Source organism: Xenopus laevis, chromosome 5S (genome assembly GCF_017654675.1).
Source record: "Xenopus laevis strain J_2021 chromosome 5S, Xenopus_laevis_v10.1, whole genome shotgun sequence".
Lineage (NCBI taxonomy): Eukaryota > Metazoa > Chordata > Amphibia > Anura > Pipidae > Xenopus > Xenopus laevis.
In genome coordinates, this window is record NC_054380.1 from 47,110,461 (window position 1) to 47,376,856 (window position 266,396).

Genomic DNA, 266,396 nt, shown 5'->3' on the forward strand with positions numbered 1-266,396 from the left:
CCTTTGCGAAAGATTTGGCCAAATACCGAACCGAATCATAATTTCCATGTAAATTAGGGGTGGGAAGGGGAAAACATTTTTTACTTCCTTGTTTTGTCACGCGATTTCACTCCCCGTCTCTAATTTTCATATGCAAATTAGGATTCGGTTCGGCCGGCTGAAAAAGGCTGAATCCTGACGAATCCCAAACCAAATCCTGGATTCGGTGTATCCCTATTTTTAAGGTTTAGATAAATGTTCCATTGAAGTCAAGGTGCAGTTAGTCAGAACTGACTCGTACAGTTAATCTCGTACTGGAACTGTTCAGGCACCTCCAGGCACCTAGACAGTAATGAGTAAACCTACTTATATTGTAAAATACAGTACAAGCCTTGGAGCACTTGTATGTAATAAAGTTACTCACAGATGTTATATGGGATATAAACATTTAGGCAGTTGCAAATAAATAATTATACAAAACCAAATGGATTTCTAAGAGGAAATATGTGTTCATAATGCCAAGTGGAATATTGGACTTAAATTTAGCCCTGTCTTGGCAATGGCTACCTTTTTTTCTCCAACTATTGTCATAACATCTCATTGTGTGTGTATGTGTGTGTGTGGTATGGATATTAGATTGGAAGTTTCACTGTACTACTGAATGATAAGCAATCTTCTGCATGTATGTACTTAGCATGCAGGTGACTGTGGATACTATGGGCCAGATTAATCAGTGATTGAACCCTCTAGTTGTTGTTTGTCTATTTTTTGTTTTTCAAATTAGCTTAACGATTCAAACTAATTGATATGCCGTTTCAATCAAAACTGTTTATTATGATCAGCAGTCTTCCAATCTTGTTTGTTATAGATCAATTGCTTTGGTAATATGTAGTAAAGATGGCTATCGTTAGATTGATACATCAATTAGTCCCTGAATTCTTAACGAAAATATATTGGCGAAGCTGCCGATGTGGCTTTCTCCTTTATTTATTGGGTTCTCTATAACTAATAATATGCTCAGCTTGCAGGAACATGCTGCTTCCATCCAATGCTACTGACTACTATGTCTAATAAAGAGCAATTAGCACATGTAGTTGACACTGCCTGTGATATATATTTTTTTTATGACATTTCCTTGAAGTTAACTTATAAAGTGCATAATGTGTTGTATTTACTGGTACTGTTGATGTTTAGGGACTTATTTGATCTTTTATTTCCCTATGTCTATATTTTCTTATTTTCTTCCTGCTTCTCAAACAGTTTCACTGAGCTGTCTAACCGTATTTAGACAGCAAGATCATAAAGAAAGGGGTGGAGCTGGTTTTTCATTGTTACTATAAGTAAGAGGCACTTTACACAGATAAAACAAGCAGAGGAAAAATTATTTCTTATATGGACTGCAGATTCTGCACATGCAACAATGAGTGGAGTTTCTGAAACACCCCAGAATACAAGAGATAGGTATGGTATCATTTTAAAAGATTTAACGTAAATGCCATTTTAATATTCCAGTCAATATAGAGAGAAATGTATTGGAGTACATTCTTATTATGTTTGTGCAACCCTTTTGTTTTTTTCTATACATGTGTTTTTGTGCAATAGAAAGGGGGATTAATAAACTGACATTGGACACACTCCAAGGTTTTTTGTGAAAATAGTGTTATTCTTTATTCACAAATGCATTTATGAATAAAGAATAACACTATTTTCACGAAAAACCTTGGAGTGCGTGTCCATTTTATCATGATATATCATTAAGCTTTTGACCAACGCACCCACCTCTGCTAAATTCCAGTAAGAGTGCGTTCACCTATATGGACATTATATATATATATATATATATATATATATATATATATATATATATATATATATATATATATATATCAGATTCTTCTTGTCACTCTTGGAAGATGGGATACATCAAGCATTTCTATTGACACACTTGTGTGTAATTACTGTCCTTAGATTCATTTATATTAAATGTATTTATGTTTTGGTTTATAAAAACAATAGTGGCGTTATATTAATACAATACAATACAATATAATAAATTTCAATAGAAAAGGTGTAAAATGCAAACAATAGGTGGCATGTTTTCCCTTTTATGGGTCAGTAACATCGGCAGATGGAATATTTAAGGAATTGCTCACCAGAAGATGAAAAATGTCATGTATTGCACATTTGAAAGGACCAAAGTAGAAAAAGATGTTAAACTGCACAAGACTTCAAATATGTAAAAAAGTTTTTAATCACATTCTGAACAGGTTCTCTATGTGTTCATCAAATTTTGGGGGGTTATATATTAAAGTCTGATTTTTCTTTTCTGGTAAGAGTTTTAAAGGGGAGAACACAATTTTTTGTAGAAAAAAACCTTGATTCTGCTGAAAGTCCAAATAAAAAAGTACTCCGTCTCAAACCTGCCGAGCTCATATAGAAATCAATGGCAAAAGTCTTGTTTACAATTTGAAGATATTATGATCTGATATGCACTGGGTTTCGTACAATAATCAGATTAATTTGCGGTTTTCGGTCAATAATCCAAAAAATACACCAGATTTTTCAGGTGCGAAATCCGAAAATATCATACGATTCTGATTTTTCAGGATTTTATCGAGTCTTTTCCCGCATCAAATTTTTTCAAGTTAATTTATTGATAAATATGGTAAAAATCTGGCCAGTAGTTTGGTTGAAGTGGTTTTACGAAAATAGTGAGAAATTTTAGGATTTTAGTCGATTTTAGCGGTACTTTTCAAAGAAATGTTGTCAGTTGGCTAAAATTGATATTAGCACAAAATATAAAGCAGTATTTATAAAGCAACCAGGGGTTTACACTACACTAATGACAAGACTACAGTGACCAAATCAAGATTTGACCAATAATGACCGGTAGTGGTGGACACTGATGTGATTATGGTATGATCAGACCTTTCTTGGAGTTTAATGAAAACTCTAGAAGCACACTTTGTCAAGGGACTATGGGATCATAAAAACTCAAGGCAGCAAATATTTTCCCACCCAGTCCAGCCCTTCAAAAGTCAGGCTCAACTGGCCCTTACAAGATTTATAATTATAAATTGGACTAGTAGTAATTATTGTCAAAGTATTTATACATTTTTATTCAATAAATTAGGCTCCAAATCACAATTGTTATTGCTCCATGCACTGAAATGCTAGGGCCTACTTGCGCAGAAGTTGGAACAGAAGAATCCTATGCTATTGTGCCAATTGGCTGTATATTGGTGAATCCGGTGCAAGGGATCCTTTTACTAAAAGCGCAAGTCAACCACAAAATTACAAATTGATGAAAACATAATTCTAAGCAGATTTTAAATAAACATTTATTAAATAATTTTTAGTGCTTGAAAACAGCATTTACTTTACTCCTGGTTGTTACTTTTTAAACAATGCTGCAAAAGTCTTAGTTCCCCAGCAAAAACAGGTCTGTTAATTAGCTAGTTTGTCTTACATAATATCAACAGTCTGAGCCATCAGGGCAGAGAATAGAAAAATAATAAATTAATATTGCAAAGCTGCAAAGAATTATGTTTTCCTTTATCAGTCAAAACATTATTTTTTGGGTTGCCATTCCCTTATGCAGATATAACCCTAATTTGGTTACTGTCATTTTAAATAGCAATTTACCCTTCTCAATCCAGGGCCCTGAGTCCCTTTTTGCGTACGAAAAGTACTGGGAACTGGGATTTACAGTGCAGTGCCTCCACCTACGGAACACTGAGCAGCACACCTCAAGGGATTTCCACTAGGAAAAATAAAACACACACAGTTTGCACTAAAACAAATATACATTTCTTTGAACAGTAATTTATAACTATAAATGCAAATCACACAATATAGCTTTTACTCTGGGAAACCTGTATGGACTATCAACCCCTGGCACAGTCTCTCAATGCCACAGTCCGACACCGGGTGGATAAATGCCAGTTCAATGTCCTTTTCCCAAGAGCTCTTATGTCCCTGCCCCAAGGTACCTTTCCTATTGAAAGTAGTAGCCGCTCCCACGTGGCAGGTACAGGAGAAATACCTGTCCTCACCCTGGGGAAACACACAGTGGCCAAAGTATTCACAGGCTTGAGATAGAAACAGGCTCTTCCTGATGCTCACACACTTTATCTAACAGAGCAAAATACTTTTACTTCTTCCTGAAACTCCTTTTTAAGCAGCACTGTCACACACTACACCCATCTGGATCTCTCTGGCTGCTGCAGCATAGAATCCCTGTTAAACTTTGTTGGAGACCCTGTACATTTGGCTCCAAAGTCAGGCACACCCTCTCTCCCAAGGATGCACTTGGGTGCCCAGCCAATCATATGGTTTTCCAGCCAGTAACTGGGCTGAATGATGTCACAAACAGAAAAACAGGGGAAGGATTTGTCTGATCCCCTACACAGACATTAATTGAAGAGCACCCAAATGGGAGGTTATTTAAGAAAAAACTCGAACGTCTTATACTCAAATATTCCCGACCCAAAAACTCGTATAGAATTCGACTAAACTCTAATCGAGTTTTTTCCCAGAAAAAAACACTGTCAGGAAGGATATTAACATCTTCAAATGGGTCACTGGATCTCTGCCATTGACTTCTACATGAGCTCACCAGGTTTTAGGTTGCAAATAGTCAAATTTGAGTTATTCCCATGGTCCAGGTTTGATGAATCTTGAATTAGAATTTGAGTTTGTAGTTTTGACCAAAAATCCAACTCAAAAATTCAAATTCATATTTACAATTCGACCCTTAATAAATCTGCCCCTTAGTGTACGCCTGGTGAACAGTATGCATGGGAGGGACATGCAGGTGGATGCCCATGCTCTACCCTTATGCCTTTCCTTACATGTTTGGGTGCATCTTGATGCCTATTCTTCACTATAGAAATAGAGTTTTATAAAAAATGTCCTAGAGCTTAAGGTTTTTGTGAGCTTCAAATGTTAACTTGATATTTTAACAGTAACAACTTTATAAATATGAAAAAACGCTAGCATTTTGTCTTTTTTATTTACTTTTTTGGAATACCAGATATGATGTCACTGACATAATAATGAATAGTAATTATGAAATGGACAAGCCCCAATTCTCCAACAGTCGGTTGAACTAATAAATGGTACATTACCCCTAATCATACTAAAGTACAATGCTCAGGACACACACAGGGAATCTGAGAAAATATGGGAACCATGGTGAGATGCCAACCCTCATTTACCCCTACCAGATGACTGAACTCTATGTATAACACTGTGCACACGCCATTTAACTTAAAGGGATACTGTCATGGGAAAAAATTTTTTTTTCAAAATGCATCAGTTAATAGTGCTACTCCAGCAGAATTCTGCACTGAAATCCATTTCTCAAAAGAGCAAATAGATTTTTTTATATTCAATTTTGAAATCTGACATGGGGCTAGACATAGTCAATTTCCCAGCTGCCCCATGTCATGTGACTTGTGCTCTGATAAACTTCAATCACTCTTTACTGCTGTACTGCAAGTTAGAGTGATATCACCCCCTCCCTTTACCCCCCCCCAGCAGCCAAACAACAGAACAATGGGAAGGTAACCAGATAACAGCTCCCTAACACAAGATAACAGCTGCCTGGTAGATCTAAGAACAACACTCAATAGTAAAAACCCATGTCCCACTGAGACACATTCAGTTACATTGAGAAGGAAAAACAGCAGCCTGCCAGAAAGCATTTCTCTCCTGAAGTGCAGGCACAAGTCACATGACATGGGGCAGCTGGGAAATTGACAAAATGTCTAGCCCCGTGTCAGATTTCAAAATTGAATATAAAAAAATCTGTTTGCTCTTTTGAGAAATGGATTTCAGTGCAGAATTCTGCTGGAGTAGCACTATTAACTGATGCATTTTGAAAATTTTTTTTTTTCCCATGACAGTATCCCTTTAATGCTACATGTTTTCCTTTTAATTGGAAATGTCACTGTAGACATGATGTAAACAATTGTACCCAACCTTGATGTAATTGGCACATATAACTGTTCCATTTGTTACCTTTTCTTTTGTATTCACAAAATGAAAAATAAAAACTTTTGAAGAAATAAAAATCATCAAAAATTTACCTCATTTTGCATATTTTCATTGTTAACTTTTAAAACATTCCCAAGCAGGTGCAATGCATATATATATGCAGATTTTGGCACAAAAATGGACACTGACACAGCAGTTTACGGTTAAATTGCAGCTTTGCTGGCGTTTATTTGCAATAGAACACAATTCTTCAGCCCAATGGCTTTACATGGGGAATCACATAACAGACAGTCCAGCTTTACACCCATTACTGGTGTTCTCTTTACTCACGTTTGAGTTTGGCCCTCACTGGCTTTCAGCGGACCAAAAGTCCCAGAATCCTCTCTGGGCACACTTGAGGCACTTGTCTCCTGGGAGTGGTTTCTCTGGTCCTCGCCCAGACCTTTGGAGCTCTCTCCAACTCAGGGGAATCACCCTCTGGTTCCCTGGTGCTCACCAGCACTCCTTATGTGCCCCCTTACCCTCCTCCACTCCAGGAGGTCTCTATGGAAAGAATCAGCAGCAGCCCCTGAGGTGTTGCTCCACACCTCCTTTTAACTATCCATAATTAACTAATTACTTAACTAGCTACCTATTTTAGCCAGCTGCAAAACCTTACATAGAGCAAGGGATGTAAGCCCACCCTGCTCTCTTCTATCCACTCCAGGGACCCATAATCCAGGTTTTACTGAGCCGGTTCACACTTTAGACTGCTTTACTAGCTGCAGCAATACATTTCCCTGGAGTTCTGATTTCACCAGCTTAATGCTGGTGAAATACGCATAATATAGTGCCCTTTAGACAGCCATATTTTATCATATATAGTGAATAAAGTACCCCCTCTTGTAAAATATAAGGATATTATAAGTTACCAAGGAGTTTCATGACCATATAAAAACACGAGGCCGAAGGCCGAGTGTTTTTATACAGGTCATGGAACTCCAAGGTAACTTCTAATATCCTCATATTTTATTTATTATAATACACATATTTCAGTGAGTCATGTGACAGAAATGACATCAGAACTCACCGTTTATAACTGATGACATCAGAACTCATTTATAAGGATATTCATGGCTTTGTGTATTATATATACATACGCAGTGGATAGTGTGCACCATGTTGAGATACATGGCTGCATGTCATACATCATATAAATAATCACACCCATTTCAAACAGGTTAAAGAAGAGTTGGGATCCTTTCCTGGTGACACCGGTGTGCGATGAAGAAGAGAAAACGGGACGATGTGTTCTTCTCTTCAGCATCGTAATCTGTGCCTTGGTTGGACTTCTTGTTGTTGCATCGGGATTTTTTAGCAAAGTAAGTTGTCTTGTAAACCATATTTATTTGAAGATATTTTTAGTGATTTAATTAGCCCATATGGCTCTTGGTGATCTTTTCATAAAAACATTATCCAGAAAGGTCCAAAATACGAGAATGCAAATATCCTAATAAAGCAAATGTGCTTTTTAATATTTTTGATGGTTTATTTTTCCTCTGTAACAATAAGACTATACATGATTGTAATGAAGCTGAATAATTCAGTGTAGGCAGCGAAACAATCCTATTGGGTTTATTTCATGTTTAAATGTTTTAATAGCCTTGAATAACCTGGTGTAGATCATATGCATGTCATAATATCATCCTTCCTTCTTTTTATTTAAAAAAATAAACATTACACTGAACTTCCAAGCAAATTACAGCTAAAATTATTTATATAAAGGGCATATATCGTGAAGTTAAAGTATAAGCTTCATCTCATGAAAATGAAACTATTTCTATATACATGCAATCAAAAATTTTACACTGCACTGAAAAAAACAAGTTGTTCTACCTCTCTCTATATGTGCAATTTTGTATCGGGTAATGTGAAAGACCGGTAGTTCTAATATATTGGATAGAAGCACACACCAGTGTATTTGAACTGTTAACTCTTTCCAACTTAAACTTTTAACAAACAAAGTTCAGTAGCATTCTAACTGCAAGCATTCAAGACTTTTCCCCACACCGCGGTTCTCACCATACAGGGTGGCTTCAACACTCCGGAATATTCTGGGCTTTTCAATAAGCCCTGCTGTCTCTCCTCTCCAGGGACACAAATTAACCAGCCTCTGGCCTGGCTCTCCTTCTGGCTTTCCTCAATCACTTTTGACTCTCAGTTACCTGGTCACATCTCCCTCTGCTCATTGCAGTGGCAGGCAGCACCCAGCCCTCTGGGAGTTCCTAATATACACATAGGGCAGCCATCAGAGGGAGACAGGGGGAGAGTTGTAGAGGGCCCCGAGGGTAAAGGGCGCCCGGCCACTCTGCACTTTCTTGATTAGCCGGGCCCCCTGCTTTCTGTGAGCTCCTGACTTCGGGAAGGCAGGGCGGGAGCACAAGGGGAGGTATCACCTGTCCATTACTTCCCCTTATTGGTCACTGAGTTTAAGTCCAGGTTGAGCTGCTCAGAGATTGGATATCTGAGGATTGAACTTCTCCTCCAGCTCATCCAATCACCATGCAGCTTTACCAGGACTTGAAATTCTGTGAATAAGGGAAGAAAATGCTGTCACTAGAAGAAGATGCAGCCACCTGTGCTGCCCTCCTCCCTTCTGTAGTTGGCAGCTCACTGACAGCAAGTGGGCTATACTAATGAAGTAAGTGTAACATGGCAGGGCCCCCCTAAAGGTAACCCTTTGTGGTCCCTGTTGTGTGGTGGGGCCCTGGGCACCAATTTTTTTCTAAACTTCTGGGGGGGGCAGGTTTTGTTACATGGACGTTTAAGGGGGGCCGTGGCCACCAATTTTCTTATAACGTGGGGGAGGGCCCCTGGCCACCAATTTTTTTTCCCATGTGGGGTCATAGCCACCAATATTTTTTAATGGGGGGCCCTGACCACAAATGTTTTTTTTAATGGGGGGGGCCCTGACCACAAATGTTCTTTTCAATGGGGGGGCCCTGACCACCAATATTTTTTTATTAACATGTGGGAACCATAGCCACCAATGTTTTTTTTAGTGTGTGTGGTGGGGGGGTGGACCTGTAGGGTGTGGGGGGCGGACCTGTAGGTGGGGCTCGTGGTGGGCTCAGCCCAGGGGGCCCAGGAAATTTTCCGTATGGGGCCCTGCGATTTCTGATGGCAGCCCTGTTTACACCTTCCTGCTCTGTGCCCTGCTCAGAGAGACCTTCCTAACACTCTCACTCACTAGAATTAAATACCTTTCCACAGTACAGCCTTCCTGTGGAAAGTGTATTGCCTGTTCCTTCCAGAACACTATAGCTTCCAGGGCCAGACAGCAAACATGTCCCACTATGGAGAAAAGCACGTTTTTTTTTTTTTACACTTTTCTGTGGTCTCTCTACCACAATATATATACACAGTATTCCCTAGAGAAACTTTGGGTCTGTAAATTGATAAAATAAAAGCTGCTATTTTTAACTGGTTTGCCATTTTAGATTGCTAATACCAGGCCTCTAGAGATAGCTAGCAACCCTAACGTTAACTGAATACAGTTTAAAAGACTGTTCAGGTCACTGAAACTCTTCAAAGGGACTTGTTAAAGGAATTGTTCAGTATAAAAATAAAAACTAGGTAAATAGATAGGCTGTGCAAAATAAAAAAAATGTTTGTAATATAGTTAGTTAGCCCAAAATGTAATGTACTGCATAAAGGTTGGAGTGACTGGATCTCTAACATAATAGTCAGAATACAACTTCCTGCTTTGCAGCTCTCTGGGTTTCCACTGATTGGTTAACAGGCAGTGACTAACTCAGAGTTAGAGATTAGTATTGTTCTGTCCTGGTAGGTTAGACATCCAGTCACTCCAGCCTTTATAGATTACTTTTTTGGCTAAAAATATATTACAAACATTTTTTATTTTGAACAGCCTATCTATTTACCTGTTTTTTATGTTTACACTGAACTGTTCCTTTGAGCTAAGAGCCAGAATTTTAAAACTGCGAATAGCTCAGAAACCACTAAATATAGAAAATGAGTGAAAATGGCAAAAGTGCTCAGACCATTCTGTATAAGACTACATCAGTGTGGGTTTGATCCACTCTAAGCTCCAATATATTTTAGGTAAAGTTCATTAGTACAGAATGAGGTGTCTATTTTAACATTTTGATTCCATTGAGAAGAAGGCAGTACCTTTGCATATGTCATGATTAACACAGTTGTTACTCTCACATAAAAGTTTTAAATTTGGAACCAGTTTATGGGTTTATGGCAGGTATAGAGCAGAAATTACTATAATACTATATACTATAATATACTATAGTATATACAGTCAGTCTGAGAGCTGATTTCTTTGCTTTTAGAGGATAAGATATTGAATATACTGTACACATTACTGTAAGAGAGGCTTGGAATGTTTTTGTCTACTTCTGTATTGTATTGTATTGTGAAAATTATAAAAAAAAACAGCAACTGAGTGAAACAATTAACTAGCAGCTTGGTAGGTTGCACTTAGGCAAAAGGATTGAACTTGATCGACATGCCTTTTTTCAAAATAAATTATTGTTAGTCATGTACTGTTTATATTAATTTCTTCCTTTTTAATATTTATAGCAATGCCGTGCATGAGCTCACATTAAAAACAACAATGACACAAAACTGACCTATGATTTATAAAAATGTCATTGCTTACACCCAGTTCATATCATAACTGTGGTTATAGACTTTAGAACAGTAGACTGCATGGAGGGCAAAGATGACTGTCTATCTGGTATATAATAACCAAAACAGTTTTTTTATAGTTACAGTAAAATTGTTAAACTTAGCACCACTTTCAAGTTAGAGTCCATGGAGCAGCAGGACGTAACTCTGAATTTACTTGGCAATAACCAAAATAGTGTTTTTGAGGTCACATAAAATTTTAAAGATGGATTGGTTTATGGCAGGTATAAAACGGAATTTCCTTTTGTATAAAATGCAATAAACTGCACATCACGTACCAGCTTTCTTCTCATTTCTTCTATGTCGTTCTCTATTCTCCTTTCCTCTTTAACCTTTTATCTTACTTTCACCCTTTATACAGTACATGTGTTTTTCAAACAAAAAAAGATCAAAATTATACCCAAAACTGCACCACTACTGTATATTTTGAGTTAATCAGGTAATCCATTAATATATTCAAATTCAATCAGAAGGATGTTGGAAATGTAGAGTCAGAACAAACTAATTGGTGTATCTCCCACCTAACTAACAAGTATGACACAGTACAGCACCATGTACTGATCTAAGGGGATGTTCATAGACCCCTGAAATAAAATGCTGTGTCTAAATATTAGCTCCCAAAGAAATTCAGATATGGACCGAGAATTAAAAAAATCAGCCCAGTCGACCTGCTTTCTGCCAGCAATATTTTTAGTTCATCTGTTTTTTATTATTACATTTATTTTAAGCAAGTCCACTAGGCTAACTGCTGTTAATTAGGGTGGAGAGTGTGAATAATTATTTGATAAAATTATAGAACGGGGATTTTCTAACTGACCTGGTAAATACCTGTCCAAATTTCAATCTGATATTGGTGCAGCACTACATCAGAAAGGCTCCAATCATGGGCCTGTGTCAAATCGGTCTGAATGGGCTAAGTCAGCAATTTATATCAACCTGTGTATTGACAGCTTTAAAGGGAAACTAAAGTCTAAAATAGACGCTAGCTAATGCTAGAAATGCTGTATTTTGTATACTAAGCAAAAACATGAACTTACTGCACCAGAAGCCTAATTAAACAAATGATTTATGCTTTCAAAGTTGGCCACAGGGGGCTGTCATCTTGTAACTTTGTTATACATCTCTGCAAGACCCAGACTATGCACATGCTCAGTGTGGTCTGGGCTGCTGTTGGGAGATTTAGGGATCATCATAAATTATTAAAACAGCACAAGTCAAATAATACTGTATCTGCCAGAAGTGGATACAGCAAGACTGTTTAATAATCAGAATATGCAGACTGCACTGGGTCCTGTGTTGTCATGTAATCTAATGTGGAGTTTATAGTTTTTGTTTTGTTTAATACAAACTTTCTTCAACTCTGCAGAACCAGTGACTGCAGCAAAATAATCCTCCAAATAGAATCCCTGTTTATCTGTTTAAATCTGGCTCCATGATCTTTGTCCCTGTAGCTGGAGTTGGGAACAGAGAATGTAAAGGCAAAAATAAAATCCCATTTTTACTTTATTTACTGAAAAAGAAACCTATCCCTAATAATAAATCTGTACCTTTTTCATAAAACAACATGACTGTATGCAGTGAAATTCCCCCTTCATTTACTAGCTCTACTAGTCACTGAATAACTCAGAGTTAGAGAGCTGAAAAGAAGGAAGTTGGGTTCTGGCTATTATGTTACACACCAGTCACTCCAGCCTTTATACTGTAAATTACATTTTTGGCTAACTAACTATATAAGAAACATTTTTTATTTTGTACAGCCTATCTACCCACTTTTAATTTTTACACTGAACAATTTCTTTAAAAAATACACAGGCCCATAAGTACCGGAACACATGCCAGTCACTACCACAGTAATTCAAACTGCAAATTTAATTGAAGCAGTAAAGGCTAGCCCTTATACCAGTTGAGAAAGGGGTAGGCTCCACACAATGTGTTATTCATACCTCTGTAATGCTTTCCAGCTGTACTACAGAATTCTTTTTATCTTTTTAAATTCATTTTCATCTAGGTAACCCTCTTGTTACTGGTGGCCATGACAAATGAAGCCTCGAATCTTTCAAGCAAGCCTTTTGGCACCCTTATTATTGGCATTGTGTTGGTAATACCAAGCATTCTAACGTTTATAAAGAGCATGTGGAAGCTGATTTTTACACATTCCCCCAGTCCCCGTAAAGGTGATGTGCTTATGGTAAGCATATAAAAACTCTGTGTATAATTTAGACTTTCAACAATTTGTAAGAAACATTTTACTACTTATTTTAACTGATATTTGCTCAAATTTTCACATTGCAACATAAGAAGCAAACAGCCAAATGCCAGCAATGGTTGTCACAATCAAAAGTTTACATTTGATTGAAAAATGTTTTACTCCATTTCTGGAAGAAAATGGACAGTAACACCAAGAAATAAAAGTGTTTTAAAGTAATGAAAATATCATGTAGATTTGCCCTGCACTGGTAAAATTGATCTGTTTGCTTCAGAAACACTACTATAGTTCATATAAACAAGCTGCTGAGTTGTAATGGTGGAAATTGAAAAAGGCTATATGGCACAGGTTAAATAGTGGATAACAGATACACCATTATGTTCTACAGAGCTTATCTGTTATCTGCTGTGTAACTTGAGCCTTTTTTCCTTTGAATGGCTGCCCCCTTGGCCACACAGCAGCTTATTTATATAAAAAATAGTAGTGTTTCTGTAGCAAACACACCAGTTTTACTAGTGCAGGGCAACACTGCATTATATTTTTATTACTTTAAAACAATTAATTGTTTTGATGTTACTGGTCCTTTAAAGACTTATTCTTATTGCTAAAGACTTATCCCAGAATCGAGGTCCCTGCTTACCTTCTCATAAAAATAAATTAAGTTAGTCTGGCAAGATCTATTACGCATAAAACCATGCTGGCACAAACTCATAGTATTATGATTTGCTATAAAGTCCAGTATCTTATCCTTGATTAACCCTTCGAAAAGCTTTCCTACACTAGTCACACTAACTGGCCTATAGTTTTGAGGCGCAGAACGGGATCCCTTTTTGAATAACGGCACCACATTAGCAATTTGCCAGTCTCTTGGCACTATGCCAGACTTCAAAGAATAAAATTAAGTAAAGAGGTTTGGCACAGAGCTAAGCTTGCTAAGTACCCTGAGATGAATCTCAATGCATCCACCTCAATCACATTCCTAGGACAGGCAATCAATGACATCAGTTAGGCAGAACACTGACCATGCATATTGATTATAAAAATAGATCTATTAAGTGCTGCACAACACTATTTATTAAACAATTTGCTTGGACAGTGCTCCCCCCTAACTGATGTGATTGAATAAGCCAATGTGGTTCTTGACCAACAGGATTTACAAACCGGGACTATAGATATTAACTATTTTAAGATGGCGCTGCCTTGTGCTTTGTTTGTAAACTGGTGCAGGGAGCAGAGCACAGTTGTAGTACTGTGTAGTAGTTAGGCTGCACTTATGCATAGCTCTTTGTAAGTAACTCTTTGAGTTAAATTAGTTACTGTACATTTTAAGTAAGTTAAACAAATATTTTAACTCAACATCTAGGGGTTTATTTATTAAAAATCTATTTTTTCTAGTCGAATGTTTTAGTGAAAAAACAAATTTTTAGAGGAAAAAACCTTGAATTTTTCAAAAGTCATGAATTCTGGGAGTATCTGGGAGTATTAAGGTGTTTGATATTGTTTGATATTGGTTTTCGCTCAAAAACTTGATAAATTCGAGTGTTTCAAGTGGAACTTCAATAAATTATTATGATTCAAATTAAAACTTACATTTTTTGAGTTTTTTTAAAACTAGAAAAATTTAAATTTTATTTCAATCCAACTTTTTTAACTGAAATATTAGTAAATAAGACAAATATTATTTCTGGTAAAATATGAGTTTTAGTAAATAACCCCCTGTTATGTAAAAATGAAATGCTATTGAAATAAACAAGTGATATGTAACTGAGAACCCACTGCACAATGAAGACATGAAGAGGATTATTTACTAAAACTCAACTTTTTCTCACTTTAAAAAATTTTCGAACACACTCATTTTCCAATAATTATTCTGAAAAAATTGGTGCGACAATTCAATTCATGCTACTTTTTTGATTTGATGCACGAATCTCGCAACTTTTTCGAGTCACCTCGACAACTTGAATTTATCAGATTATTGAATGAAAACCAGCACAAACATCCCAAAACTATTGAGAATTCTGAAGGTAAAAAACATGTTACAATTGTTCAAGGGACCATTTGCTATTGACTTCTACACGATTGTGACAGGTTTTAGCTGGAGAATTTTTGGATTCGGATTTTAAGCAGCTTCAGAGAATAATAAATCTCAACATTTTTTATTTATTTTCTCTAAAAATTTGCAGTTTTCCCCTTTAAAAACTTGACCAAAAAATCTGAGGTTTAATAGGCCCAGTAGAAATTATTTTTTCTTTAGCAAAAGCTTTCTTTTGTCACGCTTAGATAATAGGTAATTTCTGTTTTAACAGGGTGGAAAGCCAATTTATGTCACTGATTAATTTCCTTTTTTCACCATGTTTTTTGTTTGTGAAAATGTGGAAAAATCTTGTCCTGAAAATTTTCAGCATGATAAAGCATGCAAAGAAAACGCTACACAAAAAACACCAAGAAAAAACAACCATTGGCTTTGTTGCATTTTTTGAAAAAAAAAAAGACAGGAAAAGGCACCCACTGACCTCAATGCATTTTGCGAATTTTCCAAATTTTCCACTGTTTCACAATTTTTTTTTGCAATTTATACAGATTCAGATCAGGTTATAAAACAGTAATTTACCCATACAGAACAAAGTAATAATGCAAATAGTGATATAGTTTAATTTTAGCTTTATAATCGTAGCAACATTTCTAAATAACTAGAGATTTTTTCTCTTTAAACAGGTTTGCATTATCGAAGCCCTCGGTGCACTTGGATCCGCAATGCTCGTTGTGGTGGCCATGCCTCATTTCAACATTATCAGCAATCTCATGATACTGAGCAGCATTCACACATTGCCCTCAGCGGTGCAAATATTTCATCAGTCTAGATCTCCAAACTGGAAAATAACAATTCCAACAATTTCTCTTGTTTTACTCATAATCGGTCACATTTTGTTCGCTATTGGGTACCTTTTAGAGACAAAGTACGATTTAAAAATATACGTCAGCATTGCCATATTGGCAACCATTTTAGTGTCATTGACTTGGTATGAAAATTTACTCCTCCTCCTTCAAAAAACAACATTTCATCACGTGGAACCAGAACATGACACAAGAAATGTCCTTTATATCTGCAGTAGTGTCGTTAGAATTGCAGTTACAGCAGTTGTGGTAGGAAGCTACATTCCTCTGTCAGGTCATGACTGGATTCAGTTAGAGTCTATTGATCAAAAAGATCTGAATTCGCTGCTGGTCCTGCTGGTTATACAGGCTGTCACCTCTGCAACATGCCACTGGTTTGGAGTTATTGCATGCAAAATGCATTATGTTAAACGAGGTTTTGCTTTACCTCTGATTTGTACCACACCTGTAGTTTGCATTGCCTTGTTTATTGTTTTTGCAGTTCAGTCTAAAAACTTTCCCGACGTGACAACTTTTTGTCAAAATCTTAATTACAATGCCACAAACAGTATGGTTAACAATCTGCTTTTAGTGGTTGAACAGAGTATATGCGAAACAATAACGAAAATGAGCAACAGAAATATTGTTATGCTATTCATATCTGGGATATGCTGGTACCTGGGGTTTGTCTTGTGCACACTCTATGTTTGGACATTAAAGGTGCAAAGGATAGAGAGAACAACCCAGCTGTTTGTCCGTCGCCTTTACGAAGCTGCTTATATTGATCAATCAATGCTGCTAAACACAAGATATAAGTTACAGAAGCCTTCTAAGAGTGAACCAAATCAAAGGTAGGAACTCATAATAATGATAAAAATACAATGCATACTATTATATTAAGGATTTTACATACTATTACTAGAAAATAACTGCATAATAAAAAACTGTATGGAAAAAAAAGTATTGCTATAACACTTTTATAATCAATTTTTTCTGGGTTTCGAGAATACCTGCCTTTCCACTCTCCTCCATACCTGCCAGGAATGTGGTCCTTTTATGAATAAGTAACAAATAGGAAATACTAGGGCAGAATCAATTTAGTGAAAAAAACTTGGTTTGTCTCATGAAAACTCTATTGAAGTGTATGCAAAGATCTGCAGTCTTAATCTCAGTATATTTTTCTCATCAATTAAAACTGACCCATTAATTTTAGTTTTAAATATATGGGACCTGTGATCCAGAATGTTTAGGACCTGGGGTTTTACAAATAACAGATCTTTCCATAATTTGGATCTTCATACCTTAAGTCTACCAGAAAATCAAGTAAACATTATATTAAAGGATAAGTAAACCTTTAAAACAAGTGAATGTAAAATTGATGAGTGGGCTAATCTAAGAATTTTTGTAATGTTCATTCATTATTTACTTTGTTTTTATTCCAAGATACATGTACTGTTAATATGAATGCATTTGGTGACAACAGCACCACCTGCTGGCCAGTTTCTGACCATTCTGAACACCTAGGGCAGGGGTCAGCAACCTTTACTATCAAAAGAGCCATTTTGCCCCCTCTTCCACTAAAGAAAAATAGTCTGGAGCCGCAAAACATAACACAGATTATAAACTTTTAAAAGTTTTAAAACAAACAGAAGTGCAGTGTGCATGTGTAGGACTACTTTGAAATAAATAAAACACTGAATAGCCCTATTAAATGCCAGTGTTCTCATCTGTTTAATGTAAATTCTGTTTCTGAAGTTCAATGCTGATCTTCCCTGTATTGTCTTGAGTTTGTGACCGCGTTAAGGACCATGATGAATCATCTTGCTGCTGCTCAGTCTTGCCTGTCACTCCTGGGACGTCTATATAGCCCTCACAACTGCTGGCAGCTTCCTGAGTGTGCGACTGCAGTAATCTAACCATTAACTTACCCCGGTCACACACTCAAGCAGCCGCCAGCAGGTGCGACGGCAGTATAGAGGTATAGCCAAGACCGAGCCGCAGCAAGCAGGATAAAGAGCCACATGAGGCTCCGGAGCCTCAGGTTGCCTACCCCTGACCTAGGGGGTTATTTATCAAAGTCCAATTTTATCTCAACATTTTCTGCTACAAACTCCGAACAAATCCGCTCGGGTTTTTTACGCTTATTTATTATTGCAAAAAATCCAATTTTAAACTCAGATTGCTTTTTACCTGAAAACTCTGAAAACTTTGTGATATTGCACGAAACCCAGTGCACATCAAAAAATCAATGGGACCTCTCCCATTGACTTCTATGCAACCTCGACAGGTCTGAGATGCTGGATTTTCTGACTCAGACTTTTCCATCCTCGGGGTTTAATAAATTCCGAAAAATGTGTGATTTTTTTAAAAGTCAGATTTTATAAAAAAAAAAAAAAAAAATTAGAAACCTTTCTCAAATCTTTCCTAAGCATATAAGAAGAAGAACATTAGAGCAGCCTCTTTCTTTCTCCTGACAACTTCTTTGACTACTTGGTGCTGTTATCACGAAACTCATTCATACATGTGAATACATGTATTCGTTAATATCTTGGAATAAAAACAAAATAAATAATGAATGTACATTGTAAAAGTGCTTAGAATAGCCCTGTCATCAATTATACATTAACTTATTTTAAAGGTTTACTTATCCTTTAAACCAATAGGCTGGTTTTGCTTCCAGTAAGGGTTAAAGGGGTTGTTGACCTCCCAAAACTTTTTTCAGTTTAGTTGTTTATTTGTTTAGAAAAATACTTTTTTCAATTGCTTTGCATTTTTTTCTTAGTTTTTCCAAAATTGAAGCTTGAAGTTGTATATTTGTCTCTGGTGTTTCAGTCTGGCATGTCAGAAATCTAGGAGCAGATTCTGAACTGTTACAATTGCTGCATCAATAATTTTTATTAATTTTCATATATTTTCACTGCATACATTTTCATTCAAAAGCATGTACATTTCCTTCCTGGTATCACATAGTAGTAAGTCTATGTTATAGCTTCATATAACAGATTTGTGAAAGGTTATTGTACATTACTCAATTGTGTTATCATTGTCATAATCAAACCTTAATAATTGAAATAATAAATGGAATGAAATGTATAACTAGTTCGCATACGTATACAAGGTGTTGTGAAGAGGGGCACCCTGATAGCGATAATCCAACCATGGGAACTGTTACAATTGCATACCTTTAGTGGCTACATGAGCTGAAAAATTTCTCAGCAGTGTCTTTGGAATATTAGCAACTATTGTATCAATTCTAACAGCTGCCTTTAATGAAACTCTGCTCAGCAGGTATGTATAAATTTAGAACAGTTACAAAGTTGGCAACTCCCCCCCTCCTCCCAGAGCTGCTTCAGAAAGTCAAAAATGAAATTTTACACTCCAGTATTAGCTAAACGATCACAAATAGAAAATAGAAAGTAATTGCAAAAAGTAATTTTTTCTGGTGAACTATCTGAAACCAACTAAACTGGAGACATGTTTGAAGGTGAACAACCCCTTGAATTATATCTTCCTTTGTATCAAGTACAAGGTACTGTTTTATTATTACAGAGAAAAAAGGAAACATTTTTTAAAAATGTGGATTGTTTGGATAGAATGGAGTCTATGGAAGACAGTCTTTTTGTAAATCGCCTGGAGTTTTCTGCATTACAGGTTTCTGGATAACGGATCCCATATCTGTATAGGAAAACTAGGGAGGTGCAGGAATACATAGGGTTGCTGGAAATGTGTCTATGCCTATGTGTCTATATGTTAATATATCCAACTTTTTAAACAGAATTTGGAATTTCCAGCTATTTGTTGTGTACTTTGACTAGGGAATAGTCCAAATTCGATTCGAATTTGAAAGAAATTCGAAAATTCAAATATTGAAATTTATCATGTACTGTCTCTTTAAAAATTCGACTTCCACCAGTCGCCATCTACAACTTGCTGAATTGCTGTTTTAGCCTATGGGGGACCTCCTAGAACCTATTTGGAGTCAATTGGTGGACTCTGAAAAATCTATGTTTTTTTGGGGAAAACTTCGAATTGAATTCGATTGAATGTGCTTTTCCTTCAATTCGTACAATTCGTATTCGCCCGAAATACCGACCTATTCGATCGAAACTGGACCTATTCGACCAAAATAAACTTCGACTTAGTTTCGGTTGGACTTTTTGAATTTGAATTTCGAAATTTTTTCAATTCAAAATTCGACCCTTGATAAATATGCCCCTTAATGTGGGAACAAAATCCAATATTGCTCCTGAAAATGAAATGTTTCTATTCCCTTATATATGGCATGGGACCTGTTATCCAGAATGCTTTAGACCAGGGGGTTTTCCAGATAAGGGATCTTTACGTAATTTGGATCTCATACCGTAAGTCTACTAAAAAAAATATTTAAACATTAATTAACCTCAACGGGATTGTTTTACCTACAATAAGATTAATTATACCGTAGTTGTAATCACGTTCAAGGTATTGTTTTCTTATTACAGAGAAAAATATTTTTTTAGAATTTGAAGTATTTGATTAAAAGGGAGTCTATGGGTAATGGCCTTCCCATAATTTGGAGCTTCTGGATGATAGATCTTAAACCTGTACCACACTGTGAGCTAGGAAATAGTCTACACCTTATACCAGCACAATGGAGGCAATTAATAAAGCCAGATAAAGAAAATACATTCACAATTCAATATTAAAATATAATATCATCAGTGTAACCTGAAACAACACATCAGTATATTCAATATTTAATTAGATAAATGCAGGGGCCGCCATCCTTTTTTACCTGTGTGCCACACTCATGCCACATGAGCATAAAATATGCCAAATATATGTTTTAAGTCTAATTGGTAGCCCCATGTGGACTGATAGCTTACAGGAAGCTCTTTTTGTAGTAATCATGTGTCTTTATGCATTGAAAACTTGCTTTCAAACCAGAAATTTAAAAATTTTCCCTTACTTTGAGGCCACCATGAGCAACATCGATGGGGGTAGTGAGCAAAATGTTGCTCATGAGCCACTGGTTGACGACCACTGGATTAATGCATAACAGGAACTCAGTATCTCCAGGAGTGAATGCTCAACATATTAGTGCTCTGTAATTCAGAGAAGGACCAATGATAATTTCATTTTCCTTTATTTAGACATGTGAGAGAAAATGTAGCTAGGTATATGACAAGTAGAAAATAAATTCCCCTAGACATCCAGAAAAAGTGTCTTCATTAGATGTTCTTTACTAATTCAAAATAACTAAATAGTACATATTATTTTAGCGCACAAGTAAAGATATAACTAAAAAACACCAAAATAAAAATAGAATCCTTGTTATTACAGTTTTTCCTGTTTGGTCTTTTTGTAGGGCTATAGAACACATCACCAAAATCTTTAGAGGCAATGTAAACATTATCTGCTGCAGGTCAATCCCCCTTATTATTAATAAGAAGGGTGTCTGGCATGAAAAGGTTCAACATCACTAACCAATGCCATTACAAGGGAAGAATACAATAAATGCCTCACTGTCCTTTATTTTCTTACAGCTCAGCTGGAAAGGTCATGGTGTATTTATGTGCTACAATGTGGCATGAGAACTTCGATGAAATGCTAAAAATTCTTACTTCACTATTCAGGTAATGTAAGAATTAAACAAAGAATACATGTTGAAGTGTATCAACTAAATTTTACCACACTCAACAAATACAAATTATAGGTCGTAATCTAAATTAGGTTATGTTGCTTTTGTTATGTTTTGTATGTGTGGATTTTTTTAATAATTTGATATTGAAACTAGTTCAATATCAATGAAATTGTTAACTGCATTATTTGTATTATTTGTATTTCTTTATTCACGAATTCCAGGCCCATGTAAATTGGAACATACTGTATTTGCCAATTTGAAATACTTTTCACTAATTTATACTATTTTTAAATTTATATATTTAGATTTACTTGTTCTTTTTTAAAATAATAAATGATAATAATAAATGCTCCATATTAGATTGCCATTGTAGAAAAATTTCACAGCCAAATACTATCTAGCATTTTGCACCATGAAAGTCTTAACATGGGGTTTTTGGAGGCACATTTATCAAGGGTGGAATTTCAACTTCATGTGAGTTTTTTTAAACCCTTAAAGAGATTTTGACACCAGAAAGGAATCCTTTTTTTACATCTATCATAACATTGTCTTTGCATGCTTTTTATAATTTTGCCATAAAAGTATTTGCAGATGCTTTTACATTGCCCATCTGATCCCCCGTTCCTCTATGAGGGTGCTGCCATATTTGTGCAGCAGTAGTCCGTTAGAATTAGAAACTCTAAGGGGCTGATTCACTATGGGTCGAATATCGAGGGTTAATTAACCCTCGATATTCGACTAGGAATTGAAATCCTTCAACTTCGAATATCGAAGTCGAAGGATTTAGCGCAAATGCTACGATTATTCCTTCGATCAAATGATTAAATCCTTCGAATCGAACGATTCGAAGGATTTAAATCCGACGATCGAAGGAATATCCTTTGATCAAAAAAAGTTAGGCAAGCCTATGGGGACCTTCCCCATAGGCTAACATTGACTTCGGTAGCTTTTAGCTGCCAAAGTAGGGGGTCAAAGTTTTTTTTAAAGAGACAGTACTTCGACTATCGAATGGTCGAAAAGTCGAACGATTTTTAGTTCGAATCCTTCGATTCGTAGTCGTAGTCGAAGGTCGAAGTAGCCCATTCGATGGTCGAAGTAGCCCAAAAAATACTTCGAAATTCGAAGTTTTTTTACTTCGAATCCTTCACTCGAATTTAGTGAATCAGCCCCTAACTGAAAGGGTGAGACATCACAGTCAGGTTGCCAAAACAGTCAGGTTAAAGAACTTCAAGTAACAATTACTTACAAGTTTGAAAAAAAACTCTAAAACTACACAAATCTGAATTTTGATAAATAGTCTCCTGTTTGTCCAAAAATTGCCAAGCAGCTGGGACAGACAAACTGATTACAATTTTCATTCAAACCTCCTGAAAGTGTTTTTGGTTAAACCTAAAATAAAATAACTTTTCAAAGACTCAGGGGCACATTTACTAAGAGTCGAATATCGAGGGTTAATTAACCCTCGATATTCGATCATCTAAGTAAAATCCTTTGACTTCGAATATCGAAGTTGAAGGATTTACCACAAATAGTTTGATCGACCGATCGAAAGGAAAAATCGAAACGAACGATTCAAAGGATTTTAATCCATCGATCGAACGATTTTCCTTAGATCAAAAAAAGCATAGAAAGCTTATGGGGAAGGTCCCCATAGTCTAACATTGATGCTCGGTAGGTTTAAAGTGCCGAAGTAGGTAGTCGAAGATTTTTTTAAAGAGACAGTACTTCCACTATCGAATGGTCAAATAGTCGAACAATTTTTAGTTTCAATTGTTCGATTCGAAGTCGAAAGTCGAAGTAGCCTAATCGATGGTCGAAGTAACCAAAAAAAAATGTTTTTTTACTTCGAATCCTTCACTCGAGCTTAGTAAATGTGTCCCTCAGTCTTTCTAAAAAACAACTCCCTCTAGCTTATGTTATGTTTATGAAATGGAGGGCAAAGAATATACATAGATTTCTGTTTATACTTTTAAAACCCTTTGTTTTCTAAAGGATTGTTATCCTTCTCATGTGGTTTTCATCTTATTCTATTCCTAATTTTACCACACTTTTACCTTAGATTAGACAAATATAAATCAAATATGAAGAAGGATACTTTGGACTTTGAAGCCCACATTTATTTTGATGATGCGTTTGTGGAAGATACAAAAACCCAAACTGGCAAAAAGAAAAGATATGTCAATATGTATGTGGAATATTTAATTTCTGCATTTGAGGAAGTGCACAAGTAAGAGAAAAGTTTACATTTTGTTGAGTACTGTGCAAGATTTTTAGTATCAGTGATTTTAATTATTAAATCATTTCTAATTTCTGATCCAGTAATCTGAGATATTAAATTTGAAGTATATTCAGTGGCAATTTTAAACCGTCTTTCATTATAGTTAATAACAGGAGCTTGTACTCTTAATGCAAATGATCTTACAATAAAATTATTGAAGGTATGGGATCTGTTATCCGGAATGCTCGGGACCCGGGGTTTTTCAGATAATGGATCTATCCGTAATTTGGATCTTCATACCTTAAGTCTACTAGAAAATCATGTAAATATTACATGGTTTTGCTTCTTATAAGGATTAATTATATCTTAGTTTGGATCAAGTACCAGATACTGTTTTATTATAACAGAGAAAAAGGAAATCATTTTTTAAAATTTGGATTATTTGATTCTAATAGAATCTATGGAAGACAGCCTTTCCATAATTCGGAGCTTTCTGGATAACTGGTTACCTGTACTAAATGTTTCTTGTTTCTTTGGCTTCACAACTGATAGCTTAAATTCATTTTACTTCATTAAGCAATAAGAGAATTACATGTCTACGATTTCTGCTGTTACTGTTTCTGTCTAGGGTTTTTGCTAGCAACAAGACAGACATGTTTTCAAGAAATAACATATCAGGTTGCAGATACCAAAAGATTATGGGAACTCCTTATGGTGGAAGAATTTGCTACACCCTGCCACATGGGAATCTCCTTTATGTACATCTGAAAGATAAACAAAGAATTCGTCATAAGAAGAGATGGTCTCAGGTAGAGTAAGAGTAACCTTTGATAAAGGCCTTCATGATAATGAACCATTCTGCAATGACAACAACATCACAATGAATTATTTGCAAAGCAAAAGCAGATGGTGAATACATTATCAGCCACTGTGCCATTTTTAATAGTTAATAATATTTTTAATATAACCACAAAGTGGCATAATGGTTGATGAAGAAAAATATTTTCTTGATTTTTCTTTTGTTTTCTATTATCATGTTTATGTAGAATCAGAAGCTGCATCACTGTCCAAAATTAATTTCTTCTTTGGCTATACAGATTTTTTGAACAATTTTGTCAAAGTTCCAAGAAAAATATGTATATGTTTGTCTATGTACTTTCAGATTATGTACATGTTCTATCTGCTGGGATGGAAACTATTTCGTAAATATGATATTTTAGCTGAGAAAGCCACAAACCCCACTGAAAAAGAACATGTTGGAAACAATCTTGAGGTACCATTTTAAGAAAATTTTAACATTGCATTAAATCTACTTTACTGACAATTCCATACTTCCGTAGGCTCTTTATTATTGCAGCACGATAATGCCCTTGTGCACAAAGTGCATTTATTACATACACACTACAAGACTTTTTTGTAAATGCCTTTTTATTTCTAGAATGAGAAACATAATACTTATGTATTAGCCCTGGATGGAGACACTGATTTCCAACCATCATCATTAATGTTACTTGTGGATCGTCTTAGGAGGTATCCTGGTGTTGGAGCAGCTTGTGGAAGAATACATCCAACTGGAATGGGTACAGCCAGAATCTCTCTCTCTCTCTCTCTCTCTCTCTCTCTCTCTCTCTCTCTCTCTCTCTCTCTCTCTTTCTCTCTCTCTCTCTCTAACACCTTTTTTTTTTAATTCTTATATTCATGACCACCTATATTTGGCATGTCTCTTGCATGAGCAATTACTTTTGAGGCATAGTTATGAGGCATAGGTCTTCATAGTTATTCTGCAGTTTTATATATACACACAGCCCTCACACTGTACTTTGCATTGTAAGTTTTAATATTAAAGAGCCTTTTACATCTTGTATCACTAAGTATTTGTATGTAATCTGTGTGTTTGATGCACCCATCCTTCTATTGTAGAACACAGCATAAAAAGAAATAATAGCAATAAAAAGCACAGCAAATAATTCTAATTTGGGCAAATAATATGAATATATGTAAAGCAACATCAATACATTTAAATAGAAACTTATTAGCAGGTAACTAATCCATTATATGAGATATTCATATCGTTTTTGATAACTTATTTTTAGATATCAGTTTTATGATCCTTGTCTTTCTTTCTTAATAGGACCCATGGTCTGGTACCAGAAATTTGAGTATGCTGTTGGACACTGGCTGCAGAAGTCCTCAGAACATGTCTTTGGTTGTGTCCTTTGCAGCCCCGGATGCTTTAGTTTGTTCAGAGCATCTGCATTAATGGATGACAATGTACTAAAAATGTACAGTACAAAAGCCACAGAAGCTGCACATTATGTTCAATATGACCAAGGTATTTCTTCAAGTCTACACATTTAAGTTTTGTTGGCTGTTACCATAATCCCCTTGAAGGCCAGGTGTGTGTATAATGCCTTGGTCATCTCTGGTTCCTAAGCAGTAGGGTGTGAAAGTGACGATAAAGATCTGCAGACCCAACTAACCCCTGAGCTCATAGCTTTATGGTTTGACAGATAACATTTATTCTAGGAAATTAAATGTAATTTTATACAGTTACTGGTCCTATTGTCCATAAATGGATCAATAGCCATAGTCATCAAAAATATCTCCCAAATCACAGTGGTTTCTTAATGAAAATATACTGTACTCGTTTAGGTTTTGATATTTTATATATATAATTATAGTTTGGATAAAATGGTGGAGGGCGCTGTACCTCTCCTGTCATCTACCCCTATTGTCAGGCTTACCGTCTGATCCAACGAAGAAGGAGCAGGATTTAGCAGAATGCGAACCCACAAGCGCCTCGCACAACACTAACCCACCTGGAGTGGAACAGGGAGAAGTGAAGTGACGAGTAGCCAATGAGACTGACCAAGCGAAGTACAGAGGGTTCAGGCAGAAGCGAAGTCAAACAGGCCGAAGTCGAGGGCAGGCAGCGAAGTATCGTAATCGTAGTCAGGCAAGAAGATCAGGTCAGGCGGCAATAAGACAATCCGGAAACAGGCTGAGGTCAAACACAGAAGATCAGTAGTATAAAATGCTAGGGGTTCAGTCAAATAACCTAATAACCAGGCAAAGAGTCAGAGTACAGATTGAGATTAAATAGAGCTATTTGGCGCCAAACTAGCATCATCACGCTGGCGTCGCACAGCTGACGTCAGTGCGTCCGTCATTGGCGTCCGTCGCCGGCGCCCATGCGTCCGCGACCGTCGCCGGCGCCATCGCGCCGGCGACCGTCGCCGGCGTCCAACACCGCGCGCCGACGCGCATCGGTTCCCCGATGAGCGCGCCTGCGCCTGTGCTGGAAGGAACGCGAAGGCGAATCCTTACACCTATTCTGGGACCTTGCTCTCCCTTCTTCTGTAGAGCTCATGGGAAGTTTTTTTCATAGGCGATTGGAAATGCCTAGGGACTGGCTGGCTTGGCCTCTCCCTGGCTAAAAGGTATGAGTAATCTTAAATTGGTCTCTAAGACTCAGTGGGCTCTCTCCAGTGAATTGATTACCTGTTCCATACTTAGAGATGGGGGGTACCTGAGTGTGGGGAGGGATGCTTCTTTGAGTGTTTTTTCTTCTCCTAGAACCTCCTTTGACTGGTAAAAACCATTGTTTAGAAACCAATTTGAATTAAAGGAATCACATATCTAATTGTGGTTATTCAAGGCAAAAATATGTGTCTGCTCGGACTCAATGGCCATTTAATGATGACCAATGTGATTTATGCTCAGTAAAATAATTGGAAAAAAGATACTACTGAAAAATATTAAAAAGTACAATACTTTCGGGTACAGTAAACAGACTAATAAATGATACATTATCCATGCTGCAAACAATATATACATTTTGTTCTATTTTAACTTTGGTCCCTATATGGAATAAAATTAATTGAACTGACGTTTAAATCTCAAAAGAACCTTTTTGACCTTGGGTACTTTGGATGATTTAAATATCCACTAGGGAGATTATTTTAATGATAATAATTATTATTTTGAGTGATAACCTAATTTGGTAACAATTTGAATAAATGAATAGAAATTTAAATAAAAGAATAAAGCACAATTATGACTATGTCCGCACAGCATATTGAGTGAAATACTGCTTCCTTGCTACAAATAAAGTTCATAAAACTCTTCATGTATTTTAATTAAAGGAGAGGATCGATGGCTTTGTACATTGCTCTTACAGCAAGGCTGGCGCGTAGAATATAATGCTGCATCAGATGCTTACACAAATGCCCCGCAAGAGTTTGTGGAATTTTACAATCAACGAAGACGATGGGGACCTTCTACCATGGCAAATACGATGGACCTACTACATACTGGAGTACGAACAGCCAAGAAAAATCCATCTCTTTCACTTTTATATATTCTGTACCAGACATTAGCTACAGGGGCTTCAATTTTAAGTCCTGCAACAGTTTGTCTGATGATTGCAGGTAATTTTGATTTGTTTCTATGACATAGCAACCTGATAATGCATTTATGTTATGCAGTGCAACAACTGCATACAAATGCCTAGATATTTTAATGGCACCTATGTATCATTATAATTCTATGACAATCTATTTTATTGCTAATTAATTAACAAGTAAGGCCAAATATTACATTTGTTACTTACTTGATCCATTCTTAACGAGGCAGTATACTGTACATACCTTTTTAGCATCAGTGCAATGAATAGGACTTGTGTCAAACATGTATAATTTGCTATTGTTTTAATTAGAAAATATGCATGGTCTAAAATTGAAAGTAAAGTCACATTTATACAGGTCATTCATGACTCTGGCGCAAGAGCACTGGCCACAAGAGCATGCCTATTAATGCTCATTCCGCACTTGCACCCTGCCGACATGGTGTGCTCTCCGCTGAGCGGAATGAAAACAAATTAACTATTCATCGATAAGCCTCTGTATAATGAGCTGCTCCTTATCTCAGAGCCTAACAGGCTGCAGCTGGGGAAAGACAGGGGGTTGTTTATACACAGTGCTTCTTAGTGGACTGTGGATTTGTTTTGTTTTTGCTTGTACAAACTCAAAGTAGCATATAACTTTACTTTACTTTAAAGCGTGTTTAGCGCAAGAATTAACAAAAACCATAATATACTCTAATTAAAACAATGTTCAAAACTATGTTCAGCACAATACCTATTGAACTATTGTTGATTTCCCCATAAACAAACCATCAAGAAATAATGACAGTGGTCTGCTTTCTATCTAGCCATTCTACTCCACTCTTTTAACACAAATTGTTACTCATATGCATCCTAAGCACTTGAGACTTTTCCAGAAAAAAAATCACTGGGCATCAGGTTTATGCCACTTCAAGAAATAGTTCATGTGCATATGGTAGATGAGATGTTTATGTCTAGCACTAGAATTGTGAATTTGTAATACATAACTTTGCTTATTTGGCTAACAATAAACTGACCATGTACTGCCTAATAAATTATACTAATAATATATTGTTTATTTTTTATAGGGGCATTTTCTTTTGTTTTTGAACTTGATACAAAGTTAAGTCTATTTTTAGCAGTTTTGCCACCGGCAATATATATTATCATTTGTTTTGTGGCAAAGCCAAATACACAAATAGCAATTGCTGCACTTCTCAGCATTGGGTATGCATTCTTAATGACGGCTACTTTCCTGAGCATTATAGGTAACTATAATTGATACTGTTTGGATTTTGTTCTTTTTAAAATAATGAACTTTTTTCATTCAGCTATATATTTTGTCGTGTACATGTAGGATGATATAAACAAAAGCATATGCAGTGCAATTTTACAATTTCACACTAGCAATAGCTTAATGACTACTAATAAAAAATGTAAATAAATGCTTAGATTACTATAGATTACTGGATATAACATCTTTAAATATGCAGATTTCCAAAATAACATGGGATGATATTTAGCAGTTGTGATATTTGTGTCTATCTCTGTTTGTGTGAACTTTTACACTACAAGGCTCAAAACAAAAATACGTGTATATATATATATATATATATATATATATATATATATATATATATATATACACACACACTCCTAAGTGTAACTACTAACTACTATTTTCTAGCTTTTTTAATTAAGGTATTAATGTTATAAGTATGAAGGTACAAAGGTACAAAGTGTGAAAGACAGATACTCAGCAAGAAATGAATATTCACTGTTGCACACCACTTTGTATATAGGGTGCATTCAATTCCCAGACTGCCTCCAAGTCCAATAGTATCCAAGCTATGTAAGGGGAAGCAGCACACCAATTCACACGGGCTTAAGCCTTCATCTTGTTTATTTTAGACATTGTGGCAAAACCTTTCGGGGACCCTTCCTCAGGTTCCTTTGCACCTGAAGAAGGGGTTGGTCCCCAAAAGCTTGCAATAAGCAAGATAAAGGCTTAAGCCCCTGTGAATTGGTGTGCTTCTTCCCCTTACATATCTTGAAAGACAGAAACTCACCATGTGAAACTTAACTCAGTTTCCTGGTGTTCTTTATGACACATTTATCTTACACTGTATATTATTATTCATAAAATCTACCTTTTAAACACAGCATATAATAATAATATGTGTATAAATATATATATATATATATATATATATATATATATATATATATATATATATATATATATATTGCCCAAAACTCTTTATTCTGATATCCTATAGCAGCAGAATTCTGCATATAACTTTAACATATAAAATTCTACATAATGCTACATATAACTACAGAATCTTGTCAGTGTGTTATGTTACATGTATGGTATATCTTTGCTACTTTTATGTTCCTCTTGCATCAATAAATCCCACGTGTGGTTAATTTGCAGGTGGCATAGTGAAGGACAACACAATCTTGACACCCACAGGCATGTTTCTTATAGCTATGAGTCTGATATATATCATCACAGCTTTGCTGCATCCACGAGAATTCCCCTTGCTGATCTATGGGCTTCTCTATATTATATGTGTTCCTAGTGGCTACCTTCTGTTAACGATATATTCTCTCGTTAACATGCACGTAGTCTCATGGGGTACACGAGAGTCAGCAGCCCCAAAAGCTAAAAAGAAAGAAAACAACAAAAAGGTTAAATATCAAAAGACATGTAAATGCTTTTGTTGGGAAGTTGAAGTACAAGTCCATGAGAAGAAGAATGCAAATTCTGAAAAGGAAGAAAGTAAAGAAAATGATGACTCATCACTGATGGCTACACAAAGGTAACTAATGTTCAAATAGTACAAATTTGTACTCCAGCCCAAAGCTGTAGTAGAAAAAGCTCAGTTAAAAGTGCTGCTGCTCCGTATGCAGACCTGACAGCCCTACTAGGTCTTTCAGGAGTCTCCCATATTTTTGAACCCTGGGTGGGGCATAACATGGTTGGATATTCAGTGGATGTGGCCATAATCACCCATATCAGTTTTTGGGAGGTTGGTGCCTCTAAATTTGTCTAGTTGATTGAAATAAGTAACACCAAGTCTCAGAGACCTTATACAGGTCATGAAACTCCAAGGTGACTTCTAATATCCGGATATTATACAACAGGAGTGGTTCCTTTTTTATAACACACAGCTTTCAGTGATATCATATATTACAAAGTACACCATTAAGTATCGATTATAACTGATGACATCATTAATCACTGTTTGTATAGGGAATAATGTACCCCTGCTGTAAAATATAAAGATATTAGAGTCTAAGGTGATCAATGACCATATAGGCACAAGGCTAAAGGTTAGGTGCTTCTATATGGGTATCCTAGATATTTTACAGCTAGTATTACATTTGTTTATAAGCATATAATTTATAGGATATTCGTGGCTCTATTGTTATAACAGGTGCTTATTGATGTTATTTGTGCGAAATAAGTAACTGAAATTTTTGGATTATTATAATTAATGAACTGCCAATTGTAAAATATGAGGATATTAGAAGTCACCTTGGAATTCCATGGCCCAAAATATTTTACACAATGTTATAAATTTGCCCTAAATACCAGTGATTTAATTAAATACGATCTTTAGCTATGTCAGGTATATAAAAATTACTGAAATTAATCAGTCACCCAGGCCTATTGCTTTATGTATTGTTTATTTAAGCATAATCCCATATTTAACAATAATTGTGTCCTGTGTGTGGCTTGGGAATTCCTGTGTACTTCAACTGTTCCTTTCGTACCTAGAAAAAAAGGTGTTTAATTTTTGTCCTTGTTGAATAAGTGCATACTGTAACTATTTACTATTCATTTTTAAATTTGCAGTCAAGAAAATAAAAGTTTGGTGGCAAATCAAGAAGATTGTGGTTATGAAGAAAGTAAGTATTACAAGCTTTATATTTGTAGAAGGAGTCCCTTAGGCCAACATGTTTCTTGCCTATGTGTCTGTTGAAAATTATTCCAAATCATCTGTTTATGTTATTCTAAAGTATCTAAAACAGGATTTCTTTCCAATCAGATTGGATTACACAACTTCAGCAGAAGTCAAATTACAATGTGCTGCAAGAAGAAGACCTACCACAGGTAAGCACACTGTCACAGTTGCTGTGTAGTTAACACACAGAGCGCAATTAACTAGACAACTTCACAATTCATACGTATTATATAGTTTTCCTTCATTGCAAAAATCCATTTGGATAAAATGATGGAAATAGCCAAGTTTTTTCAGCCCAAAAGCCAGCATGAGTTACAAAACTCACATGGTTTGTTTAAAGATTGCTAGAGCCGAAAAGCTTGAGCAATCCTAATTCGGGCAATTCTTGACAAATATGCAGTATTATAATTGTTTTGGTATCAATTTAAATTTATGCTAGCTAGAGGTACAAGAAAAAGTAAAAAAAGAAAAAAGTTTTTTGGACCCTATTTAAAAGAGCAAATCAAGTGTAGTATCTTAGTTTAGCACTTGGGGTAGTGTGCCAGCCCCTTCTGGTTGAGCAGAGAAACACTATATCACTTGGCCAATAAGCAGGCAGTGCTTGGAACCTGATATGATCATGTCCCAGATCTTGCACACCTGGGGTTGCATTTCGTCGCTTTTACCGTCACTCATCGTCCAAATCTGCAGTTGGAAGGAAGAGGACTGAGGGCGGAAGGCAGAGGACTGAGGGTGGAGTATGGAGGACTGAGGGCGGAAGGCTGAGGGCGGAGTTCGTATGACTTACGGCTGAGAATGGAGGGTAGTGGACGGAGGTGTGATTGCAGATTTGGACAATGAATGACGGTACAAGCAAACGATGCGCCATTCCGAAGGCATAGGACATCGCATGAAGGACATGTATTTCACTGCAGGATGTCCTAAAATGCGTTCCGTATGGGGTGCCTGAACTTCACAGTTGGCCTTCTGGCTGTGGCTATAAAAAAATCTGGTGGCTGGGGACACTTTTTTAATATCTTTTTACAAATGTTTTTTTAAATGTACCTTTTGTTTTTTCTCCTCAAATGTATTTTTGCTTTTTTCACTTGGTTTGAAAAGTGCTACAGACTCACATGGTTCATGGCCCTGACGAGGGGGATAATTTGTGGTAATTAGTCTCCTTCCCCTTACCCTGTGCATTTTTTGTGTTTTTCCTGCACTTTTTGACTAATTCAAAGCATACACTTCGCTTCAATAAAAACCTGTTTTTACCATACTTTAAGTTCTTACACAGTTGCAAGCTTTATGAACTGTTACATAGTTGCAAACTACTGTATATAAAGCAATGGCTTCACCAGCATAAGATACATTTTAATACTGTAATTAAGTTCTGAAATGTTGTAATGTTAACTTTTAGGAGGAAATGCCATTTTGGGAGGAAGTTATTAAAAGTTACTTGGAGCCACTCAAGGAAGACAAACAAAAACAGGATGAAATTGAGAGAGACCTAAAATCCCTGAGATGCAAAGTAAGATAAATACAATAATTACAATAATGTATTTTTTTAACATCATAACCTTTATTGTGCACATAACATGACATGCAATTGCATTCACAATCATTTTGAGTTTAATATCAGTTTCATATAAGTCATATACATCCCTTAAGTGGTTATAAATATGAACTCATATCGTTTGCAAGTCAAGTTACTACATATTATGAGCATTGTATTAAGCCAGTAAGAACAGAAAATAAAAAAACTAAAAATTATTCTAGCCAAATAAGTGTGGGCTTAGCAGCATTTGAGGAGTCCAATACTTTATGGGTTTGTTTCTCCTATGCTCACTTAGGGAGAGGGCAATCGCCTTTTCTGGAGATGCTCTCTTCGTATACAAGTATTGCATTCTATTGACGTGTATTTTCATTTGATACAGCCAGCATTGATGCGTTGGAGGGACTGTTTTTTTCCATTGCATAGTTACACATCGACGGGGTTGGAATAGACATTGTCTTAATAGTTTTTGGAACTAATAAGAACTTATTATATTTGGAGCTTTCGCCTATACTTAATAAGGCCAGTTCTAGAGAGGGTTGTAGGGTTACTCCAGCAGCTTCTGAGATCGTTCTGAACACTTTCCGCCAATAATGATAAAAGCTAGTACAATCCCACATCATGTGTATAAAGGATCCAATGACTACTTTGCATCTGGTACACATTGGTGAGTGTTGTGGGTTCATTCTATTCAGACGGATTGGTGTGAAATAAACTATATGTATAATATACCTTTGTATTATTTTGTGGTCAGCATTTGGGGAGACAAAATGTGGGGCATCCAGGGCATCCTGCCAATCATCTGCTGTGCCATATTGTATAAATATAGGCTTGAACTGAGTTTATCATGTTTGCAGAACCTCAATATCTCATACAGATTAGAGATTAGATGATGGTTGTCTTGTAGCTCTAGTACTCTAAAAAAAAAGGGGGTTTACTCATCTTGGTGGGTTCAGGCTGAAATGCATGCTTGACCTGTGCATACAGTAACCAGGAAGTATCTGGGATCCCAAACTCCTGTTTAAGTGTTTCAAATGGTTTAATTGTATTTTCTAAGAGTATGTCCCTTATTAATTTTATGCCCTTGTCAGTCCATAATTTTGTTGATCCAATGTTTTGGAATTCACAAAGTGACTGGTTGCCTCATATGGGATTGTCTGGATGTTTTGCCAGGGATAAGCATATATGTTGAGCAGGCTTCCACATTTCTGACCTAATGTCATTAAGGGGTGTTCCGATTTGGGGGTTCTGCCAGGTAAACAATAATGTATTTAACTTTGCATGTGCATGCAAACACGAGGCATCTGGTATACAGTATGTTAAGAGATCTTTGGTCCAAAAGTTGAAAAAAACTTATTATGCTCCCCACCACTAACACTGTCCTGGTGGGACCTTTGCAAATGTCCCATTTAGCAAGTATTAAAGGGCTGTTTTTTCTGTGTGTATGGTGTATCCAAGTGATACTGACACTAAAAAATATTTTCAAAATATTAATCTACATTAAAAGTTACCTATAATAATTTTTCGTTGATAGTTCTGCTTTTGTAAGGAATTGTTATTTTAAGTTCCTAAACCTGACTGTTTTGCCAACCTGACTATCCCATCTCAACCTGACAGAGTTTCTAATGCTTACTTCTGCACAAATGTAAGCAGCCCCATCATAGGGAAACATGGGGTAATGTAAAAGCATCAGGCAAATACTTTTGTGGCAAAATTATAAATACAGTAGCATTCAAAGATAATGTTATGATAGATATAAAATAAAGGGTTATTTTCTGGTGTCAGTGTCTCTTTAAGAAAGGTCTCTTGATATTCCGCACTTTGCCTTACTATGTTTTCCTGCAATGCTTCCTCTCTTTTATTATTGTTTATTTTTTTTTAACAGGTTACATTTGTTTTCTTCATGATTAATTTGCTGTGGATTGTTGCAACATTTTTCCTTCAGCTGATAGGATCTACTGTTTGCATAACGATCCCCAAAGTTTATTACAATGGGACTGTTTCATCCACTGAATTCTTCTTGGTGGAACCAGTTGGATTAATGTTTTTGCTTTCATTTGCTGTCTTGATTATACTACAGTTCCTGGGACTTATATACCACAGGTAAAGTATACATGTTTTTGCAGGGATTTTGTAATACAACTTACCAGCATTTTGCACAGCCCGCTGAAGTCCATGTATGTATAAAATAGCATCTGAGACCCATACAAGAATAGTAAACGTACATGGAACTGCCATATTTAATAACATTACAAAGGACAGACATTACTTTTACTAAATACACTGCCTTTTATGCAATTTGTGATTTCACACTGAAGTGTAAAATTTTTGCATAAATTGTGATGAAACGCTGGAATGTGCACTTATAAATTGCCCACCTAGAGTTTGTCCAAATAGAATTGATACCGAAGGGGAAGTTTAACTTTACTTTGTAAAATTCATGTATAATGAAAGTGGCTTAAAATTACATTTTCTATTGTTATGCAAATAAAAACTGTTTCGCCTGTACATTTCCTAAAAGGAGACGTATTGTTTACAAAACAAAAACCAAGATTGTGCCAGTGCATTATACTATTTTAAATATTGAAGAAAGAAAGAACTTACACTCGCACACCCTGGCCGTCCAGACAGACACGAATCCCAGGTGCTCGGCAATAGAGGAACTTGGCAGCCTCAAAAGTAACATAGAAACAGAACACACCGGCACAACAGGGGTACTGCTAGCAGGTATAACCTTGCTCGTTTATTGCGGATGCATCCGCAATAAACGAGCAAGGTTATACCTGCTAGCAGTACCCACGTTGTGCCGGTGTGTTCTGTTTCTACTATTTTAAATATATTATAAAAGGAATATGCTTAACAAAGATGAGTTATGGGCTAATTTATTGAAAAATTCTACAAAAATCCTACTAGTTATATCCATTCTGCCTCCTTTCCCAGGCTGTGCAGGTGAGCCAGTCACACTCAGAACACTGCACTGTAGGATATGAATGAATCAGCAGCTAGGCTGACCTGATAGAGAACTGAAGTCGGTCTTTGCTTGTAAAACTACTCTCCTGCTCCCTTGCTCACTGCAGGGGGTTACCTGAAAAATCAATATTCATAGAAAAACAGGGCACTTAATTATCCAAAGAGGTATTTACTGTATCATCACATAGGACACAAACATTTAACTCAATGCATTTTGGCCAACCTCAAAACTTTGTAGCCTTTGTTGGGGTTCAAATAAAGACCTGCATTGATTGAACAGGCAATTAACACAATATTTGTGTAGTCTTGCTTCTAAAAGCATACACTGCTAAATGCATGTAAACGTGAGCAATTGTGTATTTCATACTTGCCTTTGTGAACACAATTGAGCTCTATACATTTAAAGATTATGGCATGGCAACTATAAACACAATATATACCTGTTCTTGCAAACCGTTGAATTGCTTATTTTAATACGATTTTTAATACTGCAGGATCTATACCCTGATTCACTTCATTGCCTACACAGGAACAGAAGAGCAGGTAAAACACAAGGTGAGTCTATCTATCTCTGTCACCTATCTATCTTTAATATACACTATAAGATCTGCTCGTTTGGCAAGGTCGCCAAACGAGCGGATCTTAACCCGATATGCCCATTAACGGCTGGGTGATACCGGATGAATCCGAATGTTCGGCCCTGGGGCCGAATGATCAGATTACAACACTACGAATGGGCTCCGACAGGTCGCAGGAAAGGGCTGCAGTGCACCTCCTGATGCAGGTCTTTGCATTTTGATCTGGTGCTCCATACAAAGAAAAGCTAGCCTGAAAAAGCAAAGTGCTCAGAAATAGTGCTGAACACATCTGTAAAAAAAAAGTGGGCAGTTAATGGACGTCCAAATAATTTTGACACGTGACAATTTTAGTGACTATTTTGTCCAAATGAATCCAAATAAAAGTTGAGTGTAGAACTGGCCACACCAGGGATGACTTTGATGTAGTTGGCCACTTTATATATGTTGCAATATACATTTTTAGTAGCTTAATGTCCTATATCTATTGATGATGGGTGCAGAGGACTTCTTGTCTTTGTCTGTAAAAATACATCAATCTCCATTATTCCAAAATCTTCTATGGGGATTGCCGTGCACCTTCTAAAATCACACCATCTTCTTTTCTTACAAAACCTATATAATTATTAGTCCAGTTGAATAACTTTCTGTTTATGTGATGAATCTGGAAATAACGTTCACCATAACCAACTCATTTTCCTTTTCCATGTACAGGTACATGCTAGTCAAAGCAAAACTGAAAGCACAATAACAAACAACGTTTATGAAAACCCTGCTGCAATAAGTGAAGTTGAACCTGAAAATATTTATCACGTATGACAGTTGTAGATCTGAATAACCTGATTAAAGGAAAACATGAATGCTATATATTTGCATATCTCACATAACGTTATATGTTTGAAATCCATGTGCATTTTTTAAATGGGCAGAAAGGTGAAAAAGTAAAAATGCTTTATGATATTTTAGGATAATATTCTTCTGTTCTGTTTTAAGGTGGCCTTACAGCAGTGAGTTAAGATTCAGCTTTTGTAGGGAACCTTAAACGATCCCATAAATCGAAAAAAAATTAAATATTTCCAAACATCATGTCGTGAATCTATAAAATCATTTACATCCTATATAGCTAATGTTTTCCTTTAACATATTTAATATATTTAATATATGTATTTTGCATCAAAAATATGTATTTAAAATAAAAGAGGGGTTTACTGAAATGAAATGCCTTGCTCAGGTATACAATTAACAAGGGGGTTTACAATTAAACAGTGCAATAATACATTAAAGTATTTTGGTGGCTTTCCATTTTATTGATCTGTTCTTTTAATTAAGAAAAAAGGCAATAATGAAAAAAATTTAAAGTTGTTCAAAGTATACAATTATCTATATTTAAGCTTTTGAGAGAAATCATTACTTTATGAGAAATCAGTCAATTTAATGGTGTTCCACTGTTTTTGTTATCTGTTTTTTCATACACAGGCTTATTTATTTAGCATATATTTTAATAAAATTGTGACATTCAACTGTTAATATGTCTTTGCTCCATTATTATTACGGATTACTGGAAGAGAGCCTTCGACCTGTTGAGAGCTATAACAATATCATCTACAGCCTACTAAAAAAAAAGCAATACAAGTGTGAGTGACATTTTAGGTGGTGATCAAGGAACCCAGGCCTGGTCTGGTCTAAAGCCTATAATATCTGCCTTTTGCTTTGGGCTTGTCCCTTGGCTACTTGGCTAAAGGCAGAATATATGCCACAAATTTCCCAGAGTGCCCACACGGCAAGGCGAGGGTGTCATACAAAAATAGCTAGAAGAATATGAAATTTCAGACCAGAAAATACAATAATAGTGAGGTATAAAGAAGAGAATAGTTATAAACAAGCAAAGGTCAGGTGCAGGCATACAACACCACTAATCACCAGGCCAAGAACAGCGAAGAAAATGGACAAAAAGATAATGTAGTAGGTAAACTAGACAAGAAACTGGAGCCACAGAAGGTATCCAGGTACAAACAGCCCAGGAACTTAAAAAGCATTCAACTTATGAGGTACAAGGGAGGACTCGTGCTCAGTAGAGTATTACCATAAGGGGCCCAACAGTGGTGAGTGGACTAGAGTCAGCACTGGGGTAAATCAGGGTTACTGCTCATGCCCTTTAAAGAACTGAATCCACCCCTGCTGGTTAATGCACTGTTTCTGGAATACATACAGTATACATTTGGGAAAGTATTTGTGAAGTTAACTCAGGAGCCTGCAGGCTTCCCCTGTAGCCTAAAAGAAAGTTAATGGAGTTAATGGTGGTTTTCTGCATGCAACTTTTTTACCACAAAATATATTAGTGTCAATGGGCTTTTTTTTTCATGCAAAAGACATTGGTGTCAATAGGCGTCTTGATTTTTCAAGACAAAAAAAAAAAAAAAACGGTAATGGCGTAACACAGAATTTCACCACAAATCAATGCCTAATTGTGACATTTTTCTGCACTGGCATAAAATTATTCTATTTTGCAACTAAACCATTATATTTAAGAACGTGTGGACTCATCGGATTTAAATCCTGCAGTTTCATCTTTATTGAAGGTGTCACCATTCACAGTCTGTCTGGTCACGGCCTTCCTCCACCCCCCATAGTCTTCTGATGGGGTTCTAACCGTCATGCAGGTACAGAAATGGAAAATTCTAGTATAAGCAGCAACAACTGTTGCAGATATAAGAATAGCTCTAAACAGTAAAAACATCTGAATTTTCTGAAAACATCTGAAATTATTGGCCAATACACAACCATTATTTTATAAAGAAAAAAAATCAGAACTTCATGTGCCATGTTTTAAAAAAATTTTTCCAGCAATCTTGTGCGATTTAGAAGAAAAAAAAAAAAGAATAATGCAATATCATCTTCGCTGCTAGTATATTTAGTCACAAAGGACGAAGGCATCTCTGCCCAAAACATATTGTAACATGATGCCCAAATACAATTGTCTTTTCAGTTTCCAAAATGCTGTCAGAAAGATGCTTGTAGTATTTTATATTAGAATGCCATCACCTATAGCACCGTTTTTTTAAATTGGACTGCGGTTCTGCAAACACAGCACTACCAGCTTCAAGGACAGAGAGGAGCTGGGCATCAGTGTAAATCAGCCAGACAATGAGCTCAGCCAAAACAGCTTTGGGAAACAACCATCTATTTAAAAGCTGTGGTTAACCATTGGGTGCATGTTTTTTTTCTTTTCCACAATGGACTGCTATGGTTAAACTTGCATGATGACTTGCAGAAGTTGGCAAAGGGAGCCTAGTGCTTAGTCAAGAGCCCATAACTAATCACCCTGAAGGGTGTGAAACGTGTAGGGTGGATGGAGATGAAGCTATAATTTTAATTTTTCTACCAATAAATTTATCTTTTAACTGAATATCTCTGGTCTTGTGGATCCGTATGAGTGCCGGTCAGCCCTGCTTCTTTATCTTCTGCTGTACAGCTCCCCGAAGCTGGGGGTCTGGGGCTGGTGCACCCGGACCACTTTCACTGTTTGGTGAGTAACTTTACAACTAATTCTGGAGCACCTTGTCATCCTCTAACCATTTAAAGGGAGCCTAGTTAACATTAACTCTGGTACGCATGCACAGTATAGTGTGCTTTCACTCTACTGTGATTGAGCACCTGTCGTAAGGCCGCAACGAAGATCCAAGTGGATTTCGATATGGATAGTAATGGGCAAACTGGCTTGGGTGGGGGTAGGTCTTTTTTTGTGAAATGACAATTAGTAAAGGACCACAAAGCCACTAGTTGTTAGAAATGTTTTTACCTTTATTACACGGTTAAAAACCCATATCAGATATGAATGCCCCTGAATTAGTAATAACACTCTTACATTGTTATTTCTAGGTATACCTAAATTAAACGCCAAACTCTTATTTCTATCACAACATATCTAGTTGAATAAATCTTCACAGGCAGCAGGTTGCTAATCTCCATTTCCTAAACCACATTTAAATAAAAATGTAATAATTTCCATATGTCAAAGAGAAGGATTATTGATCTGAACTAGAAAAATAAAAGTGCAAACAATTGCTTGGCAAGATCCTATTGTTGTGAGGCATATATTCCAAAATGGGATGGCTAAAAGCTTATTTTGTTCATTTATCTTCAGCTTCTTTTTGAGATAATCTGTTGAAAGAAAATGAAAAAAAATTACATTTAATAAAGTATTTCCAAGCCAGGTGCAAATTCAGTGCACAAAAGAATGCACTTTTTTCAAGAAACCGATTATCCTGAATGCCGGAAAATACCATGACAAGAGCATACTACTTTTATTAAATAATTTACGGATTTTCCTTTTCTCTGCAATAACAATACAGTACTTTGCAGTTCAGATGGTTCACTTAGGGGCACATTTACTTAACTCGAGTGAAGGAATAGAATAAAAAAAAAACTTCAAATTTCGAATGTTTTTTTTGGCTACTTCGACCATTGAATTGGCTACTTCGACCTTCGACTTCGAATCGAACGATTCGAACTAAAAATCAACCAATCTTTAAAAAAAAAACTTTGAACCCCTACTTCGCCAAGTAAAACCTACAGAACCTCAATGTTAGCCTATGGGGAAGGTCCCCATAGGCTTTCTAAAAAATTTTTGGTCAAAGGAAAATCGTTCGATCGATGGATTAAAATCCTTCGAATCGTTAGATTCAAAGGATTTAATTGTTTGATCGAACGATTTTTCCTTCGATCGTTGGATTGAACGAATTGCGGTAAATCCTTCGATATTCAAAGGATTTAACTTCGACAATCGAATATCGAGGGTTAATTAACCCTCGATATTCGACCCTAAGAAAATGTGCCCCTTAATGAGTATTTTCAAACTGTGTAGAAGTCATGGAGTCGGAAGTAATTTTTGGCATACTGAGTCAGAGTGAACCAAACATGTACCAACTATGACTCCTAATAACTTTAAATATAAAATACTCAAATCAGATTTAAAAGCTTCTATGAAGGAGGATATGGCAGAGTCAATTGTAACATTACTTTAGTTAATTTTGGATTGTAATTAACAGCTATTCTACAGCTACTGTATATACCAGGTTCAATTAATATATAATTTGTTTTAGGTTTATGTAGTTTAACTTTAAAGGATGTGGTTTATATTTCTGAGCTTTGGCAGTGATAAAATGTCTTGTACATTCGTATATAAAAACGAATAATAACACCAAAAATGTAAAGCATTTTAAAATGATTAAAATATAATATACGGACGGTTAGCATACACTAGTATAACTGGCGTGTTTACTTCAGAAAGACTACTATAGTTTATATAAATAAGCTGCTGTGTGGCACATAACAAATAAATCCTGTTCAATACAATGGTGTTTAAGCTCGTCTGATGTGTAACCTGCGCCTGTCCTCCTTTTTTCCAGCTTGAATGGCTGCCCCCATGGCTATGGAGTTTGAGAATCCATAAACTGAGGAGTCAGAGTCGAAAGATTTATGTATCGACTCCACATCCCTGAGTATTTTATTTGTAAAGTGCTAGCATATTCCACAGCAATGTACATAAGGGTGCATAGCTAACAAACAAATCGATACATTAGGTAATGAGGGCCCTGCCGATAGGGGTGGGCTAAGTAAGACACAAGATTTTAGACTATGTTGCTGTGTGGGGAGTGTATGTTGAAGAAATATTGTCTGTTACAAATGCTAGCGCATTGGATGACTGCTGTATCTAATGTAACTTACTAAAAGCTCTGATTTCATTTATACTTCACATTGGCTCATAATGATTATACATCACAAAACTTATCTGGATAGGCAGTTATGGTTTACTCTCATCTCCAAAAATTGCAACTAAAGAGAGAGTTAAAACAGTGCTCAATAGTTTCATTTAGAAATTGAAGAACAGTTTTTGCTTGAAAATGGTTAAGATAATTGATAATTGATTCCATAGATGCTGGCTTCACTGCAATGACAGGATTCCAGCCTTGGGTGGAAGGTTAGCAGCATATGTTGCACTGCCATCACAAATTCTTTTGGAGAAATAAAAAACAAGTTGCAGAATGCAGAATCACAATAATCCAAGGAAACCCATGTAAGAAAGGGTCATAAAATAATAATAAAAAAAAAATTGGCTATAGCATTTTTAAAAATTTTATTTACAAGGCATACTTTGCCTCTATGATTTTTTTTCTCAGAAAAGCTGTGGCAACAGAAAAAGTGTGTGCCAATATCCTAGTGGCCAGGCAGTTATACTGTAAATAAAAACATTTAAAGGGCAAGTCAACCCCAAAATAAAAATCTGCATAATAAAAGAAAACATAATTCTAAGCAACTTTGCAAAATACATTCATTTTCAATTTCCGACGGGGTTTAAGTTAATTGTATATGTATTGCTATTTAAAGCAGTTGTCTGTCCCTTTCTATTCGCTGCACTGATGGCTCAGACTTTTGATACAATGTAAGACAAGGCAGCTGATTAAAAGACATTGCTGGGGAAATTTTGCAACATTGTTTAAAAAGTAGCAAGGAGTTAGGCAAATACTGCTTTCAATAGCAATTGTTTTTACTAATAACTTTAAAAGCAAAATTCTTTTATGTATATTGCAAAGTTGTTTAAAATTATGGTTTTTTATTAAGCAATTTTCTATTTTTGAGTTTATTTGCACTTTAAATCTTTTTTTTTTTTTTTTAAAGATTTGTAGGGCAACTCTAGCCCAACACAACAAAAACATCAGCCACAGAAACTTACTGTTAACCAACTTTTAGAACATTTTTTCCAGAGAAGACTGCAGCAACAGAAAGATTTTGTGCAATATTACGTAGTAAGTAATTAGCACTTACTTATGTTTTATCAGTCGTCCTCCCTGAATAAGCTGAGCACATTCATTAGTTAAATGGCAAGCAAAGAGTAGCCAGTTTCTAGGTTGCACCTTATATGCAAACCTCATAAACATCAAGGAGTAACAGGTAAGGGCTGAAAGAGTGAAAAAAAGATCAAATATATAACATAAGTATGGTTTTCTTATGACAAACTGATGAGATACAAAATAAGGCAGTTAATAAAAGAGACAAATGCAAGTTACTAAAGTACAATTACTTTTGTATTAGCAACAAATGCAATAAAAAAATAAAAAAAATAATTAATGGACAACCTTTAATGTTATATAAAACAGCACATCAGACAAATCAGAGCAACCAGAATGAATTACTGGAAAAAGATTTAATAACCACATACAATCGTGTGAAAGTACTTCAATACTAAGGGGCAGATTTATCAAGTGCTAAAACTTCGAAATTCGACCATCGAATTGAAAAATTTGATAGTCAAAGTTTTTTTTGTTTAAATTTAGCTGTTTGAGATCGAAATACAATCGTTCGATCGATCATAGAAATCGTTCAAATCGAGCGATTCAAGCGATCGATTTTCCAAATAAATAACATTTTAAATTAATATTTTAGTTGTAAAAACTTAGCCAAATGTTGGCTATAGGTTCTAGGAGGTCCCCATAGGCGAACATAGCAATTCGCCAGGTTTAAGGTGGCAAAGTGTCGAAGTCAAAGTTTTTTAAAGAGACAGTACTTCGATTTTCGAATGGTCGAATATTCGAAGTATTTTCAATTCGAATCGAAGTCTAATTTGGCCTATTCGATGGTCGAAGTACCCAAAAATTACTTCGAAATTCGAAGTTTTTTAATTCGAAAATTCACTTCGACCTTTGATAAATCTGCCCCTAACAGTAGTTAGTCTTTGAGAGGATGGGTGGAGAAGGCACCCCTACAAACACTTCCTCCATTGCATTTAAGCTTTCTAAACTATTTCCCAATAAAATCACCTTACCAAATGTCATGCGTCCACTTATGATCTCTGGTGACTTTTTCATGTCATTGATAGCAGCAATAGGAAGTCCCCAATTGGCCACTGGACCCCAAAAATGCTGATCACATAGAAAAATAGAATCAATACCAAGAATTACAACAGTGCAGCTAATAAATAATTTAAAAAAAAAACACACACACATTTTACAAAACATAGCTTCACCCTTTCTCTGCCAGCAGTGGCGGATTAAGGACATGTGAGGCCCCTAGGCTACACTTTCCACAGGGCCCCCTTCTAGGGCAGGGCTTTATATCATTGCGGTATGCGCCACTTTTGTTTAAAGAAAACTGCCACCCGCCATGTAAATTAACTCTCTGCACAAATTATTTCATTGTCTGCAGGCTACAAAAATTATTTTACTGTCTGCAGAAATTATTTCACTGTCTGCAGAAATTATTTCACTGTCTGCAGAAACTATTTCACTGTCTGCAGAAACTATTTCACTGTCTGCAGAAATTATTTCACTGTCTGCAGGCTACAAAAATAATTTTACTGTCTGCAGGCTACAAAAATTATTTTACTGTCTGCAGGCTACAAAATTTATTTTACTGTCTGCAGAAATTATTTCATTGTCTCCAGGCTACAAAAATTATTTTACTGTCTGCAGGCTACAAAAATTATTTTACTGTCTGCAGAAATTATTTCACGGTCTGCAGGCTACAAAAATTATTGTCTGCAGGCTGCAAATTTTCTCTGTCTGCAGTGCAGCTCTACAGCTGTTGCTGGGTCCGGCTGGGTCCCCCCTCCTGCTGGCCGACCACCGCCTCACGGTAGATTTTAATTTAAAAAAATTCTCTGCCCTGTGCTCACTGGCAGTGACTGCTGCAGCCTGCAGGACCAGGGTACTGCAACCACCACACTGGCTGGCCCCGTGGCCTGTTGGGAACCCCCCACCCATGCCTAGCTAGGCTAGCTGCATGCCTGGGCTGGGACGGAGACAAGTTGCAGCACAGTGCAGCCAGTAATAGGCAACTTGAACTTGGGCAGTAGCTTGGTAATGAAATTGGCAGAGGAGTGGTGATGGTGGTGGACGTGGAGTCACGAAGAAGACAAACAGACTGCTTGTCTGCTGCCTCTGCCTGTGTCTGACCGTGTGTGCGAGAGCACGCCGCGCTCAATGCCCTTGCCTGCGTTTGAGAACGTACAGCATACGTGCTTGGCAGGCAAAGGGTTAAAGAACTTGAGAATAGGGGTTTGATTTTATGATATCTTGCATTTGTTACTACATCATTCAAACACTATAATTGTTATGCTGGACAGCTGGCTTTCCTCATTCTATATTAATTCTTTATATTAATAGTTTATAGTACAGTTTGGGCTGGAGAAAATTCAGAAACAACAATCCTATACAAACAAATAGAAAGTACTTATACCCATTGCACAGTCCATCTGAAAAAAATGATTTGGTTTTAGCACAAGTGAATGTGAGTTGGCAGTGGGAAATTCAGGAGCTACTCTTTTGCCTGAAAAAAAGCTAGCCTAAAGGTAGATAGTTGAACATTAGAAGAGCACAGAGAGATTTGTCTGCTTGTATATATTTCAAGCAAATGAGTGCAATTCAATTTTCTTGTATTTTCTTACCGTGCTGTAGTGTTGTTGCAGATTTTCAATATACAATTTGAAACCAGGAGGCAAGGAGAGAAAAAAAAAATGTTATTACAGTTAAAACTACTGGAAAAGCAGGAAAAAATAACCCCCACCAATACAGAACTGACAATATTACTCAAAACATATTTCTGAGAGAACAATTTGAAGCACAAATTAAGCATGGAACTATTTTCACGTGTGTAAATATATGTGATGCAAAATAGGGATTTAAATGGGCAGCTAATAAATCCCTAATAACTGGCAGGAGAGTTGACTTCACTTCGTTATGACACTGCTGAAAATACACCCTTAAGGAACTCTGACATAGCAATACCCACTGCAGTTTTCAGGCAGCTCTGGACATCGAATTCAAAGAATGAATTAAGGTACCAAATTTGTGGGAGCATCCAATCACATTAAGCTTTCAAGCAACAGATGCAGGGCCTGCAAAAAAAAATTGCACAGCACCATGCCCCCCCATCTGCTGCAGAAAATGCTACTCTTATCTTGTATTGTCTTATCTTATATCTAGTATTGCCCCCCCCATGTTTTATATGTAATTTTATGGTACTGAGAGTGGTCACTTGTGTTAGTCTTGGTTTTGCAGGTTGGTCCTGCAAAACCACTCGTTTGGCCTTGAGGTGTGTAGGCAGCAACCTCAGGTCAACGGGTGCCTGGTCCTGTGCTTTCAGAAAGAGACAACACTTCACAATGAACTGCTTTCAGATAAGCTATTGTTTGTAGTACTTCATGTTACTGAAGGAGAAGCACTGGGACTTGGATATTTACTACTAAGAGCTATTCTCACATTGACAGCTAGCCGGGGCATGTGAGCATTTTAGCAATGAAGCTGTTACCTACCCATTGCTCTTCTGGGGAGGCTGCTGTGGGAAAGGGGATGGGGCAATATCACTCCAACTTGCAGTGCAGCAGTAAAGAGTGGCTGATGTTTAGCAGAGCACAAGTCGCATGGCTGAGGGCACTTATGTCCAGGTCTAGTCCCATGTCAGATTTTAAAATTCAATATACAAATTCTGTTTGCTCTTTTGCCTAATGGATTTTAGAGTCCAATTCTACTGGAGCAGCACTATTAACATTTTACAAAAACTGTTTTGCTGCGACAGAATCCTTTAAATTGTGCATGAGTGTCTATGGTACTGAAGGTGAGTGTGTGTGTTTGTCTTAGTTTTGCAAGTCTGGCCCTTAAACGAGGACACCTGACCAGTAGAGGGACTTCAGTTTCCCTTAAGACACCTGCCCCACTTCAAATATTTATTAAGTTGTCCATGTTAACATTTAACATTCTCTATATAACTTGGTATTCAATACAAAGCATACAGTATAAATCCTGTGACTCTTAGTTTGATTCCACTTTAACCTTTCATACAAAAAAAAAAAAAAAAATCACATTCATACCTTAGATTATGAGGGCTGTTTTCTAATATTAATGTTATCCTTGGAGGGAAGTGAAGGGCAAAACAGGCACAACAGGAACCCACGTGACATTCTTTCAATCTCACATTACAAGTGCATTCAGAAATCACTCCATTATTTAAAAGAAAACAGGCTCTACTATTTAGCCATCATTCGATCTAACTAGATGTGAATATACTTGTAAACTGTTCTATTGGTAAACAATATATAGACACCTTACCACATTAGTCTAGTCCACTCCAAAGAGACAAGAAGCTTCAACAAACTTGACATACAGGTTGTATATGTGTGCTGCCATCCACTTAGAACAGGTCAATCAACTAAATTACTAGCCTCCCAGTTTAGACACCAAGATGAAAGATTTTTTTGTCCTTAAGATAAGATATCAAAGCTTATAGATAAAGAGAAACCTGGTAAAGAGCTTTAATTGATGAATGCCAGTATTATGTGTATCTCTTATGTATGCACCCTAATATCTATATATACTTCTGTTGTTCTATCGTTCTGGGCTGTAATAACCGTAGAATAATGAAGAATAGTCTTTATTAATTAATAAGAATTATTTATGAAGAATAATGATTATCTAGGAAAGTTTAGTTTAGTCAACTGCTCCCTCCAACCTCCTCCTCCCACTGGTATTTAAATTATAAAAGAGTGAATATTGATAACAGTTATGTAATTCAGGTATGGGACCTCTTATTCGGAATGCTTGGGAGCTGGGGTTTTCCGGATAACATATCTTTTTGTAATTTGGATCTTCATACATTACCGGTAAGTCTACTAGAAAACCAATTAAACATAAAATAAACCCAATAGGCTGGTTTTGCCTCCAATAAGGATTAATTATTTATTAGTTGGGATCAAGTACAGGGTACTGTTTTATTATTACAGAGAAAAAGGAAATCATTTTTAAAAATCTGGATTATTTGGCTAAAATGGAGTCTATGGGAGATGGCCTTTCCGTAATTCGGAATTTTCTGGATAACGGGTTTAAGGATAATGGATCCCATACCTGTACAGGTTTCTGGCTGGGCTCAGTCAATTGTTGATGTTATAGAAGTATCAAGAATGTACCAAAGTTAAGGGAATAATTGATAAATAAGGATAAATCATGGATTCTAGTTTGGTTAAACTTTTTTTATTTTAAAAAAATAGGATTTTGATAAATAACCCCCTTAATTTAAGAACATCCCTTTGCAACATTTAAAATATATTTTTTTGTTTTGTGTATAGGTGTTTACCAGTTCCAAAATTTGCCCAAGGCTAAGACCAAATTGATGATCACTGACTTTCAAAAGCTTCACTGAAAATGTTTGGGAGGGTTTAGTAATACAATCAGCCTGCAGTCATATAAACAAATCTAACCAGAGAAACTTGCTAGTGAACCCTGTCCATTACTGGACATAGAACAGAGCTGGAAGTTGGTCAGAATGAGCAGCAGCCTTTATAATGTATATGTGTGTGTGGTGTCTTTGATTTCATTTGCAGTGCACTTTAAAAAATACTTCTGATATTGGGTTATTAATTTTTATTGCCAAATGTCATCAAAAGACAATCTAGAGATATTGCACACATTTGCAGCATTGCCAAGGACCACTGCATTAGATAATGTCTGTTTATGTTGAGTGACACCTGCTGATCCTCATTAAATAACTGCAATTTGTGTCTCTATATTTAATTTCCTTCAAATGTGTGATGTCTAGCTTCTGAAGCAATACTTGCATTGTTATCTGGGTACCTACTCCAATAATACTCCACCAATGGCATCACACCTTATTTATATTTTGAAAAGGGTGACCTGGACAAGCCTGATGGGACCTTAATATTACAGTCTAGCCCTTATCTACTTTCAACCACCCAAGCTTGCCAGACTATGAGCTACTCAATATGTCTAGAGGCAATCTAAAAAGTCAGAGTAAAGCAAAAAAAGGGAGTGTATATATAGGTCCCTTTCAAAAACTACCTGAGATTCATTCTAAGGTGGGACCTCAAGTATACATGCTACACAAAGCTATTTAGTTCCAAGTAAAACTGTAGGTAATGTACTGTACCAATCCTTCCTAATATATAGTGGATAATGTACCCCCTACTGTAATTTATAAAGATATTATGTCACAGAGGAGTTATGTGACCATATATAAAGGTCACATAACTCCGCGGTGACTTCTAATATCTTTATAAATTTCAGTACAGGGTACATTATGCATTATAATCTACATTTTGTGTGAAATGTTGGGAGGGGGGTCAGCGTCCAATTCTGGTTGCTGGTGTCCAAATCGGGTGTGCCGGCATCCAATTCAGGCGCCAGCGTTCAGTAAACTGAAAAGGTAAAATTAAAAATGGATACAGTTTTTCATACAATTTCTACAGTAAGGGGCAGATTTATCAAGGGTCGAATTTCGAAGTGATAAATACTTCGAAATTCGACCCTCGAATTGAAATACTTCAACTTTGAATATGGAAGTCGAAGTATTTTTCACCGAATTTGGCCAACGAACGATAAAAGTAAAATAGTTCGATCAAACGATCAAATCGAAGTAAATTCGAAGTCGTAGTATCCTATACGATGGTCGAAGTATCCAAAAAATTACTTCGAATTTCGAATTCTTTTACTTCGAAAATTCCCTCGAAATTCACTTCGACCTTTGATAAATCTGGCCCTTAGTGTAAGTAGAAATCAAAAATTGGTTTAGAATTGCATCCCTGCTTTTAATAACCATCTCCTGTAAGTAAACGTCATTTTATTAATGGGGATCAGAGGGAGTCTGGTGAAATCCAATACTGGATCCCAACCCATTAGGACACTGATGTATGTTAGTTGCATGTAACTGTGGCTCCATATTATCTTACAGTAATATTAGAGGTCATGGAGTCCCAAGACTCAGGTGGGTCAGTGCTATTCTGCAACCACAATCGTTCAGCTAAAGTCCAGCACCTTGTAACCTCCACAATTAACATTCACACACAGAAATTCAGCCCAGTTCAACATAAACAACCCCATTCTGAATAATTTCTAATTAACACTAATATAACTCTCAGCAACTCCTTTCTCTCTTACACTAGAGGAAGCTATTCTGTTCAGTTAGCGCTGCCATGGTATTACTTTTGTCCTGTCACTCCCTACCAACCTCCTCATACTCGGATCTCACAACCTGCCGCCCTTCTCACAACCTGCCGCCCTTCTATTGTCACCCTCAGGATTGGCTCTCAGAAAGAAACAGGTGAATGCTGGGAAATGTAGTTCTAGCAGTTGCAGAGCCACAAACAGGGAATCGCGATAACCTTGCCTTTCTTCACAAACATATACGCCATACAATAAATAATATGGTTAAATCACCTCATAAGATAGTCTCTAAAGTCTTTGCTCTTGACATAGTCGACAGCTTTTCGGGCCAGTACTCCTGCCATTTTACTGTTCCTCCCAGCTGGGTCACGCACCAGGGACTGACTGTTTTAGAGGACGGCCGACAGAGCTGTGCGCGCTCCCGAGAAACAACAAATCAGCCCATAAGTCTATAACTGGGACAGCCGCAAGGAACGGCTAAGGTCACAATGACGTCAGCCAAATTCACCCAATAAGATGAGGGAATGGAAAAAGAAACCCATGTATCGTGTCAGGTTTCCCCATTTTGCCTCCTGGCAAATATACACTGTAGTCATAGTGTGTAATTATGTATGCTACAGTTCTACTAAAAAATGTGGCGTGAATTACAGTTTTATTACGCTTTGTGCACAAGATTTATTGAAGACCTTGTACATTCGCAGGGTATCACACTGACAATGAGTCCACGAGGTGAAGTTCATTCTGCCAGAATCAAATATGGGCGACGAGGCCAAGGTGACCGCAGTGACTTCTCACATGCACGCGCTTTCTTTTTGCCGATTTTCAATAGGGGGGCAGTGGCCTTCATTGTAGTTTCTGATTGGTTCTTGCGATGTCTTCTCGTTGTGGGCGTGATGGGTCTGTGGGCATTGTAGCAGATTTGTATTTGTAATAATATGGACAGCAGCTTTGAAGTCTATACATTTTTCCCTTAATCATGTTTAATTTTTATTTATATCTCAATTCCTAAGCGTGCAGTAAATATTGGCCATGGGTCAATATAATGAATAAATACATTAAAGATAAAATGCTAAGTTTTAAAGAGAGATGGGTGGACACAGTTCCCTGCTCCATCAAGCCAACAGTCTAAAGCTATACTTGTATAACAGGTGGACACATGGATACAATACAGCAGTGATCCCCAACCAGTGACTCGCAAGTAACGTTTCTCACCAGCCCCTTGGATGTTGCTCCCAGTGGCCTCATAGCAGGTGCCTATTATTGAATTCCAGGCTTGGAGGCAAGTTTTGGTTGTATAAAACCAGGTGTACTGCCAAACAGAGCCTTCTGTAGACTGTCAGTCCACATAGGGGCTACCAAATAGCAAATTGCAGCCCTAATTTGGCATTCCGAGTACTTTTTGTTGCTCCCAAACTTTCTTTTACATTTGCCTGTGGTGCACAGGTAAAAATGTTGGGGACCCGTGCTCTACAGCAACCCAATGGACTACAAAAGACTTTTTAATTAGCATTGTATAAATAGAAATATACATACAAAAATATACATAAATTGCTTAATGGTGTTTGTCTTCTAACCTGCACTCATTTATGGTTGCCATCTGTACAGTAAAAATGATGCCTAATATCAGTGATATTAATTGGGAAGAAAGAGAAAGGAAGGCCTGTCATTTTTTTTTTTTTGTTGTTTTTTTCAGAAAATGTGGCAACGCTGCCCTCATTATAGAACTACAACTCAGAAGTTGAAGATTTTGGCTCCAGAAACAAGACTTCTCTTTTGAAGTGATTATATAACTGAAGATTAGGGGACACACAATCCAGAGTTCAAGAGAGTGGATTTTATATTACTGTGCTCTGAGAATGATGCACATATTACTTTGATATTTTAACTCAACCCAATATTTATATTTTATTTTAGCCCAATTAAAAGTTATGTTTTAAACCTATTATCTCCTCAGTACTAATCCAGGAATTCTTCAATATTCAAAGCAGTTAATTACACTGCTATTTTTCAACTAAGCATGAAATCTGAAGTAGTGTTTCAAGAAAAGTAGATTCATTTTGTGTGGGCAGCACGCCGTAGTTTCTGGCATAAGCAATCTCACCAATCAATACATGGTGCAGGGTTGTTTTCACTAATATTTTATTCTTTGACTTCTCTTTCTAGCTGTCATCTAACTGTTAGGTTCCTCCTTTTAGTGGTTTACCAGTTAGGCAGTAAATTTAGTGTCACTCATGGTTAGGGCTCACGGCTGCCTATGTTGTTCATATTTTCTTGTTTTGGCAAAGTATAATATTACTACTGGCTTAATTAGTCTAATGTTTGATTATAGCGCAGAAACATAGTAAAAGCTGTGAAGGGGGACTGGACCATGGAGTCTGTTGTAGTTCCCTCATCCCAGTCACTTCTGAAGTTTAAACTCTCCTTTCTACTGTAGGTGGGTGGTGGAGTGGCAGGGGCGTTTAAGGTTGCTGATTTTTTTTTGGTGTGGGGTTTGTCCAGTCTATTTACTAAGGTTCAAATATTTTTACCACTTTTGATTTTGTCACATCTGACAAAGTTTTTTTGTCATTCCAATTTTGTCATTGGCTTATTTATCATTCTCCACAAATTTCCACATTCGCGCTCAAGCAGATATGAGTAAAGGTGATATGAGTAGGTGGTGGAATCATATAGATGATGTTCTTAGAATTAAAAAATGTTTGTAATGTGTCCTACATTTAGATTGACAAATCTAAGCCCTTCTAGAATGTCAAACACATGCCAGTCAAAACTCGTTGTGTATTGCATGTTTTTATTATTGGTTTGACCCTGAATACAATCAAGATCACAAGGTGTTTGTTTTTTCCCTGGGCAGATCAATGATTTCTTATAAAATACAAACACCTGTAAACAAGAAATACCTGAAAGTTTGTCTTACTCTATTCTTTAAAATCAAGTAGTTTCACATGAACCTACAATGCAGCAGTTAAACTAAACACACCTAATTAAAGGAGAATTCAACCCTTAACTAAAAAGTACCCTACCCCCCTACCCTACGTAGATACCCTCCCTCCTCCCCCCCCCCCAGCCTAGCTGCTAACTCTGGAAAATGCCCCTAACTTTTTATTTATCCCTCGGTGCAAATTCACTGATTGCAGCAGCCATCTTCCGATCTTTGTGTCTTCTTCTGGTGCTTCAGCAATTTCCATCTATTATGGCAAACCCAGAAATTGCTCCAACTGCGCATGTGCCGATTCGCCTGTCTCAGTCTCAGATTAACGAAGACCCTGAAGATGGCTACCATGACCTGCGATCTTTCTCTCTTAAGGGTTGCTGGGGAGTCCAAGCAGATGACATCGGAAAAAGGAAATACAGGTATAGGATCCTTTATCCGGAAACCCATTATACAGAAATCGCCAAATTACAGAAAGAAATTTTTGCATAGACTCCATTTTATCCAAATAATCCAAAATGTTAAAACCCCAGTTGTAACAACCCCAGTTATAATAGTTATATCCATTATAACAGCAGAACACCTGATTTTAGGGCCATAGTGTATAATGTTTGTATCTAAATATAAGTGAAATTCCTGTTCATGTAACAATGTTTTTCACAGTAATCACATCACCAACTACGTTTTATTGTTCAAGCTCTCTGCAAGGACGCACAGGACAAAGTATTACTAAACCAAAGGTAATGACTGCCAAGATGTCAACAAATAAAATGAAATGTTTCAAAAATGCAGTTAAAGCAGTTATTGTCTCTAAAAGTGTTGCAAAGTTCAAGCTACCTACCAAATGATCTTTACTTATTTTTTCCCTGCATGAAAATTTCATTTGAAATTCTGTATCACTTCAAGAGAACATATCCCTGCATTATTTTTGCTTTAATTTTTTAGTCAAAGATGGCAAAAAATGTTATGCAACTTATAATAGTAGCGTGTAGTATGTATGCCGCTAATGTTGGCTTTGACAGTTTTAGTCAGGCGGCAGTGAGAAATATTTTTTTATGCATATATACAACCATTTCTGAGCACTCACTAAAGATAGATAACACACAGATAACACACAGATTACATGAACAGATCAGAAAAATATTTTATATGTACATGAAATAACTGATATATAATTTCCAAAGAATAATGTTCTTGTGCTAGATCATCAAACTACAGTAAAATATAGTAATTCCAACCAAATACATATGTAGAACCAGTCCCACTTTCACATAATTTTTTTTTTAAAAAATCAGATATCTACAAAATGGGAAGATGTTGGATTTCTGTAAATTTAAAGGGATTCTGTCATGATTTTATGGTGTAGCTTTGATTTCTTAATTTCACTTAATTTTCACAAATAATTCACACCTCAGGTCATTGTGCCTGATCCTGGACTTTTTTATCCAACACTTCACAATGGAACTGTTTTCTAATAAGCTATTATTTCTCCTACTCATTGTAACTCATTGTAACTGGAGGAGTCGCAGTGGGAACTGTTATCTTGTGTCAGGGAGCTGTTATCTGGTACCTTCCCATTGTTCTGTTGATAGACTGCTGGGGGGAAAGGAAGGGGGTGATGTCACTCCAATTTCCAGTGCAGCAGTAAAGAGTGACTGAATTCTACTGGAGCAGCACTATTAACTGATGCATTTTGAAAAAGCATGTTTTCCTGTGACAGTATCTATTTATGTAGTCAAGTATCAAATCTTGATATTTGAAAAGATTAAACTGTTTTTAATCGTTTTTACGTGCCAGCTCAATTTTTCATGTAGAGGATTCCATTGCTGTCTACTTTATATAAATGCAATAGTAATCTTAAAGAAAAACTATACCCCAAAATGAATACTTGAGCAACAGATGTTTTTTAAAGTTATTTGTATATGTATTGCAATTGAAAGCAGTGTTTGTTTCTTTTTATTTTTCAGCCTTGGTGGGTCAGACTGTTGAAACAATGTAAGACAAGCCAAATGATTAACAGACCTGTCTTTGCTGGGGAACAAAGTCCTTTGCAACATTGTTTAAAAGGTAACAAGCAGGAGTTAGACAAATGCAGCTTTCAATGAAAATTGTTTTTACAAATAACTTTAAAAGCACTGAAAATGTTTAATATATATTGGAAATATGGTTAGAATTATGTTTTCTTTTATTGGGCACATTTTTATTTTGGCTTGACTTACCCTTTAAAGTCAGTAGACACATTTGTGCATTATTCACAACAAGAGGCAGGATGAATGTAGTGGCAACTATACAGAGGTTCAAAGAGTGGCTTTGGTTACAACTACCTTTATTAAGTGGTGCCAGTATGTACAATAACTGTGTTTATTTTTACACCTGCCCTGCTGTATTTTTATTACAGAGTAAAAGAAAGACAGATAAAAATGAAGATTTTTTTGTTTAAATAAGCCATTACAAACTGCATTACTCCAGTTTGCCATTTTCTGGATAACAGGGCCCATGCCTCTCTCATATTAACAACATTTCCTGTCCAAATATAGCATCTTATCTCTACAACAGCTTATCTCTTTCAACAGCTCTTGATACCCTTGCTCCTTCTATCACCTGTCACAGTCGACCAACTAAACCCCAACCCTGGCACATTAGTTTAACTCAGTACCTCCGAACATGTAGCAGATCAGCTGAACAACAGTAGAGAAAGTCACAAACTCATCCTGATTTCATTCACTTCAGGTTAATGCTATCTTGCTACAATCGAGCTCTATCAATAGCTAAAGTACAGTACTTCTCTTCTTTAATCTCCTCTCTATCCTCTAAACCGCAATGACTGTTCACCACACTCACCACCCAATAATGTAACTGCCTAAGATCTTGCTAATTTATTTAAAGAAAAAATCAATCTTATTAGACTGAGCATAACATCTGATAACAATCTCAGATTATTTTGCAGTCCTCTCATCCACTTTGTACTCTTTCACCCCTGCAACACTAGGGGGCAGATTTATCAAGGGTCGAATTTCGAAGTTCAAAAAACTTCAAAATTCGACAATCGAATCGAAAAACTTTGAATTCGAATATCGAATTCAAAGTTTTTTCACCCAATTTGGCAATCCTATGATTAAAATTAAATCGTTCGATTTGAATGACTCGAACGATTTTAGCGTACGATCGAACTATTTTTATTCGATGTGTAAAGACTTAGAAAAAGTTTGTAGAAGGTCCCCATAGGCTAACATAGCAATTCCGCAGGTTTAATTTGGCGAAGTATTGAAGTCGAAGTTTTTTTAAAGAGACAGTACTTCGATTATCGAATAGTCGAATATTCGAACGATTTTTACTTCGAATCGAAGTCAAAGTAAATTCTAAGTCGTAGTATCCCATTCGATGGTTGAAGTATCCAAAAAATTTCTTCGAAATTCAAACTTTTTGTACTTCGAAAATTCACTCGAACCTTAGTATATCTGCCCCTAGGTGAAGTTAGAAAACTTCTAGGCTGATCAAACCCCACAACCTGCTCCCTTAATCCCATGCCCTCTCGCCTTCTTTATCCAATTTCTGATACACTCTCTCCTGTACTTACCCACCTATTTAACCTTTCACTTTCTACTGGTATTTGTCCATCTTTATGCAGGCACTAATTACTTATAGGGATGTAGCGAACTGCCGATTTGGTGTTCGCGAACGCCGTTCGCGAACACCGGCAAAAAATGCGAACGTTCGCGAACAGTTTGCGAACTTCGAACACCCGCTAAAATCGTTCGATTCGAACGTTCGAAGGATTTTTCATTCGAATCGAACGTTCGAAGGATTTTAATCGTTCGATCGAAGGATTTTCATTCGAATCGAACGTTCGAATGATTTTAATCGTTCGAACGAATGGAAATCGTTCGAACGAATGGAAATCGTTCGAACGAATGGAAATCGTTCGAACGAATGGAAATCGTTCGAACGAATGGAAATCATTCGATTTTAGCGGTCGAATGGTCGAACGATTTGTATTCGAATCGAACGCGAACTCAAAATGCGAACGTTCCCAAACGTTCGCGAACATTAGGCGGACGCGAACGGTCGAAGTTCGCGCGAACAAGTTCGCCGGCGAACAGTTCGCTACATCCCTAATTACTTATATCCTCAAAAAACATTCCCTTGATCCCAGCTCTCCCCCAACTATCTTCCAGTTTCCCTTCTTCCATTCACATCCAAATTGCTAGAAATACTTATTTACAAACTATATTCTATACTTAGCTATATCACTGCTTTTTCTTGGTTTACATCTTATCTTTCTGATCGTTCCTTTAAAGTTGCCTTCTCTAACTCAACTTCTACTACGTTTCCTCTCTCTGTTGGCGTTCCTCAAGGCTGTACTCCTGACCTCTCTCTCTCTCTCTTTTATCTCCCAACTTGATTGCTACAACCTACTACTAGTAGGTATTCCAAAAGGTATGTCACAACTCCAATCTTTTCTAAATGCTGCTGCTGCTGCTGCTAGACTCATTCATCTCTCACCACTCAACATCATGCATATGCATACCTCCTCTAGAACCAAATTCAAACTACTCGTACTTAGATTCAATGCCCTTAAAGGAAAGAAAAAAGGAAAGGAAGAAGTGTGGAAGCAATAGACACAACTCTGTCTGTTAATTGGCTCATGTGACCTAACATGTATGGTTTGTTGGTATGTTGTGAGTACAGTGAATCCTACGATCCCAGGGGGCGGCCCTTATTTTTTAAAATGGCAATTTTCTATTTATGATTACCCAATGGCACATACTAATAGAAAAGTATATTATTATGAAAATGGTTTATTTACATGAAGCAGGATTTTACATATGAGCTGTTTTATGCAAAATCTTTTTATAGAGACCTACATTGTTTGGGGGGTATAGTTTTCCTTTAACAATGAAGCCCCCCCCATATCACTCTGATCTCAAAATACACTCCTTTACGCAACCCTTGCTCTGCTTCAGACCTCTCTTCTTCTCTCATCACTTCAGCCCATTCTCGTCTACAAGATTTCTTTTGGGCTTCTGCTTTTTTCTGGAACTCTACCTTGAGCTGTCACACTTTCTCCTTCATTCCTAACTTTTAAATTCCCTGTTAAGGGAGCTTATACAATGTACCTTAAATAATCAATCATAGCTGTATCATAAATCACAAATTTGTTTCTGAAATCCTTATGTCTCAATTGTACCCTAACCTTTAAAGTTTGTAAACTCTTGCGAGTAGGCCCCTATATTCCTATTGTACTCTGTAAACCCATGTTTATTCACCATTTGTTAACTGTTCATTCTAAAATAATGTAAAGGACTGTGTAACTTGTTGGTGCTATATAAATAAATGATGAATGATGACAAGTGAAATTAAGGATAACAATATAGGAAAGGAAAGGTACCCTGCTTGAATAAAATTATCACAATAGGTCATTAAAATTGGCTGTTATTTTACCTTTACCAGCACCTATTCGGATTAAGAATTAATAAATAGCTGTGTAGCAGCACAATGGACACCACCAGTATCAGTGATTAACCAATCACATAATTATATATTTCAAAGTGCAGTGCAATAATTTAAGATTCAATTCATATAAATAAATTAATTCGAAAGAAATCTCACAGATACTAGCGGTGATTAAAAATTACCTGATACGGTTCTATACATATCATAATTATAATACATTTAGATTCCTCATAAAAATTCATAGAGGTTAATTAATTTAATGGCAATGCTGACAATTACTAGAAGTTAATACGAATAAGTGATTTAACAATGAAAATAAATTAGAATAAAGTGCAGTTAATAAATTTCTCATCCCAAATTGATTTCGATGGTATAATTAATTCATAGCGACCATTAAATATTAGGATAAATGTTAAATCAATCTGCTCCAATTCATGAAATAAATAGAGGGAAAGTGAAATAGAAGGAGGTGGAGTTGTCCCAAATTCTGCTGCCTGAACAATTCTATCCCTGGGACACCACAAAGGTGGAGAAGGCAGAGTAACCGGGACTGTAGTCTTGAATTTTAAATAAGGCGTAAGCTGTCAGGAAGCTATTGTAAGCTAAAAAAAAACACATATCCACTGTCTCTTGGAATTATAACAGAGAATAGTAATAGAGAGAGAGTAGTATGAGCCGAGCAGTAGGCTTATAAATCACCACCCCAGTACACCCATTTTCAGATTTGTTTAAAAATTTAGTTTGATAATCAGTAGCGTAACTACCGGGGGGAGCAGGGCCCCCCGGCAGCTCACACACCACTGACTTCGGGTGATTCCGGGCATACGAAGGGGTCGGGGGCCCGGCTGAACGTCCCACGCCAGGGCCCGCCCCACTCTAGTTACCTTGCTGTTGATAATGCAGTCTAAAATAGTATAAAGGCTAAAAGACAGTGAAATTATGGACTTATATCATTTGAGGGTACAGAAATGGGGAAAAGTATTGATACAAACATTCCATAGCACTACTCCTCTATCATCATGCACAATCCACCTCTAGAAGGCTTATTTACAAACCCCTGCAGTCATTCATTAAAGGACAATGCATCCAAAGCTGCTGCTTGAACTGCAAAGTTGTGCACAGTGATACTGTGTTTGCCCCACCTCCTGCTGGGAATTGTGCGCAAGTACACCTACTGCAGCTTCAAATGCAACTGTATCGGGTGCACCTTCCCCCATGGCACAATTATGATGGAGTTAGGGAAACAAATCATAGAAAGTTCTCTGCAGCTATGTTACAGTGTTTCTTTAGTTATTTTGCCAATAGTTGAATATTGATATTAAATAATATTTGTTAAATTACAAGACAATGTTTTGGAGAATACTATTTTTAGATGTAATTAACATGTCTTTTTCAGTTCTTTGATGAATATATTTACTTGCTGTTTTGTTTTTGATGCTGGCTCTGATTACTAAGAAAGGTGTTAAATTGCACCAGTGCCACTATAATATATTGTTTATTGACTAATCTATGTATATCTCACTTACATAGATACATACTTTTTTGCAATATCTCTTGTGAGAAAGTATCGTCATAACATCACCACTCACTGCCCACAAGATGGAGCTCTAGTAATGATAAATTTAAATATGAATTACTTCAATAACGTACCAATATGAGCAGAAAATGTTTTTGTTTTTTCTGTGTGCAGGCCAATAAAATAGTTTGCACTAGGTACCTCTATGAAGAACCCAAATTCTTCTAAACAAATAGTACAAAATTCAGCAGGCTAGGTAAAATATTCTACTTGGATCTACTTGGATTTTGGTACAGCGACATATATCCTCTGTTACCATAAACAGTGACAGTGAGTGATATATAACCAAACAAGATTCAATGTTGATAAAGTAATCTATGCACTTGGCTATTAAAATATGCAATCTACTTTTACCCTTAATGGCACTAAGCTAGGTACATCTTTCATGAAGAAGGACCTGGATCACTTGTGGATAGTAAACAGCTGTATTAAGCAATTACAGTCAGCAGCAGGAATGGTGAGCAAGGTGTTGTCCTGTATTAAAATAGGAGGAGAGGGTCATTATTTTTCTTTAAAAAGCACTAGTAAGCCCCATCTAGAATATGCAGTGCAATCTCTGCTATGGTATTTTACCAGTAGATCCATCCTGCAGATGCAAAAGAAGGAGGGAAGGAGAGGTTTCATCTTAAATAATAAGTAAACCTTTATTTGTTTTCTATCTCTCTAAAATCCCTCTAAACAGCCTCTAGAATAACATACATTTCTCCTTCCATCTAACTAAACTGTAGCTATTTTAGCTACTTTCTTGTCTAGTGTGAAGCTCTGCCCCTGAGCTATCCTTCTCTCTCCAACTGAAGACCTCAAAGAGTTGCCTACTGCATATGCCTGACTTGATTTCCATTGGAGCAAAGGCAGCCAGGACCTGGGGTTTTCCAGATAAGGGATCTTTCTGTAATTTAGATCACCATAGCTCAAACCTGCTAAATACCATGTAAATAATTATGTAAAACAGTGATTCCCCAACCAGTGGCTTCTGAGCAACATGTTGCTCACCAACCCCTTGGATGTTGCTCCCAGCGGCCTCAAAGCAGGTGCTTATTTTTCAATTCCTGGCTTGGAGGCAATTTTGGTTGCATAAAAACCAGGTTTACAACCAAACAGGGCCTACTGTAGGCTGTCAGTCCACGTAGGGGCTACAAAATAGCCAATCATAGTCCTTATTTGGTACCCCCCAGGAACCTTTTTTTATCATGTTTAGCTCTCCAACTCTTTTTACATTTGAATGTGGCTCATGGGTAAAAAGTGTTGAGGACTCCTGATGTAAATTATGATTATGGATTCATGCAGTTTTATTACCATCAAGTATAACATGCTATTTTATTACTGCAGATTTTTAAAAAAAATTAATTATTTGCTTAAAATAGACACTATTTTTAAAGGTTTCCTGGGCTTGTGTAGTGTAATGTAGTTGCTGCAGCATATACGTCCATTATATTTTAACTTCGTGCCTTATGCAAACTAGGCATCGCTAGTGTAACTTCGCTTTGCCTGACGAAGTAACGGTAGCGCTACCGTTCGTCCCCCTGAGTGCAACTTCGCATTTTAGTGAATTTGTGTAGCACTGGCGAAACTACCCCTGGCAAAGTGCAGCGAAACTGTAGCTGGCGCAACTTCAGATCTTAGTGAATTTGCCGCTATGATAGATGGCCTTCTTGTAAATTGGAGCTTTCTGGGTAACAAATTTCCTGATAAGGGATGACATGTTCTGCAATTAGACAATACAATGGGATGTGATAAAAAAAAAAAATAACAATGAATTATTAAATTCATAGCTATACATTCCCATAATTTAGAGAAAGAGAAAAATTGCCAGTGCACAGTTTGCCTTTAAAAATAATTATTACAAAAAAATAGGTGTTTGTGCCATACTTTGTCCAAAATATGAAAGCTCACGTACCACGTCAAGGCCCCTCATACGTGAGTCCTACACTATTTGTGAGCATTCTAAGTATGTAGTACATTTAGGGGCACATTTACTATGGGTCGAATATCGAGTGTCAATTAACCCTCGATATTCGACCATCGAAGTTAAATCCTTCGATTTCAAATATCGAAGTCGAAGGATTTTCCGCAATTCGTTCGATCAAATGATCGAAGCAAAAATCGAACGATTCGAAGGATTTTAATCCATTGATCGAATGATTTTCCTTCGATCAAAAATTGCTAGGAAAGCCTATGCAGACCTTCCCCATAGGCTAACATTGGTGCTCGGTAGGTTTTAGGTGGCGAAGTAGGTGGTCGAAGTTTTTTTTAAAGAGACAGTACTTCGACTATCGAATGGTCGAATAGTCAAACGATTTTTAGTTAGAATCGTTCGATTTGAAGTCGAAGTCGCCAATTCGATGGTCGAAGTAGCCAAAAAAATACTTTTTTTATTTTAATCCTTCACTCGAGCTTAGTAAATGTGCCACTTAAAGTCAAGTTCCCAGCAAACAGTGTGACTGGGTAGTAAGACCAACAGTGCACTTACCCTTAACTCAGGAGCTCTAGTGAGAAAGCAGGGAACTTTTAAGCCCCAGCCCATTAAAAAACACCTGTAAATTATTCCCTGTTTTAAAGGCAGAATGGCAGCTATAGGCAAAATTTGTCTACAACCTGTACATGAAACACAGAAATCGCCAGCGCTCTGTCTAATCCACACTGTGGCGTTGACAGCTTCTAGAAGCACACTTGTGCCAACGCTTGATCTAACCCACAATCTGGAGTTGACCAGCTGCTATAAATGATAAAAAGACAACACATTCTACTTTATTAATGAAGTAATGGTATACACCCATTTGGGGGTTTATGTAAATGAGGTGCATAAACGCGCATAGCCACCCCTTAGGCTAACAGGTGTCCTCTCCTCACTCGTATTTTCATCATGAAATGATGGATTCTGGAAATTCTTAAAGTGCTACTAGTGATGGGCGAATTTATTCGCCAGGCGCGAATTCGTGGCGAATTTGCGCGATTCGGCGTCCAATTTTTTTTTCCGAAAAAACGGACGCCGGCGTCAAAAACGGCACCGGTGGCGAAAAAACGGGTGCCGCCGTTTCACAAATTTTTCGCAGTTTCGCGAATTTCGCGCGAAATTCGCAAATTTTTCGGTGAAGCGAAACGGCGCAAATTCGCCCATCACTAAGTGCTACCTTTCAATCTGTGGAATCTGGTATATCTGTTTAAAAATGAATTACATTTCTATTCATTTTTTCAAAGTTCAGGTGTTTATGCACCTTTCTAAACCCAAATGAGTTTATGTCTAATGGGTGTTATATTTTCCCTATAAGCTCTGTTTTGCTGCTAGTGGAAAATGAATTGTATTAAAGAATAAGGAAAGCTACCTTATCTATCTAGCTAGCTAAACAAGTTTATTGCCAATAGATTAGCCACAACAGTGCAAGCTAGAACGCAATTTTTATTCTTTAGAATGCTTTTCCATACCTGAGTAATCAGCTCTAAATAACGACTCTCTTTGTTTAGGATAGCAGCTGCCATGTTAGCTTGCTGTGACGTTGCTTCCTGCCTGAGTCTGTCCCTGCTTGCTCATAGCTCTGAGCTCAAATTACAGCAGGGAGGGGAAGGGGAGAGGAGAAAACTGAGTATGCTCAAGCCCAAGCCCTGGTGGTTTAAGATGAAAACAGGAAATCTGATACAGAAACCCATGTGTACACAACAGAAGGACAGAAATGCAGTGTTTCTTTTGACAGAGTACTCTGAGCAGCATTACTTTGAGGGTTTACTAGTGTATTTATACAGTATATACCTTTCTGATAAGCTTACTTAGTTTTAACCTCTGTTTCTCCTTTAAGAGAGAAAAAACACTTTTCCATTTGCAATATCATTTCCTTCAAAATCATGGATGTAATCTGAATTATTTATTTTTACAGGTGTTCGAAAAATGAGTAGAAAACTCATTGTTGAAACAGGACGGTACTATACAGATTTTACAGAGAGAGCAATTTTGTATTCATAGGTTTCAGTCTAAATTTCCTAAAGGTTTTAATAAGACACTTGGGGGCACATTTACAAAGCTCGAGTGAAGGATTCGAATTAAAAAAACTTCGAATTTCGAAGTGTTTTTTGGGCTACTTCGACCATCGAATGGGCTACTTCGACCTTCGCCTACTACTTCGACTTCGAATCGAACGATTCGAACTAAAAATCGTTCGACTATTCGACCATTCGATAGTCGAAGTACTGTCTCTTTAAGAAAAACTTCGACCCCCTACTTCGGCAGCTAAAAGCTTGCCTGAGATTTTTTGATCGAAGGATATTCCTTCGATCGTTGTATTAAAATCCTTCGAATCGTTAGATTCGAAGGATTTAATCGTTCGATCGAACGAATAATCCTTCGATCGTTCGATCGCAGGATTTGTGCTAAATCGTTCGACTTCGATATTCGAAGTCGAACGATTTTAGTTCCTAGTCGAATATCGAGGGTTAATTAACCCTCGATATTCGACCCTTCATACATCTGCCCCTTGGAGCGCCTTCATTTGTTTTAATTTTTATATTATTTAAAAAATGAAAGGGAACCTGTCATCCTAAGAAATATTTCCAAATTCCTTGTTATTGTGTTTATTTCCTTCATTCTTTTGGAATCCACTATTAGAGCACATAGGAGAGGGCCATTTTGTGTACACTTTTATCATGGCAAGCTTTGCATCATCCCAAAACCATGTTTATGTGCCAGAATGGGGGACCTAATGCCCCAAGCCCACTGGCTACACAATTATAAATTGTGAGAAGGGAGAGGGATTATTAGGACTGGAGTTCAATGACATAAAGAAGTGCAGAATGGACAGTGAATCTAATTGCCTGCACCGCCTCTAGGTTTCAGGCAATATATGATTGGCAATTGAGATTTTTTGAATATCTTTATAACAGCTATGGATGCATTCATTAAATTATAATATACAGCATTATGTCTAGGTGACAGGTCCTCTTTAAGTTAGCCTTTAACAACAGGGTATAAGTTTCATGTTGTTTTTTATTAAATGAACCACTAATGTCCTTTGTATTCCTAGTATAAGTCAACAAAACACAGCAGGACCCATATCACATGACTGACAGATAAGGAAGCAGCCGAGACAGCACTGAGTAGAACAGCTCTTTCCAAGAGAACACACTGGCAACTCAGAGGAAACCTTTAGGTATGTACCTTAGAGCTGTAAAATATGTTAGAAGGAGAAGAGAGTCTGCCAAGAGTAGCCTATATTTTTTTTAGGCTATTAACATTTGTTTCCACTCTTGTTGGTAAAGATCCATAGGACAAAATTAAGTTAATTAAAACTGCTATACTGAACAGTGGAACTCATAAAAATGCATCACGGGGAAGAGGAATGTTGAGACTAGTGGGTACTGAGCCTTAATATAGGTAACTGCTATTCATAGTCATATTTGGCATTTATCAGGTTTCTTAATATCTATCTGTTTTATTCCTTCTAGACATAAATATCACTAAATCTAATCACTGCTAGACTTTATTGCTCACTGTATTCATGTAATTGTACAGTGGCCCTATAATGGGCTATGCTACGAATAATGTCTTGAACTTCTGATTCTGCTTACCCTATCCATTTTTGAATACATGTTCATCAGAGTTTTTGCTTAAATTTAGATTTTTATTTGTGAACAAGCTATACGATGTGCTCAAACATTCAAACTTGTGATTTTCATTGTCTCTATTGCTGTATCATTTAGGAAAATACATGAAAAACAAAGATACATGTATGGGACATGTTATCCAGAATGCTTGAGAACTGTGGGTTTTCGGATAACGGATCTTTCTGTAATTTGGATCTTTATACCTTAAGTCTACTAGAAATTTATGTAAATATTAAATAAATCCAATAAACTGGTTTGCTTCCAATAAGGATTGATTATAGATTAATTTGCACCAAGTACAAGGTACTGTTTTATTATTACAGAGAACAAGGAAATATTTTTTAAAAATCTGGATTATTTGTATAAAATGGAGTCTATGGAAGATGGATTTTCTGTAATTCAGAGCTTTCTGGATAACGTGTTTTCAGATAATGGGTAACTGCTACTCATAGTCATATTTGGCATTTATCAGGTTTCTTAATATCTATCTGTTTTATTCCTTCTAGACATAAATATCACTAAATCTAATCACTGCTAGACTTTATTGCTCACTGTATTCATGTAATTGTACAGTGGCCCTATAATGGGCTACGCTACGAATAATGTCTTGAACTTCTGATTCTGCTTACCCTATCCATCTTTGAATACATGTTCATAAGAGTTTTTGCTTAAATTTAGATTTTTATTTGTGAACAAGCTATACGATGTGCTCAAACATTCAAACTTGTGATTTTCATTGTCTCTATTGCTGTATCATTTAGGAAAATACATGAAAAACAAAGATACATGTATGGGACATGTTATCCAGAATGCTTGAGAACTGTGGGTTTTCGGATAACGGATCTTTCTGTAATTTGGATCTTTATACCTTAAGTCTACTAGAAATTTATGTAAATATTAAATAAACCCAATAAACTTGTTGGCTTCCAATAAGGATTGATTATAGATTAATTTGCACCAAGTACAAGGTACTGTTTTATTATTACAGAGAACAAGGAAATATTTTTTAAAAATCTGGATTATTTGTATAAAATGGAGTCTATGGAAGATGGATTTTCTGTAATTCAGAGCTTTCTGGATAACGTGTTTCCAGATAATGGATTCCATACCTCTACAAATATGTGCTAGAGATACAAATTCATACGTTTTGTTGAAGCCCAGATGCTTGAGGGTTGACGCACCTTTGGTGCAGTCAGGGCTTTACGAGCTATTATTTAGCTGCTATAATAGTAGCAGTACTGGTGTGCTTTGCAATGCATGCAGATGTTTTATCAGAGGTTTTTATTATCATAAATATTAACATTATTTCTGTCTGGTCAGAACCCATTTTGGGACAATTTGCTAATCTTGGTGACAATGTTTTTCCAGCATCAAAAAATCAGTTTTCATACGAAAAAGAACAAAAAACAAATGTTGTTGACTTTTGATATTATTAAGTGATATTTGAATATAATTATATTTATATTTACAACTTTCTATAGTGTTGCCATAAGCTAGAATGCATTATGCAACTACAGTGCAGATGACAAAGAAGTAAACAATGGAAAAATGCTTTAAAAATATGCAAAGAATTGTTTTCCACTCCAGCCAAATATATGATGTGTTTATCAGAAAATGTGTTAATCTGCATATAATGAAAACAAGTTTTTTGGAAAAGAATTCAGCCAAAAGCTCAAGTTTTGATAAGTTACTAAATAATTTTTTATTAAATCAACAAACAAAATGAATAAAAGTAGGTCAACACTGCATACTTGTTTGTTCAGATTTTAGCAACAAAAAAATCCAAGTTACCTAATATTGCATGTGACTAAAGCCCATGCAAATTAGTTCCATTGTTTATGGGAAAATATAAAAATTATTGTGGAAGGAGGTACAGGGGTTTTTAATAAAGAGTATTACAAATGGCAAATAAATGTAGGCCTCAGTTCTCTCTGTTGAATGTGCATTCAATAAAAGGAAATCCAGATAGAGCCCTAACAGCCTAAATTCCTTAATTTAATTACTACTAGAAATATTATTGTCTTAAACTGAATGTAAAAGATTCTCAATTATCTGAACAGATACTAAAACATTTGTAGATCAACGTATACATAACTGTATAAAATTTAAATTGGAAAGCAAGAAAAACAGAGAATTAACTGTCTAATAAACTACATGTATGGGCCAAGTGTGCTAAATTTTTGAAAAATGTCTTAGGGGTTAACTCCACAAGCAATTTTGTAGGATGTGCCGGATCAACAAAATCCATCTGACAAGTCAGATGGTGTCGCGTGGTTCAAAATATTATGGGACTGATAGAAAAATCGAATGCATAAACTACTTTTCCTAAATTATCCAGAAATTTTCCATCTGACACAACACGACTGTCAGATGTAAATGCTGCATGCTGTGCCTTCATCTGACAAGATAAAAACTAATGGTGTCGGAAAGACTTTTTTTCTCATTGAAATATATGAAAATATAGATGTAAACACATGAAGAAAAAACTCCATCTGGCTTTGTTCCAACTTTACATTCTAGCCTAAGGGGATCAGATTTTGTAGCATCCTACAAAATCTTGTGTTGTTGCGGGCGTTGCGCGGTTTTGCATGAAGGATCAGATAAAATCGGTCCCAGAAATCTGATGAAAAGTGCTCATGGAGTTTCGCTGCGTCTGCATCCAACAGTCGTGTGGCGTCTGATCAACACTGTGACACCATCCGACAATGCATTCACTTACCTTATTTCCGTTGCATGTGATTTGATGCATGCGTTTTTGCGCAGCGTGTCGGATCACACAGAAAACGCTTGTGTAGTCCTACCCTAAAAGGGGCAGTTAATTTTTAGTATTTGAAAATGGTTTTCGCGATATTAAAATATAATATCTAATATATATATATATTTATATATATATATATATATATATATATATATATATATATATATATATATATATATATAAAAATATAATATATAATAATATTTAAAAATATTTTAGTTTTTGTTCACCAAATCTCCAGTTTGGAATTTTCAATAGCTATCTGGTTGTTAGGGTCCAAATTACCCTAGCAACCAGGGACACATGTGAATGAAGAGACTGAAAAATGACTATGAGAGCCCCAAACAGAAAGATAGCTAACTGAAAAGTTGATAATATGGGACACTCTACACATACTAAAAGTTAACTGAAAGTTTAACAACCCCTTTAAATGTATCAGCTATTAGAAACAGGGCCAGATTTCAAGCTGTCCTCTCCCCTAGGCATACCAACACTTGTACCCGACCCCCCCCACTCCCATGTTTGCACCCTCCCTAATCTCCCCTCGCTGCTCCAACCTCCCCCTGCCATTCCAACCTTTCCCCTGCTGCCGTTTCAACCTCCCCCCCACTGCTCCACCCCTCTCTGCTACTCCGGCACTGCTACTATGAGCACTATTGATGCGGGCGGCATGCTGCCCCCCAACTTTTGCCACCCTAGGCCCGGGTCTCTGTGGTATGCCCACAAATACAGGCCTAGTTTCATATGTAATAATTAAAATAAAATGCCAAGCACGTCTGATGGGAATAAAAGGTCAGTGCAACAAAAAATATGGAGAAAAATTCAAATTTTTATAATCAGAAATTTACACAAAATTTACAAATATCGATATAAATATCAATAATAAGGGGTGTTTTTAGAGTACCTTTAGAATACCTTTTGTAACTTGATAAAGGGGTTTGCCCTGAAACATGCTGTGTAACTTCAACCTGGAATAAATAATTTGCAGTTATTCTGCTGGAGTTCCTCTTCCATTTTTTTGGATTTTGATTCACTGGTAGAGCCGAGTTGCAAGCACAAAGCACCTACATGGAAGCCGAACATAACACTTAAATCGTAATGTACAGACCACCACAAAGCTTTCTGTAAGGATTGCACAAGACAAATTTACAATTAAATTTCACCATAGTAAACCTGATGTTTTGTGTTGTACTACAGGTCTGGGGAGAGGTGATGGCTAGTAATATTAGGCTGCCCATTTTGGAGAACCAGTTGACATGCCCCATTTGCCTAGAAGTGTTCAAGGAACCTTTGATGTTACAGTGTGGACATTCCTACTGCAAGGAGTGTTTGTGGGGTCTGATGACCGAATCCAGCATTCAGCTGTTATGCCCTGTGTGCCGACAGGTGGTGGACTGTAGTTCCTCTCCACCCAATGTGACTGTTAAACATCTCATTGAGACTCTGCAGAAGCTAAATGAGGAACAAACTACAGCAGAATCCTGCCCAAGTCACCATAATCCATTGAGTTTGTATTGTGAGCAAGACCAGAAGATCATATGTGGCCTCTGTGGTACTATTGGTGAACATCGCCAGCACCAAATCACACCGCTCACCAGTGTATACAGCAGAATGAAGGTATATGTATATATACAACTCACTATATAAGAACAATAGCATTCTATTACCATTGCAATCTATGAAAATATGACCTTCTATCCCAAACAGGACCCCACTATTTATGGATTTGTAAAAATAAAGTATCATTTTATTGAGGAATGTTCCCAAAGACAAACCTTATGCACCTCGAAACATGTAAAGCGTAAGACATCAGCCTTTAATACATGTTTTAATTATTTTTATGAATTTATTAATCAATAGTGGGATCCTGTTTGCGTTAGCCAAGAAGTTCCTTTTTCGCTCCTTATGCTGAAGGCTTAGGGGCAAATTCACTAAGCGCCGAAGCGCCTAACGCTAGCGTCAATTCGCTATCGTTGGTCATTTTCGTTACTTCGCAAATTCACTAGCGAACGCTGGCGTAAATTGGCTAGTGTTAGTTCGCACCCTTACGCCTGGCGAATTTGCGCAACGGACGTAACTACGCAAATTCACTAACGCGCGCATTGTACTGAACGCTACCTTTTACGCTAGGCTTCCTTCGCCACCTCAGACCAGGCGAAGCGCAATAGAGTAGATAGGGATTGCTTCAAAAAAAGTTCAAATTTTTTCTAAGTCCCAAAAAACGCTGGCGTTTTTTCTATATTATGGGTGATAGGCTGAAAAAGATCGAAAAATTTTTTGGGGCTCCCCTCCTTCCCCCCTACATTTCCTAACTCATGGCAACTTAACTATACAGTGGGCACATGTGTAGGGCTAAAAAAAAGTTTTATTTGATGTTTTGATGGTTTCCCAGGCATTTGTAGTGATTGTATGTATTCCTCCATGGAAAATTTAATTTGGCGCCGTATGCAAATTAACCATCGCTAGCGTAACTTCGCTTCGCTTAGCGAATCAACGCTAGCGCAACTTCGCAACCTTACGCTACCCCTGACCGCAACTTCGGATTTTAGTGAATTTGCGGAGCGCTGGCAAAAATACACCTGGCGAAGTGTAGCGAAGTGCGGCAAAGTTACGCCTGGCGCAACTACGATTCTTAGTGAATTTGCCCCTTAGAGCATATGCATCTGGCCCAACTTATGATTAGTGTACCTTAAAGGGAATATAAACCCAAAAATATAAATATAAAGTAGGAAATGTAAACCTAACTGACTTTCCCATATACAATTATTAACAATTTTCAACAGTTTTAAAGTTATTTGTAAACTAAATTGTAATTAAAAGCAATATTTTCTGTGAGCTGGCTTTTACTAAAAATAATACATATAGATATGTAGGCATCCCTGTAGTAACTTTACTACTTAAAGGAACAGTAACACCAAAAAATGAACGTAATGTACTGTTGCCCAGCACTGGTAAACCTGGTTTGTTTGCTTCAGAAAATCTACCATAGTTTATATAAACAAACAGCTGTGTAGACATGGGGGCAGCCATTCAGGCACAGGATACACAGTAGATAACAGATAAGTTCTGAAGAATTCCATTGTATAACACAGAGTTTATCTGTTATAGTAAACTATAGATGTGTTCCTAAAGCAAAGACACCAGTTTTACCAGTGCAGCACAACAGTATATTATATTTCTGTACTTTTTAATTTTTGTGTGTTTCTGTTCAAGTGTTTGTATTCTTTTAGTTAAATCGGCATAACATATTCTAGTTTTAGTCCATTGATTACATCAAGAGACCAGTTGAAAATGGACATCTGCCCAGGGTCCACCAGGACAGGGGGGAACAACATCAGACATTTTCTTTGCTATAACTTTTTGTATTAAGCATCCCCCAAAAAAGGCTAATGAAATTGCTGAACAACAAGATAATTTTTCTTCTTTTTAAATTTTCTTATGGAACAACTGAACCTTTCTAGTAAAACACTGGTATCTTTAGTGGAGTTTTTTTTTTCTTGTGCAGTTGTCTCTGATTTCTTAAGGTGGCTGAAGGAGTCCTCCAATGGATCTTTGCCTTTTTCCTAACACTACCACGCAGCCCTGGAAGATGCCCCAAAAAACAAGAATATTGGAACATTCCAAAGCTGTACAACAGGACCTTGTGCTAGGTCTTAAAAAGCTGCACTGGGAATATTTTTATTGTTTTCACTAATTATGGTAATGGAACATGGGACAGTTAAACCACCGCAGAATGCAGAGTGGGCAGTCATAAGTCATAAGAATACAGTATTTAACTTAAGTATTTCTTCATACCTTACACTCTGATATACCATATTACAGGAGGAGGTGTCTGCCTTGATTACTGAGGTACAAAGAGTGAGGAAAAGCTTGGAGGAAAATATCTGCAAACTCATTAACAACAAGACTCGCATTACAGTGAGTTACTGTTTATTTTTACAATTTTCTTTAATCTTTTTTTTCGAATCTTTACTTTCTTTAGGCAAAGTTACATTGCATTTTGTCACTCATGCAAAACAGCAGAGAGGCAGTTCTGAAAAGAACATTGCCTTGGTGCTAGCAAGATTATTTTATTACCGTGTCCAGAACAGTAGACTGTGTGGTGGTTTTCAGCCAGTCATATTTTATGATATGGTGAGTGTTATACCTCCAAGAAGCACCTCGAATTCACAATACTTCCAATACAGAACAAGAGTAACTGGAGGCAAATTCTGGTGCTTTTAAGCTCACTGAAATGCCCACAGGGCCCCACCCCAGCCACATCACCCATTCCACCCTGTGTACCTTATTCTTTTTTGCAGCTGCAATCAGGGCCAGAGGTTGCTCAGTGAGTAGCTCCCAGGAATTAAAGCCAGGGAGGTGGTCTGTTTTGGTGAGGCCCACTGTATTTTTTTCTCATGTCTCACTGGCCCAGTCCAACCCTGAAAGCACCCTGTCTGACATTTGTCTTGACTGTTGCTGTCATTAAGTAGAACATGCACCTCTCTGCTGGTCCATCTGTCATTTTGGCTACTGATGCTTTCTGGCTGACCATGGTGGTCAAAAATGTCTTTGACATAATCCTAAATATGTGAGTTTAGGGAATCTATAGTGTATACACAAGAAGGTTGTAAATGATCCGTAAGGGGTCTCATTTCTATACTCTAAGTATAGTGAAAGGGTTAATTAGTCTGTCCTAGAATGTGCAGAGTTTAGCAAATCATTAGCCTATAATATACACAAGTAAATACCTACTAATGAATAGAGTAAATATGCTTAAATAAATTCCACTCTTTTGTTCTGCTGTATATGACTTGTGTAGAATCATTGTGTAGTGAGATCATACCGTATTTTATATTTATTGACTCAAAGGCACACCCACCTACACATACCTTTGTACACAATGATTACAAAGCTAGTCACACAGACAGACATAACGTCCTTGGAGTGTGTCCTTCACGGGGCTGAGATAAGATTTCATTTAACATTTCTGACCATGGGATTTGGATCCCTGAATCTTTGGATTCAGTTTAGTGTCAGACTGGGGTTGAAGTTGGCCTGCTGAAATGCCAAGGCCAAATATCAGCCCCTACATGCACTTTAGACTCTTCTTCTATCTGCACCCAGAACCGTTGTGTCGACTTGGGTGCAGGCACGCTCGGCTGATTTTGGCAAAGAAATATGAGAGTTTGTATTCTTGCCCCAAAATCAGCGGAGTGTGCCTCCACCTGAGTCAGGTGGTCTGTGTTGGTGAGGCTGATTTCAGCCCCTGTCTGACATTAGCGTTAACCTTTACCTTAGATGATCATTCCAAGAGAAGATAGTATAAATAAAACAATATGACCCACTGATTCATGCTATTGCCTTTGTTGCTACACTGATTATTTTTGATAAAAAATTTCAGCAGGCTCAAGCATTCAGCTAATAAAACCATTCAAAAGTTCCTAAACTCTTAAGTGGTTTCTTCATTAGAATATCCTGGCTTCCTGGCGGTTGATTTTCTCTTAACATAAAAAATAGCATGTTTAAGGGGCTGAGTTTTTTGTTTTTTTAAAAACTCTCTCAGGGAAAACAAAAAGTGATTGTGAGAGCCGTGAGAGATTTGAGGAACTTTTGTGTGGTTTTAGTAACCAAAGGCTTGAGCAATCTTAAATTGGTCCATTGAGTAGCTTTTATTCATTTATATTTTTTAACCTAACCAATAACGTACAAATATTAAAATGTGAACAGTGGCATACCTAGAGTTTGTGGGGCCCCCCTGCAGAGGAACTTTCAGCCCCCCCCCCACAGAGGAACATTCTGTACCCCCTCCACTTATATTAGTTAATAGCAATGACAATATTAAATATTTAATTTTTTTTTAAATATATTAACCTTTCCACTAAGAAAAATTGCCCTGTAGTCACATGACCAGGTTTGTTTGCACAACACCTATTCCTAGAGCTGAGAAAGCTCATCAGCAGCCTCTCAATGCTGCTGCCTCTGCTTTCAAGACCAGAGGAGCACAAATCCCTCTCTCCTCCCTATCCGGACCTCCCTTCCCTTTCCTTCCTACTCCCTTCCGTTCCAATCTCCCCTCAATTTTCTTACCTTTCCCTTCCAATCCCCTTTGTGCGACTCCACCCTGTATTTTCCTTTGTCTATCCTCCCTCCCTCCTTGGCAACAGAGTTACTTCTGAGAGCCGCTGCTGCGTTGTATACACTTCCTGACTCAGACCATGTGATGTCACTTCCAGGGACATGTCACGTGAGGCAATAAGTATGTGGAAGCAGCAGTGGCAACAAGTGTGGTGGGTTCAGTGGGCAGTGATTTAATGTCCTCTCAGACCCCATCAGTAGTGGGGCCCTTTCCTGATTGCAGAATCAGGAAATCGGTAAAGCGAAAATGGTTTCACTGGCAAGAAATAACAAAATAAATAGACATTTTATTGTTAAAAAAAGTTTAGCTCATATTAAAGAAGGTTGTATGCTGTCCCCTGTGTTGCTTCCCCTCCCTCCTCCCCCCGGCCTACCTGTCCCGCTGGGCAAATGCCCCTAACTTGTTACTTACCCTTCTGCGCAGGTCCAGTCCACGGAGTTCACAGGCACCATCTTCTTCCACGCGATCTTCTTCCTGCCGGTACAGATCTACTGTGCATACGCCATAAGTCACGAAGTGACTTTTGGCGCATGTGCATTAGATCCGTACAGGCGAAATGCTCCTACTGCGCATGCGCCGGTCAAAGCAGGAAGAAGATCGCTTGGAAGAAGATGGCGTTACAAGTTCTCATATTAATTTAAAAGCAGACAAATTATATACATGGCTTCAAGATGAGTCCATTTTAGTTGGCAGCATTCTGTAATGCTAAATACAGGAAGATTTAGGCTTAACCCATTTACTTGTAAAGTAAACCTTCAACTTTAAGTATACTGGGTTTAAGTTAAGTTTATTTTTATTAAAAACTTAATATCACCAACACTGGGGTGGAGGGCATAGGTGTGCTGCCATAGTGACTAAAATGAAAATCTTTAAGAATGTGTGGTTAGGTTGCATCTGTTTTTGCTCCTGACAGAACGAGTCAGATGTGTTCCAACGTCTGATCCGTAAAGAGTTCCGGGAGCTACAGAGATACATTGCAGAAGAAGAGGCTCATTTCCTACAGTCAGTAGCCAAGAAGGCTGCAGATATCATCAGCTCCATTGAAGCACAGCTTCAAAACAAAAATGAGATCCTAAACAAGGTGCAAGCGAGGGAGAGGGAGCTGAAAAATCTTGGAAATGAGAATCACCTGCTGTTCATTCGGGTGAGAATGAGAAATAATTTCCAGGGATGTATGTAAACAAGTGAAAATACATACAACACACAAATACCTGTACTGTACAAATTGAAGGCCACCCTAATTAAGTTCTGTTTACACTTCACATTTATAGAATGTGCAAATCTTGATATAAAGCCTTTGCATTTTTCTAAATGTCTTTGGCTATGCCATTTAGGCTAAAGGTAGGTAGTTTCTCACCTGGCATGTGCTACATGTTTCAAAAAGCCTCATCTCAAATACATTTTCCCCTGGGTGTACAAAGAGGCGGGGTCTCTGGCCAAATTATTGATTGGGGAGGTTTGATTTTTCTGATGATCGGGGACTGCATCGGCCCTCGTCCCATCTGAGCCCATTCTCTTAGTTGTAATCCAATTGTTTGGCCCTAGGGATGAATGTTTGCATTAACCCGATATCGCCCTGCTGTTGGTGGGCATATCAGGGAAAGATCTGCACATTTGGCGACTTCGCCAAACGAGCAGATCTTATCGTGTATGACCACCTTTACATGTCAAGCTTCCAATCACACACACACACAGTAATTTTGACTTTGTAGTCCGGATGACTAAGCAATCCAGTACACTAGGTCATACTCTCATAAACATACCATACAGCAAAATATAAAAACTTATTTTCAATGAGATGAAAAGTATCAATAATCTTTATTTGATAAGAATTGTTTCTGTGTTCTAAAACTATTTCATATCATTCCACTTACCAGTTATCTTATTTACTTTTGATTACAGAACTATTCCGTGGTGACTTCCAGGTAAGGGTTCTAGAGTCTAAACTTTCTTAATGAGAATGGAAATAATAGTGTTTTTGCTAGCATAACAAATCTTTATGACCTTAAGTTCCCAGGTCCCTTCTCCTGGCAGTGGTGATGCATCATACAATGCAGTCTCTTTTAAGCCTGGGTTCCGACAAGATGACATCAAGCTCACGGTATGGAAGAGGCTACACAGAAGGGTTTTACCTGGTGAGTCCTTTTTACAAAATACTACAAAGCTATTTATTCTCAAATAAGTTAAAAACAATGTTTATCTTGTTTCATGAAACAAAATGAGGTGTTCTCATTTCTATCATATTGTGTTTTCAAAAGTTATTCCTTTTTAATTGTTTTTCCTGCACAAAAATCATAACCACAGTAGGAAATTGTATTATAGTCGCCAAAACTACAAATTAGTTGATGTTTGCAAAGTATAACATATTGACTGCAGGGTCTCATCTCCCTACATAATAATCATAATCTTGTAACAAAAAAAAGTTGTTTTTGATCATTTCCATATTTTATGGCTTATGAGTTTATTAGTAGGTTTGGAAAATGTAGTATGAGTTAGCACCTACAATTTAAAAAAATTGTTCCAAAAGCTTTATAATGTACAGATAATGTCCAAACACTTTTGAAAGAATGCCTTTATAAATTCAGACAATTAAACAAATGTAACAGTTTGATGTGCAGACTCATAGCTCTAACATGAGCTGGGGAAACCTTCCAGTGATAGTTTTTGAGTTATTAAAATGGAGTGCCAGTTGATCAGCAGCTATGGGACCAGACTTCACTAGTCACTGACCGATTTGATCCACAGGCCTCATGCTGGCTTAATATGAGTTCGTTTTGAGGATATCTGACCTTTTAGACTGATTGGTTGAATCTGGTTGCTCTGCACATGGACTGCTTTTTTTTCTTGCTATTCTAAAAGATAACAAATGGATGATTGGGGAGAGGGTCATATATTGCCAGATGAATGGTCAAATTACTTCTACTTCATGCCCTATGTTATCAAACTAATCTCATCAGTTGTCTATTCCATTTCCATAGCTCCGGAAATCTTGAAGCTGGACCCCCTTACTGCACATCCTTTTTTGGAGTTGTCTAAGGGAGACACCATAGTGAAGTGTCGTTCTCTTGGTAGTCGTCGAAGCAGCAGTCCTGAAAGCTTTGACTGTAGTAGCTGTGTTCTTGCAATACGTGGATTCTCCACAGGCAAACATTACTGGGAAGTAATTGTTGGGACCAAACCAAAGTGGAGAATTGGTGTTGTCAAGGGCACAGTTAGTCGTAAAGGTAAAATGATCCGCACACCAGAGGCAGGAGCATGGTTACTTGGGCTGAAAGAGGGCCGAATATATGAAGCATTCACCACTCCAAGTGTTTGTTTGCCCATTAACAACCGGCCCCAGCGAATTGGTATCTTTCTGGATTATGAAAAAGGGGAACTGATATTCTACAATGCTGACAGTCGAGATGAGCTTATACCATTATATACATTTCAAACAGAGTTCCAAGGGAAGCTATATCCTGTCCTTGATGTATGTTGGCAAGAAAGGGGTTCCCATCCCCAACCACTTATATTGCCCCAAGTTTAACACCTTTTTAATTTAACTTACCTGATCACAATAACACACAACATACCCTCATAGCTACCTGACCCATAGATACCAATATTGTTAGTAGAGGTAATGTAAGTCAACTGGACTGGCTGAGTAATATTGAAAATGATCCACTGCTCATCCAAACATCTTATTCAGTTTCCTTGAATTTAAAAAAAACTCTGTGATATACATAATTAGTAGAAGCCAATTAGCTGATCAGTTGGTTAAACTGCAATAACTGGAATAAAGTCAATTGAAAAAAAGGGGGGAGCAAATCAAGCAACTAAATCACCCAATATCAATTGTTCTGATGAAGGTTACTCTAGTTACTCTACATTGCAGCTTTGGTTGGCTAGTAGATGCTGATAGAAATGAAACCCTCTCAAGGCTCAATTTTGCAGACTGCATGTGACCTTTTAAGTGATAATATATCAGACTGAGGTATTAGTGTTCTGTGGCAACAACCACTAAAGGCTCTGCAAAAGATTAATGTGAATAGTGTGAGGCAAACTTTGTGAAAAGAACAAAAAACATATAGAGAAAAATGGGCCAAAAGTCATCAATATTGTGTTCCATATAAGCACAGTCATTTCCACAAAAAGGTAAAAGTGTGTAACATAGTAACATAGTAACATGGTAAGTAAAGTTGAAAAAAGACACATGTCCATCGAGTTCAACCTTTTTTTGTTTTATTAACTACCTATCTGCCAGTTGATCCAGAGGAAGGCAAAAAACCCATCTGAAGCCTCTCCAATTTGCCTTAGAGGGGGAAAAATTCCTTCCTGACTCCAAAATGGCAATCGGACTAGTCCCTGGATCAATTTGGACTATGAGCTATTTCCCATAACCCTGTATTCCCTTACTTGCTAAAAAGCCATCCAACCCCTTCTTAAAGCTATCTAATGTATCAGCCTGTACAACTGACTCAGGGAGAGAATTCCACATCTTCACAGCTCTCACTGTAAAAAACCCCTTCCGAATATTTAGGCGGAACCTCTCTTCTTCTAATCGGAATGGGTGACCTCGTGTCATCATCATATCACCCCTTAAGTGCCTCTTCTCCAGTGTGAACATCCCCAATTTGGCCAGTCTTTCCTCATAGCTAAGATTTTCAATACCTTTTACCAGCTTAGTTGCCCTTCTCTGTACCCTCTCTTATACAATAATGTCCTGTTTGAATGATGGAGACCAAAACTGTACGGCATATTCTAGATGGGGCCTTACAAGTGCTCTATACAGTGGAAGAATGACCCCCTCCTCCCTTGACTCTATGCCCCTTTTAATGCAGCTCAAGACCTTATTTGCCCTTGATGCTGCTGACTGGCATTGCTTGCTACAGCCAAGTTTATCATCTACAAGGACTCCAAGGTCCTTTTCCATAATGGATTTGCCTAGTGCAGTCCCATTAAGGGTATAAGTGGCTTGGATATTTTTACATCCCAGGTGCATGACTTTACATTTATCAACATTGAATCTCATTTGCCACTTAGCTGCCCAGATTGCCAGTTTGTCAAGATCATGTTGCAAGGATGTCACATCCTGGATGGAATTAATTGGGCTGGATAATTTTGTGTCATCTGCAAACACTGATACATTACTTACAACACCCTCCCCTAAGTCATTAATGAACAAGTTAAATAAAAGTGGACCCAATACTGAGCCCTGGGGGACCCCACTAAGAACCTTACTCCAAGTAGAGAATGTCCCATTAACAACCACCCTCTGTACCCGATCCTGTAGCCAGTTTCCTATGCACTTGCAAACGACTTCATTAAGCCCAACAGACCTTAGTTTAGAAAGCAGTCGTTTGTGGGGCACAGTATCAAACGCTTTGGCAAAATCCAAATAGATCACATCTACTGCCCCCCCACTATCCAGAATCTTACTTACCACATCATAAAATGCAATCAAATTCGTCTGACATGACCTATCCTTCATAAAGCCATGCTGATTGTTGCTCATAATGCCATTCATTAGGACAAAATTTTGAATGTGATCCCTTAACAAGCCTTCAAATAATTTGCCCACCACAGATGTCAAGCTTACTGGCCTATAATTGCCAGTAATCCATTTTTAAATATTGGAATAACATCAGCTTTTCTCCAATCCATAGGCACCATACCAGATGACAGTGAATCTGAGAAAATCAGAAATAAGGGCTGGTCTAAAACTGAACTAAGCTCTCTTAGAACCCGGGGGTGTATGCCATCAGGACCTGGAGCCTTGTTTACATTAATTTGTATTAAAGCTTTTTGAATCATATCCTGAGTCAGCCACTGACTAGATTGAGCTGAACCATTCGTGCAGTTATTAAGTGAGCCTGTGAACCCAGACTCTTCTATTGTATACACTGAAGAAAAGAACTGATTTAACACATTTGCCTTTTCTGTATCTGTTGCAACCATACTGGTACCATTATTTAATGGAGCAACACTCTCAACCTGCATCTTTTTACTATTAATATATTTAAAAAAACTTTTTAGGGTTAGTTTTCACCTCCACCGCAATTAACTCTTCATTTCTTTTCTTAGCCTTCCGGATTGCTGATTTACAACATTTATTACAGTGTTTATATTCATTAAATGCAGCTTCTGTCCCTACAGATTTGTAGTTTTTAAATGCCTTTCTCTTCTTTCCCATTAACTTCTTTACTTCTGTATTAAGCCACACTGGATGATTCTTAGAGCTTCTACGTTTAGTCCTTAAGGGAATAAATTGAGAACAGTAATGGTTTAATATCATTTTAAAGGACAACCATTTCTGTTCTGTGTTTTTAGCTGAAAACCTAATGCCCCAATCAATGCTCAGTAGGGCAGCCCTCAAGGCACTAAAATTAGCTTTTGCAAAATTCATGGTTTTTGTTGCCGCAGTATATTTTTGTTTTTTGCACCAGACATTAAAAGATATAACATTGTGGTCACTATTACCCAGGGGTTCAATGACTTGCACATTTGCTATAAGTTCTGGGTCATTTGAGATCACTAAATCAAGAATAGCATTTTTTCTGGTAGGCTCCTCAACAACCTGTGCTAAAAAATTGTCGTGCAATAAGTTTATAAACTTGTTCCCATTAACTGATCTAGCAGTACCGTTGCTCCAGTCAATATCTGGGTAATTAAAATCCCCCATTATCATTACTTTACCCAAACTAGCAGCCTTTTCTATTTGCATTAGGAGCTTTGTCTCTTCCTCCTCACTTACATTAGGGGGTCTATAGCATACGCCTACAATTAATTTGCTGGATTCTTTACAATTGGTGAAGAACTCCACCCATACGACTTCTGGCCCCTCATTTTCTAACATAACCTCCTCCTTTATATGAGCTTTTAAATCCTGCCTAACATACAGACATACCCCTCCTCCTTTTCTATTGCCTCTGTCCCTCCGAAACAAAGTATAGCCACTGATATTTACTGCCCAGTCATGCGACTCATTCAGCCATGTTTCGGCCACACCAATCACATCATATTTTCCTTCCATCACCAGCAGCTCCAGCTCTCCCATTTTACCAGTCAGACTTCTTGCATTTGTAAACATACATTTAATACTGTGTGTGTGATTTAAACTTTGTACAGTATCTGTTGTACAGTATCTGAATAAGATCTTGCAAGATGCAGAATACTGTATACTGTACTTGTATATACTGTAGCTAGACAATTAGAGAAAAGTAGGAGCAGAATATAAGATCATTCTAAGGGATCAGGTGCCATTATACAGTCAACTACAGGGAGAAACCACAAGATGTAATACTTTTAATTTTTGTTTTAGAGTTTTTATAATGTTTGGCATTTTTCCAAGCCAGTAACCAATACATACTCAGTTTTGTTTTTTTTCTAGAGACCTTGTGGGTTAGTAATAGTTAAACTAGCTCTTTTGCATTTTTTACAATATTTCTATAAGTCACAAGTATTTCTATAAGTCACATATAAAGATCCATATACATACAGGACATACAAACCTTTCTGATACAGTTGAAGACTCCCTATTTTTGATTAAATAATGCACCAATGCATTATTTAAATAATGGTGCAAATGAGTATAAACTTTTAAACTTTAGTGGCACATAGAGGTGCTGTTGAACACAATTAACTTGGCTTAAAGGACCAGTAACGTCAAAATTTTTTTTTACAAAATTCTTTAGTATACATCGAAATATAAACACCAACACACTTTAAAATTTTAAATTGCAAAGCCTTTATTAAAAAATAACTTACTGAAACTCCACTTCCTGTCCTCTTCAGAAACGGCGATACGGCGACCATCCTTCCTGCAGCAGTTGATTTCTTCTCCCTGGCTATCTCTCCTGGCCACTCTATGTCTGCCGCGCTCTGCCAGCAAGATTGACAGCCAGCTTCTTCTTCTCCAGTCACTTCTTGATGCAGCCGTACTGGTCCTGGTGGTGATCATCTATGGGGCTTGCACAAAACCGGCGTGCGCTGGACTTCTCCCTGCACACTCGGTGTGCTGCTGCTGCGGACTCTGAGCCCTGCTTCCCCTTTGTTTCCCGTGCACCCTGTGTAATGGAGGTCCCTGCTGACTGGGGGTCTGCGGCGGAGAGCGCTTGTTGTTGCTCCCACCGCCGGGCCTGTCACTCCTGATCGCTGCTCTCATGGAAAGTAGCGCCATGGAGAGCCTGTCCCGCAGTGCTGCTGCTTTTGGGTGGTGTCCGTAGCGCTGTCCCAGGCGCTGCCGTCTGAACTGAAGGGAACTCCACAAGCGTGCATTTCTGCACGGAAACTCTGACGGTTTTCCTTGTACTGTGTACTTCTCCACCGATAGCTTCAGTTCAAGCGGCAGCGCCTGGGACAGCGCCACGCTGAGAGGCTCTCCTGTCAGATCCTGACAGGCTCTCCATGGCGCTACTTTCCGTGAGAGCAGCGATCAGGAGTGACAGGCCCGGCGGTGGGAGCAACAACAAGCGCTCTCCGCCGCAGACCCCCAGTCAGCAGGGACCTCCATTACACAGGGTGCACGGGAAACAAAGGGGCAGCAGGGCTCAGAGTCCGCAGCAGCAGCACACCGAGTGTGCAGGGAGAAGTCCAGCGCACGCCGGTTTTGTGCAAGCCCCATAGATGATCACCACCAGGACCAGTACGGCTGCATCAAGAAGTGACTGGAGAAGAAGAAGCTGGCTGTCAATCTTGCTGGCAGAGCGCGGCAGACATAGAGTGGCCAGGAGAGATAGCCAGGGAGAAGAAATCAACTGCTGCAGGAAGGATGGTCGCCGTATCGCCGTTTCTGAAGAGGACAGGAAGTGGAGTTTCAGTAAGTTATTTTTTAATAAAGGCTTTGCAATTTAAAATTTTAAAGTGTGTTGGTGTTTATATTTCGATGTATACTAACTAATTTTGTAAAAAAATTTTTTGACGTTACTGGTCCTTTAAACTGGTGAAGTAGAGAAAATGGTATAGCTTTTAATCACTTTCTCCAATATTTACTAAAAGATGCAAACCATATAGCCAGAAATTGCCCTTAGTGCTCATGCATTTTCAGCTTGTGGCAGATCAGTGCATGTAGGGCCTTGGTGAATTCTGTGTCTTCCAGCGATCCCTTATTTAAGTGTCTAAATGACCTCTCCTTCATGAATACAGTGCTGTGGAACTCAGGCAGGCTGTATTCATCAGGGGGATGCAGGTCTCTGCACACTATTTTGGAGCTCAGAGAACTGAGGAAGGTAGGGTACATATTTTGCCTCAGAATAAATGGAAATGCCATTTCCCATAGACTCTATTTTAAGCAAATTAGTTTTTTTTTAAAAAAATATATTCCTTTTCTCTGTAATAATAAAACAGTATCTTATACTTGATGGTGACAAGCTGTAAAGATCCATGTTGGTGGCAGAACAATTCCTTATGTGGAAAAGCCCAAGTCTTAAGCATTCTGGGTAGCAGATTCCATACATGTACACAGTACTACTAATTATCTCATACACAACAATTACCTTTCAGCAGAGCCACCTTTCCACGTCCCGTCCAAACGTATGTGCAATTTCAATATTGTATAATAGGAAAGGATATATGTAAATGTGCATTTATTGACACAACATGGTTTGGGGAATAACAACCCTTTATCAAGTGTGACACTCAACACTTGATAAAGAGTTGTTATACACGAAACATGTTGTGTCAATAAATGCACATTGCAGTTATTCTGCCTTTTGCCGTATCCTTTACTATTATACATTATTGTAACTGTACAACTAATTATTTTTGCACATACATTCATAACAAGCTCGGTTTGATGCTAGAATCTTGAAAAGTCGCAGTAAAAAAGCGCAACATTTTTGGGGATTTATGTGACAAAACTGCATCAATTGAGAATCCAAAAACACTCCAGCTAAAACCTGTCGAATTCATGTAGAAGTCAAGGGCACATGTCCCTTTTACAACTGGAAAATCTTTCTTGAATTTGTGGTTTTAGAGGTTTTCGGGTGTTTTTGACACTGAATTTGTGCGAAAATATGAAAAAGTCATAGTTATTTTGAGACAAATCAAAAAAAAAGTTGTGGTTTTAGTGACTTTTCCCATTCCTGCTTTTTTTCAGTTTGGATCTTTTAATAAATGTTATGACATTGGTGGTTTTAGAGAAAGAGAGTTTAGTCATGCTTTCAAAAACCATGTGACCATGTTGATAAATAGGCCCCACGGCACCATGAGTAGTGTGTACAATTTTAAATATCATTTCAGAGCTGCAAGGCCTCCATAACTGCTCTACCCCATACCCCCCATACCAAGTCTGTACTTCTGCCACTTAGTTGCGTTCAGGTGCTTAAGAAATACAAGCATTATATTTGGAGGTCGGATGGTAGAGGCTTATATTAGATAAGTGCCTTGTTGGAGACAAAAAAGGGTCACCGTTAATCCCATTACCCTATTGCCTGAGGGTATTGGAGCACTCTACAACCTCCTACTTGCCAGTAAGTGTTTTAACTAATCCATAGCTAGAGATCTTCCTGTAAAAAGAGGAGCTGCACCAGCTTAATGCTGGATATTCCAGTGCTTTGCCATAGAGAACAATTTGTCAAGTCATATAGTAAGTATACACAATTTCACCATGACTGGCTATTGCAACATTTGAAATGTAAACTTTGGTAAGTTAAATGTGAACTTGTGTTGTGAGATCAAGTTACTGCCAAAGGAGAAACCTGGAAAAAAGTCACCTTGTGATTTTCTTGATAAACAAGTACAATGTATTGCTCAGAGTACATGATAACATGCATATTAATGGTGATATATAGATCAAGAATGTATATATACAAGAAACTAAACTGAATACTATTTTACAGCATACACAAACATTTATTTGAAACCTATATATAAAAGATCATTTACTGAAGCAGTACAAAGTGAAAAATCAGCATAATTTGCCAATATACAAATTTAAACATTCTTTTAACTGGAATTCCAGGGAAATTGTGTGCACCACAATAAGAGGCAATTTTTTGTGCTAGATACCAGATGCTTAATGATTTGTGCTGGTTAGAAAATTGCATGGAAATCGGCACAATTTGCATTTGCAAGGGAAGGGGCAGCATGAAGCAGGAACAGCCATGAAATTAATAATTGTAATCACCAATTGCAAGTGGTTCACACAGGTCAACATAGGACATCTTTAGGTGCAACATGCAATGAAAACCCTGACTTTAATTCCTGGTCAATGTAGGTGTTAGTTACAGGCCTGCTCTATATATCCCATCCAACAATGATTGGGGGGGGGGGCTACTCACATATCTTTATGTATAGATTAAAGGAAAATATTTTACAAGAAGTGATGCAGTTGTAAAAAAAAAAAACAAAGGAAATCATATTAATCAATGTACATGTAACTGACATACTGACAAATAATATCCTTTTATCAGGATGACTACACATTTACGGGTTATTTATTGAAGTCTGAATGCCAAAAACTAAAAATTCTGAATTTTTAGTGAAAAAAAACCTCAAACTTTTCAGGATTTATTATACCCAAGGATGGAAAAAGTCAGAATCTGAAAATCCAACACCTCAGACCCACCGAGGTTGTATATAAGTCAATGGGAGAAGTCCTGAAGATATCCTGATCTGCGCTGGGTTTTGTGCAATAATCCAAAGATTTTGTGTTTTTTGGGCAAAAATCTGAAAAAATTAGATTTTTGGGGTGAAAAATCCAAATAATTCATACGATTCAAATTCTCGAACAAATTTCACGATTTTCTCAAGTTTTTTCCTGAAAAATTAGAATTGTTTGGGAAAATATATTGATACATAAGGGGTTATATACCGTGCCGATTTGGTCGGGGTATATTTCAGAAAATAATGAAATAAATTCAGATTTTGATAAATAACCCCCTTACTGTGTAAATTGTATTTAGTTTCAATTCATTTTTCCAGTGCTGGGAAACTTTGGTGCCTGGCCAGCTAAGTAAATGATTGTTTAACAGTCTTTTAAGTTACATTTGGCAGAATAGTTGTAGTGTTAATATAAATACAGATTAACAATAGCATTCTGTATTTAGCTAATAAGCAAAGAAATCCTGTATGAATGAAAAAATAAATGAACATGTATTTACAAATTTCAATCTGAAAATAAAATTAATAAAATCTTTTTGCACCCTTTCAATTTTATGAGAAACATTGTGAATTGTGTTTTTTTCCACAAATTTCTAAATTTCCTATATATTATAAGCTCTAAAAACTAGAGATTTATTTATTATGGGGCAGATTTATCAAAGGTCGAATTTCGAAGTACAAAAAACGTCGAAATTCGACCATCGAATTGAAAAACTTGAATTTGAATATCGAATTCGAATTTTTTTCACCGAATTTGGCAATCGTACGATCGAATAAAAAAGTATTGAAGTCAAAGTTTTTTTAAGGAGACAGTACTTCGATTATCGAATGGTTGAATATTCAAACGATTTTTACTTCAAAACGAAGTCGAAGTAAATTCGAAGCCGTAGTATCCTATTCAATGGTCGAAGTACTGTCTCCTTAAAAAAACTTTGACTTCAATACTAAGGGGCAGATTCACTAAGCTCGAGTGAAGGATTCGAATGAAAAATACTTCGAATTTCGAAGTATTTTTTTGGTACTTCGACCATCGAATTGGTTAAATTCGTTCGAATTCGAACGAAATCGAACGAATCGAACGAAAAATCGTTCGACTATTCGACCATTCGATAGTCGAAGTACTTGCCCTTTAAAAAAAACTTCGACCCCCTACTTCGGCAGGTAAAACCTACCGAAGTCAATGTTAGCCTATGGGGAAGGTCCCCATAGGTTTGCTAATCTTTTTTTGATCGAAGGATTTTCCTTCGATCGTTGAATTAAAATCGTTCGAATCGTTCGATTCGAACGATTTAATCGTTCGATCGAACGAAAAATCCTTCGATCGATCGATCGCAGGATTAGCGCTAAATCCTTCGACTTCGATATTCGAAGTCGAAGGATTTCAATTCGAGGGTCGAATTTCAAAGTATTTTTAACTTCGAAATTCGACCCTTAGTGAATCTGCCCCTAAGTATCCAAAAAATTACTTTGAATTTAGAATTATTTTACTTTGAAAATTCCCTCTAATTCACTTAGACTCTTGATAAATCTGCCCCTAAGTGTACAAACCACAAAAACCTCTTCTGCCAAGCCTCGCCAAGTAAAAGTGGTCAAGGTCCTATAGAAGTCAGTTAGAGCTGTGTTGATCTTTTTGGACTGCTTTAAATCAATTCAGATGTTTAGAGGTTTTTAGAATTGTCAGAAAAACTAGAATTTTTAGAGGTATTCATATTTGTTAGCGCATCTTTTTTTTGTTTGTACTTTTTGTATTCAGATTTTTTAATTACTTCACTGACATTTGTGGTTTTAGAGTTTGTGAGTTTAGGCTTGGTTTCAAAAAACATCCAACCTGTAATAAATAAGCCTTTAAGAGGCTGATTTATTAATGTTCAAATAAATTTTTTTTAAAATGATTAGAATTTTTTGGCACAAAAAAAAATCACAAATTCAAATTATAGTTTGAAAAACTTGAATGTTTTGTATTCATTAATCACAAAAAACTCAAAAAACTTTAATGTAAAACTTCAGCATCTAAAAGCTTGAAAGTTCATGTAAAGTCAATGGGAGTTGTCCTAGGCAAAATTCAGGGCATTTTTTCATTTGAGATTTTCAGGGTTTTTTTGAGCCATAAATTTGAAGTATTCGAGTATTAAAGGTATTCCGTGATTGTATTCAAACAAGTTTCTATATTTGTATCTTTTTAATAAATAATCAAGCGTTCAAGTTTTTTATTTAATTGTAAGTTTAAGTAGAAAAATCCTCATGAAACCTCCCAAATTAGATTTTTGATAAATAAGTCCATAAGGTGCCTATTTAAGATTGCTTGCAACGAGAAATGGATTTAGAAAACCCCATGGAGATGTCCCTATACTATTTGGAAGTTTCTGTTGTTTGCACAGATGCATTTAGATGTGTGCTTATACTTTATGTTACACACTGATTACAATGAGCACTGACAATCTGAGCATTATATGACTAAAATATAGGGGGAATATAATGTGGTCGAAAGTTTGCTATTTGTCAGCAGACAGCATTGACTGGCCCACTTTTTTTACATTAACCCATATCATTCTGGATTCATAAACAATTACATAGCTATAATGGCTTTCATGGGCAATTTACACTGATGTAAAAAATGTAAAAACATGTTCGTTTTATGAAGATTTATACAAATAAAATTAACTATTCAAATAATTTATACAAATAAAAAGACAAAGAAACATTTTAGCTAAGTGTCCTAATAGCACATTAAAAATATATTTTTCACCGTGTATACATGTTAATCACAGGAATTTAACTGAATTAGGATATAAAGTACAATGTTTGAATTGTATAAAGCTTGCTGTAAAATGCTGTATAAATATGTCAGCATTTATATAAAGTTTAATTATCATAACATGAATAAAAATACTAAGCTACCTTACCAACACAATGCTAAAAAAATAGCTTAAACTGAAATTTTAGGAGTTATACTTTGTTTCCTTCCCAGAATTTATTTTCTTTAACAAATATATTTGTCTTTCATTTATTTATTTATTTGGATTTCTTATTTTGACCTTTGGCCTGACTACTAACCTTTGAATTTGGTACTGGAAATGGAAATTTCTGGATACCAGCCTTAAGAAAAATGTTGTCTTTCTTACCAATTAATAATATTGGCATAAGTATTATTTTTCCCGGCCAAAATGCAATTCTATGTATGGAAAAATTTGAGGAATCACCTTCTTATAAAGTAATATTAATTTTTGTACAAAGGAGGGCAATAAGGAAACAGAAAGATTAGCTGTAGTGAGATATTGTTAGTGTCATATTCCTTTACCTCTTCCTCTGTGATGTCTTTCCCTATGCTGCCCACCTGCTGGAAGGAACCGTAACATGCCTGAAGAATATGTTAATGCTGTGTTTTGCTTTTGTATTTGGCTTAGCATTATGTTTCTGAAATAAATCAACAAATTGTCGTATTTTTTTAGGTTGCTTATTGGGGTCCAGATATAATGAAAAACTGTTTTTTAAGAAAAAAAATCTCACTTACCTATTTATTTCATATATGTCTAGCTATTTGTATATTATGTTCCCTGACTGAATCCAGACTCCTGGACTATTTACAACCCACCCTAATTCATTGTATTATCTCTACATTTGATCTCTATCTATCTGTAACGTCCTAATTTATTGCCCATGAATACCTTTCACTGATCTAACAGTATATATGCTGTGCCTTTCTAGCTTTCATTTGTATTTTGCCTGACGAAGGGGCCTAGTAACTCTGAAAGCTTGCAATGTATTTTTATTGTAAGCCAATATAGGTATCACTTCTACAATACTTTTTGTATTTGTTTTTTTATTTGTTATAGATTATTATACAAATTAAACAAACTCCAAATACAGTCTTCCATCGTATGCCAGGATACTAACAAGAATTCTGATGGGTTTAAAGGGGTAGTTCACCTTTAAGGTAACTCTTATTCTCTAGAATGGCCATTTCTAAGCAACTTATCAGTTGGTCTTTATTATTTATAGTTTTTGCATTATTTGCCTTTTTCTTCTGACTCTTTCAAGCTTTCAGATTGGAGTCACCGACCCCATCTAAAAACAAATGCTCTGTAAGGCTACACATTTAGGGGCAGATTCACTAAGGGTCGAATTTCGAAGTAAAAAATACTTCGAAATTCGACCCTCGAATTGAAATCCTTCGACTTCGAATATCGAAGTCGAAGGATTTAGCGCTAAACGTTCGTTCGATCGTTCGAAGGATTTTTCGTTCGATCGAACGATTAAATCCTTCGAATCGAACGATTCGAAGGATTTTAATCCAACGATCGAAGGAAAATCCTTCGATCGATCGAACGAACGTTTAGCGCTAAATCCTTCGACTTCGGTAGGTTTTATCTGCCGAAGTAGGGGGTCGAAGTTTTTTTTAAAGGGAAAGTACTTCGACTATCGAATGGTCGAATAGTCGAACGATTTTTCGTTCGAAACGTTCGAATCGAAGTCGAAGGTCGTAGTCGAAGGTCGAAGTAGCCCATTCGATGGTCGAAGTACCCAAAAAAATACTTCGAAATTCGAAGTATTTTTCATTCGAATCCTTCACTCGAGCGTAGTGAATGGGCCCCTTATTGTTACTTTTTATTACTCATCTTTCTATTCAGGTCTTCTCCTATTCATATTCCAGTCTCTTATCCATATCAATGCATGGTTGCTAGGGTCATTTGTACCCTAGCAAACAGATTGCTGAAACTGCAAACTGGAGAGCCACTGGAAAAAATCTCAATGACTCAAAAACCACAAATAATAATAAATGATCACCAATTGCAAATTGTCTCAAAATATCACTCTCTATGTCATACTAAAAGTTGATTTAAAGGTGAACACACATTTAAAGGAAAGTTATATATTATATTATATATAAAAACTAATTTGCTTAAAATAGAGTCTATGGGAAATGGCATTTCCATTTATTCTGAGGCAAAATATGTACCCTACCTTCCTCAGTTCTCTGAGCTCCAAAATAGTGTGCAGAGACCTGCATCCCCCTGATGAATACAGCCTGCCTGAGTTCCACAGCACTGAAATTTAGTCTGGTCTACACAGTGTCTAAGAATTCCTTTAATTTTTTTTCATGTCACATTTATATAACAGTATATACAATTACAGTTGTAAATAGGCATATTCACAGTTATCTTTTACTATGTTTATATTACAAATATTGTATGATCAGTTATCTGGCAGAAATACAATGCATGTGTATAACCCAGCCCTGGAGCTGCAATGGAGTAGCAATCGTCTGATACAACTATAGCCGAGTGGAAGTAACTCTGTTCATGCCTCTTCGCTTGGCTAGGGTTGATGAGTTCACTGATTCCAGCTTTGGTGCTAAAGGTCTATGGTTCAAAGCAAAATATGTAGCTTCCATGGCAGCCTAAAAACCAGAAAATTCCAAATTAAAACAATTGCATTCCTCTGTACTTTTAAGTTTTTGGAGGCATGTTTACTAACATTGAAGATAAATATCTGGAGAGATGTCTAGAGATTTAAACAGTGAACTATAAGTTAGAAAACAAAAGATCTGATTGGTTGCTCTCCAGCATCTCCAGAAATTTCCACTGTTAGTATACATGCCCTTTAGTTTGATATATAATGTAGCTTCCATGGCAGCTTGAAAAACAGAAAATTTCAAATGAAAACTAAATTATATACCTCTGTAGTTTCAAGTTTAAATATTCTATGGATATTGCATGAATGTATTACACATTGTTTAAATCTAACAGTAATCCTAGATATTGGGTTATTCTTGAAATGTTGTTTCTGTAGGTAGACAAGTAGTGAAAAGAATAGCAAGGCACAGACTAATACTGCTTTCAGTAACAATTACATCTACAAATCACTCGATTAGTTGTATAGTATAGGAATGTAATTTCAATATATAGGTACTGCATTCTTCTTTAGCCAGCTCCAAATATGGGTGGTATATGTCTTAAAATTTCAATGGGGCAAGCACTCAGAATAAAGGCAATCTGGCTGTGGACACAATAAACCTTTTCTACTTTGTTTGAACAACTTGGTGGAAGATTGTCTTTAATCTGAGTGCCTGCCCCATTGAAATTTTCTGCCTGTCCACTCCTCGTGTTGAGGACTCAGGGTGGTGCACCTGGGCCACTTCCTAAGAGGTGAGTGATAACTAAACTTTGTTTGGGGACCCCTACTCCAGATCATACCATGGTATATGTCTTACTCATTCTTGCTGTTGTGGAAAGAGAAAACACACAAGCAATAAACAATAAAATCTTTATAATTTTCAGTTTATGCATCACAGAGCCACATTGCCACCTTTTAAACTGTAGAAAAAGAACAAATAGACTACAGTGTCCTGAAAACAACAGAAATGGCACTTGATTTGTACCTTGATCTTCAGCACTTCTCCAGTGGATACATACTGTACCTTAAATTACTGTAAATTAAGGCAAACTCAATTAGAGCTTGTAACTGGTAGGCATACATGTTAGTACTTACTTTGACTAATCTGTAATCATGTCGATTGAGTTGATTCTGTGAGAGATATTCTCTGTTCACTATCCAAGGATGGTGTAGCACCTGAGTGGCTGTCAGACGTTGATGTGGATCAACATGAAGCATTTTAGCAACTACGTCCTAAAGCAAAAATAAAATCTTTTTTAAGCATAGTAAATAAGTAATACATAACCAATTACCCAACCATGTAGTGAATTAAGCAGTCACTTAGAACTGTCATCATAGTAATCAAAATCCTATGTACAGGTATCTTGCAAAATGTTTATAATGGTTCCATCTTAATTCCAGCACAAAGTTTACATGAATGTCTGCATGTATATACATCTATGTGTGTACTGATATAGATAAATATAATAGATGTAGAGTGTATCTTTTCACTTATAGCTATGTCAAGAAAACACAATAATAATAATTAGTGAACATACTTAAAGTGATATTGACACTAAAATGTTTCTTTTCAAATGAATCTACATTAAAAGTTATATATAGGTCATGTTGATTGTTTTTCACTGATAGTTCTGCTTTTAAGTAATTGTCACTTAAAGTTCCTAAACCTGACTGCTTTGCCAACCTGACTGTCCCTTCTTAACAGTTAGAGTTTCTAATACTAACAGACTACTGCTGCACAAATATGGCAGCCTCCTCATAGAATACCATGGGGGTAAGAAAGGTAATGTAAAAGCATCAGGCAAATACTTTTATGGAAAAATTATAAATAGCATTCAAAGACATGTCGGTATCTCTTTAAGGAGATTTCATTGTCACCGGTAGAATTAATTATATTCTGCTTCAAACTAATGTAATTCTATGCCTGAAAAGGTTATGGAAACACAGAAATATAGATAAAGATGTTGCATATCTTTTCAGGAAAACTTCTTTCTTCTTTTCCACAATGCTTCAAAAACTGTCAGTACCATTTGCCGCAGAGTATTTACAAAAGTAAATGTTTACCTTACAATGAACTCTTAGCAAGCAGCACACAGTGGTATCCAGTTTACAGCTGGTATTCATTTTAGATTTTGTGGCTTTGTAATAGTTTAACATTTCTTCTGTATTGTTCTCAGGTTTCCCATTTAGAAATGAAACTGTATTCTCATTGACACCAACAATCGGGCAACAGAGATAGTTACAAAAACTAGCTTCTAATGAATCCACAAGCCCACATTTTCTCAGAAATCAAGGTCTACATCATACATCAAGATATAAAAATCTACTTTGAATATTATTTTAGTATAAAATAATGTCATATACAACGTGTAGAGCTGCATGCAAAGTGCACCCTTCCCCATACTAAACACCCAAAGAAGTTTATTTGTAGTCAGTATATATGCATTATTTATTTTTGTTTGAATAATGATTACAATAAGCATACCTTTGCTGCATCAGATATTGAATCCCAGTTTCCTCCTGTAAGATCATATTTTCCACTGCCTATCCTTGCAAGAATTTCCTCTGGTGTGTCCTCTGGTCCATTAGCAAAGGGAGTGAATCTACAGAAAGAAAAGCAAAAAAAAAAAAAACCCAGTAAATTAAGAGAATGGCAATTACCCTCGTTCTATATCCCAGTCGTATCACTAGAAAAGAATGAAAGTACAGTCTAAAAATAACTAACAACTATTGCTCTTGTTTCTCAATCATTTACATTTTCCCCAGACCATCTCCTCTTTGTATCTTGGTATACACAGCCAGGTGTATTTTCTTATGGTTCACATGCTGTGAGTAGTCATTCTTGGATCTGAATAAATAACATGCTGAAAATTAAAGTTCCTTGTCATGATTTCCCAGTATCAGCACAGCATCCCAAAAGGTAAGTGTGTTTCTGAGACTCTAGCTAACACTTTGCTAATTAACTATGCGTTCCAAAATCATCCTACTGAAGGTGCCATTTTTTTCAGTGCTCATTGGAATAACTAATAATAATCTCTAAAGATATATAGCTTCCTAGAGACTTTAGTACACTATGTAGGCCAATGCATGTACGAGAAAGCTTTCATGAATGGAAGGATATTTCTGTTTATGAAGTAGCAGATATGATAGTCTTACATACTGAATATTTAATACATTGGCAAAATTCCCCTGCTTTTGCTTTCATTATTTTCTTTTTGTAAACCAGGTATAGAATGCATTATCTGGAATCCCATTAACATTAACCAGAAAGCTTGAAAACAGAGAAAGGCCATGTCCCACATTTTAAACAAGTAATTGATTGATGATCATTTTATAATAATTATTATGAAAAATTATTAAAGTTGGAAGCAAAATAATCCTAGTGGATTTATTTAATGCTTAAAGCCAATATTAGTAAGCCAGCATTCATTTTGGAGAGGCAGTGAAACTATTTTCACTATTTTTATTGCCACAATTACATCATTTATCGTCTGCCCTAACCCGTCAACTACTCAGGAACCATCTCCCACATTTTAAGCAAGCAATTAAATGATGATCATTAAAAAATGTTGATTGATATTGAAAACAAAATAATCCTACTGGGTTTATTTAATGTTTAAATGTAAATTAGTAAAATGGGATAAATTATGGAGAGGCAGAGGAACTAAAAAAAGTTAAAAAATTGCTTTACATTTTATTTTAACAATTACATAATTAATTGCCCACTATTGTCTATTACCCTTTTACTATCCAGCACATACTCCCCTGCACACTGCCCACATTGCTACATTATTGTTCTTATTTCTAATATACAGTACATACCCTGCTAGCATGGTATAGAGAAGAATACCTAAGCTCCATATATCACAAGCAGCATCATAGCCTTGGCGCTTTAGGACCTGTCATAAAGGAAAATAACCAAACCTTTTATTTTTTTTATGTAAACAATAAAATAAATAATCTCAACATGAACAATGCATTAGTATACAGATACAGTGGAAGGTATAGCAAGCAAATAAACAATGTCAAGGATCCAACTTAACATGGTTATAAGGAGGTGAAATATATTTTATTTGAATTGTAAATAGTATAGGCAATATTCCATTCCCTTATGGTTAGTCTGTAGGGGAATTCCCCAACAAAAGCCTGTACAGGTATGGGACCTATTATCCAGAATTCTCGGGATCTGTGGTTTTCCGATTAAAGAATTTTTCCATAATTTTGATCTCATACCTTAAGTCAACTAAAAAATCATTTAAATATTGCATTTAAACATTTAATAAGCCAAGTAGGATTGTTTAGTTAGTTAGTAACAAGTATAAGGTGTTTTTTCGTTATTACATAGAAAAAGGAAATAATTTTTAAACAAACAAAATTATTTGGTTAAAATGGAGTCTATGTAAGATGGCCTTCCCAAAATGCAGAGCTTTCTGGATAGCAGGTTTCCAGATGATGGATCCTATACTTAAGTAAGTGCCTCTTTGGCCTGAAGACACCTGATGGCAAGACAGACTGTACAGCCAGACGAGTTAGGTTCAGTACCAGGTTAAAGTGAGGGGTAGCTGTGCTAGTCCGTACAGAGCCTATGTCCTAACAAGGAGTGAGAGATTAGGGTCAAGCCCTTGGGCGATTGTGTGCCAGTTAGGGAACTGGAGTGTGTGGGACTAGGTTAGTGGCAGGCTGGCAGCCCAGAGGAGCTGTATAAGACAGCTAGAAAGAAGCTTGTGCACTTGACAGAGAAGAAGGGGAAGTTTTATAAAGCGATGTGGACCCCTCAATGGCTAATTGCAATCTGCTAGGGCAATTCCACATGACAGTGGCACTGGAGGCTTCTAGAGAGGGTACACAGGGTGTGTGAGGATAAGAAAGGATGCACTGGAGAAATGTTTGTTTTATTTTGTGTAAAAGATCAGGCTTTCAGTGTTCCATTGCTGTACCTTGCCATTTCTGTGAGAAACTGTTCAAAAATGTCTGCAAGTCTGCATTAGTTTATCACAACACTTTGGGCCGATTTATCAAATGTCAAGGTGAATTTTCGAATGAAAAAAATTCGAATTTTGAGCTATTTTTTGATCCATTTTTTTCAATTTTGAAATTCGACCCTTGATAAATATGACCCTTGGTATGATATCTCCATCTTACAGTGAAGACCTACCCAATCATGTGATGGGAGACTTACAGTTACTGGTAGCAACATTACTTGCTCAATAACAAAGTATCTGCAGTTACAATTTGATGTATTTGCCTTAAAATCAAAAGCAGATAGTAGGGGTCATCTACAACTGCATGAAGCATTGCATTTGCACAATTTAATTGCAGTCAATTGTGCATAAAACCACATTGATGAAAGGCACTTGTGTCAAAATTCTCTCTTTGCATTTATAGTTGCACATATAATTACACTTCGAGCCACCTCCTCCAAATGCAGCTCAGTTGCACCTATTAATTCAGGGGAACCCTGGAGCTACTGTCAACTTTTGGACCAGGTGGTAGCTCAAGAGATCCCGCAGCACCATGTGTCAATAGGCGCAGTGAAATAGGAGTGCAATTGGGGTCATTTTGATGCATCGCCTACAGATGTGTAAGGTGCAGCACACCCTTGTAACTTTAACAACACTTTAACTTTGGGGGAAAACTTTAATTATAGGAAAAAACATGCCTGTGTGGTAATCTATTGGTACAGGTATGGGATGCCTTTTATGGAAACCTATGATCCAGAAAGATTCTATTAATGTGTAAGCTACCACTCACAGAGACCATTTAATGCAAATATTTTTCATTTTTAAATGTTTTTATTTTTCCCTGTAATAATAAAACAGTACCCTGTATTTGATCCAAACTAAGCTGCATGAATCCATCAATCCTCTTTTGCTTATTTAATGTTTAAATGACCAGGTATGGGGGTTTAAATTACAGAAAGATCCCTTATCCGGAAATCTGTAGGCCCCAAGTGTTCTGGATAATAGATCCCATACATGTTCTATCAACTTTTATGGAACGATTTGTTGGAATTAAAAAAAAATTCTTCTTGATTTTCCTCACTGGAGTTGCATACAAAAAAGTAGTGAAGCATGTTTTTATTAGTCATATGACTTAAAAACCTTGGAATTCTTGTTTTCTTAAAGGACCAGTAACATCAAAAAAATGTTAGTATACATCAAAAAAAACAACACCAAGACAAAGTAAACGTTAAAATCACGAAGTCTTTATTAAGAAATTGAGTGCCGCACAATGGATCGTATTCATGTTGCCTTTTCTGAAGGCAAGTTATTTCTTAATAAAGGCTCTGCGATTTTAACGTTTAATTTGTCTTGGTGGGTTTTTTTCGAAATTTTTTTAAAATTTTTTTGATGTTATTGGTCCTTTAAGAATTTTCGTGCAATTACAAGTGTAAAACCTGAAAACTTTTAAAACCATGAAGCAAATAAAGACTGTACAAATGAAAAAGGACAGCTCCCATTGACTTCTACATGACCTATTTGTACTAGTGTGTTTACTATTAATAAATTACTAATTGTTCATGGTTTAAAATAAGCACTATAATCCACTGTTTTGTTCTGTTTAAAAGACCAGTGAATTCTGGTCAAGAAATTAAAAAAATCAATTTTCACCAAAGTTCTTGTCTATACTATATATAACAGTAATGCTTTGATTGTACGGTGATTTGTTGGCATTTCTGCAGTCTTTGCTGTATAAAAAAACAACTTACAAATTCATAGATGCCCTGTTTTAACTGAACTGAAGACACTTTATAAATAAAGACCAGGCAAGGAAAGTAAGTTCACTTTTCAAACTTACGTATTGATTACTAGAAATATACAGAAAATACAGATTGAAAAGAAAATACTACCTACGTGCGCACATTTAAATGCATATGGCAGGTTTTGTTGATTTGTGTTCATTGTACATTGAAGATACAAATGATAATGGGAAAGTCCAACTTATAAATAGGCAATGTTTGGTTTTAAATGCTGGCAGTTTCAAATGTTTTTAAAGGGTTTAAAAACAGTTGCAATAATTGGTTGTTTTTACCTAAGCCCCTAAGCACCTACTGTAAATGATTGCTTTTTGGATTGTAGCCTGCTAACAAATGTTTGGTATAGATAGTCTCTGCCTGGTCTCATGTGACAACTAGAATCTCCAGAACTCTCTAAGCTCTCCCACTAGGAGATAAGTAGGAGATCAGAATGTCATATGATTTAGCAAGGAGAAAGTCACACAGAATATTGTGCCCCCTTGACAGCTTTGTATTCTGGATACCTACTGAAACTAAGTAGCTTAGAATTAGCTTTTCTTGAGTTTCAGTGCACACTGTATTTAACAAAATAAAAAATACATACGGCTACTAAAAACAACTTACCTCTGGAGCCACAAAATTAGCTGTGTAGCATGGAGTCATTAATAACCCATTTTCCGCTCTTAGCTGCTTTGCAAATCCAAAGTCACAAATTCTAATAGATTCAGGATTTCCAGACTCATCCATATATAGAATATTACTAGGCTTTAAATCACGGTGGACAACCTTTGGACGAGGAATAATAATTGTACCAAAAACAGTAAAAGATAAAAGGTGTTAAAATGTCAAAGTGCAATAGCAATAAATATAATCCTACATCCTATTCCATACATTTGCAAACAAAACAAGGGAGAGGTATACATAACAGTAAAATTAATTCAAATCCAAATATATTTATATATTAGTGTTCAATAGCTGTTCTATGAGAAAACCAAATTATCACAAAAATTTATATTTTACATGATTTTTAATAATTTATAATTAAATAATAAGTAAACCTTTAAAATAAGTAAAGGTAAAATTGATGACAGGGCTATCCTACGCACTTTTGCAATGTACATTCATTACTTATTTTATTTTTATTCCAAGATATTAAGGTATACATGTACTGTTAATATGAATGAGTTTTTTTACAACAGCATCACCTGCGTGTCATTTTCCCATAATTCTGACCACTGAGTAGTCAAGGAAGTTGTCAGGAGAACAAAAGAGGCTGCTCTGATGTTGTTCTGATTAGGAAATATTTGAGAAAGTTTTCTAATGTTTTCCTTTTTTTATGTGATGAGTTTAGGCAAAGGCACAAGAGTTAGGTTAATAGTTACACTTTCACTTACAGTGCTGATAAAGTACAGTGCTTTCCTTTCTTTTGCTACTGCCGTGTTAAGAGAATTTTTTTCAAAACAAAATATTTAAAGCAGAACATACCCCTTGGGTGTGTAGATATTCCACAGTTGTTGTTATGACACAAAGCACCGCACTAGCCTCTTTTTCTGAAAAACATTTCTGTCGAAGTATTTTATCCAAGAGTTCTCCACCTTTCATTAGCTCCATCACCAAGTAGACATATTTTCCATCATCATAGACCTATAGATAGATCGTATCTATTAGAATAAAGGGCTGGTCTTCATTTGCTTATAGGGGCTAAGTGCAAAGCTTTTTCCTGTAATCTTTTTTTTTTCCAGAATTTCAATACACAATTTTCACAGGTATGGGTATAAAATAAGAATTTTACTTTTTCTGTTGCTAGTGGCCATTTTAATGTGAATAATTGTGTAATTATCTTTTTTTTTTCCAGAATTTCAATACACAATTTTCACAGGTATGGGTATAAAATAAGAATTTTACTTTTTCTGTTGCTAGTGGCCATTTTAATGTTAATAATTGTATAAATCATAATAAACACTAATTTATTGTTGCATTCATTTTAATTTGAAAATTTACAGGACAATGCACACAATGTGTTTTTTAAGGCCTTCAGACTATAAAATGTCTTCATAGATTACTTTTTAAGAAGTCCTCGTTTAAATATAATGCACCCCTAAATATCTGAGGTATTGAATTGTTGGTTCACTGAATAAAGCAGGTAGAGCAGTATCAATTCATTTCACATAATTTATTTATGCATGACGGCGGGTGACAAATCTCCCGTAAATGCCTCTACAATGTGGAATTAACTGGAAATGCTGGCAGTAAAACCTATCACATATCACAAAGTCGCCTGAAGTTTCCTCTTGAAGCAACTTTGGGCAACTTCGGAAGAACAAATCAATGCTTGGTTTTACCTCCAGCGACTTCAGTTATTTCCAATGGAGGGTCATTTTTGGGAGATTTGTCTCCCACAGTCATACATTTTGATAACGGGCGACAAATCTCCCCGTCAATCACTGTATGAAGAGAAAACCCCAAGCATTCTAGATAACAGGTGTCATACCTGTACTTCACTTTCTTTAGGAGAGGAGACACCAATGACATTTAGATGTCACTGCCTACAAAACATACTCTTTATTACATACAGACTGCCACTACACTGCAACAATAAACAATAACAAAACTCTATTCAGCCTTGCAGTTGAAGTACTTCCTGCATGGTTTTTCTCTGGGTACTCCATCACACCATAAAAATATAAGCCTGTTAATTGTCTTCTATCACTGACTCTAGTGTTCCTGAAAGTGAAAAGCAGAGACTCCAGCAGAGATTGATGTGAATGCTGAACAATCTCTGTGAAAGCACAATATAAAATGGATAAATATAATAATCTTAATATGAGAAGGTTCTTTAGGTTACAATAAGACCATAAACTATAACTGCACTTTAACAAAATATCAACAAAATCACTTACATCCTTCAACGTAATAATGTTTGGATGCTGTCCATATCTCAGCAGAATCTCAATTTCCTCAGATGGATCTCTCTTGCTTTTGTCAATTATCTACAGTACATGAATAAAAGTAGTGCATTGTGTATGTGTTTAGTAACTTTGGGGCATAACATAAAAAGACAGAAATATTCCAGCAAAGTGAAAATGCTGCAAACTAAGAGCAAGACATTTTTAACTGATCATAGAAGTGCTAACACCTGCTGTTAAAATATCTGCATCACGTATACTTGTTATTGCCTACATGTCAAAATTACATTATCATCTTATAGCTAATTTGCAGGTCATATTTATTTGCAGGATTTCTTTCCAGCAGTTCCTGTGAATTATTTGATTGCATTATATCTAAATAAATACCAAAGATCAGAACTAATACCTACAGAAGTATGTACCAATCCAATGTTGAACACAAATTAATTATGTTAACATGTTAATAAATTACAATTCATATCATATTTAAAGATGTAGTGGTAATAATGACGGAAGTTACACGGTTCCTCAGCATCAATTTGAAAAATGCCCAAGAACAAGAAACAGATTTGGATGCAATTGGATGAATTTATTCATACAACTGTGGCCATTTTTGCTTTGCAAGTGCATGCCTATACCTGGTCGATGCAATTATTAAGACCAAAGTAGCTACATGCATACATCCAAAACAATAGTGCAAAGCTGACAGATTTTAAAAATAAATTCTGAGCACATAGTGAGTGCAGAATTTCATCGACACCCCATTTCTCACTCCTGCTGAAGGTCCGAATGACAGATTTTCTGGTTAACAGTTCTTCTCTTTCTGCATCATTTGAAATCCTGGCAGGGAAGAAGGGACTAAACACTGATTGTAACAACTTTTCCACAGCTTACAGACAGCATGCAGGAACTACATAACCCACAATGCATTGCACTGTGATGTTCCGTTTCTTATCGAAATCATGTGTGCAGGGAATTGTGGGGTTTAGAGGATGCAGGCTAAGAACAGCTTCCTGCTGATGCAGCTGGCTGCTGATACAAAGTAACAGTAGTTAGCCAGCTCAGCATAGTAGTTATAAGCAGGACTCAAGGACTAAGGGGGCTAGGCTTAGGGAACTGTCATAAACCATTAAAAATCATGAAAAGTCTGAATTTTTTTAAATGATGTATATTGCTTGATATTGTGTTTACTTTTCAAAAAGCGCTTAAGTTATGTTTTTGTGGAGTTCCCCTTTAACCTGAAGGTGAACCATCCCCTGAGGCATTTCCGGGGTTTTCACCCCATGAGGCGGCCTTTCGGATGCTGCCCCCCTCATGCCTGGCGCTGACTTTTCCAAGTGCTGTAGTGGGGGCGCATTGCTAGTGCAGAGAGCACAATTGAAGAAACTCAACTAGAAACTAGTGCAGAGAGCACAACTAGAAGAAAATTCAGATTTTCAGCTCTGATTTTTGGAATTTTGGCTTTTTTAGTTACCAGGAGCGGCATTTTAGCTGCCCCTGGCAACTAGTGGGCCGCTATTGCCTGAGGCTGAGGGGATTGCATATTTGGCCTGGTTTGACATCTGTGTATATAAAGCTTTTAAAGGGTGATATTAAGGCTTATGTCTGGCCATTTTGACTTTTTTTTATTATAAGATGACACATCACACAAAAATTGGCATAAAAATCCACAAAGTGTTGGAAGAAGAGGCAAAAAATGTTTTGTGCAGTGGTGAACCTTGCTCGCTGGTCCCCTGCCCAAAATAATCTTCCTCACCCCCTGATGGTCAGTAATACAGTAAGTCGGACAGGCTTGTAAATATTGTGGGTTTCTTACCTTTTTTTTATTAAAATGATACAGACAATGAAAAACTACTCTTCAAAATAATAATGTACATTAAGGGGCCTATTTTACTAACAATCACATTTTTTCCCACACAAATCTCGAGTAAAAGTCGTCTAGATCCTAAAGAAGTCAATGGGAGCTGCACTGATCTTATTGAAACACTTTTAATCAATTTGGAGGTTTTTGGATTTTTTTTCTCTAGGAAATTTCCGAAAAAATGTTTGTACTTTTTATATTCAGATCTTTTAATAAATTCCATGACATTCAGGGTTTTAAAGATGGTGAATTTAGTCATGGTTTCAAAAACCTCTAAAGCCAATAAAATGAGAATGCTGATAAATAAACCTCCACATGTTACATCTCAAAAAAATTGATTTGGTGCATCCCTGGGTCATGCTGATGTTTTTTTGCAGATAGCAAAACCTTATTGTAGTTCTCTGGGCTGCTGCCTAGTGACCAACTGTGACCAACTCACAATATGCAATGCATACAAAACAAATTCAGGCTTAACGGGTAATTGGTCAGCCTGTGCATGGCCAGGCTAATTATTAGCAAAATAATGGATAGGGGGATATGAAAATGAAAAAAAAAAATTATTACTTTGCAGCAAATTAGGGACGGATGCAAATGACATATAAGCACTTGCAGAATATAGTGGAGCTTCATTTTATCGTACATAATCACCAGTTGAATCACATTATTAGTCCTTAGGCAATAGAATTGTATATTTATAGTAGTTGCCCCCTTTAATATGAGCAGGGTGAATTATACATAAGACATGTCAGCACATTGACATTGTTCTAAGATATAAAAGATTTAAGAGGAATATAAAAGAAATTAGACATAGGAAGCGAGTCTCTCAGGCAATTTTCGGCATAGGTAACGTTCCATTCCCCTTATGTTGATGTTTGATAGATGTCAGTGCTTTTGTACAATGGGGAATGTTGTGCGCATGCGCCGAATCAGGATGGAACGCACCGGGTAATTGAGACGCATACTTCTTGTCATCAGCCTACACCAGGCGGAAATAACGTCACACGCCAAAATAAACGTGTTTGTGGAAAAGAAGCTAGTTCTCTAAGGTATTTAAACTGTCAACTGTTTACAATCATTCTGCCTTTCTATACCTTTTGTATTTGTATAATATTTGGCCCCTGATGAAGACCACCTAGGTGGTCGAAACGCGTAGGGTGACCTGCTATTATGTAAGTGTTTAATAAAAAAAATTTTGTATCTTTATTCAAGACTGAGTGTGCAATCCTTATATTTTTTTGGGGTTGTAAATGTTAGGAGGCTTCTTTTGGGCGGCCCCCTCACGTATTAGCACCTCAGCATTTCTCTTTAGGTGTGCGCTTTCCAAATTGTATTTTGTTTGAATCACGTTATTCCTCTTAACAGAGATGATGCACATTTTGGCACATGCAGAATATCTGACATTGTCACTTTATTGAGACTTCTATGTGTTCTGTCTCTGCCACTTTAGAATTTGCTCAATGTACAGTGCATGCACAGATGCCCTAAAACAGTTAAAGAGGTTCACAGCAGCTGAGCACCTCTGTAACTTTGAACGACATATATGACACTTTCCATCCAGAAGACAAAAAGTGAATCAACTTATATAAAAGACAAACAATTATATGGGTTTAATATATAAGGGCTACTTGCAAACTTTATTCATAATAATCATTTATCTATAGGGATGGGCAGATTTATTCTCCAGGGCTGGATTTGCAGCGAATTTCCACACTTTGCCGACTCTAAGGGGCCGATTCACTAACTTCGAGTGAAGGATTCGAAGTAAAAAAAACTTTGAATTTCGACGTTTTTTTTGGGCTACTTCGACCTTCGACTACGACTTCGAATCGTAGTAAAAATGGTTCGACTATTCGACCATTCGATAATCGAAGTACTGTCTCTTAAAAAAAAACTTCGACCCCCTAGTTCGCCATCTAAAAGCTACCGAAGTCAATGTTAGCCTATGGGGAAGGTCCCCATAGGCTTGCCTAACTTTTTTTGATCGAAGGATATTCCTTCGATCGTTGGATTTAAATCCTTCGAATCGTTTGATTCGAAGGATTTTATCGTTCGATTCGAAGGATTTTATCGTTCGATCAAAGGTATAATCCTTCGATCGTTCGATCGTACTATCTGCGCTAAATCCTTCGACTTCGATATTGAAGGATTTCAATTCCCAGTTGAATATCGAGGGTTAATTAACCCTCGATATTCGACCCTTAGTGAATCAGCCCCTAAATGTTTTCGTGAAACTGCCACGAAAATTTGCCATGGAAAAATTTGCGGTGTCAAAAAAATTGTCTAATAAACCAATATAAATCCAATACTAAAGATTTCAATAATTTGATCCTTCATTTCGTTGCTGCCACGAAGAAATCTCTTCTTCTATATTGGCTCTCAGAAGCTTCCCCCTCCATGACAGATGTTCTATCACAGATGCATCAATTATGTTGGCAGGAAGCGCTATGGATAAAAATAAATAACCCTCATTTAAAGTGCAGATTTTTAGATAACTGGTCCCTTTTCTTCCAACAAATTGATCCTAGTCATGAAATTGAAATCTTAGAGATATTGCAAATCTGATAGTGCTACTTATAAAGTTTATATCTGTAAAACCACTGAGTGAGGTTTTGGTTTATTTATTTATTTAATTATTTTTATTTTTTTTCCCTTTTATTTTATGCTTTGTTATCTATTTCCCTTTGGATTCTTTGACTTTAAGTATATGTACTCATTTGTTTAATTCCTTGGTATGTCATGCAGCATTGTATATTCTTTTTCTATGCTTATCTTGACATACTTCATATGTTGTAAACCATAATCTGTTGTGTTTATGAAAACTCAATAAAACATTGTTCAAAAAAAAAAAAATTGTCTTGCGTCAAAATTGTCACGCATCAAAATTATTCAGATGCACATTGACTTTAATAAATTTGGACAAAATAGTTGCGCACATAAAAATTGTCTCTGGCGTCAAAGTAATTTTGATGCCCATTCATTTCGATGTGTTTCTCAAATTTTTCACTTTTTCCCCCTTTTCATTTTCACTAATTTTTTTGGTGAAATGAAACCGGACAGATTTGCTTATCACTATTTATTTATGCTTACACACTACTTATTACACTTAGTACATCAGCAATTAAAAACTGTGTATCTCTTTTCATTGTATCTCACATTTTGGACAAAACGATAATGCATTCAGTTACTATAATCACTGTGTAAGCCATGAGATACAGAAATTAGTGTGCTTTGAATCTGGAGCTACCAATTTCCTTCTGCTAGACATTTTCCTGCCAGTTCCCTTCCATTCACACAAAGAAAATAATGAAGGAAGGAAGTATGGTTAACAGTGATTCTGAAACAGCTGATTGTCTCAGAGACACATGCCAATAACGTTTGTTTAAATAGTACACAAAAATTTAACTTAAATGTGACTGTACCAGCAGAGATATTGGTTAAATTACCATATTGCTGAGAGATAATGAAAAGCATCTCTGTTAAGAGACACAAGAATATGCAAATGTGTGATATTTATAGGACGTTTTTAAATAGCTGAAACTTGACACAGACAGGCAGATCTAATGATGTGAGACATTCATTGACTGTAACAAAGTGACAAATGTCATTCTAATTCATTTGGACAAATAAATGTCGATCAGCGCAAATATATATTAATAGCTTCTAGAAGACCCTGTCCAACTATTCCATGTAATTCGTTGATTATCTAGTGATGTACAGTGTTTATTGAAATTTGCAACAAGAATAACATACTGCAGGTATGGGACCTGTTATCCAGAATGCTCGAGACCTGGGGCTTTACATATAATAGACCTTTCCGTGATTTGGATCTTCATACCTTAAGTCTATTAGAAAATTATGTAAACATTAAATAAACCCAATAGGCTGGTTCTGCTTCCAGTACAGATTAATTACAGTATATCTTAGCTTGGCTCTTGTAGAAGGTACTGTATTATTATTACAGAGAAAGGGTAATCATTTTAAAAAACTTTGATTATTTGGATAAAATGGTGTCTATCGGACATGGCCTTTCCATAATGCCATAGCTTTCTGTATAACGGGTTTCCAGATAATGGAAAGGCTTAGGTCTACAAAATCTGGATATGTGTATGGTTCCCAGACCTTTCAGTATTTGTCTACTTTGCTGCACTAGACTATCTATCCCACTTGGTAGTTTTACATTTAGAATTAAGTTCCCCATAGACGCAAAGATCTTTTCGTTGGTGAATGATTGATTTCAGTGCAATCCGACCAATCTGTCAAATTATCGTCAAGTTAGTGGCAATCAAACGATCGTGCACCTTGCGATTTTTCGTCCAACATCTGTTAGAAAATTGATCGGCCAGGTTTAAAAAATGTATCGGCCCCAGTGCAATCTATCTATGTTTGCAGGGCCAAGCAGGCAGCTACCCTCAGTTTTCCTGGCAATATCGCTTGAAATGGTCTTTTTAGTTGATGGATAAAACCGTCCATTTAAACAATCATTTCGAGATAATTGTGGTCTCACTATAACGAAAAGATTATTTAAAAATCTTTACATCTATGGCCAGCTTTAGATTGTCAACAAGCAGGGACTTCCATTCTCTTGTATTTATTATTGTATTGACTCCCTGTTTGACTTATTGTTCTTCTGTACAGTACATACATAAGTAGCACTATTTAAATAAAAATATACATAAATACATTTAAACAAATCCAATTCAATTTTATTTTGAGTTGTTAAATGGATAGCAATGGGGATTTCAATTTCACTATTATTAGTCTGGTAGCTGGAAAGATGAAGCTAATCAAAGATCTGGAATAAGGATTAACATTCATTATTTTCTTGTTCAGCAGGGCTTCTGCTGTGGTTTTTGTAAGATTAGCTTGTGTAATAAAATAATTTAAATGATAAACCACCAGACAATGCCACTATGCATGTCGAACCAAGCATACTCCACAGCATCCTCTGAAACAGTCTGATGCCTCTGAGGAAGCTGATTGGACCAGCGAAACGCGTCAGGCAGTGGGGACAAGACGCTGACCAGCAGGAAAGCAACCACAAGGGATAGGAGAAGCCGGCTCTTTTACTCCTACCTCGGAAAGAACTGGGCAACCTGCAAAGAACAGCTAATTTTATAGAAACGCTTGTGAAACCTGATTAAAATGTGAGTGCAAATTTTTTTTTATATTTTTTAAATATTTATTAAAACATACTACACAATATAAGTCTCTATTCTATGTGGGAGTGACTGCATGGAGTGAGAGAAGAGGAGAGGGACGCAAGCACTATTACATGCGATCCAAAGATTAAGGTCTTGTAAGTAGGTACTTTAGCTATTCCTTGGTGGAAGCCACACATATATGTCGTAAAGTGAAAGTAAAGCACTACTACATGCGATCTAAAAATTAAACGTCCTGTAAGTAGGCACTTTAGCCATTCCTTGGTGGAAGACACACATGCATGCTATAAAGTGAAAATAAGCACAGCCCCCTAAGTGGAAGACTAAAATAAAGGGGAATCTGGAAAAGGGGAAATAATAAAACACAATATAAACTCTATACACAAGCACGTGGTGTGAAACTACCATCTCAAAATACTATATATCCATTTATTCTCCCTTTTTTTATTTCTGATGTGCTTGACTCCGTTGCCAAAGGTGCTGATCCATTTTTATCCTATAGTCTGGAGTGTATTATGTTTTTTATGATTTTGTGTAGCCTTAAAGGGTTCCTATACAATCATGATAATAATAACTACCTGTAATTCTTGCCTCTTTATAAGTCTCTGGTAAGGCCTCACCTGTAGTATGCAGTGCAGGTTTGGGCTCCATCCCTTATTAATAGGCTGGAGAGAGTGCAGAGACATGCAACTAAACTGGTTAAAGGGATAGAAGATTTAAATTATGAGGGTAGACTGTCAAGGTTGGGGTTGTCATCTGTGGAAATAAGAAACTTGTGAGGGGACATGATTACACTTTACAAGTACATTAGGGAAAATTATAGACAAATAGCAGGGGATCTTTTTTCCCATAAAAAGTATCAACACATTAGATGCCACCACTTTAGACAAGAGGAACAGAACTTTCATATGAAGCAACGGTGGTTCTTCTCAGTGAGGTTGTGGAATGCACTGCCGGTTGATGTTGTGATGGCTGATTCTTTTAATGCCTTTAAAAGGGGCTTGGATGATTTCTTAGACAAGCATAATATCCAAGGTTATAGTGATACTAAAACCTTCAATTAGCATAGATATTGGTATGTGCAGTTTGTGAGTGTATGGAGGGGTCAGTGGGAGTGTGTGCATATATGTACACTGGGTTTCATTTTGAGGGGTTTAAAGACTTTGGACTTTTTTCAACCCAATTTAACTATGTATGTAAGCTGATAAATCATAGATATGTAGATATAAACAAAGATATCATGATCTGCACTGGGTTTAGTACAATAATCAGAAAAATTTGTGGTTTTTGGGCGATAATCTGAAAAGAATCTGGCGTCAAATCCAAAAAAAAAAAGTACAACTGATTTTTGTAATGATTTTAAGTCTATTCCCATACAAGATTTCTTTGAGATAATTGTATTGTAAATATGGTAAAAATGTCCACGGGAGTTTGGTTGTGGTGGTTTTAAGAAAATAAGTTAGACATTTTTGGATTTTAGTAAATAACCCCCATAATGTTACGTATAAATCTTAACATTATATCCCATACATGGATGGGATATGTTTTTCAGAAAGCTCCAAATTACTGGAAGCCCCTCTCCCAGAGACTCAATTTTGATCAATTATTTCGAACTTTTTTCCAGTAAGAAAAAATACAAACTTGTACTTGATCCCAGCTAAAATACAATTAATCCTCATTGGAGGCAAGACAATTCTATTGACTTTATTTAATGCTTAAAAGATTTTTAGCAGATTTAAGGGATACTGTCATGGGAAAACATGTTTTTTTCAAAATGCATCAGTTAATCCTGCTACTCCAGCAGACTGCACTGAAATCTAATTCTCAAAAGAGCAAACAGATTTTTTCATATTCAGTTTTGAAATCTGACATGGGGGCTAGACATATTGTCAGTTTCCCAGCTGCCCCCAGTCATGTGACTTGTGCCTGCACTTTAGGGTGGATCTACTTTCTGGTAGGCTGTTATTTCTCCTACTTAATGTAACCGAATCAGTCTCAGTGGGACTTGGCTTTTACTATTGAGTGTTGCTCTTAGATCTACCAGGGGGCTGTTAGCTTGTGTTACGGAGCTGCTATCTGGTTACCTTCCCATTGTTCTGTTGTTAGGCTGCTGGGGGGAAAGGGAGGGGGTGATATCACTCAAACTTACAGTACAGCAGTGCAGAGTGACTAAAGTTTATCAGAGCACAATTTACATGACTGGGGGCAGCTGGGAAAGATTTCAAAATTTAAAATACAAAAATCAGTTTGCTCTTTTGAAAAATGGATTTCAGTGCAGAAAATCAGCACTATCAACTGATGCATTTTGAAAAAAACATGTTTCCCATGACAGTATCCCTTTAAGATATACATATCTAAAGTAAAGAAAGACCCCCTTATCTGAAAAATCCCAGGTGCCAAATTAAAAAGATAAAAGGTCCCGTACCTGTATTTGCTTTGTAATTTACTAATTGCTGAATGAAATGGGTAAGTTCTGGCACTGCAAATCATGGCAGTCATATCAGTCATATCAAAGTAAGATTTTACAGTTTTGCAGACAACAAATAGTAACCTTAAACAATAAGCTAGCATTCATAGGAAAACATAGTTAGCATAATGAGTACAGTTATTTTTAGGGATGCATCAAATCCAGGATTCGGTTCGGGATTCGGCCAGGATTCTGCCTTTTTCAGCAGGATTCGGATTCTGCCTAATCCTTCTGCCTGGCCGAACCGAATCCTAATTTGCATATGCAAATTAGGGGCAGGGAGGGACATTGTGTGAGTTTTTGTCACAAAACAAGGAAGTAAAAAATGTTTTCCCCTTCCCACCTCTAGTTTGCATATGCAAATTAGGATTTGGTTCGGTATTCGCCCGAATCTTTCGCGAATGATTCGGGATTCGGCCGTATCCAAAAAAGTGGATTCTGTGCATCCCTAGTTATTTTTTTTGGGAGGAGATTACAGGTTGGACATAAGCATAACCTCCAAAATGATAATAGATAGACGGGAGCCTTTGACAACCACGGGTAGTGCTTGAATAAAAAAAGTCTTTATTGTCAAGTATCTTTAAAAACATAAACAGGTATCATCCTGGAGCTCTTTAACTAAACCATGACGATGACGTGCCTAGTGAGGTGACTAGACACGTCATGGTTTAGTTAAAGAGCTCCAGGATGATACCTGTTTATGTTTTTAAAGATACTTGACAATAAAGACTTTTTTTATTCAAGCACTAGCCGTGGTTGTCAAAGGCTCCCATCTATCTATTATCATTTTGGATGTTGTAACTTTGTCTGGAGCGGAGTCCAGTCGGCGGAAAGCCACCACGAGGGTAGCTGCAAGCCAACCCACATGTAAGTAATCCAAATACTTTGGACATAAGCAGAGACTAGTAATATGCTTTCATAAGTGCACCGGCCCTACCTTTAGACACCTGCATTACTAACAGTTATTTTCAAGCAAAAAAAAAAAAAAAAATACTAATTACAGAACTGAACCTGCAATACTTTTATGTATTATGGAAACTTAGTCATAATTAGTCACTTTTTACAAAATAGCAAGCCAATTATTCAGTCCGTGTACTTATCAGCAGAGGTTGATTGAGATTGCTATTTTTTACTAAATGCAAAGGGGATTAAAAGAAAATGAATGTGCACTGATTATAATGAGAGTTTTCTTAAAATAATTCCTATTTATGTATATATATATATATATATATATATATATATATATATATTTATTTTTAAAAAATTTTTTACACTTTTTCAACAATATAGCAATTTATTTTTTCCCCTCAATCACATTTCAGAAAAAATGTAAATAGGTTAAACACGATTACAGTACATTTAAACAGGGTGAATTATAATTGAAAATCGCATTGTTCCATTCATTGCAACGAGGCTGTAAAAACCTGACTGTTTTAAATATCTTCAAAAAAATCTTAGAACATCATCTTGAATGCTTCAGCTACATCCACATTGTCTTCTATATAATCTTAACAGATTTTAGGTGGCAAAGACATAATTTGAGTTTTTTTTGGTTTAATAAATCTAGAGAACATATTTCTGCCACAACTTTGTTGACTTGCAGAAAAGCCTATCTTGGATTTGACTAAAATTGCCCCTTAATTAATCCTAATTAATGCCTTATTAATCATTAGTTCACATTCAAATATATAAGACCATATAGTTCAACCTTTCCAGAAAACCAACTGATTCAGAGGAAGGCAAACAAAACCTCTCATATTATGTTTTCAGATATTTTTGCCTTGATAAAGCAACGGCGAAACACGCGTTGACAGAATCTTCGCTTGTTAGTTGATTTTAGAATTGATTTCTAAGCCTTTTTAATTTGATTGTAGAAATTTGGATAACAGAAAATTGTCCACACCGCATTTAAACCTCTTGACGTCTCCTTTTACTCTATGGCACTGGAAGATTTGTGGTTTTATGGGGTTAAATAGCTTCTTCTACCAGATAGAAAGGTAACCATTGTGACCACAGTCCCCAGCAGCCTACTTTTTCCGCATGTGGGGTCCCAGTGCCTAGAAAAATCCCTGTCAGAAGCTTCTTTGGGACATCTCCACCTCTTAACTTTTTTCAATTTCCTACTATATTTCTTAAATGCTGGTTTGGTTTAGGGTTTTTTAATTTGATGAACTTGTTTCTTAATACCTTCAGCACTTGCTAAGTTTTATACCAATTCTATTTAACTTATTTATATCACAGGTAACCTGAGCTTACAGTATGAATTAGCACTAGCACTTTAATACAAATCAATCATAGGTGCACCACTATTGGGCTTTGTTTAAAATATACTCCTATTTATTAATGAGTTATATTAATTATTGATAGTATATTGACACAATAAGAATCAACTCGGCACAGGTACTCTATTTTATACATTTTTATTGAACAAACATCATTAAAATATCACAATTTTAATGAATTCACACCATTGTTTATATAGTAATAATTTCGAACCTTAATTTTCATTTGCACTGAGCACTTTATCAGTGGCTAGAGTTCAAGAATTGGTTGGTAGTTGGAGAGCGCTGCAGGGGTTTACTATTTTTCTCTCTTCAAAGTTAGTATTCAGATATCTGACACATATTTGTTTGCCAAAATATATTCAGAATTCATATAAACTGGTTCCATTTGAATAATCTTGAATCTGTATAACGATTGCCTGTAAGAATTAGCTGTTTCTTATTAGTAAAGGTATGGGACCTGTTGTACAGAATGCTCAGGTGTTTTCCGGATAATGGATCTTTCCGTAATTTGGATCTTCATACCTTAAGTCTACTAGAAAATCATGTCATCATGACATGAACCCAATAGGCTGGTTTTGCTTCCAATAAGGACTAATTATATCTTAGTTTGGATCAAGTACAAGGTACTATTTTATTATTACAGAGAAAAAGGAAATCATTATTTTTAAAATCTTGGATTATTTGGATAAAATAGAGATGGACATTCCGTAACTTGAAGCTTTCTGGATAACGGATCTCATACCTGTATATAAAAATGTATGCTTCATACAGTAATTTGTATAGGAAAGGAAAACTATACCTTTATAATAAATATTTAGCCAACAGATAATTTATATAATAATAAGTGATCATATTAAAGAATCTTAAAAAAAAAAAAAATATATATATATATATATATATATATATACTGTGCTAAGCAACCGCACTCTGTACACCGGACTTCTTGTTATTGTTTGCGGGTGCAGGGTCAATTGTTTTCATATGCAGAAGTAGTATATAGACCCGCACACCAATGTTTCTTTCCAAATGTTTATTTAGTGCATTAATCCATTAATGCACTAAATAAACATTTGGAAAGAAACATTGGTGTGCGGGTCTATATACTACTTCTGTATATATATATATATATATATATATATATATATATATATATATATATATATATATATAAAATATTTCAGGTAGGCGAATGTTAATCTTATTTTCTATTAACTGTCATGATGGTCATGAATGTAAGCAGCCAAAAATGAATATGCAATTGGTTCTGCAGGGGTATTTGCAACCTTGTTTGTCAATGTGATATTTTTTCCCCTGATCATTTTCTGTATTCTTATAGTAATTTTACCTTAATATTTTCATGTTTACACATAGTAGCTGGGCACTATTATAACTGTTTACATCATATTATTAAATATGCAGCCAATAAGTGGACTGAGAGGGCTATATTAGTAGCTGCTACAACTCTTGCAACTCTGAATAACCTCCCAAGTTCCATTTACCAGACAGACAGAGCAATATTTTATCGGGAACAAGCCAGATATCTACAAGGCTTTGTAGAAAATTCCCCTGGAACATTACCACATGGGTTCTTATGATGATCCCTGAGGCTAAATATTAGATAAGACTAATTTGGCCCACCACACAGGTGACCAAACCAGCCAAAGATATGTTCATCTGGCAAGGTCACCAAACAAACAAATGTTATCATTATAAATAGGATAACCATATTGCTTTGTTTACTAAATAGAGAAAAGGGGGTCAGAAAAGTATTTCAGCTTGGATTACTTACCTTAACAGCAAACTCTGTATTAGTGGCTTTATGAACACAGCGCTTACATACAGAGTATGTGCCAATTCCAAGATCTTCTTCAATCATATAACCATCAGAGAACTGAATATTACTCCCATGCAACTGCTGCAAAACAAAGTTATATTAGAAATATACAGTACATTATTATATTAAGGAATATATTGCAACAAAAACAAATTCCGCAGTGTCAAAGAACAATGTTGTTATCAATTATGTATGCTAAGTAAATCTAGGGATATTAATGCCACTAATGTTTAGAAACAATGAAATTCTAATTAAAGCCATCACACTGCCTTCACAATGTTTTACAGATGATGTGGTATGCTTTGGATCATGAGCTGTTCCACGACTTCTCCATACTTATTTCTTGCCATCATTCTGGTAGAGGTTGATCTTGGTTTCATCTGTCCAAAGAATGTTTTTCCAGAACTGTGCTGGCTTTTTTGATGTTTTTTTTTAGCAAAGACTAATATAGCCTTTCTATTATTCATGCTTAGGAGTGGCTTGCACCTTGCAGTGCACCCTCTGTATTTACTTTCATGCAGTCTTCTCTGTATGGTAGACTTGGATATCAATACGCCTACCTCCTGTAGAGTGTTGTTCACTTGTTTTGCTGTTGTGAAGGGGTTTCTCTTTACCATGGAAATGATTTGTGATCATCCATCATCTTCTGTGGATGCCCATCATCCTATTCTGTGAGCACCCAGGTCTTTTTGCATTGCTAAGTTCACCAGTGCTTTCTTTCTTTCTCAGAATGTACCTGTAAGGGCCCGAAGGCTCAAACTGGAGTAGCGGACCAAAGAGGAAGCTGAAGTTCAGCACAGTTTGCGGTACAATAGGATTAGGCAAAAGAATGGTCAAAGTCCAGGCAAATAGGTCAGTTCAGGCGGCAAGAGTTCAATAACGATAAACAGGCAATGGGTCAAGATCAGGAACAAGAATCAATATACACTAGCACACCCAGGAACACACGAAGTAGAACCTATAATTGGGCAATGTTTGCAGACCTTTAGGCTCCTTAAATAGGCCTCCATTGGCGCCAAAAGATAAACGTGATGACGTCACTGCGCTGGAGTAATTGCGCAGGCGTTCCTACGCTGGCGTTCATCCAGGCGCCGGCGTCCATTCTGATGCTGGCGAAAACACGCTGGCGTCACAGTGCTGCGCCTGGGAAGAACCTCGTGGAAGGACTGGGCTCCGCCATCTTGGACAGGTAATTCTCCCTTACAGTACTCCCCTCCTTATGGGGGGCCTCAGGACCACCACGACTGGATTTCAAAGGAAACTGTTTGTGGAATTTCTTGATGAGTGCAGGAGCATGCACATCAGAATCTTTCACCAAGGAACATTCTTCTGGACCGAAACCCTTCCATTCCACAAGGTACTGTAGGGAACCTCTTGAAACCCGGGGATTCTTCTTACTTCAAACTCTTGAAGACCATCTACAATGACAGGAGTGGGAGAAGAGGAAGATGACTCTGAAGAGGAGGCAGACTTGAGAAGGGATGCATGAAATACATTGGGGATCCGCATCTCTGGAGGAAGTTGAAGCCGGACTGCCACTGGGTTGATAACCTCAATGATAGGATAAGGACCAATGAACCTGGGACCAAGTTTGGGGGTAGGAATCTTAAGATGGATATTCCTGGTGGAAAGCCAAACTTTATCTCCCAGGGAGTACTGAGGAGTAGGACCTCTTCTCTTGTCAGCAAAAAACTTCTGCGAAATAGAGCTCTTCTCCAGATTGGACCTTGTAGCATGCCAGATAGCTGACATGTGGGAAACTTGGTCATTGGCTGCAGGGACGTTGGTGAGAAGAAGGTCCTGAAGAAAGGCCATAGGATGCTGTCCGAAGACACAAAAAAAAGGAGATCTCCCAGAGGAGGCATGCAAAGCATTGTTGTGGGCAAACTCGGCCCAGGGAAGGAGATCTACCCAGTCGTCTTCGTATAAGGAAACATGGCAACGTAGGAATTGTTCGAGAGCTTGGTTGACACGCTCTGCAGCACCATTGGACTGTGGATGGTAGGCAGAAGAAAATTGAAGAGAAATATGAAGCGCCTTGCACAAAGATCTCCAAAATTTGGAAACAAACTGGGACCCCCTGTCGGACACGATCTCAGCCGGAAATCCATGAAGGTGAAAAATGTGTTGAATGAAGAGTTTAGAGAGCTCCGGAGCAGCAGGCAACTTGCGAAGAGGAGTAAAGTGAGCCATCTTGCTGAATCTGTCTACTACCACCCAGATGAGCGTGTGTCCCAGGGAAACAGGAAGGTCAACAATAAAATCCATGGCCAGATGAGTCCAAGGACGAGACGGTATAGATAGAGGCAGAAGAAGTCCCTTGGGAGGGGAATGACCAGATTTAGATGTTGCACAAATTGCACAGGACGAGACGAAGTCTTTAACATCCTTCCGAAGAGAAGGCCACCAGACAAGACGGGAAATCAAGTCCATTGTCTTACGAATCCCCGGATGGCCAGCCTGCTTGGAACAATGAGACTGTTTGAGAATGGACTGGCGTAGTTCTGGAGGAACAAATGCTACCCCTAAGGGTGTATTCACTGGTGCCGAAGACTGTGCAAATAATAATTTAGAAGCTAAGGAAGGAGTAAGGGCTGCCAAAATTATGTAGAAGGCACAATGGGTTCAGCCTCCTCAATACTAGGCTCTTCGGGAAGAAAACTTCTGGACAGGGCATCGGCCTTCTTATTTCTGGAACCAGGACGAAAAGTCAAAACAAAGTTGAACCTGGAAAAGAATAGTGCCCACCGAGCCTGTCTGGGATTCAGACGTTTAAGGGTTTGAATATACTCCAGATTCTTGTGATCCGTAAAAATTGTTACAGGAACCGTAGAACCCTCTAATAAATGCCTCCATTCTTCCAGAGCTAGTTTTACCGCCAAAAGTTCACGATTCCCCACGTCGTAGTTCTGTTCAGGAGGGGAGAATTTTTTGGAAAAGAAGGCGCAGGGGTGTAATTTTCCATCGGATGGAAGCCTCTGAGAAAGAACTGCCCCTGCCCCTACATCTGAGGCATCAACTTCAATAAAAAATGGCAGAAGAAGATCGGGGTGTCTTAGAATTGGAGCAGAATAAAAAGAGTCCTTTAAAGTCTTGAAGGCTTCCAGTGCCTGAGAAGGCCAACAATTAGGTCTTCCACCTTTACGGATGAGGGATAGAATTGGTGCAATCTTGGAAGAAAAGCCCTTGATGAATTACCGGTAGTAGTTGGCGAAACCAATGAAGCGTTGAATGGATCTTGTGCTGGTTTGAAGAGGCCAATCTTGTATGGCGGTAGTCTTGGCTGGATCCATTTTGAACCCTTTTTTGGAGATGACGCATCCCAAAAAAGGTATTTTGAGAGTTTCAAATGCACATTTCTCCAGTTTAGCAAAAAGAGCATTTTTCCTTAAGCGGGAGAGAACTTCTCGTACATGGAGCCGGTGTTCTTTCAAGGATTTGGAAAAAATCAAGATATCATCCAGGTAGACAACAACACAAAGTCCCAGTAAATCTCGAAAGATGTCATTTACGAACTCCTGGAAGACTGCAGGTGCGTTGCAAAGCCCAAAAGGCATGACGAGGTATTCATAATGTCCATCACGCGTATTAAAAGCAGTCTTCCATTCATCGCCCTCACAAATGCGGATCAGGTTATAAGCTCCGCGTAGATCTAACTTTGTGAAGAGACTGGCTCCCCTAAGTTGATCAAATAATTCTGAGATGAGGGGAAGGGGATAGCGGTTCTTACAAGTAATCTTGTTCAGACCCCGGTAGTCGATACATGGCCGTCAGGCCTGGACTGGGAGTCAAAATAGTTCCTGCCATTCCAAGTACACAGCCCCCTACCAGCCCAAACAGCCCCTGACCAGCCCACTATATAGTAACTTTCTATGGAAACATACAGCAGCCCCTCTGGCATTTGCCAGAACCCACAGATTGCCAGTCCGGGCCTGATGGCCGTAAACCGCCGTCTTTCTTTTGGACGAAGAAGAATCCTGCACCAGCTGGAGACGAAGAAGGACGAATGAAGCCTCTTAAGAGATTTTCCTGAATGTAGTCTTTCATAGCCTTGGTCTCAGAAGGGGAGAGTGGATAAGTACGTCCACGAGGAGGCATGGTACCAGGAAGTAGTTCAATAGGACAGTCATACGGTCGGTGGGGTGGAAGGGTTTCAGCAGACTTCTTGCAAAAGTCGTCTGAGAAATCTTGATAAACAGAGGGCAGAGAGGAGAAGTCCATGGTAACTGAGGATAATTTCAGGAGAGGATTGCTAGGAATACAGTTCTGCTGGCAGAAAGAACTTCAATTGGAGATTTGAGAGGTTGCCCAGTCAATAACCGGGTTATGAAGATGAAGCCAAGGCAATCCTAGAACTACTGGTGTGGAGGGACAGTCGATGATAAAAAAGGAAAGTCTCTCAGAATGTAGGGAGCCGACCATGATGGAAAGCTCAACAGTGGACTTTGAAATGAAAGCAGAAGACAAAGGTTTGTCATCGATGGCCAAGACTTGAAGCGGAACAGATAAGAGTTGTAGTGGTATGGCATGTTGTCCATAAAGTTCCCTGCTGCACCAGAATCAAGGAACACCTGGGAGTGGATGGTCTTGGTGGAAAATCGAATCTGTATTGGAAGAAGAAATCTATGAGAAGAATTGTGGGGAAAAGGATCAATCCCGCCCAGGTAGGTCTCCCCAAACCTACCTAGGCGTTGGCGTTTCCCGGCCTCACAGGACATTCATGGGCAAAATGCGATTTGCCCCCACAATAAAGACAAAGTCCAGCTACCCGTCTCCGTCTCCTGTTCGGAAAGTCTGGCTCGTCCTATCTGCATGGGTTCTTCAACAGTAGAAGAAGGAGAAGCCGACAAGGAAGAAGATGATGGAGGAGAAGTCGTATTGGGCAGCACGGGTCTTTGAAAGTGAGGAGCCAGAGTAGGTTGGAAGCTTTTGAGACGGTCTTTATCCACTTGATGCTCTCTTTGCCGAGTGTCCACCTTGATGGCCAGAGCAATTAGGTCCTCCAGAAGCATAGGCAGCTCGCGAGAAACCAGATCATTTTCAGGCGGATAGAGAGCCCGTTGTAAAAAGCGGCATGATAAGCGTCATTGTTCCAACATGTCTCTGCAGCTAATGTACGAAACTCAATGGCATACTCAGAGGCACTGCGGCTCCCTTGTCAAATCTGAAACAGCCGCGATGAAGCAGACACAACTCGGTCAGGAGCGTCAAAGACGGTCTGGAACGCCTGGAGGAAAGCCTTGGCGTCGTCAATTAAAGGAGATTCCTTCTCCCACAGCGGAGACGCCCATTCGAGTGCCTTTCCTGCCAGACGCGTGATGACAAATCCCACCTTGGCACGCTCAGATCCAAATTGAGCGGGTTGCAGAACGAATTGGATCTGGCACTGATTAACGAATCCTCGGCAAGCTTGGGGATCTCCACTGTAGAGAGGCGGTGCCGGGATATGTGGTTAAACCGCGGACGCAGCAGGAACCGGAGCTGCAACAGGAACTGGAGCAGGAGCTGTGGGCGTAAGGATAGACAGTTTCTCCAAGATGGCCTCCAGCGCCTGTCCGAAATGAGACTGCTGAGCCTCGTAAGACTCCATGCGGGCAGCCAAACCTGCGAAAAGCTCTGCCGAAATCGGGCTGGGCTTCCTCCGAAGGGTCCATGGCCCAATTATAATGTAAGGGCCCGAAGGCTCAAACTGGAGTAGCGGACCAAAGAGGAAGCTGAAGTTCAGCACAGTTCGCCGTAGAATAGGATTAGGCAAAAGAATGGTCAAAGTCCAGGCAAATAGGTCAGTTCAGGTGGCAAGAGTTCAATAACGATAAACAGGCAATGGGCCAAGATCAGGAACAAGAATCAATATACACTAGCACACCCAGGAACACACGAAGTAGAACCTATAATTGGGCAATGTTTGCAGACCTTTAGGCTCCTTAAATAGGCCTCCATTGGCGCCAAAAGATAAACGTGATGACGTCACTGTGCTGGCGTAATTGCGCAGGCGTTCCGACACTGGCGTCCATCCAGGCGCCAGCGTCCATTCTGACGCTGGCAAAAACGCGCTGGCGTCACAGTGCCGCGCCTGGGAAGAACCTCGTGGAAGGACTGGGTGCCGCCATCTTGGACAGCAGGGCAGCGTCGGCGTGGAGGCAGGAGGTAATTCTCCCTTACAGTACCAAACTGTATATTTTGCCACTCCTAATATTGTAGAAATTCTGTTTTTGCAGCTTAAGGATGGCTTGTTTCACCTGCATGGAGAGCTCCTTTGACCGCATGTTGTCTGCTCACAGCAAAATCTTCCACATACAAGCACCCCCCTCTAATCAACTCCAGAGCTTTTATCTGCTTAATTGATAATGACATAACGAAGGAATTGCCCACAAATGCCCATGAAATAGCCTTTGAGTCAATGGTCCAATTGCTTTTGAGCCTCTGAAATGAAGTGATTGTGTTTAAAAAAGGTTTTAATTCCTCACATTTTTATGCAATCTTTTTGTTCAACACACTGAATTAAAGCTGAAAGTCTGCAGTTCAACTGCATCTGAGTTGTTTCATTTAAAATGTGGTAATGTTTAAGATTTATGGGCCTAACTGTAAGTCACATAAGCCAAAACCTTCAGCCCTCACAGTGATTAATCATCTGTCAACAGGATTCTGAGAAGTGCAGTATTTAGAATATAACTGTTAATTGGTCATATGCTCTATAATCATGTTTTAAAGCTGTCTATTTTGAGCAAATGCTAATTAAAAATATTTTTATAAGTTAAGTCCTTTTTAACTGGTAAAGGGACCATTCTCGTGACCAGAAAATATTCAGGGCATGAATTGAAGGTTCAGTGTCAGGAAGCAAGCCGTGGAAAAACTTGATTAACACTGGAAGAAACATACACAGGAACTAGGAACTTCACTGTGTAAATTGTTAAAGTCTATCTGTAGAAATGTAAAGCCCATCAATGCCAAATAACAACCACATTTTCTTGACAATTCCCACATATGTAATTTCCTGTGTTATTTCAGGTGACTCCCATGTCCACAGGGGTGCCCAGGACGTCAGTAGACGCGGTCTACCAGTAGATCCACGACCTGCCTCTCACTCTAAACACATTTCTGTGGACACGAGCGAGCAGAGGCAAAACAGATTGTGATTGGACCAACCGCCGCATTGCAACCGCCTCTTCTCGTTGTTCCTATAAGGCAGGAAAAGATGCGTCACTGGGCTTACGTGTAGGAGTGAAACAGTCTCGTGTGATTTGATTTGGCTGAAAAGAGGAGGAAGGTGTAAGTAGCGACCTGGGGCTGCGGGCTGTGTTACAAAAAGAGGGACAGTGGGGGAAATGTTCTCCTGCTTTATTTTTTCTTTCAAAAGAAAAGTACCCCCCCCCCCCAGTTAAACTAATTCATTGCATTGAGATTCTGTATGCTCCTGCTTGTACACTGGTCCAATTAAGTCCCTTCTTGGGTTAGAATTCTGCCCCTGATTTCTCTGTTAGCGGCTGCACATGGCAGAAAGTTTGGTGTCAATTTGAGCCTGGTGGTGCCAGTTTGGAAAATTCCTGCGTACACATGCACATACTTACACATCTCAGTACCTGCTGTGCCTGGCAGTACCCAGAGATTTTGTATCTGCATGTAGTAAATACTACCAAATCCCTTTACCAACTGCCCCTGCAAACATGATGTTCAAACCAATCTCAGCACCAGCTGTCCTTGGCAGTGCCAGTCTGGGAAACCCTGCATGTAGCATAAACCTGCAAAGCCTCTAGCTCTAGATTTAATTTGTCTAACTATACTAGATTTATCAAAGCTGATGGCTGATTGGCTGCTGTAGTTGCTGCACTGACAGTAAATGTCTCTGAATGCAGCATTGCTCTACTAAGAGAGTAGAGTTGCACAATATGGACCAGCGATGTTTGGATTGTAAAGATTAGTAGGGTGATGATTAGGACTGAGTAGGGCTTTTGAAGATGATGTCCAAAAAGAATAAAACAAGGCTGGAGATTAGAACAAAGTGTTGGATGTTGGTTAATGTTGACCAGAAATTAGCAGAATGTACTGTTAGTGATGTGCACTCTCTGAAAACAGGGGACCTTGTGATTTTCAGTAAGTGCTGCACAGAGGGCTCTCCTTAAGACCAAAAACCGACGGTTCCCCTTGATGCATAACCTTTGCACAGAAGTTACTTTTCTAATACAAATGTGCTTTTAAACCTCAAAGTATTAGTATAATTATTAAACTATTCAAGGTAAATCTATTCTATATAGTATTATAACCATTTTATGGGCTTGTGATACTTTTTCTTGTGCCATATGGTAGATGGGACACTATTTTTATCAAGGTAGATCTCCAGATGGGGGGCCATGTGTCGAGAGTAGATCCCAGGGTAACAAAGTCTGGGCACCCCTGTCCTAACATAATTAACAAAACTGCATACATATAGTAGAAAGTGGCACACATACCCATGTGCATGAACTTTGACAAGGTATATTGCAAAAAACAATTTCTCGTGTGTTTTGTGAGGGAGAAACATTTTTTCAAAATTGATTTCAGGATAATTATATATATTTCCCATTGTCAAACATATGATTCAGTCTTGGATATAAACAGCCAATCACAGTGCATGTGTATAAACGCCACCCTCACTGTGAAATTCCACTTAATGATTCTGTTAATTGAAAATATAAAATAAAATTAGGTGTTTTGACAATTTCAAAGACAGTCACAATAATAAGTAATATTGATTAACAAAAGTGCAACCATTGTATCAGCAGATCAGTGTAGCTTGGGTCGATTTTTGTTACTGAATTTGGGTGTGAATTGAGTCACTTTTGGTGAATGGCATTAATTATTGTATATTAAGTTTGTGGTTTTCAGCCTTCTTCAGTTCAACCTTTCCTTTGAGGTTCGAAATTTGGTCAGAGACCCCCTTAGCTCATAACAAGGGTAGACAGGGATGAGTGAATTCTCTCACCTGATACCAATGTAAAATTAGTGTTTTAACTAGAATTTACTGTGCATTTTGTTTCACTGGAGAAAAAAAATTTGCATCAGAGTCAATGGGTAAAAAAAATGCCCATCAACTCCAATGCATTTGAAGCAAGAATCAACGTCCAACTCCAAATATTGAATCCAAATAAGCGCTGACCATACCTGTACTATTGGATGAACTGAGGAGTTGTGGGAGTCATGCTGGTTATATTCCAAATTGGGTGCTACAAAGCTAAACCCTCTAAAAAGGTTATGTGTGTTGGCACTTGGAGGAATACCAGGAGAATCTGAAACACAACAATGACTCGATTAGAAAAAGACCAAACATGCAGTGCAAACGTCTATTGTTCATCTATCTGTAAAGTGTAAATGTCTCCTTTCATCTGCCTACTCAAAATACCATAAGGCTCATTTATGAAATGAAAAGCAGTTGAGGTTGCAAATTAAAGCCATTCATTAAACGAGCCCAGTTAAAGGGGTTGTTCACCTTTAAATGAACTTTTAGTATAATGTAGAGAGTGATATTCTGAGATAATTAGCAATTGGTTTTCATTTGTTATTATTTGTGTTTTTTGAGTTATTTACCTCTTTATTCAGCAGCTCCAGTTTGCAGTTTTTGCAATCCGTAATTTTCCTAGCAGCCATGCACTGATTTTAATAAGAACCCAAAATATGAATAGGAGAGGCCCAGAAGAGAGATAATAATAAAAAGCAACAATAACAATATATTTGTAGCCTTACAGAGCATTTGCTTTTTAGACCCCCCCCCCATTTGAAAGCTAGGAAGAGTCAGAAGAAAAAGGCAAATATTTAAAAACTATTTAAAAAAATAATGAAGACAAACTGAAAAGTTGCTTAGAATTAGCTGTTCTATAACAAACTTAATACCCTTCTGGGTTAGACTCTAAAGCCAAGAACACTACTTGCAAACTGCTGTGGTCATTGTTTGTTTACACCTCAGGGGTTAAATCAGGAGAATGATTGTAATCCCAATGTTATATACTTTGTGAAGTTAAGACTTTAATTTTTCATTAATAGAGATTCTGATCTACTGAATGAAATATGTATGGACTTCGCAATATTATCGCAATAATATATGTTACAAATCCCCCCCCCCCACCTCCTTCACTCATCTTTTCAGGGGCTTGAAAGGGTTCCACAACACTAGTGCAGAAAGGGCAGTTGGAAATTTTGACTTTTTGCCGCCCTGGTAACTGGTGGGGCGCTGCCGCCTGAAGCAAGTTTCTCAACTCACCTCATTGTAGGAGTGCCCATGCAGATAAGTACTTTTACAGCTGGGGAGGGGAGCAGCAATTATTGTGGGGGAATAAATTAATATGCAGCACTGATACTGTCAGTTATACATAGAGCAAAACACAGAAGTCGTACATAGAAAAACAAAATGCATAAAAAATTACAAATTATTGACATCTTCAAGCAGAACATATTCTGAACTTAATAATAACAAATGTATAATATAATCGAATACATTCAAATTACAGAGAAAAAAATCCACAGATGTGCACATTACTCTAATAATATTAAAGTTTGACAGACAACCAGATATCTAAAAAAAAAATGTATACATAAGCAAACTGAATACTAATGATCACAAGTGTAGAATTAGCTCTTTAAAGTATTAATGTTTTGTTTAATTTCATTTCATACATATTAATTAGTCTTTCTTGGGTTATTTTGGAAAATTGGTTAATTGTGTTGACTGCCGGAGGAGAACTGCAGGCCAAGATATGCTACATTTGGCACTAGCTTAACTGTATCTGCCATTGTGATAATTGTCCTACCCAAATCTCTATTCTTTAGTCTGGAACCCCACAGCCAAGGCTCTGTCTTCCCTTGGAGGTCCAGCCTTGCAATTTGTGTATTGTGCTCATTTATTTGTTCAATATATTAGGATAGTTTTGTACTACTTTATTCAAATCAACCACTTAGTTGAAAGGTAACTGATTACAACATGTCCAACATGTACATGGATAATTCAGATGTTTATGAAGCCTATAAATTATGCAGCATAGTGAAAATAAGGCCGTTACACCTATAAAATAGGAAAAAGGCTAGGAATTGTTTAGTTCTTTTTCCTTTTGCCACATTCTGAAAGTGGGGAAGAGTCAGAAGAAGAAGGCCCACCCCACCACTTAGCCAAACTGCTATTGAAGGTAAAGGGCCAATAGCATTTCCTACAGAGATAAATTCCCTCTACTATGGATTATTAGGATGCCATTACACATTCTATGCCACAAGCCTGACTGGTGCCATGTGTTTGCATCCAGTGCTATAAGTTTGAAGCTGTCATCATAATAAAAAAACGTTTTAAATCATTGGCTAAAAAATCCAAGGTGGCAACATTTGCACTGGTTGCATTTTGCAATGATTAAATATACCTATGAATTACTCTCTCTTTTGCATTAAGTACAGACTTTGAGCATTACAACTAACAAGTCCATCACAACTGCCCAAATAATAGCAGATACTGCTGCAACACAAAAGTTCACCTTTCAAATACTTGGCAAGTATATACGGCATATTGCTACTTACCAGTTGGCGTACGAGATGTGAACTCTGGATCAAAGTGGAAAGTATCTTCTGGGCGACCCACTGCAGGTTTAAAGGGTGGTTTGATTTCTTTCCTGTACAAATTCTGGAAGCATAGATAATGCCATTTTTAAAAATAAATGTCTGTAGTGTTATTGGAAAACGGTCAGACATCATTGTAATAATATTTTAAAAATCTAAAAAAAAAAAGGCTACTTTGCAGAAAAGTAAATCAACTGTGTACCATTCATAAGGCATTGATTTATCAAATCTATTTCCCTCACACATCATTATTATTCTTTATTTATTATATATAAAGTGATTTAACTCCTAATAAGTCCATATTTATTTATGTATTTTATTGTTAATTAACTAATTGGTGTTAGAGATGTGTCCCAGTCATCACAAATAAGAATTACAGTAATTTAATTAATAGTTAGAAGAAACTGCTTTGGACCCTACCCTAGATTGTAGATACTGCAATACATAAATTGTGTCCTAGCCATTGCCAACACCATTTCACTGCTCTTACGTACCATGGTACAGTTAAATAAAACTAGATTTTCACTTATATTTTCACTTAATAGACATCAGTCAAAAATGTTGTCCCAACAACTTGATTTTTGACCATGGCATTTATAATCCAGTTTAAATTAACTCTATTAGTGATTTTTGAGAAATCTGCCCCTAAGGTTACTGCTTTATGTAGTTTTTTTTAATATTTGATTTATTATCGTGCTCCCTCCACCCTCAAACCAGCAGTTATGCTGTTTGGCAGTAGTATATTCCAGATTGTAGGCTCATGTTGTAATATACTTGATAGATCAGGGAAATCAGTCTGACACACAATATGAGTGTGCTGTTGGTGCCAATAAAATGTTTTGGAACTTACTAATAAACCATTAAATATATAGAAAGGTTGAAAAACAAACAATGCAGAGTTTTTGTGAAATTGATTAATTAAAGCATTCACTAAAGTTTACAGGTTTTATTGTAATGCCAGATTCATATTTTATTCCATTTTGTCATAAGGGGTTCAAAACAAGAGAAAGAAAAAGAACAAACCAAACTATACAGTACTAATAACTGTACTTACATTCCAATCTATTGTGCTAAAAAAAGAATGTCGTTTTATTTCCTCAACTCCATCAAGTCCAGCACCTGTGTAATGTAATAAAGCTCATTAGTTTAATACATCTATAATAACATTACAGGAAAAGTCCAGAGATTCAACACTGTTTCACAGACAAAATTCAAAGTTATGCGATTAGATGTCATCATATCAGATGCAAAACAAGTAGGAGTACATCAGCTCATTCTCCTATTATATGGATGATTGGAAATACAAGGGAGTGAAAGCATTTGAGATGGAACACACTACAGCTAATGAAAAATTCAGAAACATATGGAAATTTTATAAGATACACATAAAGGGGGTTATTTTTTAAAGTTCGATTTTCTCTGGTCGATCTTTTAAAGGGGAACAACACAATTTTTCTTAAAAAAAATTAATTTTTTTCATCATTTATTAAACCCAGATGGTGTTAAAAGCCAGAATAAAAAAGTAACAATAATAAAGAGAAATCAGATGGCACTCGCCAAGCAAAGTGTGCTGAATTTTTATGATTTATTCAGATCTCTGCACAACGTTTCAGGGGATCAACCCCCTTTCTCAAGTGCTCCCCTGAAACGTTGTGCAGAGATCTGAATAAATCATAAAAATTCAGCACATTTTGCTTGGTGAGTGCCATCTGATTTCTCTTTGTTATTGCTACATGTATGGAACTGAAGAGTAGCAAAGTTCCCAGATAGAGCACCACAGTATTTAACCCATGGAGGTAGGATTCTATTGAAGAATAAAAAAGTACTCCATCTTAGACCTGCCGAGTTCATGTAGAAGTCAAGTCAATGGCAGATGTCCTGTTTATATCCTGAAGTGCACTGGGTTTCATTCAATAATCAGACGCTTTAGTGGTTTTCAGGTGTCAAATCCGAAAAAATTCATATGATTCACACGAAGTCAGTGCAGATTTGGTCGTTTTCAGAAAATAGCGAACAGTTTGTTTTATTATTTTTAAGACATTGTATCTGCATTTGTTTCTGTGGATTTCCTTTTTAACTTTGTATCAACTTCAAGTTATACACATACTTGTTACAATTTGTATTTCTTCTCCCTGGTATAAGGTTCCCTGCTAGTCACATGATCGGGTGGGTGTGCTTTCTGTCATGAGTGTCATGTTTTTTTTTATCTATTTAAGCAATGCTTTTTTACTGTGAACAGGGTATTGAGAAAGGTCTTAGAAAAAGACTGAAAGTTGGCCAGTTCTTTTAAATGTAATCAATAATATATGGATTTTTAATATTTCTACAAATCCCAGTGTGTACCTAATCTTTGGAATTGTTGGATAATACAGCTATGTAAAGTAGCACCTGGGTCTATTTTTCCTGTAAACTGAGTGCGTTGGAGCTGTGTATAGATATATATATATATATACTGTATATATATATATATATATATATATATATATATATATATATATATATATATATATATATATAGTTTTTTCCTTGTACTATCTTTTGATTTATAAATCATCTGTGTGCATATAAAGGGAAAAAGAACGAAAGAGAGAAGCCAAAGAATATTAATGAGCATTGTCTAGTCAGATGCTCTAGAAAATGAAGCAAACTGATTACAGGATGGAAGATAGTTTAATTTGAAAAAAGTGCATAACTGAAGAATAAAAACTAGCAATATTAGTAATGATGCAAAACTGTTAAAGAGATACTGACACCAGAAACTAAACCATTTTTACATCTATCATAGTATTGGCTTTGTTTTCTACTTATAATTTTGCCATAAAGTATTTGATCAAAGCTTTTACATTACCTATCTGACTCCCCGTGCTCGTCTATGAGGGGGCTGCCATATTTGTGCAGCAGGAGCCTATTATCATTATGACTATGAAGATTTTCATTCATCTAGGTCATGGTATATCTAGTATAGATATACCATGATACCACTAGATACCACTGCCACTAGATACCCATTATCATTAGAAAATTCAACTGACAGGCTGAGATGGGACAGTCAGGTTGGCAAAAAAGTTCAGGTTTAAGAACATCAACTAAAATTTATTTACAAAAACAGACCCCTTTTAGGGGGTTATTTATCAAAGTCCGAATTTATCTCAATATTTTCTGCTACAAAGTCCAATGAAATCCGCCCGGATTTTTCACGCTTATTTATTATTACATTTTCCCTAAAATTTGGTCTGCAATAAAAAATCTGATTTTCACAATTTTTTTGGATTTTTTCATCCAATTTTCCTGAATTTCACGATTTTTTCAGAGTTTTTACCCGAAAACTCCGGGGTATTGCATGAAACCCAGTGCACATCAAAATATCATTGAGACTCCTCACATTGTAACCTCGACATGTCTGAGATGCTGGATTTTCAGATTCAGACTTTTCCATCCTCAGGGTTTGATAAATTCCGAAAAATCACGTCACATTGTATCTTTTATGGAACATTGTATACACAGAGGTCAATTTGTATCTTTTATGGAACACACCATAAGTATAAAACACATAATTGTTTCACTGTGGAGTGCTTAATGCACTAAAATGTTTCACTGTGCATTATGGGTAATATGGAGGTGAACCTTTTGGCCCCTCCTTTTCTTGTGGGTATTTAAACAGGTGATGATATTGTTAATTAAAGGCTTGATAAAGCGGCAGGCTAACCGGAGTGCTGCTGCTTTTACTGATCTATATAATTTTGCCCTGGCAGAGGGTACAGCTTGCACCTGAGGCTGCAAAGAGCCTGTTTTCTGCTTTTGAAGCACACATGAACTGAATCCAGAGAAGCTGAACTCCCTCACTTTAAAACGTAACTTATAAACCCAGCCAGGGTGAAGATTTTTATATAGGTAAATGTTTTATCTACAAGCAGGTTCCTTAGGGCTATTTTAAACTGCAAAGTGAATGATTTATAAGATGAACAATGAGTAAGTAACAATATATGGATATAAAAGAAAGTGTTTTCGGCCACAACGTTCTATGTGCAGGAAATCCACATTATAAAAGCTGTAATTGCGCAACTTTTATTCTTTTATAATATTTTTAGGAGAAATACTGTTTCATAATCTTTTTTGTTTTTGGATTTTGTAATAAATTATTAATAGTATTTTTAACTGTTCACCCTGAAAATATCGTGACTATTTAAATATTGCACGTTGTCACACTGTTGAACTATTTTTGCCAGAGTACACAGTTGCAGATAACTCTAATCTGAAAAGAGATTTTGCGGACCACAAAAAGAGCATGATGTTTTTTATAAGCTCACCTGGGATGGCTAACACCAATTTTTATATAAAATGAAAGAAAACTAAAAAATGCTATGCATCCTTCTACCTTCTCTTCCACATCTACCTCTTATATACCAGTAACACCATTTACATTTCAGGTTAGTATTTGTTCATTCAGCACCTACAAGTAAGTTATTCAGTACTCTTATATAAGAGATATTTTTATTCAATAGTTCTGTGGAGAGATATGTCTGTTTATCTTCCTGTGCACATTTTATCAGTGTCTGCTGTGTAAACAGGTGCCCAGTAACACAGTTTTAAGTGAAGGGCACATGTTGTGCACAGAACTAAAATAAACAGCTTTTTGCAATGTAAATTGCTTCTTCTGTGCTGCCCCTGAATATCCTCTCTTATCTGGTATCGATAAGGAGTGCGGCTCTGTACGTTGGGGGTCGATAGCGTCTGGAAGGCAGAGCGCAGAGAATCTGATCATTTAACTTAAATGGCTTCCCCCATGTTTACAGAGCATTTAAATAGTAGTAGTGCTTCTGAAACAAGCACACACTTACTAGACTAGAGCAGGGCAACAGTATATTATATTTAAAGGGGTTGTTCACCTTTAAATTAACTTTTAGGGGCAAATTCATCAAGGGTCGAATTTTGAGGGGTTAAATCCCTCGAAATTCGACTGGGGAATAGAATAGAATCGAATAGGCAATTCGGGCGAATTTACGCGCTGGCGAATAGTCTAATTGGCGACTATTCGCCAGGCGAATAGGCGCTCGATCGAATATTCCCTCGAAGGATTTTCATTCGATCGAATGCCTTTTTATTCTATCAAAAACTTGGAAAACAAGCCTATGGGACTTTCCCATAGGCTTTTAAAGCAATTCGGTAGGTTTTAGGTGGCGAAGTAAGCAGTCGAAGTATTTTTAAAAGAGACAGTACTTCGACTATCGAATGGGCGAATAGTCGCAGCGTTTTTGCGCTCGATCCAGTACTTCGACTATCGAATGGCGAATAGTCGCAGCGTTTTTGCGCTCAATCTATTCGAATCATTCTACTCGATAATTCGATAGTCGAGGAGCACAAAAATTCAACGTTTTTTTACTTCGAATCCTTCACTCGAAGTTAGTGATTCGGCCCCTTAGTATTATGTAGAAAGGGATATTCTGAGACAATTTGCAATTGGTTTTAATTTTTTTATTATTTGAGCTTTTTATTTAGCAGCTTCCAGTTTGTAATTTCAGCTATCTGGTTGCTGGGATCCAAATAATCCTAGCAACCATGCAGTGATTTACATGACAGACTGGACTATGAGGTCCTGAATAGAAAGATGAGTAATAAAGGAGCACTAACAATATATTGGTAGTGACCCCAATTTGAAAGGCAATTAATTCAAAAACTATAAGAAATAAATAATGAAGACCAATTGAAAAGTTGATTAGAAGTGGCCATTCTATTACATACTAAGGGGCCCATTCATTAAGTTCGAGTGAAGGAATAGAAGAAAAAAAACTTCGAATTTCGAAGTGTTTTTTTGGCTACTTCGACCATCAAATGGGCTCCTTCCACCTTCGACTACGACTTCGAATCGAATGATTGAAACTAAAAATCGTTTGACTATTCGACCATTCGATAGTGGAAGTTCTGTCTCTTTAAGAAAAAACTTCGACCCCCTAGTTCGCCACCTAAAAGTTACCTAGCTCAATGTTAGCCTATGTGGAAGGTCCCCATAGACTTGCCTAACTTTTTTTGGTCGAATGATAATCCTTCGATCGTTGGATTAAAATCCTTCAAATCGTTCGATTCAAAGGATTTAATCGTTCGATCGAACGATTATTTCTTCGATCGTTCGATCAAAGTATTTGCACAAAATCCTTCGACTTCGATATTCAAAGTCGAAGGATTTTCATTCCCCAGTCGAATATCGAATTAACCCTCGATATTCGACCCTTGATGAAATTGCCCCTAAAAGTTCAGTTGAAGGTGAACCACCCCTTTAAAAAACCCTTTCATTATATGATGTTACTGGTCCTTTAAAAATCCACTTGATGCTTATAATTACCTAATCTGTTACAGGGATTCCTCTTGAAAAGAGCCCGGAGAAGACACTGTGCTTCAGAACTTAAAAACTGAGGCATTCCCAGTTTGGCTCTGCAAAATATTCATGAAAACAGGTTCAGAAAATGAATTCGTATAATTAGTATATACAGTAATTAGGACATGTCCATATTTATTTTGTAGAAAGCCAAGAGCATAAGCACATACATTCTTCCTAATGGAAAAAAACTAGAATTGGTAGAAAACGGTAGAGGGCAGATATGTTGTATTAGAGAATGTCTTATAGCCGCAGTAACGGAACTAGGTCCGCCCCCACCCTCGTCCGTGTGTTTTTTCTCTGCAGCTGCAGCCGAATCCAGCCGGCTGCAGCGCGCGCGATCTGCCGGGGGCCCTGCGAGGGTGCGGGCCCTGGCCCAGTTGCACCACCTGCTCCCCCGGTAGTTACGCCCCTGTATAGCCGTATGTAGTATATTTGTGTAGTCATGGAATTGTAATAACAGGCACAGAATTTGCCCATGTCTAGTAACGTATAGCAACCACATGAATATTTGTTTTAAACAGTAGTAAATTCTACCTGCTGGTTGCTCTGATGACTAGTCCAGTAGCAAACTTTAATATTTTTATTGCATAACCTAGTGACAGCGCTTTACAAGCTGAGCTACAATTATCAAGCATGACATGCTATTAAGGACATCACTAATTTAGATCCATGCCCCACTGGTATAAAATGTTATTTTCCTACCAGATACTTAATTTAAGAGTCTTCTGTGTGATTGATAGGATAGCAAATCCACTTGCTCCAGAATCAGAATTTGTAATTCAGATACACAACACATAATTATTCCAAACAATCGTTATGGCAGAAATTGGAATTGGAGGGCAAATATTGCCAAGTACACAGATTTCAAGATCTTATTAATTATAAATTGCTGGGTTGCTAAAGCTGCCAAAGTGACTGTTTTCCATGATCATTAAACAGTTTTTACGCTTTTTATGGGTTTTTTTTATTGAAGAAATCGTGTAAAATGCAAGTACATTTGATATAATCTTTGCTATAAATTATTATAATAGGGAAAAAATATAATTATTAAAATACTTTGCAGTACTTGTTATTATCACAAGTGAGTGCACTCTTTTATTTTAACAAAATTTGTGATAAATAAGCTTGACCCAGGAACTGCCATCCTCAGTAATCACAAATTGTGATGATATAGTTATTTCATAATTTCCAGAGTTATTTTCTCATCTTTTATCTATGGCGCTGAAAGTAAGACATGACCCCAGTCAGCTGCATTAAAAGTATCATTACTTGTGCTTTTTACTTTGTTTAGTTGAATGAACTTTAGCTAATTTGTTTACACAATACATCAATTTATTTAGAGCTCTGGTTTCTTCACAAGGAATATGTTGGCATAACATTGTGGGGATGTTAGCCCTAAACATATTTTTAAATGATAAAAATAACAGTTATGTTTCAATTTTTTCCTGATTAAACTGATATGATTGTGAGGATGACTGGTGATGCTCATCTACGGTATTTTTCTTCCATGCATTTGTTTTTTAATAGAATTACAGATTTTTTTTTGCTGTCTAAAGTACTATGATATTATTATCTATAAAATTAGTCTCAAAGTGTACATTATATATGTCATAAAATAATCATATTCACAGTCATAATCACTGGGTTAAGCAAAAGTGTTAAAGGGATTCTGTCACGGGAAAGCATGTTTCTTTCAAAACACATCAGTTAATAGTGCTCCTCCAGCAGAATTCTGCACTGAAATCTGTTTTTCAAAAGCGCAAACTGTTTTTTTTTTTTTATTATCAGTTTCCCTTGTGCCACTAGGCATGTGATTTATGCACTGCAAGTTGGAGTGATAATCCTTCCCCCCCCTTCAGCCTAAGTATAAAACATTGGGAAGGTAACCAGATAAAAGTTCAGTGGTAGATATAAGAACAGCACTCAATAGTAAAAATCCATGTCCCACTGTGACTCCTCCAGTTACATTGAGTAGGAGAAACAATAGTCTAACTGAAAGTGCTGTGCTTTGTAAAAGCACAGGATCAGGCCAAGTGACCTGAGATGGCTGCCTAAACACCAATATTACAAGTAAAAAATATACTTATTGGTTCAGGAATATTTTTTACGGCAGACATTTTATATGGCAGAGTGAATTAGTTGCAATGTAATTTAGAAATAAAAAACACACCATAAAAATAATGACAGTATTCCTTTAACAAGCCCACCCACAATAATCTTTTAAGAATTTAGAAAATAACATTATATAATTCTATATATACTAGGCTCATCAATTTATTAGGCTAGTCTTGATGGCTCAGTGATGATGGACTTATTCATAATAAAATGTTATTCTTTATTACATGCTTGTTGAACAACGGCTGTGACTACATTTCTGAGATGTTTTATACCCTGATTTTATCTTGTTTCATACACTCCCAAAAAAATGACTTACTTCAGAATCAGTGCCATGGTTTCCTTTCTGTCTTTTCCTTGAAAAGGTAGTGATCCAGTGAGCATCTCAAACTAAAGAAAAGTAAACATGAATTTCTTTTTATTGTTTCTTAATTCATTTTATTATATTAGTATCTAAATTATTGAGGAGAGATTTAACAAATCGAAATTTGCATGGGATACAACAGCAAAATCAAATCGGCTCAGTTCATAAACAGGGAAACTTCAAAGCTCTTCTTTATTACTTTTTTGTTAAATTAATTCATGTCTATTTAAAAACCAAGACTTGCTAAAATTATGTAATGATGTAAATAATGTATGTAACATATGGTTGAGGTTATATTATGTATTACACTACTGTCAACTGCTATATACTATAATAAAGCACTGTTTAAGTAGCTCAGAAAAAAAATGTATCCTTCATATTTTATCTACTCTGTGAATAGCTATATTTATCTTGCTTGCTGTGTGAGGATCATTACACTATGCTGAACTTAGATACCATATGGCATCCTCAATGCTTTCTTAATTTGATTCACTGAGTTAAGTTAGTTTTGTCTTTTGGCACACAATTTGCTGATAGAATGATCAATATGCAGCATCCCACTTGAGAAAGGCTTGTATCTGCTATTTAGTCATACTGTACGTGTTAAAACATCTGTGACAATGTGAACATTAAAAGGGCTTGCATAATGAGGCAAAACGATCCTTTATATACAAGTCACTCACAATTATAGTACTCCTGTTCAGTATAGCTGGAATATTTTCAGAATACTAGGATAAGACAATATTCACAAGAATGTTGTTCCTTGGTAACACAGAAATAGAATGCTGAAATGTAACTTGCTTAGCAACAGCTACAGAACTAATAGATGGAATGCCAGTGATACTGCTTCAAAGTTCTAACAAACCATTTGTTGACAGCAAAGCATTTAACATAAATATCAATTATTAAATACCTTGCTAAGTATTTCTATTATTCACAAATAATTAAGGACATTTATCTTTTCAAAGTACACATATATGTTGACCTGTACCTGCTGATATAATTCTCTCATGACTTACATTAATGTAATAACTTACAGTTTATAATTTATCAATGTGTTCCATACATATGTGTGAGAGTTGAACCTGACTTTTGGTTTTAATAAACAATAATTAATGTATGCCACATTTATCCAAATGTTTAAATGAAAAAAAAACTGGTACAGATATGGAACCTATTATTTAGAATGTTTGGGACTTGGGGTTTTCCAGATAAGGGGTCTACACATTAAGCCTGCTGAAAAACTATTAACAAATTAAATACAGAATATGGAGAATTTTTTTTTTAATTTTTTTAACATATGTTTTTATTTAGTTTTCATAACAATATAAAATAAACAAACTTAATGGAGTTTGGAGGTACATAAAATAAATTCCATGTTCGGTACAGTCTTAGCAAATTATAAGAATAATCAAAATTATAAATTCAACTTAACTGTCCCTAATAAAACAGTGGTCTGCACATCAATATATCCCACAACCCAAGCGTATCAATACTAGTTATGCTTGTAGATAGCATCCTATTGATTTGGTGACTCCTGGGGGGTGATCGTGGATTCTGCTCCTGTGGTCGGTGAAGATTTTGGATATATTGGTCTGTTCCTATACTACGTCATTGTTGGATAGTAATTCTGTGTCATACCAGCTCCAAAATTACAGAAAGGTCACCTCCCATAGACTCCATTATAATTTTAAATTATTTGATTATAATGGAGTCTATAGGAGGTGACCTTCCTGTAATTTTGAAGCTTTCTGGATAATGGATTTCAAGGGAATAGATATTCAAATAACGGATACTACACCTGTATTGAAAAAGTTGAAAATAGTTTCAAAAATTACCTCCATATTCACATAAAATCTTTATGGCCCAATTAAAAATAAATTAGAACTGATACATGCACCTTAATTTTTTAAAGTAATTATGTATATAAAGCCTTTGAAATATATAATAATATATATTGCAGAAGGAAATGTCAAGGCATAATAATGATCCATGGTAAACAGCATGAAAAATGATTTTAGGTTCTAATCAATAGTTTAAAAATTCATTCGTCTTTTCTTGCTAAAGATTTAATCTCCTTGGTCCCTTTCTGTTTTGCAAAAACATCTATTTTCTTCATTAACTACAATTTTGGCCTTGCAACATTATCCATATCTCAATGACATGCAAATTATTATTTTTTTCTGCTGTCTCCTCTCTTCTCTCCCACATCCAATTATCTTTAACCATAGTCACTGTAATTTACTGTTAACTACCCACTCTTTGATCATTTCTATAACAATCCATCAAATTGTAGCTAACAGTATTTTACGTATCTGCTTTCCCAGAACTAACATAGGGAGTACTGTCTCCATTGCCCTTGTAAATCCAATGATAAACAAACAATATTGTTATCAATGGGTTAAAACGCAATAAATGACAATAACACAAGTTTCTGTCTACATACAGTATTTATAATTGATGCAGTGGTAGGTCAAGGAACTAATCTTATTGAAATAGCAGATATTTGACTAAGAGACCAAAGGCAGAGTGGGATGACCTAGGCCTGATGAGATATATTGAAACATGATATAAGACATGATGCTTAATGTGCGACTGGAGAACTGTAAGAATTCTGCCCTATTAAGGCATATACAGTATATGGAGTATGCACAAAGTGGTATAGAAAAAAATCTCTTTTATATATTTTAGCAGTAAAATATACATCAAACAAATTGGTATCAAAACAATTTATACACAACAGTATTATTAATCATACTGTATATACGTACATACCACCCAGTAATATGTTTGAGGCAAAAAGAAAGAACAACAAAAGGCAATTACACTTGCCAGCAATGAGAATACCCCAACGTTTCAGCTAGGGATACACCGAATCCACTATTTGGGATTCGGCCGAATCCCCAAATCCTTGGTGAAAGATTCGGCCGAATCCCAACCGAATACGAATCCTAATTTACATATGCAAACTAGGGGCAGAAAAGGAAAAAGTGGAAAAATTCTTCTTTTGTGACAAAGATTTCCCTACCCACCCCTAATTTATATATGCAAATTAGGATTCTGTTCGGCCAGGCACAAGGATTCGGCCGAATCCGAATCCCGAACTGAATCCTGGATTCGCTGCATCCCTAGTTTCAGCACTATAGACTTTGTCAAGGGGGATTTCCCCTTGAAAAAAAATTCTAAAAATGTTGAATTCGATTTTCAAGATTTATCATACTCTGGCCTTTTAAGAATTCAAATTCAACTATTCGCCACAGATTACCTGCTGAATAGTGGTTTAAGTCAATGGGAGAGGTCCAGGGATCAATTTGATGATGTTTGCAGCCTTCCTGACATTGGTAGAGAAAAAAACCTGAGTCTACTTTTTTTAATTAAAATCGAGTTTCTCTAATTCAAATCGAATTCAAATTGAGTTTCCGGGTCGTTTAAATTAGTTTGAGTTCATAAAATTTGATTTCAATTGAATTTTGAGTTTATGGGAGTTTTAAAAAACTTACATGAATTCAAATTTGGCCTTTGATTAAGTGCCTCCATGTGTTCTTTTTTTTTACCAACAATTAAATTACGTTTTTTCCCTTAAATCTGGAAAAATTTGTGGTTTTCCTATATTTCTTAAAAGCTCTAAAAATTCAAGATTTATTAAGTGTAAAAACCACAAAAAATTCTGAACTTCACCAAGTAAAAGTTGTTAAGGAGCTGTAGAAGTCAGTAGAAGCTGATCAGATCCTATTGATCGCTTTAAATCAATTCCAATTTTTCCATAATTTTTAGCCATCGCTAAGCACTTTTTTTGTTTGTACTTTTTATATTAGGATCTTTTAATAAATTCAATGACAATCGTGGTTTTCTAGGGTTTGTGAGTTTCAAAAACCTCTACAACCACTCAAATCCAATGCAATTTTCTGAAGTCCTCTTTGTGGCATAGTCTTTCTGTTCATCAGTCTATATATTCAGTATTAATCATGAGCATGAGGTGCATGACCTGCTTTTCTATCTACTGGGATAGGCAATAAATTGGGAACACAATTTATCTCTTCACAAGACAAAAAGTTTTATGTAATAATATAAAACAAATTTGCCCCATTTCATTAAGCCCCTAGCAACCAGCCAATTGCTTTCATAAACCTACAAAAAATGACATTAACATACTATGTTTGCAGCCTTCCTGACATTGGTAGAGAAAAAAACCTGAGTCTACTTTTTTTAATTAAAATCGAGTTTCTCTAATTCAAATCGAATTCAAATTGAGTTTCCGGGTCGTTTAAATTAGTTTGAGTTCATAAAATTTGATTTCAATTGAATTTTGAGTTTATGGGAGTTTTAAAAAACTTACATGAATTCAAATTTGGCCTTTGATTAAGTGCCTCCATGTGTTCTTTTTTTTTACCAACAATTAAATTACGTTTTTTCCCTTAAATCTGGAAAAATTTGTGGTTTTCCTATATTTCTTAAAAGCTCTAAAAATTCAAGATTTATTAAGTGTAAAAACCACAAAAAATTCTGAACTTCACCAAGTAAAAGTTGTTAAGGAGCTGTAGAAGTCAGTAGAAGCTGATCAGATCCTATTGATCGCTTTAAATCAATTCCAATTTTTTCATAATTTTTAGCCATCGCTAAGCACTTTTTTTGTTTGTATTTTTATATTAGGATCTTTTAATAAATTCAATGACAATCGTGGTTTTCTAGGGTTTGTGAGTTTCAAAAACCTCTACAACCACTCAAATCCAATGCAATTTTCTGAAGTCCTCTTTGTGGCATAGTCTTTCTGTTCATCAGTCTATATATTCAGTATTAATCATGAGCATGAGGTGCATGACCTGCTTTTCTATCTACTGGGATAGGCAATAAATTGGGAACACAATTTATCTCTTCACAAGACAAAAAGTTTTATGTAATAATATAAAACAAATTTGCCCCATTTCATTAAGCCCCTAGCAACCAGCCAATTGCTTTCATAAACCTACAAAAAATGACATTAACATACTTATCACAGCTACTTAGGGGCAGATGTGAATTTTTGAATGAAAAAAATTTGAATTTCGAGCTATTTCTTGTGTACTTCGACAAAGGAATAGTCCAAATTTGATTTGAATTTGAAAAAAATTCAAAAATTTGAATATCAAAATGTATCATGTACTGTCTCTTTAAAAAATCGACACTGACCATTCGAATTGCTATTTTAGCCTATGGGGGACCTTCTAGAACCTATTTTGAGTCAATTGGTGGACTTTGAAAAATCTAAGTTTTTTTGGGAAAAACTTTGAATCGACTTTGATCGAATGTGCTATTCCTTCGATTTGTACGATTTGAATTTGGCCGAATAAGGACCTATTCGATCGAAAACTGACCTATTCAATCAAAAAAAAACTTTTGAAATTCGAAGTTTTTTCAATTCGAAATTCGACCCTTGATAAATACTGTATGCCCCCTAGTAGAAGTTATGGGTTGCTTCACAGGAAAAAGCATATGTCACAACTGGGGTAATTTACACCTCCCCTGGGCAGTACATGCCCCTTAGGCCTCATCCACAGAGCACTTCTACCAAGGCTAATGACTGCACTGTGAAACTTGCACTGAATTTAAAAATCCGGCACAAGGTTCACAACGCAGGTGGAAAGGACAGGGCGCCAATGCAGTCTGCATTCTCTACAATTCCCTATTGTTTGCTCTAAATGTCATGCAAAATAAGGGGCAGGAGGGCAGACTCCTTTGTGCCTCCCTTGCCCACCACTCAATGATGCCAATTAAAAACAGTATTGTATTTATGGGGGCATAAAGGGCATAGATGCTTCAATTTACCCAAAAGCAACTGAAGGGTTTTTACTTAAATTTTTCCTGAAAAACTGATTACAGGTTTTATTAATGGCTCTACAGTTAGAGTTGCCAACTTCATTTTATTTTCTATAAAAATAAATTACTATATATACACCTTCATTAATGTTAAATGGGACCTGTCAACCACACTTTAAAAGCTGTATAATAAAAGTATTTTCAAATTAAACATGAAATCCAAATTCTTTTTTTTATAAAAGCATACATACCTGTTGTAAAATCATTTTAAAATCTCAGCTGTCAATCATATATTGCCTGCCCCTCCTCAATGCCTTAGGCATAGAAGCGGGACAGGCACATACTTGCACTTTCCATTCAGCACTTACCATATGAGGTGAATTTTTGAATTGAAAAAATTTGAATTTCAAACTATTTTTGTGTACTTCGACTAGGGAATAGTCCAAATTCGATTTGAATTTGCAAAAAATTCAAAAATTCGAATATCGAAATGTATCATGTACTGTCTCTTTAAAAATTCTACTTCGACCATTCACCATCTAAAACTTGCCAAGTTGCTGTTTTAGCCTATGGGGGACCTCCTATAACCTATTTGAAGTTTTTTGGGAAAAACTTTGAATCACATTCGATCGAATGAGATATTCCTTCAATTCAAATTCTGCCGAATACAGACCAATTCGCTTGAAAACTGACCTATTCGATTTGATATTTTAATCGAATTTGGACTATTCCCTAAACTGAAATTAGCTTGAAATTCTAATTTAAAAATTAGATTTTTCAATTCGACCCTTGATAACTCTTCCCCTTAATGTTATAAATAAAATTCTAAATAACAATATAAAATAGAAATTATATTTATTAAAATATTGTTTTCAGGTGTGATAATATCCCCTTAAATTGCTTTCATTTTGACATTTCATAAGCTTTACGACATTATTATATAAGTAAGCTGTATGCAAATCTAAATTCAGTCTTGGTTTTAGAAGAAAACAGTATACCTGATAAATTATGTCATTATTGGAATTCTCCCATGTGAAAGATATAAAACTAAAGTACACAGACAAAAAAGATTAATTATTAAAAAGGAGCATGCAGGTATAGAATATGAGACCATTCATTTATACATATAGCAAAATAAAAATTTACCATGAGCACACCAAAAGACCACCAGTCAGCACTCTGTGTGTGACCTCTCCGATTCACAACCTCAGGAGCCATGTATTCTATTGTTCCACAAAAGGAATATGTCCTTTTATCATGATCAATGGATTCCTTGCTTAGTCCAAAATCTGTATTTAAAAATATGAAATGAAATAAATCAGACGGTTCTTTCCACAACAGAAATAGTACAATATGCATGGAGTCACAATGTAATTAATTGTATTACTACCTGTGACTTTGATGTGCCCTTCTTCATCTAAAAGAATGCTGAAAAAAACAACAAAGAAAGACACAAATTAAGAAATCAGTCATGCTCCAGTGCAGTGAATTATGGGGGCAACAAAGCCATGTTTTTTCCCATGATGCCCAGTTTTTTTCCAAAATTCCACATTCATTGCAGATGCAAAAGGGTGATTCTCTTGAAGCATGTATTCTGCACCTACCACCATTCAGATTCGCCAAAATAGATTGTAAATAATCCCTTTCCTTACTCTTTTCTAGGACTTGGAAATCCTGCAGAAATGCTAGTTATAAGGACTGTCACCATGTGTACAGTGTTTTAGATATCCAGTTAGAGTTTCATCAACACAAAATAACCATATAATTTGAGCCGTAAATTGGGATAGGGAGGTTTGCCTTTGGTTTTGTTCACATTTTCTGTACATGTCAGTGCTACTGTACAAGGCTCGTGCTACAAATGGGGCAAAATGCAACAAACACACAGCTGTCTGCTGTACTTGGCTTTATGAAGGAGAACATTTGACAAGGAACCACTCCTCATGCGGATACTCAGAAAGAAGAAAAGTACCTCTGGTATCATAGATCAACATGCTGCAAACATGGTTACACTAGCTCCTTGTCATTCCCCAGGAGAAGAGATATTGGTATACTTGGACTATTGAGAGGGACATGGATTCCCACCCTTGACTTAGTTGAAAAATCAACTTGGCCCAGCTCCGACAGTTAAATTGCCACCTTTACCGAAAATCTCTATCAATAATAGGGACCTAGGTATGGCATTATACAGTATTCAAATAAACATACTTCTCTGGTTTTAGATCTCTGTAAATAATTCCAAAGCTGTGCAGATGATCTAAAGCTAAGGCCAGTTCAGCTAAGTAAAATTTGACATCTTCTTCTGTAAACATCACCTAATAAGAGTAAAATGACAGAGTTAGAATTGCTGGTTACCTTGTCCATTCCTTGTTTGGTGATAATGCATAAATGGTAGTGACTCACTTCTACCCTTTAAATTTATCCAATTTTCTCTCTTCTTTCCATAATTCCACTGTATATTGGGTGCTTGTTGTGCTAGTATCTAGTGGGGGCTGTTTTACGAAGACATTTGTATCTACTTCACTTGGCTCAAGCCTGGTGCACCTAGTGATGTGCCTTATTGATGCACCCAACTGTGGAAAACCTAGGAATCACAGTTGCAGGGTGGATGTAGCTTAGAGAGCTGCAGGTTCACTAATACAGTGTAAATATTCTGCAGTGCTATAATCTTGATTGACTTTTGCATGTCAAATTTTATTGGATGGCTAACATTGTTTTGGAGTGAGACTTTTTTTCTTCCTTTAAAGTCTTTGGGGCATCATTTTCGAAGCGAAACTTGGCAATAATTTGGCTCATCACTAATTTTAACATCTTCAAATAGTTCAAGGGACCTCTGCCATTGACTTCTACATGAGAACAGTGAAATTAGAACTGTTTCCAGGGTCGAGGTGTGATAAATCTCACATTTAAATTCAAATTAGAGCTGTGAGTTTTGACCAAAAAAAAATATTGAAAATTCAAATTTACCATGTGAGTCTTATTAAATCTGCCCCTTAGTGTGTCCCAGCATATTTTGTTCTTCTTAGATTTCCTTTATGCACTTACTTCTTTGGAAAGTCTGGTAAAGAGGTCTCCTCCTCGTAGAAAATCTAGTATTAAGTATAACTTCCCTTCAGTCTGAAATGCTGCGGGGGAAGAAAGCATTTTATTGATACATTTATAAAGCATTTGTTTTTATAAATCCAGAGATATTTAATAATTGTATACACAACAATATATTATATTTTCTAAGACTGCAAAACTGAACACATGCAATGGCATTTATACTGAAATAAAATAAAAGGTATATACTGTAAATTACAGTTTAACTAGAGCAGTTATTTCATTACCTAAAGAATAAAGCTTGTATAAAAACAGCTGACAGAGTCACAAAGGCATACCAAACAACATATGTAAGAGAAGTGCTGGGCAGACAGTAGATGGTGTGATTAAAAATGACATGCACTAGCTGCAGGGGAAATGTGTGTTATTATAGCAAGTAAATTCTACAATAACACTAATTTCCCCAGGAGCTAGTGCATGTAATTTTTCATCATTGGTGAAATATACACACCATCTACTATCTGTCCAGCACTTTTCTTACACATAAAACACACACACACACACACACATATATATATATATATATATATATATATACAGTATAGAAGGCTTTGGCACACACTTCAGGAGTTAGAGACCTGGGTGCAATCCAGAAATAGCATATCCACGACATCCAGAAATAGCATATCCACGACATCCATGATGGAATAAATACTTTTATATTTCTTGAAGAAAATCCTGGTGTGCTTCAGCTTTTTTGTCGTATATATATATAATATATATATATATATATATATATATATATATATATATATATATATATATATATATATATATATATATATATATATATATATATATATATATATATATATATATATATATATATATATATATATATATATTGTATATACACAAGACAGTTTTGATTTTTGGGTTTACCGTAATGGAGCTTGACTATGAATGGATGGTTGACCTCTGCCAAGATGTCTCTCTCCATCCTTGACCTAACACGATCTCGTACTACAAGGTAAAAACAGAATTAGCTGAATTAGCTGAAGTGTAAAATGCTTAAAACTACTACACATTGAAGAATGTTAGCAGAATTTATCAATAGAAGTGTAATTGTATCCATTATTGTGCTTAGAAAACTAAATAGAAAACTGGCCTACAAAACAGTTAAAATCAGCAAAGGAAAATAAAAGATTGTAAATAACAAGTGTCATTGATGTTAATAGTATTTCCAGCTACCTGTGCTGGTAAAGGGAAGTAATATCATACTGAATGTTAGGTGCAAGTTAGTACTTGATCTTATATCTGGCAAACCACTGGCATTGTAACAGAAAAGGGCAACTGACACTAAAAGGTTTTTTTGTTGCTGGTTACATTTTTGTTAACACAGAGTTATAAGAACATTTAAGGAATATAATTGAGGTTGAAAGTCATTTGACACTTGGGGTTAAGAAAAACGGTTTACCATTTTCAAGACAAAATTGGCTTTCTATAAGCCTATTTTCACTGTATTCCTGATAAACTCAAAGAAGAATAAGAAACATTTGAGTTTGATTAACTCCAACACACCTAATTAACATTTTGGAGGGAGTAAGCAACATCTGCATTGGTTAGAAAATGAATTAATTTGAGTACACTACCATTTAGCCAAAGTATTCCTTTGAGTAAAGATCAATGAAAAGTCATCAACATTTGGATTTGTATAAAATAATAAGTTCTTCCCAGACCAATATTTACCGAACATCTTATAGAACAAAAACTATTTATTGCTTTCTTATCAGTGAATATTTTTAGTGGCTCAAACTTGCCTGTGTAACCAATAACTTAATAGAAATCTGATTAATGGTTTCACCTAAATCAGTTTGAAATGCTAATTCATGCAGATTGTGTAGGTAATAAAATGTATCATAGAACCTATACCATTAACAATCCACATTTTTCCTTAATTTGAAAAATGCTCTGGAATCTTCATCATTTATTTATATACCACCAGCACTTTACATTAATTTTTTTTTTTTTTTATTTAGAAATTTTTATTTTCTGTAAAACGTTGAAAAACATATCATTAGTACACGTATGATCATATAAGTTGTGATTCTAGGTACATTATCACAGATTGGCATGTTAAGTACTTAGGCATTTCTGAAAATATAACTCTGAGCAGCAAATAAACCTTCATAAGAATTAAGCAAGCAGATTGTTGTCTTTATTATCATTGCCTTCTCTCATGTAATCTGTGTCATGTGATCAGTGTTGCCTAATCCAACAATGGTGCTTTTCTATAATTCTCAGAGGGGAGAAGAGAAGAAAGGGGAAAGAGGTTAATGGGGGGAGGGACAGAGGGTGAATGCAGAGGAGCCAGGTCCATGAGTCAGTTCATTTCTGCCTGGGCTGTCTCAAATTCCGCCCAGGGGAGCCATAGTAACCCATTTTGGTAGTCTTTGCCCTGTAAATATGCTCTGATAGTTTCCATATTTCTTATCCATTTAACTTTGGTGAGGAGAGCTTGTTGGGTTGGCAGAGAGGTGCTCTTCCACTTGGCCGCCCTTAATGTTTTTGCTGCTGTAATTATATGTGTCGCTAGTTTATTTGATTCAGAAGTTCTCAATGTTTTAAGAGGCAGGCCCAGAAGAAATGACAGAGGCTCTGGCTCAATTTGTTGTTTGAAAATAGCTGACAAGGTGTGGGCTACCATTCTCCAGAAAGCTTTAACTATCTTGCAGGTCCACCACATGTGGTAGAATGTACCCCACTCTCCACATCCACCAAAACATTGCGGGGAGAGGGTGCTTTTGGATAGGTGGGCCAGTCTCGATATCTGAATATCAGTTTATAGGCCTTCTCCAGTATTATGGTACAGATTGATGTCTTACTAGCCTTCTCCCAGATCGTCTGCCACTTTTCGCTGTCAATCGTCTCCTGTACATCCACTTCCCATTTGGCCATATACTTTTGTGCTAGAGTGGTATTGTCTTCAGAGAGCCTATTGTATAGTCTTGAGATCAGGTGAGTAGATTGATTCGAAGAGTTGCACAAGAGTTCGAATTGCGAAGGGGCTGGAGGCGATGCATTACCTTGCAAGAAGGTATGAGATATAAAATGGCGTATTTGTAAGTAACAGAAGAGTTGGCTATTTGGCATCTGGAGGCTGTCTTTGAGGTCCTGAAAGGTACGTATCTCTCGCCCTTTGACTAAGGTAGTACATAGGTAAGCGTTATTTTCGGTCCAGGGAAGAAAGTCTCGTATTTCTACCCCTGGTGGAAACTTTTTGTTTCCCAGAAATGTGCAGTATATTGTGTTGCATTTGGATAAATGTAGTTTTCCCCTGTACTTGTCCCAGATTTGTAGTGAGTGTATCGTTGTAGGGGGAAGTTGGTCAGGAATATTCCTGTCTTTGTCAGGGATCCAAATGATGTGATTCAGTGCCAATGGAGCCAGACCCGCATTTTCGACATCTAGCCATGGCATAGTCGGAGTTCTATGCATAGCCACTATTTCAGATAATCTCGCTGCCATGTAATATCTAAATATATGTGGTACTCCTAATCCCCCAATGCTTTTTGGCTTCGTCATTATATCCAATTTGATTCTGGGACGTTTATTATCCCAAATGAATTGAGTGATAGCCTTTTGTAGGGAGTTAGCTGTTTTTTCTGAGAAATGTACTGGGAGGACTCTGAAAAGGTACAATATCCTAGGAAGTATTGTCATCTTCACTGCTGAAATGCAGCCGAACCAAGATACAGGGCCGGCCTTAGGCCTATTGGACCAATTGGGCCCAATAGGGCCCCGCACCTCTGGGGGCCCCGCACCAGAGGGCAGCACAGATAATATTTCCCCCAGCACATGATGCTGCCTGGCCTGCCCCCAACTTTGAGAGTCCAGCCCATCCCCAAATCCATAGGTCCAGCCCACCCCCAACTCTGATAAGCCAGCCTATCCCCCAACTCCATAGGTCTAGCCCGTCCCCAACTCTCATAGGCCCAGCTTTCCTCCAACCTTGATAGGCCCTGCCTGCCTCCAATCCAACCAAGCCTGCTCCCAAGCTCACTCTTACCTTGTCTGCCCCTTTCCTTTCTATTTTGTGCCTGTATGCCCTTATTTACCTAAATACTTGGTGTGTCAGTAGCCAGCAACACTTTGTCTAGGGGCCCCGCCAACATCGTCCCAATTGGGCCCCATATTTGATAGGACCAGTCCTGCCAAGATAGCCCATATTTGCTCCAAGTCTGTAAACTTGATTTCAAGGAAGCGAGTAATGGAACGTAGTTGTACTTTACATTAATTTATAATGAACAGGGATGTTGCAAAAATGTAACAAAATATTGCTAACATTTTAAAATAAAAACCTGGGACTTGTTAGACCACACCTTTCTCAAACACTTCCCAATCAAACTCCATTCCCCCACATTCCATATACAATAGAGCCAGGGCTGGATTTCGCGAAGCGGCACCCCAAGGTCACCTGGTCCTAGTGCCGGGCGCTTCTTGCGTGCACGCCCCCCCCCAGGCCACCACCTAGCACTGTCCCATTAGCATACCCTCCCTGCTCATACAAGCACGCTCTCAAGCACCGGAGCACTGGTGTACATTTTGTTGTAAAACTTCTAGCTCACATCATCTTGTCAAATTTTACCTTTCTAAGCATGGGTCTTTTGCCTAGCCACAAATCCGGGCCTGGATAGAGCACGTATAAAGAGCAGCTTTGAGGGTTATGTATTAGATGGTGCAAAGTATACTACAAGTCGTTTCACCTACAGTTACCAGTCAGCAGGTGGTATGTACTGGTCAAATGTCTAAAAGCAAATACTAGGAAGAAGAGTAGCAAATCGCTTTATACTTATCTCAAATAGATATATATTATATTACATATATATTATGCCATGTATAAGCAGTAAAGGCAAGTATATATTGTGCATTAGTCCAAGAACAGCATAAAACAAGAATTTATTTAGGAAATTAATAGTATAAAGTGGTCTTTAAGAACAGGAAATCCATTGTGTGTATAGTATGCCTCAGGAAATAATGATTAGAATAATACTGAATAAAGATTATTGCAAGATGATACTTTTCATATGTTCATGTAATCTAGGCCTTACTGTGTCCATGCAAGGTGTAACCAATGAGGGAGGCGTTACTCATCCCTACCCTTACTTCACATCCAACAAGGTAGAAAAATATTTAAAATATCAGCCGGATATTAAAGGACTTCTTACCTTCAAATTTTCCCCTGCCTCTAGTATTTGTGTGTGTGGGGGGGGGAATTATTATAAAATTAATGTTGTGTCATTTTAGACCCTTGTCAGCATATTTTTTTTCTTTATAATTAATTATATAGATGCAAATAATTGATTTTCTCTGATGCTTTCTTTTCCCCTGAGGTTAGGGTTGGAACCTTTATTTCTCCCTTATACCGGCCTTTGCGGGGCAAGTTGTAAAGTCATGCAGGGTGGGACTATGATGTACAGGGGCGGGAAAAGGGTGGGTAAGTTGGGGAAAGTTGAATGGGTCAGGAAAATGTGAGAGTAAGTATGGCAACTGGGTAGGAAAGTTGGTGTGCCTGTGGTAGAACTGGAGATCGGCAGCAAATAGGGGAAAGGGAGGAATTTATAGGGCATTTTAAATTTACCAGCAAGTATATTGCAGGTCAGTTTATAATACCAGCCCCAGTTTTAGCTGGTGATTTACCTGCTAGACTGGTCAAATACTGTACCTTTCAGGTGGGAACCGTACCTGAGGTGTTTTTGGCTCAGCTTATAATTTTAGTCCTGTCTAGGTTGTTACTGCCTCTCAGATTTATTGGTCACAAAATATCAATTATTGGGATGGAGGTTCTGCATTAACAAGTAACAAACTTTCACATAACACACATCCTAGGTCTTCTGTCTCCAATTGCTTTCATAGTGGCTGAGTTTTCCCTGAGACTTCTCTGCTTAGCATGAATGGATCTGGAGTAGCTGGAGGTCAAGAGGAATATTTCTACTCCTAACTTCTGAGGCAGCTCCTCCTCAAACATGGAAAGTAGGATAGGGATGATGTGAGGAACTTACACATGTGGTGTAAGTGGTGGGAGTGGAAATAGGAGGGTTTACATACAAGGAAGTAAACACCTTGTAATATGAACTTGGTCACTAGGTGGCAACATATGTATGCATGTAAACAATTTACATTTTACACAAAATACAATAGCTAACTATTGGGGTAGCACACTAGGACCACCATTTCTTATTGAGAAGTGAGATAGGGGTGTGTAAGGTGGGACATTCACCCAAAAATAGAATGGTTTGTATTTTTTTTTTATTTTTTTTGTAATGCAGAGATTTTTCCACTTTAGACAGCCAAACTCACTGAAGAGACCTGTCTTTTTTAAAACTAAAACGCCAATTATTCTCTGTGCACTAGAGCATTACACAAGACTATAAGCTCAAAAATGCCTGAAGTGAAGAAACAAATGACTGCAAAGCAATGATACTGATACTGAGATCATGGCTCTTTTCATGACTGCTGAAAGCAATTTTATTTTTTTTCTTTATTTATCCACCACCGATCTCAAGTTGATCATTACCTAAATCAGTCCTATTGGCAGCCTTCACAATCAAGTTTTTTTTTCTTTTTCTTTATATGTTTATCAGTAACAACTTTAAGACTTTAAGCTTTGGGGTTTTTTGAGTGATATTTTAGTGATTTCTGGAGGGATCATAAAAAGCAATTTGTGTAGTGAAATGCCCTAAATGGGGTTGCCACCTCACCCCTTCAAATTTCAGCCACATGTGCATTCAGTATGTGGCCAGTACTAAAGCCCTAGATTAACTCCTAGCTTAACCTTTTAAAAAAATAATACATAGATTTATATCAGTGCAATAGGTCTGTACATTGTATGTTGTAAAACTCACCTTTGAGAGTAGCTTTTCTTAAAACCTTCATAGCATAAAGCTGCCCTGAATCAGACCCTTTAACCTTCCTGACAAGAAAAACCTGTTGGAATATAGAGAATGCTTAATCAGATACACAAATAAAATGGGTATGCAATAAAATGACTATTCTGTTATGTGTCTGAAATTGTAAAGTTATACTATAATATAATATATTAGCAATAGCAACTATATTTCACCGTGGCAAAATTCTTATGCCAATGTAGAGACCCATAGAGTTAATAGCTCCTATTAATTTTAAATAGTGTTTTAGTGTTTGGAAAGGGGCGACATTTCCGCTTTGGCCTTCATTATGCATAATCTAGGTGGGTGGGCCTGGGATCAACACTGCCCAGTAAAGCTGTTCTGCATAACTCCTTTAGTGAAAGTCAGAGAACAAGGAGTCTATGAATGAGGTGTAGTCAGTACAGGGTTAGTTACTGATATAGCACAGTCTAGGAATGTGAGACAGGTATACCTAAAAAGAGCAGCCTGTGCTCCAACAAGGATTGATAGCTGGAGGTAGCTCTCCCCCTAGACTTGGCTAGCCTAACTGAAGGGACCACAGTACTGAAGAGAGATGCAGTGTTCTGCCCCACATCAAGGGTTGAAGAATCATTACTACTTCAACAAGCTAGAATCTGTATAGCTAGTTACGTAACAGCGCCATCTAGCGGCAGTAGAAATCCACTGCAACCTATGTTTCTTACATTTGTATAAATAAAGTTCTTAATTATGCAACTACAGTGCATTGTGGGTAGCTAGTGCATTCTGGGAAGGAGAAGGGAGCCACCATACTGTCTACAGCACATTTGTATAGCTCTCCTAGCATTCCTGCTTCTTAAATCTCCACTACCCCACAGCCAGCATATCTGGTAAGAATTATACAAGTCTCAGGATAGTCTGTTCTTTAGTGATGTTTTATAGTTCTAATCTGCACTTAGTAGTTGTTACTCTAGTAGATAGCCAGTCATGCGGCCTTATAGGTCGTCAGCCATCTTCAACATGTGCTTAGTGCTATGTAATATGTTCAGACATGCTGATTTAGAATGAATGCTGCTGTATATGTTATTCATATGTTTTTGCTATATACTTATACAAACCATTTGTATCTTTATAGTTTTACCACGCGAACATGCATCGACACACATACATCGATGCTCCTGTTTACTAATTGCAACTGACCACTTACAGTCAAACAACCTGTTATCAATAAACAAGTTAGATTACAAGACGGTCTGCTTATTTGGAAGACAGGGATGGTTAAGCTGAATGTTGGATTGCACACTGTGAGAACGTGTATGAAGGCAGAATATGCAGGATTCATATTCTTCTCCTTTATCCATTTTTGTAGTAGAGAATATGGGCCACATGGGCTATAATACCTAGATGGTGAACCTTAAACCTACCAAGCTCATCTTCCACAGCTGTGACACACAAATGATGCTCTGCCTTGAATGTCCCTGAACTTGATCTGTAATACCTTATTTGGATCTGTGAGTAGGCCTGTGGCACTTTGACAATAAAGCCTTTGTCCTGTTTTGTTCGTAAGAACCTCTGGCATCTTCTATCTTTATGGTTATACAACAGCAAGAAAGGTGTAGTTGCACAACACCTTCATTCTTCCACCTTGCAAAGGCTTATTCTGAGTTAAATGTAATCCATGTTCTATTTTAACTAGTTGGACATGGCCTGTTTTTGTTTAGCCAAAATAGGGTTACATCAATATACTTAATTTTCTTACAACAATGCAATAATGATTATGGCATCCAGGCAATTATGTGACACAACAATTGTCTACAGTCACAGTTCCATCTTAATTAGTTAATAAGCAGAAGAAAAAGCAGTATTTGTTAGTCTATTTCTATTTTCTGGTTCTGAATCTTAAACCAATGTAACAGAGGTTTGTTCTCTTCCAGGTCTGAAAATAAGCTGGCTTCTGCTACATCCTTTTAAGAGGGGGATGGGGGGAAACATATTTTAGTGCAATTGCAAAAATTTTTTTTTTTGCATTCATCTGCAAAAAATGTCATTCAAATACCTGACATTTTAAAACAATTTTGAACTTTTTTGCTGCATGTCTCCCCAAAAAAATCTGAAAGTTAAATAAATGTGCCCCTAAGAATTTGCAGTTCAGAGAAAAAGGGATAGACAGTAACATCAATTACAAATAACCTGAACATCAGTGACAATGTTTAACTTACATTGAAGTTGCTTGGCATTACAAATGCAAAAAAATTTATTATGGTGGTAAAAATCTATTTTAAAGGGCAAGGATTGAATGGAACAAACAGGTTTTGTACCCAACATGCACATTTTTTCTCCGGAATTCTAGTGTAATACTGCCCCCCGCCAATCATATGCAAGGTTTTATTGCCAAAGTAGCAAAAATATGTTCTGATTAGAAAACTGATTTATTATTATGTATACACCTTTTGATTGCCTGTAATTAAACTGCTGTAACATTGAGTGCCTATAGACAACATGCAAATGATGCTCTTAAGGCTCATTGCAAGGAACACAAGTAGGAGCAAGTGATTTGGTTTTTTAATGGGTGCACTTCTGTACCCATTTTTATACATAGTATTGTAACTAGAATAAGCAAATGAGTGATTTGGTGACTTTGCTGATTGTCCCAACAGTGTTAATTTTTATAGTGGAGGCACATTTATAAATACGTAAAACTCTAAGTAGCACAAAAATAAATTATATACAAGTGAATTTGTGTAATTTAACTAATATTGGTGATATTAGTAATTTTGGCTTTTGAGAGAAATTTGAAAATTCTAAACTGCCCTTTTGTTGAAATATGTTTTAAAGCATTAAAATGTTATTCCTTTTCAAAATGGCAAAAAGTGGCATTGCTGTAAAAATAGCCCTCATTATTCTTATTGCTAGCATACGAAATGTTCACCATGGATGAATACTTCAATGAAACATTTCATACAATCAGACAATCATACAATTAAATGCTTCAATCACATGGCTGGCTAGTGTCCAGTGACATTCTTGTCAATATGTTAGCAAGTTGCAGTAAAGGTTTCTGCATGATTTGGCCATACACTTGCAAAAATCAGCTTTGGCAAAGTGCATGCACGATGCAATCATGTTCTCATTTTGTGTGATGGTGATGATGTTGCTTCTGCCAGGACATCTATAAGAGCATTAACATCAGATGCACTAGAAGCAAAACTGCTAAGGGGGCCTTAGAATAAAGGGCATATCTAGGCTGGTTGACTGATGATAATTCCAGGATTCCCTTGCACGCAACTGCATGCTATTCATTAGATTTTAGTGTTTTGTAGATGTGATTGCATTTGTAATTGAGCCCTAATATTGTATTAGGCACAAAATCAGTATAACTTGTCTTTTCAGGTAAGCCTGGCTAAAGCTGGCCATAAATGCAAGGATCGATCATACGGATCGAGGATTCATACGATTTTCGGACCGTGTGTGGAGAGTCCCGACATTTTTTGTCCGGCAGAGATTGGTCGTTTGGTCGATCGGACAGGTTAGAAAATTTCTGTCGGCTGTCGATAATATCTCTGCATGTATTGCCGATCGTACGATTTCCAGAGGGAGACTGTAACTTAGCTTTGTTGGATATAACTATCGTACGATTGCTGTCAGCGTCAGGGGCAGAACATCGGCTGATCTGTTCTTTAACTACTTTATTTGATCTGAATGGTAAGACTTTGATCTGAATGGTTAGTGGCAGGGAGATGGGAAAAGTCTGATGGTATGTTGATTCGTACGATCAGATCTTTGCGTCTGTGGCCATCTTAAATCTCAACAAAGTCTTCTTAGAGATTGTGGGTTTTGTTATTCACTCAACCAAAATCTTTGTTAACATTTATTTTTGAAAGAGAAATATTGGCTTCTGCACAACTTTTTCTGACATATATGTTAATGTCACACATCCTCCAGTGAAAAAACACCAATGAACAAAACACAAGGGTAAAGGAAATCAATTGTCTTGGATAGTCTGTTTGCTTTTAGATTAGTGGCATTAAAATTTGTTAATTTTTCTCAATCCTCATCTTTATAAACTTTTGAAAAAGCAATATTTTTAGGGTTAGTTTTCCTTTGTTTTGCAATTGCCTGGCCCCTTTTTTTAGTTATAGCTAATCTGATTAGCATTGTACTTTTTAATATTCTTTTTTTGTCACTATATTAACAGAGAGTAAATAAACGTTATTCATCAGGTAATGTCATTAACGAATATTTTTTACTAAGATCAGTGATCAGTGTCAGACTGGCCCATCTGTGGGCCCAGGTGTCAGTGGGCCCCTCATGCTGCTAAACATTTAGCCTGTTTCATGGCCATTTCCTATTTCTTAGAGAACAAAGAGGCTAAATAGATGCAATAATAGATTATAGTACTGTAGTATAGTAACGCTATAGTAAACTTAGTGGCAACGTTCTCTAACTATGAGCTTTACCCCAATACTTTGCTCCAGATGAGACCTTAATTCCCAGGTGTTGAGCCCTCGCAACAGTGTGGAGGCAGGGTATTATACCGCTGTAATAAAGTGCTTAACACAATAATTAGTTGCCAGTGGTTCTTGAAACCAGAGAACATATTTATTAAACAGAATAAGGATGAGCAGGAATATAGAGCAACAGTGGATAGGCACATACTCCCACCACCAACGGTCAGTAGAAGCAGCAATGAAGGTACACCCAGCTTTCAGCCTTCACACTAAGTGGAACCTAAGGGAATCACTACATCCCTAAGTCTGTACATCTATTCCCTACTCTGGCCAATTAGTACCCGGGACCTTAATCCCACTAAAACTCCTTGGCAGAGCCTCAGGCTCCTCAGCTAAATAGCCTGACTCTCTGTCACTTCTAGAGTGACCTATTACAGTAGGTAGCCTATCCTTGCTAGGCCTGATTTGTCTAGGTTCCACTTTCTCCTTCCTGCCTGCTGATGGTATTCTTTGTAATACCCATTTTGACCTTGTGTAAGACAAAACTCAGTAAAGGAAAACCTTTAGTAATTGTCAGGCAATTTATTCAGTACAATATAACATAACAGTTTTGTCTGGGTAAGCTGTTGGAGTAACACACGGAATGTCACCCAAGGACTTACCAAAGACACACCTCTTGGTCCAAGTGTTATATAGCTTTCAGAAGGCATTTACAGTAATTGTGACCAGGGGTACACGGAAATACCATAAATGGTCTGGCGAGGAAACTTACTGACATATACATTCTTGCAAGATGTGCAGTTTTGCAACATAAGAATTTTTCTGGTCCCAAATGCCTCAGCTGGTGTCTAGTAATTTCAGACAGGATGGCAATATCAGCTATTGAGCAACACTTCTGCAAAAGGGCCTCAAGAGAAATGCTGACAATCTGGTTTCTAATAGCAGAAAGAAGATTATTTATTACTATGGCCTAGTATCAGTTATTTGAGTGACCACTGTCCACAGTAGACCATTTGCCCTATAGTCTACCCTGTCTTGGGCCATTGGCATTGTCGCGCCAGAGCGTATGGGGGACTCAGATAATAGATATATCACTATATTACACTCTTGACACTAGCCATTTGTCCATAAAAATATAAACACTGCTCAGGTAAGGAGATGAACAAAAATGGCCCTGAACACATGGCTGCTTAGGCTTATATAGTATAGCACAGGACCATCTACCAGACACGTGTTGAACTATAGGGGACATAGCTAACTGTAGGATCAGGAAACAGCTCCCCCTCATTACTGTGTTTTAGGACCCCCTTTGGGAGTCTATGCCACCAGGACATTGCCTGTTAAATAATACTCATGACTATTTGCCAGTCCCCTAAAGTATGTAAAGAAAAGCGACTAGGAGAATAGAGTTTGAGTGAGGAGAGGAAAAATAATAGTACTGAGAGTGGGCCCCTGATCTAAGGTTTTTTGGTGGGCCCCTGGTCTAAGGTTTTTTGGTAGGCCCCTGGTCTTACTGCATGAGAATCCAGTGCCTTCCACATGGGCAGGCAATGGAGCCAAAGATATACTTAATGGAAGGAGCATTAAGGACATAACTGGATTTAGTCAGACAGGCTGGGTTAGAAGCAGAAAAGAACTGTCGGATAGTAAGACAAACAAGCAGGAGTCAAACCAGGGAGTCAACACAAGGGACAAGACCAGGGAAGCAGGAATAGTAGTAGCAGATATCAGATAACCTAGGAGCAAGCAAGCTTCATCTCAGGCAGTGAATATGTACAGAGCAGTGAATTGTAGAAGCAGATTGATGGGTAAATCTGAGCACCTGTGGCCAGACTGACAATAGCTGAACCTGAAAACTCAAGATACCAAAGGATACCAAAGGGAATAAACCAGTAGAATTCTGTAGCGACATGTGAAAAGTTAATCTGACATCTGTTGAACTAGTTTTTTTAACTGCAGTGACTTAAATAAGCATTTCCATTAAAACATTACTGCGTTGGTTTACAAGCACAAGGAAGCAGACATGCAGGGTCTGAAAATCTTTGTTGTTCAGCATTTCCAGTGCTTGTCGTCAAAGTGACACCGAATTCCTGATTGTTTAGGTTCACGTAAACTGCGTCAATTGATGCAGGCCATTTTAGAAAGCCTTTAGCTACTGCTACACATGCATCAAAAGTCGCACAGCAAGGGATTCGCAAGAGGAGGCAAGAAAAGCTACTGTATTTGTGCCACTAATAAGTACAAGGCTTTATTCTCAAGTACCTTTAAAGTAACTTTTTTTTTTACAATGACTGCGCTTTAAGTTACGTGACTGCAACTTGCAGGTCATATATGATTCTTATGAATTTTTAATAAACTACCAGTTTTACTTAATAATCATTGTGTTTCTAATCTCTGATGTACTTTTCACTTTATGTAAAGAAGACAATTGCGCTTGAGACAAGTAGAAACTCATGCAAACAGTCACAGAGAGATATGAGGCAAATTGAGACAATGTGAGATAGAGAGATGAACTGTCAGTAAGATGAGATACAGTATATACAGATATAGTATTTACCACTCACTGGGTAACATACAGAAAGCCAAGCGTTATTGGAAAGCCTTGATTCCCTCTGGTGTTCCATCAAGCCACCATTAATTAATTGAATCATGGGATATGGAAATCAAAGGCTGAAATCCAATTCTCAAAACAGCAAACTTGAAAAAAAGGGCCTTTGCTGCCCGAAACATGTCGTGTGGACGCACAATAAAGCACTGATTAGCAGGTATTCTGCTGTTTGCCTTTGATTTCCATATCCCATGATTCAATTAATTCCAGTGGTGGCTTGACGGAACACCAGAGGGAATCAAGGCTTTCCAATAATGCTTGGCTTTCTGTGTGTTACCCTGTGAGTGGTAAATACTATATCTGTATATACTGTATCTCATCTTACTGACAGTTCATCTCTCTATCTCACATTGTCTCAATTTGCCTCATATCTCTCTGTGACTGTTTGCATGAGTTTCTACTTGTCTCACGCGCAATTGTCTTCTTCTTTACATAAAGTGAAAAGTACATCAGAGATTACAGAGATGTCACTAAATGGAGGAGTCCAGAAGAGTTCCTCTAAATGTGAGTGTGTCAGTAACAGGTGTTTCACAATAGGAAACAGAGACTTACTAAAAAAACCTGAATGGTGTTTTATTTACAAATTGCCTTCTCACCTTGCCATAGGAGCCTTGGCCAAGTACTTTCAACAATTCAAACTGTGATGGCTCAGCTTTTTCAAACCCTTCTTTCACGTGGTGACTAATATCTATCTCCTTCACTATTCCTTCATCCTGCAAAGCAAAATGCACAGTTTAAGGTTCAACCACTGATACCCATGAATTACAAGTTCTGTTAATTCATGCATTCATGCATAATGTATATATTCATGCATATATTTCTTGATAGATATATACGATGGATAAATGTGGGGCTCATTTATAAAACACTGGGCAAATTTGCACATGGGCAGTAATCCATAGCATCAATGGGTTTTTTTTTCCAGTCACTGCAGGTTGAACAGTTAAATCAAACATTTGATGGGTTGCCATGGGTGCATTAAAAGAAATACTGTAAATATAAATGTACCTGAAAAACATGAATGGTGTTTTAATCAAAATCTAGTGTTCAAAGATTAGTCATATTTACACATTAATGTGGCACCACAAGCTACTCAAAACTGTTTCTTCAACTAGGTAAAAGAACTTTTTGACTTTGTTTCTTTCTGCACATTGCAAAAGAACATCTACTGCAAGTTCATTCACCTTCCTTTAATCCAACCCTCCTTTCAGAGCTTAAAGTGATTCTGTCATGAGAAAACATGTTTTTACAAAATACATCTGTTGGACCCTCCAACGGAATCTTGCATTGAAATACATTTTTTAAAAGTAATATATTTAATTTTGAAATTTGACATAGGGCTAAACATGTCAGTTTCCCAGGTACCCCCAGTCATGTGACTTGTGATTTGATAAACTTCTACTCTTTACTGCAGTGATCCCCAACCAGTAGGTTGTGAGCAACAGGTTGCTCTCCAACCCCTTGGATGTTGCTTTCAGTGGCCTCAGAGCAGGTGCTTCTTTTTGAATTCTAGGCTTGGGGGGAAGTTTTGATTGCATAACACCATTTGTCCTACCAAAGAGGCTCCTGTAGGCTGCCAGTCCACATAGGGGCTACCAATAGTCAATCACAACCCTTATTTAGCACCACCTAGTAACATTTTTCATGCTTGTGTTGCTCCCGAACGTTTTTTACTTCTGAAAGTTGCTCATGGGTGAAAAAGGTTGGGGACCCCTGGGTTACTGCAAGTTGTAGTGATATCACCACCGTCCCTTACCCCCCAGCAGCCTTCAGCAGAACAATGGGAAGGTTTCAGCAACCTGACACCTGCATTGCAACTCCTTCAGTTATATGTGCTGGTAATTTCTGAAAGCACATGACCAGGCAAAATTAATTGAGATGGCTGCCTACACACCAACATAACATCTAAAAAAATACATAAATACATAATACATAAAATGTTAAATGGTAGAATAAATGACATGCAGTGTACACAATACACTACTAAAAACTACCATAAAATGATGTCAGAATCCTTTTAATGTTATCTCAGGTATTGTCTTTCAAATAGTAAAAAGTCCCCCTTCATAACCAAGCCAAGCCTACAGCTTTTTTTCCATTTCAGAGTTTCTTGAAATGTATATTTAAATGCATATTCAAAGGTGTATTCAAATGTGTTGCCATGATATGTCATTGCCATGAACACCATTATAATGGTAGAATGTTCAATGAAGAGTATAGGCATTGAAATGGTTACCATGAAAAAGGCTGTCATAGAGACAGTTCCCATAGCAACTGTTGCCATAGAGTGATCATGGGCATAGAATACCTTACAAAATTATATCATTAAAAGTAAGGGAAATTTAGGCCATGGCCCTAAACCTTCCTGTCCATGTCCAGCTATTCTTAGACTGAAAGCCATTGCATTGTCTATTAAACACAATCTTTTTGGGACTGTTTCACTGTGAAAAGGGACAACAGGACTACAGTGAAACTGATTCAGTACCCTGAATTGTGGTCCCACTAATTTATAATGCATTTCAATAGAAATAGCATTTCCCTGATTTTAAGGAATGTTTTACTGGATTTTATATTAAAATTATGTCCTGATGTACCCAAAACTGCTTTTTTTCCTATATGAATGTTATTTGTGAAATAAAGAGGTTTAAAATACTAACCGTATGAATAATTTTTTTTGCCATGGTTCTGCCTGTAAATTGTCAATGCCAATTAGTCTGCCCCTTATACAGTCCTGCACCAATCACTTATTGCTTTAGGTTGTGTATGTGACTGACAGAGAGTCTTGCACATGCCCACCATAGTGTAACATTAACACTGCATTGCTTAACCCTTATTAACACAGTAAATATTGTATCTCAAAGTAAATCAGACTCATGTTGTTTGCTGTGGTTCTGTTCAATAATGCAGACTGTGCAGGTCCACTCAGAGCTGCTGTTTAATCATGCTGCAGTGCAGATCTCAGAATACATAACATGGCTGTCACAGCTTTATCACTTCCTGTGCTAGGAATACAAAACACATCCTGTGCTAATATATGGTCTGCCACTAGGTGACAGCATAACCCCTTAACATCTCCCTTTTCTAACTGTATAATCCAACATATTTAAACAATATTTCAAGCCTTCAAGTAGTAACGTTATTTGCCCTACTGTACTTAAATAATATGCACATATGTAACTTTTTTCAAAGATAACCAAACATGACTGTTTGAAAACTATTTAACCCTTTAAGTGCCAGCAGAATTTCACATTTTGGTTACGCGAAATGCCAGCCATTTTTTAAACATTTGTGCTCTCTCACTTTAGGGGCATTTTCTGAGGGGAAACCTATAGTTTACCTAGGAAAACTATACATTGTTTTTTTCAGGAGAAACTGAGCTTTTTAAATGTGCCTGAGTTTTCATCTATTTCCACCTCTGCAAAAAGATTTTTAGCGCTAAATACAAAAAATATTCAATATATGAATTTATACCAGAAAAATATTTCATTTTACGAATGAAAATCCAACTGATTTGGAAAGCCTCATATCTCTCGAACGTGCCAATACCAGATATGTATAGTTATAGGCAGATTTAGGACTTCTGTACAGCAAAAACTGTCGGCAGTATATTACCGAAGGCAGAAAATGGCATACTTCAGATTCCAAGGCCACAAAATCCTGAAACATTAGGTTTACCCCAGAAACCCATATATTTTTGAAAAGTACACATTCTGCTGATTCCAAAATGGGTAACTATGTCTCTCTACTCCTAACTACCAAACATCAAAGCTTGTCTGAGCGTAGTGGTTTTTATAAAAATGTATCAAAATTCTGAAAAATCACTTCAAAGGTTTTATTTTGCTGCTCCGCATATCCCACTCTGTAATAGGTACCAAGAAAAAGCACCCTGAATATGATTGTCAGGGGTCCACTGAACAGTTCGATGCCCATTGTGCATAGCTTTACCAATTTATCTGGCATTTACAGACCCCAATATGAAGTTAGCACATACAAATTGTCCAGGACTTTACTTCAGCTACTGAAAAATCAACACATTGACTGCATTTTTTGTGGGGTAAAAACACAAAAATATATGTTTACCCCCAAAAACCCTATATTTTTGGAAAGTACACATTCTACCGAATCTAAAATGGGTACCCATGCCTTTCTGCTCCAAACGACCGAATCGCAAGGCTTTCCCAAAATTGACGGTTTTGGTGAAATATCTGAAAATCGCCTCAAAGCTTCAACTTTCCAGCACCCTATCGCCCATGAATCATTACTTACCAAGAAAACGCACCCTAAATATTATTGCCAGGGGTCCACTGAACAATTTGGTGCCCATGGTGCATAGGTTTACCAAAGTATCAGGCATTTAGAGGCCCCAAAATGAAGTTAGCGCATACAAATAGTCCTGTGGGTAACTTCAGCTAATGAAAAATCAACACATTGACTGCATTTTTTGTGGGGTAAAAACACAGAAATATAGGTTTACCCCCCAAAACCATATATTTTTGGAAAGTACACATTCTACCGAATCTAAAATGGGTACCCATGCCTTTCTGCTCCAAACGACCGAGTCGCAAGGCTTTCCCAAAATTGACGGTTTTGGTGAAATATCTGAAAATCGCCTCAAAGCTTCAACTTTCCAGCACCCTATCGCCCATGAATCATTACTTACCAAGAAAACGCACCCTAAATATTATTGCCAGGGGTCCACTGAACAATTTGGTGCCCATGGTGCATAGGTTTACCAAAGTATCAGGCATTTAGAGGCCCCAAAATGAAGTTAGCGCATACAAATAGTCCTGTGGGTAACTTCAGCTAATGAAAAATCAACACATTGACTGCATTTTTTGTGGGGTAAAAACACAGAAATATAGGTTTACCCCCAAAACCATATATTTTTGGAAAGTACACATTCTACCGAATCTAAAATGGGTACCCATGCCTTTCTGCTCCAAACGACCGAGTCGCAAGGCTTTCCCAAAATTGACGGTTTTGGTGAAATATCTGAAAATCGCCTCAAAGCTTCAACTTTCCAGCACCCTATCGCCCATGAATCATTACTTACCAAGAAAACGCACCCTAAATATTAATCCAGGGGTCCACTGAACAATTTGGTGCCCATGGTGCATAGGTTTACCAAAGTATCAGGCATTTAGAGGCCCCAAAATGAAGTTAGCGCATACAAATAGTCCTGTGGGTAACTTCAGCTAATGAAAAATCAACACATTGACTGCATTTTTTGTGGGGTAAAAACACAGAAATATAGGTTTACCCCCCAAAACCATATATTTTTGGAAAGTACACATTCTACCGAATCTAAAATGGGTACCCATGCCTTTCTGCTCCAAACTACTGAGTCGCAAGGCTTTTCCAAATTTGTCGGTTTTGGTGAAATATCTGAAAATTGCCTCAAAGCTTCAACTTTCCAGCACCATATCACCCATGAATCATTACTTACCAAGAAAACGCACCCTAAATATTATTGCCAGGGGTCCACTGAACAATTTGGTGCCCATGGTGCATAGGTTTACCAAAGTATCAGGCATTTAGAGGCCCCAAAATGAAGTTAGCGCATACCAATAGTCCTGTGGGTAACTTCAGCTAATGAAAAATCAACACATTGACTGCATTTTTTGTGGGGTAAAAACACAGAAATATAGGTTTACCCCCCAAAACCATATATTTTTTGAAAGTACACATTCTACCGAATCTAAAATGGGTACCCATGCCTTTCTGCTCCAAACAACCGAGTTGCAAGGCTTTCCCAAAATTGGCGGTTTTGGTGAAATATCTGAAAATTGCCTCAAAGCTTCAACTTTCCAGCATTATATCGCCCATGAATCATTATGTACCAAGAAAAAGCACCCTAAATATGATTGCCAGGGGTCCACTGAACAGTTAGGTGCCCATGGTGCATAGGTGCAGCAAAGTATCTGGCATTTAGAGTCCCCAAAATGAAGTTAGCGCATACAAATAGTCCTGTGGGTAACTTCTGCTAATGAAAAATAAACACATGGACTGCATTTTTTGTGGGGTAAAAACACAGAAATATATGTTTACCCCCCAAAACCATATATTTTGGAAAGTACACATTCTACCGAATCTAAAATGGGTACCCATGCCTTTCTGCTCCAAACTACTGAGTCGCAAGGCTTTTCCAAATTTGTCGGTTTTGGTGAAATATCTGAAAATTGCCTCAAAGCTTCAACTTTCCAGCACCATATCACCCATGAATCATTACTTACCAAGAAAACACACCCTAAATATTATTGCCAGGGGTCCACTGAACAGTTTGGTGCCCATGGTGCATAGGTTTACCAAAGTATCAGGCATTTAGAGGCCCCAAAATGAAGTTAGCGCATACAAATAGTCCTGTGGGTAACTTCAGCTAATGAAAAATCCACACATTGACTGCAATTTTTGTGGGGTAAAAACACAGAAATATAGGTTTACCCCCCAAAACCATATATTTTTGGAAAGTACACATTCTACTGAATCTAAAATGGGTACCCATGTCTTTCTGCTCCAAACGACCGAGTCGCAAGGCTTTCCCAAAATTGTCGGTTTTGGTGAAATATCTGAAAATTGCCTCAAAGCTTCAAATTTCCAGCATCATATCGCCCATGAATCATTATGTACCAAGCAAAAGCACCCTAAATATGATTGCCAGGGGTCCACTGAACAGTTTGGTGCCCATGGTGCATAGGTTTACCAAAGTATCTGGCATTTAGAGGCCCCAAAATGAAGTCAGCGCATATTCAGCTACTGAAAAATCAACAAATTGACTGCATTTTTTGTGGAGTCAAAACACAGAAATATATGTTTACCCCCAAAGCCATATATTTTTGGAAAGTACACATTCTACCGAATCTAAACTGGGTACCCATGCCTTTCTGCTCCAAACGACTGAGTCGCAAGGCTTTCCCAAAATTGGTGGTTTTGGTGAAATACCTGAAAATTGCCTCAAAGCTTCAACTTTCCAGCATCGTACCGTGCATGTATCATTACCAGCATAAAGCATCCTAAATATGAATTTGGCGGGGTCTACTAAACAGTTTGATGCCCAATATGCATAGATTTACCAAACTATGTTGCATACAGAGACCCCCAGATCCAAATAGGGCATATGAATTTTCATGTATGACACTCAATATAAGCACCCGGTATGTGTATTATGTGCCATGAGACCCCCTACCAGTATGTAGACCCTAGAAAACCATATATTTTCCGAAAGTATACATTCTGATGAATCTAAAGCAGGTAATGACATATTTCTACTGCAAACTACCAAATCGCAAAGCTATGCTAAACATAACGCTTTTTTTGAAATTTCTCAAAATAGTTACAAAGCTTGCATTTTACCCCATTATATATCCCACATTTTGTAACGTACCAGCAAAAAGCATCCTAAATATGAACGCCAGGAGTGTACTGAACAGTTTGATGCCTGATATGAAAAGATTTACCAAACTAGGTGGCATACAGAGACCCCCAAATCAAAATAGTACATATGAATTTTCACGTATGACACTCTGACTTCTACAATACAAGCACCCGGTATTTGTATTATGCACCATAAGACCCCCTAACAGTATGGAGACCCTATAAAACTATACATTTTCCAAAAGTACACATTCTGACGAATCTAAAGCAGGTAATTACATCTTTCTACTGCAAACTACCAAACCGCAAAGCTATGCTAAACATAACGCTTTTTTTGAAATTTCTAAAAATAGTCACAAAGCTTGCATTTTACCCCATTATATACCCCACATTTTGTAACGTACCAGCAAAAGGCACCCTAAGTATGAACGCCAGGGGTCTACTGAACAGGTTGATGCCTGGTATGCATAGATAAACCAAACTATGTCGCGCACAGAGACCCCCAAATGAAAATAGTACATATGAATTTTCACGTATGACACTCTGACTTCTACAATACAAGCACCCGGTATTTGTATTATGCACCATAAGACCCCCTAACAGTATGGAGACCCTATAAAACTATACATTTTCCAAAAGTACACATTCTGACGAATCTAAAGCAGGTAATTACATCTTTCTACTGCAAACTTCCAACCTGCAAAGCTATGCTAAACATAACAGTTTTTATGAAATTTCTAAAAATAGTCACAAAGCTTGCATTTTACCCCATTATATACCCCACATTTTGTAACGTACCAGCAAAAGGCACCCTAAGTATGAACGCCAGGAGTGTACTGAACAGGTTGATGCCTGGTATGCATAGATAAACTAAACTATGTCGCGCACAGAGACCCCCAAATGAATATATAGCAGACAAAATTTCCATGGGCAAAACAAAGTAACAAAGAACAGAGCCAAATGGTATAAAATCAGTAAAATCCAACAAAAACACAAAAATCTATGGATTTTTTTTTTAGCCTAATGTAATTAGCAGTCAGTATCAAAGTTTGATTATTTTAGCATGGCTAAATAGGTTTTACGGATAGAAATAAGCGAACAACACCTACACAAAACTGAAAATGAAATAAAATGGCTAAACATGCAATAAAATGTCTAAAAAATCACCAATATCACTGAAATTGCAATATAGTCATTGAAATAACATACAAAAGGTATTGCGCAGTGCAATTAGCAAATACGCTATTCGCAATGGCAATAAAACAGTTTTTACAGCCAAAAAAACAGGCAATGCAATAAAAGAAAAAAAAACACAAAATAATGTATGTGTGCGTACAATATGCAAATTGTGTGTTGTATGTGTGTTGTATGCGTGTTGTATGCGTGTTGTATGCGTGTTGTATGCGTGTTGTATGCGTGTTGTATTCGTGTTGTATGTGTATGCAAGCGTGTGTAAGTGCTGCGAATATGTGTGACCCCCCTGATCCCCCAAAATTGAATGTATGTGTGTGTAAGTGTGAATGTAAGTGTATTAGTGCAATAAGTGTGTGTTTGTGTGTGGGGGGGGCACTTACCTGGGGTGGCAGGCTGTAGGTAGTCCAGGAGGCTGACTTGGAACATTTGGAGACCGTCTTCTTTTTTGGCCCTGGTGAGTAGGCAGGGCTTGATGCTCAGGAAGCGCAGGCAGCAGCAGGGCACCTCGATTTTCCTTGCCTGCTGCAAGGGGCCACTCGTTCCCCACTTCCGCTCGTTGCCTAGGGGCTGGGGGACGAGTTGGAACGGAGCGAGCGGCTTTACAAGCCTCTCCTCCGTTCAGTAAATGCAGGCAGCAGCAGAGCACGCACATTTCGCGTGTCTGCTGCTGCTTTGGGGCCCCTGGGCGATCGCGACCCAGGGGCCCATCTTTCCCCACCTAGGCTCGTTGCCTAGGGGACGGGGAAGCTACCAGGGCCACTAAGAACGGAGCGAGCGGCTTATAAAGCCACTCCTCCGTTCTGAAAGTGCAGGCAGCAGCAGGGCACATATGCTGCACGTGCCTGCTGCTGCCTTGGGGCCCCTGGGCGATCGCGACCCAGGGGCCACTTGTTCCCCGCCTAGGCTCGTTGCCTAGGGGCTGGGGAACAAGTCGGAAACGGAGAGAGCGGCTTTACAAGCCGCTCCTCCGTTCAGTAAATGCAGGCAGCAGCAGAGCACGCACATTTCGCGTGTCTGCTGCTGCTTTGGGGCCCCTGGGCGATCGCGACCCAGGGGCCCATCTTTCCCCACCTAGGCTCGTTGCCTAGGGGACGGGGAAGCTGCCAGGGCCACTAAGAACGGAGCGAGCGGCTTGTAAAGCCACTCCTCCGTTCTGAAAGTGCAGGCAGCAGCAGGGCACATATGCTGCACGTGCCTGCTGCTGCCTTGGGGCCCCTGGGCGATCGCGACCCAGGGGCCACTTGTTCCCCGCCTAGGCTCGTTGCCTAGGGGCTGGGGAACAAGTCGGAACGGAGAGAGCGGCTTTAGAAGCCGCTTCTCCGTTCCCAAACCTGCAAATGCTGCAGAACGTAGAATCTACGTTCTGTGGCATTTCAAGTTACTTTGCCACAGAACGTAGATTCTACGTTCTGTGGCACTTAAAGGGTTAAAGGTTAAGTCTTTTTGGTGGCTGAATTCGCCTGCCACTGCGTGAGTAACGCGGGATCTCAGACTCACTCTCAGGCTGTGAGGCCGATGTGCAGTCCGTTGCAGGCAAGTGCTCAGACTGGCTCTCCACTGTGGCCTCCACTTCTAGTCTCGGCGTTTCACTGGATTCTGTTACTGTTACTGCAGGCTTGCTAGGACTGGGCTCTGCTGGCCTGAGGTCCACTTGCTCTGCTGGCCTGAGGTCCACTCGATTGCGCCTGTACAGTGTACCCTCCACCTCAACCAGATAGGAGCGAGGGTCTGTTTGTTGGAGGCAAGTTCCTAGTCTCCATATGCCAGTCCTGTCACCTGGAAGAGGCTTCATTCTTATATTTTGCCCCACATTTAGTGCCGGAAGGTCCCTGGCCGTTTTATCATATGCATGTTTTGCCACTTGCCGTTTGAAATGCAGCTTGCCAGGAACTTCTGATGCAACGCAAGGTTCCAGTAGTGTGTCAGTCACTGGGAGGGGAGTTTTCAGCCTGTGGGCCATTAGGCGTTGCGCGGGGCTAGTGTCCATGCCAATTGTTGGCGTATTTCTCCACAGCAAGATTGATTTCCATGGGTCGTCTCCTGCACGTTTTGCTCGCCTGCACAGGCCTTTAACAATTTTCACTGCCGATTCTGCTTTACCGTTAGCTGTAGGGTACATTGGTGAAGAAGTAACATGCTCAAAACCCCATTCCTGAGAGAACTTGGTGAACAGAGCACAAGCAAATTGTGGACCATTGTCCGTGACGACTCGGTCGGGTTGGCCATACCTGGCAAGTTGAGCCTTGCATCTCTTAATGGTGGTGTCCGCCGACAGGTCAGGCAGCAGTTCTATTTCCCAAAAATCTGAATAGTGATCGACGATAAGCAGAAAATCCTTGCCATAGTTGAATATGTCCATACTCAGAATCTGCCATGGCCGTGTAGGGAGGGGATGTGACATCATAGTCTCTTTTTGTTGTTCATGTGCATATTCGTTACACACAGTGCACTGTTCTTCATAGTCTTTAATCTCCCCATGCATATTCGGCCAAAACAGTGTTTCTCTAGCCTGCCTGAAGCATGCCTCACCACCTATATGGCTCCAATGAATGCGACGTAGCATCTCTGCACGTAGTTGCTTTGGAATAATAATGCATTGGCCCTTGAAGAACACCCCATCCTGTAAGCTTATTTCATCCCGGTAGTTCCAATACTCTCTAATAGCCACAGGTGTCTCTGCCCTTGAATCAGGCCATCCGTTGAGCACAACTGATTTGAGGATCTTGAGGTGTTCATCTTGCTCAGAGGACTCCCTGATCTGCGACAGACACTGATGCGTGACATTTAAATAGTCGGCCTGGTTTATGCCCTCTATGTCGAGCTCCTTACGGTACATGCTGCAGACTGAATGCTGGGCATGAGGTGCGTCCGCTTCGTGCCAGCGTGCTGTGGCTCTGCTCAGTGTATCACTGAATTACATATATGGGCCCGGTTTATAGGTCACCTCCAGATGATAGTTTTGGAGCGAGAGTAGCATGCTTTGAAGTCGTTTTGGGGCACTAAGCAAAGGTTTGTTGAATATCGCGACTAGCGGTTTGTGGTCTGTTTCAACCGTGATGTTTCCCCGACCGTACAAATAACTGTGGAAACGGTGGCAGGCAAACACAATGCTTAGGCATTCTTTCTCGATCTGAGCGTAATTCTGCTCAGTTGCAGTGAGGGCTCTGGAAGCAAATGCTACAGGTTGTCCATCTTGCAATAGGCAGCATCCGAGGCCATTCTGACTGGAGTCACTTTGAACTGTAATGGGCTTGCTAATGTCATAGTATCTTAGTACCGGTGCTGTGGTAATTAGTCGCTTGACCTCATCAACTGCTTTCTGGTGCTTTGGCAGCCAGTGCCATGGCATGTCTTTATCCACGAGCCTGCGCAAGGGCTCGCACACCGCTGAGAGGCGGGGCATGAATTTTGACAGGTAGGTGACGAATCCGATGAACCTTTGCACTCCCTTTGAATCGGTTGGAGCAGGCATGTCTTTTATTGCCCTCACCTTTTCAGGATCTGGCTTTAACCCCTCTGCTGATAGTATATGACCGTGGAAGCGGACCTCATTAAGTTTAAACTGTAGCTTCTTGATGCTCAGTCTCAGTTTCACTTCTCTGCAGCGGTTCATAAGGGCAATCATGTTGGCATCGTGGTCGCGAGTGGCCTCTTCTAGTGAGTCTCCACAACCCACTATTAGTATATCATCTGCAATTGGCTCCACACCTCGCAAGCCGGCTAGTAGTTCATGTTGTTTTCTTTGATACACCTCTGGGGCTACAGACACACCGAAGGGTAGTTTGAGCCAGCGCATTCGCCCCCAGGGTGTCCAGAAGGTAGTAAGAAAGCTGCTCTCAGTGTCCAATTTGATTTGTAGGAATGTATCCCGGGCATCCACCAATGAGAAAGTACGGGCTTTGGGCAGTTTATAGAGGACATCTTCAAGTGTTGGCATTATATAGTGGGACCTTTTCAGCGCTTTGTTCAATGCCCTTGGGTCAATGCAGATTCTGATTTTGTCAGCTTTTTTGACTATAACCATGTTGCTTATCCAGTCTGTGGGTTCAGTCACTGAGGCTAGGTTCCCATCCTGTATGTGTTTTTCCAGCTGGGCCTTTACAGCTTCCCTCAGTGCGACTGGAACATTGCGTGGTGAGCATTGTACTGGTGTGACAGTTCGATCTAGGTCAAAGTGCACTTCCCCCGGTAGAGACTCTATCGGACTATTGTACACATCATGGTATGTGCTGGTAAGCTGGTGCTCAGTTAGCACCCCTGTGGTATGGCTTTCCAGATTGTGGAGTTCGTCTGGAATAGTAATGCGCATTAGACCCAAACGTTCACATGTTGAGCCCGATAGGAGCGGGTTCTGGCTTGCTTGGACTATTTCGAATTCCAGTCTGTGTCGTAGACCCTTTATGAAGCATTCCGTACGAAAAAGGCCCAATGACTTCATCACCTCCCCCGAATACAGCTTGAGTCTGGTCTGGCTATCTTGTGTTTATCATGAAGGCTCATGACGTTGCATGTTGCTCCTGAGTCAAGCTGGCAACGTTGTCGGATGCCATGGAGCTGAAGGTTGACAAACCACTTTTTTCCTCGGGAGCTGGGTGGGCCCATAGTACTGGCGGTGTATATATGTCCATTGTCCTCCTTGTCCACCACCCATTCAAGCTCCGCTTGATCATCAACTGTATGTAGCTGACGCTGGTCATGTTTTGCTTAAGGCACACTGCTGCAAAGTGGTTGAGGGTGCCGCAAAGTCGGCAAGTCTTGCCAAAAGCTGGGCATTGCGCTCTCCCCCGGTTGTGTGTGCTGCCACAATACTTACACTTTTCAGGGCTTCTGGAGTAGTTAGGATAACGTGCTATGCTGGGCTTTATGGTGCTTAGAAGTGCTGGCTTTTGGGCAGCTGTAGCATTAATACTGTCATCTGCTCTGGCCTGTGTCAGCACTTTCATTCGCAAGTCTGTTTGCTGCGCAGCTCGGCAAATATCAATGGCAGACGCCAACGTGAGTTCCCTTTCTCTTAGCAAGCGACGGCGCGTGCTTTCATCAGTAATACCTAGCACCAGCCTGTCTCTGATAAGTTCATCTTTTAACTGTCCATAATCACATGTTGCTGCTTTCTCCCTCAGTCTGGTTACAAAACAGTCAATCGTCTCACCCTGCTCTTGCTTGCATGATCCGAAGACAAAGCGCTCGAAGATTACATTCTTTGTCGGCTTGAAATGTGCTTCAAGGGCGTCCAAGATGGCAGTGGCGCTCTTTTGCTGTTCCTCTGTCAGATGCAGATTATGGCGATAGATGTGTCTGCACTCACCACCCATTAGACGCCTCAGAGTGGCTGCCTGTACCTCTTCCGATTTCTCGTCCAGTCCGGAAGCTAACATAAAGTCTTGAAATTCAGCTTTGAATGTTTCCCAGTTGGTAGCCAAGTCGCCGGACATCTTCATCTCGGCTGGTGGAGGTATCATGTTCGCATACATGGTTGCTTAAATACCAATGCTTAGTATGCTGAGAGTTTCTTTTCCAGCTGGATGCGTGGATGGTGTGCTGTAGTTCAAGCTTCTGACACCATGTTTGCTGTGGTTCTGTTCAATAATGCAGAGACTGTGCAGGTCCACTCAGAGCTGCTGTTTAATCATGCTGCAGTGCAGATCTCACAATACATAACATGGCTGTCACAGCTTTATCACTTCCTGTGCTAGGAATACAAAACACATCCTGTGCTAATATATGGTCTGCCACTAGATGACAGCATAACCCCTTAACACATGTGTTTATATCCTTTCAGTACTTGAAGAAAAAGTTACTTTAACACATTTCCCTGATTTTACATCATTTTCTCCTGGTCCTCTGAAAAATGTAAAATGGGGGTTCTACTTATATGGCAGTAACCACAGAAAGTGTTGCTATGGAGGATGTTGCCTTGACAATTTGCGATGGAATTGGACTATTACAGTTGGTACCAGGGAAACGGATGCTGCATGCAAGGTGTTACCATGGCATCCATTTTATTACACATTTTTACAGATTGTTGCCGTAGCAACTATAGACATGGATGGTATTATCATAGCAATGGTTCCCATGGATACTTACCTGACTTCAACAGACTATGAATGACATTTTTTATTTATGGAAAATAAAGAAACACAAAATTCAATGTTAAATGTTGAATTTTGAGAAGAGCATGCAGTTTTGCTAAAGCAAGGATAGATCAACACAAACTGTCAAGAGTTGTAATTTATTTTGCACTTGAAAATGGTAGCATGTATTCTTCAGTTTTTTGGCTGTCTCTACATATTTTTGAATGTGTGGCTATGGTCAACTTTGGCATCCAACCACAGGCTGTGTCCAGTTTTGCATGGCAATGTTCTGGGGCACAGCTTTCTGTTGGGTTCCAGGTGTTGTCAGTTAGAAATCTCTGCAATTTGGTGTATTATTATTTCTATAGCACAGACACACTGTAGGGCTTACAGCAGGGAGGCACTGTCACTGTAGTTAGCCACTCAGCGGAAGCCCAGGGGTGTACCCATAGATAATTGGAGACAAAGACATAAGGTTGAAGGTTTAATGGCAAACAGTAAACAAAAAGCAGGATCAGGCATAAAGCAATAATCAGGGTCAGACCAAGGTCGTTACCAGGAAATCCACATAGGTAAAGAGAAAATGGGGAACACGGGGTAGGAACTGGAAACTCTGAGGTACTCACTCAGGAATAAGGTTGGCAGGTCATGCAGGTCATGCAGGGGGTACAGGAAAAAAACACAATAATGAATCAGCCCTGAGTGGAGGCCAGGGCAGAATGGTCCTCAGGCCCAGAGGCCAGGGCAGACAGTACAGAAGCAGAAACTGGCACAGGATGAAGCAGTCGTCTGGGAGCCGTCACTGGAATGGAGTCTGACTGGCGAACTGGCTGGGCTGCTGCCACAGAGGCTGGAACCGGCTGGGCTGCTGGCACAGAGGCTGGAACTGGCTGGGCTGCTGGCACAGAGGCTGGAACCGGCTGGGCTGCTGGCACATAGGTTGGAACTGGCTGGGCTGCTGGCACAGAGGATGGAACCAGCTGTGCTGCTGGCACAGAGGCTGGAAACAGAAGCTCCGGCATGGGAACAGGCACAAGCAGCTTTTGGGGAGCCGGCACAGGCAGCTTTCGGGGAGCTGGCACAGGAGCAAGGACAGGCTGGGAAGCCATCACAAGAGCAAGGACAAGCTGGGAAGCTGGCACAGGAGCAAGGACAGGTGAGTGGAGAGCCGGCACAGAGGCAGGAGAGTGGAGAGCCGGCACAGAGGCAGGTGAGTGGAGAGCTGGCACAGAGGCAGGTGACTGGGGAGCCGGCACAGAGGCAGGTGACTGGGCAGCCGGCACAGAGGCAGGTAACTGGGGAGCCGGCACAGAGGCAGTTGACTGGGGAGCCGGCACAGAGGCAGGTGAATGGGAAGCCGGCACAGAGGCAGGTGACTGGGGAGAAGCGTAGCAAAAGATATAAACTGAGGTTCAGGTCTGAGAGACAAAGGGGGGTGACATAGGTTTGGCAGCTGTCACAGGAGCAGAAGGTTGTGTATGAGTCCAGGGCCAAAAACTGGAGGAGGCCGGTCTGACACAGGCCAATTGGCAGTTTGTATTTCATCTATATCAGAATCTAGATCCTCTTCATCTGAATCAAGGTCCTCCCAGTCTTCCTCATCAGAGAAACCAAACTTGACGCTGTCTTCGGCCTCATCCTCCCCACCCCAAGGGAGTTGCTGTTCAACACCGGAATCAAGGGCAGCAGTCACGGAGGGCTTTTCCATAGGCTTCCTACAGTTAGGCCGAGTCATACTGTAAGGCTTACAGCGGGGAGCCGCTGTCACTGTAGTTAGCCACTCAGTGGGGAGTGTGTATGGTGGAAGCCCAGGGGTGTACCCATAGATAATTGGAGACGAAGGCACAAGATTGAAGGTTTAATGGCAAACAGTAAACAGAAAGCAGGATCAGGCAAAAAGCAATAATCAGGGTCAGGCCAAGGTCGTTACCAGGAAATCCACAAAGGTAAGGAGAAAATGGGGAACACAGGCTAGGAACCAGGAACAGGGAACTCTGAGGTACTCACTCAGGCACAAGGTATTTAGGAACAAGAAACTCTGGAACAAGGTTATCAGGTCATGCAGTGGGTACAGGAACAAAACACAATAATGACTCAGCCCTGAGCAACGCTTATGGCTTGGTTTATAAAGGGATGGTGATGTGGAATGGGAAACACATGAGGAAAACAAGGTGGGTGGAGAACAGGGAGGAGACAACTATAAACATGAAAAACACTAGAACCTATAGCATAAGGAACAAGATCAGCCCTAAGAGCCTCCAGTGGCTCATGGAGTAAGTGCAGCACACTGGGACCGCACCAGTGGATGATACAATCCAAGGTTCCTTAAATTAGGGCCAATTTATTCTTGCAGATAGCTCCCAATCAAGAATTAAATGCAGAACCCAACCACTCTACCCACTGAGCCCCTGTACTATCCACAGTATACCTGATTAAAAATAAAAATCTGAAGGTTCCTCAGTGCCTGTGATTTGTGTTAATGTGTTATTCTAGGTATTTTGTTAGGTCCTGCCCTGGATGCATATTCCTGGTTTCTAGTCCAATTTCGGTCTTGACCCTGGCTGGTCCTTGGTTCCTAACCCTGTTTCTGCTCAGGTTTTTCCTTTTTTTTATTCTTACAGCAGTCTTTTAGTCCTAGTCAAATTGCACAGTGTATCTGTGTGGTTGCTTCTATCTTAATTCAAAAGGAAGGGAGTTAAAAGTGTGGAAGCATGCCAAGCATTTGCAAACCCCAATGCCTTTAGGCAGCCTTAAGGGACAAATATTATTATTAAACCTAAAGATATGTGATAAAGCCATCCCAGTATTTCCTTCTAGTACAGAGACTGTGTCATATTTGGTAATGCTGTTGTAAAAAAAAAAAAAAAACACTAGTAGTACTGTAAAATAATATACAGTATGCTACAGTTGTAATATAACATTTCAGTGAAATTTTCTTAATAAATTCATTCTTCCTCAGGGGATGGAACAGATACAGCAACATGGTTTGGTATGGCTGCATTGTTCTTAAGAGAAACAAAATGATGTAGAAAGCATGCTACATCAGCACAATAATTAATAGCGAGACTGCTATGAGATGAAGGTTACGTTTGCTGTGCTGGAGTAGTTCACAGACACAAATGACAAAAGATTCAGTACGAGACTCTTACAACTATGTCTGCATGTAATACAAATGCCAACCACTTATGGAAATTAAGCAAAATGTCCATCATGATCAAGTTAATGGAGAAAACATTTTTTTAATTATTTTATTCAATTGTAGTGATGGGTGATTTATATTTGTTTTGTGTTCCCTTTAAGTTAAAGAAGGCTTCAGAGAGAGGCTACAGAAAAGCTGCAAGGAGCCTATTTTTGCAACCCATCTAATTACTTTGTATTAGCTTTTATTGTTTTCAGGGGCATTATGTAGAACAATACTATACAGTGTGAATCAGCCTGCCTCAATGCTGAATATAGCGTTTACCATAACAAGATAGTAAAAGTAGCTTTGAAAAACCTAAGACATGGATACAACAGAACATGAACTTCAGTCATGCCTTGTTTAATAGAGTTCAATGAAATTATATTACTATGCCATCCACTAGGTGTATAGGTTGCACGACAAAAAAAAAACCTACTAATGAATTGAATTTAACATCCATGATATCTGACACTTTATTGTTATATACAATTGCTAATGTGGAAAGTGAATAATTGTGGTGTACAGCAATGTGAAAAAATACATTTCTACGAAGATTATGCATAACAAAACTAAATATTTACAGAAAAATATTTTTAAGACAGAACAAATATGTCCTAAACTTTATTTTTAAGAGATCTGTGTATATGGAAATATTAAAGAGGCAGTATTGATCTATATAGCACTTAGCTCAATATGAGTACAATAGTCAGTACTTGTCTTGAAAATGTAACTGCCTATGCATTGCATTTTTTTTAAAAATCCATATTTTTGCTCAGAGAAATGGAGACAATAAGCTCTGTTTAATCAAACTCGTCTGCAGCCTTTTGTTAAGCTTTACGGCAGAGACACGCGAAGATTCGGGGGGGTTAGTCAATAAAGTAGAAAGTGGTTGCATTGTTTGTCTTCTTTAATGGAACAGTGACTTCATAAGGGACAAAAAAGGGGAGTGCACTGCCATTTTTAGGTAACTGACAGAAAAGTGCAGGCCACTTGTGAGAAATCTCCTCTCCTGTGGGCAATAAAGCTACTAAAAATGCCTGCCCACACCCATTGGAATCTCTGCATGTGAAATACTTTACATTCTCTAATACAAGGTAATCTTGTAACAATGCCTTCTTCTGCAATACTAGATGTGAACTATTTTCGGTTGCTTTGTGGCCCGTGAAAGAGCATATTTCCTACAGGCTACAAAGCAACTGTCCTTTAGCCCTTAGAGTGGGATACTTTGTTATTTTCCTCTTGATAACATCTCGTGAATGTAATTTTTGTAGACACACATATTAGTTTATATGATTTAATAACCATTCTCATAAAAGCATATATGAGTAGTGATGGGTGAATAAATTCGCCAGGCATGGACTCGTAGCGAATTTCCACGTATTGCCACCAGCGAATAAATTCCTGACACTGCAGCAAAAATTCATCTGCTAAAAAGCTGCCGTTGCGTGCATAATAATTGTCACACGTCAAAATTATTCGGACCCCATAGACACTAATGTATTTGGACATAATAATCGCACGTATAAAAATTGTTGCTCACGTCAAAATTGCCGATCGCATTAAAATTATTTTGACGCCTATTGACTTCAATGCGTTTCACAAATTTTTCGGTAAATTCGCGAATTATTCAGGGAAGCGAAACGCCACAGATTCACTCATTACTATACAGTATATGAGAAATACAATCACAATGTTCAGTTACACAACACGACTAAAGTTCTGTTATCTGTGTTAAAATATAAAGTATGTTCTACATTTAACACAACTATCAGCTTCTTTGCCTTGTGTAGGAAGTAGCTAGAGGCAATTGGTAGAATACTTAAGGTATGCATGATTCATCCTGCTATAAGTCATAAAACATAAGATGCTAAATTAAATGTATTTTCAGTGGCCACTACAATAGATGATGTATTATGATTCATACAAATAGTTTTAAAACATTTAATATCCATTTATGAGTCACCAATTACTTTGCAAAATTGTTATTTTTCTCTATACGTATATAATACAGTTGGTTTTAAAGCCACATAAGTGTATTTTGTACCTTTTATTCAGCATTTAATTTTTCAAAATAATATTAATATGTATGCATTATTTTCCTGCTTCTATCCTAGAATTTCAAACTATTGCCATCTACTCTTCTGCATGCTTCTCTTATCCCAATTCTCTTTCAGCATGTTTTCTTTTTGCTCTATGTACACATTTACATCACAACCTTATTTAGTTACCTCTCTTGTATACATATCAGTTGAAATCATATCTGATCTCGTGACACATGACACACACAAGATCATTTCACACCCACAATAACAACCATATACAGACAGATTGGTGAACCTACACAGATAATAAAAAAGTATAAAATTCTTTGGGAAAAATATACAGAATTACATGGTCTGTGTGTTCCGTTGTAAGTGCTTTTCCCATCCATCATCTCTTTATAACTATACACTGATATACTTTATCTCCACCACTACTTCCTGATACATTTCTGTAAAGAATCAGAGGTTTCAAACTCTGTGGGGGTTATTTATTAAAGAATTTTTGTTTTTTTATTATAAAAAAAATTTTAGTCGAAAAAAACCTAACTTTTTTCAAGATTTATTATACCCTGAGAATGGAAAAAGTCTGAAGCTAAAAATCTGGCATCTCAGACCTACCGAGTTTGTATATAAGTCAATGGGAGAGGTCCGTATTTTATTTGGAAGTTTCTGTGATTAGCACTGGAATTAGCCCAAAAATCTGACTTTTTGGGCAACAATCCGATTCATATGATTTGCGTTTGTCCCTGATCCGAATAAATTGTGCTTTTTTTAAGAATAATAATAATGTGGCTAATAGTTTGGTCTGACTTTTTTTATTTAAATAGTGAGAAAAATTTGGATTTTGATAAATAAGGCCCCCAGTTTATATTTTGTTATGGGATCCAGCATCCAAAATGCTTGTGATTTAGTATCTTTCAGTTTATGCTATATCTGTTAGCACATTACATCAATATATTTATTTTTCGGTCGAGTAAAAATCCATTACAACGGATTGATTTGTAGAATGAAAAACATATCAGACAAGAGTGAATAATTGAGCATTTTAAAAATGTTAGACCATTCTGCGTAATGATACTCATACTACAAAGTCTTTGACCAAGAAGTATTTTTTTCTATAAAAAGTGTTATACCCAATGCAAAACCTTGGTTGTATTTATAGTAAATGCTATGTTTGACATTCAAAGCCCCAATAAATGTAGACACTGCTGCAACGTTCAATATTATTTCCCTGATTTTCTATATCAAAAAGACAAAGCATATGCTGTTGATCACAGGGTTATGGTATCAGCTGTTGTATAATTTAGTCCGTTAAATGCAAACAAAATGTACATGGTTACTATATAGAGTTAACATAGACATTTTACATATTGGGCCAGATTAGGTTAAGTGACAAATAATTTTCCTAACAATTTCACACGTGGTATTCTTCTGCAGTGATCTTTCTGAAAATCAATGTGGACAGTAAACATTATTCAGATATGAGTTTCACCACAAATATCACTCATATTAATATTTAGGTATTAAATATGCTCTTTTACCATATATAGATACACTGAACCCACTGTTTTGGGATTTGCCCTAATCTTGAATCTTTTATAAAGGATTTTCCAAATCTGAATTCTTTATCAAGGATTTTGGTTAAACAAAACATGCACACAAAAAAAAAAACCTTCAATTTTCTTGTTCATTTGAAGGAAAGTCCCGTCCCATGATTTTAAGGATTTGGTTCAACCAGTCACTTGCATTCAACTGATCACTCTAGAAAATTGGATCCCAAATCAAATCCTACATTCAGTGCATCCCCAGTACAGGTATGGGACCTGTTATCCAGAATGCTTGGGACCTGGGTCTTTCCGTAATTTGGATCTCCATGCTTTGTCTACTAAAGAATCACTTAAAACATTAATTAAACCCAATAGAATTGCTTGTGTCCAATAATGATTAAATGCATCTAGGTGGGAACAAGTACAAAGTATTGTTTTATTATTTAAAGAGAAAAAGAAAAAAATTTTTAAAAAATTTCATTAAAATGAGGTTAATGGAAGATGAAACTTCTGTAGCAGTTTCTGGTTAACGGATCCCATAAATGTACCATATACAAAGTACAGTAAGAAACAAAACATGTCAATTATGAAACTGCTACTACGATTAAATAAAATAGACCACAGCACAAAGGCTTTGGTAATTTATTTTCCTTTCTCCATATTTTCTTAAAACAAATAATAATAATAAGGAAACAAACATTGCTAAGTAATTGCCACAAAATAACTGTCACTGTAGTCAAATATTTTACCCGAATTGATTGACACTGATCCAGACCTACTGTACTTGCTGTAGGAGAATTAAGCTTATCTTGTTCATCTTTAGGAAGAGAAATATCACTAGTAATTTTATATCCCCCAAGGTGCTAATCATTTTTCTTCTCTCAATCCTTGGAAAACTTTCATAGCAACAGATCAAACACAGAGTTTAAATGTCAATGTATTCTGTTAAAAGATATGCCCTATGGCATACGTATTATATTATATTATATTTTCGACAAGGCTTGAGATAAAGTTGAGAAGAACATTTTCATGAATAGTACAAGGCTTGAGTTTGTTCTGCACATTCTCATAGAAATTACTTTGTGATGATAAAGGAGGACGACAACATGCAAATAATAAAAAAAAACTATTTTCTATTCTTCTTCTGTAGTTCTGTATCACATGAAATACATTGCTTGTGAATGAACATCATCTCCTAACGTGTATAGTCTAGAACAAAGCATGATTCCTGTGAGCACCGGAGCAACCTAATGCAGCAAAGGCAGAATACAGACTCTACCATTTGTCACCCTGCATAAATAATTTGAATGAATGTGAATCTGCACTGAAAGGACTTAGAAGCTTCCAATATTTTCAAAAAATCACATTGTGTGGCCTTTATCAAACAAACTGAGCCCTAGCCCATTAAGAACATAAAATGGCGGCTTAAATTCATGAGTTGCATAATAATATCACATATCCAAACTATAGTCCCAGTGACAAAATCTAAACAAACAAAAATTACTGTAGGGAAAATCTGCATAAAAACATAGTCTGTAGGGCAGCCTGTGTTACAAACACAGGAGCAAATGCAAATCTACATCCATACATGGTCCTCTGCCACTTGCTGCAATAAGTGCCTCTGTAGAATATGTACAAGTGTATTAATTGATGCTAGGGAAACATGGAAATACTGTCAGTCTGGATCTGGGGTAATCCTAAAGTTCCCATAGTGGGTTGCACCAAAAGCCACAACTAGCTTGCACCAAGTGAATTAGAAGCTAATGTATTTATTAACATGACACCATTCTAACAAAAGCAGATGTAAATTTGAGGTATACATTTGTCTCCGCCACTTACCCTAGTGGAGTCTCGGGCAAAACACGAGTAGCTGTGGGCCAGGCCCAAAGCCATAGGTACTGCCACTCGTGCATCTGGTCATACAGCTGTGCCTAAACCTGCCCATAGATGTTGAGATTTGTAAAAGATCAGATCCTGATCGTGAGACCGCGATCTTCTCAGAACGATCGTACGATCGTATGAATTTACCATCAACTAAAAAGACCAATTTGCCAGGAAAACAAAGGGGAGCTGCCTGCTTGGCCCTGCAAACATAGATAGATTGCAATGGGACTGACAAAGATTTTTTGACCTGGCCGATCAATTTCCTGACAGATGTCGACCGAAAAATCGTAAGATGTACGATCGTTCGAATCCCACTAACCGCACGATAATTTCGAAGGATCGGTCGGGCTTCCCTAAAATCGGTCATTCGGCAAGAATAATCGTAGCGTCTATGGGGAGCTGAAGTGATGTCAACGCATCCACTGACGTCAACGTTTGGCACCTAATCCAAAAATTGCCCAAGCTGGCTCTAAATCCCCAAATTTGTGCCTAAGCCTTGTGTATCACTGCCTGCCCTGACCTCTGCCTGTTTACCAACTACATTTTTGCCTTACCCTTGTCTATATTTCACTTTACTTCTTTCATGCTAAGGCTACCTCTTTTTGCCACAGTAGAACGTTCCAGGGCAAAGGCTTCTTTACAGACTGTAACAGGTGACTATATTTAGTAACTGCATGAATCAGAAGAAAGATGAATAGGGAGAAAATAAAAATATATGCAAAATAAAAATGAATAAAGTACATTATGACTCATTGCTTCTAAGTAGCTAGAATATACAGCAGAATAAGCCTTTGGTAACCTTTTGTTTTAGATGTACTTGATCATGCCAACTCTCACTGCACCCAGGATGGTTTTCTGTTCTCCACAGAAATTATTTGGGAATACCATGGCACTGTACAATACACTGTAACATTGCTTCCTTTAAATATTCTCTTCTTTTAAATACAGAAACTGGAGTGTCATTTTCCATAGTTGTACTGTATGGATTATTGTTATTCACTTTCAGACTGGTTCTCCTATGAAGAACCTAAATGGTATAGGTTTTTATATAAACCCATTGTGGTAATAAGGATATGGTGATGGGAAATCTGCTCGGCTAGGGGTCTCTAGATCCTGGACCCACAGGAATACTCATAGTAACATAGTAACATAGTAACATAGTAAGTAAGGTTGAAAAAAGACACATGTCCATCGAGTTCAACCTTTTTTTTATTTTTATTTTTTTATTATTATTAACTACCTATCTGCCAGTTGATCCAGAGGAAGGCAAAAAAACCCATCTGAAGCCTCTCCAATTTGCCTTAGAGGGGGAAAAATTCCTTCCTGACTCCAAAATGGCAATCGGACTAGTCCCTGGATCAACTTGGACTATGAGCTATTTCCCATAACCCTGTATTCCCTTACTTGCTAAAAAGCCATCCAACCCCTTCTTAAAGCTATCTAATGTATCAGCCTGTACAACTGATTCAGGGAGAGAATTCCACATCTTCACAGCTCTCACTGTAAAAAACCCCTTCCGAATATTTAGGTGGAACCTCTTTTCTTCTAATCGGAATGGGTGACCTCGTGTCAGCTGGAAAGACCTACTGGTAAATAAAGCATTAGAGAGATTATTATATGATCCCCTTATATATTTATACATAGTCATCATATCACCCCTTAAGCGCCTCTTCTCCAGCGTGAACATCTCCAATTTGGCCAGCCTTTCCTCATAGCTAAGATTTTCAATACCTTTTACCAGCTTAGTTGCCCTTCTCTGTACCCTCTCTAATACAATAATGTCCTGTTTGAGTGATGGAGACCAAAACTGAACGGCATATTCAAGATGGGGCCTTACAAGTGCTCTATACAGTGGAAGAATGACCCCCTCCTCCCTTGACTCTATGCCCCTTTTAATACAGCTCAAGACCTTATTTGCCCTTGATGCTGCTGACTGGCATTGCTTGCTACAGCCAAGTTTATCATCTACAAGGACTCCAAGGTCCTTTTCCATAATGGATTTGCCTAGTGCAGTCCCATTAAGGGTATAAGTGGCTTGGATATTTTTACATCCCAGGTGCATGACTTTACATTTATCAACATTGAATCTCATTTGCCACTTAGCTGCCCAGATTGCCAGTTTGTCAAGATCATGTTGCAAGGATGCCACATCCTGGATGGAATTAATTGGGCTGGATAATTTTGTGTCATCTGCAAACACTGATACATTACTTACAACACCCTCCCCTAAGTCATTAATGAACAAATTAAATAAAAGTGGACCCAATACTGAGCCCTGGGGGACCCCACTAAGAACCTTACTCCAAGTAGAGAATGTCCCATTAACAACCACCCTCTGTACCCGATCCTGTAGCCAGTTTCCTATCCACGTGCAAACGCCTTCATTAAGCCCAACAGACCTTAGTTTAGAAAGCAGTCGTTTGTGGGGCACAGTATAAAACGCTTTGGCAAAATCCAAATAGATCACATCTACTGCCCCCCCACTATCCAGAATCTTACTTACCACATCATAAAATGCAATCAAATTCGTCTGAAATGACCTATCCTTCATAAAGCCATGCTGATTGTTGCTCATAATGCCATTCATTAGGACAAAATTTTGAATGTGATCCCTTAACAAGCCTTCAAATAATTTGCCCACCACAGATGTCAAGCTTACTGGCCTATAATTGCCAGGCTGAGATCGTAATCCCTTTTTAAATATTGGAATAACATCAGCTTTTCTCCAATCCATAGGCACCATACCAGATGACAGTGAATCTGAGAAAATCAGAAATAAGGGCTGGTCTAAAACTGAACTAAGCTCTCTTAGAACCCAGGGGTGTATGCCATCAGGCCCTGGAGCCTTGTTTACATTAATTTGTATTAAAGCTTTTTGAATCATATCCTGAGTCAGCCACTGACTCAGTCATGCGACTCATTCAGCCATGATTCGGCCACACCAATCACATCATATTTTCCTTCCTACTCTTTGATGCACTGGTGGGCAAGTCTGGACCAATTCTTTTATTGATGAGTTCTTTTATCCAAATGTTTCCCCCAACTTTTAGACTGATAAATTGGGGGGGGGGGTATGTTACTTTATGGGAGATGTAGAAATAAAAGCAAATTCTTTATACAGTGTGGGGAATAGCTCAAAGTAGCGGGTAGGGCTCAGGTAAAACAGTTCTTACAGAGGAGACAGGAGGCTTAGGTTTGCAACAAAAGTGAAACAGGCTCCTGCCTGGGGTTTTATTGTTCAAACCGGACAACTTAAACAGGCACAAGTTCTGTGCTATAACAGTCAAATAATAAGGAAAACCTCACTGGTTTGCAGTGTTACAGTCCATAGGACTCCTTGCGGAGGTAACAAACATTTGCTCTTTTGAGTTGCAGTCAAACACACAGTTTGTTCACAAACACTTCACAGCGTGTGTTCAGAGGTTCTCTCTGACTCCCAGTACAACACACTCCCACTCCCCGCCAGGCTCCCTTATACAGCCCCACCTGCGGACTAATTGGGCAGCATACTGAACTATCCTTGCTCCAGGGTCCTAACCTGTCTTACCCTGGAGATTTAAAGGAGCCAATACCTCAGGCTGGGTGCTATATACCTCCCACCATATACAGGCAGCCTATTGGGACATAGCTCTTTGTCACATACCTCCCCCCTCTGTTCGAACCCCGGGTTTCGGACACCATTAGCCACCATACAGTGGACCCTTGACAAGGCATCTGCATTACCCTGCAGTTTGCCTGCTCGGTGTTCCACTGTAAAATTGAAATTCTGCAAGGAAAGGAACCAACGTGTGACCCTTGCATTTCTTTCTTTGTGACATCCAGGTTAAGGGAGAGTGGTCCGTAATGAGCACAAACTGGCAGCCCAGAAGATAGTACCGCAAAGCTTCCAGTGCCCATTTAATTGCTAAGCACTCCCGCTCAACAATACTATAATTTTTTTCTGCAGGGGTCAACTTCCTGCTCAAGTAGACCACTGGATGCTCTTCTCCCCCAACTAACTGTGACAATACCGCACCTAATCCAACACCAGAGGCATCAGTTTGCACAACAAATTTCTCTTTGAACTCTGGTGCGACCAACACTGGATCTTGGCATAAAACCACTTTCAAACCTTGGAATGCCTCCTCTGCCTCAGGACCCCACTTAATCATTGTGGACCCTTTCCCTTTGGTCAGGTCGGTCAAAGGAGCAGCCCTGCTTGCAAAATTTGGAATGAATCTGCAATAATAGCCCACCATACCAAGAAAAGTACGGACCTGCTTTTTAGTGAGCATCTGGGGCCAGTCTTTAATTGCCTCCAGTCTTTAATTGCCTCCACCTTGTTCACTTGAGGCTTGATAACACCTCTCCCTATAGTGTACCCCAGATAACGGGCTTCTTACAAACCTAGGGCACATTTCTTGGGATTTGCTGTCAGGCCTGCTTCTCTAATGGAATTTAGGACGGCCTGTACTCTGGGGAGGTGGCTTTGCCAATCCCTGCTAAAAATGACCACCAAATAAGCAGAGGCAAAATGTTGATGAGGTCTAAGAATTTGGTCCATCATTCTTTGAAATGTGGCTGGGGCCCCCTGGAGCCCGAATGGCATACGAACATACTGGAAGAGCACTTGTGGGGTAGAAAAGGCTGTTTTCTCTCTAGCTGTTTCTGACATTGGTACCTGCCAATACCCTCTAGTTAGGTCAAGAGTTGTTATGTACCTAGCAGGACCTAGTCGTTCAATCAACTCGTCAACCTTTGGCATAGGGTAAGCATCAAACTTTGAGACTTCATTTACCTTCCTGAAGTCATTGCAAAATCATATAGACCCATCTGGTTTAGGAACAAGCACAATGGGACTATTCCATTTACTGACAGACTTCTCAATTACCCCCAAATCCAGCATCCTCTGCACTTCCTCGTCCACTGCCTGTCTACGGGCCTCTGGGATCCGATAGGGCTTAAGGTGGACCCGAACCTGAGGATCAGTAATGACATCATGCTTTATCAAATTTGTACAACCTGGTATGTCAGAAAACACCTCAGTGTTTCTTTGCAGATACTCCCTGACTTCTTGCTTTTGTGGCTCTGACAAGGTTTCAGCTATTTTCACCTTTTGTATACCCTCCTGGGTAGGAGGAAGGGGTTGAACTATAGCCTTGAGGACTTCTTTGTCCTTCCAGGGTTTTATTAAGTTTACGTGGTAAAGCTGTTCTTTCTTCCTTTTATTTGGTTGGTAAACTTTATAGTTCACCTCACCTATTTTCTCGATTGTTTCATACGGGCCCTGCCACTTAGCCAGGAACTTGCTCTCAACTGTTGGGACAAGAACCAATACTCGGTCCCCAAGGTTGAAAGTTCGAACTTTAGCCGAACGGTTGTAAACCCGACTCTGGGCCTCCTGTGCTTGCTGCATGTGTTCCCTGACTATGGGCATGACTGCAGCAATTCTATCCTGCATGAGGGTAACATGTTCCACCACACTCTTATGGGGTGTTACCTCTTGCTCCCAGGTCTCTTTGGCTACATCCAAGAGACCCCTGGGGTGACGACCATACAATAGCTCAAAGGGCGAAAAGCCTGTGGATGACTTGGGCACCTCTCTAATGGCGAACATAAGGTATGGCAGGAGACAGTCCCAATCCCTCCCATCCTTATCTACCACCTTCTTTAACATGTTTTTCAGGGTTTTGTTAAAGCGCTCTACCAACCCATCAGTCTGGGGGTGATAAACAGAAGTTCTTAACTGTTTAATTTTCAACAGCTTACATAGTTCCTTCATAACCCGAGACATAAAGGGTGTACCCTGGTCTGTGAGGACTTCTTTAGGAATGCCAGTGCGGGTAAACATATAGAACAGCTCTTTAGCAATATTTTTGGAGGCTGTGTTTCTTAAAGGGACTGCCTCAGGATACCGCGTAGCATAATCCATAACTACGAGAATATACTGATGGCCCTGAGCTGACTTAACCAGTGGCCCTACCAAGTCCATTGCAATTCTTTCAAATGGGACCTCAATGATAGGCAATGGCACTAGAGGGCTACGGAAGTGAGGTACCAGGGCAGACAGTTGGCATTCTGGGCAAGAGTCACAATACCCCTTCACCTCAGCAAATATACCGGGCCAATAAAACCTTTGTAAAATTCGCTGTTGGGTTTTCTCCTGACGTAGGTGACCGCCCAGGGGGTGAGTGTGGGCCAGGTCCAAGACCATTCGCCTATAGGACTGGGGCACTAACAACTGCTCTACCACCCCCCCTTGGACTTTGTCAACCCGATACAGTAAATCTTGACTGACAGAAAAATGAGGGAAGACACTCTCAGCACCAGGTTCCTGAGGTTCACCATTAATTACCTTAACATTTTCCCAGGCCCTATTCAGTGTAGGGTCCCTCATTTGGGCTGTTCCAAAGTTAACCCGAGAGACCTCCAAATTTGGCATATCGGATGCTTCGGAGGGCTCCAAGGGCAACTCTGTTTCACCTGCTAGTACCTCTAGGGGAAAATGATCTGCTTCAAGCATGGTCTCCCCTTCAGTAACTACCTCTGAGTTAGGTTTACAAACCCCTGGTGCATCCTTAGGAATCCCTTTCTCAGACCCCTGTGGAGAACCTTCCTTTCTCCAGAGCTTCCAAAAGAGGGGAAAGTCTCATCCCAAAATTACACTATGCATCAAAACAGAGGAAACACCCACTTCATGACAGACAGAACCAGTAACAGTTTCAAATGTCACTATAACAGGGGGATAACTTTTACAGTCTCCATGAATACAGAGCACCCCAAGGCTACGTTCATTAACTTGGTCTGGGCTTACCAAACTGGCGTGCACCATTGTCACTAAGCTCCCGGAATCCAACAGAGCTTGAACAGACTTTCCACCCACCTTTACCACCGCCATATGCAAGTCAGTGTCTGTGGTGCACGCAGGGTGAGCAAACAATGACACCTGCTGAGTGACAATCCATGGGCTCTGCAGGTAGTGGGCACCTGGCAGCAACATGACCCCACTCATTACATTGCCAGCATTTCATTTGGCCTCGACCCTTGGTTGGAGGGGACATCTGAGTTTTGTCAGCTTCTTTAGACTATTCGATAGCCTTTTGGTCAGCCCCAGTATCCTGAGGCAACGAATCACTGGCTTTTCCTGGGGACCGTGCAGATGGATGTTTTGTGGCTGGCTTACGCTGTTGTGGAAACTAATGCGGACTAATTGGGCAGCATACTGAACTATCCTTGCTCCAGGGTCCTAACCTGTCTTACCCTGGAGATTTAAAGGAGCCAATACCTCAGGCTGGGTGCTATATACCTCCCATCATATACAGGCAGCCTATTGGGACATAGCTCTTTGTCACAACAGGTATAGGATCCGTTAACCGGAACCCGTTATCCAGAAAGCTCCAAATTACTGAAAGGTCGTCTCCCATTGACTCCATTTTAATCAAATAATCCTAATTTTTAAAATTGATTTCCTTTTTCGATGTAATAATAAAACAGAACAGTTTACTGGCTAAAATAGGCATATGTTAATGGATAGGGACCATTTGGGCTTGATCTCTACCACCACTGGGCTTTGAACCATGTTTACTAATGCTACAATTAATGTGACAGGGATCTCAGCCTCATAGTAATCCAAACGAAGCACAATATTATGAGGCATGGGATGCCTGTATAGTCCTCTATACATACAATTCATCAGATTAATGTTTATTACATATTTGCAAATGTTACAAAGATGTATTTAATAGATGTATATTTTAAATGTTATGTTCCTTTAAACACAGAATTATTGTTACCACAGGAAAACAGTTTGCTAAATCTTTTTAACGTTGAAGAGTTTTTTGGGTTTTTTTTTTTTAAATACATTTATTGCTGCAAATGGTGGTGTGAAATTTATTCAGCTACTCTGCTCAAAATACCATATGTGAGATATAAAACACATATGTTAGGTTTTGAAGGCAAAACACAAATGCCTATCTATGATATAACTGCAAGAATGATGTATAGCCCGAACACTACCATGTTTTATGTAAGTAAATGTTTGTTTAGTGTTTAAAGTTAGCTTTGTATTGTTTTCTTCTTTAAACATTAGATTAGTATCAATGATTTAATTAATTCATTTATTAATATAAACAAATTACTGTGAAATGCACCTTTTTTACGCCCATTAAGATAATAAAAATGTAATATTATAGTTGCTGGACAGACAATAATAACAATAAGATATCATTATAATAATATATTCAATTAAATTACCCTTTAAGGGCAATACTAAAACAAGTATTACTTCACTTCATTAAGGGGTGGTTCACCTTAAATCTAACTTTTAGTATGTTATAGAATGGCTAATTCTAAGTAACCTTCCAATTAGCCTTCATTTTTTTCTGCACTCACACCACAAACAGAGTCGCTTGTTGTATGCAAAAGCTCATTTAGACAAGCCACAGTCATTTTGGAACAAAGTGCTTTGGACTGATGAGACAAAAATTTTTTGGTCATAACAAAAAGCGCTTTGCATGGCGAAAGAAGAACACCACATTCCAAGGAAAACACCTACTATCTACTGTCAAATTTGGCGGAGGTTCCATCATGCTGTGGGACTGTGTGGCTAGTTCAGGGACTGGGGCCCTTGTTAAAGTCGAGGGTCCGATGAATTCAACCCAATATCAACAAATTCTTCAGGATAATGTTCAAGCATCAGTCACAAAGTTGAAGTTATGCAGGGGTTGGATATACCAACAAGACAATGACCCTAAACACATTTTGAAATCTACAAAGGCATTTATGCAGAGGGAGAAGTACAATATTCTGGAATGGCCATCACAGTCCCCCGACTTGAATATCTTGAAAAATCTATGGGATGATTTGAAGCAGGCTGTCCATGCTCGGCAGCCATCAAATTTAACTGGGCTCACTAAGTATTTTGTATCTTTTGTTTATTTTTTTTCTTTTGTAATAAATGTATTTATTTTTTTCAATTGGGTGTGCAATCCGTTTTTTGACTTTTTATATGTTATTTTTTGGATACCCTTATGGGGAGCCTCCCCACATTCAAATTTTGAGGGTATGCGCCTTCGTTCCGGTTTCTATCATATTTAACTGGACTGGAGAGATTGTGTATGGACGAATGGTCAAAAATACTGCCATCCAGAATCCAGACATTTATTAAAGGCTATAGGAGGTGTCTAGAGGTGTCTAGAGGCTCAACTAAGTATTGATGTAATATCTCTGTTGGGGTGCCCAAATTTACGCACCTGTCTTATTTTGTTATGATGCATTTTGCATACTTTCTGTTAATCCAATAAACTTTATGTCACTGCTGAAATACTACTGTATTCCATAAGGCATTTTATATATTAAAAGGAAGTTGCTAGTTTGATAAACAAAACTCCAAAGAATTAAGAGGGGCCTGTGTTTCCAAATAAACTCCGAATAGATCTTCTCACAATTTGTATTTTCTAAAAAGTTTTATTTAATAAAGAAAATGCAATTAGTAACAAAGTTGACAGAGACAAAAAAATAGACTACAACACGTTAAAGTGGACAGACTGTAAAATGTAAATAATCCATTCTGCAAGCTTTATAGAGCACACTAAACCTCATTGAAGTGACCTTTGCCAAATGGCACCAAAATCTATATTAGTTTTCAGTGTTAGGCCCAATCAATAACACTCTCACTAGAAGTAATCCGGCTACATTTAGAACAGCACTGAGAGGATCTTTTGACATTGTTTGATATGTTGGTAAAGTCTAAACTTGCATATAGGAACCATTATGCAAATGTGCCTTTTCTTAACAACCTTGAAGTCAGTTCTACAAAAGAACATATCTAGCTGAATTGTTAGAAACAGTAGAAATAATAATGTAACATAACTTATTAATTTTTAACACTATGTCAAATATTTCTGATTTTGCATTGTACTCCTTCAGATGTAATATGAGTTACATCCTTTTGCTATGTCTGTCACTTGACACACTTATTGCTGGGGATTATCAATCAGAATTTGGGGAAGGATACTATACAAATTTATGTCCAACACCTGAATTCTTGTTCATATCCAGTACCAGGGAAACCTGACAATTATATAATATGCAACTCTCACTATAGACCTTTAGTACTGTATATCACTGTTGTCTTTAAAGAGCTGCATTTTTATTGTATAACTGGACAATCTAACTTTTTCTTTTCTACTGATTATTTTTCCTTATTTAAAGGTTGTAATTGTTTGAAGTTGTCACATTAAAATCATTGTGCTTGTTTTTCCAGAGTCAACAGGGTATTTTAAAAGGTTTAAAATAGTTTTGCAAGTTTCGGCACTGGCAAAAATCCTGAGGAACAGCACCAAAAATTCACCACACTGTAAATTTTGTGTGTAACAAAAATGACAAATTTGCCAAAATGTTGCATAGTTGACAAAAATGTTGTAGTTGACAAAAAGTCACCCATAGACGCTAATGTATTGTGAAATGTTTTTTTGAAACAAAAATTTCACTGTTTCAAAAATGTCGTCCATAGACCTTAATGTGTTTTGCAAATATTTTGCTGTTTTGCAAATATTCTCATACTTCCACCAATTTTTTGGCAAAGCAAAACAGGACAAATTTGCTCATCATTAATTTAAAGGAAAAATATGTGTTTAATTTGAGATTTTAAATATACATACTATATGTGTGTGCAAAGATTGCAGGGCTCACTCCAGGCATTTTTTTTTTTAAAAAAGTCAATATTTCAGTTCTGGGACATTCTTCTCCAAAAAAAAAAGTCACTAGATAGAGAGCATTCAGTGGCATGTGCATAGACCATGCTGTATTTATGAGAATACATATTTCTTTGCCTTTTGCACTTTTTTTGTACTTTGCTCACATCTCCACTATTAATAAATATGTGTTTTTTTGGTGTCTCTACTTTTTTAACGTCTTGTTACATTCTCCTCTAGATACTATTCAATTGTCTTACTTTAATCCTATGTTTAACAGCCAGGTAACATATTCATGTGTATGCCTAACTTCTAGGCATGCAGTTGAGTATAGGAAACAAAGAGAGAATTTATAGGAGCTGGATCTACCCACAATGTAGCATTGACCAGCTGCCATTTTGCCAGTGCTCAAATTAATCTGCATGTTAGTACTACATTTTGGCCAAATCATTTAACATGAGTCCTACACTGCCTACTGTGTACTAAATATATTCTTTTACATTACCCCACAACTTTGAATAATGAAATATAAATGATCATTATTTAGCTTATGACTAATTGCCCCTGAGGCGTAAGGCCATCCTCTGAGATGTTTTTGCGTAATAAAACTTTTTATTTGCATCTATTTTGGAGTGAAGTCCAGTTTCTGTGCCAGCTTACCATGGAATTCTACCTGTCTGATACTACCTCCCCAAGCTGAAGGTCTGGGGCTTGAGCACCTGGACCCCCTGTTAGTATTGGTAAGTGTACCTTACCACTCACTGTTTTTGCAATATTGGATTTTCTCCTTATCCCCTACCCCATTAAATTTTATCAAATTATGTAAGGTCATGTGCTACATCAAGCACCCTCATTTAACATGAGTGCTACACTGCCTACTGTGTACTAAATATAACTGATTACTATATTCTTTTACATTAGCCCACAACTTTGAATAATGAAATATAAATTATCATTATAAGAATGTGTTGCTAGGATCACAAAAGTGTCCTTATGCAGTTAGACTTAAACTTTTTGATTATCTGAATTTATATATAATCTGTAAGCAGGCAAAGTATGGCACACCCAGGGAGCATAGGGCAGGCAGAGTATGGCACACCCATGGAGCATAGGGCAGGCACAGTATGGCACACAAAAGAAGTATATGGCAAGCAGAGTATGGCACACACAGGGAGCATAGCTCAGACAGAACAGGAGAGAGGGAAACCTCTCTCAGGACCACTCTAAGATGTGCTACATACAATGAAACAGTGCTGATGCCCCTTCAGCAGTTTGTATGAGTATGAACAGGTGAACAATGTGGGCAGTTTCAATCTGAGACTGAGGTGTGAACAGTCCAGGGCTTTATGGTGTGCACAATAGAGGTGTTACAAGTGTGAACAATGCAGGGGAGTACAGTCTGAATTTGAGGTTTAAACTATTCAGGTGACAGTCAATCTTTGTAGTGATACCTTTTTAATGCTTACACATGGTAAGCAGAAACAGCAGGCAGACTTTCAAGTGGGGTGGGGAGCACCACCCATGAATTTACAGATATCAGACTGAGAATGCACACCCATGAGAAGAAATAAGAAGCAGGAAGAGGATCACTCTGTGGTGCTCGCTGAGAGGAACCCCTAAACGGTGTACTTTTCTGATGATAAGAGCGCCAGACCGGGGTATGAGGTAAGTGAAAACAATCAATGTAAGCTGTCTAACTTTTGCCACCCCTCCAGTGATTGATGACTTTCCTTTAACTTTTCAATTTGAAAGGAATTTGTATTAGTCTGGTTGTCTAAAATAAATTGAAATATCAATGATTTTCCTGATACATCATTTATAAACGTCTAGGGTAAGGAGCAGTGGCGGAACTACCGGGAGAGCAGGGGGTGCGAGCGGGCCAGAGCCGGCCCCCCCTCAGGGCCTCCCAGCAGTCCGTGCGCCACTGAGAAATGCGGCCGTACGGAGGGGGCGGGGCCCGGCTGAGTGTCACGCACCAGGGCCCGTCTCCCTCTAGGATCGCTACTGGTAAGGAGACTGGTAGGTAGAAACATTAGAGACTATTCTAAATAAATTAGGGTGGGTGGATAATTCTGGAATCTGAAAAGGTATATGGTAATATTAATATGGAGTGTACATATATTTATATCCAGCTGTACTATCATCATGAAGAAATAATGTAAAGTTGTTAAAGTTAGAAAGTGAGGAAGGTAGCTACAACACTCACTTTTTAAGTAACTTAGTTATGAAACCTTTAGCCTCCCCCCAAATGCAGGGTATAGCAGAACTGAAAGATTCCATACAGAGATGCTTTATTCCTAGCTGCTATCTCCACACATTCTGTTCTTCCCCTTCATATCCCCTTCTCTTGTCCATAGCCCCTTCTTGTGTCATATCCTTTTTTTATTACTCAACCCAAAGCTACACTGCTAATGCATATATGGAAGGAACAATATTACAGGTGGAATAACAACATATTTATGTTGTTTTTTTTAATTTGGGCATATAAGAAAGGATTCTAAACCAGAAACTTTATGAGGGTTATTCATCAAAATCGGAATATTTCTGATTATTTAATTTAAAAAAAAGTCTGACCAAACTAGACTCCACAATTTGACCGTATTTATTATTTAAAAAGATTGATTTAATCAGATCAGGGGAAAACTCTATAAAATCGTGTGAAACGTCGAATTGTACTATTTTTTCTGATTTTTTTCCCGAATCATATAATATAAAATCAAATTATTCAAATTTTTGCCAGAAAAGCCCGAAATAGTTGGACTTTTGGGCTAATTCCAGCAGACCACAGAAACTTCCAAATAGGACAGGGGCCTCTCCCATTCGTACCAGGGGTCCACCGGGACTACTTCCTCAGGTCCCCCCTCGCCCCCCCCCATGCGCATGCATGTGAGCACGTGCACGAGAACTGTATTGCCTGACCCTGGCTGTACTGCAATTGCAAGGCCTATTTACTAAAAATTTCCAACAAAACTGTGTGACAGTTCGAAACGTGCGAATGACTTTTTTGAGTTGTCGCCACAACAATTTAAATTTATCGGATTATTGAGTGAAACCAATATAATAATAATTTTGACAGATTTACGCAGACAGATTTGAATTTTTAGCCGTTTCTGAACATAGTAAATCTCGGAAAATTCTAGTTTATTTTGTCCTTTAATTATTAAATTTTTCCCCTTTAACAACTTAACCAGAAAAATTTGAGGTTCAATAAATAGGCCCTAACAGTGTTTAAAATATTAACTTCTCCCATGTGAAAAATATTTAGCAACAGTCATAAATATACTGTATATGGGCGCCTGAACCATAGAATTTATTCGGTGAGCATATAAAGGAGCCACATGAATGTATATTAATGCGATCATTTTCAGAAACACAAACAAATAATTAATTGTGTTTGAAGCACAAAAAACCCATTTACTAGGGTCAAAATTACCCTAGCAACCATGCAGTGATTTGAATAAAAGACTGGAATATAAATAGGAGAGGTCCTATATAGAAAGATGAGTAATAAACATAATAACAATAACAATCCATTTGTAGCTTTACAGAGGATTTGAAAACTGGAAAGAGTCAGAAGAATAAGGCAAATAATTAAAAAACGAATTAGTCATTCTATAACATACTAAAAGTTAACAAGTTGAACTGCTCCTTTAAACATATACTGTACATGTATTAAATATATGTACTGTGAGTAAACCATCTTATGAAAATAAATGCCAGACCCCCTATAGTTAAACATATTGTCAAATATAGCAGAACATTGCTTTAAAAAGGCCATCATGTTTAATTTCCCATTCAGCTAAATAAAATATTATTTCATACATACATGTACAGTTATGATTCATGTATTTTTCTTTTTAATTTTGACAATTGTGTACATCAGTGTTCATTTCCCATGAAAACTGAGGGGTGTTTTTCAACAAGCTCTTGCAGGGTTTGTTGACCCAGTTCCTTTTCTAAAAATAGTTGTTAGACCGCCAACTTACAGCCTTTTATAGGCAATCTAATGTAGTGTGATCCTGTGCCTTTTAAATAAGAAAGTCACCCCTAGAAAGCTAGGCATATAAATAATAAAATGGAATGGAAATGGGTTATCCCCATTTGTTTCTGTCTTACGGAAGGCTTCCACTCAGTCCAGTCCAGTTTCTTATTCCTGAGGGAGTGTTACATGCCTAGAAGCCTAATTAAGGAAGGCAAGGTTAAATCCCTCTGTGGAACTGCTTAGAGGACAGAATTTTAAGAATGAAAATTGTGCAGTATAAAGAACTTTGCTGTTAAATTGGATTCTAGACTGGCGAGGTATATTTGCCATTTTGCTATATATTCAGCACAAGCAGGAGTTTTTGTGAATTCTTGTATTTTTATACATATACTGCCTGCTACACATACAATTTTTTCTGTTTTATTTTTGCATTTTAACAAAAATTAGAACAACAAAAATAGGGTGTGGTAACAAACTAGTGTGGGAAAAGGCAAGAGGTGGCTATTATGGGGGTCACAGGGGGAATGGGCTACCCAATGGTGGGTCTGTTGGCCCTTGTTGTCCCGAGGGGTTTAAGTAGAGTCCTGGTCAGTGGTGGTTTTTTGGAAGGAGGTCCATGCATCATACATTTTGTCAAATTTCTTTGACAAATTTGTACCCGAGTATGTCAGGTTATAAATAGGAAGTTCGTTGTTGACCAATTTTTTCCATAATGATATAGAGGGTGGTTCTTGGAGCTTCCATTTGAGTGCTATGGCCTTTCTTGCATAAAAAAACGAGCAGTCTAAAAAGTTGTCACTTGTGTTGGCGTGGTATTAACTGACCAATATGCCCCAATATACTATTGTGTGCCAATCGCCATCCTTACTTTTGTTTTTTATTTCTCTTTCAGCTTATGATTTATGAACAACTTAAGGTTAACATAGAAGATTTACTTGCACCAAGCTCTATTGTGTCCATCTTGTTTGTCTGATGAATCATGAGCAACCAAAGGCTGATTAATGCACAAGCTCCCCTAGGCCCAGTGTGTGCAGAGGCTCATCTTGCCTTTTTAGTTATCATGTCTATTTTCTTTTAATATTTATTTTTATTTGTGCTGCTGGGTCCAGTCAGGTGCACCTGCTGGAAGAAGAAGGCAGGCAAGGTGCGTGCTTGTGTGCATCCAGATGCATGCAGATCCAGTGCCGTCACTGGAAGACACAGAACTTGACCTGGTGTAGAGAACTTGGGTACACGTGTGCCTGGACCTAAACACATCTGGACCCAGTAGTAGCATAGAATGAAGTCCCATGGATGTAGCCTATGGGCCCCACATCTCATTAATCTGCCCCTGTGCCCAACTATGTATGCTTTTATAAAGTAACAATGTGTAATTGCAAGCCCTTTTACACATTGGAAACAAGTAAAATGAGGGGAAACTTGAAAATCAGGGGATGTAAAATCGAGGTTCCACTGTATATGTATATATATTTGTGTTAGCATGCAGACTGAATTGAGTCAGACGTATGTGAGCAGCACTGACAAACTATTTGTCATGCCTTCCACATTTGAAATTGATATTTACTATCAAGAAGGACAAAAGTTTGATATTCAATGACCACAGAAAATATACCAGTTTAAATAGTCTTTAACAGAAAGTCTGTTACTAAAGATTTGTCTTAAGCTAGAAGTGAGAGTTTTTTCAGTACATTAAAAAAATATCTGTCTATGCCCTACGTGGTTGGGCCCGACTATGTATACCATGGAAAAACATCCAGTGTGTAAAAGGATTTCATTGGGGCGCTATGGAATGTAGCCAAAAACAACCATCATACAACATTAAACCTTGATAGTTTAAATTACACCAATTTGGCCAACCTTTGATGTTATTGAAATCTTCTGTATGTTGAGTCAATGGTCCAATTGCTTTTGAAATGAAGTGATTGTGTTATGCAATCTTTTTGTGCAACCCACTGAATTAAAGCTGAAAGTCTGCAGGTCAACTGCATCTGAGTTGTTTCATTTGAAATTCATTGTGGTAATGTTTAGAACCGAAATTAGAATAAAAGTTGTCTCTATCCAAAGATTTATGGGCCAAACTGTATCTCATGGACTACCATATGCACTAGTACCAGATCTAGAATCAGAGCAAGTTTTCATGGTTTTAACAACATTATTTACCAGCATTTCAAGATAACTGCATCTCATTCAAAGAACATCAAACTTTTTTACCCAATCCTGAATGCAAGTTTTACTGTAGATGATGAATTACTCAGATTTTGATGCAACCATCATGCAAGGACATGGGCATCCACGTCCACTCCTATCATTTGCACATTATTCAGTACTGAGTACCTACAGGAACAACATGGAAAGGGATCCCTAAATTGTGGGCCTTCTCAAATATACAGGACCCTTATGTGCCAATACAAGCCGTATTGTGTGCCTAATATGCAATTAGTGCACAGCATGACTATAGCTGGAAATGCCTAAGGCAGAATGCAAGAGGGTGTAAGTGGGAACAGGTGCTATGTGAATTGTTTTAAAGAGACCTACTATTGTTTCAAAATGACAAATAATCCAATATATATTGCTGCTTCTGGTGGGTATTTCTTAGTGCAGCTAAGTTAATTATCCACATCTAACTTTACTACCTTCTTCATTAAGGTTTTACCTAACTTAGTGCCCCCCCCACCTGAGAGTCTTGGAGGAGTAGTAGGTGGGGTTCAGCTTAAAAGACAGTTAGGGATAGATTGATTTTTTCTTTAAAATATGCACATTTACTCTATATACAGTATAAGCTTGAAGGTTAATGATGATAGATTGGGTAAAATGTGTTTAATATCCTAGTTATCCTTGCAACTGTAGTTAAATGGCTGATACGCCAATGTTTTCTGATATCTATAAACTCTAACCAAAAAGATAAATACTGTATCTAGTGGGCGACGGAAAAAGTCAAACAACTATTGCATTTAGTAACCCTATAAGTATTGCTACATCCCAAGTGATGTCCAGATGTTATGTTGTCAAGATTTTCTGCAAGTTTGACACATCATAGATGCATTTAGTGATTCTGTACAGTTTTTTTTATCATCGTCAGACACAGATATATTGCTTTCAGTGCTCTTTTTCAAACCATTAACAGACAGATTAAACAAATGTCAAACCAATGCAGAACCCTGCTGCATACCAATTATTTACTATGATTTCTTTTAGACAGATGGCAAAACAGTATGCAACTATTACTTTCTATGCTACAGCTTTAGATCTCTAGGCTACTGAGTGATAAAAGGGGGTGGCTGTATAAAGACTGGTTGACATTTTAATAAATTTTACTGATCTGAGTGGGATGGAGTAAACTGCTTGGTCAGGCATCCAAGGAAAGAAAATTATGAAAACTGCATAATACTATTAAACTTTATGAAAACAACATAAACTTTAGAATTTTAAGCTAAATACAACAGAGAAAATCAGTATTCTTTATTTTATGTATTTTTTATTTTACTTTATTGTTTTTTAACACACATTATAGTATTGGCATGGGATCTGTTATCAGGAATTTGCTTATCCAAAAAGGTCTGAATTAGGGGATAGCCATCTCCCACAGAGTCCTTTTTAAATAAATCTAACTTAAAAAGGATTTCCTTTTTATCTCTAATAATAAAACAGTACCTGGTATATGAGGGTAACTAAGCTGCATAAATTCAGATGGTGTCAAACAATCCTATTGGGTTTATTAATGTTTAAATTACTTTTAGCAGACTTAACCCTTTAAGTGCCAGCAGAATTTCACATTTCTGGTACGCGAAATGCCAGACGTTTTTTAAGCATTTGGTACTTGTTCAGTTTAACAAGGTTTTTCTGTAGGAAAACCTCCATGAAACTAGGAAAATTATATATTGTTTTTTTCGTTATAAATTGGACTTTGACATGCAAGTGTAATTTTGCAACTTTTCTGGAGATTTAGTGTGTATTTTGGGTGAAATATGTAAAAAAAAAATAAAATTATTAAAAAATTGAGTATATCTTGAGTTTTTTTTCCACAGAAAAGTTGATTTTACGAGCATTTTTTTTGTGTTTGTAAAAGCCGTGATCCTGCCAAGTCCAACGATACCAAATATGTATCAGTAACCCACTTTTTTTGTCCAGGAGTAACCCCCAAACTAAATCAGCATTTTCTAGAATTTTACACCAGAACAAAGTAGATAAGCACATGTAACAGTTGATGCAGCATAACTTATATGTAAATTTAAATTATCCCTTCAAGTTTGGTATTTTTAGAAACAACAGACCTTCAGGTTTGTAGGGGTGCTGTATTTTTTACTCAAAATTGAAATACATTTTACCAGCGCATCATGAAATTTAGAGCTTTTTTGTTGCATTTTTAGTTTTTTTCTAAAATGTAAACTTAGACGCAGGATCAAATGTAAATCTGACAAAACAACACGGTTATAAATGTTGAAACCACAGACAATTTGAAAGACAAACTTCTCATGAATAAAACAATACCCCATATGTATGGATACACATAGAGACGCAGCCACCAAACACCCCAAAACAGGAGCAATGCATAAGGGCAATTGCAGTTGAAAATCTGGGGACTGCGCTCTATGTGTACTACTTGCAGTTTTTCCATCTAAACACCCCCAAAATGTGAAATAACCCCCACAAACCATACATTACCGAAAAGTACACTTCTTCAGCTATTCAAAGATGCCATTCTCGCTTTTCTACACGGAGAATTGTGGCCGCAGTCCTTCGTAGAAGTCCGAGACTTGGCCTGAAATAAAGGAAAAAAGATATACAAAGCTAGATTTCTCCCTAACTATCCATGGTAACTACCAAAAACCTGCTCAATAACAATCTGCAAGTCCCCCTGAATGAAATGATACCCCCTATGTATGGATACACATAGAGACGCAGCCACCAAACACCCCAAAACAGGAGCAATGCAGAAGGGCAATTGCAGTTGAAAATCTGGGGGCTGCGCTCTATGTGTACTACTTGCGGTTTTTCAGTCTAAACACCCCCAAACTCTGAAATAACCCCCACAAACCATATATTATCGTAAAGTGCACTTCTTCAGCTATTCAAAGACGCCATTCTTGCTTTTCTACACGGAGAATTGTGGCCGCAGTCCTTCGTAGAAGTCCGAGACTTGGTCTGAAATAAAGGAAAAAAGATATACAAAGCTAGATTTCTCCCTAACTATCCATGGTAACTACCTAAAACCTGCTCAATAACAATCTGCAAGTCCCCCTGAATGAAATGATACCCCCTATGTATGGATACACATAGAGACGCAGCCACCAAACACCCCAAAACAGGAGCAATGCAGAAGGACAATTGCAGTTGAAAATCTGGGGGCTGCGCTCTATGTGTACTACTTGTGGTTTTTCAGTCTAAACACCCCCAAACTCTGAAATAACCCCCACAAACTATATATTACCGTAAAGTGCACTTCTTCAGCTATTCAAAGACGCCATTCTTGCTTTTCTACACGGAGAATTGTGGCCGCAGTCCTTCGTAGAAGTCCGAGACTTGGTCTGAAATAAAGGAAAACAGATATACAAAGCTAGATTTCTCCCTAACTATCCATGGTAACTACCAAAAACCTGCTCAATAACAATCTGCAAGTCCCCCTGAATGAAATGATACCCCCTATGTATGGATACACATAGAGACGCAGCCACCAAACACCCCAAAACAGGAGCAATGCAGAAGGGCAATTGCAGTTGAAAATCTGGGGGCTGCGCTCTATGTGTACTACTTGTGGTTTTTCAGTCTAAACACCCCCAAACTCTGAAATAACCCCCACAAACTATATATTGCCGTAAAGTGCACTTCTTCAGCTATTCAAAGACGCCATTCTTGCTTTTCTACATGGAGAATTGTGGCCGCAGTCCTTCGCAGAAGTCCGAGACTTGGTCTGAAATAAAGGAAAAAAGATATACAAAGCTAGATTTCTCCCTAACTATCCATGGTAACTACCTAAAACCTGCTCAATAACAATCTGCAAGTCCCCCTGAATGAAACGATACCCCCTATGTATGGATACACATAGAGACGCAGCCACCAAACACCCCAAAACAGGAGCAATGCAGAAGGGCAATTGCAGTTGAAAATCTGGGGGCTGCGCTCTATGTTTACTACTTGTGGTTTTTCAGTCTAAACACCCCTAAACTCTGAAATAACCCCCACAAACCATATATTACCGTAAAGTACACTTCTTCAGCTATTCAAAGACGCCATTCTTGCTTTTCTAGACGGAGAATTGTGGCCGCAGTCCTTCGTAGAAGTCCGAGACTTGGTCTGAAATAAAGGAAAAAAGATATACAAAGCTAGATTTCTCCCTAACTATCCATGGTAACTACCAAAAACCTGCTCAATAACAATCTGCAAGTCCCCCTGAATGAAATGATACCCCCTATGTATGGATACACATAGAGACGCAGCCACCAAACACCCCAAAACAGGAGCAATGCAGAAGGACAATTGCAGTTGAAAATCTGGGGGCTGCGCTCTATGTGTACTACTAGTGGTTTTTCAGTCTAAACACCCCCAAACTCTGAAATAACCCCCACAAACTATATATTACCGTAAAGTGCACTTCTTCAGCTATTCAAAGACGCCATTCTTGCTTTTTTACACGGAGAATTGTGGCCGCAGTCCTTCGTAGAAGTCCGAGACTTGGTCTGAAATAAAGGAAAACAGATATACAAAGCTAGATTTCTCCCTAACTATCCATGGTAACTACCAAAAACCTGCTCAATAACAATCTGCAAGTCCCCCTGAATGAAACGATACCCCCTATGTATGGATACACATAGAGACGCAGCCACCAAACACCCCAAAACAGGAGCAATGCAGAAGGGCAATTGCAGTTGAAAATCTGGGGGCTGCGCTCTATGTGTACTACTAGTGGTTTTTCAGTCTAAACACCCCCAAACTCTGAAATAACCCCCACAAACTATATATTACCGTAAAGTGCACTTCTTCAGCTATTCAAAGACGCCATTCTTGCTTTTTTACACGGAGAATTGTGGCCGCAGTCCTTCGTAGAAGTCCGAGACTTGGTCTGAAATAAAGGAAAACAGATATACAAAGCTAGATTTCTCCCTAACTATCCATGGTAACTACCAAAAACCTGCTCAATAACAATCTGCAAGTCCCCCTGAATGAAATGATACCCCCTATGTATGGATACACATAGAGACGCAGCCACCAAACACCCCAAAACAGGAGCAATGCAGAAGGGCAATTGCAGTTGAAAATCTGGGGGCTGCGCTCTATGTGTACTACTTGTGGTTTTTCAGTCTAAACACCCCCAAACTCTGAAATAACCCCCACAAACTATATATTACCGTAAAGTACACTTCTTCAGCTATTCAAAGACGCCATTCTTGCTTTTCTACACGGAGAATTGTGGCCGCAGTCCTTCGTAGAAGTCCGAGACTTGGTCTGAAATAAAGGAAAAAAGATATACAAAGCTAGATTTCTCCCTAACTATCCATGGTAACTACCTAAAACCTGCTCAATAACAATCTGCAAGTCCCCCTGAATGAAACGATACCCCCTATGTATGGATACACATAGAGACGCAGCCACCAAACACCCCAAAACAGGAGCAATGCAGAAGGGCAATTGCAGTTGAAAATCTGGGGGCTGCGCTCTATGTTTACTACTTGTGGTTTTTCAGTCTAAACACCCCTAAACTCTGAAATAACCCCACAAACCATATATTACCGTAAAGTACACTTCTTCAGCTATTCAAAGACGCCATTCTTGCTTTTCTACACGGAGAATTGTGGCCGCAGTCCTTCGCAGAAGTCCGAGACTTGGTCTGAAATAAAGGAAAAAAGATATACAAAGCTAGATTTCTCCCTAACTATCCATGGTAACTACCTAAAACCTGCTCAATAACAATCTGCAAGTCCCCCTGAATGAAACGATACCCCCTATGTATGGATACACATAGAGACGCAGCCACCAAACACCCCAAAACAGGAGCAATGCAGAAGGGCAATTGCAGTTGAAAATCTGGGGGCTGCGCTCTATGTGTACTACTTGTGGTTTTTCAGTCTAAACACCCCTAAACTCTGAAATAACCCCCACAAACCATATATTACCGTAAAGTACACTTCTTCAGCTATTCAAAGACGCCATTCTTGCTTTTCTACACGGAGAATTGTGGCCGCAGTCCTTCGCAGAAGTCCGAGACTTGGTCTGAAATAAAGGAAAAAAGATATACAAAGCTAGATTTCTCCCTAACTATCCATGGTAACTACCTAAAACCTGCTCAATAACAATCTGCAAGTCCCCCTGAATGAAACGATACCCCCTATGTATGGATACACATAGAGACGCAGCCACCAAACACCCCAAAACAGGAGCAATGCAGAAGGGCAATTGCAGTTGAAAATCTGGGGGCTGCGCTCTATGTGTACTACTTGTGGTTTTTCAGTCTAAACACCCCTAAACTCTGAAATAACCCCCACAAACCATATATTACCGTAAAGTACACTTCTTCAGCTATTGAAAGACGCCATTCTTGCTTTTCTACACGGAGAATTGTGGCCGCAGTCCTTCGCAGAAGTCCGAGACTTGGTCTGAAATAAAGGAAAAAAGATATACAAAGCTAGATTTCTCCCTAACTATCCATGGTAACTACCAAAAACTTGCTCAATAACAATCTACAAGTCCCCCTGAATGAAATGATACCCCCTATGTATGGATACACATAGAGACACAGCCACCAAACACCCCAAAACAGGGACAATGCATAATATTGGGGCTGCGAATTTATATGAGGTTCTCAACTTTTCTCATCCTAAACTGCACCTTTTCTGTTAAACCCCCACAAACCATATATTTTTGAAAAGTACACTTCATTAGATATTCAAAGATGCCATTCTTACTTTTCTACACGGAGAATTGTGGCCGCAGTCCTTCGTAGAAGTCCGAGACTTGGTCTGAAATAAAGGAAAAAAGATATACAAAGCTAGATTTCTCCCTAAGTATCCATGGTAACTACCAAAAACCTGCTCAATAACAATCTGCAAGTCCCCCTGAATGAAATGATACCCCCTATGTATGGATACACATAGAGACACAGCCACCAAACACTCCAAAACAGGGACAATGCATAATATTGGGGCTGCGAATTTATACGAGGTTCTCAACTTTTCTAATCCTAAACTGCACCTTTTCTGTTAAATAACCCCCACAAACCATATATTTTTGAAAAGTACACTTCATTAGATATTCAAAGATGCCATTCTTACTTTTCTACACGGAGAATTGTGGCCGCAGTCCTTCGTAGAAATCCGAGACTTGGTCTGAAATAAAGGAAAAAAAGATATACAAACTTAGATTTCCCCCTAAGTTTCCATGGTAACTAACAAAAACCTGCTCAATAACAATCTGCAAGTCCCCCTGAATAAAATGATACCCCATATGTATGCATAAACATAGAGACACAGCCACCAAACATCCCAAAACAGGGACAATGCGTAATATTGGTGCTGTGAATTTAGGTGCATGTATCCATATATCATCTGAAACTGTCCCTTACTGATGAAATAACCCCCAAAAACTAAGATTTCTTGAAAATAAACACCTTCAACTATTCAGAGATGCCATTCATGCTTTACTGCTTGGAGAATTTTGGCCACATTCTGCATTGTAGAACTCTGCTTTGGTCTGAAATAAAGGAAAAGATAGTATACAAAGTTAAGATTTATCTCCCAGGGAATTTTGGGACCACTTTATGGATCTGCATCTGGGTGCTACTACCCCAAAATATATTTCACTCACCTATTCGGATATATTGTAGTGGAGTGTCTTTGAGTTCCATCTGTCCTGTGGTGTTACGATACGAATTCCTTTGCTTCTTCCTACACTATTTCGCCAATGACAAAATCTGTACCACATTTACAAATACATTTTCCAACAGAAACCATAGTAAATTTGGCCCATAAATTATGCAAGTGTCCTAAGAAGTTTAGGAATTTAGGTGGCAACAATGAGGATTGGGGCATTAGCAGCTGAAATACTCACAAATCCAGAGATACCTAAATCTACAAAAACAAATGCAAATGTTGCTCAGAAATACAGACAAAACTATAGATAACTGCGCTGATAGACGAGCTTTTGAGGTGCCAGTAAAATAAAAGACTTGTAGCATCAGCATTAGAGATGCACATCATCCCACGTATTCATCACGCACCACAAGTTCTATCGTGTGCCCTCTCGCCAACCAGCACCTCATTTTGCTATTTACCACCAGCGCAATAGAAGTGCTATCCATAACACAACTGGTCTAAAACACCATTGCTCAACACAAAAGCTGAATGCCTAGACTAAGAACAATTGGAGTAGACACTCGCACACCCGTTGTGCAGGTATATAGCTTTGCTCGGTGCACAGTGAATGGAGGATACGGTGGCCTCCTAGTAACGTCTTGTATCTGCAGGGCAAGCCCTAGCAAAGGTTTTTACTGCGGTGGCACCACGGCAGTAAAAACCTTTGCAAGGGCTTGCCCTGCAGATACAAGTCTCGTGTGCTAGTGTGGTTTTTTGATTTAGACTAAGAACAAACCTACATACAAGTTTTTACTGCTACATTGCACTGCTCACCCAGTGCCAAATCCTATATAAAAAAATCAAAGATCACTACTATACAGAAAAAAAACTGTCATTGTTTGCCTTGTCAAACTTTTTTTTTTTTATTAACAACATCTATACCTAGTTATAAGCGAAGTAGGGACCTGCCAAAATGTTAGATCTCAATAGGGGGGCTTGAATCTGAAAAACCACTCCACAAAAAAAAAAAAAAAAAAAGAAAAGTATCACTCTGCCAGCACACCTAAACAGCTACTGCTAGCATGTGCATAAAAACCTAGAGCATGCCAAGTTTACTATACAGATTTACTAAATCCTTTTACCACCAACAAACCCAGAGAGCCCTAACCTACCAACACAACACAGAATTCAAGCCCTCTCGTAGTGTACCACAGTGTGGTACACCTCAAAACAGGGTTGGAAACACAAAGCAGGCTTGCTAGGACACTTGGGACAAAAATACCGCACATCTTTTCTAACACCCCTGGAACGGCAAACCTTACAAGCTCTCTGGGCATATCTTTTATTAGGAGTTGGTGGAATTTGGGCAATGAAATGCTTACCCACCATTCGGGCAACATTGTCATTGCCAGGCATTTCTGGAACCTCCTGTACATCACCAAACAAAAGGGCAGGGAGCAGCTGCAGCAGATAATTGTAAAAACTCAATTTTGGGCCTGGTACTGCCGTTTTGTAAACGACATAAGAATTATAAAGGGCCATTTGGATCATATAAATTGCGGCTTTTTTGTACCAGGCCCTGGTTTTTCTGGTGGCGTCGTAATAAGTTTGGATTTGGTCGGTTTTATCGACGCCACCCATATGCTTACTATATTCTTTACAACAGAGTGGCTTTGATTTTGCGGGCCTATCACCACTTCTGTGTTGGACAACTACACTCTCATTGTGGATAGTAGTAAGCATAAAAACATTTTTGGTGTCTGCAAATTTTAATGCCAGGAGCTCATCGCTTCTTAGAGCATGTACTTCTCCACGTTTCAATTTCTTATCCACCAGTTCCTTGGGCAGTCCTCTGCGGTTACGCCTAACAGTGCCACAAGCTGGGGTGTCCAACCAGTAAAGGGTTCTGAATAAGGGGATGCTTGTGTAAAAGTTATCCACGTATAAGTGGTAACCTTGGCCCAACAGTGGAGTAATGAGCTCCCAGACAATTTTACCACTGACAGTCAAGTCAAGGGGACAGCCGGGGGGGTCCAAATTAGTGTCCTTTCCCTCGTAGATCATGAAAAAACTAGTATAGCCCGAGCTGCTTTCACAGAGTTTGTAAAATTTCATCCCATATCGAGCACGCTTACTAGGGATGTATTGGCGAAATTTTAGGCACCCTTTGAAGAGCAAAAGGGACTCGTCCACACATATATTTTGGGAGGGGGAGTAGACCTCTGTGAAGCGCTGAGACAGGCTATCTATAAGGGGCCTCAATTTGTAAAGCCTGTCGTAACCGGGCTCATTAGGGGGAACAGCCGCTGCATTGTCGTTAAAATGAAGAAACCGCAGTAAAATTTGATAACGGTTTCTTGGCATAACGGCTGAAAAAAGAGGGATGGAAAGGACTGTAGTGGTATCCCAGTATGAAGCTAAGGTGTTGCGTTCTACGAGTCCCATTGCCAATGTGAGCGCCAGGAATCTTTTGATTTCATTTACAGTAGTGGGATACCACGCCTGGGCTCTTGAATACCCTGGTATAGGGTGGCTGGCAAGATACTGCTCAGCGTATAAATTTGTGTAATGGACCATGTCCTGTAGGATGGCCTCTGTGATAAAAAGATTGAAGAAATCTAGGATTTCAAAGTTAGTGGTGTCCACCTTGACGCCCGTGACTGCAGTGAATGGGGGAATTTCAGGGGCATAATTACAGGGAGGCCCCCACATAGGCGCTCCAACTGCTGCATCACCACTACCCTCACCCTCTTCTACCTCCATGGGTGCATCTGGCACACTGCCACCAGCCTCTCCCTCTTCTTCTACTTCTTCAGCAGTAAGTGTGCCGCCACTACTAGCCTCTGCGCTAATAGTGCTGCTATCACCAACCTCTGATTCATCAGTAGAGTCATCAGATGGGACATACTCCGAATCAGAATTGCTAAATTCCTCTGAGCTGGAGTCCTCACAATACCTAGCTGCTTCTGCAGCGGTATAAAACCGTTTGGCCATTGTGCCAGAAAAATACAGACCACTGCAAAACTAGTAACAACTGCAAAGCAAGAAGCTCCTAAATCCAATCCAGCAAGATTTGACCAACTGCTAATACAAACAACCAGAGGGAAAAAAAAAAGGCAGCAAGATCTGACCAACAGTTAACCACTGCTAAAACAAACAACCAGAAGAAAAAGAAAAAAAAAGAAGGCAGCAAGATCTGACCAACAGTTAACCACTGCTAAAACAAACAACCAGAAGAAAAAGGAAAAAAAAGAAGGCAGCAAGATCTGACCAACAGTTAACCACTGCTAAACAAACAACCAGAAGAAAAAGGAAAAAAAAGAAGGCAGCAAGATCTGACCAACAGTTAACCACTGCTAAACAAACAACCAGAAGAAAAAGGAAAAAAAAGAAGGCAGCAAGATCTGACCAACAGTTAACCACTGCTAAAACAAACCAGAAGAAAAAGGAAAAAAAAGAAGGCAGCAAGATCTGACCAACAGTTAACCACTGCTAAAACAAACCAGAAGAAAAAGGAAAAAAAAGAAGGCAGCAAGATCTGACCAACAGTTAACCACTGCTAAAACAAACAACCAGAAGAAAAAGAAAAAAAAGAAGGCAGCAAGATCTGACCAACAGTTAACCCCTGCTAAAATAAACAACAAGAATAAAAAAAAAAAAGAAGGCAGCAAGATCTGACCAACAGTTAACCCCTGCTAATACAAACACCAAGAAGAAGAAAAAAAAGAAGGCAGCAAGATTTGACCAACAGTTAACCCCTGCTAATACAAACAATCAGAAGAAGAAAAAAAAAACTAGAACTTGAACTCCTTCCAGAAATCTACAGAATAGATTACAGACAAGACACTGCACGTGCCCAAAATCGAAAAGAACCTTTTGGGGGCACTAAACAAGCAAACAGGGCAAAGGAACAGTCTGGAATAAAATCACCCAAAGCACTAAAACCAACAGCTATTGGAATGAAATCGGGGGCCAGAAACCTAAATCAACCAGCGTCACTGCAAACACAACTTTTTTTGGGGCACTAAACAAGTAGCAAAGGGCAATGCAAATGAAAAACAGAATAAAACAACAAAATGTAATAAAAATCAGCTAAAGCAATAAAAACCAACAGCTATTGGAATGAAATCAGGGGCCAGAAACCTAGACCAACCAGCGTCACTGCAAAGGCAAACTTTTTTGGGGGCACTAAACAAGCAGCAAAGGGCAAAGCAGAATAAAACAACAAAATATAAGAAAAAAAACTAGAACTTGAACTCCTTCCAGAAATCTACAGAATAGATTACAGACAAGACACTGCACGTGCCCAAAATCGAAAAGAACCTTTTGGGGGCACTAAACAAGCAAACAGGGCAAAGGAACAGTCTGGAATAAAATCACCCAAAGCACTAAAACCAACAGCTATTGGAATGAAATCGGGGGCCAGAAACCTAAACCAACCAGCGTCACTGCAAACAACTTTTTTTGGGGCACTAAACAAGTAGCAAAGGGCAATGCAAATGAAAAACAGAATAAAACAACAAAATGAAATAAAAATCAGCTAAAGCACAAAAACAACAGCTATTGGAATGAAATCGGGGGCCAGAAACCTAGACCAACCAGCGTCACTGCAAAGGCAAACTTTTTTGGGGGCACTAAACAAGCAGCAAAGGGCAAAGCAGAATAAAACAACAAAATATAATAAAAATCAGCTAAGACAATAAAAATAACAGCTATTGGAATGAAATTGGTGGTTAGAAACCTTGATCCACCAACGTCACTGTAAAGGCACCAAACAGCAAATAAAAGTGAAAATGCAATATAATAGATATAAAACACAAAGCAACAATGAAAATGGTAAAAAACTGCAAAAATACAATAAAATAAAGCAGATAATTATAGAACAAGAGTAGAAATAAAGTTTTAGCAAAAAAAAAACCAACTACTAAAGAAAGCAAAGAAAGAAAGAAAAGAAAAGAAGTATAGGGGAAAGAAAAAGTGTAGAAGTGTGAGTGTGTGTGTGAGTGCGTGTGTGAGTGTGAGTGTGTGCTTGGCAAAGATGCCTGTAAGTGTGTGAGTGTACAAAAGTGTGCTAAATGATAAAGACAGAAGAAAAAAATATTCAAAAAAAAAAAAACCAAATTTAGAGAGATTAGAAGGAAACAAGTAAAATAAAAGGTGTAAGGGTGTTGTAGTTCAGCTCACTGAATCCAAGGCAGGCAATCAAGGCGACCAAACCAGCAGGAGAACCGCAGGAAGGCAGCAGGAGGGCTCCAACAGACACAAGTGCGCAGTAGGAGTGAAAGGGGAGGCGTCAGGAGGGCTGGATTTATTTGGGCAGCAGGAGCGCGTCACAGCCATGCGCCCTGCGTGCGCCCTGCGCTCCTATTGGTTCCAGCGACGATCGGTGGGGAGACCGGTGAGTATGACCGGTTTTGCTCGTTGCCTAGGGGGTTCTGCCAGCATCTAACGTGCGCTTGCGGTTTTAAATGCAACCGCTGCGCACTGGAACCCGGAAGTGCTGGAGATCGTAGAATCTACGATCTGTGGCACTTTGGTCCTTTGATCCACAGAACGTAGATTCTACGATCTGTGGCACTTAAAGGGTTAAAGGTATGGTGATTCAAACAACAGAAAGAGAAAGCCTTATCTGTAAAACCCCAAGTCCTAAGTATTCAGATAATAGACCCCAATACCAGTATGGATGTATCAGTGTTGATTTTCATTTATACATTTTAATATGTATTCATATTTTTTCATATTTTAATATGTATTCATATTTACACATATGCATGTAGATTGCACACTGAAAACTCACAAAACACACTATTATAAAATATAAAACAGAAGATAAAAACAAACCTAATAATGAACACTTTTTTTAGCTTTTCTGAGACATTTAATAGGTACTGCTTTATCATTACAGAGATGTTCAAAAATGTGTATTATTTGGATAAAATGGAGTCTATGGGAGACAGTCTTTCCGTAATTCAGAGCTTTCTGGATAAAGGGTTTCCGTATAAAGGTTCCCATACCTGTACCCAGATTCATGTTTTAGAAATGCTGCCCATGCATTTTTACATAAGATAAGTAAAGTGGTGGAAAATATAAAGTTGAAAATAAAGTAACTGAGTAACTGAGAAAGTATCTGAGTTTTGTGGCTACACAGAATGCATAAAAATAAGCAGCAGATCTCAAGCTGCTCACAGAACTGTGACGAGTTTTTCATGCAATTCACAGATATGCACATAGCCATGACTATAATAAAATTAAATCCATTTTTAAGGATTGTTGCAGAAAGTTGTATCAGTGGTTAGTTTTTACTGAATTCTGTACAGGCAAAATCAAGTATAGATTTATAAATATTAAAGGCCTCTGGGCAATTGTCAGGGGATTTATATAACTCATCAACCTTCTGCATTTCCCCAAGCCTCCAGCAACTCATATAAGCTGACCTATGGGCCATTACAACCGTATCCCAATACATTTTTGGATTTAGGAATGATCAAAGCAATTGCTGTATTCCTCGGGGTCTTCTAACCAGTCAACCAAAAGTTGTGTCTCATTTACTGATCGCTGGAGTAGAGTACTAAAATATACAGTATATTACAAATATTGAATGCTTTCTAGCATTCAATGCTAACAGAAGTATGGATTTTTTCTTTCCAAGCTTTTAACTCTTTTGCAACTGATTTTCCTACATTAGAAAGAAAGCAGTGCAGACGTATATGTGGCTACGGACACGTGATATTTCAACCAAGCAGGCTGGAATGGCCATAACAGAATCTGCAAGAAATACCCAATAATTCCACATGGTAATCACCAATAAAGAAATATGCTGGTTTAGCGCACACAACTACATAAAGTAACCTTTAAATGTGTGATTTTTAAGGCTGAACAGTGAACAGTAAAGCCAAGTGAAGCAATGAATGTTTAAGGATACAAGGGATACAGCAACCTATGCAATGAAAATATAAAATGTTAAAAACAGGATGATAAACATTTGCAAATATTTTTATCAAATGTTGAGCTTATTTTTTTACTTTAATGGGCACAAGGATATTTGCATATCATATTTTTCAATTTTTTGGTTTTATTCCCTTGATCTTTCCAATATAATGATGTTTATTATATTTCCCTTTGAACCTTCAAAAACTCTTAAGAAGGAGGACACATTGCAAATAGATCCCCAAAAAAGCAGCTTTGTAAGTTGGAGAAAAAATGTTTATGGATTATGTTTCCTCTCCTCCACAGATATGATACATCCAAACCCTACACTTTTAATTTTATCTTCATTCAGTATCACCCATATTGCTTCCACATCTGAGGATATTTTGGAGGCTATTTTAAAGCTGTATGTTGCCTATATGCAAAATATGGGGGAAAACATTCACAAACTTTTGCCCTGTTTTCTTTAAAATAATTGCTTTTTCTTTAATTAAGGAATGCCTATACATTTTAATCATATAGCTGCAAGTCTCCATTGTATTTTTCATATATAACATTTTTAATGTTTAAATGTATTAGCACTTCCATTCTAAATTACAAACAGAACTTTGGATGTCCATGTCTGAATATGGGATATTTGGGTCTCTAATACTCCATTACACAACTGTTACTGAGCACTAGTCACAGTGATAATGGAGTGTAATAAAAGATGCAACGTTTGCTACATAACTAATTGTCTATAGCAACCAATCAGCAGGTGACATGTACTGGTCACCTGTTTTGGCATCTTATTCTATGAATTACTGCACCTGGGCACAACATATGTGGGTAAATACCTGTCTCTTGGCACTAGCAAAATGTGGTACTTGCAGCAGATGGAGCAAATATGTTTTAAGTGATTTTGCTTTTCTCTGGTACATCATTCCCAAGCATGCATTGTTATTGTTCAATGTACCCAAGCAATTATTTAGGTTGTCAACTGCCTTTCTAACTTTCTTAATATTCTTTCTAATAATAACATTTTGCATTACATTAAGTATACTTTTTACTTAATTTTTCTTAATATTTACTGGCCAGGTTTTAACCCCTGCATTTAAGCAATGACACATGGGACAGTTTCCAGAATTATGTCACCCACTATTTAGGAAGTTAAGAAAAAAACACCTAAAATGACACCATACTTACTCCTATAGTAGTCACATGCAAGCATGAATTTAATTGCTTGTCAACTAATTGTCACTTGGAATTGTAACAGTCCATGTTACTTACTAATAGCCAATCACTGTAAAGTGATTTCACCTTCTTTGCAGCTAATTACCATAGAAATGCATGCATGGTGAACAGAACTACTGTAAATACAATTTGAGATACATAAAGTGTTTCCTGTGGGAGATAATGGGCGGCGAATATCAAGCCTTGCACTTAAACACAAACAGAAACCAATACAACAGCCTGGCTGTATGAACATAGAGTTATAACACATTTTCACTGAGCTGCTAAAATGTTCATTATACCATCACAGAATATTGAGGGTAGTACCTGAAATATGGATACAGTACTTAAGAGGCCCTTACTTTCTCTCATTCTCTCAACTGAGATATTTACATATTTAACATTCCTCTAACCTTTGTAAAACTATTGTTGTCATACCCTTTTATCAGGATTCTCAACCAGAAAATTAAAATAAGTTTATTATTTTGAAAATAAGGTTCACAACAGTAAAATACTTGTATATGACATTATCAAAGCCACAGATGCAACTGCTAGATCCCTAAAAGGCATAACATTGCACCCTTTAGGGCTAGAGCTACTTTGAACTAACTGCTCACTGACATTCTAACTTTGAAACCTGCAACTTAGTGGGTGGGAGGATGTCTATGTGCCACCCCTAGGGTTGTCGCCTGGCCGGTAAAAATTATGGTTGATCCCAATGTTATTAATAGGGAAAAAACGTAAATATATAGGAAGGCCAGTATTTTTTCCCAGAAAAGGTGGCAACCCTAGCCACCCGCTGACCAACCTCTTGAATACAGTGTTGCCAATGACAGTTTGAGCAGCTCTGTATTCACAAGGGAAAATACAAAGTCCTGTACCTTTATGTGCTTATGGTGGAGCCTTAATGCAAAGAGCAATAAACCTGAAAACTGCCACCTTTTGTTTACACTTTGCAAGCTGCCCCACCATTTGTAAAGTACCCCCATTATCTATAGATATATAGACTTGCAGATAGATAAACTGAAAGTTTAGAATTTTAAGCTAAATACAACAGAGAAAATCAGTATTCTTTATTTTATGTATTTTTTATTTTACTTTATTGTTTTTTAACACACATTATAGTATTGGCATGGGATCTGTTATCAGGAATTTGCTTATCCAAAAAGGTCTGAATTAGGGGATAGCCATCTCCCACAGAGTCCTTTTTAAATAAATCTAACTTAAAAAGGATTTCCTTTTTATCTCTAATAATAAAACAGTACCTGGTATATGAGGGTAACTAAGCTGCATAAATTCAGATGGTGTCAAACAATCCTATTGGGTTTATTAATGTTTAAATTACTTTTAGCAGACTTAAAGGTATGGTGATTCAAACAACAGAAAGAGAAAGCCTTATCTGTAAAACCCCAAGTCCTAAGTATTCAGATAATAGACCCCAATACCAGTATGGATGTATCAGTGTTGATTTTCATTTATACATTTTAATATGTATTCATATTTTTTCATATTTTAATATGTATTCATATTTACACATATGCATGTAGATTGCACACTGAAAACTCACAAAACACACTATTATAAAATATAAAACAGAAGATAAAAACAAACCTAATAATGAACACTTTTTTTAGCTTTTCTGAGACATTTAATAGGTACTGCTTTATCATTACAGAGATGTTCAAAAATGTGTATTATTTGGATAAAATGGAGTCTATGGGAGACAGTCTTTCCGTAATTCAGAGCTTTCTGGATAAAGGGTTTCCGTATAAAGGTTCCCATACCTGTACCCAGATTCATGTTTTAGAAATGCTGCCCATGCATTTTTACATAAGATAAGTAAAGTGGTGGAAAATATAAAGTTGAAAATAAAGTAACTGAGTAACTGAGAAAGTATCTGAGTTTTGTGGCTACACAGAATGCATAAAAATAAGCAGCAGATCTCAAGCTGCTCACAGAACTGTGACGAGTTTTTCATGCAATTCACAGATATGCACATAGCCATGACTATAATAAAATTAAATCCATTTTTAAGGATTGTTGCAGAAAGTTGTATCAGTGGTTAGTTTTTACTGAATTCTGTACAGGCAAAATCAAGTATAGATTTATAAATATTAAAGGCCTCTGGGCAATTGTCAGGGGATTTATATAACTCATCAACCTTCTGCATTTCCCCATGTAATGCCCGAAGGCGCAGTTGAAGTAAGGACCAAAGAGAAGGCAACAATCCAAGTTCGCGGTACAGAAAAGGGTTTATCAAAGAATGGTCGTAAAACAGGCAGAATGGTCAAGACAGGCAGTACAGATTCGAAGTCGATAACAGGCAAGGTTCAAACACGGATAAGCAAAACAGAATATATCGCACCCAGGAACTATATGAAATAGACCTATAATTGGGCAAGGTCAGGATGGAAATGAGGGTCTTTATAGTCCAGTCTATTGGCGCCAAAATTGACGCGCTGGCGTCAGACGCAGACGCCAGCGTCCCCACGCTGACGCCTTGACGCCGGCGCCCGATTCTGACGCCGGCGTCCGTTCCGTCGCCGGCGACCAATCACAGGGCAAGAAGGAGATGATGCAGGATGATTGCGACCACCCGGAGCCATGTGCAGGGAAGAGGAATCGCCATTTTGGACGCCATCTTGGAGCAGGTCAGTAGACTCCATTACAGTACCCCCTTCCTTAGGGGGGGCCTCAGGACCACCGGGACCAGGACGGGAAGGAAACTGCCTATGAAACCTGCGAACAAGGATGGGGGCATGGACATCCGACTTTTTCACCCAAGAGCATTCCTCGGGACCGAAACCCTTCCATTCGACAAGGTACTGGAGAGCGCCCCTGGAAAAACGAGAGTCCAGAATCCTGCTGACTTCAAATTCTAAATGGTCATCGATAACAACAGGAGCTGTGGAAGAAGAAGAGGGGGAAGACACTGCAGGTTTAAGGAGAGACACATGAAAGGCATTAGGGATCCGCATCTCGGGAGGAAGAAGAAGACGAACTGCCACAGGGTTGATGACCTCGATGATGGGAAAGGGACCGATGAATTTGGGGCCAAGCTTAGGAGTGGGAATCTTGAGGCGAATATTCCGTGTAGACAACCAGACCTTGTCACCAGGAGCATAGGGTGGGGCGGCAATTCTCTTCCTGTCGGCAAACTTCTTTTGAGAGGATGAACTCTTTTCCAGATTAGCAGTGGTGGCCTGCCAGATGGCCAGCATATGAGCGGCTTGATCATTAGCAGCAGGAACATTTGTGAGTAAGAGATCCTGAGGGAATGCCAATGGGTTCCGGCCATACACACAGAAGAAAGGAGATTTCTGGGAAGAAGAATGTAAAGAATTGTTATGGGCAAACTCCGCCCAGGGAAGAAGGTCCGACCAGTCGTCTTGACACAAAGACACATGGCAACGAAGAAATTGCTCCAAGGCCTGGTTAACACGTTCAGCGGCACCATTGGACTGGGGATGATAAGAAGAAGAAAATTGAAGAGAGATATTTAAAGCATTACACAGTGACCTCCAAAATTTAGACACAAATTGGGGACCACGGTCGGACACAATTTCTGCTGGGAAGCCATGGAGGCGAAAAATATGTTTAATAAACAGTTCTGAAAGTTCAGGAGCAGAAGGCAGTTTGCGGAGAGGAGTGAAATGAGCCATCTTACTGAATCTGTCGATAACAACCCAAATGACAGTGTGGCCGGAGGAAATGGGCAAATCGACAATAAAGTCCATGGCGAGGTGAGTCCAGGGTCGAGATGGGATGGGCAGTGGAAGAAGAAAACCCTTGGGAGGAGAATGTCCGGATTTGGATACAGCACACGTGGAACATGAGGAGACAAAATCTTTAACGTCCTTTCTTAAGGTTGGCCACCATACTAGACGAGATAAGAGCTCGGTCGTCTTCTGAATTCCAGGATGTCCGGCCTGTTTGGAACTATGAGACTGAGACAAAATAGCAAGACGAAATTCTGGAGGGACAAAAGCAACACCAAGAGGAGTTTCCGCAGGAGCAGAATCTTGAGCGGACAACAATTGGGAGGCACAGGAAGGGAACAAGGCAGCAATAATCTTGATGGAGGGTACCACAGGTTCAGGTTCCTCGGACACAGAATCTTCGGGAATAAAGCTTCTGGATAGGGCATCGGCCTTCCTGTTTCTGGAGCCAGGACGAAAGGTAATGACAAAATTAAAACGGGAAAAGAAAAGTGCCCACCTGGCTTGCCGGGGATTCAGGCGTTTGAGGGTTTGGATGAACTCAAGATTCTTATGGTCGGTAAAAATCGTCACAGGAACCGAAGAACCCTCCAGTAAGTGTCTCCATTCCTCCAAGGCTAATTTGATGGCAAGTAGTTCACGATTCCCCACATCATAGTTCTGTTCTGGGGCAGAAAATTTTTTAGAAAAGAACGCACAAGGATGGAGTTTACCGTCAGAAATGGATCTCTGTGATAAAACTGCTCCAGCTCCGACATCAGAGGCGTCGACTTCCATGAAGAAGGGATGTAGAGGTTCTGGGTGCCGAAGAATTGGAGCGGAAGAAAAGGCCTCTTTGAGGGACTTGAAGGATTCCAGGGCTTGAGAAGACCAGTGTTGAGGTTTGCCCCCCTTACGAATCAGGGCCAGAATTGGAGAAAGTCTGGAAGAAAAATTTTTTATAAACTGTCTGTAATAATTGGCAAAGCCGACAAACCTCTGAATGGCTTTGACACTAGTAGGAAGAGGCCAGTCCAGGATTGCAGACACCTTGGCAGGATCCATCTTGAAACCTAGAGGAGAAATGATATAGCCAAGGAAAGGAATAGACGAGACTTCAAAAGTGCATTTCTCCAATTTAGCAAAGAGATTGTTCTTCCTTAGTCTGGAGAGGACTTCACGTACTTGGGCACGATGTTCCAGAAGATCTTTAGAAAAAACAAGAATGTCATCCAGATAAACGACCACACATAGACCCAATAAATCTCGAAAAATATCATTAACAAACTCCTGGAAGACCGCAGGAGCATTACAGAGACCAAAGGGCATGACCAAATACTCATAATGTCCATCACGGGTATTAAAGGCGGTCTTCCACTCGTCCCCTTCACGGATCCGGATAAGATTGTATGCCCCCCGAAGATCCAGCTTTGTAAAGATATTGGCACCCCTAAGTTGATCAAACAGTTCAGAAATAAGAGGAAGAGGGTACCTGTTTTTAACTGTGATCTTGTTGAGTCCTCTGTAGTCGATGCAGGGCCGCAAACTACCATCCTTTTTCTCAACAAAGAAGAAACCTGCACCGGCAGGGGAGGTGGAAGGACGGATGAATCCTCTCTGAAGATTCTCCTGGATGTATAACTTCATAGCAGAAGTTTCCGAAGGAGAGAGTGGGTAGGTGCGGCCCCTGGGGGGCATAGAGCCGGATAGAATTTCCACTGGGCAATCGTAAGGCCGATGGGGAGGAAGAATCTCAGCAGAAGACTTGTTAAACACATCGGCAAATGCTTGGTATACAGAGGGAAGAGAAGAATTAGAGGACACAGAGGAAATTTTGACAACCGGAACAGTGGGTAGGCAGTTCTGTAAACAAAAAGGACTCCATCTGGAAACTTGCAATGTGGACCAGTCAATGACTGGATTATGTGCACATAACCATGGCAGTCCCAGGACAACCGGAGTGGAAGGGCAATCAATGAGGAGGAAGGATAATCTCTCCAAATGCAAGGTGCCCACCTTAAAAGAAAGTTCCTGAGTAGAATGCGAGACGAAGGCAGACGACAGCGGACGATCATCAATCGCCAGGACACGAAGAGGAACTGCCAAGGGTTGGAGAGGGATGGAATGACGTCTTGCAAAGGATCGATCCATGAAGTTTCCTGCAGCACCGGAATCTAGAAAGGCTTGTGAGGAAAACTTTAAAGAGCCAAACTGGATCTGCACCGGAAGAAGGAAACGTAGAGTAGAAGAATGGGGAGAATGACAAATCCCACCCAGGTAAGTCTCCCCGAGCTTACCTAGGCTTTGGCGTTTCCCGGCTTCACTGGACACTCCTGGGCAAAGTGGGCTTTACCCCCACAGTAAAGGCACAGGCCGGCAGCCCTTCTCCGGAGTTTCTCCTGTTCGGACAGGCGGGCCCGCCCAATCTGCATGGGTTCTTCAGCCGGCAAGGAGGAAGAAGCAGAATCCATAGGAGCAGGAGGAAGCTCTGGGGGAACAGGATTGAAAAGCAGGGGTCTCTGGAAGCGGGGGGCCAAAGAAGGTTGGAACCGGGGGTACCTCTTTGTACGCTCTCGGTCGAGTTCAAGCTGGAACTCCCTCTGCCGGGTATCCACCTTCACCGCCAAGGCCACCAGATCCTCCCACCGAGAAGGAATTTCCCGGGAAACGAGGTCATTCTTAATGCGTATAGCCAAGCCGTTGTAAAAGGCCGCGTGGTAACCATCGTTATTCCAGGAGGTCTCTGCCACCAGGGTACGAAATTCAATGGCATACTCGGGAACTGAGCGAGTGCCTTGTTGAAGCTGGAACAGTCGAGCCGAGGCTGCAGTAGTACGACCAGGAGCGTCAAACACCGTCCGGAGTTCTTGGAGAAAGGCCCCGGCGTTGTCGATCAGCGGGTCTCTCTTCTCCCAAAGGGGAGACGCCCATTCCAGAGCCTTCCCCTGCAGACGGGAGATGACAAAACCAACCTTGGCTTGCTCGGAGACGAACTGGCCTGGCTGCAGAGTGAATTGAATTTCACATTGGTTAATAAAACCACGACAAGCTTTTGGGTCTCCGCTGAAAAGAGGTGGAGCGGGAACACGAGGTTCAGACACCTGGAGAGGAGCAGGAATGGCAGGAACAGGCACAGCCGCAGGAGCCGCTGGAGACATGGCAGTCAATTTCTCCAGGATAACATCAATTGCCTGGCCAATTTGAGACTGCTGGGCTTCATAGGATTTCATGCGAGAAGCCAATCCCCGAATGGCCCCTCCGACATCGAGGGGTACTTGGGCCTCCTCCGAGGGGTCCATCGCCCAATTATACTGTAATGCCCGAAGGCGCAGTTGAAGTAAGGACCAAAGAGAAGGCAACAATCCAAGTTCGCGGTACAGAAAAGGGTTTATCAAAGAATGGTCGTAAAACAGGCAGAATGGTCAAGACAGGCAGTACAGATTCGAAGTCGATAACAGGCAAGGTTCAAACACGGATAAGCAAAACAGAATATATCGCACCCAGGAACTATATGAAATAGACCTATAATTGGGCAAGGTCAGGATGGAAATGAGGGTCTTTATAGTCCAGTCTATTGGCGCCAAAATTGACGCGCTGGCGTCAGACGCAGACGCCAGCGTCCCCACGCTGACGCCTTGACGCCGGCGCCCGATTCTGACGCCGGCGTCCGTTCCGTCGCCGGCGACCAATCACAGGGCAAGAAGGAGATGATGCAGGATGATTGCGACCACCCGGAGCCATGTGCAGGGAAGAGGAATCGCCATTTTGGACGCCATCTTGGAGCAGGTCAGTAGACTCCATTACACCCCAAGCCTCCAGCAACTCATATAAGCTGACCTATGGGCCATTACAACCGTATCCCAATACATTTTTGGATTTAGGAATGATCAAAGCAATTGCTGTATTCCTCGGGGTCTTCTAACCAGTCAACCAAAAGTTGTGTCTCATTTACTGATCGCTGGAGTAGAGTACTAAAATATACAGTATATTACAAATATTGAATGCTTTCTAGCATTCAATGCTAACAGAAGTATGGATTTTTTCTTTCCAAGCTTTTAACTCTTTTGCAACTGATTTTCCTACATTAGAAAGAAAGCAGTGCAGACGTATATGTGGCTACGGACACGTGATATTTCAACCAAGCAGGCTGGAATGGCCATAACAGAATCTGCAAGAAATACCCAATAATTCCACATGGTAATCACCAATAAAGAAATATGCTGGTTTAGCGCACACAACTACATAAAGTAACCTTTAAATGTGTGATTTTTAAGGCTGAACAGTGAACAGTAAAGCCAAGTGAAGCAATGAATGTTTAAGGATACAAGGGATACAGCAACCTATGCAATGAAAATATAAAATGTTAAAAACAGGATGATAAACATTTGCAAATATTTTTATCAAATGTTGAGCTTATTTTTTTACTTTAATGGGCACAAGGATATTTGCATATCATATTTTTCAATTTTTTGGTTTTATTCCCTTGATCTTTCCAATATAATGATGTTTATTATATTTCCCTTTGAACCTTCAAAAACTCTTAAGAAGGAGGACACATTGCAAATAGATCCCCAAAAAAGCAGCTTTGTAAGTTGGAGAAAAAATGTTTATGGATTATGTTTCCTCTCCTCCACAGATATGATACATCCAAACCCTACACTTTTAATTTTATCTTCATTCAGTATCACCCATATTGCTTCCACATCTGAGGATATTTTGGAGGCTATTTTAAAGCTGTATGTTGCCTATATGCAAAATATGGGGGAAAACATTCACAAACTTTTGCCCTGTTTTCTTTAAAATAATTGCTTTTTCTTTAATTAAGGAATGCCTATACATTTTAATCATATAGCTGCAAGTCTCCATTGTATTTTTCATATATAACATTTTTAATGTTTAAATGTATTAGCACTTCCATTCTAAATTACAAACAGAACTTTGGATGTCCATGTCTGAATATGGGATATTTGGGTCTCTAATACTCCATTACACAACTGTTACTGAGCACTAGTCACAGTGATAATGGAGTGTAATAAAAGATGCAACGTTTGCTACATAACTAATTGTCTATAGCAACCAATCAGCAGGTGACATGTACTGGTCACCTGTTTTGGCATCTTATTCTATGAATTACTGCACCTGGGCACAACATATGTGGGTAAATACCTGTCTCTTGGCACTAGCAAAATGTGGTACTTGCAGCAGATGGAGCAAATATGTTTTAAGTGATTTTGCTTTTCTCTGGTACATCATTCCCAAGCATGCATTGTTATTGTTCAATGTACCCAAGCAATTATTTAGGTTGTCAACTGCCTTTCTAACTTTCTTAATATTCTTTCTAATAATAACATTTTGCATTACATTAAGTATACTTTTTACTTAATTTTTCTTAATATTTACTGGCCAGGTTTTAACCCCTGCATTTAAGCAATGACACATGGGACAGTTTCCAGAATTATGTCACCCACTATTTAGGAAGTTAAGAAAAAAACACCTAAAATGACACCATACTTACTCCTATAGTAGTCACATGCAAGCATGAATTTAATTGCTTGTCAACTAATTGTCACTTGGAATTGTAACAGTCCATGTTACTTACTAATAGCCAATCACTGTAAAGTGATTTCACCTTCTTTGCAGCTAATTACCATAGAAATGCATGCATGGTGAACAGAACTACTGTAAATACAATTTGAGATACATAAAGTGTTTCCTGTGGGAGATAATGGGCGGCGAATATCAAGCCTTGCACTTAAACACAAACAGAAACCAATACAACAGCCTGGCTGTATGAACATAGAGTTATAACACATTTTCACTGAGCTGCTAAAATGTTCATTATACCATCACAGAATATTGAGGGTAGTACCTGAAATATGGATACAGTACTTAAGAGGCCCTTACTTTCTCTCATTCTCTCAACTGAGATATTTACATATTTAACATTCCTCTAACCTTTGTAAAACTATTGTTGTCATACCCTTTTATCAGGATTCTCAACCAGAAAATTAAAATAAGTTTATTATTTTGAAAATAAGGTTCACAACAGTAAAATACTTGTATATGACATTATCAAAGCCACAGATGCAACTGCTAGATCCCTAAAAGGCATAACATTGCACCCTTTAGGGCTAGAGCTACTTTGAACTAACTGCTCACTGACATTCTAACTTTGAAACCTGCAACTTAGTGGGTGGGAGGATGTCTATGTGCCACCCCTAGGGTTGTCGCCTGGCCGGTAAAAATTATGGTTGATCCCAATGTTATTAATAGGGAAAAAACGTAAATATATAGGAAGGCCAGTATTTTTTCCCAGAAAAGGTGGCAACCCTAGCCACCCGCTGACCAACCTCTTGAATACAGTGTTGCCAATGACAGTTTGAGCAGCTCTGTATTCACAAGGGAAAATACAAAGTCCTGTACCTTTATGTGCTTATGGTGGAGCCTTAATGCAAAGAGCAATAAACCTGAAAACTGCCACCTTTTGTTTACACTTTGCAAGCTGCCCCACCATTTGTAAAGTACCCCCATTATCTATAGATATATAGACTTGCAGATAGATAAACTGAAATGTTGTCTCTAATTTTTGTAGACCATTTATGGAAAAATTTATTTTGTATTCACTTTTCAAAAAACTGTGCACAACATGGTGGTTGGACACAAGCATGTACTGAATTACAGTATGTTCAGGCATACACATTTTTCTGTGTGCTCCACAATTCGTCTGTGCAATTGTGTCAAAAATGTATGTGAAGGGTCACAAGGAAACAAGCAGGCAGAATTTGTAATAGAGAATGCTTTATATGTCCCCTATTTCAGAATGATTTGAAAATACATAGGATTGTGCATCAAAGCATATTTGAATCATCCATTCTATAATCCTCTTTAATCATACTTAGAATTGAAATGACAGTATACAGCTCCTGATGCCAGTACTATTTTTTCCACATGATTCTGATGATTCTGCAAGAGATCGTATGCCACACTACAACCTTTTGTGCAATTATATGTTAACAACACTGACAAAGTGAGAAACACACCTTTCAGCTCACTCCAAACTCTAACAACCAGAGCAAAAAAACCCTCCAAATTTTTCATGAATATTTTACTGCATCTTCCTAAGGGATTAGCTAACCCTATGGCTTCTAAGCAGAAAAAGGTTATGTAATCTAAAATGGATTATATTTTGCTTATCCTTGCACTTATATCACGCACAGCAACCTGATGATTTTTTTTACATTAGTCAACAAATTCTGTGATCAAATTGAACTAAAATCTCTACAAATTAATAGTAATGTAATTCCTTAAATTATGGCTATGCGGTATATCGAACACAACTGCTAAAATTGCTAAAGTGAATTTAAGATGGTAACAGGTAGATTGTACTTGGCATCAGTTTACTGCTATAGACTCCAGAAAACTGCATATTTATTTTTAGAATTGGCCAATTTTGGTAAAGTATGAGCTAGGAAATCAATGTAATATCTCATTGAGTAAGTGCTTGATTCAGGGAGTTGTACCTGACAGAGGGCTAGCTGCAGTTATCTCTTTCTTTATACTAAACTTAATGAGATTATGCTTTACAATCACCAAGAATGAACTCTGCACTGATGAATTTATTGTGGTATAGATCGATAGATGATAGATAGACAGATAGATAGATCGATAGATCGATAGATAGATAGTGGACATGACATATGCTCATTACTTTACTATAAGGAACGCCACATATAATAACCCTCAGGTTTAAAAAAGACCCCTCAGCTAATATTGCATCATAAGGAAATGCCAGATTAAATTGCAGTTGTGTCTCCAGATGGGCACAATGCTCACATACAGTATATACCATGCCACCAGTACATCATGTTCAAATGTCTGTTCTGCACAGCACATGTGCTCTTACTCTCAATATGTCTATTAATAGCAGCATGTACTGTACCTCATATCTGCTGAAGCTTGAAGTCTTTGTCCTGGATTTCTTGTGCAAATACACAGAGAAGAATCTCCGAACAGTAAACTTCCTCGCATTATTCAGTTCCATTTTCCAATGTGCTTTGTGCCAGTAGATGAACTCCTTTATCTCTCACTTATATCCCCAGAAATTCAGAAAGAAGAAATGGAACTCTTTGCAGACATGATCCATCGAGGGTTTAAAGGAAGAAGTGGGGTCATAGGGTCTGCAATAAGCCTTCAATGCATATCACCCTTTCCTGTCTGTTTATGTCATTATTACAAGCTGAACTCTTGTTTCTATTCCCTCCCCATGCTGTGGGGATTTTATCCAATCAGGTTCAGCTCTCTTCACAGAATAAGCACTCACAGATTGCACGGCACTTACAGCCAGCAGGATGGAAATAAATATTAAATGCTCTCTTTAGACTACTTTCTTCTTCAAAAGAAAAAAAAGAATGAGCAGATCAAATACCTAAAGTGCAAATAAATTTTGTCCTTTCAGTCTAGCTATACGGTAGCAATTAGATATTGGAATCAGATTTTCTGTTATTCCCAAGATACAAATCATAACCCAGAATTAGGTATGTTATATTGCTGTAGCCTAGCAAATATACATCATTTGGAATTGTTAAAATAAACAGTAGATGTAAGTGTGAGCAGACTACATTTTTATCTGAAGTCTATGAGCGCTGATGCTGTATTCAAATTTACTCTTTGTATAGTGTTAAATTCATAGTATGAATACATACAAATGTATTTTCTGGTGTTTGGGGGAAGATATATTTACCTGTCAGCATCTGTGGTCTGACATTTTAACATAGAAGGTTTTTTTTTTCCCACAAATGGGTGGAGTGCAAAGTATTGCCCCTGCAATCTGAGACTTACAGTCCATTCTATGTGGTGATATAAAAACCAGCTGACTGTTTACCATACATACCACTGTATGCATGGTGAATCTATATACAGTACATACAGTATATATACTGTATATATATATAGTACATATCTAAACTAAACTGTAGGAGGGTTATTTATCAAAGGTCAATTGTTAGGGGGTTATTTAAGTCCAAATGCCAAAAACTCAAACATTTTTAATTTTTTTAACTATGAAATCCGAATTTGTAGTGGAAAAAATATTTTTTAGAGATTTATTAAACCCAGAGGATGGAAAAAGTGTGAATCCGAAAATCCGGCATCTCAGACCTGCTAGGTTGCATATAAGTCAAAGGGAAGTTTCTGTGGTTTGAGACAGAAATAGCCTGAAAATCCGACTATTTCGGGCTTTCCGGACAAAAATCATATGATTCTGATTTTCCCCAATCTGAATGTCACGGCCGGCACCCAATACCAGAACAGGTGGCAAGTACCCTGGTCTCGGCTTCACCAGTAGTGTGACCACCGTTGGGCTTCGAGAGGAGCCCTCAGCTTACTTGGGTGCCACCTGGACTTAACGAGGGGTACAAGGCGAGATGTTCTGGCTAGCAAAGGGGCACGGCAGGTAGATAGTCTTTTGGGCCGAAGGTCACGGTACAAATGGGGCAGGCAAGAGAATCGTCAGACAGGCAGGGTCGAGGCAGGCAGATATCAAGAATCGTCAGGCAGGCAAGGGTCAAACCGGGTAATCAAACAGATGGGGTCAGGCAGAAAGAGTAGTCGAGATGCAGGCAAAGGTCAGGATTCGGATATCAGAATAGTCAGGAACAGGCAGGGATCAAAACCGGAATAACAGATACAAGTTTCACAGGAACAGACAGCACAAGGCTTTAGGAACCACCAGAATCAAGATTCTATCATGGTTACTGGCTGGGAGTAAGAATGGGCAAATTTCCGGAACAGGAGTGCAGCGCCGTGGCGGCCGTCCACGCCGCCGCACCACTAGACCACCAGGTAATTTTATTACACTGAGAAAATCTCGATTTTAAATAAATAAGGTCCAATCGTGGATTCTAGTTTAGTCTGACTTTTTTCATTAAAAAAGTCAGATAAATTCAGACTTTGAGAAATAAGGCCCTAGATCTTGAGTTCACTATATTCTAGCATATTACACTTGTGCTAGACGTCATCCAAGCTAATTTGTTATATATAAAATAATGTAGATCTTGAAATCACTATAGTCTTGCATATTATGCTTGTGCAAAAAGTCATCTAAGCCACTTTTGTATTCCACACACTCATTGCCCTCACTGTGAAGAACCATTTTATATTGTTTCACCAGGTATGTGGGCTTTTGCAGGACTATCTTTATGCAGTCTGCAGTTCTTGCAGGCCTAGAGCACTGAGTTGCAATGAAAATTTATAACTTACATTTGTTATTGCCCAGCACTCACAACTTGTTAAACACAAGTGACTCTCTCTGTTATTCTGTGCTTGCGAATGGAGTCAAATTAAGGGGTGTGAAAGTATATACCACGCCTCATCAGAGTAATGCCCACAATAAATAAAGTTCAATTGAGAATTCTGAATTGAGAAAGCAAATCAGGTGACTAGTAAAACATCTTCAAGAGAAAAAAAAATACAGCAAGTCCAGTTGATTTGACTTATTACTATAGATGTACCATTACAAGGGAACTTGTAAGGTGATTGAAAATGATGTTGTATGAAAGTACAGAATGTGTTGATGTAAATGGGAGCAAATGATTGGAATGTGTATGTATGATATTGTTTTTGAAAATGATTGAAATGTTCAAGAAGTGTAATTACAAGGGTTGTCCATTAGATGGCAGTAAGGTTACATTAGCTATATATGAGGTTATATAATGGTGTTATTTAAGGTGTAATTTTTGTCCCAACCACTAGAGGGAAATAGTGAGATAGGGTAAAAAGAGTATAAAAGGGATGGGTTTTAGCCAGGGTGTGGTCGATTGGAATTAGTAAAATGGTAAATGGGGCACTAGGTGCCTTAGCCAGTGAGGGCAAGTTAGCAAGGGTAGCTGGCACCCCACCAAGGAGTAAGAGGCCTAGTGGCCGTGGCTCGGCCACAGACAGGGAAAAGAGAGACAGTCAGGACAGTGTGGACAACCCAGGCCAGAGGTGGAAATCCTACCCAGAAAAGCCAGGGGGCGCTACTGTGGTGGCTCGCTGGCCGAAGGAGGGAGGTGGCACTTTGGAAATTCCTACCGGGGTGAGGTGGAGGGCTCATAGGTCGTACGGCGGACTGCCTGACCGGTAGGTGGTGCAAGGAAAGGCCGAGGCTGGGTTCACAAGTCTGATGTCTGTGGGGACCTTTGTATATCCTAATCATCTGTAAAGAAACACCCTGAGCATACGTTGGTGAGTTGATGTTAAATCTGGAAAAAGATCTTCAATAAAAATCTTCAAGTTTTTATATGTTTGGTGTAGTGTGCCCTTTAATGATCGGAGGGCCCCTTACATAATTTGGCGTAGTCGGCAGGATAAGGACATATCTACACTGCTGGAGGACCCCCTGTGAACAGATGGAAGAAGTTTTGAAAGAGCTGAACGAAAATTACACATGGATTATACAAGTGTACCGGTGGGGACAGGACTGTGACCAAGCAGGAAAAGGAAATTGTCGGCGGCCATCTTGTGAAGGGCAACGACTGGCGATATTAACCGCTATAGGGCGTGGACTGGCGCCATTTTGTTGCAAGCAGCACAGAGGGAGGTGGTGTGCGCCTAGCAGAGCGGCAAAAAGTTACCAAGCAGCATGGACAAGATTACAGGCCCGCGGACTGACTTACTGGGCACTGGTCGGCGATACCAATGGGCAGGTTTCTTCGCGGAGAAATTAACAACAGAAGGAAAATTACTGTTGATCCCGGTGTGCGCAGGCTGTGGAGGTGAGCTGCGGTGGGGAATTATTGAAGTGGAAGGCAGTTGCGCATCTTGCCACCGCAAGCACTATGTGGGCCCTTTCTATTTGGACCAGTTACCCCCGAATGTCAGAGTGGTGGATAAACTGCTTACAAAGCTTAAGATGCAGACGCACCCAGCCGTGATAGCAGAACCGCAATTATTATTGTTCACTGGCCAGTTACCCCCAGAGCCTGTGGTGCAGTCTTCCCCAAAGCCTGTAACGCCAGAAGCCAGCATGCCTGTTACAGAGCTGCCACTGCAAAGTGTGGAAGTTGATCAAACTGTACCTGAATTGGAGGAGTGTGTTCCTGATGTTGTTGCTGCACCCCTGCTAGACGCAAGTGTTGTTCCGCCACCTGATACGGCTACACCTGCTCAGAGTCTCATTCCACCCAGTATCATCGCAGTTGATGAAACGGCTGCAGTGGCTCAAAAGCATGATCGTGGCAAGCACCATGCCCAGTTCCAGGGGAATACCACTGGCACACCATGGCAGGAAGATTGGGAGCAGTATGGTGTTGATAGCGTGAGTGCTGTTGGGAATCGCAGTGTGTTACCAATTTCTGAGGCCTGTTTTCCTTCAGCTGCTATCACAGATGAAGACACCATTCTCCCAAAAGAAGCTACTGAGTTTTGGGTCCTACCTGGAGAGGCATCACCACGTGAGTTCAGAGCCATTTCCAAGGTGCAAAGAAAAATCAATTACGAGGTGCACCAACCCTGGGGCTATTTTATGTCCTATGCGCCGGAATGGATTTACCGTCGGGTGGAAGCTTGCCTCAAGGACTGGGTTGACCAGGACATTTTACTGTATCTTCAGCTTGACAGAAACAGTTTGGAGTTACACAACAGCATGGCCCGCAACCAAGCCAAGGAACAGGTGACCGCTTGTTTGCTTAAGTGGTGGCTTGGTCGCACAGTGCTTAGAACACATGTTAGAAGTGTGTGCAAGCGTGCCCCAGAAAGACGTTTGAGTACCAACGTCGAGGTGGGAGATGGAAGAGTGATTGAAAAGCCGCATCCTGCTTATTATACCTCACATGCCATCACTAAGCATTGGTTCCATCGGATGGTGTAGGTATCTACGGTATTTTTTTGTGTGTTTTTCTATACAATGTTCTCTGAAGTTGGAAGTTGCCTGTGTGACTGTTTATTGAAGGACTAGTTTTTTTTCAAGAACTGATTTTGGTGTTTCTTCGATAAAGAAGCAAGGTGGTTCGGGACTCCCATTTGTTTTATGCCGGGGAAGTAAGAGTCGGAACTCCCATTTTTGTTATTTTTTTATGCCAGGGAGTGGAGGATGCAAAATGTTAGATGTCCTGCATATGTATATTCTACCTTTTACAAAATTTCATTGGTGTTTTTTTGCACCAGTTTTTGGCCTTATGAAAATTAATAAAGTTCATATTAATATACAAAGTTTTTTAGCATTTAACTGTTGTGTCCTGACTTTTATTTGTATGTGTGTGATGTTTGCTTGATGTGGATGTATCAGTGAAAGTACGCACGAGGACTTGCTTGACATAACTGGGCACGAATGTAAGGTGATTGAAAATGATGTTGTATGAAAGTACAGAATGTGTTGATGTAAATGGGAGCAAATGATTGGTATATGTATGTATGATATTGTTGAAAATGATTGAAATGTTCAAGAAGTGTAATTACAAGGGTTGTCCATTAGATTGCAGTAAGGTTACATTAGTTATATAAGAGGTTATATAATGGTGTTATGTAAGGTGTCATTTTTGTCCCAACCACTAGAGGGAAATAGTGAGATAGGATAAAAAGAATATAAAAGGGATGGGTTTTAGCCAGGGTGTGGTCGATTGGAATTAGGAAAATAGTCAGGTAAATGGGGCACTAGGTGCCTTAGTCAGTGAGGGCAAGTTAGCAAGGGTAGCTGGCACCCCACCAAGGAGTAAGAGGCCTAGTGGCCGTGGCTCGGCCACAGACAGGGAAAAGAGAGACAGTCAGGACAGTGTGGACAACCCAGGCCCGAGGTGGAAATCCTACCTGGAATAGCCAGGGGGCGATGCTGTGGTGGCTCGCTGGCCGAAGGAGGGAGGTGGCACATTGGAAATTCCTACCGGGGCGAGGTGGAGGGCTCGTAGGTCGTACGGCAGACTGCCTAACCGGTAGGTGGTGCAAGGAAAGACTGAGGCTGGGTCCACAAGTCTGATGTCTGTGGGGACCTTTGTATATCCTAATTGTCTGTAAAGCAACACCCTGAGCATACGTTGGTGAGTTGATGTTAAATCTGGAAAAAGATCTTCAATAAAAATCTTCAAGTTTTTATATGTTTGGTGTAGTGTGCCCTTTAATGACCGGAGGGCCCCTTACAAACCCCTCAATTGACTCTTCTCCCTCAGCCATCTCATTTAGTCCCATTGTTCCATACCTTAATGAAACACCAGGAGACAGGAATGGGGTAAAATGGTCACAGCATTTATTCAGATTTTATCAAATAAATAGGACCTTGCCAGCCTCACCCCAAGGCAATATTCTAAAGCCAGAGATCGCTACTATGCTCTGCTGTTCCTCACTGAAGACTTGAGATCAGTACTGTGTCATTATATCCACCACTAAGTATTAGGCTGCCTGTACCTCAGGGTTGGACTAGGCCGGCGGGACACAGAAAAAAAAACGTGCAGTCACAGGTGAGAACCTCCTTTCTCCCTATTCTAAACTTAATTGTGCAGTACTCTGGCAAGGTTCTACAGCTGCTGTGACAAATAAAATGTAAAATACATTATCATATATCCACTGTTTTTTGATCCAGAGGAAGGCAAAAAAACCCTCATCCTAAAGCCAGTGCCAATTATGCCTCAAGAGGGAAAAAAATCCTTCCTAACCACAATGGCAATCAGAAACATTCCCTGGATCAAGCATTCTGAATTAACATGAAGGAATACAATGCCGACTCTCGTGTTTTTACTGTATAAAAGTACAGAAACCACAATATAACAGTGCATTCAGAAAAACATCCACATTCAGTTATTAATAAATAATATAAGAACATAAAGAAGAAAAACTCAAAAAATATGCAAAAAGGGGAGGGTGGGATGTTTCTACTTGTTTAGAAGATAAGGAAGTGAACTGCTTCTTCCCATGACATTACATCCCTCTCTTTCTCTGCCCTCAGCCCAGCTTTCCCCTGCCTTTGCTTCTTTGCTTTGGACCCCTTGTCATGCAGCCCCTGCCCTTATAGCTTGAGGGCTTTCCTTGACCTGAATGAATTAGAACCTTCATAGACGCCAGTGCATTATACTCTTTTAAATATATAAGGAATGTGCTTTAAAAAGTAGTGTTTGAGGATAATTTTTTTTTTAAATTTAAAATTTTTAAAATTTAAAAAATGTAAAATTTAAAAATTTTTAAAATTTAAAATTTTTATTGATTTACTTCAATACAGTACAGAATGCAAAACATGGTTCAAAAAGGAGATATCAGCATATGTAACAACATGGAAAGTATCTAATCAGCATATCAAAATTTAGTCTCCTTGAATAGACTATTATTATGGAAGTGCTAAAGCGACTGTATCTTTAATTAACATGGGGGGGAGGGAGAAAAGAAGAAAAAGAATAAGAGGATAGGAAAATGGGAGAAGGAAAAAGGTGACAAGAATAGTGATAATGCGTTCAACTATTTACGTACATCTAATTTGAGGCATCGTGTCCTGCACAATCTATGTGCAGTAACTTACATTGCAATATTTGTCACCATCTTAAGCATTTCCAAGTGTTGGGTCCAGAGATGCCACTGAGGAAAATTTTTTGAAAATTTCTGCAAAAACTTTACAAGTTCCGCCTATCTGTTCCACTTCCTGCTGCCTCCTTTTCCAGCCTGCAATACTCAACACACTGCACAGTAGGATAGGACATCAACTATAGCAGATCTACAGGATTGGAGGTTTCTTTTTATTTTATTTTATTTGATATGTCTCTTTTAAGTGTTACATTAATCAAAGAGGTAATTACACCCATCTAAAGATAATGTCATCTTTGTAACATTTCTATAGTATAATTTCTCTTCAAGATTTTTCTAAAAGCCTTATTAGTGATTACTTTCAGATTTTATTTTTGATCTACATATAAATCTACATATAAACAACAGTCAGGCAAACAATCTTCTAATTAACAAGAGAAAACTCTGAGCATGCAGAGTCTTCACATATTTCTTGTGAACAGTTGCTTTTATCTCAGTTCCATTACCCTCTGAATAATTTTCCCCTGACTACCTTAGTTTAAAAAAGGTTATTTATCACTCCATTACTATTAGTTGTTATGAAACGTTATGGAAAATAAACTGTAAATAACTTTTCTAATGATGATTTCAAGAATTGTATTTTTCTTTTAATGAACACATTTTTCCCTGCCAGTAATACGCAAATGCCATCTGTCTTGTGAGGCGCATTCCAACTTTCAAAAAACATTTTCATATTACACATTTACTATGTTTTATTATTAGTATACTGCATGACATTTTTCTCATAAACTAACAACTTCTTAAAAGAGACTACATTTCTGAAATATTTATTATACAGTGCTTACCGGATACACCACTTGTATAATACTGTATAATACTTAATTTTCCACAGATGGTCATTCTCTTTGTACTAGTGAGGGACTACTTTGTACTGTATATAGGACACATGCAGGTATCTCTACTGTGCCACTTCTGCAAGAACTCCCCTTAAATAGGGAGTAGATGCAGTGACCCACATTACATGAGATCTGTATAGATGTTACATAAACTAATACTCAATAGGTAATTTATAAACATGGGGCACTTTGCACCTGGGCAGTAAACCATGGTAGCCAATCAGATGAATGCTTTTACAGTTCAACCTATAGCTGGCTAAAAAATCTGATCACTGATGATCTGGGTTACTATCCAAGTGCAAACTTGCCCAGTGTTTTAAATGAGCCTATTGTCAGAGCATGTGACAGCTAAGGGCAGAGGAGCTTGTGTTTAGCCCTTTCCACCCTGTTCTGACATGGAAGTACCAGCATGTCAGCTCAGTACATTTTATATTTCTGGGATACAGGTTAAACTAAGGAAGTTGGTTGGTAGTACATCCAAAGGTAAAATTCTAGTATAAAAAGAAATGTCAGCTCATTATAGCCATGCTGTGCTGATTCTTTTTGTACAGCACTTTGTCTCATCTGAATTTGTTCCCATTTACTTAAACTTAGCAAAATAATGGTGCAATTTTAGGTGCTAGTCTGGCGTAAAAAATTAAATATTCATAATAATATAAAGATAATAAGGGAATACAGTTACTGTGGTCAATTGCATCACTCTATGCATGCAGCTGAATACTACAAAGAAGTTACTTGTAAGAGTTTGGTGTCGACCACTTCACCTACTAAGGTTACTATAACTAACTAGACCCTAGTGTGACTGGCACTAGTGGCACAGCTGGCGTATTCTCCAGACCAACACAGTGGTTCCTTACACAGGCACATCACAAAGCAGTCAGAAACATAGAGATGGATTTTCTGCCTTCTTTCACCCACAGGCAGAGAATATGCAAGATGTGACACTAGCCTTAAAGTGATACTGACACTAAAAAACGACTTTTTAAAATATGAATGTTCATTAAAAGTTACCTATAGGTCCTGTTGGTTGTTTTTTGCTGAGAGGTTTGTTTTTGTAAGTAATTGTTAGTTGAAGTTCCCAAACCTGACTGTTTTGCCAACCTGACTGTCCCACCTCAGTCTGTCAATTAAAGTTTCTAATGCTAACGGACTCCTGCTGCACAAACATGGCAGCCTCCTCATAAACGAACACAGAGAGCGAGATAGGTAATGTAAAAACCTTGTGCAAATACTTTATGGCAAAATTATAAGTAGCATGCAAAGTAAATGTTATGATAGATGTAACAAAAGGCATAATTTCTGGTGTCAGTATCTCTTTAAGGCTTTGCAGAACTGGAGCCAGGGCATGAGGTAAGAAAGGCTTTTAATGCTTTAATGTATTTTACAATTCTGATTCTCTTCCATAATAATGTAAAAATCTGCCATAAAATGAGGCTTGTCAATAAATTTAGCTGAGCACTGCCAAATTTTACAAATGTTTTTACTCCACTTTGAACTCCAGAATGTATATGACCTCTAAAATTAGGTGAAGATAGTCATGATGTCTGGCATTAAATAAATTATACATATTTATAAATACTACAATTAGTTATGTAGGGACCCATAGGGTTAAGTTCTCCTATGGTCCACATGGTTGGAAAGCCTAAATTGGTTAAGGGAGGGGGAGTGAGTCCTTTGTCCCTAATGCAGTGTACCCTGGCAGATTTCTGATTTGGCCAGAAAGTATCACTGTTGTGTAATTTTTTTCATATAGCTTAGCTGCCATGTGCTCAGGTCTACTTTCACTTTCACTGAGGATTGAGTTATTTTATTCCGCCTGGGGTTTTGGCCAGAACAGTTCCAGGCTATGGAGAGAAACCACATGGGTGGCAATGCCCTTGTTGGGCTCGGGGATAATGGGACCATGATAATCGTGAGAGAGATTGCCCAGAGAGAGAGAGAGAGAGATGCCTGGAGATGAATTCCAGTGAAAGAGTCTTGGAACATTATGGATTAGGGTTGGAGTCGGCCTGAAGATTTCTGTGAGACGCGGTGGATGCCTGTACCAGTTCTGTGTGAGCCCTCAGTGAGTTTTGGCCTGAGGAAAGGGTATTTACTGCCTCTAATCAAAGGAGAGGTGTAGGGGGCAGGTAGCACTAACTGGGATAATGAGCTCTTGGGACTGTGTGTCCACCAGGAGTGGAGTGTGGGACTTTGCCTTGGGGAAAGACAGTGCCAGGGCTGGGCTTACCACATAGGTACCCCAGGGCAGGGTTATTGTTGTTACTGTTATTTAAATTAACCTTTCTACATAAAGATATATTTTGTTTGCAGCACTGGTGTGTTTAATTATTTGTTCGTAGTGGGCCACCTGAAGGTGTATCCCAAGATCCCACTAGGTGGAGGCACTGACATTAAGAGGAATTCCCAGTCCCCTTTTATTTAGCAAAGGGGAGTCAGGACCTGTGTATGGTAAGATATTCATGAAATATATCCTATAATACAGGAAGGGGTTAAAATAGAGTTACAGTTATTTACAATGGAACATTTTCCTCAATGCAGAGTGTTGAAAACCACAATGGATCTTTATAAAGAAACCATTTACTTTACACCAAATTGCATTTTATTTTATTTTTTTGCATTAACAATGTTACCCTTTATTAATATGCATTATTATGTAATTTATGCCTCAACCATACGATTGGCCATTAGAATTAGCCATTCTATAACATACTAAAAGTTAAACTTAAAGGTGAACCATTCCTTTAAATTTTTTTCTCTCCTCTATAATGTAACCAACATTGCTATTCAGAAACTAAAATGTTGCCATGTAGCATGTGATTTGAATGTATCAGCATCATCAGTATTATATTTACCTTAGGCACCTTTTTAATCTAAAATCTTTATTGCAATGCTCCAGCAACTGTATACAGTATATACAAAATATATACACCCTCTAACAGTCAGTCAGATAATTTATAAAAGTTACCTTATATAACTAACACATTTTCGAGTTCTACTAATAAAGTTAATCATAAAATCATTAGAAACTCAACATTGCTACTATCTCTATATATGTGTGTGTGTATGCAATAAAATCAACAAAATAAATTTAATAAAATGCCAATATAAATGCAGAAACATGCATAACTACTCTTGATGGCAATTAGAATCTGCTATTAAAAATAACTCTGTCTCACTCATCAGACCATAAATGCATTGAATGAATGAATGAATGAATAAATAAATAAATACGCCCTATTAATACATAAACAAGAGAATCAATAAAAACCTTGATAGGCCAATCAAGGTGTTGGTTAAATCCATAATTACCAACTACATCTAACTGGTAGGTAGAAAATTAATGTCTATCAAATGTATGAATCAATACATATAAAATATTATAGAAATATTATAGATTATATCACCCAACTCTTACTGGCTAACTGCTAGTCTATATGTCTATTGCCCACGTTTGGCTACCTCACCCAGAACCCATACCCCTTATTAATTGAAAGTGATCATGACTAATACCAGAGTTACATAGTTATAGAGTTGAGCTGGGTTGAAAAAGTCCATCAAATTCAATCCCTCCAAATGAGACCCAGAGTCCATACCTATGCACACTCACACCAACCCTCAATAAACTGCACATACCAATATCTATACTAATTGTAAATGTTAGTATCATAATAGTCTATTATATTATGCGTGTCCAAGAAGTTATCCAAACCATTCTTAAAGGCATTAACAAAATCAGCCATCACAACATCACCCGGCAGTGCATTCCACAACCTCACTGACCTCACTGTAAAGAACCACCTACACTGCTTCAAATTAAAGTTCTTTTCTTGTAGTCTGAAGGGGTGGCCTTTGGTGCGGAGATCCTCTTTATGGGTAAAAAGGTCCCCTGCTATTTGTCTATAATGTCCTCTAACTTGTAAAGTGTAATCATGTCCCCTTTTTTCCCAGAGAAAATAACTCCAACCTTAACATAAGGTCATAATTTAAGTTTTCCATTCCTCTAACCAGTTTAGTTGCATGTCTCTGCAGCTCATTTATATCCCTCTTAAGAACTGGAGCCCAAAACTGCACTGCATACTCTAGATGAGGCCTTGCTGCCATGATATGAGATAATTAAAGTAAATTTTAATGAAAAACAGAGTGCCGTCACTGGGAAAATATGTATATACTACGGAGAAGCCTTTGTGAACAGGCTTATGCAGCCAAATCTAGAAGCAAACCGAAGGCAATTTTAATGTAAAACAGAGTGCTGTCACTGGGAAGACATGTATACACCTTAAAACCCTAATCAGGAAAAAATGTCCCTTTGATATATACTTTTGTTGTGCAACTGGAGAAAACTTGGTCTACTTAAATTTTATTTTAATTTTCTTATTGATTTATTTTTCTAAAAGATTCATTAATAGTTGTTGTACTTTAGTTTATTTCTTTTTCAACCTTTTTTTCTTATTATTTATTAATATTATTGCATATAAGGATGTTTATGGTGTTTTCCGGGAAACGTACAGAATACTGTATATTATGTTATTATTTTCCTTTTTCCTTTTTGCTTTTACACTTCTTTATTTTTCTTCTTTGCACATTGTATTGCACAGATATGTTGGCAACACTTTAACCACTAGGTGGATCGTCATTTGATTTTATAAAATGATAACATGTGGTTGTGATTGGTCACAGCCCCTTTATAACCTGTGTACAGGGATGTGCCATTCAACCTATGAGTAAGTGCCCCAGCAGGCACAAAAGCGTTAGGTCTTGCTCTGATGTCCTAATAAATTTTTCATTTTTTAATTGATTGATTCATTATTTTGGGGGACACTCACATTTTTCTCTTTTGAAATGTTGACTTGGACTTACACCCTAGGACTGGGGTGAATTGTGAGTATATTCCCCATGTAAAACAGAGTGCTGTCACTGGGAAGACATGTATACACCTTAAAACCCTAATCAGGAAAAAATGTCCCTTTGATATATACTTTTGTTGTGCAACTGGAGAAAACTTGGTCTACTTAAATTTTATTTTAATTTTCTTATTGATTTATTTTTCTAAAAGATTCATTAATAGTTGTTGTACTTTAGTTTATTTCTTTTTCAACCTTTTTTTCTTATTATTTATTAATATTATTGCATATAAGGATGTTTATGGTGTTTTCCGGGAAACGTACAGAATACTGTATATTATGTTATTATTTTCCTTTTTCCTTTTTGCTTTTACACTTCTTTATTTTTCTTCTTTGCACATTGTATTGCACAGATATGTTGGCAACACTTTAACCACTAGGTGGATCGTCATTTGATTTTATAAAATGATAACATGTGGTTGTGATTGGTCACAGCCCCTTTATAACCTGTGTACAGGGATGTGCCATTCAACCTATGAGTAAGTGCCCCAGCAGGCACAAAAGCGTTAGGTCTTGCTCTGATGTCCTAATAAATTTTTCATTTTTTAATTGATTGATTCATTATTTTGGGGGACACTCACATTTTTCTCTTTTGAAATGTTGACTTGGACTTACACCCTAGGACTGGGGTGAATTGTGAGTATATTCCCCATGATTAACTTTAATTATTTTTGATTTTGAATTACTGATTAGTTTTGTAGTAGTACCTGTATAGATTTTTTGGCACCAACATAAACCATATTATTATAAAATAGAACCCCCCTTGAATGATTGTACTGTAAGGGGCACATTTACTAAGCTCGAGTGAAGGATTCGAACGAAAAAAACTTCGACCTTCGACTACGACTTTGAATCGAACGATTCAAACTAAAAATCGTTCGACTATTCGACTGTTCGATAGTCGAAGTACTGTCTCTTTAAAAAAAACTTTGACTACCTACTTTGCCAACTAAAACCTACCGAGCATCAATGTTAGCCTATGGGGACCTTCCCCATAAGCTTTCTAAGCATTTTTTGATCGAAAGAAAATCGTTCGATCGATGGATTGGATGGATGGATAAAAATCCTTTGAATCGTTTGATTCGAAGGATTTAATCGTTCGATCGAATGATTTTTCCTTCAATCATTCAATCGGTATTCGATATTCGAAGGATTTTACTATAATTATAATAATATAATATGTCAATAAATGTGCCCTATTGAATGACTCATTATTTTCCCCTAATATTAGGAGCTGCAATAAATGTAAAGAGTAACATTTGGCTTATCCTACATGAGTGCATTAAAGAAAATGATTTGTATTAACTATTGATTCATATATGGATTGTTTGAGAAGAATCTCTATTTTTTTAAAGATTCCTACTGACTTTAACAACTAGGAGGAGTATTCTTATATTCCTACTATTGAACTACTGGGGCTAATAGTTAGTGCCAGGGTTCTGCCTACCACCCATTTCCCATCTCCAGTCTATGCCCAGTATCTGACCATTCCAAACTCTACCTACTAAAAAGGCCATCAGGACTAAATTACTTATCTACTACAAAGGCAGGGCATCTGGGTGGAAAGGAACTTTTTATGCACCCTACAAATACATTAATTAATTAACCCTCGATATTCGACCATAAGAGTGTTGCCCTGCACTGTTAAAACTGATGTGTTTGCTTTAGAAACTCCACTATAGTTCATATAAACAAGCTGCTGTTGAAAAAAGGATATATGGCACAGGTTAAATTGTGGATAACAGATAACACCATTATGTTCTACAGAGCTTTTCTGGTATCTGCTGTGCAACATGAGTCTTTTCTCCTTTGAATTGCTGCCCCCAGTGCTACACAGCAGCTTATTTATATAAACAATATTAGTGTTTCTGAAGCAAACACAGCAGTTTTACTAGTGCGGGGCAACACTGCATTATATTTTTATTACTTTTATTTCTTGATGTTACTGTTCCTTCAAGTCAAATGAGCCAATTAACTGACAAAGTTCTGTGCTTTGTTTACACACTTCTTCCTGTTACAGTTAGAGCTGCAGTATTTCTGGTCACATGATCTCTAAGGGAATATCATAAAATGGGGGGCTCAAGGGAAAATATGTAAAAGGGCAATCTTCAATATCATAAAATGGGGGGCTCAAGGGAAAATATGTAAAGGGCAATCTTCAATGTGTAAAAGGGCAATCTACATGATCTCTAAGGGAATATCATAAAATGGGGGGCTCAAGGGAAAATATGTAAAAGGGCAATCTTCAATATCATAAAATGGGGGGCTCAAGGGAAAAGGGCAATCTTCAATGAGAACAGATACCAGTTTGGTAAGATTCTTTAATATGCCACTTAATATGATATAAATTATATGTTGCTGAAACAGATACTGACATCAGAAAATAACCTTTTTTATTATCTATCATAACATTGTCTTTGAATGCTCTTTATAATTTTGCCGAAAAAGTATTTGCCTGATGCTTTTACATTACCTTTCTGACTACCCTGTTCCTCTATGAAGGGGCTGCCATATTTGTGCAGCAGTAGTCTGTTAGCATTAGAATCTCTAACTGACAGGTTAAGAAGAAGGGACAGTCAGATTGGCAAAACAGTCAGGTTTAGGAACTTCAAGTGACAATTACTTACAAAAGCAGAACTATCAGCGAAAAATATTCATTCTGTCTCCTACATAATGAATCTCTATAAATCGCTTGATCTTTGCAAATTGCAATACTACTAAAGGCTCAGTTTCCTCATTAATATTTTACATCATTTAAGAAAGGCAGTCACAATGTAACAGTGTTCCACTTCTAAAGAAAAGAATGTAATATTCTCAATACCTATGCCTAGCATCTCTTTTCTCCTGGCTTAAGCTAGTCTTTATTAAACAGGTAGATCCCATCTTTCTTTGCTCAAAGGACAGAGGAAAAATGGGACACATTTTTAATATATATATATAAATATCCCACCACAGCTAATTTTCCCCTGTTCTTCTGCTTTCCAAATAGATTGGCCAGGCCACAATTCTGAGCTGCTCATGGGGTCTATTCTACGGAGCATCACTTATTTGGAATATGTCATAATTTCCCTCCTAAATTTTGTTTATTCTTATATTTACAAACCCCTAATCTGAAAATTTAGATTTTACATTCGAGTTATACAATACATAAATTATTATTTGCTTTTCAAATATTTCCATTGTTCTTTTAACTTCTGATGTTGTTTCTGTTAATGTCAAAGATGTAAACATTCTTACACTTGAAATTGGTAAATGGATTTTTCTTAACATAGGCATGACACTAACTGGAAGTATCTATATTCTTGTCTTTGATAAAAGGGCATCCAAGATTGAAAACATTCCAGTCTTCATCAAAAGACCCTCTTTAGTGATAGAGTAAATCTGCAGCCTGTTTGCCCCAGCTGAGAAAATATTAATTTGGATTATTGAAACAGGTGGGCAATGGTTTAATCATGCTAATCATGTTAAATGGACTGCTCTGCAGAATAAGGTTGGTTAATTCTGCTTTATCCAGATTAAGATTTTACTTTGGTACATTATCACAAATAAATAAATAAAATTGAATTATGCTGATTAAAAAAGCAAAAGTAATTGAAAACTATTTTATTTATAAATGACAATAGTCCAGAACATTGGTGATAAATATAAGGAATCAATACAACTTATAATGAGGGCAGCTTTTTCCTATTATGCTGCTGAACAAGAACTGTATCAGCTATTCTCTGTTCTGTAAACTTTGCATCTACATTATGATTTTTTTATGCAATAACAGAGAGGCTCATCTACAGCCTCCATTTTGCATCATCATTTTTGCTAAATAATTTTTGCAAGCTATTCTTTTTGAATAGTAAATAGATCATTCATCCCTTGGGTACATATGTACCTTGCTGCATTGGAGCATAGAGACAAACAGTGATAAATATATTGCCCACATTTTACTAGCCTTTACACAAGCCTTTTTTTGTTTGTTTTAGAGGAGATTAGTCATAAATGCTTCACTTTACATGCTATATGTAAAGTTACCTGACCCTGTGCTTTTATTTATTTTTCTCCTCAAAAAATTATATTATTTGCCAGTGCTTATGTTTTAATATATAATACTAGGAGATGGTGTATTATTTTGGTCCCTAGGGCTGTACTTACCTAACTTGGACTTGGCCAGTTGCAGCTCCTGGTAGAGCATGCATTACATGGAACTCTGTTTCTTGGTTGGTCCCTTGCGGTACTGGTGGAGAAAGGGTTAACCACACTAAATAACACCCACAGAATTGATCTTTTTTTTTTTTAAAAAAAAGCTTTATTGTAAATTTCCGGCAATACAGAGCTTTAAATGCATTAACAGTACTGTTTAATATATATCTATAACAGTTGAGCAAACATCTACAGTGTTTCATACAAGTTCGTCTGTTGTTAGAGTTTGCTAAGTAACAAACTTGTAAGTACAAGTTAACAGTTTTTCGCATCGTGACAGCCAGGATTCAGTATATAACATAATAGAGAGAGTCACATACAATCGAAATAACAGTAGTAGTGTGATTAGGAAAGGAGGTTAGGGTCGAAAGAGAAAAGAGAGGGGGTGCAGCGGGGTGTTATTGGATCCACAACTCATTAAAGGTAAGTTTTATAGAGGTCAGTTTCCTTAAAGGAGAAGGAAAGGTTAAAACTAAGTAAGCCTTATCAGAAAGGTCCATCTAAATATACCAGGAAACCCCCAAAGTAGTGCTGCTCTTTTGACAGTGAGTCCCCTGTCAAAAAAAACACTGCATTTCTTTCCTTCTATTGTGTACACATGGGCTTCTGTATCAGACTTCCTGCCTTCAGCTTAAACCTCATTGCCCTGGGCAAGAGCATGTTCAGTTTGATCCTCTCCCCCCCCCCTTCTCTGCTGTAATCTGAGCCCAGAGCAGGGAGAGACTCAGGTAGGAAGTGATGTCACACCACGTTAATACTGCAGCTCCTATCTTAAACAAACAGAGAGTTTCTAGAGCTTTTTTCTCAGGTATGGTAAAACATTCTACAGAATAAATATAGCATTCTAGCTTGCACTATTGCAGCTAATCTATTGGCAATAAAATGCCTCTGTAGCTTTCCTTCTCCTTTAAATAGAAACCATCTTATCCAGGTAGTAGAGAATTTTGTAAATTGATCAGGGGTATGACATTTCCTCGAATCTACATATTTCCGTAATTTTATTGAACCAATGTTTAATAGTAGGCACTTATGTAGTTTTCCAATTTGAATTAAAGACTGCAACGGGTTGTGTATTATGGCATAGCAATATTTGTGAAGGATCTACTGCAACAGTATCCCCTAGTATCCCCTAGTAGCATACCTCCTTCCAGAAAGGTCTCAGAAGATCACAGTTCCAAAAATATGGTATAAAGTGCCTGTTTCTCTTGTACAACGCTAGCAAATGCTATTGGAGGTTTTGTATATATGTTGTAATTTAGAAGGTGTATAATACCATCTTGTGATTATCTTATAGTTTAGTTTAGTATTTGACAACATTTGGAACTCTTGAGTAGTTTAGAGAGAATATTTTCAATCTGTACTTCCTCTAACTGGAGATTGGACCATCTACTGATAAATGAGACTGATTCCCAATTGGTTGGTAATTGTAATAGTTTATAGAGGCGAGAGATTACATGGCTCGGTGGATCTTGTGTTGTGCAAGTCAATTCGAATTTTGTGAGGTCACAAAATAATGTCTGTGCACAGCCTAGGCTGTGAAAATAGTGTGAGAGTTGTGCGATTTTGAGGTGATCTATCTACTTGAAGTGTGTCAAGTTTTGCAGTTTTTCTTTGGGAAGGAGTGTCTTATTTTCCATGAAGTGAATAAGTTGGAGGTTCCCATCAATAAGCCAGTCCTGAAAGTTGTTAGGTTGCAGTCCCGGAGGGAAGGTTGGGTTGTTAATCAAAGGTATTAGGGGTGATGGGTATGTTGTGAGAGAATATTTTGTACGGCATTTATCCCAAACAGACAAGGTGTTAGAGAGGAGAGGATGGTCGGGAGGCTTCAGCCTACTATACAAGTTATCTATCCAGGGTAAATGCAAGAGGTAACAGTACGTGGACTGTTGTTCTATTTCTATCCAGAGTTTAACATTCGCGTAGTGAGACCAGTCGATTATTCTTAACAGGACAGCTGCATAATGGTATGTCCTGCAATCAGGAAGTGCTACTCCTCCCTGTCTTTAAGGTTTAGTCAGGATTTTGTGACTAATTCTAGCTTTTTTGCCTTGCCATATAAAATTGTTTATTAGGCTTTGAAGTTGGTTCAAATGGATGTCTCCTAGTTGTAAAGGGAGTGTTTGGAAAATGTAGAGGATTCAAGGCATTATGTTCATTTTTACAACGTTCATCCTTCCCATCCATGATATAGGTTTATCTTTCCATGCATTCGGGTCTTTCTTGATTTTTGATATGACCTGTTTTAGATTAAGTTCCGCCCAATTCATAGTGTCTTTGGTGATCAAGAGGCCTAAATAAGTAAGCGTTTGTGTGGCCCATTTATAGGGGAAACCATTGGATAGAACTTGTATAGTGGTATCTGGATTGGAAACATTAAGTGCCATGGATTTAGAAAAGTTTATCTTAAAGTTACTAAGTTTACTATAAGTGTGAAATGTTTGGTTAAGTGCTGGACGTCTTGGGATTGGTGAGGAAAAATAGTAAATCATCCACGTACGCGGCTATTTTATGTTGTGTATTACGTACTGGGATACCTGTTATATGAGGGTGTAGTCTAACGTGATTCAATAAGGGCTCTAGGGCCAGTATGAATAAAGTAGGGGATAAGGGGCATCCCTGTCTCGTGCCATTGCGAATGTCAAAAGAATCGTATAAACCTCTGTTTATTTTTAACCTAGCCGATGGGTTAGTATATAGTGACAAAATCCACTTTAACATATTGGGACCTAGTCCCAGGTGCCGCAGACAGGCAAACATGAATGTCCAATTGACCCTATCGAATGCCTTTTCGGCGTCGGTAGATAATAACATGGTTTCAATTTTGTATTTTTTGGCCCAAAAAATTAAGTTGACTAGTTTGTTCGTGTTATCTCTACCTTTTCGACCTGGGATAAATCCCACCTGTTCTGGATGTATTAGATTTGGGAGAAACGTTTGTATTAGAATTGATCTCTTAATAACTTGGTCAGCCATTGTCAGGCATTACATTCCTTGGATGGTACTCACAGAAGCACAATATTAGCAACAACCAGTGGTAGTACTCATTTACAGTATAGATAAACTAGCCTTCAGCAATAGTGGATACTCACAGTAGTGCTTTGCTTAAGGAATCTCCTATTCCTGAGCCTTGAGTCCCTATACAGCATGTGACAGGGCACTAACCTGCCCACTTGGATGCTCTACTAGCTACCCTAACCCTAGTCTCTAACCGTAATACTGTTCGTGTTATCTCTACCTTTTCGACCTGGGATAAATCCCACCTGTTCTGGATGTATTAGATTTGGGAGAAACGTTTGTATTAGAATTGATCTCTTAATAACTTGGTCAGCCATTGTCAGGCATTACATTCCTTGGATGGTACTCACACAAGCACAATATTAGCAACAACCAGTGGTAGTACTCATTTACAGTATAGATAAACTAGCCTTCAGCAATAGTGGATACTCACAGTAGTGCTTTGCTTCAGGAATCTCCTATTCCTGAGCCTTGAGTCCCTATACAGCATGTGACAGGGCACTAACCTGCCCACTTGGATGCTCTACTAGCTACCCTAACCCTAGTCTCTAACCGTAATACTGGATTCCTGGGGAGGGGTGCAAGTTTAAATTATATATATACAGTTACAGCAGGAAGGACCAGCACTCTTGATTAACACTGTGCTTTATTTTACATGTAACATGTGTGTATATATATATATATATATATATATATATATATATATATATATATATATATATATATATATATATATATATATATATATATATATATATATATATATATATATATATATATATATATATATACTGGATAGAATGCCAGTCAGTTTTTGGCGAGAGGTTATCCTGGGCACATGATTGAGGAAGCCAAAAAATAGGCTTTGTCCTTGGATAGGAATGAGGTGTTAAAGGGCAAAACTGACCACTATGGGAGGAGTAAGAGCAATGAAAATGTACTATATTACACAAGCACATATGACGCATGTACCACCTTGATAAAAGATTCTGTATTACAGCATTGGCTGATCGTGAAAACGGATAAGGAATTAACAGCAGTTAATACAGCAGAATCCGGTTTGGACAAGAAACAAGAACCTTAAGGAATTGCTATCATCTGCCGATCCGGTAAGCAAATATAATGCAATGCAACGGGGGATACAGAAAACTGGTTCATTTAAGTGCGACAATTGTGTTATGTGTAATACGCTTATTACTGGGGAAAAATTCTTCCATCTACATACCGGTAAATCATACCTCATCAAGCATAGGCTCACATTTACCTCACACAATGTGGTCTACCTAATTAAGTGCCCATGTGGACTCCTTTACTGTGGCAAAACAAATAGACAACTACTGGAGAGAAACACTATGCATTGCTCTACAATCCATGTAGCACTAGACCCTAAATCCAGACAAAACACGAAACAGGTTATATCCAAACAACCGGTAGCCCAACACTGGTTACAAGCTAAACATCCAGCTTCATCTTTCAAATGCATGCCTATAGACTGACTGTATTCCAGATAACCCAAGAGGGGGAAATATTGACTGCATGTTGCTCCAAAGGGAGGCTTTTTGGACTTTTGAATTGGAATGTGTGGCCCCCAAGGGTTTGAATGGTGCATTACAATTGAACTGTTTTTTAAAAGATAGGTGATGCACTATACAGATGGAGGTGTATGATATGTGTTCAGATACTATGTTGATAAGATTATCGAATTTGATTAAAATACTTGGTAAAAATATTTTTCTCCATATAAAAAAAAAATCGCATATGTAAAAATGTAAGTAAATAATCATTCAATAACAACATAGTCTCAGGGACGGCCCTTGAATTGTTTTGCTAGAATGACGAGATATGAATGTAATAATAATTTTTTATCTATTTATCTTATCAAATTTATTACACAATTCACTTCTAAATAAGCAAGTAGCACATGCATTTTAACATTAGTATAAATGTACAGGGTATCTTATTCACCTTAAATTATTAGTGATAATGCACATGCACTTTGAGATATATGAATGAACTTGGTTACAATAATTACAATGTTGGAAGCATTAGTCACTTTAATAAGGTGTTGTCATTCCCATAATTGATTAATCACCATTGGCTATTTAACTTTGTTGCAATGTGGGTGTGGTTGCCTTCAGAGAGGGACCGAAACGTAACGTTGGCTGTATATGCACTTTTGAATACAAACTTTTGACTCGTTTCACCAAAATTCCCAGTGTTGCTGGTCTTTTTGAATGATATATATATATATATATATATATATATATATATATATATATATATATATATATATATATATAGTAATTACAGTATATAATTACAGTATATATATGTGTGTGTGTGTGTGTGTGTGTGTGTGTGTATTTAATTATGAGAAAATAAGCCAAGAGTTTAAGATGTAAAGATATCTTTCTAATAACCTTACATCTGAGCTTACCATAACACATTTTGCAGAGATAGATCATGTTAATATTATGCATATAGAAGATATGGAAGATGAGGACTATACTTGTGAGAGCTCAGTTCAATGCACTCATGCATATGGTAATAAGAATGCTTTCTAGCAATTTCAAACCTTACTTGTATGAGGATTATTAATACAGAAAGCTACATATGCTTGTTATGAAAAAAAAACATCAACATGTTATAGAAATCACTGCTGCATTAAATTGCAGTTAGGATCTTAACTGCATATGATAATGCAACATGATTCTATTTCAGATGCGCTAAGTGTGTATGCTACTGCCAGATGAAATTCACAGCTGTAACTCCTATGTTTATTGCCTGAAGAAGCGGGTCTGAGCCCGTGAAACGCGTTGCACTGATTGGAGTTCGTTAATAAATTTTGACTGCTTAATTACAGTCGTTTTGTGTCTGCTTGGAGGAGGTAAGTCCACTACTGCCTCCTCTGATTACCAAGTTTTGGTTTTTAAACTCGTTTATATCCTTTTATTCTTTTGGCGCCTTTGTTCTTTTTATACTATTTCAGATGCTGTGCTGTTGAGCTGTCTGTTCTGTAATGTATGGATATTTTCAAAATCCTTTTACATCTGTATAGTATTGTACCTGTATCCCATTTGCAAAGTCACTCTGTCTTTTCATTATTTTTACCAGTCATCCTAGAAGTGATTGAATATGCTCCAGTATTGCTATTAAGGCAATACGATATTTTAGGATATGATATTAAATTCAATTGGCTCTGGTTGCATAGTTACACCACAATCATTTTCTTTAGTGGGTTACTTTCAGTTTAATAAGGAGAAAAGAGGTTCTATTTGTTACTTTTGTAACATGCATCTCATGGAAAGTCCCCATAGACGCAAAAATATTTCTTTGGTGAACGACCGATTTTAGTGCAATCCAACCAATCCATCAAATTATTGTGAGGCTAGTGGGAATCGAACGAACAAACGCATCTAATCAATTTTCGTCCGACATCTGTCAGATGATTTGATAGGCCAGGTTAAAAAATTGTCATTGGTCACAGTAAAATCTATCGATGCTTGCAGCGCCAAGCAGGCAGCTACCCTCAGTTTCCCTGGCTTCAACTAAACTTTCTTGATATGGTCTTTTTAGTTGATAGACAAATCGTACATTTAAATGATTAAATGATCGTTTCAAGATAAGCTTGGTCTAACAACAATCTTTCAAAAATCTTTACATCTATGGCCAGCTTAAATCATAAACCTGCAGAAATCAATCACTGACCCTGCACCACATGGAAGAGAAAAAGAAGAGTTGCTATTTCTGAATGCCCCCACAATAACTCATTTGTACATTTTTTAGGGAATATTGTGCACAACACTATTAAGCTAGTTTTAATGGGACCCGTCACCCAAAAAAATTATTCAGAATCCTATTTTATCACAATAGTCAAGCAAAATGAACATTAATTACACTATATAAATTATTTGAATCTTGCTTCCTTCAGTCTGGGATTTCAAAATTATAGCCAACAGGCAGCAGCCATTTTGTGGACACTGTTATTAAGACAAGCCTTGTATCAACTCAGAATCTTGTTTGTGCACCAGAATGTGGGACCCGATGTCCATCCCCATGCACTGGTTACACAATTAAATGGTAAAGAGAATGAGGGAACGTGGGGAGAGAAGTGCTGAATGGAAAGTGAAAGTAATTGTCTGCTCCGCCTCTATGCCCAGGGCAATGAGGAGTGGCAAATAATATTTGATTGACAGCTGAGAATTTTAAATGAGCTTACAACAGCTATGAATGCTTTAATAAAAAATAGAAATTGGGTTTTATGTTTAATTTGAAAAGGACTTTTATTATACAGATTTGTTTGTCTGGGTGACAGGTCCACTTTAAATTACTAATATTGGATATAACTGAAACATCTTTTGACCCCGGTTCTATGGAAACTGTATGATCTGTGGTTCCTGTAAAGAATTAGCAATGAGGAAAAAATTCCGTATAGTTTGAAATGTATGTAAAGGTGTGGGAAAATTAAAATAAAGGTCATATACTGTATGTTGGGATGTGAAATGTGGTGTTTCCTACTTGGTAGGAAGTCTTATAGGAGTGACCTTTGGCCATAAAGGAACGGTGAGCTGAAGGAGGCCTCAGCACTGAAAAAAAAAAAAGTGCTGAAGTCAAGTCAAACTTATTGGTGCTTGTGTATAGACAAAAACCTTTACTCATAGCTAGTGTATTACGGCTTTTGCACTAATGTGGTGCATACTGAGAGAAACAAAATTCTGTGTATGCAGATTCCTCCTTGGATCCCGCCCCCTGACTTCTGTACACAAACTAGTCTTGGTCATTATCCTTCCTTGAGGGCAGAGCAAGAGCAGTTCTTTTATTTTTCTGTGCTGTGGAGCAATATCTCTATGCTAAGGACTTTTTTGTCAACATGTACCATTATGAGTCTTACCCCCACATGTAATATAAGGCACTACGTTTGCCCAGTAGCAGTAACTCATAGCAACCAATAAGGTTTTTGCTTTGAAATAGGTGATTGATAAATTCTACCTGCTGATTAGTTGTTATGGGTTACTGCACCTGGGCAAACTTAGTGCCTTTTATTATATAACCCTCTATGTCTATTATTTTCACCAACAATTACAATTTCTACAAATTCTCTGAAAATGGATTGTGTCCTCAGGAAACCCAAAAACGTTATAAATAAAGTTTTTATGGGGCTCAGATATCTAATTGATTTTGTCAGTATTGTTAACAAGGCCTAAGGTTATGAGCACACAAGCTGTTGACTCTGGTTGTTGCCAGCCTGTGTATTTTTGCAGGATGAGAGAAGCAGTTCTGCTCAGTGTACCTACTCCATTGATTTGAATCCGATCAGTCGGTGTGCGCTCACACAAACAGAGCTGAAGTGGAGGTCAGTATTTGGGCTGACCTCAGTCTGAATGTGACCACACACAGGCTGATTAGATTCAAATCAATGGAGCAGGAACACTGAGCAGATCTTCTTCCCTCAGGCTGCAAAGGCTGACAACAGCCGGAGCCAACAGCCTGTGTGCCCATAGCCTAAAAACTAATCTCAGATAGAAAATTAAATCTTGAGGGGTTATTGTATGTTGTAGCATATGGCAGAAAAGCAGAAAGGCCACTCTCACTTATTAGCATGGCATTAGCCTTTCAGGAGTTTAATGTAACTTAAGAGTTATAATACATTGCTGATACACAGGATGTTAAAATGTCATTATATTTTAGCACTTCACAAAATAAATTACACCTTTGCTAATTAAAATCCTCAGCAAGCACAAACCGACATTTACTGCAAGAAGGAAGAAAGTATGTTAATACTGCAAACATTCAAATGTTTGAATTTACACAAATATATAGCTGTCCAGTTGTCAATCCTAAAATGTACTTATAGTTTTATTGAAGGATTAAAAATAAAACTGTGTGGGATCTGGGGTCCCCTGTGTGTTAAGTGCAAGTATTGTGGGTGGATTGTTTTTCTTGAAGTTTCTTGGCAGATACGGTCTTTACATTTCTTGTATCTAAATTGTTAGTTTTAAAATCAAAGTATATTAAAATTAAATAGGCCGTATGGCACTCTGGTCTTCAGGGCATAGATCCAGAAGACCTCCAGGCTCTCTCTGATCTAGTAATCTAGTAATGTCTCCTCTTCTAGGTTCCAATTTGACCTGAAACATATTGCTCTTTCTTATTGCTGTTCTCTATTTATCACCTAGTATCTATACTCCAGAGAAACATCCTTATAAATGACTCAAGGATATGGGGATGCTTTAAGTGATGATAATTAGTGATGGGCAAATTTATTCGCTAAGCATGAATTTTCGCACTTTGGCGCCGGCAAATGTTTTTGCGAAACTTCTGCAAAAATTCGGCCATGGAACGTAAAAAGTTGCGTAAAAAAATTGCTGCGACAAAAAATTTCAATTGACTCGAAATATATCCGTTTCACAAATTTTTTGGTGAAGCAAGCGGTACAACAACACATTGTTGTGGAGGGATCCCCTGATCAGTATACAAGTAATCCAACAGTAAGGTGAACCCCTAACTTTTTGACTCCCATCTCGCCATGTCCCCTCACCACTTACTGTCAGCACCACAATGCACTGCCGGGCTGTCAATGCTCAGTCTTGTGCTAATGTGTGTGACAGCAGCATGCGTGCACCCAATCAAGCATTTGTGTGTGTCATGAGGTAGGGGCAAGTGCCAGTGCCTATGGTGCAAAGGTGGAGAGGCACTAGGCACATATCTCTTCTTTCTGCCTACCCCTAGTCTGGACCCTTGTCCCACCACTGCTGCTGATCGCTTAGTTCCCCCTCTCAAGCATAGTCACTGCCAATCGTTGTTTACATGCTCAAGCAAGGGAAGGGGGTCTAGTTGGCTACCAGGATTGCCCATAATTAAAAATGTGCCTCTTTTACTGCAGCAGCCCCATCTACGGCACTGCTAAGAGAAAGCTTTTACTCAGTTGTGCCCAATTCCTTAAAAAATTTACACTCAGAATATGTACAAAATTTGCTCCAATTTGCAACAGGCATAATTACACTGGGATTTTGGGAGAAAATTAGGCATTATGAGAAAAACCACAGTGGTCTTAGTTATACATCCCATCAAAATATTATGCAACATTGAACTCGTAGGGGGTTATTTATTAAAGATTTTTTTGTGGTTGGACTTTTAAAGGGGAAAACACCAATTTTTTGGAGGAAAACATTTTTTTTTCATGATTTATAAAACTCTGATGGTTTTAAAAGTCTGAATAAAAAAGAACTGTAACTCAGACCTGCCGAGATCATGTAGAAGTCAATTTTGACATTTTGAAGACATCCTGACCTGCGCTGGGTTTCGTACAATAATCAAAAGATTTAGTGGTTTTTGGGTGATAATACGAAAAAGTCTGGGTTTTTGGGCAGATATTTTCACAATCGAGTCTTTTCCTGAACAAAAAATTTTCATAAAAATGTATTGATAAATATGGAGGAAAGGTCTGTGCAGATTTGGTTGGAGTGGTTTTCAGAAAATAGTGTGAACATTTTGTATTTTGATAAATAACACCCTTAAAGTGCACTGCACTGGTTAGGTGCCGGGAAGGAGGCGCTGCCAGTGGCATAGAGTTTATAAGTTATGAGTTACATAAACACAGATAAAAATGCTGCTTGTTGTCAGTAGTGATACGCGAATAAATTCGCCAAGCATGAATTTGTGGCGAAAATCCGTCACATCAAAAAAAATTTGGTGCACGCATAAAAATTGTTGTACATCAAAATTATCCAGACGCCCATTGACTTTAATCCATTAGGATAAAATAGTCACGTGTATAAAAACTACTCGCTCGCGTCAAAATTATTTTCACTCCCATTGACTTTAATGCGTTTCTTCCATCACTAGTTGTCAATGTTATTATTATGGTAGAAAGATAAACATATAGGCAAGCAGGTACAGGTATAGAAGCTATTTTTTTTTCAGAATTAGGATCTTTACATAAATTGGATATTCATACCTTAAGTCTACAAAAAAATCATGTAAACATTAAATATACACAATAGGTTCATTTTGCTACCAAAAGGGATTAATTATATCTTAGTTTGGATCAAATACAAAACACTGTTATATTACTGAAGAGAAAAAGACAATGCTTTTTTAAAAAAAATGTGGATTATTTTGATAAAAGAGTCTACATATGGGAGATGGCCTTTCTGTAATTCAGAGCTTTCCAGGTATCGGTTCCTAAATCCCTTACCTGTGTTTTGACGTGGGATGGAAAGGAGTAAAATTGACTACCTTCCCTTGAATTAGTAGACAATTTTTTTTCGCCAATATTCTTGTGTACACCTTTGCCAAGGGTTCATATGTATCCAAAAATTCTAAAATACAAAAATAAGGCACTTATTCTTGTATATTAGAGTTTTGATGTGATGTTCATGTTCTAGACATCTTGGTTTGATTTCATGTGACAACTCATTCTGACTTAATATAAGTCACGTAACTTTTGGTGTCCTAGCTGGTGCGCTTGAAACACGTAGGGGCACAGTTAACAAAATGTGAGATTAGAAATTACCACAGAAAAACTCATTGGGGCTCATTCATCAACACTGGGCAAATTTGCCCATGGGCAGTTACCTATAGCAACCAATCAGCGATTAGCTTTTGAAAGCCAGCTGCAAGTAGAACAATGAATGCAGCAATCTGATTGGTTGCCATCGGTTACTGCCCATGGTCAAATTTGCCCAGTGTTGATAAATGACCCCCACTGACTTCCTATTTATTCCTATGGGATTTTTAGAATCATATTAATCAATGAAGTTCACCATTTGATAAATATGCATTTAAAACCAATAGAAATAAATAGAAAGGGAGTGAGTTTTATTGTGGGGATGATCTGCCCCATAGTGTTAAAATACAACATTTGCTGCATCTTTCTGCACAGTGAACCTTTCCCTTTCAGTATTTTTACATGAAGACGGGTGTAAGATGTGTGTACCAGAAGATTAAATCTAGATATATTATTGTATTTCTTGGAGAAGTCACCTAAATACAGTGATTACTAAGTGCACGTATCATGGCTGCCTTGATTGCGTTAAAGTGCTATGTAGATAATTCACCTTCCCTACATAATTTACCTTTTCCCATCTCCCGTTGTTCTTGAATATGGGAATAGGGAGTCATGAGTTTTGGACTAGGTTTTTTTTTGCCAATTTGAGAAAAGGTTTCATCAGCATTTATCACTTATTTGTTCCAATGTTAACATGGGAAGCCAATACAGTACAGCAGTTGAATATCACAATATTTAATTTACTTAGGGGGATATTTACTAAACTCTGAATGCAAAAATTCCAAAAAAATTCTTGATTTTTTAAAGTCTGGTTTTATAAAAAAAAAAAAAAAATCACAATTTTTTCTGAATTTATTAAACCCCATGGATGGAAAAGTCATCTTAGACCTGTTGAGGTTGCATATAAGTCAATGGGAGAAGTCCCAATGATTTTTTCACGTGCGCTGGGTTTCGTGCAATATCCCGATGTTTTCAGGCAAAAAGCATAAGAAATGCGAGTTTTCGGGTAAAAAAACCGGAAAAATTGTGAAAATGTTTTTTTTGCCACAAAGCAAATTTTTGGGAAATGTAATAATAAATAAGCGTAAAAAAGAGTGGATTTGATCTGAGTTTGTAGCAGAAAATGTTGAGATAAAATCGGACTTTGATAAATATGTATTCAAGATCTATTTACTTTCTGATCATACAGTATTTACGTTGAAATAATTTTACTTCATACACAAAAACAAGATGTTACCAAGCAACATAATAATTTTCTAGTTACAAAACCATTCTACCAAATCTAATTTACTACAAAGTTTGTTCTTTATATATCAATATCAATGTTCCTTGAACAGGTGAACATACTAAACAAGAAACATGTTAACAGAACAAATCCCAGTAGTCTGAGCAATTTTGCCATCACATTCCTGTCAAAAAAGCCTAATTTCCTTTTTTTAAACCGAAAATTCAGCTTTTCTAAAGCAAGAGAGCACAAATGCACTCTCTGCACCAGCGAAGTGCCCCCCAACTTCCTCTGGTGCAGGAAACGCTAAGTGCTATAGGTGGGGGATGGAATTACAGGAGCCGATTCAGGCAGCTCCTGCGTGTTGGTATCGCTGGTAAAAATGAGTTTGTGAAAAGTAAATTCCCATTAATCTCTGTATAAAGCATACTATAGTTAAACAAGGAAGGTCTGACATTACACATCATGTATTCCACAAGGAGAGACAATTTAAAGCTTTTATTTATTTTTTGTGCAATACCCAGAAAGGCTGGAACAGATCTGCTTGCTTGTCTGAAGATTTGTGTGCCGCGGGCCCAATTGCGGCCACAATATTAGGAAGGTACGCACAGAGGGGGGGGGGGCTGGAGGTTGCGGCTGGGGTGGTGTGGCCTATTGTAGCCACTGCAACTAGCTACTGGGGTGAGGGGGGCTTTAGGTCCCAGTCTGATGCTGATCCCCGGGGTCAATGGTCCAGAGAAATAAAACACCATCTATGTATTTACAGATTTAAAAAAAAAAATATCCCTCACTTACTCTATGAATGCTTACATATAGTATATAATTTAATATAATTATAATTCTTATAATTCTTTCTGGGTCAGTTTTTGGCATGAACACACAGCATCCATAATGCATGGCTTGATTAATGGACATTTGTAGCTACATGTATATTCACAGGGGGGGGGGGAGATGCAAAGGTGCAAGATTGTTGTGGAAGTGAAGTGCGTCTGGAGGGGGTTGGGGGCCAGTGGTATCCTAGGAGGGGGGCCCGGGTGCAAGTCTTGCATCAGGGCCCTTGCATGCCAGGTTATGTTACTGAAAATATTCCCAAAGCATGCATGACGCCATAGGGGAAATGATTGATTTTTTATAATATGGAATAAACTTGTACTTTTTTACCTACATGCATGATTTGGGAATATTTTTTAAGAGACAAGGCTGTACCTCTGTTTGGCCACTAGAGGATCCCTAGCATGCTATAGTAATCTTTACTACGCTTTTGATCCAAGGTAACTATATGTTATGTTACTGATTATCTGTTAAAGTTCCACTGGGACGGGCTGTATCAAACAATCTAAGAAGTGATGGTGAAGCCAAGGGTTGCTTATTTCAACGTTCATAATGCTATCCATTACATACCAGCGGAGTAGTTGAAGCTGACATAAGTGAGCATGGTCACATATTTTCTAGACATCAGACTGCGGAGCAGTTCAGCAAAAAGCCTATAAAACTCTCATTTTTTGTGTATTTAGACAAAAACTACATAGAACAGGTTAATTTGAAACTTCACCTTTATTATATTATTGACATGCCTTTACATCATTTCTAAAATATGAGACATTTGCAGACAGGCTGCAGAGTTTACCATCTCTGAGCTTGCCACATGGACTTGTTTTTCATTGAAATACTGTAAATACTTTACTTGTTTTTATTGAACAAATAATCTTCCTGTGTACACTTTGTAGAAATACAATTAATATCTGGACTATTATTTGGCCCTTTGAAAATACAGTATTTTGGTTGTTGACAATATAGAAAATCATTAATCTGAAAGTGCTTGTTTTTGGTTTATTATTACATTTTAAAATCTCTTCAGTCTAAAGTCTTCAGTCTTAGCTCAGCCAATTTACTATTGTTTTTATAGAGTAAAATGCCCTCTAAATCCTGTTGCTTAGCTACAGTCTGTATTCTGCAGGCAAAGAACAAGATGCACTTTACAAAGGAAAAAATATAGTTTTTCCTCTAAGATATGTTGAAGATTAACATATGCACTTCTTTCCTAAATATAAATCTAAAAGAGTTTGAGTCTTTAAATGATTAGAAAATATTCAATTGTCCCAGTCTTCTTTATCTCTCTTTTTACTCCTTCTCGGTACACTTAGGGGGGTATTTATGAACATTGGCAAAAAAACATCACCAGTCAGCAATTAGATTTGAACCTACAAGTTAAAACACAAAAGCCAAGATCTTATTGGTTGTGATACTGACACAAAAAAAAATACTTTTTTAAATAGGAATGTACATTAAAAGTTACCTATAGGTCATGTTGATTGTTTTTTGCTGAGAGGTTTGTTTTTGTAAGCAATTATTAGTTGAAGTTTCTAAACCTGACTGTTCGCCAACTTGACTGTCGCATCTCAGCCTGTCAGTTAAAGTTTCTAATGCTAACGGACTCCTGCTGCACAAATATGGCAGCCCCCTCATACAGGAACATGGGGCATCAGAGAGGTAATGTAAAAGCTTTGTGCAAATACTTTATGGCAAAGTTATAAGTTGCTTACAAAGGCAATATTATGATAGATGTAAAAAAGAGTTTAATTTCTGGTGTCAGTATCTCTTTAAGACCTGCCACCTAGACTGAACTGAATAAAAGTCCTTTTTCAAATTGAACATGAAACCCAATGCTTATTTTTTATTAAAACATCCAAACCTGTTGTAAAGGCATTTAAAAATATTAGCTTTCAATCATTTATTGACTGCCCCACCTCTAGAACGAAATAGCCGTCTTCTTCGTCAAAGTTCAGCTTTTTGCTCTACTGCGCATGCGCACCCGCGTGAAGAAAGAAGAATCTGGAGCACCAACCCAGGGTGTGAGGTTAGTATTTATAACTTTTGGCACCCCCAACTAAAGACCGCCTTTCCTTCTCCTTGGAGATTGTGAATTGCCAGACTAAAGGGAACAAGATTTAAATATGTGACGATCGGCACCCTGAATCCAGAACTAGTGCTAAGTTCCCGGTCACGGCTCAGTCTTCTACCGGCAGCAGCCGCCTTTGGCTTCAGGAGGAGCCCTCAGCTACTCAGATGCCGCCGGGTCTTAACATGAGAGGAGCAAAGCGAGGAGTTCAGCACAAGAGAAGGGGCACGTTCGTAATTCAAGTTCAGGAAGGAAGGCAACACCAACTTCACAGGAATAGACGGAATAGTGGTCAGACAGGCAGTGGTCAGTACAGGCAGAGTTCAAGAATAGTCAGGCACGCAAGGGTCAATATCGGCAGAGTTCAAGAATAGGCAGGCAGGCAAGAGTTAATATCGCCAGAGTTCAGAATAGTCAGACAGGCAGGGATTAAAACCAGGATAAACAGACAAATAGCACCCAGGAAACCAATCAAATTAGACCTAACAACGGCAATGATTTCCAGCCTGAAGTCCCTTTTAATACTCTAATTTTCGCACTGCATCGTGATGACGTCACACGCCACCAGCATAAACCTGGAAGTAAGCAGCCGCGCCATAGGAGAAGTGCGCATCGCGTGAATGGATCACGACTGAGTGCATCCCCCCAGGAGCGCGGCAGGTGTCCCCGTTGGCCCCTCAAAGCCACTAGACTGCCAGGTTGAGGCCTTACAAAATAAGGTCTAAATAAAGTTTTATTTGTTTGAATAACATGATAAAATAGGAGTTTAAATTATTTCTTAGGGTGCCAGGTCCCCTTTAATAAGTGGCCTGGTAACTGCAAAACTGTACCACTTCTAATTGTTAATGCCTAATCTTGCCCAAAACCACATATTGTGCATCATACCTCCTTTTGCATACTAACCTTTAACTGTAACTCCTGTATCAATCAGTATTTTTACAGAACTAGGTAATATGCTGCCTCTAATTATTATACATTTTTGATAATGATAAATGTCAGCTGTATGTTAATAAACTATACTTTTTTTATTGCACTTTAAAAAAATCTATAAAAGATATGATTATGTAAATAGGACAGTAAAATTCATTCTGATTTTCCCATTACTACTTATGTATATGTTAAAGGCTCCACCCAATTACATGAGATCAATAAAAAAAACATTTGCTGAGAGGCTAATTAAATCTACTAAATAACCCATATGCCAAAGAAGAAGCACAGCATAATTTTTTTTGACAGTCTGTGTCATTATCACTATGCAATATTCATTGAAGGGAGCCTCTGGTGATAAAATGCATCTCAGTTTCCATTTAAATAAATAATCTAAAAGTGGACTCAGGACACAGGGGAGAGTGGGGAAAAGTACTGCATGTATGGCATAAGGATAAATAATGTAAACTGCCCTGCTTTTTCTACAGACCCTACTTCTTACAAAAGAAAGCTCAGCTTTTCAATGTATGCTCCATTGTTTGGATCTTATTCTTATACAATTATTTCTGTGTAGACATTTCATTTAGAAAAGAAAGGTGACATCTACTGTTTCATATGCATACTTCACATTGTGCTTAAACGTAATTGCTATATTTTTGCATTGTGAAATGGCATAAGTAGATGGTGAAATGATGAAGGAAAAATCTGTACTAAGGAAGGGTAAGTGCTTTGGTACACAGAAGTGACAAGGAGCTTAAAATTAACTATTAGATATAGATGGCAGTTTACAACTATTTCACTTAAAGTTGTTCCTTTCTTCAGTTGGAACTATCAAACATCTGGCTAAATAAAGCAGATCTTTTTTTTTTTCTCCCTGGCAACAACACCTACTTGTGGGCAGAAAAAAAAGATTTAATCTGCCAACAGTGTAGGTCCAACATTATAAGAAGCTGTCCCTTTGAAAGGCACAATTTATCTAGCTCACCATGGTTTTTTGTTTGAATACAATATAGGATCCCAGGTTAGAGCCCCCATAAGTGGACCTGCACTTACTGTGCAGGTCCACTTATGGGGGCTCTAATCCCATCCATAAAAGCTTTAAATGGGGACAGCTGTTTAACAGCAGATGCCTCCCTAATTCATAGTATGTGGCTATGCCCACTAACCTTTTGGTTGGAGGTATATGGATATTGGCATCCGCTGACCAAACAAAAGTTCCAACCTAACATCGAATGGGCTCTATTTAGTAAACTTTAAGACGCCCAAAAAATAACAAGATCCAACAAAGCCCTAGCGGAAAGGTTAGCTGCAGCCACTAGGAAAGCTATACTACAGGAATGGAGCCACCCTCCATGAATCTAGTGAAAAACAAACTACATTTCCTGTTCCAAATGGACTGGCTGGAAGCATACCTAAACAAAATATCCCACTACTAGCAAATTTTTTGACATATGGACCACTTATATCTTAAGTCTCCCCCTGACATAAGAAAACCTACAGCCTTCAAGGTAGTAATTCTTTCATTCTAGCAAAAATTAGCTAAAAAGATGGATGTATTGGCTGCATCCCAGGACTCATGGACATGTAGATAATGGAAGACTCATTAAAGCTTCCTGCAGAAATGCTGGTAAAATGCTCAGCCCCAGCTGAGCCTTGTACAGTATATCAGATTTTGTGTATTCCCATTCACTGTGCACACCTGCAATATGCTCCCAGCAGGGGTCTTTTTGGGGATAGATAAGGTGCTTGAAAGTTTCTGAACCCTTTAACATTTACTATATTTTAATATGAATGTGACCAAAAACATCATCTGATTTTCAGACAACTCCTAAAAGCAGATTTTTTGTTCATGTATTTATTGGATCAGTATTCACTTACTTTTAGTATTTGGTGTGACTCCCTTGTGCAGCAATAACTGCAACTAAACATTTGTGCTAATCAATCCTGCACATAGACTCAGGAGGAATTTTAGTCCATTCCTTCATACAGAAAAGCTTCAACTCTTGGATGTTGGTGGATTTTCTCACATAAACCACTCGCTTTAGGCCTTTCCACAACATTTCAATTGAATAAAGGTCAGGACTTTAACTTGGCCATTCCAGAACATTCATGTTATTCTTCTTTAACCATTCTTTGGAAGGAAGACTTGTGTGTAGGATCGTAGTCTTGCTGCATGATCCACTGCTTCTTGAGATTCAGTTTATGGACAGAGTTTTCATATTTTCCTTTAGAATTTGCTGGTATAGAATTCATTGTTCCATCGATGATGGTAAGCTGTCCAGGCCCAGATGCAGCAAAACAGGTCCAGATCAGAACACTCTCATCACCATGTTTCACAGATGGGATAAGGTTCTTATGCTGGAATGCAGTGTTTTTCTTTTGGCTTGATACACCCACAAAATATTCTTCCAGTATCCTTCTGATTTGTCCACATGATCTTAAGAAAACTGTAGAGGGTCTGCAATATTTTTGGGGGAGAGCAGTGGCTTTCTCCTTTCTACCCTGCCAAAAACACCATTGCTGTTCCGTGTTCTCCAAATGATGGACTCATGAACATACATCAACATTTACCAACGTTAGACAGGCCTTCAGTTGCTTAGAAGTTATCCAGGGTTCCTTTGTAACCTCTCCGACTATTAGACGCATTGCAGTTGGAGTTATTTTTGATGGTCGACCACTTCTGGGTATTATGAGTGTTGATTGGTGGAGACCAAACTCGTTAGAGAGACTTGTAACCTTTTCCAGCTTTATGGGCATCAACAACTTTGTTTTCGGAGGTCCTCAGACACCTCCTTTGTTTAGCCATGATGTACATCCACAAATGTGTTGTATGTGTGATCAGGCTTTGCTGGAGAGTGTCTCTCACTAACACCTAATTGTCATCCCACTGACTGAAAACACCAGACTGATTTCACTTTCAAAATATGATAATCCTAAAGATTCACTTACTTTTGCCACCAGCATACATGTCATTAGACCAAATAAAATAATTTTATTTCATGTGTTTAATTAGGTTTTCTTCTACTTTTATGAGCTGTTTGAAAATCATTTGATGTTTTAGTTTTATATTAGAGTTGCTTGGAAATAGACAGTGAATCACTAGTTGCATGCTGGGGTCCTCTAGTGACCAAGTAGAGGTATAGCCTCAGAAATTCACAAAAATCCCAAAAGAATGCATATTATAGTAAAAATAATGTGTATTAATACATATTAAAAAGTATCAAGAAAGTCCCCACATGGCCTAGCGCGTTTCATGCTTACCTAGTACTTAAGTCATAGGCAATTTCCTATGCCTATAACTAAGTGCTAGGTAAGCATGAAATGCGTTAGGCCGTGTGGAGACTTTTTTGATACTTTTTAATATGTATTAATAAACATTATTTTTACTATAATATGCATGCTTTTTGGATTTGATGTTTTAGGTGACATTCCTATAAAGATTTTAAAGGGTTAACAAACTGCCAAGCACCACTGTATAAATAGTGTGTCAGTGACAAATGCATTATGATACATTGCTCCCATAAAATACACACACACACACATATATACATATATATACACATATATATATATATATATATATATATATATATTACACAAAAGCCATGAGAGAGATGCCCCTGCCTCCACCAAGGTTGATAAAAGGGGATGATCCAGATAAATTCAGGATGAGTAGATGTATCTTTCCATTCCAAACTTCTAAATTTAGGGGTCTCTACAAATAATAAATAATTGTTATCTAATGTGCACTTTACAGCATCTCATCTCCCACTAGTTGCTAGTTACAAGTGTTTTAAATATAAAGACCCCTCCTGAACCACACAAAAGTGGACCCCGAATACTACCCATTTGTTGTATCTGTTAATAAACGAAGTGTTGTGCAACAGAGTTGTGGCCACTTTGTTACTCTGCCCTGTATTAATCTATACATCAAAGGGGGTGTTATGGGGGGGACACTGTACTGGGGTTCCTAAGTGGCAGGGTGGTTGAATAACTCATATAAATAGGGTTCCTTATCCTTTAAAACCCATTACAGGACAAGGGAAGCCTTTTAAACATAAGAAATCTACCCTTCAGCACAGCTAAATCTCTAAGCTTTCTCTCCTTTAATGTGATACCTGCAGCAGCCGCGGACATTGTTTTAAGTGCAACAACAATATGGTGGATGCGCTCCTATAATGTGCCACTATAATCTTGCTGTGCTTGGTCAAGACCAGGGCAATATGGGTAAACGCTTTTCTAGAAATCAGCGTGATTTGCGGATACACAGTGCTATATGCAGGCAATTTAAGGTATGTAAGCACTCCACCAGTATCACTTTTTCATTTTCTTTACAATATTTTCTGTTGTTATACCTTTATATTTTACAGATTGAGGACTGAATTACATGACTATTATATCAAGTCAAAGTTATATGGACTATATGCCAAGTCAGAATTAGAAGACAGACTATTAGAGATAGTCAAAGAAGATAAGAGATGCATTTTCTTTTAATTTTCAAAATGTTTCTTTTAATTGTAGAGCTGTTGGAACAATGTAACATTATAGCCAATAGATGGCGCTGTGTAAATGTGTATAAATTGCATCATGTGTAGTAAATCAGTAGCTTGATAAAGTGCCGAACAGCCCAGAAACATTGCACTTGTCACAGATCAAAAGCCATGTGTTTTCAAATAAAGGCTTTTTAACTATATTCTTCAGCGGTGCTGTGTTGAATAATAGAGCACTCTACCAGTTGTCTTTTAAAAAAGGCTGGTTATTCGGAAAAGATTGCCCTTTCCTTTTTAAAAACTCAGACCTTACATTCATAATTGCTCATTGGTTGCTACACATTACCCTATAGTAACATCAAAAACCTTATTTACCGACTGCAGTGCCATATATCACTGCATATTTCTATAAAAATATAGCCACACACACCAAGTTGCAGCCACTGCAACTCTACAGGATATATAAAATTCCTCTAGATTTCATGTTTTTGAGAATCACGTCCCAAGTTGAATCTAACACTACCAGAGTAGGGGAGGCGTAATGTCCAGGAGAGCCAAAACATGCAAGGTTGATAACTACAGTACAGTGCATGTCATCTGCAATGGCTACTGATGCAACCTACTGTGGGAACGATGGAATTTACAGCTGAGAATGGCAGTTAATTCCAGGTTCCCTTAGCATCAATTGGCATGCTTACACACTATTCAGCAAAGCAGACTAAGCTTGCTCATTGATGTTCAGCATCCACGTTTGCTTTAATTTTCATTCATTTTATAAAAATAAAAAAAAGCTCATGACATTGTGAGCAGAGAACAGTGAACATTACTATCTAATAAACTGTGGTGAGATCTATTTCACATTCTCATAAAATGCTCCCCACGTCTTCTTGTCACTACATGCTAGGGATGCACCAAATCCAGGATTCGGTCGAATCCTTGTGCATGGCCGAAGCTTTCTTTGCATATGTAAATTAGGGGCGGGTAGGGAAATCATGTGACTTTGTCGCAAATATTTTCCTATTTTTCCTTTCCTGCCCCTCATTTGCATATGCAAATTAGGATTCGGTATTCGGGCGAATATTTCATCAAGGATTCGGCTGAATCCCAAATAGTGGATTCTGTACATTCCCTACTATATGCACAAACTGGAATTAAATGAAGCTTGGCAACACATTTTACCCATAACAAACAAAGGACAATTATGCTCACCAATAACCTTCATAACCATTAAGCGGTGGTTGTAATGAGGCTGTGACCACAAAATTCATATAGACAAAAACAAGAGGTCCTGTGCACTCAACCCATTATCAATAAACTGTATTTAAGACAATGAGAGATTTTTTTCTTACACATGGGTCTTTTTCCCCTGGGCTTCATTTTAATCTATTCAGCCGCAGAGGACTGCAGGAGTACATCCAATTCTTCCTTTTGGGAGCGTACTCATGACGCTGCA

At 38.0% G+C, this 266,396-nt stretch overlaps 4 protein-coding genes and 1 long non-coding RNA gene across 6 annotated transcripts; 3 read left to right on the forward strand and 2 right to left on the reverse strand.

The window, feature by feature from the left end:
• The first annotated feature begins 1,360 nt into the window (after window positions 1-1,360).
• Window positions 1,361-38,562, forward strand: LOC108717413 (chitin synthase chs-2). Its single transcript, XM_018264670.2, has 19 exons — window positions 1,361-1,440; window positions 7,199-7,340; window positions 12,689-12,868; window positions 15,602-16,611; window positions 21,286-21,375; window positions 23,443-23,610; window positions 24,230-24,410; window positions 24,764-24,874; window positions 25,040-25,181; window positions 25,733-25,933; window positions 27,747-28,031; window positions 29,074-29,253; window positions 30,423-30,810; window positions 31,851-31,903; window positions 32,044-32,108; window positions 33,356-33,466; window positions 35,376-35,593; window positions 36,955-37,015; window positions 37,750-38,562. The coding sequence occupies exons 1-19, from the start codon at window positions 1,400-1,402 to the stop codon at window positions 37,852-37,854; spliced, it is 3,732 nt and encodes a 1,243-aa protein (XP_018120159.2). The 5' UTR covers window positions 1,361-1,399; the 3' UTR covers window positions 37,855-38,562.
• Window positions 38,563-40,815: 2,253 nt separating this feature from the next.
• mpc1.S (mitochondrial pyruvate carrier 1 S homeolog) lies at window positions 40,816-51,414 on the reverse strand. 2 transcript variants are annotated; one of them, NM_001095380.1, is given in 5 exon segments: window positions 40,816-41,196; window positions 43,861-43,993; window positions 44,858-44,954; window positions 46,478-46,481; window positions 51,255-51,346. In NM_001095380.1, coding segments are annotated over 5 exon segments (336 nt in total). In that variant the 5' UTR covers window positions 51,326-51,346; the 3' UTR covers window positions 40,816-41,165.
• Window positions 51,415-65,931: 14,517 nt separating this feature from the next.
• trim50.S (tripartite motif containing 50 S homeolog) lies at window positions 65,932-79,643 on the forward strand. Its single transcript, XM_018265293.2, has 7 exons — window positions 65,932-66,078; window positions 70,488-70,907; window positions 73,113-73,208; window positions 76,322-76,552; window positions 77,311-77,333; window positions 77,419-77,543; window positions 78,387-79,643. The coding sequence occupies exons 2-7, from the start codon at window positions 70,503-70,505 to the stop codon at window positions 78,932-78,934; spliced, it is 1,428 nt and encodes a 475-aa protein (XP_018120782.1). The 5' UTR covers window positions 65,932-66,078; window positions 70,488-70,502; the 3' UTR covers window positions 78,935-79,643.
• A 12,223-nt stretch (window positions 79,644-91,866) lies between these two features.
• Window positions 91,867-226,692, reverse strand: LOC108717877 (ribosomal protein S6 kinase alpha-2). Its single transcript, XM_018265295.2, has 21 exons — window positions 226,350-226,692; window positions 159,443-159,559; window positions 151,788-151,869; window positions 145,825-145,905; window positions 144,886-144,965; window positions 144,049-144,155; window positions 143,234-143,271; window positions 142,990-143,132; window positions 136,006-136,076; window positions 133,536-133,624; window positions 128,253-128,317; window positions 127,160-127,262; window positions 124,769-124,893; window positions 115,586-115,711; window positions 102,019-102,108; window positions 100,604-100,762; window positions 99,743-99,904; window positions 96,205-96,281; window positions 94,868-94,985; window positions 93,478-93,615; window positions 91,867-92,386 (listed from the first exon to the last, which is right to left on the reverse strand). Exons 1-21 carry the CDS (start codon window positions 226,449-226,451, stop codon window positions 92,261-92,263), a joined length of 2,199 nt encoding a protein of 732 aa, XP_018120784.1. The 5' UTR covers window positions 226,452-226,692; the 3' UTR covers window positions 91,867-92,260.
• LOC108717878 lies at window positions 152,099-153,034 on the forward strand. Its single transcript, XR_001935914.2, has 2 exons — window positions 152,099-152,680; window positions 152,926-153,034. It is a non-coding gene; the product is annotated as an uncharacterized LOC108717878 (long non-coding RNA).
• Window positions 226,693-266,396: the final 39,704 nt, after the last annotated feature.

Coding starts and splice junctions, on each gene's coding strand:
- trim50.S (XM_018265293.2), top strand. CDS start 70,503: ATGGCTAGTAATATTAGGCTGCCCATTTTGGAGAACCAGTTGACATGC. Junction 70,908..73,112: donor GTGTATACAGCAGAATGAAG/GTATATGTATAT, acceptor ACCATATTACAG/GAGGAGGTGTCTGCCTTGAT. Junction 73,209..76,321: donor ACAACAAGACTCGCATTACA/GTGAGTTACTGT, acceptor TGCTCCTGACAG/AACGAGTCAGATGTGTTCCA.
- mpc1.S (XM_018264537.2), bottom strand. CDS start 51,325: ATGGCAGGAGTACTGGCCCGAAAAGCTGTCGACTATGTCAAGAGCAAA. Junction 43,994..44,857: donor AAGTGGACGCATGACATTTG/GTAAGGTGATTT, acceptor TCACTCTTTCAG/CCCTTACCTGTTACTCCTTG.
- LOC108717877 (XM_018265295.2), bottom strand. CDS start 226,451: ATGGAACTGAATAATGCGAGGAAGTTTACTGTTCGGAGATTCTTCTCT. Junction 151,870..159,442: donor GCCAAGGCTCCTATGGCAAG/GTGAGAAGGCAA, acceptor ATATTCCAACAG/GTTTTTCTTGTCAGGAAGGT. Junction 93,616..94,867: donor CAATATCTGATGCAGCAAAG/GTATGCTTATTG, acceptor TTTTTGCTTTAG/GACGTAGTTGCTAAAATGCT.
- LOC108717413 (XM_018264670.2), top strand. CDS start 1,400: ATGAGTGGAGTTTCTGAAACACCCCAGAATACAAGAGATAG. Junction 21,376..23,442: donor ATTCTTACTTCACTATTCAG/GTAATGTAAGAA, acceptor CTTTTACCTTAG/ATTAGACAAATATAAATCAA. Junction 25,934..27,746: donor TTATGTTCAATATGACCAAG/GTATTTCTTCAA, acceptor TTTTAATTAAAG/GAGAGGATCGATGGCTTTGT.